Below are 288358 nucleotides of genomic sequence, written 5' to 3' on the forward strand. Positions count from 1 at the left end.
AAGGTTAGAAAGATAGCTGTGCAACTGCGTAGAGTTCAAAGGTTTCAGTTTCCAACCAGAAGATGGCGCTCATTTCTGCTGCAATGGTGGTTGCACCACAAAGATTGGCCACAAGTGATATTGTTGTGTATTCTAATAATTGTGGAAGATGTACTGACATTGTTTGATCTTCACACCAATCTTAATAAATGCCCCCCTTGTATTTTGGGGTTACTATCTAATCAGCCATTTTTGGTTACTATTACCACTATGATTAGATTTTGGTTACCGATAACACCAGTTATTTAACCCAATATGCCAACACCACCACCACCATGGCACAGATCACCAAAAATAACTTGTTTTTTAATACATTTTTATTTTTTCTTTACTTGTCTTTGTTTTGGTAGCCAGAAAATGTACATGTGTATAAAATTACAGAATTTTCAAGAAATCTGTGCAAGATAACTACATCCATGCATATGGTGGTAAACATACATGTATAAGACAATAGTTTATATGTATATGGTGACTGTGTTCATTTATAAGATTACTGCTTGTATAAGGTGATGGTGTATGTGCATAAGATAACTGCATAAGATAACTATATAGGCATAGAAAATGACTGAGTTAACTGTATAGGTGTATATGATAACGGTGAACATATATCATATCTATCTATCTATCTCTCTCTCTCTCTCTCTATACATATATATATATATACAGGCAGTCCCCGGGTTACGTACAAGATAGGGTCTGTAGGTTTGTTCTTAAGTTGAGTTTGTATGTAAGTCGGAACTGTATATTTTATCATTGTAACCCCAGTCAAACTTTTTTTGGTCTCTATGACAATTGGATTTTAAAAATGTTGGGTTGTCATAAGAATCAGGATTAACAGTAAAGCTTCATTACAGACACCTGTGATAACTGTTATAGCTGTTTATACTAGCCTAGGACTTAAGTACAGCAAATTACTAAAATCCAGAGGTCGTTTGTAACTAGGGGTCGTATGTAAGTCAGGTGTTCTTAAGTAGGGGGCCGCCTGTATATATATATATATATATATATATATATATGTGTGTGTGTGTGTGTTGTTAGGAAAACTATACAAGCTTTACAAGATGACTGTCTGTGCATAAACAGACTATAGATAGAATTGAATTTGACTGTATTTTTATACAAGATGACTGTGTTGCTGTGTGGGATAACTGCATAGGTGTATATAATGACTGCACATGATGATATTACACATATATAAGTTGTCTGTTTAAATGGAATAAATGTATATTGGTGCTAGATAACTTTCCTTTACTTTATAAGATAAATATGCATGTATACAGGATTACATAATGAGCAGATAAATCTGTAAGATGACTGTATTTGTATAGAAGATTACTGTATATGTAAATAAGGTGAAAATATTTGTGGATGGCATACATGTGTATAAAATGATAAGTGCGTTATGAGACAGTTCTGGTTTTTAATAGCCCTCATTTAGTTTTAATTACATTTCCTTATAAAACTATTGCACTTTCTTATTGCTAGAAACATACTAATTGCACTTCTCATATTATACAATTGAGAACTTCACACAAATATATAGTTGCTACATGAGAAAGACAATTACTTTTTCCAAAAATCCTACAAAACAGAATGCTTCCATGGATATTGCTAAGTCAAGTTATCTTCTGACACAGCAATGGCAGGTGGCGAGTCATCTTTCAGTATGTCCTTTGGTATAACAGGGAGATGAAGAATTCTCTTGGCCATAGATTGCATCGTTGGGACTTGTAAGTTAACAGAAGACAAAGATGAGGCGACCTGCAAATTGCCTGTGGTGATTTGAGAACTTAGTGGCATCTCTTCTGTGCAGGTACCAAGTGAGGATGTTTGTGTAAAATGTGGATCTTCTAAGGAGTATGGTGGAGGATCGTCTGTCGGGAGGTATAGTTCCAGTGTTCCTGGCCTGACACAGTCTTCATAGCTAGAGAAAAAAAAGGTAAGGAAGTGGTTAAGATGGTTCCTCAAATTTATTGACCACTTGGTGCATAGTTAAAAGTAAAGTAAACGAAAAAGGAAGTATCAATCCCTCTGGTTGTCAGATGATGATCTACACTAGAATGTGGTCATGGCCACTATCAGGGAAATACAGGTGGTATGGCAATGCCACACGCCACCAGAAGTCTAACATCCATCACTATCCCATTAGATAGGTTGTCAGAGCTTACAAAGACCAAGTTACTGTATCATTTTGTTTACTGAAAGCTGTATAGATCAATGCCCAGAGTGTCTATTAAAGGTTACCTTGCGACATGAAACACCCCTTTGAGTATTGGATGTAGAATGCTTGTTGATACTGAGGACCGAGTTTTCCCAAAATTGCAAACACCACTGTTCATGATAACAATATAAAAAATTAGACTTGGGACCCTTGTTATTTACTCTGGGATTTACTTTGATTGTTGTATGATAATTTTATCTTGCCTTCAATCTCTTATATCTTGATAATTAATGTGTGGCTTACATTTATTAAAGTGTCTGCGTCAGTTTTCTGTCTGACTTTGCACTGAAAAGAACATGCAAACTGCTTACACATGTATTTATAAAGCGTTTGCGCTAGTTTTGTGGCTGCACTGTTTGTGCTTAGAGTTGGCGCCACTTTAATTACCGATGTGCGCCACAATTCTGCAACATGAACAAAGTGCTCAAAAAAAACGTGCACACTTCCAGAGCAGTGCAGGGGGCACCAGATTAATGCAGAGCGGGTGCCAGTTTTGATTAATCTGGTGCACTCTGCACACACCACAGGTAAACTGCCCACGTGCCCACTCAGTTTATAGATAGCGCGTGCACATGTCCACTCAGTATATAAACAGCCCCAGCACCTGCCACTCAGTATACACGTGCCACTCAGTTGCCCAATCAGTATATAGATAGCCCCCCCAGTCCACAGTCAGCCCCCCAGTCCGCAGTCAGCTCTCTCCAGTCCATAGTCGCACCCCCATTCCACCCTAGATGCCGCCCTTTAATGAAATGTCCACCCGAGATGCTCACTTTTAATGAAATATCACTCCAGATGTCCCGCTTCACATAAATCCCTCCCATCATTAATTTAATGTCCACAGCCGGGCACTCTTGAAAAAAAAAATCTATACTCACCTTCAGCTTTTTCTCCCCAGCCCGTGGCGTGTTGCAGGTGCCGGACGTCATAGTGTAAGGGCATGCAATTTGACGTAACGCGTCCACGACAGCGCCACGTCGTAGTGATGCGCCCAGGCCAAAACAGGAGAAGATGGGGCCCTAGAGCTGAGGACAAATAACCTGAGTATAGATTTATTTTTTCAGACTGATATGGCCCGGGTATGGGGCGGGGGGGGCTAGTGGGTACTTTGAGCCCCTTGTGCTCGCCTTTTGATTGGCAAATGGGGGGAACTCTTGAACACAGTCCCACAAGACCCCCAATGATGGTGGCCCTGATGACATGCAGTGGCCCACATTTATGAAAAACAGTGCAGTCTGCTATGTGCAGTTTTCCTGTGTAGTGTGCAGAGTGAACCAAATTCATGAATTGTGGTGCACGTTCTTTATGAATCGGGCTCCCCTTCAACTTTTATTTGGTGGACCTTTAACATGGGGCATGCAATTCTGTCGGACACTGACTGTGCACCAGAACACCCCATGTGAAAGCAGTTTGCACTAGAAAAGAAAGTGCAAAGTCAGAGAAAAAAACTTGTGCAGGGGCTTTAATAAATGTGGGGCAGTGACTACAACCCTCTTTGTAGCAGAAATGCTCATCGCCTTTTCTCCTCGTGATCTTGTTAAAAGCATCTCTCTCTGCAGCCTCAGCAGATGGACAGTAAATTCTGAAGTTATCCAGGACAGGCATCTAAAAGCAATTAGTCTAAAATATGCTGCAGGATAATACGGGAGATGATTACTTCATGCTGGCACATTCTCCATAGAGTCTGTAAAACAAATAAAGAAGCCTATTCTAGTGAACATGTCTGTCTCCAGCAATGACATGGGATAATCTTGTTAATGGGTTTCTGAAAAAGCAACCCCACCCACAATTTAATTTTCTGAATTAAAACAGATTGCAAATTTGCTGTGGATGGAACATGGCAAAGCTTAAAGAGGACCTTTCACCACATCACAAATGTGGATTATAAACCATCCTGTAGGACCACTTTGTATTTTCTTTCTAACCCCCACGGTTGCGGAGTTATCAGCCCCAGTATCTGAGCATTATAATCTGTGTTTGGCAAAAGAGGAGAAGCTGGGACTGGAGCTGTTTATTATTATATTAATCTTCTCTCATACTGTCCAATCAGGGACAGACAGTGTGTGATCTCTATACTCATCCAGATGCTGTGCAGCCCCTGAATCTGTGTATCAGCCCCTACAGAATAGTTTGTGACTTTCCACATGTGTGAGGTGGTGAAAGGTCCTCTTTAAGCATCTCTTAGGACAGGTGACCATATATTTCTCCCCCCATTAATGAGTAGAGAGCTACTTATACCACTTGCAAGTTTCTATATTCCTCTAGTCATTTAGCGTCCTGTCTTATAGAACCATTGCTTCAATAGGAGAATATTACATGTTGCATTCATAACAATAAGTGGTAGTAGTAGTATGTAAAGGCAACCAAATTATAGATCCAACACAACACAACATTGATCTAGAATACAGCTCTGTCCATAAACCATAATGAGATATAACAGCATGAGAAATGATGGTTCACCACTGCTGGGTCACCAGTTACTGATAATGAGGAACCTATGAACGTTCTGAATACAAAGCTGCTGACCAGAAGAGGAGTGAAAGTCTTTGGGGCCTGAACTGAGGATGTCACTAGTAACATTATTAAAATAGAATACTTAGACATATGATAAGTTTTAGAGCACAACTTAAGATTCTGGGGCTCTGGTATGTGACTCATCTTGAATCTGACTATGGACGTTTGTCTGATGAGGGGCCCATAGTTTATTGAACCCTTAATAACGGCCTAATTGTTACATCTATTTTATCCGTTTCTCTCCATGCTTGACATACTAAAGTGTTGTCTGTCAACTGTGATTTATATAATAACTCTCATGTTTCACTAAACAATAAAAAAAGTCCAATACACTATTTATCACAAATATTATTAGTAAAAATCAAAGAAATTGGTAGTCAACAATAGCCAGTAAATTGAGGTTAAATGAAATCTTGCAATGCATAAGGTGTATTGGCCCCCTTCACCTGTTCAGTGAATAATTGAGTGAGGAAATTACTCAAAATTATTCTTTCAGGCAGTATATTATAAAAGAAATCTACCATAATAAACTAGGGACACTTACTTGTAGATCCAGACACCGAGACTGTGGTATTTGTTATCCATGGCCTCCTAACTTCTGAAATCAACTTTTAAAATTATGCTAATAAGCCAGAAGTGCTCCTGTGGGGGTTACCAGAGCTCCTTCATACTTCAGAATCACAGGCCGTTACATTATGCAGGCTGTATCACTCCCCCTACCCCTGCTCCCTCAACACTTCCCTCTTCCACTTCCTGTTATGATCCATTGGAACAACAGCATGGAGGGGCCATGGTAACATGTCCCAGAGTCCCTCTGTCTCATTAGCATAATGTTAAAGGTTGATTTTAGAAGAACAGAGGCCATGGATAACATAAGAAGATTTCCACAGTCCCTGTACCTGGATCTACAAGTAAGTGCCCCTGGTTTATCCTCCGGTAATTTCTGGGAGTGACAAGGGGACGGGGTACATCAGACCCCTATTTTTGGGATCTGTGGGATAGGGCCTAACTTGGTGGGAAAGCCGCTTTATGGAAGTAATGAACATCCTGGGCAATAATTGAACTACTCTCTTTACTCTTTACCATTTGCACTCTATGGGGAGATTTATCACTGCTTCTACACCAGTTTTCTAGTGTAGAGGAGCACAGCGGGCGGGCATGGGGTGGCATGGTCGATATCATATGCCAGAGCACAAGCGCTGGTGTATGATAAATCTCCACACTTTAACACTGTTACCAAGTGAATTTTCTACATTCCTATTGTTTCAACCCTGAAAAGCTGCCAATGTAAAAAGTAGAATAATAACAAATGTTGCTTCCTTCAAACTCTACAGTTAAAAATGATCGTGACTTCATGTCATCACCTCTATAGGATGTAGCTGGAGAACATTCATCTCCAGCATTCGCATATTTGGCACTGAATTTGACAAGACTCTGTCTTTCACACAGATATTAATTACATAATTACCATTGATGTAGAAATAATTAATGGCTTTGCATGTTGGACTTGGTGCTAGCTGTCATCCTGCATAGATATACTGACTGAATAGAATATATGATTTGCTATAATTTACTTGGCAAACAGTATTTGATGTTTTATTTAATGAGACTAAATTTCCTTACCACGGTGGATAGTCTGAATAGGAAGCACTTAGCTCTAGGAATGAGCCAAATTCTAGGCCTGGAGAAATATCCCCTGTACAGACAGACCTCAAGTCTCCAAAAGAAGATGTTGCATAGGAGATCCCATCTGTAAAACATGACATAAAGATGATGAATATAGAAGTCTAATTGTTTAATCGGAGACACTAAAGCACATTAAATAAATCACCATATGCAGCCTCATCCAATAAGCAATTATATCACTTCATCTGAAAGCTTATTGACATTGGCCATGCTTATATGTCATTGGTTTCTAGTAAAGAGGTCCTTCTATTTTTATGGAATAATGGGAAATATATCACATAGCATTAACCCTCAATATATTAGCAGGGATATATTACCTATGGTGTAGGATATGACTGTGGTGTTTCCGACTAGCTGTCAGCATCTACACTCTAATAGATGAATGTGGAGCATAGATGTCAATTATTTGGTGCATGGTAGTACTATTAAAAATATTTTTTTTAATGGTGATAATAAATGAGACGGAAGGTCATTGTTTCCGTCAGAACTGGGTCAATAAACGATATAAAATTCCTCTCACTATATTAGCTTACCATAACTTGGATTCTCAAGGCGCCAGTCTCTTCCTCCACCATCTTTCTTCTTCTTCAGGCTTCCAATGATGATAGTTACACAGGAGAGAAAGAGAACCAGTCCAATTACAATCCCTGCCACAACCAATGGGGACACTAGAAGTGCAGGGTCATGGCTGCTTCGGATGTAACCATAATATTCTGGGAGTGGGTTAGTCTCGTTTAGGTGAACTTCTGTTGGGATAAATAGAGTGGTTGAAATGATTATTGGGTTAACCATGCCCTATTATACTAACATCTTTAGTGTACTGAAGCCTCAGCTCACTGAAATATTTTGGTGTTGAAGCACAAAACTAATTGCAGGTGTATACTTGTCTGTAAGCACCGTACAGGTGTAGACTATGTAATATATATATATATATATATATATATATATATATATATATATGTAAAAAAAATATTATTCTCCACCACTGAAATATCTGATCAATTATGTTGTCTTCTCCCAAGACAGACTATAAACCAAAAGTTGGTTCAGATTACAGCTGCTCATATCATGCTGAAGAGCTAACATTAAAGGAAACTTTTACCTAGTTCAAGTAAAGTCACTGCTTGTTCAAGTAAAGTTCAGGTGATTGTACACTAAATCCAGTAATCCTGAAAGGCTTTGGTTGGTGTTTCCAGAGCCCCTCAGTATGTCTTTTCATTGGTTGTTACAATGAGCAGAGCAGGTCCCCCCTCCCCCTGCACTTCCTGCTGCTGCTAGATAACACATGCAGAGGGAGGAGGGAGAGAGCAGGGGCAGGAGAGGAAATGTTCTGCCCAATGTTACAGTCTGTGACAGTACAGCACTGAGGGGCTCAGGAAACGCCCACCAGAGTCCATCAGGCTCATTAGCACATTTTTAAAAGTTTATTTTAGAAGGAAGGAGGCCCTGGATAATAAGAATATAAGAATATTACCACAGTCATGGTGTCTGGATCTATGAGTAAGTGTCCCTGGTTTATACATGCTTTATTTTGATTAGATATCCTTTAATAATGAATTTCCCTATGTACACATGCCAATTCTATACCAGAAGTCATGGACACAGCTTTCTGTAGTGGTAAGGAACAATGTCATTTTGTAGGAATGCCCCTCTTACTACAAATGCTGACACTGTCCTACCCAGTCAAGATAAGAGGAACCCCACTACATACATGGAGACGCCTTTGTGATGGTAGGTAGTGGATAAACATGCATGGCGCTGGAATTCAATCTTAAAATACTCAATAATGGTAAGGCTCACCAGCCATACTAATTACATTACTTGATTCAGTTGATTGTCACCTGCAACATAGTGCATTTATTTTCAAAGTGCAAAATTTGCTGGCGGATTTCCTTTAAGTTTTTTATTTACCAGTTGTTTATTCCCATTATTACTGATCCACGTTACAGTGTCTCTATTAGTAATGTTTGGTGTTTTTTTATTAAGTTGGACAGAGAATCTATTTTCTCAATGTACTGACTATGAAAGACATAATAAATGCTAGTCTCCAACTATAAGCACATAAATTAATGAGAAGTAACAATAAAGCCTGACCACCTAAAAATGTTCCGGCATGTCCTCAAAAATCATCTGAAAAGTCAATTCCATCCATGTTATAAAAAATATGTTGTACTCCAGATCATTGCTTATTAATATTCCACAAGCATAATGTAAGTGCAACACTGATGAAGATGGAAATGGTAAAGAGAGTTGAGCACTAATTTGTCAGTTTCAGAAAACTCCTGAAATTCTAACAATACCAACCCAAAACCCTACAAGAAACTTATCTTAAAGACTATTTATTTTCAGGTGGTGTGTGACTTTTTAGAGGGTAGCTGAGCCATACTTGACTGTAAGTTAATTTTATAGTAGTCGGCTCTGCTGTGATTTGTTACACATATTGACCAAATTGAATGTTGTCTTATTTTCTTTATAACTGGGCATCACGTTCTTCAGGAGCATGGGTCATTTTGATAAATTTGGAACAGATTCCAATGCCAACATGCCTAACAAATTAGGCTAAAAAAAGCTCTAAAAGTAGGTTTAGTAATCAGGAAGGGAACTGCAGAGGATCTGCAAGGATCTCCAAATCCAGGTGTGAAAAACTTCATCATTCCAAAGAAGACTCATGGCTGTACTAGCTTTCCGTACTAGCTTTCTGGATACTTTCCTTACCCGCTGTATATATATTTATATACACTACCACTCAAAAGTTTGAGGTTGCCCAGACAATTTTGTGTTTTCCTTGAGAACTCATACATTTTTTTTCAAATGAGTTGCTGTCCACCGGGTATGGCATGGCATCGCAAAAATGGAGTGATAGCCTTTCTTGTTCAAAATCCCTTTCACCTTGTACAAATCCCCTACTTTACCAGCACCAAAGCAACCACAGACCATCACATTACCTCCACTATGCTTGAGAGATGCCTTCAGACACACTTCCAGCATCTTTTCAGTTGTCCTGCATCTCACAAATGTTCTTCTGACTAAACACTTCAAATCTAAACACCTCAAACTTAGATTTGTCTTTTTTACAATCTTCCACTGCCCGATGTCTGTGTTCTTTTGCCCATACTAATGTTTTCCTTTTATTGGCGTGTCTCAGATATGGCTTTTTCTTTGTCATTGTGCCCTGAAGGCCAGCATCCTGAAGTCGCCTCTTCACTATAGAGGTTGACACTGGCGTTTGGTGGATACTATTTAATGGAGGTGCCAGTTGAGGACCAGTGAAGTGTCGGTTTCTCAAACTGGAGACTCTAATGTACTTAGTTGTGCAGGGGGGCCTCTCGCTTCTCTTTTTTTACACTGTTTAGATCTCTCCTGTTTGTGCTCTCCTCTGAAGGGAGTAGTAGTAAATCTAGTAAAGCAGTAAATGTCCAGTTTTTGGCAATTTGTCGCATGGAATGGCTGTCATTTCTAAGAACAAGAATAGACTGCCGAGTTTCACATCAAAGTTCTTTTTTTCTGGCCATTGTGAGAGTTTCATAGAACAAACAAATCAAATGCTCCAGTCATTTGCCACATAATGTATAGAGTGTATTTATGATTCATATAATGTTAGCTTCAGTGAAAAAAATGTGCTTTCCTTTCAAAAATAAGGACATTTCTAACCCCACCTACCCAACAGTTGCTTCCGAGGCTGCAATGCCCTGGGCGATATGGCCCATATATAGTCCATATGGTAGTCTATACAGGCGGTCCCCTACTTAAGAACACCTGACTTACATACGACCCCTAGTTACAAACGGATCTCTGGATTTTGGTAATTTACTGTACTTTAGTCCTAGGCTACAATAAACAGCTGTAACAATTATCAATGGTGCATGTAATGAAGCTTTATTGTTAATCCTGGTTCTTGTGACAATCCAACATGTTTAAAATCCAATTTGTCACAGAGACCAAAAAAATTTTGACTGGGGTTACAATAGTAAAGTATACGGTTCTGACTTACATACAAACTCAACTTAAGATCAAACCTACAGAACCTATCTTGTATGTAACCCGGGGACCGCCTGTATATATATATATATATATATATATATATATATATATAATTGGCTGTGTTTAATTCATTTGCACTGCCCCCTTTCTAAGTCTCTGGCTACACGAGTTCGGTTAAATATTTCTTTTTTTGGCTCTCTTTCCTTACAAAGTAGGTTTTCAGGCATTATATAAAGATTGTGATTTCTGATTTAGAAATGTGTCCATCAAATGTTGGAGTGACAGGGGCAGTGAGATTACCAAGCACCTTGAGAGTTCATTTTTGACCAGAGGTGGATTTTTTTAATTGCTCCTTCCAGCAATGTGATAACCCTTTCCCTCGTCTTTGTCTGAAACAATTCATTCTCAAAGATAACAATGGTTAATCTTTGGAGCGGCCTTCAACTGAAGATGAGCATGAAAGATGAAGTTGAACTTGAATTTAGAAAAATAGCTGATAAAACCTGGTTATAAATGGAGTCAAGTGTGATGAAACTGCTGATGCAATAAAAATCTTACACTAATTAATGCATAACAATAATATCTCACATATTGAAATTATCCTCCGATAGTAATAGCACCAAATGCCAAAATTGGGAGTTATTAACCCTTGATTTACTATAGCTTAACCTTTATTTTCACAGATTAAAAAGTTTAATTTGCCAACAGTGTGATATCTCATTCCCAATAATGTTAAAATGATCAGCTCAGGATGTTTTGTTAGCAGTAGGTATATATGGATACCTTATACTCAGATAGCACCTATATGATTGTGGGTAAGGGGGTGCCTATTAACCTCTCTTACACCCTAACTGAGGTAAACATGGAGCTATCTGCCTTCCATGTACATTCTATCCACTTAGACTTATGTTGGATTGTTGTTCTACATATATGTGCACAGTATATTGGGGGTCATTTACTAAGGGCCCCGATTCAAGTTTTCCCGACGTGTTACCCGAATATTTCCGATTTGCTCCAATTTCCCCGGGATTTTGGCGCACGCGATTGGATTGTGGCGCATCGGCGCTGGCATGCACGCGACGGAAATCGGGGGGCGTGGCCAAACAAAAACCCGACGGATTCGGAAAAAACCACCGCATTAAAAAAAAAAAGTGTCGCGGAACTTGCACTTACCTTCACTAGGAATAGGCCGGTGAACTTGAGTGCATTTCGGCGGGCCTCGGGGAACTTCAGCGCAGCAGCGCCACCTGGTTGACGTCGGAGGAACTACCTTAGTGAATCCCGGCCGGACCCGAATCCACCACAGAGAACGCGCCGCTGGATCGTGAATGGACTGGGTAAGTAAATCTGCCCCAATATGTCTAAACTTTTCATTCCATATTCCATCTCACATACATCTGAAGCTGTATTAAAACCTAGAGTAGCCCCCCCCTAGACTAAACTCTATGTAAACTTTTAACTAAGATGAAAATTTTTCTTGTACTTTGCAGATCTCAGGAGCATAACAAAAGCCCACACAGCCCATACTATGGGGCCCACACTGCACAGGGGCCCTGGAAATACGACAGTACCAAAAGTTATTGAGGCTGTTCTCCCGGGCCCTATCCCCAAAGTTCTGCGTGTCTGTATATGCTGTATGTGTGTTTATGTATATGCTTTATATGTTTATGTATATGTCTGTGTATGTACTGTATATATACTGTATATATGCATATGAGTTTGTACCTGTATGGTGTATGTACATGTGTAAGTGTAGATAAAAGTGTGTGTATGAGTGTAGAACTTTATGTGGTGTATATATATGTGTGTATATATGAGCATATTGGGTATAATTGTATAAACGTGTGTGTGTACAAATATGTATGTATTTTTTTAAGGGTGCATTCACACATGGTGTGCTCATGCATGTGTCTATAGCGCATGCGTTTTCATGTTATTATGCATTTTCCAGCTTTGAAAGTGTTTTTCTTCATTTCAGTGCATTCTTTCACTTCAGCAATGAAGAAAAACGCTTTTAAAGCTGGAAGACGCATAGTCACATGAAAAGGCATGCATTTTAACGAATTCCCTCAGGGAAAGGGGGGTCCCTTTGGAAATCTGCTATGAAGCCCAGCCTATCCTAGTTACACCACTGGCAGATCTGTATATAGAAGTGAGGCGCCACCAAGAGACTGAATATAGCAGTGATGGCGAACCTTTTAGAGCCTGAGTGCCCAAACTTCAACCAAAAGCCACTTATTTATAACAAAGTGTCAGCGCAGCAATTTAAGTAGTAATGTATTTCTCCTTGTTCATTGACAACTTTCAATCCTTTAGCCTCCCAAGGACACCAACCCAGTTGAAAGGCAAATTCATCTGTCATTGTAGGAAGGTTCTGCAGGCAGATTCTTTGAGTTCTGTCTGGTGAACTTCATTCTGGGGTGATGGCCTGGGTGCCCACAGAAAGGGCTCAGAGTGCCACCTCTGGCACCCGTGCCATAGGTTCGCCACCCCTGGAATATAGTATAGTATAGTATCTCTTTAGTATACATACCCAGGGATCATCCCAGGTGGGTGTGCACAGAACCAAACCATGGCCAGGCACTACAAAATTATGTTTGGGCATGCTGAATTACACCATGTCTATTGATAGTTGGGAGACCCCATACACACATATAGAATTTTGTTTGCCAATGTGAAGATTTTGTCATACATCATTCTAAGCCTCTGTGAATGTCTCATAAGTGTTGGTAAGACATAAAAAGTTAGCGTAGGCCTAAAATTTAAAACATTCCCTTTATGTTTGTTTTAACATGTACTGAATGGCTGAGCAGAGCTGTCAACATAGACATATTTGATGCCACCAACATCCAAGATAAGACTTTTGTGAATGTTTCCTTTATTCACAGTGACTTTTCCCTTTGACATGGATGTTTTTGCAATTATTTTTCTTGTACAGCAATTTATTTTCATTTTATAAGCCCAATTGTACATTAGGAGTCATAGATAATACAAATCCTTACACTTGTAATTTTTTCATGCCAGCTGCTAAGTGCCGCCATTAATTAATTCCATTATAAAATTACCCTACTAATTACGTGAAAAAAATAGCTGTTCTTGCTAGAAATACTCGGAGGGATAAGTTGGCATCTGCTGGTTTTTGCTGTCTTCTACACCCTGGGAATTATCACATTAAGCTCCAAAACAAGTTTTAGCATGAAACCAATGCTGAGAGGAGATGAAGGAGGGGTCTGCACCTCTTAAGATGGAGAGAATTTATCTTGTTTATTGTGTGTTTGTCTTTTCTTAGAAATGGGGATTTTTCTTGTTACAGATTTTCATTGCTCATTTCTCCTTGTTCCCTTGACATTATTAGAAGTGATTATAAAGAATAGAAGTGTTACACTAAAGGGATACTTATGTTAATAATGTAAATTACACAATCTGGGATCACATTAAAGAAAGACAAGACAGCTAAATAGTGAGGCCCCTGTTGAGTTTCCCAAAAAGTGACTGTTATTCTGGTGTAAACTTTACTTCCATAAGCTACATGGTTAGCAATTTACTAAAATGATTGACATGAATTAGTCTACATCTTTTCTTTGTAGAAGCCCACAGACATAACTGCTGATCAATGACGGTATAGTTATTATAAAAGTGAGGTTTCCTTATGAGACAATTCCTTGAATGAACACTAAAAGGATGAAAATTGCTGATTCTGCCACAGCTTATTGAAGTCTCTAAGTTGTGATATAGTAAAACACATAGTAAGGGTTCTGTTGCCTACAGGCATAGTTATGGTCTTCACTAGTGGATTATATTAAAGGGAACCTACCACCACAAATCCACCTATAAAGGCAGATCGGGTGGTAGGTGGATCAATGGGACGTGAGGATAGCCCTTTTAAGGGCTAATCCTCACGTCTCCACACTTTTTTAGTAACTTTTATCAAACTTAAAAGGGCTATCCTGACGTCCCATTGATCCACCTACCACCCGATCTACCTTTATAGGTAGATTTGTGGTGGTAGGTTCCCTTTAAAGGCCGTTTAGGTCGTCATAGGACATTCACCTATGAAATCAGTAGCCAGCAGTCATGCCCCCTCCTTCCTGCACGGCGCATTTACGATGTCATCGCTTTCACCAGTTCAGATGCATCACAGGTCAAAGGCCTATTCAGGCCTATGGGAAGGACCTGGCGCAGGAGGACGCTTTTAGTTTCCATCGCCTGCATTTGGGGGTGGGGGGGGGGGATGGGTTAGGGTGGACTGAAACTTCTCACCTGACAGTCCAACTTTGTTCTGTGAGATGGGAAGCCGCAGAGCAGGGAAACACAGGCTGCCATAATTTGCGGGCTTATTGTGCCCCCGTTATCTCCCATTCTTATTGTATCTCCCCTCCTCTTCTTATAGCCCCCCTCTCTTTCTACTTTACAATGTAATTAAAAAAGAATAAACATCAGTTATTCAACTTTCTCTGTTCATCTCTCTTCTTCTCTTCTCTACTGCCAGCCTCTGCAGCACACAGTGAGCAAATGGAGAGTGGACAGCTATCTGTATCATCATTTTATTGAACTCTATCTGCATCTAGTGGAACCAGCAGTTGTCAGAAATCCACCATTGGATTCACCAATACGCTGTTGGGCCAGTCTGAGCATGGGCTCTGTAGGAAAGCTTTAACTGTGAGGTCCAAATGACACATCGCCGTTATTTTTTTAGGTCTGTACAATCATGGAGATAATACATTTAAATAGTTTTTGTTATGGTTAAGCGTCTTAAAAAATGATTGTCTTTAGATAAAATCAATTCTCTGTGTCACCAAATTCTGATGCCAATAGCTTTTTTTTCAGTTTATGGAGCTATACAAGGTGTCAATTTTTTGCTGGACGAACTTGTATTTTCACTGACTGCTACCATTTTGGGGACTGTACAACCTTTAGATCACTTTTTACTCAGATATATTAATGTGGCAAAATGATAGAAAAGTGTCAATTTGTACATTTGCATTTTTTACATAATGGAGCTCATTCAATAGGAAAATAATTTTATAATTTTGATAAACTGGGCATTTTTGACACAGAAATACCTAACATTTTTAAGTTTGTTTATTTATTTTTATATTTTTTCTAGGGAAAGGGTGTTCATTTTAAATTAAAAAATAACATTTATTGTTATTATTTTAGGCCCCTTGGGATTAATCATTTATATAATATACCGTATATACTCGAGTATAAGCCGACCCAAGTATAAGCTGAGGCCCCTAATTTTACTACAAAAATTTTTAATTCCAAACCCTGGTAAAACGAGGCTTATACTCGAGTATATATGGTATATACTGAAATTCAACTGTACTGCAGAATATGGGAAAAACTCTTTTTTTGGACAGGTTCCTGCCTGTCCAACAGTATTTCATACACACAGGCTGCAGGGGGCTTGGCCGCCAGCACCAGGAAGCACATAGAGGAGCCATTATACAGGCTGTCAGTCATGTGTATAGGAGTAGCTCATACACACAGGCTGCAGGAAGTGCCAGTACCAGGAAGCACATGGAGGAGACATTACACCATTATACCTCACAATATTATACAGGCTGTCAGTCATGTACATAGGACTATCTCATATGCACAGGCTGCAAGGGCCGCCAGCACCAGGAAGCACATTATACCTCACACCATTACACAGGCTGTCAATCATGTGTATAGGAGTATCTCATATACACACAGGCTGCAGGGGTGCCAGCACCAGGAAGCACATAGAGGTGCCATTACACCATTATACCTCACACAATTATACAGGCTGTCAGTCAAGTACTGGGGGTGTGGCTGTGCTTCTCACTCATGAATAAGCTGGACAGCCGATTATGATAATGACTCATTGGACATCTCTCAGGTCATTTGCATACAGGGGGTTAATTTGCCTGATGGGTTCTGTTAAAAGTGAACCTGTTACAGGTTTACTCCTCCCCACTTCTTGCTATATGCACTAAGAAGGCAGGGGAAGGGGATGGTGTGGAGTAGTAATAGGGTCCTTCGCGAACGAGCCGGCACAAAGAGCCAGCTCATTCGTGTGAAGGATGTGAGCCGGGTTAAAAGTGGTTTGGTGTGGGATGATTGACTGGCCTGCGGCTCCCTATTAAATGTATAATAGGGAGCACGCAGGGAGCCAAGTAATGTGAATTAAACTTATGTAAAGTTGAAATGATTCAGAATGCTGACAAAAGCATTTTTAAAATCAGCATAGCAAAGGCTATTGGAACCTAAAAATCACATTCCTGCTGACAGGTTTGCTTTAACATTGCGGGGTTCCACTGTTGGGTTAAGGGGTATATTTTTTGCATTAAATTAGTATGTGCACAAATAGTCATTAGAAAAAGAAAGATCACCCACTTTAAATTCTATTTTACATTTACAGGAAAATTTTTGTTCCTTGGAGTGTCTTACAGAAGGTTTGCAGTATATGTAGATAGTACCTCTGAAGTTGGAACACTTACTTGTGCATGTCACCTTGATTGACATGTAACCTATCTGATGATCTATGAGCTCACTCAAGATCCGCCTCTCACTGTTATAAGCCTTCTCCTTTTTTAGTTAATTTTCTTTGCTCCTGAGGAGGGCTGAAAAGAAGTAAAACAGGACAGGACACAAGTCAGAAGACATACTGTCATTATAGAAAATTCTCAAATGTCAATCCCCTAGTGTTTGTTAACACAATAAAGATAATTTCTAACCCTTTACAATTGTGCTATTTTTTATTGCTATTTTAGCTCCTATAACCAATTGATGGTCAATGTAAACTTCCAGAGTGTGGGCAGGGAGTGCTTAGATTATAAGGGTACAAGGCTTATATGCACTTTCATTTACCTTCTGAACATTGTACTAGTATCTGACACATAGAAAGAGAGATTAGACAGATCAGAGATGATCCATGCGATGCATATTACACACAATGATATTCTCCAGCTCTTGCTACATGTCAGCTACACACACACTCTCATATCTGATGCCCCTGCCTCCTCCTACCCGTATAAAGAACTTATCTGCCTGTAGCTTGTAGTTCTCCTTACGCTGTATACATGCTGTCAGGAAGTCCGTGAGTGTGAATCAGTGAGAGCTGCATCCTGGAATGCAAGGGGAGGGGCTAGAGGCAGAAAGAGAGGAAGAGACAAGCTCCTTAAACCCCCAGACAAGATGGCAGCCAACCATAAAGTCAAAAGTTCCAGGGTCGTGTCCAGGGGCAACTGAAATTGTCTCTATCAGGACTGATAGAGACAAGTTGGAATTATATCTGTGAAATGTTGTATTTTTGTTAATAACAGTAAATTAGAGAATGTGTTATTTTGTTATCCTGAGTATATTTCAGAAACTTGTGTTCGTCGGAATACCCCTTTAACTGATGGCAAGATGATGGAACCCCATGTTCAATTGCCCTTTTATTATCCAAAATAGGCTACAAAAAACATCCCTCATCTGAAAGAGTTTGATTAGCATTTTTAAACTGCTGTCAAACCACTCAAGAAAATAGAAAACAGTCAAAAAAATAGAAAAAAATGGTTTTATACATGGTAATGAATGCTTTGCAAAAATGCAATATACTGCAATACAGTAGTATTGCAGTATATGGTAGGAACAATCAGACCATCTAGGGTTAATGTACCCTAGGGGGTCTAAGAAATAACAAAAAAAGTAAAGATGTATCAAAATATAAAGACAGTTATTCCCGCCGTTTAACTCCTTAGCGCTCAGCACCGTAGCTGTACTGCGCAGCTTCCGACGATTAGCGCTCAGCGCAGTACAGCTACGGCGCGAGCGCATACTATTTTAGAATTGTCACCACGTCGCGAGACGTGGTGACATCGGGACGAGATTTGGGTGACAGAGGCAGGAGGAGTTCCTGTCTCCGTCACCCGACCAATCAAATCGGTCCCGCCCGCCGATCGCCGTGATTGGCCAGTCAAACCTGACTGGCCAATTACAGCGATTTTAGGCTAAAAAACTTGGTTTTAGCCCTTTCCTCTTCCTCCAGCGGCACCATTTTGGTTTGGTATTGCTGGAGAGAGGAAAGAGCGTTACTGTGTGCACCAAAATACACTTTTACACTATAAATAGTGTTCTGATCCTTATCTGATCCCTATTGTTCCCTACAAATCCCTATCCCTATCTGTTTTTTCCTGTGTCCTGTGTGTTCCTTGTGTGATTGCCTTGTGTGATCCCACGTGTCTTCCGTTTTTCCCTGTCTGTCCCTTCTGAACCCAAACGCACTTTTCAGTGCGCTGTGTTAGCGTTGTTCTGCACTGGACGCACTTTTCAGTGCGCCGCGTGAATAGCGCTGCACAGAATCTTTAGCAGTAGTTAGTTTGTCTTAGGGCAAGCTAGGTGCATTTGTAGCGCCTTTTTGCGTGGTGCACATAGGCTTTTTTCGGTGCCTGGTAATATTTTTTTCCAGAGCGCCGTAGGTGTACCCGTACTTAGCTATTTTTTGTGTGTGCCATCTGTGCGGCTGGTCCGTGTGGTTTGGTGTGCATTATCTTTTTTTTTTTTTATGTGTGCTATCTGTGCGGCATGTCCGTGTAGTTTAGTGCGCATAATTTTTTTTGTGTGCTATCTGTGCCGCTTGTCCGTGTAGTTTAGTGCGCATTATTTTTTGTGTGCCATCTGTACGGCTGGTCCGTGTGGTTTGGTGTGCATTATCTTTTTTTTTTGTGTGCTATCTGTGCGGCTTGTCCGTGTAGTTTAGTGCACATTAATTTTTGTGTGTGCCATCTGTGCGGCTTGTCCGTGTAGTTTGGTGCGCATTAATTTTTTTTTTTGTGTGCTATCTGTGCGGCTTGTGCGTGTAGTTTAGTGCACATTATTTTTTGTGTGTGCCATCAGTGCGGCTTGTCCCTGTAGTTTGGTGTGCATTATATATTTTTTTTTTGTGTGCCTGCTAGAAGGTTTATCCGTGTAGTTTGGTGCACATTATCTAATTTTTCTAGTTCTCTATTTTTTTTGTGTGCAATGTCTCAGAAGACGTACACCGTGTTGGAGGCATATAACATGCTTGCCTCTGACACCGAGTCAGCTAGTGGGGATGATGGTCCCTTTTACCTATCATCATCCTCCTGCTCATCTTCCAGTGACCTGGAAGGACCCCCAAGAAGGCGCCGTAGGGTTCCAGGGACTTCTGCAGGAGAAGTGCCTTGGACTTCAGCAGGAGAAGTGCCTGGGACTTCTGCAGGAGAAGTTTCTGGGACTTCTGCAGGAGAAGCGTCTGGGGCTTCCACTGACCCCACATGGGTAGCCCCAGATAATTATACCCCTCAGGTCCCTGACTTTTTGGGCCATCCTGGAATTAACTTTGACACGACAGGGCTCAGAGCTGTGGACTTTTTAAAGTTTTTTTTTGATGAGGCGCTGCTGAATATTATTATATTTCAGACAAATCTCTACGCTGCACAACATATTGCCCAAAACCCCATGTGCTTTTATGCACAACCCTACAGGTGGACCCCTGTCACTGCAGCAGAGATGCACAAGTATTGGGGCATAATACTCCTTATGGGGATAGTAAAAAAGCCTTCAATCAAGGACTACTGGAGCTCAGATATACTGTACCACACCCCCATGTTCCGCATGGCAATGAGCAGGATGCGCTTTGAAGCCATCCATAAGTTTTTGCACTACACTGACAACACACAGTGCCCACCCAGAGGTGACCCAAGTTATGATCGGTTATTTAAGGTCAGGCCCATATTAGATCATTTTAGTGCCAAGTTTGCCCAGGCATATACCCCCGCCAAACATGTGAGCATAGACGAGTCTCTCAAAGGGAGACTTCACTTCCGCCAGTACCTGCCCAATAAGAGGGCAAGGTATGGTGTGAAGATGTATAAGCTGTGCGAAAGTTCATCAGGGTACACATACAAGTTCAGGGTATATGAAGGGAAGGACTCCACTATAGTGGCCCCAGAATGCCCCCCCTTCCTGGTTGTTACAGGGAAGATAGTGTGGGATTTAGTGCACCCACTGCTGGACCAGGGCTACCACCTCTACCTGGACAATTTCTACACCAGCACCACCCTGTTCAAGTGCCTCTCTTCCAGAAATACTGCGGCATGCGGCACTGTACGCAGAAATCAGAGAGGTCTCCCTAAGTCGCTGCTTGGGCAAAAACTTAAAAGGCACGAAAGCAGGGCACTATGCAGCGACTCTGTATTGTGTGTTAAGTACAAGGACAAGAGAGAGGTCCTTGTATTAACCACAATACATGAGCACACCACCACCCCTGTCCCAGTACGAGGTGCCAGTACAGAAACCCCCAAGCCAGACTGTATTTTAGATTATAATAAATACATGGGAGGGGTGGACTTGTCTGATCAGGTGCTTCAGCCGTACAATGCCATGCGGAAGTCGAGGGTGTGGTACAAGAAGCTGGCCGTGCACATAATGCAGATGGCATTGAATAATGCTTATGTGCTGCATCGATATGCCGGCCAGAGGGGAACTTTCCTGGAATTTCAAGAGGTGGTAATAAAGTACTTTCTTTTTGGAGACCAGGAAGGGGGGAGTGCTAGCACATCTGGAAGTGAGGCCACATCACGTATTGTACCAGGGCAGCACTTTCCAGGAGTAGTTCCCCAAACAGCCAGCAAGGGAAGGTCACAAAAAAGGTGCAGGGTGTGCTCCAAAAATGGCATTCGGAAGGACACCATTCATCACTGTGAGACATGCCCAGAAAAACCAGGGTTATGTATGAAAGATTGCTTCCGAATTTATCATACATCCCTGGATTTTTAGAGTACCCTGTTCTTACCCTGACGCACAGCTTATACATCATGCCGCATGCCGCACCTTCCCTTCTTAGCCCTGCCATGTGCCCAGCCTGTAGATTACTGTCCCGTATGCTTTACCCGGGAAAACATGCATCATGATTTTTAGGTTGTTTGTCTCCCATGGCAGCAGCTGGGCACAAAATGACATAATGGATATTTTTTACTATGCACTATCCATTATGCACTTTTTCAGGGGTCCACCTGTGGGGTTAAAATGCTAACTATACCCCTAGATTAATTCATGGAGGGGTGTAGTTTCCAAAATAAGGTAAATTCTTAGGGGTTTCTACTGTACTGGCCCCTATTGGCATCTACAAATCTTTCATGATGCCAAAAAGAAAAAAAAAATGTACAATGTCTGTGATCCAACAAGTTATTCCCTTTTGAGCCCTGCCGTGTCTCCATCCTACAGATTATTGCCTCCTATGGGGTATTGCCCTAACCGGGGTAACCCGCAGAATGATTTTTGATGTGTTTTTCCCCAGTGGCATGAGTTGGGCAAAATACTTTTGTCACTTCAATGGCATATTTGATAAATTGCAATACAATTGTTTCTCTGCACTACTCACTTTGTATTGCATTTTAGCCAGCACCTTAGGGGTGCTCATACAAGCCGACATACATTCTTTGAGGGGTGCCCTTTCCAAAATGGGTTCACTACTTGGGGGTTTCTATTGTACTGGTACCTCGGGGGTACCCCCCATTACCAATCTAGTGAAAACGAAGCTTGAAAACCTAAAATGTGCTTCTTTCTTCCTGACCCCTGCCGTGTGCCCAGCCTGTAAATTATTGGCACATGTGTGCTATTGCTGTACTCGGAACAACCCGCAGAATGATTTTTGGGGTGTTTGTCTAAAGTGGCATGGGTTGGGCACAGTATAGGAGGCACTAAAATGACATTTTTTAGATAAAAACGCAATTTTTACTCTGCACCATTTACTCTGCATTCAATTTTGACCAGCGTGTCGGGGGTTAAAATGCTCACCACAACCACCGATAAATTCTTTGAGGGGTCTAGTTTCCGTAATGGTATCATTTATTGGGGGTTTCTATTGCACTGGCACCTCACGGGCCCTGCCAACATGACATGGCACTCCAAATCCAAACGTGTGAAAACGGAGCTGGAAAATCAAAATTTCACTCCTTCAGTTCTCATCCCTTCTGTGTGCCCAGTCTGTAAATTATTGGCACATGTGTGGTATTGCTGTACTCGGGACAACCCGCAGAATGATTTTTGGGGTGTTTGTCTAAAGTGGCATGGGTTGGGCACAGTATATGAGGCACTAAAATGACATTTTTGAGATAAAAACGCAATTTTTACTCTGCACCATTTACTCTGCATTCAATTTTGACCAGCGTGTCGGGGGTTAAAATGCTCACCACAACCACCGATAAATTCTTTGAGGGGTCTAGTTTCCGTAATGGTATCATTTATTGGGGGTTTCTATTGCAATGGCACCTCACGGGCCCTGCCAACATGACATGGCACTCCAAATCCAAACGTGTGAAAACGGAGCTGGAAAATCAAAATTTCACTCCTTCCGTTCTCATCCCTTCTGTGTGCCCAGTCTGTAAATTATTGGCACATGTGTGGTATTGCTGTACTCGGGACAACCCGCAGAATGATTTTTGGGGTGTTTGTCTAAAGTGGCATGGGTTGGGCACAGTATATGAGGCACTAAAATGACATTTTTGAGATAAAAACGCAATTTTTACTCTGCATCATTTACTCTGCATTCAATTTTGACCAGCGTGTCGGGGGTTAAAATGCTCACCACAACTACCGATAAATTCTTTGAGGGGTCTAGTTTCCGTAATGGTATCATTTATTGGGGGTTTCTATTGCAGTGGCACCTCACGGGCCCTGCCAACATGACATGGCACTCCAAATCCAAACGTGTGAAAACGGAGCTGGAAAATCAAAATTTCACTCCTTCTGTTCTCATCCCTTCTGTGTGCCAAGTCTGTAAATTATTGGCACATGTGTGGTATTGCTGTACTCGGGACAACCCGCAGAATGATTTTTGGGGTGTTTGTCTAAAGTGGCATGGGTTGGGCACAGTATATGAGGCACTAAAATGACATTTTTGAGATAAAAACGCAATTTTTACTCTGCACTATTTAATTTGCATTCAATTTTGACCAGCGTGTTGGGGGTTAAAATGCTCACCACAACCACCGATAAATTTTTTGAGGGGTCTAGTTTCCGTAATGGTATCATTTATTGGGGGTTTCTATTGCACTGGCACCTCACGGGCCCTGCCAACATGACATGGCACTCCAAATCCAAACGTGTGAAAACGGAGCTGGAAAATCAAAATTTCACTCCTTCCGTTCTCATCCCTTCTGTGTGCCAAGTCTGTAAATTATTGGCACATGTGTGGTATTGCTGTACTCGGGACAACCCGCAGAATGATTTTTGGGGTGTTTGTCTAAAGTGGCATGGGTTGGGCACAGTATATGAGGCACTAAAATGACATTTTTGAGATAAAAACGCAATTTTTACTCTGCACTATTTAATTTGCATTCAATTTTGACCAGCGTGTTGGGGGTTAAAATGCTCACCACAACCACCGATAAATTCTTTGAGGGGTTTAGTTTCCGTAATGGTATCATTTATTGGGGGTTTCTATTGCACTGGCACCTCACGGGCCCTGCCAACATGACATGGCACTCCAAATCCAAACGTGTGAAAACGGAGCTGGAAAATAAAAATTTCACTCCTTCCGTTCTCATCCCTTCTGTGTGCCAAGTCTGTAAATTATTGGCACATGTGTGGTATTGCTGTACTCGGGACAACCCGCAGAATGATTTTTGGGGTGTTTGTCTAAAGTGGCATGGGTTGGGCACAGTATATGAGGCACTAAAATGACATTTTTGAGATAAAAACACAATTTTTACTTTGCACCATTTACTTTGCATTCAATTTTGACCAGTGTGTTGGGGGTTAAAATGCTCACCACAACCACCGATAAATTCTTTGAGGGGTCTAGTTTCCGAAATGGTGACATTTTGGGAGGTTTTCTATTGTACTTTTACTTCAGGGGCTCTTCAATTACACTGTGGCACCACAAAATATTTGCAGCCAAATTGGCCTTCCAAATTCCCAGTATCACTAACTCTGTTCTGGACATCGCTGTGCGGGGAAACAGCAGCTGACATCCACATGTCTGGTATTGCCGTACTCAGAAGAAGCAGGGCAAGAAACTAGGAATATATATTTACCTCAAATTCCTTCTGAATGTATCCATTTTAGGGCTAAATTGGAAAGATTGAAATCAAAAATTGAAATTTCAAAATTTCCACTCAATTTTCATATGCTTCCGGAAAAATAATTAAAGGGTTAACAGACTTCTTAAATTCTGATTTGAATAGGTTGAGATGTTAGGTTCATAAAATGGTGTTACTTGTGGAGGTATATAGTACACAAGCCTTTGTAGGGCACTTCCAAACTGAATTGATCACCAAAAAGTTCGCATTTTTCAAATTTCAAGAAAATCTGAGAAGTTGCTACTAAAACTTCAAACCTTCTCACATCCATAAAAAAAATGGAAACTTAAAACAAATAATGGATATAAAAAGAAGACCAATGGCAAAAGGTTTCTATAAAAAAAATTTGTGGTATAACTTTTTGTCTAAAAAGTATAACATTTGAAACTTTGAAAATAGTCATTTTTTTCAAATTTTTCCTAAATTTTTGAATTTTTACCCCCCAAAAAAGGAACGGATCACCAAAATGACACTACTAACATAAACTATAATGTCTCACGAGAAAACAGTCTCAAAATCACAGAGATATCTTAAAGCGTTGAAAAGTTATTACCACAGGAAGAGACACTGGTCAAATTTAAAAAAAAAGTAGCAAGCCTTAACCTGCAAACAGGCTGCGTCCTTAAGGGGTTAACCATGTAACAGAAAAAAGTCAAAAATACCAATTTTTTGCCATTTTGTAAAATATTAAAAAATATATAAAAAGTAATCAAAAGGCTGTACAGTCCTACAAATCCTAGCATTGAAAACATCATTAAAAGTCTCCAAAAATTACACCACACACAGCTCTTTACATCATTACATTATTATTATTTTCTGTGTCCCGAATGAATATAAATTATCATTCTATTTAGTCTCATCCTCTATGGTTCTCCTGACGAGCCCCACTATCAGGGGCAAAACGCGTAGAGGTGGAGAGATGAGAAGACATATATTGAATGTAGCACACTAGGACTTTTATAAGAGCAGGGAGATAGAGTAACCTCCGTAGTGATTTAACCCATTATCAACTGAGTCAATAAGACAACTGGAGTAATCTCTACACGCTGCAAATGAACCTGCCAATTGGCCACTGTGCTAACCTGCACCACATGATATTCTATATATATATATATGGTGCGCTCTCTGAGCTGTAATAAGTCCTTTTTATTACTATTTGTGACAGTGTGTAACTATCCACTAACTTCTGAGCACACTGATGCACACATTGGAGCATTTTTAAGTGTTTTTTTTATTAAAAGTTATATTTTAACTTCTCCCCAATTATACCTGTGATCTCTACAGCTCTTTACATCGAAGGATAAAAAAGTTAGCACCAGAAGATGCCAAAATTAAGAATAATTTATTTTCTTTTCTTAAATTTTTTTACATTTTATTGATTTATTTACAAAAAAGAAAAAAGCACATAGAAAAAAAACATATTTCGTGCAAATTGATCGATACATTTAGACTGCAATACCAAAAAAGAAAGAAAGTTAAGGAATATATAAAGTGTTTCTCTGGTGCTTAAAACTTAAAACTGGCTTGTCACAGATGTCTAGACCAAAATTCCCAACATTTTAGTGGCTTTTTTTTTTTTTCCTATTACATCCCCATTATACATAAACAGTTCACAGTCTTTCAATTTATTCATCCCTAGGATGACATCTTCAATCGAAGATATGGAGTTACTTTTCCATTTCTTTAGAATTTCTGTACGGGCTGTAGCACATAACCTAAAGAAAATTTCTCTATGTTCCTTAAGAATAATTTATTTTCTACAGGAGGTTTTAACTTTTATAAATGTATGAAAATATTCTAAAAGCTATACAAATTTGGTATCCCCGTGATCACACCGACCCAAAGAATAAAGTATATATGTCATTTGGGATGCACAGTGAAAGCTGTAAAATCCAAGCCCACAAGAAAATGGCCCAAATAGGTATGGAATAATTAATACCATCATTAGGAAGTACAGTTTGTTAAGCAGAAAATAAGCCCTCAGCCAGCTCTGTACGCAGAAAAATGAAAAAGTCATAGAGTTTTGAATGTGGGGAGCCAAAAATGAACATAAAAAGTCTGCGCCCTTTAGAGGTTAAAAGTGACTTACAAAATTTCTCCCTTGCAAATGATGGCCCCAAAGCCAATCACTTGCAACCAATTGAACTTATGTAGATGGTAATTGGCTCCTGAGATAATCCTATGAAGAGCATACCGTTGCCTATTTTTAAAAAATTCTTTTGATTATGCCAAAAGAGTATTAAAGACTTCATAGAAGATTTGGGGATTAAGGATCTGTGTATTCATTTTTGTACATAGTGCTTTAACCCCTTAAGGCCGCAGGGTTTTTTCGCTCATTTCTCGCTCTCCACCTTCAAAAATCCATAACTTTTTCATTTTTACGTGTACAGACCTGTGTGAGCGCTTACTTTGTGCGTAACAAATTTTTCTTTCCCGTTATGTTATTTATTTGAACATGCCGTGTACTGCGAAGCTGGAAAAAAATTCCAAATGTAGAAAAATTGAAAAAAAAAACCAAGCATGTGCGTCACGTTCTTGTGGGCTCAGTGTTTACGACTTTCACGACTAGTCAAATGGGGCGACTATAGCAATGTTTTTCATAGTGTAGCAAGGATTTTTTAAATGTTATTGCAAAATATTAATGTACATTGTGTGTTTTTATATTTAAAGGGGTTTTCCCAGGAACTAAAGTTAGGCCCTATCCACAGGATCACAGTTCTGAGACCGCCACAGATTGGGAAAACGAGGGGTCCACTTTTCAGACTAATGTAGCAGACAGCCGCGCATGACCGTTCTGCTCCATTAATCTCTATGGCGCTGACGGAAATTACAGAGTGCTGCAAGTAAAATGTTACTTTATAGTGGTACCACTTGATTCAGTTGATTCAGTTGTGCCTTATCCTCATGGGCTTTCAATGTGCAGTTGTGATGAGACCTTAATTTTATTTTTTGGGTCAGTACTGTTAAGGCGATCGCACTGGCTTTGGACGACATCTTGATTACTGCCCACCATTTTAAGTATTAGACAAGGGTCACGCTGGGGGTCAAAGCACTGTCCAGTTAATGTCATGATTTAAACTTCATTTTATTTAACCTGTCAGCTAATTCCCTTTGACATTTAATGAGAAGCCAGTCTGTCTTTGATGCTGCATTATATTATGATTCTGGAGACAATTTATCTCTTTCTTCTCAGGAAATTAGTATAAACAATACTCTTATCTGTCTACAAGGTCCCTGAGAACCGAGCACAATTAATTAACTTTTTGTAGAATGTATTAGAGGACGGTTATAGTACATTTAAACTAAGCCTATATCATACAAGCACCTTATCTTCTTGTCACGCCCACCAATGCTGATTTTTCTGTCTTTTTATGCATGCAGCTGTGATTAAACGGAAGAAGATCTTTACATACACAAAGAGACTGACGTGTCTTGGTTTTATGTTCAAGTTCCTGGTACCAGGACAACCATGAAATATTTAATATGAAAGTCACTGTACAACTGATAAGGGGCGGTTTGGCCCTAGATAAAAATCTCTAACAGTACGATCACAGAGATACCAAATTTATAGTTTAGTTATGTCTTTCTATCGCTATGTCGCCATATTCTGTCACCCATAACTTTTCCTACTTCAGTGTATGGAGCTATGTAATTTGTCATTGGCCACAACTGGCCAATGTATATTTACATTGACCTTTTATGAAGCGGTTAATAAGTTCCCCATAAAAGATAAACAGTTTTTTATTTGTTTTATTTGCTTTCAAGTCTTCCATTGTAGCAGGGGCATCTACAAGAGCCCCAGATATGAGGGGAAATGACCCCCTAGTGGCTAGATGACTGTAGAAAGACTCCACCAGTGAGACTATGGATCTTGCTGGCACAGAATGTTGTGATGCCTGAGACACTGGTTAAGTTCAAGAGGGCCCTGGATACTTTTCTTGAAAGTAAAACCATGACTTTTTATGGGAAATAGATTTTCGGGGAGGGATATTGGTCAACGAATTTGTTCTGACTGCCATAGGGAATACTTAAAGACAGTATAGTTTAGAGTGGATGAGCCTTCGTCTTTATTTTGCTTTGTCTACTATGATAATCTGATACTGTTTTGGGGCTACAACATCCCAAATGAACTGATTTAACAATTTAAAGTGAACCTGTCACCAGGAGACCCATTTTTAGCAGTCCCCCAGTCCCCACAGAGCATAGTACATACGCTGCCAAAATGTTTTAGTATTAAAAATTGGTTTTACAGAAAAAAGATGTACCTTTCATTAGCATCTGCTGTATGACTAGGCAGTTGCCAAATGGGAGGGGCTGCAATGGAGCAGTTCCCTCCACCCTTGGGAAACATGTGACCTTTTCAAATATATGAATAACTCCCCACACTTGGGATTGACTGTAGAGGAGCAGGGGGCGTCGCTAAGCCAAGTGATGGGTGTTTTCATATATTTGAAAAGGTCACATGGAGAAGCTGTTTCCCAAGGGTGGGGGGATCTGCTCCTTTCCAGCCCCTCCCTTTGGGTAACTGCCTAGTCACAGAGCAGATGCTAATGAAAGGCACAATATAACATATCTTTTTTTCTGTAAAACCTATTTTTTTATACAAAAACACTTTGGCAGCGTATTTACTATGCTCTGTGGGGCCTGGGGGAGTGCTAAAAATGGGTCTCCTGGTGACAGGTTCCCTTTAAGCCCAAATATCTTAGAAAGTTGCAGAACTTTCAAAATGACAGTTTCATTCAACTTGCTGTCGCCTTATAATTTCTAAAAGGAAAAATATGATATATCGGTACATGTAACGTATGCAACGATGGCCATAATTATACCATATGTAACAGGAGTCTTGAGAGCCCATTGTTTCATTACCAGGTCAACTGTCCCAAGATCCTATAGGTGCCTTCATTCTAGCTAACGTTCTATGCATGTCTGTAATTGTCACTACAATGATAGAAGAGGGCGTCGCTATCTGCTCAGGCCTATCTGACCAAATTCTACTATCTTACAGCCAGGAATATTAAATCTTCATACATATTATATCATCAAGCATATCGCTTACCAGTGATGAAGAGAAGAGAATTTCCTGTCCCCATGAAGCTCAATCCAAGGCTGTAGAAGGAAGGAGCTGCATTTGCCATACAAATAAAGACACTAGCAGATGGAAAAGGGTGTTTCCCATGTTCCTTTGTGGAAATATACAAAACTAAACATTCACCTTAAATTCAATATGGACATTGCCCTCCAGGAAACCGGATCACAGCGAAGCTATCATGTCTCTGATTTGAAGGGGGGCAGCAGAGTGTACAAAGCAAATAGACTGATGCTGGATGTGCAGAGTGTGTGCTGGGAATGATTAAAGCATGGAGGAGGATGGAGGAGGGGGGTAGGTGACAAAGGATGCTACCGCTGCTCCCCGTGAAACACTGCTTTACATGCGAAATCAATGAGAAGCCTGCAGATGAAAGAAGAAGATGCAGCATATATTATCAATGAGATGTGTCACCTGATTATACCCTTCACAGGCGCATGAGAAACACTAGATAACAAGTAATTGGAAAAGAAATGGTTATCTTAAAGGATTTTATTTTGTTTTCTTGCGGGTTATTCTCAAGAATAGAGGAATAATATCTATCTATCTATCTATCTATCGATCTACTGTATCTCTAAAACATCTATCTAAACATCCCTTGATAAAGCCCTCCGTGATATATCCATCTATCCATTTGTCAATTTTAAATCAACCACAAAGTTGAAGAATATCCCTGCAAAGTTATGTTTACTTGGTCCCTGCTAATATGGAGTATAACATATGATTGGTGTAAATTCAATGTTCTCAGCACTAAATCTAGAAGAAATTAGAAATTTTATAGGCTTTGCAAATTTAACCTGATAGTGACTGCCCACTTTCGGGTAGTACAGGTCTTAATGCTGCAGCAATGTTTTTTGTTGTCTCCTGCTCCTGCACAGATTGTGAGAGCAGGATGGGTGTCTGGCTGTAAGAGACAGTCTTAGTGCCTTATCCCGTCTTCACTACATAGCGCTGAATGACATGTGATTGCCAGGCTTCTAGTTGTTAAGCAAAGCTCGAATACAGCTCTGCCTAACACTTCTGTCCCAAGAGGGGTTGTTTCCCCCTGTAACTGATGCATGGTACAAATATATAGTGTAAATGTCACCCTGATTCTTTAACTGGTTAAGGACACAAGATGAAATAGATAATCAAAAATAGCAGCCCACTACTGCATTGGGACAATCTATTTCATCCTTTGGATCGTTCTATCACACTCACAGTGTTACATACAGCCTGGTCCCTACTGCTTGACATTGAAATCTCTCCAGTGCCTTACAGTGTTCCCTCTGTTGCTACCACGGCCGCCTGCAACTCAATCTTTGCCATGTCCGGTGACGTATTAGGCCTCTTCTACACTTGTGTTTTTCACACGCGTGTTCTGCGCATGCTTTTGACATGCAGAACTTGCATTGCTCTCTGACCCATTGTAATCAATGGGCTTTTTCAGACTTGCATTTATTTTCGGGCAAACACACACGTTTAAATATAGCAATTTTAGTGCTTCCTACCTCCCAAAAATATATAATAGAAAGTGATCAAAAGATTTACCATATTATAGAGCCAATCTAACCATTACCTTTTCCCGCAATAAACTAGCCCTAATAATCCTTGTTTGATTGGGGAATAAGACCATTATAGCTCTCAGAATACGGCATCACATAGGGAAATGAGTTTTCCTTAACCCCTTCCCGACATTTGACGTAATAGTACTGCATCGCGGGAGGTGCGTTCCCGCAAAATGCAGTACTATTACGTCAAGCTTCTGGCGCCGGCTCCTGAACGGAGCCGGCGCCAGAAGCTGCGGGTGTCGGCTATATGTTATAGCTGACACCCGCCTCTAACACCCGCGATCGGAGATTTCTCCGATCGCGGGTGTTAACCCCTAACACGCCGTGGTCGCGCTGACCGCGGCGTGTTAGAGGCATTTAAAGTTAATTAGAGTTGAATCGGACCCCCCGCGGCGCTTACCGGGGGGGTCCGCTGCTCCGATCGCAGCCCCGGGACTGCCGGTGCCCGGGGCTGCGAGATCTTCCTCCGGAAGCCGGGTCCGTGCCTCCTGGCAGGACCCGGCTGTAAGACACTGGGCATGCGCAGCATGCTCAGTGTCTTACATTACACAGTGCAATACATCTGTATTGCACTGTGTAACCTGTAAAAAAGCTTGAACAAGTGATCAGAAGATCACTTGTTCAAGCTTAGATGTCAGGAACAGTAAAAAAAGTAAAAATAAATAAATAAAGGTTATTTACAATAAAAATAAATAATAAAAGAAAGTGAAAGTCCCCCCAAACACCACATTTCCCTTTACACAAGTAATAAAGTATAAAAAACACTAAATCACAAAAAAAAAACCACTTATTTGGTATCGCCGCGTCCGTAACAATCTGTACAATAAATCCTAATCATAATTGGACCCGCTCGGTGAACGTGGTAAAAAAAAAACCCCAAAAACTTGCCAAAAATTAAAACTTTTTATCAAATAGCTTTACAAAAAATGTTCTAAAAAGTGATCCGAAAAAGTTATAAGCACCAAAATGATACCAATAAAAAGAGCAACTTGTCACGCAAAAAATAAGCTTACAACCAGCTCCGTTAACCAAAAAATACTATAATTATGCCGCTATAAAAATGGCAATACTAAAACAAATGCAATTTTTTCTATTCTAGTTTTCCTTCAATAAAATTGGACAAATAAAAATAAAACTATATAAATGAGGTATCACCGTAATCGTAGTGATCCGTAGAATAAAGATAATATATTATTGTTATGCTACAGTGAACACCCCCCCAAAAAAAATGCTAAAAATCCAAAACAAGAATTGATGATTTTATTTTCCTCCACACGTAAAAAGTTAATAAAATTGCTTCAATAAGCTAAAAACCCACTAAAATTAAGCTTTTTTTTACAGTGCATCTCTTCTCGCAAAAAATAAGCCCTTATTTGTCTAAATTGCTTAAAAAATAAATAAAGATTGTATAGCCTATTCCCAACGAGCGTTGTTATAGAACGGTGCGGCGGGTAGTGACTTGCCAACACCGGTCAGGGTAAGACGGCGGCTGTTCACTGATCGGGGTAAGACGGCGGCTGTTCCTCACAGCCATCCATCCTGCCCCATGGACCAGAAGGGTTACGTCCCCCCCACACCCCCCCAGTTTATTATCGCTGCTATTGGCTCATCAATTCAGACGAGCCAATAGAAGCGAATTTACTTATGACGTCAGTAATACCGATCACCGTGTCTGTAGACACGGTGATCGGGGCAGGGTGACGGCTGTTCCTGAAAGCCACCAATTGTGCCTTGCGGTCCAGAGGGGTTTTGTTGCCCCCCTCTGTCCATGTTTGCCGCTATTGGCTGGTCGATTTGGTCCAGCCAAAAGCAGCAATATTCGTCACAATGGGCATCGCTAGGGTGAATAAGAGCAACACTTGGCGATAATTTCCCTACGAAAAACGAAGATATGGTACAAAAGCGCTGGCCGTGCACATTGTACAGATGATGCTGTACAACTCTTACGAGCTGTTCCAATGTGCATGTCCTGCCGTATCATTTCTCCGTTTTCAAGAGGAAGATATTAGGAAACTAATATTGGGACAAGAAGGACGGGGCCCCAGTACCTCTGGTTTAGATGTTCCTGTGTTTTGCCAGGACAGCATTTTCCCGGTGAATTCTGCTGCTTCTAAAGGTAGGACTCAATAAAGAGTCTGTTCCAAAAGAGGAGTAAGGATGGACACTACATACTAAGGATGGACACTACATACTACTAAGAGACCTGCGACAACTCCAGAGTGACAAAAGTTTAGTTGGTCCCTTGATATATTCTACCTCCTTATACACTAGACATTCACAATTCACGCCCAACCTATTGTGAATTAATTTCGGTAAAATGAATAATAACAACTGTTATGTCCCGTTGCTCCCTATACCCCTCCATTATTTCATAAGGGGCGCCACATAACGGGCACTGAACTTTCCAGAAATAATTGAAATTTCCATCTTGGACTCCATTGCACATCGTATTTGGAAACCACCTGTATGTTCAAAATGCTCATTTCACCACGTGTATTACACTACACCACATATTACACCTTGCTATATTCCCCAAGGGGTGTACATTCAACAATTAGGGTCACTTTTCGGGTTTTGCTCTGTTTTGGTACCACTACGGCTCTCCAAATGTATCCTGACACATATGAAGGATTTCTGTCAAATTTGGCCTCTAAAAGACAAACCTCCCTCTTTTCCTCTACTGTGTGCCCATAAAGCATTGTATATGCACATGTGGGGTACTTCTACACTCGGGAGAAATAGTTTTACACCTTTTTTGGGGTTATTTAATATATTATCCCTTGTGGCTTACATAAATTAGGGGTAAAGTGACATTTATAGGAAAATTTTCACCTTTTTAATGATTAGGGCCTAATTGGATCATTCACCTGTAGGGGCAGATACATATATTACACATTGCAAAATTCTCTAAGGGGTGTGCGTTCAAAAATTAGGGTCACTTTTCGGATTCTTCTCTGTTTTATACGACTAGGGTTCTCCAAATGCATGTCAAACATTTCTGTCAAATTTGGCTTCTAAAAGGCAAACATTCCCCTTTCCTTTTACTGTGCGCCCATACAACATTTTATATACACATGTGGGGTACTTCTACACTTGAGAGAAATAGGTTTACACATTTTGGGGGGTTATTGCATTTTTTTATCCCTTGTGGCTATATAAAATTAGGAGTAAAATGACCTTTATAAGAAAATGTTCACCTTTTATCTATATAAGTCCTAATTAAATCAAACACCTTTACGGACAAATACACATATTACACCTTGCTAAATTCTCTAAGGGGTGTACTTTCCAAAATGGTGATACTTGTTGGGGTTCCCCTCTGTTTTGGTACCACTACGGCTCTCTAAATGCATCCTGACACATGTAAAGGATGTCTGTCAAATTTGGCTTCTAAAAGGCCAACGCCCCTCTTTCCCTTCTGAGCTTCACTGCGTACCCATACAACATTTTATTTGCATGTGTGGGGCAATTTTATACTCGGGAGAAATGCTAGTACACATTTTTTGGGGTTGTTTCATCTTTAATGCCTTATGGGATACAAAAATTAGCCGTAAAAGTGACTTTTTTGGGAAAATGTTCACCTTTTTCCTTTTAGGGACCTAATTGAAGCAAACACCTGTAGGGGAAAATACACATATTACACCTTGCTGAATTCTCCAAAGGGTGCACTTTCCAAAATGGTGACACTTGTTGGGGTTCCCCTCTGTTTTGGTACCACTAGGGCTCTCCAAATGCATCCTGACACATGTAAAGGATGATTGTCAAATCTGGCTTCTAAAAGGCCAAAGCCCCTCTTTCCCTTCTGAGCCCTACTGTGTACCCATACAACACTTTACATGCAAAAGTGGTGCAGTTCTGTGCTTAGGAGAAATAGTTTTACACATTTATGGGGTTGTTTCATCTTTTATCCCTTGTGGCTTACAAAAATTTGGGGTAAAAGTGACTTTTTCTAGAAAATTTTCACCTTTTTTCCGTTTTGGGGCCTAATTGAATCAAACACCTGTTGGGGAAAATACACAAATTACACGTTGCTAGACTCTCCAGGGGGTGTACTTTCCAAAATGGTGTCTCATGTTGGGGCTTTCCTCTGTTTTGGTACCATTATGGCTCTCCAAATGCATCCTGACACGTGAAAACTTTTTCAGCCATATTTGCCCTGCAAAAACAAAACAACGCTCTTTCCATTCCAAGTGCCCCCCTGTGCCCGTACAGCAGGGTACAGTGACAAAATGGGTATTTGCATACTCAGGAGGAATTGCCCTCAACATTGTATAATGCATTTTCCTTTTTAACCCATTGTGAAGGTGCAAATTTTAGTGTTCAATGAATCTATAGTAAGATAAAATTACATTTCTCTAATTTCACTTTCATTTATCTTTCACCCTCATGAAATGCTCATAGGTTTAACAAAATTCCCAAAGGTTGTTTTGAATATTTTGAGGGGTGTAGTTTCTAAAATGGTGTCATTTGTGGGGGTTTCCTGTCATGTGGGCCTTATAAAGTCACTTCTAACTAAACTGACCCTCCAAAAGTAGGTTTTGATGATTTTCGTGAAAATCTGAAAAATTGCACCTAAAGTTATAAGCCTCCTAACATCCTAAATAAAGGAAAAGAGGTTTGAAAAATGATGCCAAGTTAAAGCAGACATATGGAAAATGTTAGTTATCAAGTTATTTTAGTGATATGACCAACTTTCCAAAAAGTAGAAAATTTTGAATTTGGAAAACATTGTTTTTTTCAAAATTTTTGCCAAATTTCCATTTATTTCATAAATAAATACTAAATATATTGACTAAATTTCTCAACCAGCATGAAGTACAATATGTCACGAAAAAACAATCTCAAAATCAACTGGATATGTTAAAGCGTTCCAAAGTTATAACCACTTAAATAGACACATGTCAGATTTTAAAAAATGGGCCGTGTCAGGAAGGTGAAAAGTGGCTTCAGCGTTAAGGGGTTAAAAAAGTGTTTTATTTGCTAAAGCAGGAAAACAGAAGACAACCTGTAGATGTTTTGGGTCATCTTAATCGTACTAATCTACAGAATAATTTTAAAGTGGAACAAAGTTTAAGGATCAAACATTTATAAAAATAAAAAACACCTACAAATACTCACCTGTGCTCCTCTTCATCTTGATCCCAGTGGTGTTCTTCGCTAAGCTTGACACGCTGGGATCACCTAGAAAAGAAACTTGTGACTAGATGTCCGGTGCTCCAGTCTGCTAATTATGTACGCCTTAGCCACCTCCCTCTCCCATGCTGGGAGCATGTGAATGGGATGTGACGTCAAGCAAGAGGTGTGAATTCAGGTCCAGCTTAGTGAAGAGAAGCGCTGGAATCAAAATGAAGAGGAGCACAGGTGAGTATTTGTAGGTTTTTTTAATTTTTCAAATTGTTGATTTCCTTTAATACATTTTAATCATCGTGCTATTTTTACCATAAAAATTAACCCATTTGAAAATACAAATCTTACCACAAAAACAAGCCCTAATATGTCCAAAGTTCTTTCTTTTGGAATTTGAACAGGGAAAAAACTAAAAAAAGTGCTGTGTCCTGAAGGTCAATTTAGGCCATGTCCTTAAGGTGTTAATGACCTCTTGGAGCAAATATAATGTAAGTGAAAACTTACAGGGTAATACAAAATGTATTTAAATGTTCCAGACGCCCCTTTTTATATATAAACTATAAAGAAAATATTTAAAAAATATATAAAATTTTTGTCTATCTCTCTGTAAAAAAGATTGAATAATGGGGGATCAAAAATCTGTATCCACTCCAAAATAGTACAAATAAAAAGGAGTGTACAGGCGGTTCCCTGCTTAAGAACACCTGACTTACAGACGACCCCTAGTTACAAACGGGCCTCTGGATATTGGTAATTACTGTACTTTAGCAGTAGGCTACAATAAACAGCTGTAACAGTTGTCAAAGGTGTCTGCAATTAAGCTGTAGTGTTAATCCTGGTTCTTATAACAACCCAACATTTTTAAAATCCAAATTTTACAGAGACCAAAAAAATTCTGTCTGGGATTACAATGATAAAATATACAGTTCCGACTTACATACAAATTCAACTTAATATTGTATCTTAGGGGGTCTGCACATGCTACATAGCACCTGGAAACTATGACACAAAACTCTGCCCAGCAAAAAGCCAAGTGCTTCACTTTTAAAGCCCTGCCTTTTGCACCTGTGGTGGCTTCTGACCACATATTGCAAATTTCTGTATTCAGGTACAGTTGTGTAACAAACTGTGTATTTTCTTCTTGAATCCCTTAGGAAAATATTGTTTTTGGAATAAAGCAGTGTTTATTGTAAAAAAATTACATTTTACAATTATTTTTTTAAAGGCCATTGTTATTCAATTCTATGAAACATGAGTTTAAATATTGCCTATACCCCTTAACAAATTCTTTGACGCATATATATTCCAAAAAGTCATAATTTTTATTGTTTTTACTTTTCTGGTATCTCAGCAGTTCTGCAAATGCAACATAGATCTTCAGACTAGTCCAAAAAAATCTCCCCTCTAAAAGCCCAATGGCTCTCTGGGGCTCATTTACTAAGGGTCCTGCGGCCGCGATTCCGTCGGACTTTCCCGAATATTTCCCATTTGTGCCGTTTTGCACCGAATTTCCCTGTTTTTTTGGCGCACACGATCGGATTGTGCCAAATCGGTTCTGGCTTTCATGTGACAGAAATTGGGGGCGTGGCCGTCGGACAACCCGATGGATTCGGAAAACCCGCAGAATTTAAAAAACGATTTGTGTCGCAAGACAATGCACTCACATGCACCAGGAAGAAGAAGGTGAACTCCGGCGCACCTCGGCGCAGCAGCGACACCTGCTGGATATCGGGCGCACGACCTTAGTGAATCCCGGCAGACCCGAATCCTCGCCGGACAACGTGCCGCGGGATCGCAACTGGATCGTAAGTAGATGTGCCTCTCTGTGTTTTCTGAGTTCTGTGCAGCACCCCTACAGCAGTTTTGTCAACACTTGAAGTACTTACCAAATTTTTACCAAACCCTTTTTTATTAATAAATGCAAAACATATCCACCAAAATATACTACTAGCATTATTTTTTTAAATTAATAGAGCAGATGATAAAAAAATAATAAAGTATATAGTAATAAAGCATGTTACAAACATTAATTTTATCACAGGGCTAGTGCCAGCACCTGGCAGATCCGGGCAAGTGCTGTGGTTCGTTCAGTCACCCACTTGAGGCGAAAGCAGGTATATCCAAGGACTTCAGCTAGAGTTGAATATTGTTGATATCATCACAGTGCCTCTGCTTCTGCATGTGTGATGTGATGGCATCATCTTGCCTACCATTATCAAAGTGGCAGAAGGCAGTGGCAGAGAAAGAAGATTTATGGGGGCATGGGTAGAGGTAAGTAACTGATTTTAACAGTTTAACATTTTTCTATTACAGAGCAACAAGGAAAGGAGAAGATGGACCACAATATCAGAGTGAGCAGGGTGTCACAGTGTGATGGATAGGGCACACTGCGAGAGGGCCACAATGTAAGAGGTAGACGGTGGAGCACACTGTAAGAACACAATGTGAAGGGGAGATGAGGGGCACACTGTGAAGAGGTGGTGGGGAAATTATATGTGGGGCCACAATGTGCTGGGTAGGGGAAGATGGGAGCATTATAAAGGGCCGGTAGGGTAAAGGGCAGGACAAAGCGGGGGTCAGAGCAAATAAACATTCTGCTCTACATTCACAGCAAAGTGTTCTGCAAAAGTTTGTCAAAGGTACCCTTTAAGGCTCTGTCGCCCATGGGAGTACGTGAACCTGGAGTTGGCCCTGTTTTATCATCTGCATTATTGACTTATAAAATATTGCCAAAAGTTTAGTTATGCTTTATAATGTTCTAATGGTATTGACGGCTTGGTCCTCAAGGTGGAAATGAAAAATACTACAGCTGGACCATATGCAAAGTAAAATGACTGATGACAAAAGATTATGGAACTACAAATGAAGATAAAACATCAGAACCACATCCACAAATGAAACACTGATGGAATCAGACCACACATTCAATATATCATTGATGTACAGGCCCGTACCAGACCACATTCTCATGGAAAGGGTTCTTAGTGGAATAAACACTAATTCCTTCTCCCGCCATTCCATGTAGAGGTTTGCCAACGAGGGTGAAAAAAGTGCCCCCATTGGCGCACACCCTCTAACTTGGATGTAAAAGCCCTGAATCTTAGATTCAACTCCAATTATGATTCCGTTAGTATATCATTTTTGGACGTTGTTCTGACGGGCTTTGAAGATCGTCATGTCGGGACATCTTTATTTATTAAGGAAACAGCAGGTAATGCTACATTGCACACTAATAGCAACCATCCCCACTGTACAATTGTATCAATACCTGTAGGGGAGGCTATTAGACTTAGAAGGGCATGACCGGATGTTGAAGACTTTAAGCCACAGTTCACAAATCTTGAGTCCAGATTGGAAGAAAGGGTTACCCTAAATGGATGCTTAAATGGGATTTAATAAAGCCCTGAGTTAGAATCGTACTGACCTAGTGAAAGCTAGCAATAAACTCAAAAGAAATAAAAATCCAGATAAGCCTAAAAATCGCCTTTTCCTCGGAGTATAGTATGGAGTTTGAACAGGTTATCCAAATCATTAAGAAAAATATTCCCATCATGTACCAAGAAGATCTAGATGGATATTAAGGGTTTTTACTTCTAGATGGAATATGTGTTTGTTTTCAAAACAAAAAACTGTATATTCATGTTCTAATTCCAGCAAGACATGTCACATAGAAAGTTTCATAAATTGTGATATTTGCCATGTTGTCTATATAGTTGAGTGTAAAAGCTGTAATATGAAATACATAGTGTGTACTACTCGCAAATTAAAAACATGTATGAGTGAACACTTAAGAGACTCTGGTAAAATGTTCACCCAGGGTTTGTCAGGAGTTTCCAAACACTTTGGTGTATGCCATGGGGGTGACACCACCTGCTTTTCCTTCTATGGATTTGAGCATGTAAGAGAGGGGGCGATTGGCGCAAAGTTTACTTAAATGTGAGGCGCTCTGGATTTTTGTGGACAGGTCACTAGAGATGAGCGAGCACTAAAATGCTCGGGTGCTCGTTAATCGAGACGAACTTTTCCTGATGCTCGAGTGCTCGTCTCGAATAACGAGCCCCATTGAAGTCAATGGGAGACCCGAGCATTTTTCAAAGGGACCATGGTTAGGGAATAAAATGTGTTATTTAATTGAAAAAGAATGTCTTCTGATAAGTTAGCAGATGTATGCAAACATCTGCAATCTATTCTTCACTGTTCCGCGCGTATATTATCTCCCGACAAGTTAGCAGATGTGAAGAACAGTGAAGAATAGAATAAAAACAGTGAACACAGTGAACACAGGATCATTTAAGTGAAAAACACAGTGAAGAACACAGTGAAGAATAGATTACAGATGTTCTGCACATCTGCTTACTTGTCGGGAGATACGCTGTCCCGGGATCCGCTGCTCTTCTTCCACTGAAGTCTCCCCGATCTCTCTGCCCTTCCCGATGTCTCTGTGCCGCTGCCCCGCTGTCTCGGTACCTGCCGCTGCCCCGCTGTCTCGGTGCCTGCCGCTGCCCGTGCTGCTCCCCGTGCCTGCCGCTGCCCGTGCTGCTCCCCGTGCCTGCCGCTGCCCGTGCTGCTCCCCGTGCCTGCCGCTGCCCGTGCTGCTCCCCGTGCCTGCCGGCCGTGCTGCTCCACATGCCTGCTGCTGCCCGTGCTGCTCCCCGTGCCTGCCGCTGCCCGTGCTGCTCCCCGTGCCTGCCGCTGCCTGTGCTGCTCCCCGTGCCTGCCGCTGCCTGTGCTGCCTCCGTGCCTGCCGCTGCCTGTGCTGCTCCCCGGTGTCTCTGTCCTGCACACCGTGTTCTTCAATGTGTTCTTCACATACTATTTTGTTTGCACCGTTCGGCGCGTATCTTCCGACAAGTAAGCAGATGTGCCGAACATCTGTAATCTATTCTTCACTGTGTTCTTCACTGTGTTTTTCACTTAAATGATCCTGTGTTCACTGTGTTCACTGTTTTTATTCTATTCTTCATTGTTCTTCACTGTGTTTTTCTAATTAAATGCTCGAACTCGAGCGGGGGAAATACTCGTCCGAGCAACGAGCCATTTCGAGTACCTTAATACTCGAACGAGCATCAAGCTCGGACGAGTATACTCGCTCATCTCTACAGGTCACCCATTAGGTTTAAACTCCAAATCAGACAAGCTTTTTCCACACATGTATCAATAGTTTGCACATTTCAAGCAGATAAAATGTTTTTGATAGGATAGACATTGTGGATCCTGTATGTTCCATGGAATCTCTGAGGTTAAGATGTGATGTAACTGTGATGCAATTTTGGTAGAGGCATTTCATTGGTGGGTTTTTGCTTTAAATACTAGTGTTTGTTAATCTCACATCTGTTGCCTTCTGCTTCTTTCCTGGCGCTTCTTTTGGAGTGGGGCTACACAGAAATATGCACATTTTTAGTATGGACTTGCCAATAGCTTAAAAGGGTTCCCCCACAAATCAAGTTATGATTGAAACCCCACTGAAAGGGTGTCCTACAGGGTCCTCGGTACCTCTTTCAGACTACTTGTTACTCCTGTAGATGAATGGAGCAGTTGGCCGCGCATGTCCGTTCTGCTACAATCATCTCTCGGCAGTCTCCGTCAGCTCCATAGAGATGAATGAAGCAGGAGCTACATTCATCTCCAGGAGCAACGAGCAGGTCCGACTGAGCTACCTCGGACCCCCCCTCTCTTGTGAACTGTGGGGTTTTCATCACTAAGACCACCACCAATCAGCAAGTTAGGCCGTATACTGTGGATAGGGCCTATCTTGATTAGTGGGAAAACCCTACCATAGGCATTTCCAGACTTTGGGTTGAGGATGGTAATCTGAGTGGCTGGCAATATATCCCATATATCGACACAACATCGACATTGCCTACCTCACAGACTAAAGGCATTGATTGGCCATTAACTCCTGTGCTCTGCAGCATACTTTACTATGGGAGGGATCTGTATCAGAATTCAGCTTCTGGGAACCAGCTGGAAATCTATCAGTTGGTTTGGGGAACCAAATGAATGGTATTATGGCAAGATCCAAAAGCACTATTGCTCTTCCACTCTCATGGAGAAGACGGATGCCAGTCTGCAGCTTTGTTCACATTTGTGTCCTCTTTTATCACAAATAAAGGCCACAAGACATTGCATAATCTTGTAGACAAGATAGATTGGCCGTGGCGAATAGACTAGTTTTATAATTGGGTCTGCTGACAATGGTGTAACTTAAATCTGCTGTGCACCAATGGACAATCACTATAAGGTTCCCTATCAAATGTATTGTTTACCTTCATCTCCTCAAGTGGCATTTCTTTCCTTTGGTTTCCTTTATAGTGTAGGTTATCCTCATACATAGCCTAATATGTGTAACTGTGTGATATTTTACTGTCCATATAAGACTTCAAAACAACAAGGACCTTTAGGAGAAGGTTTCCTTGCTGGAATTTTCATGAGGACCTTTTCTTGTTAATGACATGTGCCGTTCAGTATATTCTAAACTAAGATTAGATTCCATACAGCAGTCATGGAGAACCTTTTAACCCCTTAACGCTGAAGCCACTTTTCACCTTCCTGACACGGACCATTTTTTAAAATCTGACATGTGTCTATTTAAGTGGTTATAACTTTGGAATAGAGATGAGCGAGCACTAAAATGCTCGGGTGCTCGTTACTCGAGCCGAACATTTCCAGATGCTCGAGTGCTCGTTTCGAGTAACGAGCCCCATTGAAGTCAATGGGAGACCCGAGCATTTTTCAAAGGGACCATGGTTCAGGAATAAAATGTGTTATTTAATTGAAAAATAATGTCTTCTGATAATTTGCAAACATCTGCGATCTATTCTTCACTGTTCCGCGCGTATATTATCTCCCGACAAGTTAGCAGATGTAAAGAACAGTGAAGAATAGAATAAAAACAGTGAACACAGTGAACACAGTGAACACAGGATCATTTAAGATAAAAACACAGTGCAGAACACAGTGCAGAATAGATTACAGATGTTCGGCACATCTGCTTACTTGTCGGGAGATACGCGCGGAACGGCGCGAACAAAATAGCATGTGAAGAACAATATATATGTGTGTGAAGAACACATTGCAGATGTTTAAATACATCTGCAATGTGTTCTTCACACATATATATTGTTCTTCACATGCTATTTTGTTCGCGCCGTTCCGCGCGTATCTCCCGACAAGTAAGCAGATGTGCCGAACATCTGTAATCTATTCTGCACTGTGTTCTGCACTGTGTTTTTATCTTAAATGATCCTGTGTTCACTGTTTTTATTCTATTCTTCATTGTTCTTCACTGTGTTTTTTTTAATTAAATGCTCGATCTCGAGCAGGGGAAATACTCGTCCGAGCAACGAGCCGTCTCGAGTACCCTAATGCTCGACCGAGCATCAAGCTCGGACGAGCATGTTCGCTCATCTCTACTTTGGAACGCTTTAACATATCCAGTTGATTTTGAGATTGTTTTTTCGTGACACATTGTACTTCATGCTGGTTGAGAAATTTAATAAATATATTTAGTATTTATTTATGAAATAAATGGAAATTTGGCAAAAATTTTGAAAAAAACAATGTTTTCCAAATTCAAAATTTTCTACTTTTTGGAAAGTTGGTCATATCACTAAAATAACTTGATAACTAACATTTTCCATATGTCTGCTTTAACTTGGCATCATTTTTCAAACATCTTTTCCTTTATTTTGGATGTTAGGAGGCTTATAACTTTAGGTGCAATTTTTCAGATTTTCACGAAAATCATCAAAACCTACTTTTGGAGGGTCAATTTAGTTAGAAGTGACTTTATAAGGCCCACATGATAGAAACCCCCCACAAATGACACCATTTTAGAAACTACACCCCTCAAAATATTCAAAACAACCTTTGGGAATTTTGTTAACCCTTTGAGCGTTTCATGAGCGTGAAAGATAAATGAAAGTGAAATTAGAGAAATGTAATTTTATCTTACTATAGATTCATTGAACACTAAAATTTGCACCTTCACAATGGGTTAAAAAGGAAAATGCATTTTACAATGTTGAGGGCAATTCCTCTTGAGTATGCCAATACCCATTTTGTCACTGTACCCTGCTGTACGGGCACAGGGGGGCACTTGGAATGGAAAGAGCGTTGTTTCGTTTTTGCAGGGTAAATATGGCTGAAAAAGTTTACATGTGTCAGGATGCATTTGGAGAGCCATAGTGGTACCAAAACAGAGGAAAGCCCCAACATGAGACACCATTTTGGAAAGTACACCCCTTGGAGAGTTTAGCAACGTGTAATTTGTGTATTTTCCCCAACAGGTGTTTGATTCAATTAGGCCCCAAAAGGGAAAAAAGGTGAAAATTTTCTCAAAAAAGTCACTTTTACCCCAAATTTTTGTAAGTCACAAGGGATAAAAGATGAAACAACCCCATAAATGTGTAAAACTATTTCTCCTAAGCACAGAACTGCACCACTTTTGCATATAAAGTGTTGTATGGGTGCAAAGTAGGGCTCAGAAGGGAAAGAGGGGCTTTGGCCTTTTAGAAGCCAGATTTAACAATCATCCTTTACATGTGTCAGGATGCATTTGGAGAGCCCTAGTGGTACCAAAACAGAGGGGAACCCCAACAAGTGTCACCATTTTGGAAAGTTCACCCTTTGGAGAATTCAGAAAGGTGTAATATGTGTATTTACCCCTACAGGTGTTTGCTTCAATTAGGTCCCTAAAAGGAAAAAGGTGAACATTTTCCCAAAAAAGTCACTTTTACGGCTAATTTTTGTATCCCATAAGGCATTAAAGATGAAACAACCCCAAAAAATGTGTACTAGCATTTCTCCCGAGTATAAAATTGCCCCACACATGCAAATAAAATGTTGTATGGGTACGCAGTGAAGCTCAGAAGGGAAAGAGGGGCGTTGGCCTTTTAGAAGCCAAATTTGACAGACATCCTTTACATATGTCAGGATGCATTTAGAGAGCTGTAGTGGTACCAAAACAGAGCGGAACCCCAACAAGTATCACCATTTTGGAAAGCACACCCCTTAGAGAATTTAGCAAGGTGTAATATGTGTATTTGTCCGTAAAGGTGTTTGATTTAATTAGGACTTAAATAGATAAAAGGTGAACATTTTCTTATAAAGGTCATTTTACTCCTAATTTTATATAGCCACAAGGGATAAAAAAATGTAATAACCCCTCAAAATGTGTAAACTTATTTCTCTCAAGTGTGGAAGTACCCCACATATGTATATAAAATGTTGTATGGGCGCACAGTAAAAGGAAAGGGGAATGTTTGCCTTTTAGAAGCCAAATTTGACAGAAATGTTTGACATGCATTTGGAGAACCCTAGTGGTATAAAACAGATAAGAATCTGAAAAGTGACCCTAATCTTTGAATGCACACCCCTTAGAGAATTTTGCAATGTGTAATATATGTATTTGCCCCTACAGGTGAATGATCCAATTAGGCCTGAATCATTAAAAAGGTGAAAATTTTCCTATAAATGTCACTTTACCCCTAATTTATGTAAGCCACAAGGGATAATATATTAAATAACCCCAAAAAAGGTGTAAAACAATTTCTCCCGAGTGTAGAAGTACCCCACATGTGCATATAAAATGCTTTATGGGCGCACACAGTAGAGGAAAAGAGGGATGTTTGTCTTTTAGAGGCCAAATTTGTAAGAAATCCTTCACATGTGTCAGGATACATTTGGAGAGATGTAGTGGTACCAAAACAGAGGAAAACCCGAAAAGTGACCCTAATTGTTGAATGTACACCCCTTGGGGAATATAGCAAGGTGTAATATGTGGTGTAGTGTAATACACGTGGTGAAATGAGCATTTTGAACATATAGGTGGTTTCCAAATATGATGTGCAATGAAGTCCGAGATGGAAATTGCAATTATTTCTGGAAAGTTCAGTGCCCGTTATGTGGCGCCCCTTATGAAATAATGGAGGGGTATAGGGAGCAACGGGACATAACAGTTGTTACAATTATTCATTTTACCGAAATTAATTCACAATAGGTTGGGCGTGAATTGTGAATGTCTAGTGTATAAGGAGGTAGAATAGACCAGGGGACCAACTAAACTTTTGTCACTCTGGAGGTGTCGCAGGTCTCTTAGTAGTATGTAGTGTCCATCCTAACTTCTCTTTTGGAACAGACTCTTTATTGAGTCCTACCATTAGAAGCAGCAGAATTCACCGGGAAAATGCTGTCCTGGCAAAACACAGGAACATCTAAACCAGAGGTACTGGGGCTCCGTCCTTCTTGTCCCAATATTAGTTTCCTAATATCTTCCTCTTGAAAACAGAGAAATGATACGGCAGGACCTGCACATTGGAACAGCTCGTAGGAGTTGTACAGCATAATCTGTACAATGTGCACGGCCAGCACTTTTGTACCATATCTTGGTTTTTCGTAGGGAAATTATCGCCAAGTGTTGCTCTTATTCACCCTAGCGATGCCCATTGTGACGAATATTGCTGCTTTTGGCTGGACCATATCGACCAGCAAATAGCGACAAACATGGACAGAGGGGGGCAACAAAACCCCTCTGGACCGCAAGGCAAAATTGGTGGCTGTCAGGAACAGCCGCCACCCTGCCCCGATCACCGTGTCTATAGACATGGTGACCGGTATTACTGACGTCATAAGTAAATTCGCTGCTATCGGCTCGTCTGAATTGATGAGCCAGTAGCAGCGATAATAAACTGGGGGTGTGTGGGGGGGACGTAACCCTTCTGGTCCATGGGGCAGGATGGATGGTTGTCAGGAACAGCCGCCGTCTTACCCCGATCAGTGAACAGCCGCCGTCTTACCCTGACCGGTGTTGGAAAGTCACTATAACAACGCTCGTTGGGAATAGGCTATACAATCTTTATTTATTTTTTTAAGCAATTTAGACAAATAAGGGCTTATTTTTTGCGAGACGAGATGCACTGTAAAAAAAACCTTAATTTTAGTGGGTTTTTAGCTTATTGAAGAAATTTTATTAACTTTTTACGTGTGGAGGAAAATAAAATAATCAATTCTTGTTTTGGATTTTTAGCATTTTTTTGGGGGGATGTTCACTGTAGCATAACAATAATATATTATCTTTATTCTACGGATCACTACGATTACGGTGATACCTCATGTATATAGTTTTATTTATATTTGTCCAATTTTATTGAAGGAAAACTAGAATAGAAAAAATTGCATTTGTTTTAGTATTGCCATTTTTATAGTGGTATAATTATAGTATTTTTTGGTTTACGGAGCTGGTTGTAAGCTTATTTTTTGCGTGACAAGTTGCTCTTTTTATCGGTATCATTTTGGTGCTTGTAACTTTTTCGGATCACTTTTTAGAACATTTTTTGTAAAGCAATTTGATAAAAAGTTGTAATTTTTGGCAAGTTTTTGGTTTTTTTTTTACCACGTTCACCGAGCGGGTCCAATTATGATTAGGATTTATTGTACAGATTGTTACGGACGCGGCGATAGCAAATAAGTGGGGTTTTTTCGTGATTTAGTGTTTTTTATACTTTATTACTTGTGTAAAGGGAAATGTGGTGTTTGGGGGGACTTTCACTTTCTTTTATTATTTATTTTTACTGTAAAAAACCTTTATTTATTTATTTTTCCTTTTTTTACAGTTAATGACATCTAAGCTTGAACAAGTGATCTTCTGATCACTTGTTCAAGCTTTTTTACAGGTTACACAGTGCAATACAGATGTATTGCACTGTGTAATGTAAGACACTGAGCATGCTGCGCATGCCCAGTGTCTTACAGCCAGGTCCTGCCAGGAGGCACGGACCCGGCACCGAGAGGAGGATCGCGCAGCCCCGGGCACCGGCAGTCCCGGGGCTGCGATCGGAGGAGCGGACCCCCCCCGGTAAGCGCCGCGGGGGGGGGGGTCCGATTCGCATTTAAACAACTTTAAATGCCTCTGACACGCCGCGGTCAGCGCGACCGCGGCGTGTTAGGGGTTAACACCCGCGATCGGAGAAATCTCCGATCGCGGGTGTTAGAGGCGGGTGTCAGCTATAACATATAGCCGACACCCGCAGCTTCTGGCCCCGGCTCCGTTCAGGAGCCGGGGCCAGAAGCTTGACGTAATAGTACTGCATTTTGCGGGAACGCACCTCCCGCGATGCAGTACTATTACGTCAAATGTCAGGAAGGGGTTAAAGACCGAGTGCTCAAATTACAACCAAAATCCACTTATTTATATGCCAACTTGGTAATATAAACAGTAACTTATTGTTCACTGCTCTATCACAGCTTTCAATCGTATCAGCATCTTGAGGACACCAATACAGTAGAAAGAAGGAGGAGAAAATCAGGTTATCGTTGTAGCTTCCATAAAGGTTTTCCTGAACAGGAAGAGCAGTGGGGATCGGGGCATCACAGTGGGGGTCATTTCTCTGGTTGCCACTTAGCGTGGCATGTTTTGAGCTTCTTCAGACTGCAGAAGGAGGCCTTGTCTGGTGAACTCTTTGCTCGGGGAAATTGCCTGGTTGCCCACAGAGAGAGCTCTGAGTGCCACAGGTTCGCCGCCACTGGTATAGGCTTTTGGAACCTGTCACCAGCTAAAATTGACATTTCTGGTGATAGGTTCACTTTAATACTTCTCTTACTACTACTAAGTACTTAATACTTCTCTTAATCAACTTAGTCTGAAAAACACTGAATATTCAAAATACCTGCTATTGAAGAACTTGTGCTGACTTTAGGTTCTCTTGATCAATCGTGTCACATGACCACATGTATCATATTAGTAGAACTATTGCAACCCTAACACTAGACTGCTATAAATATAAAGGGGAAGATTTATCAAGCTGTCTGAAAGTCAGAATATTCCTAGTTGCCCATGGCAACCAATTACAGCTCAGCTTTCATTTTACCATTGCTCATGAATATTTTAAAGGGGAGCTGTGATTGGTTGCCATGGGCAACTATGAATATTTAGATTTTCAGACAGCTTGATAAATCTGCCCCAAAATCGCTTATTTCCTCAAATGGCTACAATGTAAGCACTGTTACTATAGTGGCTACTATCAGGGCATCAGGGCTGCCTCCGCACTGAACATAAATCCGTTAACAGATTTACAGTAAGGGCTGGTATTACCAATAAGTGGTGACTCCCTGATATCTTGTCCTATGAGGACAAGCTACATGGAGACATCTTATACTATGTCTAATTCTGTTTGTTTATGGTCCTGTGCCATAAATATTAGTACTGGTGCTGTTTTTATGGAGTAGACTTGGTTCTGGCAACATATCCATTTACTAATCACGGTTCTTTATTAGAGATGAGCGAGCACTAAAATGCTCGGGTACTCGTTATTCGAGACGAACTTTTCCCGATGCTTGAGTGCTCGTCTCGAATAACGAGCCCCATTGAAGTCAATGGGAGACTCGAGCATTTTTCAAGGGGACCAAGGCTCTGCACAGGGAAGCTTGGCCAAACACCTGGGAACCTCAGAAAAGGATGGAAACACCAAGGAAATGGACAGGAAACAGCAGGGGCAGCATGCATGGATGCCTCTGAGGCTGCATAATCGCACCATTATGCCAAAATTATGGGCAACAGCATGGCCATGACAGAGTGACAGAATGAAGCTAGATAGCATCTAAAACATCCAATAATTGACCCTGACACTATAGGGGACGGCATGCAGAGGCAGCGGCAGCAGGCTAGAGAGTGGCATGGCGACATACCCTAAATGGACTCAGGCTTCAAACCAATGGGTGGCAGAGAGGAACCAAAGGAGGTGAGCAAGAAGCGCTCAAATAATATCGGTACATTATAAAAGTTTGCCAGTATATTTTGTGGATTACACAGCAGGGTGGCGACAAAGTTAACATGGAAGCCATGAAAACAACCCAAAATTCTGCCTGACACAGCTCGTTTGATAAGGGGACCATGTATGGAGGCAGTGAACTAGTAGTAGATTAAAGGTGCTGCAGTTAAAACTATGTTAGTTGGATCTTGGGATGGAGCTGGCGCTCCGCAGCCAGGCGAGCTTTCGCCAATCCAAGCCCCTGTCTCTAGGCTACTCCCCAAACAGCACTTCTAAGAACCTTTTGTATAAGATCAAGTGTAGCAGCGTTCTTATAAGTTTAGGATATGGCGGGTGAGGGGAATGTAAACAGATGCGCAAGAAGCGCTGAAATAAAATCGGTAAATGATAAAAGTTTGCCAGTATATTTTGTGGATTACACAGCAGGGTGGCGACAAAGTTAACAAGTTTGATGTGGAATGCCCTGTAATAGCTCTTGGGCGGTGTGCCTTTTATCGCCTAGGCTCAGCAGTTTGAGCACCGCCTGCTGTCGCTTAGCGACGGCACTGCTGCTGTGCCTAGAGCTACCGACTGATGGCGCCATGGCCACGGATGGTAATTCGGAGGAGGAGGAGGAGGTGGAGGAGGGGTGGGAGGAGGAGGAGGTATAGTAGGCCTTTGAGACCTGGACCGAGGTAGGCCCCGCAATCCTCGGCGTCGGCAGTATATGACCAGCCCCAGGGTCAGACTTGGTCCCAGCCTCCACCAAGTTAACCCAATGTGCCGTCAGCGATATATAGTGGCCCTGCCCGGCAGCACTCGTCCACATCAGAAACGGCGTTGGTCAGGGCACGGATGATGTTGTCTGACACGTGCTGGTGCAGGGCTGGGACGGCACATCGGGAAAAGTAGTGGCGGCTGGGGACCGAATACCGAGGGGCGGCCGCCGCCATGAGGTTGCGAAAGGCCTCGGTCTCTACTAGCCTATAAGGCAGCATCTCCAGGCTAAGCAATCTGGAGATGTGGACATTAAGGGCTTGGGCGTGCGGGTGGGTTGCACTATATTTTCTTTTCCGCTCCAGCGTCTGGGGTATGGAGAGCTGAACGCTGGTGGATGCTGTGGAGGATCGTGGAGGCGACGATGGGGTTTTTGTGCCAGGGTCCTGGGCAGGGGGCTGACTATCAGCTGACACAGGGGAAGGAGCAGTGGTGTGCACGGCCGGAGGTGAACGGGCTTGGTGCCACTGATTCGGGTGTTTAGCATTCATATGCCTGCGCATACTGGTGGTAGTTGAGCTAGTAGTGGTGGAACCCCTGCTGATCCTGGTTTGGCAAAGGTTGCACACCACAGTCCGTCGGTCATCCGGTGTTTCCTTAAAGAACCTCCAGACTTCTGAAAATCTAGCCCTCGCCGCGGGAGCCCTCGCCACGGGAGCTTCACTACGTGACACATTTGGCGCTGATGCACCTGCTCTGGCCCTGCCTCTCCGTCTGGCCCCACCACTGCCTCTTCCAACCTGTTCTGCTATAGGACTCTCCTCCGTCTCAGAAGCACTGTGTTCACCCGGCCTCTCAACCCAGCTTGGGTCTGTCACCTCATCATCCTCCGATCCCTCAGTCTGCTCCCCCCTCGGACTTCCTGCCCTGACAACAACTTCACCACTGTCTGACAACCGTGTCTCCTCATCGTCCGACACCTCTTTACACACTTCTTCCACTACGTCAAGAAGGTCATCATCACCCACAGACTGCGACTGGTGGAAAACCTGGGCATCGGAAAATTGCTCAGCAGCAACCGGACAAGTGGTTTGTGACTGTGGGAAGGGTCCAGAAAACAGTTCCTCAGAGTATGGCGGTTCAAATGCCAAATTTTCCTGGGAGGGGGCAGACTGGGGGGGAGGAGGCTGAGGTGCAGGAGCTGGAGGAGTGCCGATTTCGGTGACATGGGTGGACTGCGTGGAAGACTGAATGGTGGACAAATTGCTCGAAGCATTGTCGGCAATCCACGACATCACCTGTTCGCACTGTTCTGGCCTCAACAGTGCTCTACCACGAGTCCCAGTAACTTCAGACATGATGAACCTAGGGAGTGTAGCTCTGCGGCGTTCCCCTGCTCCCTCATCAGCAGGTGGTGTCTCACCCCACCCAGGACCACGGCCTCTGACCCCTGCAGTAGATGGACGCCCACGTCCCCGCCCTCGTCCTCGTCCTCTACCCCTAGCCCCCGGGTTAAACATTTTGAAAATGAAAGTTATATAACTTTAATTTTTTTTTTTTACTTTTTTTTGTGTTTTTTAGTTTTTTTTGTGTTTTTTAGTTTTTAAAACCAAACAATGCTATCCTATTGCTATGGCTATTTTCTAGCCAAGTATGAAAGCACACTGATGAGATGACGCTGAGTTATGAAAAAATAAAAGGAAAATAAAAAGGAAATGGCAGACTGTGCCTAATTGAAATCCAACCCCTAATAAATTTTCCCACTTCGGTCTTTGCGATGGATATGTGCGTCACTAAGCGCTAAACACAGCGGTCGCAAGTCTCACTCCAAATTCCTCACAATTGGCTAGTATATGCACTGCAGCAAGGACAGCCACCAGCAGATCAACCAGAAATAAAATATATATAACGCTATTGTAGGCGTAAGTAAGTCGTTTGGATTCTCCTTTGGCTATTTTCTAGCCAAGTATGAAAGCACACTGATGAGATGACGCTGAGTTATGAAAAAATAAAAGGAAAATAAAAAGGAAATGGCAGACTGTGCCTAATTGAAATCCAACCCCTAATAAATTTTCCCACTTCGGTCTTTGCGATGGATATGTGCGTCACTAAGCGCTAAACACAGCGGTCGCAAGTCTCACTCCAAATTCCTCACAATTGGCTAGTATATGCACTGCAGCAAGGACAGCCACCAGCAGATCAACCAGAAATAAAATATATATAACGCTATTGTAGGCGTAAGTAAGCCGTTTGGATTCTCCTTTGGCTATTTTCTAGCCAAGTATGAAAGCACACTGATGAGATGACGCTGAGTTATGAAAAAATAAAAGGAAAATAAAAAGGAAATGGCAGACTGTGCCTAATTGAAATCCAACCCCTAATAAATTTTCCCACTTCTGTCTTTGCGATGGATATGTGTGTCACTAAGAGCTAAACACAACGGTAGCAAGTCCCCCTGCAAATTCCTCACAATACGGTACTAGCTGCACTACTAGTGCCAGCAAGCCCAGCCACAAGCAAACAAAAAAAAAAAAAGTATAACGTTATTGTAGCCCTAAGAAGGGCTGTTGGGTTCTTGTTGAATCACTCCTGCCTAACAGTAATCTACTAGCACCCTAACGCTGTCCCTGACCAGCAGCAGCTCTCTCCCTAGCGGCATCCAGACACAGAATGATGCGAGCAGCGCGGGCAGCGGCTAGTCTATCCCAGGGTCACCTGATCTGGCCAGCCAACCACTGCTATCGACGTGTAAGGGTACCACGTCATGCTGGGTGGAGTGCAGAGTCTCCTGGCTTGTGATTGGCTCTGTTTCTGGCCGCCAAAAAGCAAAACGGCGGGAGCTGCCATTTTCTCGAGCGGGCGAAGTATTCGTCCGAGCAACGAGCAGTTTCGAGTACGCTAATGCTCGAACGAGCATCAAGCTCAGACGAGTATGTTCGCTCATCTCTATTCTTTATCTATTTAGTAATCTTTGCTCTGGTAACATATCTGTGCAGTTCTAGACTCATATAAATGTAGCCAGTTTGTTTCTGGATCTGTATAGTGAGCTTGGTTTTAGGGAAGTTTAGTGATCTTGGTCCTGTATATTTGTATTAAGTTTGGTTCTAGTTTTATATCAATGTAATAAGATTGGATTGGGTATGGTCCCTATTTAACATAGTCAGTTATGTTATAGTTTCTATGTAAAAAGCTTTATTACAATACTATTTTTATGCACTGGATATCAGATCATTAAAAAAAATCTAGACCATTGAGAAGTAAACTAGCACAAAAAATATTTTGGTCACTAAGGCGTTAACATGACTGATCTGCAGGAGGTCTCTCTTTGATCTCATGGAATGTTGTGCTTTGGCTCCTCCCTCATATATTATGACAGCAAATGGGTATATAAGTAGCTGCGGAACTTACACACCCCTGAGGGTTGTTGTAGGCGCTGGAGGTAAGTCCACTGTGTCTTCAGATATTGTTGTGTCCTTCATTATCTTCTGTAATGCCTCCTGTTCTTCAATAATGGACACTTCCTTACTTTTCCTCCTTTGCAGATTGTTGGGTTGGTGATTTGGATAGTGAATTGGATTGAGATTTATTATTGTGATATTGAGGTAAGTTCATCTATACTTAAAAATTTTTGTTGAAATTTGTCTTAGAGTGGAAGTAGTGTATCTACTATACTGGGAGGTATTATTATGAGGCCAAATGGTCACAGATCTTGTCTGTGGGATTCCTATACCTCTAATATATGAGCCTATGATCTATCTATTTCACTAGAGATGATAGAGTTTGAGGTGGCTGGGTTGGGGTACAACGTGGGGGTACAGTTCTGGAATGGTACTGAGGGTCCTGGGTGTCTATTGGCTGATGAGACTTGTCCCCTATCCCTTGTACAGTAATATCTAATGAGTCTTGTATGTCCTTGACATAGAGTATGTCCTGTAAAATCATTGTCTTATTTACTTATAGTACGGACGACGGTGAGGGGAAGGAGGAGTTGGAGGTGATTGTGGAGAATTACATCGTGGAGAAGGAAGAGTTGGTTGTGAGAGAGGAGCATAAGATCACGGAGGAGAGGATGAATACGGAGGTGGAGGAACAAATAATGGAAGAGGTCATGAGAGAGTTGAAGGAGGAGATGGAGTTGGAGGAGTATAACATCATGGAGGAGAGGATAGATACAGAGATGGAAGAGCAGATAATGGAGGATGAGTTCAAAGCTTGCCAAATCAGTCAACATTGTAGATATGAATATGATATCACTAGTGAATCACTTATGGAGTGATAAATATTCAGCATTTTATGCAGGACAAGAGGGGTATAGAAAGAAGCATGAGGAGTATTTTGGGGACATGTTTATTATGTGGGGCAAATGTGTTTCTATGTCAAACTTTGTGTTTTCTCTTATAGGACTAGAACAATGAAGTTTAGGCTGGCTACAATGGAGACCATGTAAGTAATAATCGAAAGGGTCTGATCAAATAAAAGGGGGGGGGGTACAGACTTTAACCAGTGTCCACCATTGTGGATCATTGTGGCCAATTATTGCCGTCCTACAATCACTTCCGAAATCTGTGACCCCAATAGTGTACAATATAAATTACTGATTTATTAATAGAGATGTTATTTCTGTTCTATGTTATATAGCGAGGAGGAAGGATCCTCACGGGTGCTGCATCCATCAGTTGAGGGAGCAGAGGAGAACATAGGGAGAAGGTAAGTGTAGATCAATGAGCTGATTCTATGTCACATAGGACAATATCGATGTATAGATCCTTATCCTCTCATCACATGGAAAGCACTTGTCTTCTTTTATGTATCTTCCTTTAGGAGACCGCGCCATTGGTGGATCCCGAGGGGCCTTTGGAGATTTGGCATGTGAGTGACATTTTACCTTCAGTCTAGCTGTAGCTGTCACCAGAGGACGTTCACTGGACAATGGTTTATAGCGCTATCAGTCTGCACAGAGCTCCCCCTAGTGGTGGCAGCAATAGGTTTATATGCACTTCTCTAGGGGTGTTGGGTATAAATTGTTGTATTACATTTATATCAAATTAATTATTTTCTTTCCACAGTAGCAGAAACATCAACAGAGGTAGCAGTGAGGAGTCTAGAAGACCAAGCAGGTAAGTACATGTCTGTGGGTAACCTCCTATACTTCTCGTTATGGGCCTAATAGATTTAGCACAGACATATACAGGCAGTCCCCGGGTTACATACAAGATAGGGACTGTAGGTTTGTTCTTAAGTTGAATTTGTATGTAAGTCGAAACTGTATATTTTATCATTGTAGTTCCCGACAATTTTTTTTTTTGCCCCAGTGACAATTGGAGTTTCAAATTTTTTTGCTGTAATAGGACCAAGAATTATCAATAAAGCTTCATTGCAGACAATTTTAAGCTGATTATTGCAGTCTGGGACTATTTTAAAGCATCCAGAGAGCTTCACCAGAGGTCACAGTGGGCAGAGGGGTCTGTCTGTAACTATGGGTTGTCTGTAAGTCGGGTGTCCTTAAGTAGGGGACCGCCAGTACAACCAGATGTATGAAGCAGCAGTACAATTAATGAAAAAAGTTGATAAAAAAATGCCATTTTTTAAAATTCAGAATAAAAAGCCATTAAAATCATTGGAAATGTCTAACATGATGACTTTTCTCATATACTTTTGTCCCATGGTGAGAAATCGTATTTTACCCTATGTGGGTGAATGACAGTTTTGTAGTGGAGGGATGAACGGTTTTAAGGAGAACTTTGGTCCCAGTGGGCAGCTGTAGTAGCAAAATGATTGTTAGTGCCATTCAGACCCTGCTCAGAAATATTTAATTAGCCGATGACTGATGGAGATGACAGGAATTTCCCTGACGCTGGAGAATTCTATGATGGGCAGGAGCTTTGCGCCACCGTCACTTCTAACCTGATAGGCTGATCCAACCCTAAATAACAAAGACACTCATACCACTGATTACTGAATGCAGGTAGTCATAGATCATAGTGGGGACCTCTGGATCGTAGAGAGAATGCTGGCAGCAACGACATCAAGCTGCCAGGTCACTGGAAGAGAAGAACATCGGAGCTATGAGGTAGCTGCAGGAAGTGCAGCAAGGTGAGTATGAATTTGCTGAGCTACCTAAATACTGGGGTCAAGTGTTGGGCTACCCATTTATTGGGGGCATGTGCTTGGCTTCCTCTATACTGGGGGCACATACTGAGCTACATGTACACTGGGGGCATGTTCTGTGCTACTTATGTACTGGGGGCATGAGTTGGACTACCTATATACTGGGGGTATGTGCTGGGCTACCAATATAGTGGGGACACGTGCTGGACTAGATAAATATTGGTGGCATGGGTTGGCTATATACTGGGGGCATGTTCTGTGCTACTTAATACTGTAGGCATGTTCATTGCTAAGCCGACATTTCTATTGCGTGGTGCCAACAAAGCAATTTATCCCAATAGTGCCACAATACCACTATTGGATTGTTGCGAGATAGGTTCCATAGGTTTGTTCTTAAGTTTAAGTTGTATGTAATTCAAAACTGTAATTTTTATTATTGTGGTTCCAGACAAAATTTTCTTTTGCTCCAGTGGAGTTCCAAAATTATTTGCTGCAATGGGACCAAGGATTATTAATAAAGCTTCATTACAGACAGCTTGCGGCAGATCATTGCAGTCTGGGACTTTAGTAAAGCATTCAGAGAGCTTCACCAGAGGTCACAGTGAGCAGAGAGGTCCGTCTTTACATGGGGTCATATGTAAGTCAGGTGTCCTTAAGTAGGGGACCACCTGTAACATTTTCATACTTTAGTGTATAAAACTATGTGTGGTGTCATTTATTCTGAGATGAGATGACGTTTTCAATGATACACTTTTGAAGACTGTGCAACATTTTTACAAAACACAGTGTAAACGTGATGTTAGCGCATTAGTTAACAATGTGTTAGCTAAGTGCAAACACATTCTTAACATTCCATTTACATTGCGTTTTAAAAACACAAATGTTAACAGTAATTTAATTGTGCAAATCACCTTTCCTCAGCTGTTGTAATGTGTGAAATGCAATGAAAACGCAATCGCACCATGTGACCGCACCCTAAACCAACGATAGATGCCTGTGGTTTGCTGTTCCAAATCGCCCTATATGACAGCTGTCGGTGTCCTTATCAGTCCCCATTGACATCTATAACGCCCGGTCACTGAGTGTTGAGCACACATTGAGGCACATTTACTTACCTGTCCTGTCGCGATCCCCGAGGTGCGTTGTCCGATGAGGATTCGGAGCTGCCGCGATTCACTAACATTGTGCGTAAAATTTCCTGCATGTGTCGCTTCCCCGCTGAGGTCCGCCGGAGTTTACCTTCTTCTTCCTGGTGCATGTAAGTGCATGGCTTGCGACACAATTTTGAATGTTAAATCCCACGCTTAGTCCGAATGCGGCGCAAAGCGGAAAAAATTCGGGAAACCCGAAGAAAATGCGGTCCACGGACCCTTAGTACATAAGCCCCATTGTCTCATTGCATGGTGACCATGCATAGTGAAATATAGGACATGTCCTACATTTCCCCGTGTTAGGCCCTTTCCACATTTGCGTTGCAGATCATGTCAGAGTTTGATCAGGGTGCGATCAGGGTTTGGTCAGTGAAAAACGCACATTTTGCATCAGAGTGCAATCAGTCAGAGTTTGTTCAGTGTCTCAGGACTGAGCTCTATCTTTTCTATGGCAATTGATGCGTGAAAAACACATTGCACTTGCATTGCACTTGCAAGTGTCTCAGAGTGCAATGCGTTTTTGATGCATCTCCATAGACTTGTATGGTGCGTTTTTCACGCGCGTGTCTTGCAAAAGTAGAGCATGTTGAGATTTAAACGCGTGTTAAAAAAAACGTGTGTGTGTGCGTGAAAAAAAATGTAAGTCTGAAAAGACCCATTGGTTACAATGGGTCAGAGTGCAATGCAAGTTCTGCGCATCAAAAGCACGCACAGAAAACGCACGTGAGAAAGGGGCCTTACAGCGGCAGCCGCTCACTTCTCTATGGAGAGGTGGCATACCTTGTGTGCATGTACCCTTAAGCAAAACTAGTAATAGCAGAGTAGATCAGCTTCATGCTGCAATGGGACAGATTATTGGAGCTCTCAGCGTGCGACATTTTCTTTATTTATATAGCACACACAGAGTTTGCCAAATCGGTCCCTGTCCCCAATGGAGCTCACAATCTAATAAGACCATCAGTATATTTTGGAGTGTGGGAGGAAACCGACGCACACATGGAGAGAACATACAAACTCTTTGAAGATGTTGACCCTGTGGCTTGAACCCAGGTGTCCAGTGCTGCAAGGCTGTAATGCTAACCACTGAGCCACCCAATGATGAATTTTAACAAGTCTGGGGAGATGATATCATAGGTTCGCCACCACTGCCATAGAGGTTGCCTGTTTGTTGATGTTTTTCATTATGGAATGTAAACAGAAATTGAAACAAAAATTCCATGAAGCCTTCTTTTATAAATGCCAGTGTTGTAGCTTGCATTTATAAATGGCAATTAGTTGCAGATTGCATTTATATGAATGCTGGAAAGACGTCAATTTATCAGGGAATATAAATGTAAAACGCATCAGTTAATTGTTGCTTAGTGGTTAATGGCTGCTCTGCTGCGGTGATTGATTTGTCAGGTTTTTGTCATATTTTAATCACCTCTAAACAACAACAGACAAGAGATATGGAGAGCACTGCCACCAAGTGTTGATTTATGGGCATGACATTATCAAGTCACGACAGCTGCCACTCAGGCTTAATTTACATGTCAGTCAATGGAATTGCAGCATATGTTAATTGCCTTACCTTGTATGACTGTACTGCCAGAATTATACATCGCAGAAATTATATCCTTCTATTATCAGCTGTCACTTAAAATGATTTGCATATGAGAAATAAGTGGTAGAAATGACTGATTGTTCTAGTTAATGCCCGGTTTAGATACATAGGACACCAATTGTGTGAAGATGCAGTGTATTTCCCCTTGAAACAGAAACAGCACAACTCTATCGGCTTTAATTAAAGACAATCAGAAACATAGCGCCAGATGCCATGTAGGGATTACAGCCATATACCGGTGTTTTTTGCTCACTTTTTGCAGAATAAATGTCACACGTTCAGTTTTTCAGATGCAGTTTTTGATGCCCAAACCAGGAATGGAGTAAAAGTAGGAGGAGGGGCAGCACCTTATACCTAAATTATACTTTAAAATACACATATATGCTTCGCCTTCCAATACTCCCTCAGGGCATCTAGTGCAGTAGTGCAGACATAAACACTTGTGTGCGCTCTGCCCGCACACACTCTATGATGTCAGTGTGTGCGGGCAAAGCGCACAGACATGCCTCTGCCTGTACTCTCTAATAATCAATTATATGCATGTCTTACACGCTTACAATTAATAACCTACCCATCATGAACATCACCTAATCCTGGTCTTGGTTGCAACATCTTACATAACGCCACTGGACACATGTGCAACATCCCCCACTGGGGCCTAGCCTTTTCTTTGGGCCTGGACACAGCTCGGAGCCAGAATACCGAAGTGGCTGGCGATTGCGACTTAGGCACACTGATGTCACGGTGCTTGGTATGAGGACCGGAGGGCTGTCCCACAGCCTGGCAGGTCTCCAGCAGGTGTTGTTTGCAAGAAATATGGAGGGAGAGGTTTATGTACTAGATCTCCCTTAGTGTCTGTAACATATGTCCCTGGGTAATGGATGGGGAGCCCGTGGTGGTGACAGCCATATCCAGGGATCAGGCGGAGGCAACGTTGTGCAAAATAACTCACGGTTATTTATTAGAAGAACTGAAGACAATGGGCCTAAACAGTCTCAGATAAGATGCGGGTTACTGTAGTGGTCATGGAGAGGAGTTCTCAGGAATGGCTCACCAGTCTGGTAGAAGAAGCAGGCAAGGATGGAGCTGTGTCCAAACTGTGGAAGCTGCAGCTCTGGATTGGAGTCTCCTGACTCTGGTCCTGGGATTAGCCAAGTGTCATCACCATAGCTCCCAACCATCCCGATTTTGCCGGGAAAGTCCCGTTTTTCGTACCTCTGCCCGCGTCACGGGCAGCTATGAGATTGTCACAGATTTTCTCCCCAGGTCCCGCTGTGTCCGCATAGTAAATACTTTGAAAGCCTGAGCTGATAGTACAGTATGGCTTCTACAGACATCGGGAGGGAATCCTTTTCAGAGAAGTGTCGGGCTTAGCGGAGAGAGCAGGGACCACGTCATCAGCTTCAGATCAGCATCTGTCCATATATGGTCTCCAGGGCTTCCCCAGACACAAGCTCTTTATTTAATTAAATTAAATAAAGTTTTGCCTAGGCTGAGATTCGAACCTGGGACCCTCTGCACCATAGACAGGAGCCTTAACTAACTGAGCTATAGGATTTCTGGTAACTAAGAAGTGTTATCTGCCACTGTAACATTGTGACACAGACTTACTGCCCTGATATATAGAGAGGGATCTTCTCAGAGGTTATTGTAATTATTGAGACTATTATTATTATAAATTTTATTATTTTTATTATTATGGAGACAATTATTAATAATAGTAAAAATAATAATAATAATCTCAATAATAATAATAATAATAATAATAATAATCTCCATAATAATAATAATAGTCTCAAATAGTTACAATAATCTCTGAGAAGATCCCTCCCTATATACCAAGGCATTAAATCTGTGTCACAATGTAACAGTAGTCATAGTTCTTAGTTACCAAAATTCTAAACCTTGATAATCACAGAGGTTATAGCTCAGTGGGTTGGGGCACTGTGAAATTATTGTACATGGACACTGCAGGTCCTAGGTTCAAATCCCAATGAGGATAAGTTTTTTTTTTTATTGAGATGATTTTTATTATTATAATATGGCTAAAATTTGGGGCGTGGCCAGGGAGTGATTGGGGGTTTGGCTTAGGGGGTCCCTCTTTCCCTTTCACAAATGTTGGGAGGTATGCATCACTGATGGTGTACTGACATTGTCTCTCTCTTCACTCCAACTCTGATCACTGACTGACTGGATTGACCATGAGGTCTGGACCTGCTCATGTGGTAAGAGCTTGTGCTCAAAGACCACTAGCCCCTCCTTGTCCAGGGGTTTTATTTTTCTGGTCAGGTGGTGGCTAACTCTCCAATCGCACTCCAGTGTAATCGATTACCTGTGCTGATCATATGTTTGTCACCTCTGCATGTTTGTTTTTTCTATGGATTTTAATGGAATAAAGCTACATATTTGATTGTATCCTTTGAGTGCTGAAGCATTGCTAAAGATTCGTGTGGACTGGAGGTTCTCGGAGTTTGGCTTCCTTGCACCAGGGCCAGAGGGAGGTGAGATGGACTATTTACTCTATATGTATCATGGGTTTTTGTATCAGACATTTTTGTATCAGGTATTCCTGGAATACCCTTTTAACTATTGGGCCAAACAATTAAATCATAAGGAACCAAGAAAAGAGGCTACGCACAGCTAAAGCAACATGACTAAACAGAGTCACATTGCTGAATATTTTATCAAAGTTCAAATTCAAGTTAGGAAGAAGTCAAATTCTGTTTTACACATGTATTCTAAACCAGAACCTACACTTCAAAAACACTGTTGTGTTGGAGTCCCCTGGACACAAACGTAATTGTGTACTGTGTGTTTTTTTTATTGTGGACAGCACACTGACCCATTAAATGCATATATACATGTTTTTCACTCACCTGTCTGTAATCTCTGTGGAAAACGCTGAGCAATCCAGCTCGTGTTTGTGGCTCGTGCCTTCCCATAGAAGTCTCTGGGAACATGAAAAATAAAAATTCCCAGGGCCAGATTACGGTTGGTGGGGTAGTCACAAGCGACACGTTGTTTCTTGAAATGCGTACAGCCCCTGTGACTACCCCAGGATTTTGTCAGGGTGCAAGGGTAAGTAATACCACACAATTATAGTGTAATGCAAATACTTAGAAAAGGCATATTTCCACTGCAGGTGTGATAAGCTTCTGCAACCTGTCTTTAGGGAAAATGAGGTCCCTGGTGACAGGTTCCCTTTAACATCTGGGGTTGCATATTAAACTACTTCTCCTGAAGGTTTTAATTTTTTAAACATCTACTAAAACCTATTTAAACCTACAAAAATTTGGTATCTCTATGATTGTACAGACCCACAGAATAAAAGGTAGGTATCATTTACAGTGAACAATGAAAGCTTTTAAAACAGAGCCCCCAAATATTGATGTAAATGCATTTTATCATTAACTTAATCACATTTTTTTTCCAGCTTCCCGGTATACAGCATGGAACACTTAATTACGATTTATTAAGCAGAAAACAAGCCCTCATACATCTCTGTACACGAAAAAATCAAAAAGTTATGGATTTTTCAATTAGGTTAGAGAAAAATGGAAACAAAATGGAAAAAGTATATGTAATGTGCTAAAATGTATTTCTACTTAATGTGGCTATGAAATGGACAATAAACCATGTTTAATTTCTTTTATTAATTTTATACAAATAATATAAAAAAGCCAACCCCCAGTACACACTGCACACCCAGCGCCTGTACAGATATAGTACATAGAATACCTTAAACAACAGCAGTCATAACTATATCCTGCAATCTTATATGAAGATGCTAAAGGTTAGTAGCCAAACACAAATATACAATTCCACTATTACATAATATAAATCATTAGCGAGGTCTCCAGACCGCGTTGAGAGAGCGGCACTGTACGTTATATCACAGTGTCGGACAAGATACCTCATCTCATTATATCTGTGCCTGAGTCTTGCAGCAGCGGTTAAATGTCAGGGGAACATGGTTAGCAGAAGCTATATTCAAGTAATTAATCACATAAGTATCCCTGAGGAAGTAGAGATGAATATATAGTGTTAATACTCTCCAGAAGATTGTCAATTCTCAGTGAAAGGAGGAATATAAAACAGAAAACTATGGCTGCGCAGGTCATTAATTTTGGAAGAATTTAATAAAAATGGCAGTAAATTCGACAAGATTTTTACTTAATGAGGTCTGTGGTGTATTGTAAATCAAGACCCCAATATACAGGTCCTACCCTCCAGCTAGCTGCAGTTTTTTACTGAGGGATTTACAGCTATTCAACTCAAATGTGTATCCCATATACATAGGAGTAAGCACACTGCATGCAGCAGTGTAGTATATGGAAGTGATGCCTAAGAATAGTCTACAAATTACACTCGTGATAATCTCATAGGGGCACATTTACTTAGAAAGTCGGAAACTTCAATAGTGCTATTTCTGTGTACAATGCTGGGTGTGACCGATTTATTAAGAACATGCGCCAGAAATCATGAATTTGTTGTTTCCCTGCACTGGCCCGACAGAGTTCACCAACTATTTTGTGGTGCACCTTTAATATAGGGCGTGCGACACAATTTACATGCCCGCTACACCCTAGCCTAATCTGTGTAGCATGGAGGCAAGCACAGCTGTGCCATAAAAGGATCGAATGCAACACAATAGCGGACATTTCTTAAATACCTGTGCAAGCTGTTTTAGCCTACAAGAACGTGCAAAATCCAACAAAAGTGTGTCACAAAGTCCTTAGTAAATGTGCCCCAAGTGTGTGCTTGGCACTGACCCCACATTTCACAGTCTTGGTTCCAGTGATACATATAAATAATAACATATAAAATGTAAAAAGTAAAAGGGTTAATGGCCTTGTAAGTTGTAAATGGGCATTACAGAAGGTTTTAGTAATAAATTGCTGTAGCACAGGGCAGTAGCCTAGCCTTAGCACTGAATTGTTTTGGTCTCGGGTGGCCTGTCAGTAACCTGCTGACTGTATCTTGCCTTGAACTTAGGCCTTCTCTACACTGATAGTCTGGAATATGTAATTCATTCGGAAGTTGCGAAAAAACAACAAAAAAACGCTACCGCTTATCCCTCTCCTCTATTGTTGTAATCCATGTGCTCATTGGAGATATCACATTACAGGATAAAACACTGGCTGGATATCCATACAAAGATTCAAAAGAGGACAAAGAAAATCCTGCATTGTATTAAAAAGTTTTCAAGCTTTAATCTTGCAAATATGACCTTGAGGCCTAAAGACTTGTCTCAAGAAGTGTATGTTTGCGTGTGATGTTCTCCCTTCCATGTATTCAGTCTTTACAGTGCATAGGTAGTGATACGGTCCAGAACTATGGGGTTTTCCCCTTTTGGTTACATAGGAGGTGTGAATGTGACGTGATCGGAAGACCTCCAGCAGATGATGTGGGTGTAACTTTTACATTGGATGTCTCCGTATATATTTTGCATGTTTGTGTGTAGCGAGTTAGGCTATGACTAACAGCATTTTAAGGGTTTGAAATGTGTCAGTCATATGTGCTATGTGTTAAGTATTTACTTATGATGGAAGAATAAAGCTTGAAAACTTTATAACATAGTGCTGGATTTGTCCTCTTTTAAGTCAGGAATATGTGCCAACACAGCAGCAGGCTCCAGATGATGCTATGTGTTTGAGGCCACACCGACCACATTAGGGTTGGTGTTGGTGATTGATTCTGTTTGATATCTACTGTGTGAGTCCACAAATGCTGCAGTGCCTACGCCTGCTTGCATACAAGCAATACTGCCATACAGTGTTCAAATAAAGGCTCTTTACATTTCTACATTTTTTAAGGAAATTACCCACACGGATTTAATGCCCAAGCATTCTTACATGCCCTGTGCCCCCTGAAATAGGATCCATTCTTCATTTAGCTCAGTTGTCCTTAACCTTGTTTAAGGTACCGAACCCACCAGCTTCATATGCACATTCACCCAATCCTTCTTTAGTGATAAATCAAATATGTGTGTTTCTTGACGTCCACGACGGAGGCTCCGCCAAACCCCTGAGACCAACTCACCGAAACCCGGTTAACAACCACTGATTTAACTGTTAATGGCTTATTTTTGTGTGAGAAAGTACTTTTACATGGATGCAAATGAGCCTCACGGACTCCTGTGTATGTCAAGAAGCCCGTTCTGGCTCTATCGGTTGCTAATTATTCACAATTTCTTCATCATTACTACTCGTCATTCCTCCCTTTTTTCCCCTGCCAGGGAGCCAGTGGCAGCCAACAGAGCTAGATGAACACATAGAAGCCTTTGAGGCTCATTTGCATATTTTTAGTAAATTTTCCAGCAAAATAATCCTTTAACAGCCACAAAGGGTCCTATTTCAGGGAACACATGCCAGTGTATAAGTATGCTTGGGTTAAAATTGCCAAATCCATGTGGTTTATTTCCTTTAAACATGTAGATATGTATACAGCTTTTATCTGACAGCTTTTATTTGGCAGCTATATCATTGATTCTTGGTGGTTCCAAACTTTATGGTGTCCTCACATATCCTTTCTGTGTTTCATCTAAAGTACATCTTTAAGACAAATAACAACATATCCTAGCTTCCATTCCTTTACAGACCATTGAGATGCAATTTTAACTGCTTTGGGATGTATTTTATACAACTTAATTTATTTATTTTCAGATTATTAGAAAATGAAAAAACCTTCTGATGCAGTACTGAGTGACAGCCAGCAGATGGAGCCATATACTAGTCCCTACTTGCTGGCAGTTAGAATTGTGTGTGTTCCATCTTTCACAGAGGTGATCTGATGTATTTCATATAGAGTATTTAAATAGAAAAGGAAAATATATATTGTTTCTTATTGCCCAAAAATATTAAAAAGAAAATAAAAAAATACCATATATACATACAAAGTTTCAAATTCAGTTGTTCGTTGCGTTTATGTGCTTGTTGCAAGAATGTTTCTCTGAATGATGTTGGTAAAATTGTTTACTCATAAATTTAGCATCACTATATGTTTGTGGTTCTATAGTAACATAGTAATATTAAACTGGACGTGCGAGATAACAAGACTGTTGTTATCCCTCCCCCTTTTATACAGGGTGTGTATTGTATTGCAGTTTCCTCAAAATGTGTGGGTTGGAGCTGTTATATCATACCCATTACATTTACCGCTGTGACACTATTTTTAGATGCTAGTAGCATTGTTAGTTAAACTTTGACAACATCCTAAATAGTATTTTGCCCATAAAAAATCCTAAAATCTTTTCTTTATTGTAGATTTTTTTACTGTCTATCTTGAATACATTTACATCAGATTATTTTTATATTTAGCATGACATATCTTCTTTGAGGAAAGGGAAGCCAAGGAGGTATCTAAATGGTCGGAGCAGAGGTCTCCCATCAAGAAGAGCATAGTAAAAGGGGGTTAGAGGTAAAGTGAACACTAAAAGTCATTTAGAGAGAAGTAAAATACACAAAAAATTAATTCAACAGTGTAATATGTAATGTTTTATAGCATTAATGGGCTTCATTTAAAGGAACACTCCAGTCAAAGCCTGAAGGGAGGAGCATCATTAATTACCATTGTATTATTAGAACCTTGTTAGAACCTAAAGATCTCTTCAGACCTTCACAAGTTATAATTCAATGCATCAGCTGTGACAGGAGGCTCCTAAAGGATAGCCCAAAGCTTCTTCACCTGAGTTTTGGTTCCGATCCAGGACTGGTAGATAGATGTTCTGCTAAATGAAATGTATGGGTTTATGTGTTTGTCAAGTGTTGATTTAACAACCATGTTAGTAAGGAAACTCTTCCAGGTGTTCTAAGCCATACAGGTCAGCCAGCATCTTAAATCTGGGACCCCATTCATTTAAAACATCATAGTCAATTTCAGAATCCGATGATCCAGATTCCAGGGAACTAAGAGACTCCACAATGGATTCTGAGCCTTCATAACCAAATATGTGAAGAGTGTCGTAGGGGAGGCATTCTCCATCGTTGTCTGCATCATCTTTCTTTGCTTCAATCATGGAGAACATATCTCCATTTCTGGCTGGTTTCTGAACCTGTGCATACAGGTTGGGATAAGGCTCCATGTCAGGTTTTGATCTCACCATGTTTCTGCGCACTGAGTTAAGCACAGAAACATCATATCCATTGGTGTCCATTTCACCACCTCCTTCTTCATCATAGGTCACCAGCTGCTCATGAATTTCTGCAGGGCTCTTGACTAACATTAAGGGGCCATTATTGCGCATTCTCCTTAGTATCAGAAATGCCACCAGCACTGTAATAATAATAACATGATATCAATGCCAAGATAAAGACTGCCTAAGGCACTAAGAAATATCATAGCCTTATATGTAAAGACTGAATCATTGGATGAAGATGTCAGTTATTATGGTGAATAATGTGGAGTTATGTGAACTGGGGTTCCTTATTGCCTCTACATTAATTGATTCTTTGATCCTGGGGTCCCAGACTCCACAATATGGAACAAGTATACAATCTGTTTTAATTCAACTAAAATTAACACCAGATCTTAAAATAGCACTTACCACACAGAAGGATTAGGGCAAGACTGCAAAGGATGATTATAATGGTTGAAGATGATACTGCTGTGAACCCTTGGGCTTCCTCACAATATGTGAATTCCCCTTCCTCATTACACTTGCAGACAGTGATGGTTAGGGTATTGGTGCTGCTCAGGGATGGCACTCCATTGTCAGAGATCACAATCGGTAGATAGAAGAACTTAGCCACATCACGATTAAATGCTCCATTCTTGACTTTGATGGTCGCTGTATTATCTGCAAAAAATATGCCATATAATATTACATATAGCAAAGTACAGTACTTCCAGGATGGTAAAATCACTAGTCTGGCAATTTGGTAACCAAACTGAATGCTAAACACCTAAAAGTGCTTGACGCCCAATGGCTTTCTTTCACACGAGACACTAGGTAAACATTACATGATGCATGTAGATTGTGTCATGCATAAAATTGGGCCTGGGACATTTTTTGTTTTTGTTTCCCACGTGGCTTGATTCTTATACCGATCTTATACAATTATATGTATAGTATGGAATAAATCACCACTGCACTGGTTAATCTAGTCTTTACAGACACAACTTACATTAGATGGTTTAAGGTCAAATCTAATTATTGGATGTTCTATAGGTCTGGGACCTCTTAGAATCATCTTACCTGATATACGTATCCACATATATATTTTTTATAATATTGTTCTATGAGCATGGTATATACAGAATATATCAAATAATATATATACAAATGGAGCATGGCATTTACACAAAGTAAAGGAAATACATTACAAAGAATAAATGGCAGGGAGTTAAAATAGATAGCATAGATTTAACTCAGTGAAAACAAATTTGTTCATGATTGATTCCATCAACAATTTACGGTAATGTGGGAGACCAGGGTCTTTCAAATAAAATGTATCCATCTTTTATTCAGTTTTCATTAAAAATCCAGAAGTCATGGTACAACGGTTAAAGTACAAGACAGAAGAATAAAAAGGAATAATAATAATAATCTTTATTTATATAGCACAATCATATTCCATAGTGCTTATGAGGGACATATACAAATAAAATAAGAAACAATAAGAGTGAGGGCTCTGCTTGCAAGAGCTTGCAGTCTATGGTGATGAAGAAGTGACACAGGAGGTCTAAGAGCTTGTATAATGGTCAGGCCATATTTTTTATTAGGGAATGGAATAAAATAATTTAATATATAGAACTGCTTCTGCTTGAACAGGTCATCAGCCATCATCTTGTATGCTTAGTCAAGGTCAATGGACTGCAGAGAAGCCTGGAGCTTGGTATCCAGCGTGCTTGCCTGATCACAGATGGGAGGAGGACACTGTATGGGTTAGTGAAGAGAGAGTTGACATTTAATGCAGTTAGCGAGTGTGATAGGCCTGCCTGAAGAGATGGGTTTTTGAAGCTTTGGAAGTTAGGTATTAGTTTAATTTGAATTGGTGCAGCTCATGAGAAGTTCTCTAGACATGAGAGGAAAGTTCAAATTAAAGAAGAGAATAATCTAAGATCCCTGGCAGATCTAAGAACATGGATTGGGCAATATACTGAGATTAGAGAGGAGAGGTAGAGAGGAGCACTTTTTAGCATAGTATTCAGAAGAAGCGTGGCAACCAGTGCAGTGAGTGGCACAGGCTGCGGGCATCTGTGTAGTGGTTGGACAAGTCTGGCTGCTGCATTAAGAAAAGATTGTAGAGGAGAGCGTTTGCTAAGTGGGTTGTAGAAGCTTCAACTGTAAGAAATGAGCAAATTCTAGAAATGCCGCGATTCAAGAAGATTGTGCACCTGATATCCTGCATGTGTTGCTTCCCCGCTCAGGTCGGCCGGAGTTCACCATCTCCCTTCCAATGCATGTAAGTGCATGGCGTGCAACACATTCCCCTTCTAATTCCCTGTCCCAGCAGAACGATCCATGAAAATGTCAGAAAACCCGACAAAGATGCGGCCGTGGGACCTTAGTAAATAAGCCCCATAGGGTTTGCAAACATGCTGCTAAGCCGTTTCCTTTTAATTCTCATGCCTTGCACTTAATTTCTTCTGGATTTTTTATGAAAACTGAATACAAAAGGGTATATTTTTTATTTTGAAAGACACTGGTCTCCCACACTAAATTGTTCTTTGTTTTTATGACCCTGTTTTTTGTTACAGGGATATGTGAATAAATTGAAGTACCTCCTGAAGAAAGGTGTTTACTTTTACCTGGATTCTTTTTGAGAATATAACTCAAGCGAAAATAGTTGTCCAGTCTTTAAATATTCATTTACCAATTAATGGATTGTACTGTAGATGGATGTGTGTAAGAGTTGGCAAAACTGGGAACAATATCTTGCATATTTTGCTTAAAGGGATCCTGTAATCAGAAATGGGCCTAATAAACCACTACCAGTATGTTGTCAAGAGGCTTAACACCTTCCAAATCATGTTTCTTTCACGGCTCAGCATGGTTCCATGATGCAGAAAATCAACTTTGACATAAGATATGTAAACTGGTATAAAGTCAAGGAGGCGGAGAGTTCAACATTGAAAGCTTTCCCCACATCCTCCCATGTGATTGACATAATGCACTGGACTTCAGGAGATCTGCCTAGTGATGTGTCTGGATACAGGACTATCAATCACAGTGAAGGGTGTGTTTAGGCAGGGAGAACTTAATTTCAGTGTTAAATTCTACGCCTTTATACAACTAATTCACATCTCACTTCAAAGCTGATTTTCTGGATGATGTCACCATACAGGACCATGAAAGAAACATTATCTCAAAGGTGTTTAGCTGCATGAAACAGACCAGTAGTGGTTTATTATTTCAGTGTCTGATGACAGGTTCCCTTTAAGAAAATGATTGATCAGGTCTATAGGATGACTTAGTAGCTTTGGATACATTTCTTGAGTATGCTGGCTTATCTACATAGAATAGATAACTCTGTTACCATTGTTGGCAATTGAGTAACCTGTAAGAAGGTTTGGTGCTATTTTGGGGAAGAAAGCAGATCCTGTACAATCCATTTAGGATACTGTGCATTTTAGCTACATTGCATATTGACAGAAATATTTGTAATACCCAGTAGCTTTAGGGAATGTGCTGGTGTTATGTTGTTACTATATGAGTGGATATGATGATACAATCATATTTTGCTTATTCCCTGCTCAGTAGTACACCACATCTCACTCCTCCGAGCTCATGTTTAAAAGAACATAAGCAAAGTTTACAAATTCACTGCTATTGTTGAACGAGAGCAAATATAAAACAAAGCAGAATTTTAGCAACGCCATGGTGTATGGAAGTCACCAGCAGTTCCTCAGTCCCCCACTGAGATTCCTTTGACCAGAGTATAGAAATCAAAATTCTACATTAACAAAACCACATCCTGAGTTTTCTGTGTGTGTGCATTGATGCCTAGCTGGGAAGAACAACACAATACCGTGATTATCCAGCACTGTGAAATTGTTTTCTTTTTCCACTGAATAATATGTAAACTTCATTCCTGGGACCATTTCATCCTTATCAGTTGCTGAGATGTCTAGGATGGCCTGCAAGGATTGCAACAAGCAGAGTTAAATTTTATTGCTCAGTTTTTTTTCAGTTACGTAAGTTACCTAATGTAACAATAATTTATAGAACAAAAATAACACCAACATGTTCAAAACAAAAATAACACCAAGAAGAAGTTGTTGGAATCAAAGTAGCTTGGGGCCCCAGAAATAAAAATCCGCCCCTGTTGTTAAGCGGTTAGTGTCCCTCTTAGTACAAGAGGAAACCCTACTCTTTATATGATGGCTCCCTTGATCATCCCAACCAGCAGTTTGTGTGCTGCTACACAGCAAAGGATTAAAGTCAATAATCTTATCCGGAACAAAACCTGAATTTTTTCCCAGAGGCTACACACTTCCAAACACACTTACAAACTTCATCTAGGTTTGTTTTTTACAATAGCCCTGCAAATGAAGGCACCAGTGGCTTGTTGTTATGGCAGGACAAGTAATGGGTGCTGTGATACCAAATTTTCTTCTGCTTACGGTAAGAAAATGGTGATGACAGAGGTGTGTAATAATGATGCGACAAAACTACTTGTATAAAACATTTCTATTGCCTGCAGGCCCTTGTGCGCTGCCTCATACAACATTGCATGCTGAGTTTTACAGCTGACTGGGTGTGTTACATTGTATGAGAATGAATGCATTTTTGACTAAACAAAACCCAACCTTGGCAAATAAAGATAATACTTATAGGCATCCATTCATTATCAATCTCCAGGAGATGCACCAAGTTTTGTACAGCTGTCCAGGATTTTAACAGTACTCCTCCGGGGACCTCAATGCCAATCTAATTAGTGAGATCTATTTTTCTTAATTTTATCACTTTTTATTTTATTGTTTTGTTTTTCTATAGGCATTGTACCTTTCTGTATATTAAATAGTTTTTTAATAGGTTATTCTTGGGCTCTATACGTTACCATAACTCTGGAGAGGTGAATTGCCACTAAGCCATGTTACACTGTGATCGTCTGTGTGCTAGCAGTTTTCTATAAGATATGTGTCCGTGTGAACTGTACAGCACCTAGAAGAGTGTGTATTTGGGTGCAAGAGTGTGTTACTGGGAGTGGTGGCAGCGAGGAGGTGTATGAAATAAGCATGTGACTGTATCAGGGAGTAGGGGGGGAGGTAAATAGTGTGGTGGTATGCCCCCTTGGCTGTGCGGGTGTGGTGTGCAGGGTCAGGGATTCTGATGCATTTGGTTTCCCTGATAGAATCGGTGCTGGGCGCTAGGGAAGTAGAAATTAGTGTCAAGACGCCATCTTATGTAGGTGGGTGGGGGGGAGGCTTTATTGTGAGGCTCCCTAGTGCAGGTGCAACCCATGAGTGATCTCGAGAGTGGGTGCATCACAAGAACCATTTCATAAAGTTGGAGCAAGATATCTGAAACTTTACCACCATCTCTTGAGATGTAACTAGATTGGCACAAAACTTACTATGTCATTTGCTGTATTTTCACACACTCTTGGAGCATAGGGCTCAGCAAATTCTGGAGGATTGTCATTGACATCCAGCACACTTATGTATACATTTACTGATGTTGCTTTCTTGGTTGGAGAGCCTACAATAAAAGCATATAATTAATAAAGTCCTAGTAACTAACCATTGAAACAACTTACATTTTTAAGCATTGCAATAACAGCAGATATATTGAAAATGATGAGAAAGCCCAAGTTCCATATTTTCTCTAATGCCTATGCTTTCATAATCACTAGCACTAAAAGTATTTTTTTTGAATCAGTATATCGATGGCTCTTTAGCTTAGGCTTTTAATTTGAAATTAGTGGAAGTCTTCCTCCTAGAACCTTTACAATACATTTTTCAGAGGCTGTGGTGTTATTATTGGACAATGTACTGTAACTGTATTCTATCAGTAGCAGTGTTTCATGGTAGTGCTGCTCTTTACCGGTGTTCCTGCGACCCATATCCCGGGTTGCAGGTGCACCCGTGTGCCTCGCTGTGCCCCCGGACCCAGCATGCAGCCTTGCTCCCCTTTCCTGGTTCCAGTGGCGGTCTCCGCAGTCCCCACACTCCAGTGCACGCGTCTCCCTCTCATAGTGGTACATAGTGGTACAGTGGGTCAACTACCCCTGAATGCTGACAATGCTATGTTCCATTCAGCATCCCTCCCTACTCCCTATCTGGTTAAGTGACCTCAATACCAGAAGCCATCTTTGTGTACTTACCAATTTCCTCTGCTGTTACAGTTAAATTGTGCCAAGCGTTGGTCTCCCTATCTAGGGACTTGATGAAAATACTTCCATTTATTGTCACTATAAATAGGTCATCTTTGATTGGTTTTGCAGAATACCTAAAAGGAGAGAGAAACACCTATTCACAAAATTGTTGTGCCCACTGTAAAACTACAGAATGTTAATTTAGCCTGTAATAAAAAATGTAAATGAAGGGAAATGCATCCGGCATGGATCTATGTAAGTGGCATTCTTTAGGATCAGAATGTCCTTCTATGGTTCGACTAGGTTTACCTATTGTCACCTCTCACTTGAACACAGTAATTATCTGATCAATGATTGATGGTCCTATATTCTTATATAAATGGACGGACAGGTTATGCAGGCACCCAACGTTAGTTGGGACATATGCAAATAGCCAAGCAATGTACTTGTATATACTGTATGTCTGAAGAAAGATGCAGCACTCCACATGTTCTAGATCTAGAGCAAATACCAGCTATTATTTACACAGCACTGCAATGTTTTGACTCGAGTTTTGCTCCAGCATGCTTGAAAAACACTTGTGAGAGTCAAAACTTGCAATGCTGGGTGAATAAAGGTCATTATTTGCACTAGAACATGTAGGGGCACATTTACTTACCTGTCCTGACCCGATCCCCGAAAGTGTATTATCCATCCGGAATGCACTCTAACGCAATTCATGAAGATTGTGCACCCAATATTGTGATTGTGTTGCTTCCCCGCTAAGGTCCGCCGGAGTTCACCTTCTTCTTCCCGATGTATGTAAGTGCATTGTCTTGCAACACAATTCGAATCTTAAATCCTGCGCTCAGTCCAAATCAATCAGATTGCCAGATGGCTGCCCTCCGATCTCTATCGCATGAAAGCCAGCCCAGCTGCGCCACAATCTGATCGCGTGTGACACAATCCCCAGTTAAATACCTGTCATAGCCCGACAAAAGTGCGTACCCATTGTAAATAAGCCCCATAAAGTGCCGCTGCTTTCTTTAAACATTCAGTATTTTGTGATCAGAGGCTGGATCCCTGCAGTTCAGACATTAGTGCTTATCCTATAATGGACAAGACTTCTTTTGCAATCAGTTTGGTAACTTTGCAGGAGAGTAGCAATAAGTAGGATGAAAGCTATGGAGTTCACATCATTATTTAATCATGGAGCCTACGTAAAGGGGTCTACGTAAAGGGGATGGACAGCCACTTACAAATAACAGACCAGTACTTTCCTTATACATATCCACTACCAACCCTGTGATGCTGGTTGTAGTGTCCCTTTGTCTCCATATCCGGACCGCCAATGATTACTTTTGACACGGATATGTGACTGTGGCCGCCAGTCATTGCCGCAGTTATATAAAAACTGGTGTAATGGGCCTAGTTTTAGTTTGCACTTTCTTTGTGCAAATTGCGACACATTATTTAATAGTGTTACATGCCCATAGGTGATCCAATCAGCTTTCAGGATATGCAAACAGTCACACCTATTTTTTTGGTACACTTTCCTTCATGCTATAGCACCGCGCAGTAATAAATGTGATGCAAACTAGGAACACACTATCATGACCCTCTAGGTGCACAGTTTTAAAAATGTTGGATAAAATGCAATTGCAATACAATTGTGGTGCATGAACATGACAAATACATGTTATATATGCATACTGTATGCATTAAAGGGGTATTCTCGTCTGGGAATTCACATTGTTTTATTAATCTGCCATATATACACATTTCCTCAATTAGATGTTATTAAAAAATTAAATAATTAAATAATTTCTCATAAATGTATTCATATGGTCGCTTAGTAACAAGACTTACTCCTTGGATACGGCCACCTCTACTGGAGGGGTTGCACAAAGAAACAAAAGGTTTTTGTATATGAAATGTCTGGAGAGTTACTGCATGTCCCACAGCCGCCCTGTGGTAATGAACGCTGAATCCAGGTGGTCAGGCAGGACTCAATAGCGCATGTCTGGCCACCTCTGCCAAAATGTGAGGTGGTCGTATCCAAGGAAGCTATCTCGTTTCTAAGGGACAACATGGCTACATTTATGAGAAATTATCTTTGCACAGAAACATCCAATGGAAGAAATGTTTACTTATGGCAAATGAAGTAAATTAAATGTAAATGCCCAGATGGGAACACCCCTTTAACTGATGCCTCAGTGCTATCCATCTCAAAACATTGCTGAGGGTCAGGATACAGATACATGAAGCTGACATAGGAAGCAGAGACACTGGAGCACTGGGATATCTGTATGGCAAGTTTTTCTCAAGAATTTTACCCATACTGATGATAACACTGATGATAAAAATAATAAAAGTCTGTTGTCTTACAGAAGCGGAGACACGCTTGCTTATGGACAGAACTGCAGCTCTGCTCCACTGAAGAGAATGGGTTTGAGCTTACATGAAATGTACCACTTATGAAACTACTTTTTAAATTACACATACCTTTGTTGATGCAGGATGTGAATTTTTTTAGACATAAAAACAAGCAATTTCACTTTTAAAATTAAGCTGCGCTCTTGGCACATCACAGACGGCACATGCCGCTCTCCTATTACCCTAATTATATTCACCTCCCCGAGGTCTCGGGAACTCTTGTGCATGCGCACTCACTAGCGGACAGTCAGCTGCATGTGAGAGAGTTCCTGAGAGCCTGGTGAAGTTACCAGCTCTTTGGAAGGGGAAGGGGGTAGGTGTATACTAATGTACAATGAAGGTGTGCATAATTAGGGTAATGGGAGAGTGGCAAGCACGGTCTGTGTTGCGCAAGCAACACTTGAGAGTAATTAGCATAATTTTTAAAGCTTTTATTTTAGCGATTTTGCTGCAAATATATACAGTATATATATATTTATATATATATAAATATATATGTACAGACGGTCCCCGGCTTAGAACACCCAACTTACAGACGACCTCCAGTTACAAACAGATCTCTGGATGTTGGTAATTTACTGTACTTTAGTCCCAGGCTACAATAATCATCTGTTTCAAAGGTGTCTGCAATTAAGATTTATTGTTGATCCTGGTTCTTTTAACAACCCAGAAGTTTTAAAGAGGACCTAAATTTTCGGAACTAGGAGCTGCTTACTAAAGTAAGCAGCTCCTAGTGCTTGATCAAATGCCGCAGTGTTAGGGTGATAGCGTTACCGGAAACCTCCGGTAACGCTATCAAACACTGCGGCGGGGTACAGTGTAATCATCGGACAGCTTGCTTGAGGGGGTTCTGAGGCGCTGCCTCTTCCCCGGACCGCCCCGTTCGCTCCATAGACCGGCAGTGACTGCGAGCTGTCCGACAATTACATTGTACCCTGCAGCAGTGTTTGATAGCATTACCGGAGGTTTCCGGTAACGCTATCACCCTAATACTGCAGCGTTTGATCAAGCACTAGGAGTTGCTTACTTTAGTAAGCAGCTCCTAGTGCCGATTAATTGGGTGACAGGTCCTCTTTAAATTGCAATTGTTACAAAAACCCAAAAATTTTTGGCTAGGGTTACAATTATAAAATATACAGTTCCAACTTACATGCAAATTCAACTTATATATATATATATATATATATATATATATATATATATATGGCACTAAAGTAATATTTGGAGCTAAAGTAAATTATTCAGTGATTTGTATTATACTGTACAATACTTATGACATTCTTACCGGACTGGTCTCTTGGGAGAATCAGGGTCTGTAGCCGATACAAAACCAATAGTTTTCTTTATTACATCCTCTTTCACCTTGAACATGTAGTAGGGTGCGCTGAATTCTGGTGGCTCATCCACATCTAAGACATTTACAATAACTTCTGTGGTGCTGCTTGGCCTCTGCTGCTTTACCACTCGTAAGTCAATGGAGGGGTCTGTGACTTCAATGCTCATTCTGAATACATTATCACTACTCTCATAGTTTAGAGGCTGAAAGTAAAGACATGTGTTTAACCAAAGCAAGAGGCAGTGGTTGGCAAAGAGATGTGCAGAGAGGATGTTTCATACCTTCTTCAGAATGATGATGCCTTCATTGGTCTGTGCATTGCTCTTTATCTCAAACCATTGTTGAAATTTTGCTTTTGAAAAAGTGTACTTTGCATTTCTGTTCTGTGGTTCATCAATATCTTTTACCAAAATTTTTCCAACCACATCTCCAACTCTCAGATCCTCATAAACGTTGAATGTGTACTCTTCTGTAAATTTATAGATATCAGTGTCAGACAGAAAGTTTAAGGATTCTGAAGATCTACTAGCATTCCCAAAAAACCTTTAGACTAATCATTTCAAATTTTCTCATTATTGTTATGTTTGTGTTCTATTGTCTTAAACAAGATCTGTAAGTAGCAGGACATGGATCTACTATTGGCAGGAACTTTATGCCGAGTAGGTTTAGGATTACTGTTGGGGGCATGTTCTTTAGACATGCTTAATTTAAAGAGTTTTATTACAACGCGTTTCGGCTCTGAATTTGAGCCTACGTCAGGTAACCTTGAAGGCTCGAATTTTGAGCCGAAATGCTTTGTAATAAAACTCTTTAAATGAAGCATGACTAAAGAACTCTACATGCCCGAGCGTCAGTAGCATCCGATACCTCCGTTACCACATTTGGGCCTTTCCACTGCATTTTTGGTTTGGACATATAAACTTAGAAGTAGTCTAGCAATTTACTTCAATGCCAGTTGAGTTGCTGGCAAATTATTGGCTAGAGTGGCCATGTCTTGTTGACAAGACATCATTATTGGAAACTCGCAAATTTTGCATCAATGGGGAGCAGCAAAAAAGCTAAACTTTAGCAGCAAAGGACTTAAAGGAAAGTGTTGCTTTGTAAAGCCATCTCCCGACTGATGTCTTATTTTTCACAAAACCAGGCAATCCATATAGGTATTGGCAGAGTAAAAGCCATCCCTAATTTGAATGGTTGACTGGTTGCATTGGGCAAGCAAAGCTACTATAGCTTAACGAAGTGGGAACATGGCTTTCTTATATGATGCAGTAGTTTTTCCTAGGTTATGAGTAGAGAACAACACCTATGAGAGCCTGACTGTAACTCTTGTGCCTTCTTAAATTTTTCTAAGCACTAAACCGTAATAAATCTCTTTGTTACCAATACATTTTTTTTGGATTTGGAGTGGGGTGATACTTACTCTCTGTGAACGTTGGAAAATTATCATTGATATCATTCAAATGGATGGTTACTGTAGCAGAGCTTGAAAATCCCCCACTGAGTCCAGGAGAATCTTTGGCTTGAACAATGACTTCATAACTGGCTTGTGTCTCTCTGTCTAAGTAGGAGCTCAGGGTAAATATTTCACCTTTATAAAATATAAAAGAAAGATGAATATTTACAAAACAATCTCATAGGTCATTGAATGATTGCCAGTCTAACAACTGGGACCACTACCAATTCTTTAAATGATGGTTTATGAATTATTTCACTGCTTGTCTTCATAGTGAAACTCTATTGTGATTGAAACTCAAGCACTTCCCCATTTTTGGTAATGGGTCATGTTGAAGTAAAGCAGTGGCAGGGAGTCATTGATGGAGATCTGAATTTTATGGAGATTTAAACCTCCACAATTGTAAAGCACTATTATATTACTTTGTAAAAATGGCAGACCTATAGTTATTTACTTACCAGTGTTTTCATTTATCTTGAAGTGTTCATATCCTTGAAGAATTTTGTATGTTACTTTGGCATGTCCAGCCACCGTGGGGTCATCTGGATCTACAGCAGTAACCTTGGTCACCAACACATCTATGTTAGGTAGATAAAAATACTATTATGTTACAATGCTCTTTATTAGTATAGCAAACCTGACATGCTGAAGTCTAAGCTGCCTGAATCTCCACAGAATCTGGCTTACTATTTAATGTGTATGGGGCCCCCAAGCTCACCCCTGACTATACTCCAGTGGCAGATATTGGGGAAGATAACAAGTTGGAATTCATAAACCCAATCCTTTCATTTTTCTGAAGATAAGCTGCTGTTATATCTGCCAGAAAATGTTCCCTTTGCTTTAAAATATCACCAAATTTCACCAATAAACCAGCCCTCCCAATGTAGGACAGTTTGCATGGTGTTATGTGCTTTTTGGATCTATGATAGTATTAGTATACATTGTACATACCTGTTGCAGACATCTCCGAGACTGAAGCATTGTACGAATCTTGTGTAAAAGAGGGAGCATTGTCATTAATATCAATAAGTCTAATTGAAAACATCTCAGGAGGTTCTAAAGTTTTCAGGGTGATCATATCTACAAGCAGTGCTGTCAGATTATACTGTGCCTTTTCCTCACGGTCAAGCTTCTCATAGCCATAGATGTCGCCTGTGTTCTCTTTTACTTTGAAGAGGGTGTTAGCATACTCTCCTTGCAGTATGTACTTTGAATCCCTGCGTAGTTTAGTGGAGTGAAGCTAAAAATAAATTGAATTACTCAATATTGCTTATTGGCATGAAAGTGATCTTTTCATTTTATAACAAAAATTTTGAATATTTATCCCTATTTCCTAGACATTGCTGTTGAATAGGGATTCATCAATTCAATAACAAACCAAACCCCTTCCTACCTCATTGGAGTCACATGTGTCTACTCTACCCTGTATACGCTTGACCTTACATGGAATAGTAAGTTCTACCTACTGTATGTTATCATGAGTTTACTGTGGTTAATCCCAAATTGAAAACAATTATATTATTATATACTACTATTCATGGCTCACAGGGATCGTTCTGAAAATAATATGAAATATTGATTTCACTGTTGGTATCTGAATCCAGGAACTATTTAGCATGTGTTACATCACACCCACTTATATCTTACCGTTCCTATCAAATATGGAATATTTGTTTGTTCCTCAAGAGTAGTGATCTGATTCCACACCCAGGCTCTCTTTACACGTTGGTTAGTCTTGATAGGTTGACTCTCGTGGTGTGCACTGCTAGTACACAGGACCACATGATAGAAGATGTTGATGATAACCAGGAGATGAAGTAAAAGAAACTTCATCTTGGCTGGATTTCCAGCGACCTTTAAAAAAAAGTAATTGATTATTTATTTGTATATTAGCAGCTATAGATGAGAAATGCTAATATTTACAGGACCAGGATATGTATGTTCCTCTATTATCAGCTATTTTAATGTACCCAAAAGCTGAATGCATTAGGGAAATCTAAGGTATGATAATCAATTAAAGAGGACCTGTCACCCTAAAAGAAGCACTAGAAGCTGCTTACTAAAGTAAGCAGCTCCTAGTGCTACCGCATTTTTTGCAGTATTAAACTGCTAACTTCATCAGAACCCTCCGATAAAGCTAGCAGACACTGCAGTGCCATTCCCTGGGAGGGCTGGAACGCTGTGAGCTTGGGTTGGTCCAAGGCCCTGCTTGTTTCCTGGACTGCCCCTCCCACACCATAGGCCGCCGCTGCCCCCTCATGAATACGCCGGACCACTGTGAGCTCAGTCCGGCGTTCTGAGGCTATGGCGCTGCAGTGTCTGCTAACTTTATCAGAGGGTTCCTATAAAGCTAGCAGTTTAACACTAGTAAAAATGCAGTAGAGATAGAAGCTGCTAGAAGCAAGCAGCTCCTAGTGCTTTTTTTAGGCTGACAGATCCTCTTTAAGTAGTTATTCTCTACATTCTAGTTGGTTAAACGCAATGATAGACTATATAATATGCTTAACCCAAACTTGTACTCTTTCTACTAGGTCCAAACTGGAAAAAATAAACATCCCATCCTTCTTAGATGGTTACCGTTATTGAAGTAAATAAGCAATGGAAAAATGCTATTAGAATAAAGAACTTAAATTTGAGAGACACCTAAATATATTGGATAATTGTATTTCTTTGACTACTATGAAAACACTACAATGGGGCTAACAGTTGAAAGATCTAAACAATCACTAATCTATATGAATGAATTTCTACCTATTGCACAAAGCAACCCAGTCATGCACACTCTAAGGCAATAGTTTGATGCTGAAGTGGACATCTGTGGCAGGAATTTAAGTATAGTGTTTATATATTTGTCTACTACTGAGATGTAACTTAAAGGAAACCTGTCAGGGTAATTTGAGACACTAAACCACCGACATGTTCTTATGGATTTTTAAGCATTCAGGGTGAAAAAAAAATGAATACTCACCTCAGTCTCTCGATCCCTCAGTGGTGATGCGTTCCAGGAAGTGAAGCGGACGTATTAGACCTATGCTCCAGCCCCATAGGTACAGCGCATGCACAGTCTAAAAAGGATACTGTCCTGGCTTCTCTTCCCTCAACATGAAAGGAGGCCCCAGGATCTTCTGATGTGAGTCCGATATACCTCAAGGACTCACATCTAGGTAAGTATTTAAGTTTATTTTATAAAATGTTTTTCATGTAAAAATGTCCATTTGGGACCCTAAACCTTCTTGAGACATATTGAGAAGCGAGGTGTTAAGTAATTACTAACATGTGTAAATATATTCTCTGCTTGTCACTTATTATATTATTTATAGGAAGATAAAACAATGGATGAAATAATCCAAAAAAAGTTACTCATAATAATGTTGAAAGGGTTCAGTTTTTTTTCCCTTCTTTCTGGAAAGGAAGCTTCTCTCCTACACAAGAGGAAATAATCTCTCCTCTCTGTGTGCACCTTTCAGCATTCTTTACTGTTCCTGATTAATATTTCAGATTTGTGGGGTAGATTTTCCTTCTGTGTCAGAGCAAAGCTTCCTTTTATGAAATAGGGGCAAAAAAGGGGTTTAAAACCAAAAGGTGAAAACATTTTATTTCCTTTTAGGTTTTTTTCTTGACAACTTATGTAAGCTGCGGCCTACAAATACAAAAAAATGACAGCATGCAATGTCAATCATGTGCTTCTAAAGACAGAAGGATCATGTCTTGTATTAATAGAGTTAAGGATAGATGAGTAATATTACTGCTTCACGAATCATTGTTTTGGCTGCATCCTGAATATGCAGTTCAGTCAGGCTGTACTTCATAAAAAGATGCTCTGGAGTTAGAATCTGCATCAAGGAGGACCACAAAACTGTTATGGGGTGTGGAGGATCTCAGTTATGAAAAGAATTGAAAGAATTTACTTAATCTAGAGAAGAAATGACCAAAAGGGATTATGATAAATTTATAAACTATAAAAATGGTCCTTACAAAAATTTGGGGAAAAACTGTTTCCCACCAAAGACAATGGGTCACTGTCTCTGTCTAGAGAAAAAAAAAAGCATTCAATCACCAGAGGTGACCAGACCTCTTTAGGATAAGAACTGTGAATATGTAGAATAGCCTGCCTCAGGAGCTGGTCACAGCAGGAAAAGCAGAAGGCTTTACAATGGGTTTAGATGCCGCCTTCTAGCAAAGTAACATTAAAAACATAAAGTTAATCATGAGAAAAAGAAACTACACGCTCTTTTAATTATATATCTTTTCCTACGAGGACATAAAACAATCCTGTCCTTGGAATGTAATTGAAGTCAGATAATTACAACCTTAAAAAATTTCAAATTACAAAATTCTGAGACAGTGGGGCACATTTACTAAGGGCTTTGTGCCAGTTTTCTGTCTGACTTTCTGGTGGAAACTGACTTTCTGTCTGGACGTTCCGGTGCTCAGTCGGACCGGGCGCCATATTTAACTTGAACAAAAGTCTGTTGCACACCCTATGTTAAAGCTGCACCACAAAAAAGTTGGTGAACTCTTTTTGGCCAGTGCAGGGAAGCTCCAGATTCATGATTTTTGGCGCACATTCTTAATGAATCATGTGCATAGAACATTATACACGGGCATCATTGACTTTTAGTGCAGTTTCCTACATTAGTAAATATGCCCCAGTATGTGAAAAATAAAATACACTATTGCTGCTTTCATAGGAATGAAGAGGGTAAGTAGCAACCATGGACAGTAAATAAATGCCCATAATTAAACCATCAGCAGCAAGTGTGACCACCTCAATAAAAGCAGAAGTTTTGAAAATGTAATCTTAGACGCTGCTTTCTATTAATCTGTGAATGGTTATAAGATCATTCCCAAACTCTCCCAGGTCAGAGAAACTACAAAAAACTCATCTCATATTCCACAGGCCACAATTAGCATATTATATATTGTAGTTTCAATTAGAAAAAGACTGAACAAGCATTGTTTGTAAGGGTTGTCAGGATAAAGCCTCTTCTTTCAAAATGGACATGACAGCACCACTTGCGTTTATTAAGCTGCATCCAAACAAACAATGCAACCTCTCAAACAATGGTAAAGAGTTATCAATATGGTAAGGACAGAATTCTTAAGAATGCCTTTTGTTGCATTTATCAAAAGTGTTACAGGGTGTGGTCTAATACATAAACTGTGTGACATCAATTGAAAAGGGCATACACCAACAAATATGTAAATGCAACAAACTTTATTATTTTTCTGGAGTAAGCTAATACAAATAGGAAGTACAATTTAGACTGATTTATCATTCATAATGCTGATAAATCCAATGCAGTACCTAAGGTAGATCTGATGGTAGGTTTTCTACTAACATGCTAAGACCTAAACTTTCTTTCGCTAATTCTGCAAGACTTTCTAACTTGGACTACACTTTATATAACAAATATGCAATTTTTTGTCAGAGGCTACAGGGGCATGAAGTAGCATCTACGGGCTTTGGTAGCAAAGGCTATTCCACACCCCATTGGCCTTTGCTGTCCCTCCTACCTGCACGTCCTTCGTGTTCCTTGGTGTGTTCATTTTCACCTCTGACTACTCAGAGGTGACCCCTCCAGGGCTGCCACAACATGCTCATGCACTCTGCCACTGGCACAGAGCAAGGAGCTTCAACGCATGTGCAGAGCTTGAAGAAGCTGGCGCTGATAAGGAGCGTGCTGAGAATGCGCAGGTAGGGAGTAGAGTAGCCTTTGCACCCACAGCCGGAGGGGCTACTCCATGCCCCAGTAGCCTCTGTCAAAAATTTACATATTAGTTATATAAACTGTAGTTCAGGTAAGAAAGATTTATAAAAACCTACGACCAGATCTACCTCAATGGGCAAATTCCTGATGGTAGATTTCCTTTCAATCGGTCCATCTAACCTTGCACTGTTTAGCTGTTTGATACTCAGTTATTAGGGGGCATGTCTCATGCCCTTTTTGGAGTATAGAAACGTAGAAACCATTGTTTTTTTTCCACCATTTATGCAAAATGTTCAGAGCAGTGGAAAGGAGTAGGGCCAATGGCCACCATTAGACTTATAATCACTTTAGAAAACTGGGGTGAATGTTTGTTAAAATCTATACCAGCCATTATATACACCTTTATTAATACTGCAGGAAGTTGAGACCCCAAAACCCCATAAAATACTTTACTGTTCCACATTACACGAGCCACCAAATTATGGCACATTGGGGGAAGGGGAGGGGGGAATTCATTCAAGAATGGTGTTTAGAACGTCAATTTTAAAGTTCCCCTACCTCACGATTCGGCTCCTGTATTCACTAGGAGTCTCCGGCCTCTAAGTGAATATAGGCTTAAACTCCTGTAGACCTGTAGACCAGATTGGAAGTGTCTACTGTAGTAAATGTGTTAGGTCAGGTATTCGTGACCTCACACAGCCTGCCCGCTCTCTGACACAACATGTCCATCGTAGGATTGTGGGTCGGAGAAGAAAACTGGCAGGGATGGGGAGATTCATGCGCTTTCTCTGGCAGAAAACTGGCAAATGCTCAATAATATATTTTCTGCCATTTTTCTTTGTTTGAAGCTTGATATTTATATTCAGAAAAGCTGAATGGTGACCATTTTAATTTGCTGATAGGGTTGTCATCCAGCTTTTCCAGGCTCCTCAATGGCATATTTGCATAACCATCTAAATTTGCTGTTCAGGAGTCTGGGAAAGCTCAATGATATCCCTTTCTACACTGTTTTTATCCAAGATATCATCTAGGATACAACTACTGTAGACAGGAGTTTTAACAGTCTAGCAAGTTTATGAAAAAGAGTGGGACAAAGAGAACTGTGGGATATTGTGAGTGCATAGAGCAGAATTGATTTTACTTTGTGATGAATCCCTAAAGAGTATTTACAAAAAATGGTTGAGGCGGTCATGAAATTTTTGTTGAAAGACATTTCATTTACAATTCCCAGCAGAGGCTATTAAGCTGAATAAACCCAACGCGTTCATAATAAACCCATCTTCATAAAACGGAAAGTATTGGCTTCTAGATTTTTCCATGCAAGGTTAATGGAAGGTTAAACATGCTCTAATATTGACCGCTTATTGCAGTCAATGGGAAAAATTGGTGGTGGCAGACAGTACAGTTTTATTAGTCGTATGACTGTGCACCCAGAGTAACCAGTCAATTAATAAATCTGCCATTTCCAGAGTGAGATCTATGACTCTCAATTTATAAAACTACTAAAGGAAGGGTTTTTTTTACAAGCAGATTTTTTATCTATGGATTTCTTCAATTTCTCAGGAGTATTTTACAAAAAATAAAGATAATATTTCTGGTATTTATTCAATCCGGCAGTAATCCTTTTTCCCCTCTGTGGGAATATTTATAATATGCGATTTCTTTTTCTGGCTCCAAGATTTTATTATGTAATTTCTAAGAAATTTAGTGAGAGGCATATGATTAATATCATGAATAGGTGGGAAAAAAGGGCTCAATAAGAATGGAAAAGAAAATCTACAATCAAAATCAATCAAGCTAAAACTTTGCACCACAAACTTAAAAACCTACTGGAAAATAAAGCATGGTTCCATCGCCACCCTGCGACAAAAATAATAAATGCCCCTCTATGCCTCTAGGACTACTATACATAAGCCTTGTGACAAGACATGGATTCATAACCTAACCAGTAAGTCTCTTCCAAAGGAAACTGTATAACTGTAGACTGATTTGGCTGCACTCTTCCCAACTAAACAAAAATTTCTGCACTGAAAGGGTTGTTCCATGGTACAGTCGGACTGTGCAACACATTTATCATGTAGTGTCAGACAGAATTTTGTTGCATGCCCTATTTTAAAGGTGCCCCCAAAAAAAGTTGTTGCAATTTAGGGCATTTGAAAGGAGTCTTTTCAGTTCAGAAGTGTGGCCATAGTTGTCATTGGAAAATTAATCAAAAGTGGTACTTATGGAAGGTTAAATCGCACATTCTGGGTGGAGTGGGCTTTTGTAAAGTTTGCACACCCGACATTGCTATTCTGAGATCTACACAATGATACAAAAAAGTAAAAATTAGTTTTTTTTCCCTTAAAGCTATGGCATAGTCACCATAGTCATGGGTTGACAAATGTTTAAAGGGAACCTGTCATCAGAAATTGGCCTAATAAACCACTACTAGTATATTTTGAGGTAGCATAAGACTTTCTAGTTTTTGTTTTCTTTAATGGCCCAGTGTGGTGGCATCATGCAGAAAATCAACTTTGAAGTGCGATATAAATTGGTTGTATAAAGTCAAGGAGGTGGAGAGATTAACACTGAAATCAAGGCGGGGAGCTCTGAACTCCTCCACCTCTGTGATTTTTATTGTGCCTTGGACTTCAGGAGATCTGGTAAATGATGTCTCTGGATGTAGGACCATCAGTCACAGTGAAGAGGGCTTTCTGCGGAAGAGAGATCTTGATTTCAGTCTTAAAAGTCTGCCTACTTTGTACAACCAATTAACATCCCTTCAAAGTTGATTTTCCCATAATTTGGAATGTGGTCAGCTGCTTGATAACATACTGGTAGAGGTTTATTAGGTCAATTTCTGATTACAGGTTCCCTTTAAAGGGATCTAAGAAATTAATTTTAAATTTAACAATTTAAAATTTAATTCGACAATCTAGCAATATAAATTTACTAACAGTCTTTTGCCCTAGGAACTTTATTGATATAGCAGTATCATCCCACAGGATAGGGCCTAAATTGCTGATCGGTTGGGGTCTCAGTGATGAGACCCCCACAGATCATGAAAACGAGGGATCCGATGGGGTCCTGTGCGTCCATCTTCTCCATTAATCTGACAAAGCAACAAGGGGTTCGAGGGAGGTAGGTGGGAACCCATTGGACCCCTCTTTTTTTGTGATCTGCGGGGGTCACAGTGTCCCCTCGTCTTTTGTTTTGATTTGATCTGAAACAACTTACCAGCATATTTTTTGTATGGACCATTCATATATTTATATAAATTAATCATGTCCCCTCATAGTTCTCTTTTCCAGACTAAATAAATTATAATCTTTCCTCATAACTGAGACCCTCCATACCCCTTATCATTTTTGTGGCTCTACGATGAACCCTCTCCAGCTCCAGGGCATCCTTTTTATGGACCGGTGCCCAGAACTGGACAGCATATTCCAGGTGAGGCCGAACCAATGCCTTGTACAGTGGTAATATTACATACCAATTTTGATACATGACAAGATCCTACTGGCTTTAGAGGCAGCTGATTGACATTGCATGCTGTTATTCAATTTATGATCAACAAATACCCCCAGGTCCTTCTCAACAAGGGACTCTCCCAGATTTACTCCCCCAAGGACATATTTTGCCTTTGGATTACTAGCCCCCAGGTGCATAACCTTGCATTTATCCACATTGAACCTCATTTGCCAAGTGGATGACCAAACATTCAGTTTGTCCAAGTCCCCCTGCAGCCTAATAACATCCTCCACAGACTGTATTACACTACACAGCTTGGTGTCATCTGCAAAAATACACACAATGCTATTAATTCCTACCTCTATATCATTAATAAATATATTAAATAGTAGTGTGCCGAGCACAGAACCCTGGGGTACACCACTCATAACTGGTGAACATTCTGAGTAGGAACCATTGACCACAACTCTCAAGATACGATCCTTCAGCCAGTTTTCAATCCAGTTGCAAATGATTTCTCCCAAACCAATAGACCTTATTTTACTCATCAGGCGTCTATGAGGGACAGTGTCAAATGCCTTTGCAAAGTCCAAGAACACAATATCCACCGCAGCTCCTCCATCCAGACAACTGCTCAACTCTTCATAGAAGCAGATCAGGTTAATCTGACAACTTCTATCCTTAGTAAACTCTTGCTGGTTGTCACTTATTATACTATTTGATGTCACATGCTCCAGTATATAGTCTTTTACTAACCCTTCTAATATTTCCCCACAATGGAAGTTACGCTTACAGGCCTGTAATTGCCTAGCAAAGTTATATATTGGCACCACATTTGCCTTGCGCCAGTCACTTGGCACCACACCAGACATTACGGAATCCCTGAAGATTTTAGACAGCGGTACAACAATAACCGAACTGAGTTCTTTAAGAACTCTGGGGTGCAACCCATCTGGTCCAGGAGCCTTGTACACATTGATTTCATTGAGCATAGATTGGATCATGTCTACATTCAGCCAGTCTAGTATATTACAGGATGCATGACTCAAACTGGCACCATCCACATCAGAAGTTCTTTCTTCTATTGTATAAACGGAGCTAAAAAAAACATTAAGTATCTCCGCCTTCTCTTGGTCTACAGTCAAATTTTTTTGCATTGATTTCTTGGGATTTGTTTTGCCATCTTTAGCCACAAGTCTTTCGTTTTGTATTTTGGATGATTTGATTTCCTTCTTGCAGATTTTGATAATTTTTTTGTAAGTATTGAAAGCCTCAGGTGACCCGTCAGATTTATATTTTTTAAATGCCCTCTTTTTATCATGAATTGCCCTTTTAACTTAAGCTGTAAGCCATGCAGGGTGAAATCTAGCCCGTCTATACTTGTTACCTATTGGAATAAATTTAGAAGTATAATGACCCAGGATAGATTTGAATTTCTCCCATTTAACATTAGTTATATTATATGAAAGTATTTGATCCTATATAGCAGTGATGGCTAACCTATGGCACTGGTGCCAGAGGTGGCACTCAGAGCCCTTTCTGCGGGCACTCGGGCCATCACTAGAGATGACTCCAGGTATCTTCCTGCAGTCCCAGACAGCCCAGGACTTGCTGTGCACAGAGCTATTTTAAAGTGACAGCTCTACCTGGGACTATTTTCTGCTTTATTGGTGTCCTCAGGTGCTGGTATCAATTAAAACTGTGACAGAGAAGGGAGTATAAATCACAAATTAAATTTTTGTGTTGGCACTTTGCGATAAATAAGCGGTTTTTTTTTGCAGTTTGGGCACTCTGTCTCTAAAAGGTTTGCCATCACTGCTATATAGTCTATATCCTGTAGTGCAGCCCTGAATTTCTAGAAATTAGCCTTCTTAAAATTCAAAGTTTTCAATTTTTAATATAGGTGACCCTCTATTTCCTCAATTTCGAATTTCAACCCACAAAGTTTCAGCCTCCTCACACTCTTCTGAGACCACTGTCTCATTCACAACCGCTTTTAAGTCTCTTCTGACATACAGACATACACCACATACTCTCCTATTTGCCCTTTCTTTCCAAAAGAGTGTAAAACCTTGAATATTAACACCTCAATCATGTGATGCATGATTACTTGCATTGGTTTAAATATGGATAACTCAGTGAGCATTGAATATATCTACCAGTATTTTTAAGCACAAAACGATTTCTGTGGTTCTATAATTTAAGATGAAGCTAAGGCTTTACCTTGCGCTCAAGATGGAAGTCATCTTGTCACTGTGACAGTAACAGCAATGAACCCCTGAGGAAGCCAGGAAAGCTGGCAATATGCATGGTGTAGGGAGGTTATTAGGGTCCCCTGTTACGTGAAGACCTGATTTGGGTATACTCTGACCACTTGGTAACTATTATAAGTGATTGCCATTGATATAGTTGTTGCATTTTTTAATGTTGGTCCATTTACAAAATATACACCCCAGCAGGTCCTGTAAGTGAGGTGACCTTAGACTATAGGTTTATATGCTTTTTCAACCATTGCCTGTTTTATGATGAATTTAATTATGTTTTTAAATGTTTGTCTTATTGTGATGTCTATTTCTGGCTTCAATAAAGATTTGTACATTCTTCTTATATAATCTTTGTTGTAAAGTGATATTTTTGGCCAGTGTTTTGTGTATAACTTTTTAGGGGAATTTTGCACCAGACTGTGTGAATATATTTCTGAATATTAACAGCAGTGATCACTATTCAAGAATCTTTAAAGGTTGCTATTAAAAGAAAGGCTCATAGCAGTAGGACTCTCTGTGATCAGTTTATTTTTGCCTTTAGTCTGTAGTAAATGTAGACAACCCCTTTAATGGAAACCTGCCATGAAGAATATACTATCAGAAGTAGATTAGATGGTAGATTCCTTCTGCCTGTCTCTTGCCCTATTCTGTAATCTAATAATCCTGGAACCTAACCAAACTTGTTAAAAACTTTATTTTAGTAATATGTAAATTAACTGCAGAGGCTACTGGGGCGTGTACTAGCCTGGTCGGGCACTGGGAGCGAAGGCTACTCCACGCCCAAGTAGCCTCTGCAGTTAATTTACATATTACTAAAATAAAGACTTTAACAAGTTAGGTTAGGTTCCAGGATTATTAAATTACAGATTAGAGCAGAGACAGGCAAGAGGAGTCTACCCTCAGATCTTCTTCTGATGGTAGATTCTGCATGGTAGGTTTCCTTTAAACCAGGGTAGTCCTTAAAAAAACATAAGTTCCTTCAGAATGCTCATTGTTCTTAAAATTGATCAGTATTTCAACATCTTTTTTATGTCTCCGCTTTGACACAATACAAGTGGCTAGACCTTTAAAGGTAAAGGTTGGTTTAATTATACGATGCAAAAAAACACAGCGTTCACTTCTTCAAAAAGAATGTGCTAAAAGGTCAACAAAGCATATTAAATGCATTTGATTTTATGAGTTCTTCTTCCAGTAATGGGCTGTTTTATATAGGGCGGTAAAATGGAATGTGTCTGTAATACAAAGAGAGTGTGCACTGCTTCCCGATGTGTGTCACTTATACTCTGACCGCTGGGAGTAACTGGAGAGGTAAACCCACGTCTTTTCACGTCGCTGTTTCCTGCATTTGTTCTGTTAGATATGAAGGGAGTGGGAGGAGAGCTGGCAAGATTTCAGCGCTCTATAATTACGCTAAGTGAAATTTTCCTATGAGCATTAGGGAATCCAGGACGTTTCGTTCAGTGTGACTGCTAATTTCATCGGCGTAGATAATTCTCTGAAGAAATTATTCTCTCTTAGCTATTATACAGTCTGTGCTTAATAGGATTCACCTTTTAATTACTGTTCTAACCCTGAAATGTTAAATATGATGTGGAGTTATCAATCAATTTTGCAAACTGCCAAGTGGCTACGGCTTCCACATACTGTAGAAAGGAGGCTTTTAATAGTTGGCTGGCAGAAGCATGTAAAAAATACTAGAGGTTTGCATTTATCTTTCTACAACATAAAACAATAAAGCAATGCCAGAAAAGACAGGGGTTCCCCTTGGAACATCAGGATGTGAATTGGCAGTGCACTATTCACCCCAGGAATTGCCTACGAGGTTCCCTTCCTCCTTGTACTATGATAGCAGTATGCAAGGAGCTGAGTAGGCAAGGCTGGCGCCAGGACTGGGCTTACCTGGGCAAATGTTGGGGTCCAGAGCTCCGGGGATGGGGGGGGGGGGGAACATAAGGCTGTACATAAGGAATCCATGGGGGTGAGGGGAGCCCCTATGGATTCCTTATCCATGGGTTTACATGGAGCCTCCATGGATTCCTGAAGCCGCCCCTGTGAATAGGAGTGCGGAGCACCGGTTTGACTAATATGCCTTGGTCATAATAGGGCAGATTTACTTACCCAGCGGCGCGTTCTGTGCGGTGGTTTTGGGTCTGGCCGCGATTCACTAAGGTAGTTCCTCCGCTGCTGCGCTGAAGTCCGCTGGAATGCCCTGAAATTCACCGGCCTATTCCTAGTGAAGGTAAATGCAATTTTCGCGACATTTTTTTTTAAAAGGTGGGTTTTCCAAATCCGTCAGGTTTTCGTTCGGCCACGCCCCTCGATTTCGGTTGCGTGCATGCCAGCGCCAATGCGCCAAAATCCGATCTCGTGCGCCAAAATCCCAGGGCAATTCAGGGAAAATCAGCGCAAATCGGAAATATTCGGGTAAAAAGGCCAGGAAAATGCAAATTGGGCCCTTAGTAAATGACCCCCAATGTTTTACTGGATTTAATGGAGGAATGCCGAGGCTTCCAGGTCTATCTTTTGCCTTGTTCTGACAAAGAGAATAAATGTTAAAAAATGTCAGAATTCCATTCTGCACCAGCCAGTGCAGCTCACACACTTTTAAATTTTTTTCCTTTTAGATTTACTGTTTAATTTGGTGTGGATTATTAAAAATCCACACCAAATTAAACAGTAAATCTAAAAGGAAAAAAATTAAAAAGTGTGTGAGATGCACTGGCTGGTTGCTAAAGGATTAAAGGTAGTCCACCTGTAGCTGATACCAATGAAGATTGTTGTACTCAAACCTTTCTGCTTTTTATTAGTAGCAGCAAATTATGAAAAGACTGTAAAAAAAAATGTTAAAGTCACTTAAATATTATTAGCTGCATATCTATGAAAATTCAATTTATATTCCAGGATTGCAGATAGACCGGAGGACTGGTCTCAAACTGCTGTGTTTTTTTGATCACTACTTTCAAATTGCTCCCCAGTCCCTCTCCTATGCTATAATATCTAACTAAAAGCCTCTTTCTCTGCTCTTACTCACTCCCCCTGATGAAGCTATTGCTGCAAAACATGTGTCGGGGTCCGTATTACCTGTGGTCTGTATTTGTAACTTTTGTTTTCTCCTGTCCTATAGGTACCATTCTCAAATCACCGTTAACCTCTGTTGACTTAAGGGGTTCAGGATACTGTGGTGCTATGCTCCAATATGAGATACTTTGCTGTAGTTTTCTATATTTTTGGGGCTATTATAGTCCTCATTCATACTCAGCACTTTAACATCTATCAGGGATAACTTTGCTAATGACGTTCTTTACATCCGGGCATTGTGCATTGCATGTTAGTCTGTTAGTTGCTCCTATGTTGTCTGTCTTGTTATTTTATCCCTAATGGGAATTCTATGTATATAATAAAGATTATCTACTTGAAGTCTATATTTGTATTATAATTTTTTGTACAAATTGAGTAGATGATCATATTGAAGGGGTGTAAGTGTGATTAGCCAAACACATTCATCTCCAAAAACTCTTTTGGTGAATCTGCTCTTACTCAGCAAAGGGAAGGGGTATTGAGTGAAGAGATATCACACAGCAAAGCAGCACATGGCATGGAGGTGGTGTATTCACACTTTTAATCACAAATTCTTGCACTGCACAAGAATTTGCGATTATTTCACTGCTTCTATGGCACAAAACTGGTGTAGAAGCAGTGATAAATCTCCACCCTGCTCTTTATGTGAATCTTTAAAAACACATACATGCTGGATAGGCAACACAAAAACCATAAAGCTTTCACCTTCCTGGCCACCAGTTTACTTTCTCCCTCTCTCAACTATTTGGAGATACCAGTATTAGAGTCATAGGAGAAGGGGTATCGGTGATTGATTGGTATGCCGGAGCTGGAAGGTCACTACATTCACATATGACTGGCCACATGAACTGTGTTCCAGTCAAATACACCTTCTATCCAGAGAAAGAAAAAGAAAGCGGTGGGGAAACCTTTATATAACCCACCTATTGGTTGTTGAAGTACAGGCTGTACAAGGCTGTATACTGTGGGGTTGCAGAGCACTGGTTTAACAAAGAAGGACATGAAGAAAATGTCTTCTGCCTCAGTGTCAAGGGTGCCCCGCGATTCAAGTCACGGATCGCAGGCACATCCGTGCCCCTCTCCGTGGTGCCGCTCCCCCACGACCCCACTTACCCCTCCAAGATCCTGCTCTCATCCAGGCGAGATTTAACGGGCCAGTGCACCACTGATTGGCGCTGGCCACTTCCGGGTTTCCATAAAGGCCGGCGGCTCCCATCATTCCCCAGCGGATCTTTGTGCTTCATGCCTCAGAGAAAGCTTCCTTCCTGCGTTCCCAGTGTTCCTGTTCTGCTCTTGTTGTGACCCTGGACTTGACCCTAATTCTTGCCTTGAACTTCTGCCTGCTCCTGACCATGAGAGTGCCTGACATGCCTGTACCTCGACCTTAGCTGCCACCGCGGGCTAGTGGCACCTGTAGAACTATCTGGTGGCACCCTGCCACAGCAAGACCATCCCGCTTTATGGCGGGCTCTGGTGAAGACCAGGTGCCACTTAGATTCCGGTCCCAGGTGTTGGCTAGAACCATCTCCTACAGTCCACTGACCCCGAACCCTGACACTATGCATTTACATTATGTAATTTGTATAATGTGAGAGTTTTCTATTGCATGCAAAGATTTGGTCCCACCATCTATAAGTTAAAGCTGACTATATGTGGTTTATGGTCACACAGCTCTCCAAGGCTTTGTATGGTAAAAACTATGGTGGGCTCATTTAAATCCTTCAAGACAGCTCTTTTTAATTGCAATGCTTTATGAACAAGGCCAGGCATTATTGACATGTTTCCGCATTAAAATAGATGCATCTATTCCACAGATTTTACATTTAGAAAAACGTATAAGAAGGTATAAAAGAAAACCGGTTGCTTAAGCCCATGCTACAGATGAATATCAGTGGATATTACAACTTGTTCTAGAGTGTAAGTGCAGCACAAGAGAAGTCTTGGAAATAGATTTAATAGATGATAGATGGCAAAGTGCAATGGGTCTTTGACAGTCTAAAAGTGGCAAAATCAAATCAAAGAAGAGTGAGAAGCAAAACATTACAAAGAGCTTTGCACATTAGTGGGAATAGGCAACCAGTGAATTGCCAATTAATACTGTGTTGCAATTGTCAAGGTGGGAAATGATTAAAGCTCAAATTAAGAGTCTAAAATAACCAGCTATCTAGTTTGATGGTAATGAAGTGATATGTGTCTGACCATCTGAATTCTGTAGTGTATTATTATCCTAAGATATTTGATCTCGTAATTATATTTTCCAAATTACTTACTATCACATTTCATCTCCTGTTTTACATAATGTTATGTATATGATCTTACATTACTCTGCCTGCTTTTTAATAAGATGCAAATGAAAGGTGTGGAGTATGTAGATTCATTAGAATAAAGCCCTACTAATTAAAAGGGCACGATCCCAGGGACTCCGGTGCTGTGATTAAGATGCCTGCAGTTTAGACTGGGTGTATAATTTTTAAAATTCACTTCATCATTTATCATTGTTTTTCATTTGCATTTTATTAAAATGGTTTAGAGGAAATCTACCATCAAAATCAAGCATGACAAATCAGACACTCACAGGCACCTGGACTGTTATAATATTGTTATATTTCATATCCAAGCTCTACAGAATTTGATTGCGCTATTTGATACTCACACATGCAAGTTACAATCACATATTTATACACTCATGCACACATATAGAGCATATACACACATACAGTGCCATATACAAACCTAAAGCAGACACACATACGGTATATACACACACCATTCAACATATACAGCATATAAACATCACATATATGATATATCCATATTATGCTGTAAAATGTGCAGAATAATATGTATATTATGGTCCATATCCTCCATTCTTTAGTGTGTCAGGTCAGATTACGTGGCCCCATGACAGTGCATGCCCCATAACCACTGTAGTTACACCCCTAGGTGACACTGTTTAAAGCCAGATCACAGATAGTAGATTTCCTTGAAATGCTTCAACAAAACTACTACTTATATGTTTGTGATGGTTAAGGGAAATAAATGTGATTCACATCAAGAAAACTTCTATGCACTTGGCAAACTAAGTCCCCGGGGCAGAACAGCATGGCTCTGGAGGATTCAAACCAAGTATTTAAATGGTCACAATGACCACAGGTGAAGTCGTGGGCCAATGCTGACATTCTAATGTACAGTTAGCAGCTTACCAAGGATCTAAGGAGCCACAACCATTATAATATACAACAGCTGTTTATAGGGTAGCATGGTGGCTTAGTGGTTAGCATTACAGCCTTGCAGCACTGGGGCCCTGGGTTCCATGACCCACGGTCAACATCTGCAAAAAGTATGTATGTTCTCTCCTTGTTTGCCCCGGTTTCCTCTGGGTCTTCCGGTTTCCTCCCATACTCCAAAACATACTGGTAGGTCTATTATATTGTGAGCCCCATTGGTTACTTTTACATTTCAGAACAATGTGGGGCAAGGCAGAACAGACACAGGGGTTTAGGTGTATGTAAGCCCTTGGACCCATCATCTAATTCTTCCTTACCTACACAAAAGAAGATTCTGTTTATGCATACACTTTATGGGCCCTCCAAACCCCATAGTCCTTTGTCTCCCGTCAAGTTTGCCTGAAACTGATAACAGTCATTTGTAGTTATGTTTATACCACGCCAAGTGTATTTATTCCTTTGCGTCTACATATGTATCTGCTTGTGCATAAATATGTGTGTGTCTTTAAGATTGCTGTGATAGGTCCAAGAAAGAAAGGAAGAACAAATAATGATAACAGCATGACCATATCATGAATTATAGTCTTCTTTATGGTGGTCTAAAGCATTTTATCCTGCGCGCTTACCAAAAAGCAGCATAAATAGCTAGGCCCAAGCTAATGCCTGTAGGTAAGGCCCAACTCTGACCCCTCTGCTTCCGATCTAGGGAAGCAATAAAAGTTGTCTTAATGGCAAGGGGTTGCTAGGCAACTGCACAGAGAATCAGAATAAATGGTTATTTGTACATAGAAAGAAAACTAAAAGCTGCATAATTTTATCAGTTGGAAAACAAATGTTTAATGTAGCCGCAAAGCTATTTTCTAAAGGGACAGCTGCTTTAAGTGATTGCAGGGTTGTCATTATTTTATGAATATTATTATTTGCACAAGTGCAATGTTAAATAAAGTAGACAGCCATTCTAAATCACTTGAATAAGCACAACTAGACTAATCTCCGCCAACCCATGAATCAATTAGCGGACGCAATTTCGGATAAAAGCACGCACCTATTGGAATATTATACAAGGAAACCCGGATGGCTTGTAAGCCATACAACTAATTTTATGGGATCTCACAATGCCATCTGTCTCAGGGGAAAGATGCTCACACATACTATTAGAGGGCTGCTGCATAATGAGGTCAGTCTAAATTATATTCTCTGTACTTCTCTATGCATATCATGTCTCACAGCAGGTGCTCATTGATTTGCCTAAAATTGGTACATTTTTGCAAAATAAACCCTCCTTACATCTGGAACAAATGAACATATTAAAAATATATGCAGTACAAATCTATAATTTGGCATATGTTGTATTCTAGTCAGTATCCAGCCACTATTTGACTCTGCGATATGCCATATTTCAGATAGCCTTTTCATGCAAGTATCAGTGCCTATTAGTCTCTCAACACCATGTGCCCATTTAGTCATGCTATTGTATAGTGAGGCAGTCTTAAAGTGGTATTCCCACAAATTTCAACATGTCCTTTTTTCTATACAACTTTAGTTAACCGGGATCCAACCGTAAATCTTCTATGGTTGGACAGGGCAGATTCTTCACTTGAATAGCTTCTTTTCTCTGTAGAATGGTTGTGCTCTCTGCCTCAAGCCCCTCCCACCTGCATTACGAGACAAACTCTTGACAAAGATGAAGCAGCATTGCGCAGAGACTTACTCTACAAGCTACAGATGAGATAAGATCTTTATAGCAGGTATAGCAAAGCTGACCGTGCGTGTTATAGCTGAGATATAGCAGAGCTGACTTTGTGTGGGTTAAAGCTGAGATAAAGCAAAGCTGTAGTGTGTCATTGTGGTTTATATCTATCTCATGGATCTCATCATCTCTCATCTCAGATCTGTCTCATCTCTCTTTTTCTATGTGTCAGATACTAGTGAATGTTCAGAAGATAAATGAAAGTTTAGATAACCCTCGACCCTGATAATCTAAGCACATTGTCAGCTCACAGCATCTCATAGCACTAGAGGAATCATGAAGTGTCTGCTTAGAGAGTCCCCGCCCACACTCTGGAATCTTCCAGTGACCATCACTGAGTTAAAGGAGCTAATGCAGCAATAAAACAGAGTAAAATTGTTAAGTAAGGGGTTATACATTTATCTTTAGTGTGTAAACATCACTAGGGGAATAAAATTTGATAACTTTCTTTCATTGATAAGTATTAGGTATAGTATATAAATGACACCTTTATGTATTAGCGTAGACTTTAGTGTGGACATTGCTTAACTGTGTGAATTGAGCACATGGAGTCCCTGGGGTTCCTTTCTTAGCTGCAAATGATACATATGCAGCTCCCTAATACTATATCCAGAGGTGCATGCCACAACATTGAGTACCCATATAGTCTAGATAGATGAAGTAAGCTTATGTGCAGGAGCACGTATTTAGCCTTACCCCCACTGATAGAGGTGTTAAACGTTACCTATGGGGTCTTATACCATGCATCTCATTGTTTATACCACTTTCACCTATGAAACTTAACTCCAACCCTTCTATCTGTTGTGCTTATTGTCTGAGCTTATTTTATCCCTACATCCCTGTGCTGGAAGCTTGTGTTGCTCAAGACTCCAGGCATTTGGGTAGCAGGAAAGGGGCATAATTGAATACTGAACCCTGATTACTTTTTACAAAAACACACTACTTTAATTATTCTAGTACAGTGATGGCGAACCTTTTGGAGATAGAGTGCCCAAACTACAACCAAAACCTAAATATATGTCGAAAAGTGCCAACATGACAACCTAAGCAGTAACTTATCGATCCATGATCTTTCACAGGTTTCAATCATATTGGCGTCCTGATTTCACCATAATAATAACATTTGATGGAGAAATTTGGATTGCAGCTTCCCTCCAGCGTACCCTGAAAAAGAAGAATCCGGGTCTCCAGTGCAGGAGCTCCAAAAATAATCTGCCTCTATCCACACCTTCTCGTTCCTCCTGTAGCCCCGGTAGCCAAGGATGTCGCTTTAAACTGGCGCTGAGCATGGCACGTCCTGGACTGCATTGGACCACAGGAGGAAACCTTGAGTCCTGTCTGGCAAACACTGTGTTGGGGTGATAGCCTGGGTGCCCACAGAAAGGGCTCTGAGTGCCACCTCTGGCACCCGTGCCATAGGTTCGCCACCACTGTTCTAGTAGATGAAAAGTAGATGAGTCAGTAGGGAAATAAGTGAGGCAATGATGATAATTTCCTTAACCATGACATCACAGAAATTCCTATTTGAGGACGGAAAGTAAATGAGATAAGCAGGATTAGAAGCAGAGGCAGAGAAACTTTGTGTTCCACTTTATTTCTGATATTAAAATACTAACAAGAGTAGAACAAACAATAAGCCCTGGCTAAAGCCTTATTTATAAGGCAGTCAAAAATGTTCATGGGCTCTGCTTTAAAACTGCACAGGAGTTTAAAGCCAAAAAGGAAACTTACAGTACCTTCAATGATACAAACCCCCTTCATCTTCCAAAAAAATGAATAATCCAGGTGTAGCAACAGTAAAACTGACTTAACAACATTGTAACAAAGTAAGGTGTGATTAGGTCAGTTTTACTGTTTACACGCTTAGACTGTTAATTGTGTTGAAAGATGGAGGGGGTGTTATCATTGAAGATATTGGGGCAGATTTACTTACTCGGTCCATTCGCGATCCAGCGGCGCGTTCTCTGCGCTGGATTCGGGTCCGGCCGGGATTTAATAAGGTAGTTCCTCCACGTCCACCAGGTGGCGCTGCTGTGCTGAAAAGCATCTGAACGCGCTGGAGTTCACCGGCTCGGGCTGAGTGAAGGTAAGCGCGCCCTGAGCAACACATTTTCCATTCTTAATGCGGCGTTTTTTCCGAATATGTTGGGTTTTTGTTCGGCCACGCCCCCCAATTTCCGTCGCGCGCATGCCGGCGCCGATGCGCCACAATCCGATCGAATGCGCCAAAATCCCGGAGCAATTCAGGTACAATCGGCGCAAATCGGAAATATTCGGGTAACACGTCGGGAAAACGTGAATCGGCCCCTTAGTAAATGACCCCCACTGTGTGTCACCCTTTTGGCTTTAAACTTTTGCATCTCTGGATTGGCACAAAAATTGTTGCTTATTTTCCTATAACCACTCCATTTTTTCACTTCCAATATCTGGTTGAATCATGGCAATCCAGATATGGTAGACAGATTTACAGAGTTTAGGCATAAACTAACTCCAGTGCCCGATGGTGGAAGACACACTTCAACCAATAATCATTACATAGGAAAATATGATGAACTCTGCTCTGGAAATATAAAACAACAGAAACATTTACATTTATAATAAAATACACACATTTTTCAATAAGACCAGCTTTTTAGTTTAGTTTCCCCCTCCTCTTTTGGGTTTGCACTTTGCTGCTATATGAAAAGTCACAAATTACCCATTTTCACTTGAGAGTTGGCTGGTATTCATTGTGTGAATTTGTTATTTAATATAACTTTACCATGTTTCTATATTACATTGTATTATATATTATATTTTTAATAAAATATTTTTTTGTGAACCTGAGAGGGGCTTGCATGTGTTTGTCTGTGCTTTTGATTCATATAGTTCCAAACTTTTCTTTGCTAAACTTAGTGAAGAGCACAGGCATGGCCCTTAAGTAACCCTTCTAGTATGTAAGGACCATTAAACGTGGAAGAAGAGCTCTTTATACTTTATTCGCATGACGGTGACCAGTTCTTGGCTGTTATAAATTTGCAGTTCTTGACTGTGGCTCTGAAACCTCTGAAAATCATGACCCTTTTTAACAGTTCTGAACTAGGTTGTATAGTGGCCCCTATAATTATATTGTCTAAGAAAAACTTCAGTACATGACCCAATTTTAAAGTCACATTGGTGAATTACCAGAGATGAGCCAAAGTTTTACAGAGAAATCTTTTACATATCTAAAAAGATATGTTAAAACTGAAAGTCCTCCCACGCTCTGTTCCCTATACTTCCTTCCTCAGTGTCTGGCGCTGATGTGTTGTTTTAGGAAAATCTGCCTCAGAAAACTGTGTGTGAGGTTTTAAAAAACTTTCAGGCTCCAGAAATCTTCCATCTCTTCTTCCAATCAGCATTTTTTTTGTTTGTTATGTATTTCTACTGTGGGAGATTACAGCTACTACTAATGCATTACTAATAGAGATGAGCGAACACTAAAATGCTCGGGTACTCGTTATTCGAGACGAACTTTTCCCGATGCTCGAGTGCTCGTCTCGAATAACGAACCCCATTGAAGTCAATGGGAGACTCGAGCATTTTTCAAGGGGACCAAGGCTCTGCACAGGGAAGCTTGGCCAAACACCTGGGAACCTCAGAAAAGGATGGAAACACCACGGAAATGGACAGGAAACAGCAGGGGCAGCATGCATGGATGCCTCTGAGGCTGCTTAAACGCACCATTATGCCAAAATTATGGGCAACAGCATGGCCATGACAGAGTGACAGAATGAAGCTAGATAGCATCTAAAACATCCAATAATTGACCCTGACACTATAGGGGACGGCATGCAGAGGCAGCGGCAGCAGCGGCAGGCTAGAGAGTGGCATGGCGACATACTCTAAATGGACTCAGGCTTCAAACCAATGGGTGGCAGAGAGGAACCAAAGGAGGTGAGCAAGAAGTGCTCAAATAATATCGGTACATGATAAAAGTTTGCCAGTATATTTTGTGGATTACACAGCAGGGTGGCGACAAAGTTAACATGGAAGCCATGAAAACAACCCAAAATTCTGCCTGACACAGCTCGTTTGATAAGGGGACCATGTATGGAGGCAGTGAACTAGTAGTAGATTAAAGGTGCTGCAGTTAAAACTATGTTAGTTGGATCTTGGCATGGAGCTGGCGCTCCGCTGCCAGACGAGCTTTCGCCAATCCAAGCCCCTGTCTCTAGGCTACTCCCCAAACAGCACTTTTGTATAAGATCAAGTGTAGTAGCGTTCTTATAAGTTTAGGATATGCCGGGTGAGGGGAATGTAAACAGATGCGCAAGAAGCGCATGATGCGCATGGAGCTGGCGCTCCGCTGCCAGGCGAGCTTTCGCAAATCCAAGCCCCTGTCTCTAGGCTACTCCCCAAACAGCACTTTTGTATAAGATCAAGTGTAGTAGCGTTCTTATAAGTTTAGGATATGGCGGGTGAGGGGAATGTAAACAGATGCGCAAGAAGCGCTGAAATAATATCCCTAAATGGTCAAAGTTTGCAAGTATATTTTGTGGATTACACAGCAGGGTGGCGACAAAGTTAACAACTTTGATGTGGAATGCCCTGTAATAGCTCTTGGGCGGTGTGCCTTTTATCGCCTAGGCTCAGCAGTTTCAGCACCGCCTGCTGTCGCTTAGCGACGGCACTGCTGCTGTGCCTAGAGCTACCGACTGATGGCGCCATGCCCACGGATGGTAATTCGGAGGAGGAGGAGGTGGAGGAGGGGTGGGAGGAGGTATAGTAGGCCTTTGAGACCTGGACCGAGGTAGGCCCCGCAATTCTCTGCGTCGGCAGTATATGACCAGCCCAAGGGTCAGACTCGGTCCCAGCCTGCACCAAGTTAAGTGTAGTAGCGTTCTTATAAGTTTGGGATATGGCGGGTTAGGGGAATGTAAACAGATGCGCAAGAAGCGCATGATGCGCATGGAGCTGGCGTTCCGCTGCCAGGCGAGCTTTCGCCAATCCAAGCCCCTGTCTCTAGGCTACTCCCCAAACAGCACTTCTAAGAACCTTTTGTATAAGATCAAGTGTAGTAGCGTTCTTATAAGTTTAGGATATGCCGGGTGAGGGGAATGTAAACAGATGCGCAAGAAGCGCTGAAATAATATCCCTAAATGGTAAAAGTTTGCCAGTATATTTTGTGGATAACACAGCAGGGTGGCGACAAAGTTAACAACTTTGATGTGGAATCCATGAAAACAACCCAAATTTCTGCCTGACACACCTCGTTTGATAAAGGGACGATGTATGGAGGCAGCTATATGGACGACTTTTGGAGGTAGCAATGGAGACAACGTGTGGAGGCTGCTATGGAGACAATTTAATTTGGATAGTGCCTGTATGTGGCAGTCCCAAACATTTTTCAAACCAGAGGAGCAGGTAGGTGGCCCTCCAGTAAAATGGAATAGATTGAGTGCCTGTATGTGGCAGTCCCAAAAATTCTTCAAACCAGAGGAGCAGGTAGGTGGCCCTCCAGTAAAATGGAATAGATTGAGTGCCTGTATGTGGCAGTCCCAAAAATTGTTCAAACCAGAGGAGCAGGTAGGTGGCCCTCCAGTAAAATGGAATAGATTGAGTGCCTGTATGTGGCAGTCCCAAAAATTCTTCAAACCAGAGGAGCAGGTAGGTGGCCCTCCAGTAAAATGGAATAGATTGAGTGCCTGTATGTGGCAGTCCCAAAAATTCTTCAAACCAGAGGAGCAGGTAGGTGGCCCTCCAGTAAAATGGAATAGATTGAGTGCCTGTATGTGGCAGTCCCAAACATTGTTCAAACCAGAGGAGCAGGTAGGTGGCCCTCCAGTAAAATGGAATAGATTGAGTGCCTGTATGTGGCAGTCCCAAAAATTCTTCAAACCAGAGGAGCAGGTAGGTGGCCCTCCAGTAAAATGGAATAGATTGAGTGCCTGTATGTGGCAGTCCCAAAAATTCTTCAAACCAGAGGAGCAGGTAGGTGGCCCTCCAGTAAAATGGAATAGATTGAGTGCCTGTATGTGGCAGTCCCAAAAATTGTTCAAACCAGAGGAGCAGGTAGGTGGCCCTCCAGTAAAATGGAATAGATTGAGTGCCTGTATGTGGCAGTCCCAAAAATTCTTCAAACCAGAGGAGCAGGTAGGTGGCCCTCCAGTAAAATGGAATAGATTGAGTGCCTGTATGTGGCAGTCCCAAAAATTCTTCAAACCAGAGGAGCAGGTAGGTGGCCCTCCAGTAAAATGGAATAGATTGAGTGCCTGTATGTGGCAGTCCCAAAAATTCTTCAAACCAGAGGAGCAGGTAGGTGGCCCTCCAGTAAAATGGAATAGATTGAGTGCCTGTATGTGGCAGTCCCAAAAATTCTTCAAACCAGAGGAGCAGGTAGGTGGCCCTCCAGTAAAATGGAATAGATTGAGTGCCTGTATGTGGCAGTCCCAAAAATTGTTCAAACCAGAGGAGCAGGTAGGTGGCCCTCCAGTAAAATGGAATAGATTGAGTGCCTGTATGTGGCAGTCCCAAAAATTCTTCAAACCAGAGGAGCAGGTAGGTGGCCCTCCAGTAAAATGGAATAGATTGAGTGCCTGTATGTGGCAGTCCCAAAAATTCTTCAAACCAGAGGAGCAGGTAGGTGGCCCTCCAGTAAAATGGAATAGATTGAGTGCCTGTATGTGGCAGTCCCAAAAATTGTTCAAACCAGAGGACCGGGTAGGTGGCCCTCCAGAAAAATGGAATAGATTGAGTGCCTGTATGTGGCACTCACAAAAATTGTTTCAAACAGAGGACCGGGTAGGTGGCCCTCCAGAAAAATTAAATGCATGAAGTACTATAGCAAGAGCCAGTGGGCCCTGTCAAAAAATAGCCATTTTCCTCTGCTTTACTGTACAAAGAGGAGGAGAAGGAGGAAAATGAGGAGGAGGAGGAGGAGTGGATCAATTATTCAGGTTGAGCTTCCTTCACCTGGTGGAGATTGGAAATTCTGAGAAATCCAGCCTTTATTCATTTTAATAAGCGTCAGCCTGTCAGCGCTGTCAGTCGACAGGCGTGTACGCTTATCGGTGATGATGCCACCAGCTGCACTGAAAACCCGCTCGGACAAGACGCTAGCGGCAGGGCAGGCAAGAACCTCCAAGGCGTACAGCGCCAGTTCGTGCCACATGTCCAGCTTTGAAACCCAGTAGTTGTAGGGAGCTGTGTGATCATTTAGGACGATGGTATGGTCAGCTACGTACTCCCTCACCATCTTTCTGTAAAGATCAGCCCTACTCTGCCGAGACTGGGGACAGGTGACAGTGTCTTGCTGGGGTGACATAAAGCTGGCAAAAGCCTTGTAAAGCGTACCCTTGCCAGTGCTGGACAAGCTGCCTGCTCGCCTACTCTCCCTCGCTACTTGTCCCGCAGAACTACGCACTCTGCCGCTAGCGCTGTCAGAAGGGAAATACTGTTTCAGCTTGTGCACCAGGGCCTGCTGGTATTCATGCATTCTCACACTCCTTTCCTCTGCAGGGATGAGAGTGGCAAGATTTTGCTTGTACCGTGGGTCCAGGAGAGTGAACACCCAGTAATCGGTGCTGGAATAAATTCTTTGAACGCGAGGGTCACGGGATAGGCAGCCTAGCATGAAATCTGCCATATGCGCCAGAGTACCAACGCGTAAGAATTCACTCCCCTCACTGGCCTGACTGTCCATTTCCTCCTCCTCCAACTCCTCCAACTCCTCTTCTTCTGCCCATACACGCTGAACAGTGAAGGACTCAACAATGGTCCCCTCTTGTGTCTCGCCAACATTCTCCTCCTCTTCCTCCTCATCCTCCTCCACCTCCACCTCCTCCGATATGCGCTGAGAAACAGACCTCAGGGTGCTTTGGCTATCAACAAGGGAATATTCTTCCCCCGTCTCTTGTGACGAGCGCAAAGCTTCCGACTTCATGCTGACCAGAGAGTTTTTCAACAGGCCAAGCAGCGGGATGTTGAGGCTGATGATGGCGGCATCGCCACTGACCATCTGTGTTGACTCCTCAAAGTTACTCAGCACCTGACAGATATCAGACATCCACGTCCACTCCTCATTGTAGACTTGAGGAAGCTGACTGACCTGACTACCAGTTCTGGTGGAAGTTGACATCTGGCAGTCTACAATCGCTCTGCGCTGCTGGTAAACTCTGGATAACATGGTCAGTGTTGAATTCCACCTCGTGGGCACGTCGCACAACAGTCGGTGAGCGGGCAGTTGGAGGCGGCGCTGCGCTGCCCTGAGAGTGGCAGCATCTGGGCTGGACTTCCTGAAATGCGCACAGATGCGGCGCACCTTCGTGAGCAAATCAGACAGATTGGGGTATGTCTTGAGGAAACGCTGCACTATCAGATTTAACACATGGGCCAGGCATGGCACATGTGTCAGTCTGCCGAGTTGCAGAGCCGCCACCAGGTTACGGCCGTTGTCACACACAACCATTCCCGGCTTGAGGTTCAGCGGTGCCAGCCACAGATCAGTCTGCGCCGTGATGCCCTGTAATAGCTCTTGGGCGGTGTGCCTTTTGTCGCCTAGGCTCAGCAGTTTGAGCACCGCCTGCTGTCGCTTAGCGACTGCACTGCTGCTGTGCCTAGAGCTACCGACTGATGGCACCGTGCCCACGGATGGTAGTTCGGAGGAGGAGGTGGAGGAGGGGTGGGAGGAGGAGGAGGCATAGTAGGCCTGAAACACCTGGACCGAGGTAGGCCCCGCAATCCTCGGCGTCGGCAGTATATGAGCAGCCCCAGGGTCAGACTCGGTCCCAGCCTCCACCAAGTTAACCCAATGTGCCGTCAGCGATATATAGTGGCCCTGCCCGGCAGCACTCGTCCACGTGTCCGTGGTCAGGTGGACCTTGTCAGAAACGGCGTTGGTCAGGGCACGGATGATGTTGTCTGACACGTGCTGGTGCAGGGCTGGGACGGCACATCGGGAAAAGTAGTGGCGGCTGGGGACCGAATACCGAGGGGCGGCCGCCGCCATGAGGTTGCGAAAGGCCTCGGTCTCTACTAGCCTATAGGGCAGCATCTCCAGGCTAAGCAATCTGGAGATGTGCACATTAAGGGCTTGGGCGTGCGGGTGGGTTGCACTATATTTGCGTTTCCGCTCCAGCGTCTGGGGTATGGAGAGCTGAACGCTGGTGGATGCTGTGGAGGATCGTGGAGGCGACGATGGGGTTTTTGTGGCAGGGTCCTGGGCAGGGGGCTGACTAGCAGCTGACACAGGGGAAGGAGCAGTGGTGTGCATGGCCGGAGGTGAACGGGCTTGTTGCCACTGAGTGGGGTGCTTAGCATTCATATGCCTGCGCATACTGGTGGTAGTTAAGCTAGTAGTGGTGGAACCCCTGCTGAGCCTGGTTTGGCAAATGTTGCACACCACAGTCCGTCGGTCATCCGGTGTTTCCTTAAAGAACCTCCACACTTCTGAAGATCTAGCCCTCGCCGCAAGAGCCCTCACCACGGGAGCTTCACTAGTTGACAGTGGCGCTGATGCACCAGCTCTGGCCCTGCCTCTCCGTCTGGCCCCACCACTGCCTCTTCCAACCTGTTCAGGTCGAGGACTCTCCTCCGTCTCAGAAGCACTGTGTTCACCCGGCCTCTCAACCCAGCTTGGGTCTGTCACCTCATCATCCTCCGATCCCTCAGTCTGCTCCCCCCTCGGACTTCCTGCCCTGACAACAACTTCCCCACTGTCTGACAACCGTGTCTCCTCATCGTCGGACACCTCTTTACACACTTCCACTACGTCAAGAAGGTCATCATCACCCACAGACTGTGACTGGTGGAAAACCTGGGCATCGGAAAATTGCTCAGCAGCAACCGGACAAGTGGTTTGTGACTGTGGGAAGGGTCCAGAAAACAGTTCCTCAGAGTATGCCGGTTCAAATGGCAAATTTTCCTGGGAGGGGGCAGACTGGGGGGGAGGAGGCTGAGGTGCAGGAGCTGGAGGAGTGGGGATTTCGGTGACATGGGTGGACTGCGTGGAAGACTGACTGGTGGTGGACAAATTGCTCGAAGCATTGTCAGCAATCCACGACATCACCTGTTCGCACTGTTCTGGCCTCAACAGTGCTCTACCACGAGTCCCAGTAACTTCAGACATGAACCTAGGGAGTGTAGCTCTGCGGCGTTCCCCTGCTCCCTCATCAGCAGGTGGTGTCTCACCCCGCCCAGGACCACGGCCTCTGACCCCTGCAGTAGTTGGACGCCCACGTCCCCGCCCTCGTCCTCTACCCCTAGCCCTGGGGTTAAACATTTTTAAAATGAGAGTTATAACTTTTTTTTTTTTTTTACTTTTTTTTTTTTTTTTTTGTGTTTTTTTGTGTTTTTTGTTTTTTTTTGTGTTTTTTGTTTTTTTTTGAGTTTTTAGAACCAAACAATCCTATCCTATTGCTATGGCTATTTTCTAGCCAAGTATCAAAGGAAGCACACTACTATGCCAGATGAGATGACACTGAGTTATTGCCTAATAGAAATCCAACCCCTACTGAATTTTGCCACTTCAGCCTTTGCTATGGATATGTGCGCCACTAAGCGCAGAACACAGCGGTCGCAAGTCTCACTACAAATTGCTCAGAATTGGCAAGTACATGCACTGCAGAAACTACAGCCACCAGCAGATCAACCAGAAATCAAATATATAGAACGCTACTGTAGGCTTCAAGAAGCTATTTGTATTCTCCTATGGCTATTTTCTAGCCAAGTATCAAAGGAAGCACACTACTATGCCAGATGAGATGACACTGAGTTATTGCCTAATAGAAATCCAACCCCTACTGAATTTTCCCACTTCAGCCTTTGCTATGGATATGTGCGCCACTAAGCGCAGAACACAGCGGTCGCAAGTCTCACTACAAATTGCTCAGAATTGGCAAGTACATGCACTGCAGAAACTAAAGCCACCAGCAGATCAACCAGAAATCAAATATATAGAACGCTACTGTAGGCTTCAAGAAGCTATTTGTATTCTCCTATGGCTATTTTCTAGCCAAGTATCAAAGGAAGCACACTACTATGCCAGATGAGATGACACTGAGTTATTGCCTAATAGAAATCCAACCCCTACTGAATTTTCCCACTTCAGCCTTTGCTATGGATATGTGCGCCACTAAGCGCAGAACACAGCGGTCGCAAGTCTCACTACAAATTGCTCAGAATTGGCAAGTACATGCACTGCAGAAACTAAAGCCACCAGCAGATCAACCAGAAATCAAATATATAGAACGCTACTGTAGGCTTCAAGAAGCTGTTTGTATTCTCCTATGGCTATTTTCTAGCCAAGTATCAAAGGAAGCACACTACTATGCCAGATGAGATGACACTGAGTTAGTGCCTAATAGAAATCCAACCCCTACTGAATTTTCCCACTTCAGCCTTTGCTATGGATATGTGCGCCACTAAGCGCAGAACACAGCGGTCGCAAGTCTCACTACAAATTGCTCAGAATTGGCAAGTACATGCACTGCAGAAACTAAAGCCACCAGCAGATCAACCAGAAATCAAATATATAGAACGCTACTGTAGGCTTCAAGAAGCTGTTTGTATTCTCCTATGGCTATTTTCTAGCCAAGTATCAAAGGAAGCACACTACTATGCCAGATGAGATGACACTGAGTTATTGCCTAATAGAAATCCAACCCCTACTGAATTTTCCCACTTCGGTCTTTGCTATGGATATGTGTGCCACTAAGAGCTAAACACAACGGTAGCAAGTCCCCCTGCTAATTCCTCACAAAATGGTAAAAGATGCAAATTAAAATAAAAAAAGTAGAACGTTATTGTAGCCCTAAGAAGGGCTGTTGGGTTCTTTGAGAATCACTCCTGCCTAACAGTAAGCTAATAGAACACCCTAACGCTTTCCCTGACCAGCAGCAGCTCTCTCCCTAGCGGCATCCAGAGACAGAATGATCCGAGCAGCGCGGCCAGCGGCTAGTCTATCCCAGGGTCACCTGATCTGGCCAGCCAACCACTGCTATCGACGTGTAAGGGTACCACGTCATGCTGGGTGGAGTGCAGAGTCTCCTGGCTTGTGATTGGCTCTGTTTCTGGCCGCCAAAAAGCAAAACGGCGGGAGCTGCCATTTTCTCGAGCGGGCAAAGTATTCGTCCGAGCAACGAGCAGTTTCGAGTACCCTAATGCTCGACCGAGCATCAAGCTCGGACGAGCATGTTCGCTCATCTCTAATTACTAAACCATGTTGTAATATGCAAAGTGAATACATAAGTACATAAGTTTCAGATTATATGTAACAATCTAGTACTAAAAGTTGTTGTTTTAAGCGATTACTAAAATAGATATTTTGATATTTGACTAATTTCCACAGATTAAGGAAGGAATATTTGATTACTGAGGCTTCTGGTAGAACGTGACATTTCCTATATAGAATGGTTCTTTGTAGGAAGCACTCTCCTGTATGTCCTGGAAGTCCCATAGAAGTCAATGGAGCTGTATTCTAGAATTCTTCTTCATATTGGGCTTGTACAGTAGTTTGTGGATACGTTTGTAGCAAATAATTCTTATGGAAGGCACTGATCATTTTTATGTTGAAAATCAATATTTATTCACTAAAAATATCAATCATTCTAAAATATAGACTAGTGAAAAACAGAGGTATGCAACATAAGCATATGGGATTAGGATCTACACTCTGAAATTTTATATGTGTTTCGGGTATGGTAGTTGTGAAGGGCTTCAATTGGAGCTGTTAAACTGTTGAGAGTCTTCCATGGCAATATTTTGCTACAAACTTGGTCCTTGGACCAAAACTTTCCATTTGCATAGCCCAGTTCTTCCAACCTGGCCTTTCATCCTGGGAGCACCAAAGGCAGCACCCCATTAAATTGAGGATCAATCTAATCACAACCCATACAAAGTGAGCATACATCTAAATATGTCATCCTGTTGTACTGCCTTACATCTTACATACTACACTATATATTGCACCAATTTTTTCTTCTTGTTTCTCCTATGATATATTGTTCATTAGTGAAGCTAAGCTGCATCTTATAAACATGATAGTACATGTGAGCAACTTGTTTTAGTGGCAATATAATTTTTGTATAATGTGTTTCGCCTGGCTAAAATCAATAGGCTTTTCCTATTGTGAGGCCTCATGCACACAACCATTATGGGGGCCGTGATCTGAGGTCTATGACACCTGTTCATGGTGCAGTGAGCGCATAGTTTCTCACCACAAGATGATCGGGCCAGGCGGAATATGGTGGTGGCCAGATGGTAAAGACCCAGGCCAACACAAGGCTGTCCTTATTTTTGCTTTGACCTAGAGAAACCCTGATCAAGGCCCTGGGCTTCTAGAAGTTCTTGTTGGGAAAGACTGTTTCTCCGCTTGGGGAACAGTGTCATACAGGGGTGTTGTTAGGGGGGCTCAATCCCAAATACATATCACAGGTACAATTTATATTGTGCCAGAACCAAGCTTACTACTCAGATAAAATACCAGATCCAAGCTTACTGCTTAGATACCATACTATAATAAGATTTTCTTCATAGATAAACTACCAGAACCAAGCTACAAAACCAGAACTGAGCCTACTACACAGATACTGTATGAGAATCATACAAACTCACTATTCTACACCTATATGACACAATGGGGAATATTTATCAGGGCCTCTGAGGCAGGAAAGGCCTGGCATAGAAATAAACGCTGGGCAGGACCCCGCCGGATACATCCAGAGGCTTTGGAGCTATCATACAGCAGCGCACTTGCGCCAGCGTATGATAAATATCCCCCAATGAGGTACATGTTTTTTTTTAACTATTCTGTTGGTCAGATGTATTTTAGTGTTTTTTTCCCTTATTAAAACATCTGGCATTTTGAGGAGTTAAGGGCTTTGGAGAATTCAAGATAATTTTAGACAAATGTTACCCAAAAGTTGCAAACAGCCCTAAGCTGTTTCCTACGCCTAGATAGGTGCAGGTGTGGCTTTTCACCAAAAAATTCAGAATTTTTTGTAAAAAGTCACAACTTTCACATCTGCAATCACAAAAAAGAGACAAAAGGGGACATGCACCATTAAAAGTTGTAAATAAAGAAGAAAATGTCAAGCCAAAAATTAGATACCTGTGCCACAATGGGGCTCATTTACTAAGGGTCCGAACGCCGGACTTTCGCCGGGTTTCCCGAATATTTCCGTTATATGCCGAATTGCCCCGGGATTTTGGCGGGGCTTGCACACGACAGAAATCAGGGGGCGTGGACAACCCGACGAATTCAGACAAACCACGGAATTTAAAAAAGGATTTGTGTCGCAATATCAAGCACTCACATGCACCGGGAAGAAGTAGGTGAACTCCAGCGGACCTCGGTGCAGCCGGACACATGCAGGAACTCGGAAGCACAATGTTAGTGAATCGCGACTGACCCGAATCCTCGTCGGACAACGCACCACATGATCGCGACGGGACCGGGTAAGTAAATCTGCCCCAATGAGTACAATACTTTTATAGCCTTATCTGGTTATATAATGAAGCAGTTAACTGCTTAAAGTATGTTTAGTTTTATACTATGCATTACTATGCAATTTTTTTTTTGAGCAACTGTTGTTATTTTAGAATTGTCTAAGGTGTTGAACTGTGACAAGGTGTCCTTGACTCCCATTGCCAACATTGAGACTTTAGTGTATGATAAAAGATAGTCTACTTTTCAGAAAATGCACCCAAATCCATATAAAACCCTTTGAACATTTAGTTAGCATCCTCTTAGTTAGTTTATCCTCTTCTGTTATGAAGGCAAATAATGGAGACGATCACTGATGGAAAGTGGATTCCTCTCTGCTTTCCATCAGTTCCTATAGACTATATAGGACTATAGAAGTACAAAAGGTTCCCTTCCATCATTCCTATACTTTTATACCAGCAAAAGTAATTTGAGTTGCTGTGTTATTTAAAGGTTACAAGTAACAGAAGCATGACTGAAGAGAACTATCCATAAAAATTTATGGTAAACGGAGCAAGTCCATAAAAACTTATAGTAAATGGAGGGTTTTCTCCTTCATAACAGCAGAAAATAATAGTAACTCATAAAGATAAACTACCACCACCCCATTAGTTATGTTATTTCCAAAATGTAAGCATAGTAGTTGTGGCTTGCTGGGAAGATGAGTCTTGGCAACTGGCAGCTGGTGAGCTGGCATTGCATAAGACGGATTGTAAGGAGGAAGAACATGGGGGCATTGAGAAAAGAGGTGAGGAGGGTTTAGGTGCAGTTCTCCGTCAGCGGAGGTAATGTCCCCGGTGTACAAACTAGGTGAATCAAGCTTTCTAGTACTAAATATGTTTTGGATGTGTGTGAGGGGCTTGTTATCATTGTGTTTGTAGTTACATAGCAATGGGTGGGAGTGTGGGAGACAGCCTTTAACAGTAGTTTAGACCCATCCTCAGACTACCTGCACATGCATTTGAGCTGTTCCCAGGCCATAAAAAGTGATCTGTTCTTGCAATGTATGTATCATTAATGTATTATCTCTTGCTTATTCGTATAAAAACGGTCCATTTTTGTGAAAGGCTGGCATCTGATGTCACTAGTGAAAGTTCACATGATTGTGTCAACAAGCAGCTGATCTGCAAATACAAAAGGTACATGGATGACACCTGTGGGACATCCATATTTTCATAGTTTTACAAAACCATCATGATGACTAATCCTTGGCTTCCACTTTTATCAAGAAGCAAATTTATTGTTCCCTTGTGGGGACACATAGTTATAGTACCCCAATGTTGTACTCTCTAATTCCTAGACAGTAACTGTTGTTTCAAATAATCCCACACTCCAACAGAGCTCCCTGTAGACCCCCTCCCCAATGCTTATTTTTTGGCTAATAATAAATAATTAAAAATAAAACTTTATTTATATTCCACAACGCTTTACAATTTACAGGTACATATACAAACAAAATAAGACACTACAGAACAATGACAATGTCGGAAGAAACAATAGGAATGAGGAATGAACAATAATCGTGTCTTATTTTATACCCCCATTCAGTAATGACTCCCTTTTGTACCTCCAATAGCTTAAAGGAAACCTACCATTTCAAATGGTAGGGTTAAGCTGTAAATACCGAGCACCATCTCAGGGTGAGCTGGTGCCGGAGCTTACTTTCGTTAGTGTTATAAACCGCTGCATTGCGGTTTTAACACTTTTTAAAGTTTATAGCAGAAGCTGCTTCGGCGCTGTGCGCTCGGTATTTACAACTTACCCCTACCATTTGAAATGGTAGGTTTCCTTTAAATGCGATCACAGAAAGTGGAAGTATTAGTGTCCTGTCGTTGTACCTGCAGAGGTGTGTTTTTATCTTTGTGATCCCATACAATGCACCACTTACACAGTCATAGTGGAGCTTCCTGTGACATCATGCATCTTTACAATATGCTTCAGCTGTAGAGTAATCTCCTATGTATATGTTCCTATCTCACAATGTCTGATACAATCAGACTACATTGGAAAGTTTCCTACGTGAAACATTTTCCAGCATTACCAAAAGTTTAGTCATGAATCATTAACGGTAAAATAATTTCCAAAACAATGACTTCACCAGCCATGCCGGAACATGACTAGCCTTTTTGTCTGTAGATGTTCTATGATTGTAATACCCCTGCCCTCATTTGTCCTTACATCTCCCTAACACCAGGTGCTGGTAGAAGGTCAGTTAGTAGGCCATGTCCTGTTTTCATTTATCACTATTGAAGAAAAACAGGATACTCTGGAGTGGCCTCTACCTTCCATCACATCCGGTTTCTTTGTTTTATGTTTTGAAGTATTCTGTATCCAAAGTTTCATTGTCTTTTTACAGATTCCCAAAGACTCTGATGTTGTTGTACAAACTGACCACTGGTTTACATTACTAGAGATCTCTTTCATGTTGTAATATTTCAGAAATGTGTTTGATAAGCATGTACTGTATTTAGAACATAGGATAACAGATAACTATGGATGGTGATCAGGTACCAGAATTTGTGCTTCTTTGTGGATTATCCATTGATGCATTTTCCAAGCAATATGCCATGCTGAGATGACTAGCTCCCCTCTAATAAATAAAATGTACTGATAAACTATAATAAATAAAAGGTTGCTTATTAACCACCTTAATTCTTCTTTTCTCATCCACCATTTTACTATGCAAGCTTTACACATGCCTCTCTCACATGATTGCCACTTTTGGATAGAGAATACAGAAATTTATCATCTTTCAAATAATAAATTAATAATTAAGAATTAACTTTTAAATATACTTTACTAAAATGGCCATTACTGTCCCTTCCCAAACACCACTATGAAAAGATGTTCAAACATATCACGAAGGCAGCAAACACAAAGTTGCATGTGCTCAAATCTTACATTGCCACTCTGTTAAAGCCTAAAATAAATGTTATTAAAATAAAAACAGTAAAAAATAATACAAAAGGCAAGTAAAAAATGGAATAATATGTTATTGAGAAGTAAAGCACTGCGCTTATTAAAAATTCATATCCCAAGTTGATGATAAGAAGCTTTGCAGTCAATATCACCGGCTTGTCTGCTGCCATCTGCTCCAAAATGATGCAGCGATCACAGTTTAGCGTTAACAAACGCTTGTAAGCTGTAATATTTAACTGATATAAGGGAACATTCACTGCTCTTGTTGCCTAGTAGTGAGAACAGCAGAAGTCAGCCAGCTGTCAAGCATACTTGCACAATTTTATAAGGCTAAAACCTTGTTGGAAGACATTTAAAAAAAAAAAAAATATATAACACTTTTTATAGACTGTTCAATTTTTACCTCTAAAATGCAAGGTCTGCTCTCTCCAAGAAACATCAAAACCCTGATATATAATTAGCATTAATAGGTATTGTTACTGCCGCTCTTGGGCCTCTAGCACATAAACGTTTATGCTTGCCCGGGCCATAGCGCTCCTCACCCCTCCCCTCTGCATTGAATGCTGAGTGGCTGCAAGTAAAAACTGCAAAATATAGGACATGCCCTATATTTTGTGGCACAGCCGTCAAGCTTGGTCGCATTGTGGCGAGGCACCATGTGCTCCCCGCACTGTGGCCGGGTGCCATACACGTCTATGGGGCCCGTGTTGCGGCTGCAGGTTGTACAGCCATATCACTGGCCAACATACATTCATCTGCATGTGGCGTTAACTTGAATAGGGTCAGGTAAGCTGCAATACGAAACATGGCCATGGGCAAATGCAGAACTGTATCTGACCTGTTAGAACTCATTGGTCTAAGGTTCCGGGGCTGAAGTCTGTATACTCTTGATTGCTATTGGAACTGGTAGCACAAGCTCATACATGCCAATGATCACTATTGTGAACATTTATGAAAATTGGACAGTTTTCTGGAAGGCTTGTAAGGATCAGTTTTGGGTGTGATGGGGCTGGGAGTGGGGTGGCTGGATACTTCTCTAGAACTTTACACTTTGTAAATCAGAAAGGGCAGTTTGCTGTTTTCTGTCAGGTTTGACTGATTTACACAAAGCCGGAGCCTCATTGTAAATTCGTACAAACACAAAAAGTCGGACCAGTCTTCAGCAAGGTTCTTAAACAAATCATTTGCACCAAATTTTTTATCTTTTTGTAAACTCAACACAGAAAGCCCCCCTACATGTTTCGTCAGTCCACTGGCTTCATCAGGGGTTAGGGCATCACCTAAGCCCTAACCCCAAATGAAATCTGTGGACTGGTGAAGCAAGTTGGGGGCTTTGTGTGATAAGATTTTAAAAGGCAGGAACACTTTTTGTAGTGTGCCCTTAGCCAGTAAGTTAGTATTGCATTTGAGATAGCCATTAAGCAGTGAAGTAGCTACATAGTCGGGTACATTTACTTAGAAAGTTGGAAATTCACTAAAAGTGCTCTTCCCTTGTATAATGCAGAGTGCGACTGATTCATTAAGAACGTGAGCCAGAAATCATGAATCTGTCGCTTCCCTGCACTGGCCCGACAGAGATCACCAACTTTTTTTGTGGTGGACCTTTAACATAGGGTGTGCAACACAATTTGCATGTTAAATAAGGCGGTCGGTCCGAATCAGTCAGACCGACTGCCGGTATGCCACATAATCTGTGTTGCATGGAGGCTAGAGCCGCACCACAAAAGGGTCGCATGCGACACAATAGCAGCACAGACACTTATCAAATACCTGTGCAAGCTGTTTTCCCCTACAAGAACGTGTAACGTCTAGCAAAGCCCTTAATAAATGTGCCCCAGTGAGTCTACTCCTCCCTTTAGTGACATGGATAGTAGTGTACCTAGATCCAGCTAGTTTGTGTGTAGTATAGGTAGCTAAGCAGACAATCAGATATCCACATATGCACTGTAATGCTAAATATCTTTCTTTATCAAAACATTTGTATACAAAATGACACATACCAAAAACTGATACTGTGCATGAATGTAAAGTCCATTAGTAGTCATTCAAAAGTCCATCAGGCTGTATAGAAATCCATTCCAAACATTCAGCAGAGAACTAGACACATAAAAGAGATTGGCGCATGCTCATGTCTGCTACGTTACAGAGAACCCCGAAATGTAACGGATGTGAGCACCAATAAATAGAGGTGTGTCTGGACTTAGATAGCCACTTTGCGTGTAGTCCAGGTAGCTAGCAAGACAGTGTTCAGTATAGGGCTGTGTGCACTCTCAGTTAGCCAGCCAGTGAGAGAGACAATATAATAATTGGCTGTGAATATAGACAGGCATCTGTGCTTGCAGCATCAAGCTACAGATAAATATACTCTTATCAATAGTATACTGTCAGTACTATCCACAGTGCTATACACACCTTCTATCATTGAGACATTGGTGGGGGGAGTTAATGAATACTCACAATTATAAACTAGCCCCTAAACTAGTCTATGTGTAGCACAGGTAGCCAGTAAACCAGTGTGGTGTATAGTCTGCATTTTCAGCTATACAGTCAGTGACAATTTAAGATAGATAGTTAGTTTGTGTAAGCTGCTCATCAATATATTAATTATATATATATATATTAATAGGCTCATTTAGTCACAGACTAACACACTCCAATACCAATAATAAATTTTTGTCTGTCCTATCCATAATGCCATTCTATTGTGTCGAATGAAACCATGATGAACATTGGCTTGTTATAAGTAATACATTCAACTTCCAAGCAGTGATAAACAAACTTGAACTAATTATATTTGGTTTTTAAAAGGTCATGAGGTGATTGGCATAAATAGAAACAAACTAATTGAGGAATAATTAATGGTAAATATCTGGCTTAAAATAAAAATAATTGTGTATTAATATAAAAGCAATAAACCTAACTAGAATCTGGTGTATGTGTTTTAATGACAAGCCACCAAATTGATCGAACAAGGCAGTGATGGCTCTCTTCCCCTTTATGATTATGATTTATACTAGTACTGAGAGTAATGACCTAACATCTAATGTCACTAAGAACCAGTCCTCTTTCTTTGTGAGATCCACTAATGATCTAATAAACATTCACATGCAATAAGGTTGTAGAATTGACTTATGTTGGTCACTCATATTTCGATGAGAGACCCTACCACTAAAACAACTAGTGGTGGTTGCATGGGTTATAAAATAGAGAAAAGACTGGGGTTACTGGGTACCTAGAATATAATCAGCCTCTTTGTTTATTTATAATTTCTATCTCATTGTTTTAATACTCAATTAATTTAGAAAGAATCCATCACATATTTGCTTATTCTATATCCATTGAAGCTCTGCAATATCAGTTTCCTGTTTCCTATTCATTTTAAACAAAAGCAGGATGTGTCTCAGGCCTTGTCCAACCTTTCATAAATAATTGCTATACCAGGAGACGTAAGAATGTTCTGTTCTAACATTCTCTGTCTGCAGTGTTGGTAATTTAAAGGCAAATCAGTTTTTAAACATTTTTCTAAACTCATAATCTGCATGAAAAGTTCTGTCACTTTGTAAAGATTTTCATCATTCGCTGATGGCTTGCTGACAGATATTATTCCCCATTTCCTATTTTTTTTCTATTGGAATCAGCAGGCTATTTCAGTTTCTTATTTTAATTTTTATTTAATTTTAATTATTTAATTAATGTATTAATTAATATATCATTTTTATCAATTCATTTAATAATTACCAGTGGGTGTATAATACTCAGAACTTCCATGAACAGCTGTTAGAAGAGGTTCCAACGTTAGGGCAATTGCTGTGTTTTTTTATACCGTAGTGTACCAATCACAGTACTATACACTGGACAGTGGTCATGCTTGGTATTATTAACATGTTATAACAGGCCTGTGATGCTAAAGGAACACTCCCTAATATTGATTACCATTTCTAAAGATGGCTGATAAAAATTTCCTATAATACCTCTTTTAAGGCTAAATTGAAAATCCTTATGATTTGCTGTCTCCGGAAGACAATGCATTGCTAATTTTCAATTGGCAGAACACAGAAGTTGCAAGGTCACATGTCTGTATCACATGTCTGTATCCATGGACAACCAGAACTATTTTGAAATGCAAGACCTCCAACAATAACAATCAATAAACTGTGCTATAGAAAACTGCCAACACAATTGGGATTCAAAGCATTATTATTTTTTATTTCAATTGGTCATCCCTTCTTACAGATGTGCTAGTAATATGAGTATTTACTCTTAATGCAAAATAATGACAGTTCGTTCATTTGTGTCTAGCAGCTGCTTTGATTGGACACAATGTAGAATAATGCAGTAGTACTAGAAAACTACTACTGAAATGGTATCAACATTGTAACGATAACACAATTTGTAGCAATAGAATTGGTGTCCTTTTGTTACTGTTAATATTTATTGTACCAAACTAGTAGCACTTATCGAAAAGACTGCCCTTCTAATCACAGGGCAGTGTCTAAAAGTGTAACTGGCCACTTTGTCACTAAGTACCAGAAAAAGATCTATATATTACTGCATCTTATATTAATTTTGCTCCTAAAGAGGCAATAGGTCTTATTTTAAGGGGATGTCTTATTTTTCAAGACTTCACAAATCAACAACATCCTTCTAACTCTCCAATTTCTGGGTTTCATGCTGTATTTCTGGTGCCTCCATTTCTTCAATGGCACTGATGGAAATACCCGAGTTCAGTAAAACCCAATGTGAAAACAGTTGCTCAATAATTTTTAATAGCAAAATCACATTTATCAACTGGCAGTGGGACAGGAAATCAGAAATATATTTAGCTATCACAATGAGGAGCAATATCCTAACAATACATATTAAAAGATGGTCCAAAAGAAAACAAAATGGTCTTAATATACTAGAGTACAGAAGAACGCAAATAACTGGTACTCCACTTCACAGCATGGACATGTTAAACCATTTATCAGATGACCAAAAAAAACCTGCAAAATAAATCAAAGAGACTCAAATAGTAGACCACATACCTGTGTGAATGGGAACTCCAAGGATCTGAATCCACTTATGATGTTGACAATAGAAGAAGTAATCCACCAGGCACACAGCCACAATGCAACAAAAGATATGGGTCAGTTTGTGAATTCCAAAATATCCAGTATACTCCACTTTGGAATAAACCTGATCCCACCCAGTACACTTCCTTCCTTTGATTGTTCGTCACATCACTAAGGCTTGAAGCCACTGGTCTTCATGGAGGAAACCAGATAAATGTATTTCAGATTCTTTTTTTTCTCTCTCTGCTGTTGCTAAGAACGGGATAGTCAGCAAACATGAACTTACAAGGAAGCAGAAATGGGTGAAAGTTTTGGTAAGCTTTGCAGTCTTCTAGAAAATATAATTGCTATAACACGCTGGATTGGGAGAACAACATTGGGTTTACATTAAGGCTAGATATATCCAAATTACAGCTATACATATACTGACTTCTCCAGGAATACTGCCATGTGAAACTGGCCTAACACTGATATACAGTAAGTTGCCACTAATGTAAATATAGATATTTAAATACTATAAATACTACAAAGAATAATATTCTTTTAGAGACCAAGTGCCCAAACTCCAAACCAAAGTCTATGTAATCATTGCAAAGTGCCAACATGTCTATTTAGCCTAAGATTACAGACTATCTATAAGGGACATATAATACTGCGCCATGATGACCATTACGAGTACAACAAGATAAATACTACCATACTGATAATAAACAGACCACTAAAGAAAGTCCAACATCACCAGTTATATCACTAAGCAGGAGCAAATACAGTGAGGAAAACTACCGCCATACAGTGAGGGACACTACACCCATACAGTGAGGGACATTACCTCCATACAGTGAGGAAAACTACACCCATAGAGTGAGGGACACTACCCCCATACAGTGAGGGACATTACCTCCATACAGTGAGGAACACTACACCCCTAGAGTGAGGGACACTACCCCCATACAGTGAGGAACACTACCTCCACACAGTGAGGAACACTACCCCCATACAGTGAGGAACACTACCCCCATATAGTGAGGAACACTACCGCCATACAGTAAGGAACACTACCTCCATACAGTGAGGAACACTACCGCCATACAGTGAGGGACACTACTCCCATACAGCGAGGGACACTACCGCCATACAGTGAGGGACACTACCGCCATACAGTGAAGAACACTAACCCATACAGTGAGGAACACTACCTCCATACAGTGAGGGACACTACTGCCACACAGTGAGGAACACTACCGCAATGCAGTGAGGAACACTACCGCCATACAGTGAGGGACATTACCCCCATACAGTGAGGAACACTACCGCCATACAGTGAGGAACACTATTGCTACACAGTGAGGGACACTACCTCCATACAGTGAGGAACACTACCTCCATACAGTGAGAAACACTACCCCCATACAGTGAGGAACACTACCACCATACAGTGAGGAACACTACCTCCATGCAGTGAGAAACACTACCCCCATACAGTGAGGAAAACTACCGCCATACAGTGAGGGACACTACACCCATACAGTGAGGGACATTGCCTCCATACAGTGAGGAAAACTACACCCATAGAGTGAGGGACACTACCCCCATACAGTGAGGGACATTACCTCCATACAGTGAGGAACACTACACCCCTAGAGTGAGGGACACTACCCACATACAGTGAGGAACACTACCTCCACACAGTGAGGAACACTACCCCCATACAGTGAGGAACACTACCCCCATATAGTGAGGAACACTACCGCCATACAGTAAGGAACACTACCTCCATACAGTGAGGAACACTACCGCCATACAGTGAGGAACACTACCCCCATACAGTGAGGAACAATACCCCCATACAGTGAGGGACACTACTGCCACACAGTGAGGAACACTACCTCCACACAGTGAGGAACACTACCTCCACACAGTGAGGGATACTACTGCCATACAGTGAGGAACACTACCTCCATACAGTGAAGAACACTACCGCCATACAGTGAGGAACACTAACCCCATACAGTGAGGGACACTGCCGCCATACAGTGAGGAACACTACCGCCATAAAGTGAGGAACACTATCCCCATAAAGTGAGGAACACTACCGCCATGCAGTGAGGAACACTACCCCCATACAGTGAGGGACACTTCCCCCATACAGTGAGGAACACTACCGCCATATAGTGAGGAACACTACTGCCACACAGTGAGGAACACTACCGCAATGCAGTGAGGAACACTACCGCCATGCAGTGAGGAACACTACCGCCATAAAGTGAGGAACACTATCCCCATAAAGTGAGGAACACTACTGCCACACAGTGAGGAACACTACCGCCATGCAGTGAGGAATACTACCGCCATACAGTGAGGAACACTACCGCCATACAGTGAGGAAAACTACCACCACACAGTGGGGAACACTACCGCCACACAGTGAGGAACACTACCGCAATGCAGTGAGGAACACTACCGCCATGCAGTGAGGAATACTACCGCCATACAGTGAGGAACACTACTACCACACAGTGAGGAAAACTACCACCACACAGTGAGGAACACTACCGCCACACAGTGAGAAACACTACCTCCATACAGTGAGGAACACTACAGCCATACAGTGAGGAACACTACCTCTATACAGTGAGGAACACTACCACCATACAGTGAGGGACACTACCACCACACAGTGAGGAACACTACCCCCATACAGTGAGGAACAATGCCGCCATACAGTGAGATACACTACCCCCATACAGTGAGGAACACTACTACCACACAGTGAGGAAAACTACCACCATACAGTGAGGAACACTACCGCCACACAGTGAGAAACACTACCTCCATACAGTGAGGAACACAACTGCCATACAGTGAGAAACACTACCTCCATACAGTGAGGAACACTACTGCCATATAGTGAGGAACACTACCACCATACAGTGAGGAACACTACCACCATACAGTGAGGAACACTACCTCTATACAGTGAGGAACACTACCACCATACAGTGAGGGACACTACCGCCATACAGTGAGGAATACAACTGCCATACAGTGAGGAACACTACCTCTATACAGTGAGGAACACTACCACCATACAGTGAGGGACACTACCGCCACACAGTGAGGAACACTACCACCATACAGTGAGGGACACTACCGCCACACAGTGAGGAACACTACCACCATACAGTGAGGGACACTACCGCCACACAGTGAGGAACACTACCACCATACAGTGAGGGACACTACCGCCACACAGTGAGGAACAATACCACCATACAGTGAGGGACACTACCGCCACACAGTGAGGAACACTACCACCATACAGTGAGGGACACTACCGCCATACAGTGAGGAATAGTACGGTAGTTTAATCTACTTGAAAAGCTGTTTAATGGAGTATGGACAGACTTAATCATTATTCTCATCTCCTTATATGACTGGGATGTATGGACCAGATTATGCTTTCAGAAACACTGGTCACTACAGGAGAAAGAAGAGCAGTAAAAATGCATAGAGAATCTATTTTCTAAAACAAAGCACTGTATATTATAAAGTTTACTATTATCACCTGCTCTATTCCATTTTTGCAATTTTTGCAACATTTTTTGCAATAAAAATGCTTTAAATCAGTGCTTTAAATCTAACTGCAATTACAGTATGAAAATGATTCATGTGATCGCTGCTGCTATTCATTGGCCCAAACGGTTACATGAGTTACATGCAAGTCATACTGTAGCACAAACAGGGAATTCCCAATTCTCTGAAAATACTTTCCATATACTATCCATGTCTATTTGTATGACAATTATTCTTTATTGATTGGTTTTATCTGTTTCCTTCCCAAAATCAACACAGGGAAATGGCAGCCATTGCAGACCCTGCGGGGTCGTCACCTCTTTTTCCTAGACTCCAGAATGGATATCAGCTTACAGAGAAACAGTGCAAAGCCAGACAGTTTATTCCTCTACTGAAAGTCTAAAATCAAAAGTGCCAACCTCTGTAAAAGACTGCCATATACCAGTACCTTCTCCCCGAGGAGAAGGGATAAGATTCGATAAACAGCCAATCCTGCCAATTTTGTTGGGTTTAGGTGACTTTTGTCTCATCAGTATTGCCATTTCTTGAAATAATTTTTAAAAATATATATATATTATACATATGTATAACCATAGAAACAAAACCATTATAATACCAGTGTCACACTTGAGGAGGGAAAGTGTGTAAAAGTCTCTTGGAAGAGTCTGTGGACCCTCTGGACCACCACGGGAGGTGGTATGAGACCCGCGGTGGCAGTCAAGGTAGTAGGGCAGGAAACAGTCCAAACCTGAGATGACAGCAGGAAACATGGAGGAACACTGGTGATGCTGGCACGGACTGTAGATTCCGCTGGACAGGAACCCTTGAAGGCACAGCAGGACAGGAACCCTGTAAGGCACAGCAGGTCACAGGAATGGCAGAGACACAGAGGGACACTGGTAACGCTGGAACACAGAGCAACACTGGAAACACAGGGAAAGGAGGGCTTTCTCTTAGCAGGAATGATGCTGAAGATCCGGTGGGGAGTGAAGGGAGGTGCCGGATTATAAGGGGGAGGCGGATTAGCAAGAGCCAATCAGGAAGACACTGGCCCTTTAAGTCTTAAAGAGCCTAGCAGGATTACAGCCAGGAGCGTGGACAGGTGAATCCAGGCCGGGGAGTGGGACAGCGGCAGCAGGGACCGCGGCACATAGAGGGGCACGGGAGTGCCCGCGATTCGCGGCAAGGCACACTGCCAATCCCTGGGATCTATGACAGCCAAGGTCTTTCTATCCACATATGTTTTAGAATGGTCCATCAATGAGTGAAGGCAGAAAAAAGGCTTTGGATTAAGTTGTATAACTGACAACTAGGTATAAAGTGTAGAGGATACATGGTACATAGAAGGTCAATGGATTTATTTGTTGCACACAAGCTTTACCAAATCAATTGTTTAATGTAAAAGCCATTGTCATAAGCTTGTTATTGCAATATCAACAACAATTCTTTCAAAATACTCTTCTTGATGAACCCTAAAAAGTGTTTGATTATTTTTCCATCAAGTTGTTGTAATTCCACAATTTTCCTTTGAAGCATTATTATCATTTGAGATAAATTTTTTATATTTTTGTGTGGGGGATGTGAACATTCATTCACAAGTTCTACTTAATTTGTCAAAAAAAATCAAGCTACTTTCTCCCATAGAGATCCATATTCTGGCCCCTTAGGGTCTCACTTTCCCATATGAATAGACTAGTACTATAAACCATACATTATAGTGAGAGGCCTGGCACAGACTTTGCACTGGGGCCCATCAGCTCCAAGTTACGCCACTGATTATAAGGGGATGCTGCAGGAAAGGGGGACACTAAAGGGGGGGTTTAATATAACAGGCATTAAGTCGGGATTTTAACGGGGAGCATTATAAGGGTGGAGCATGCAATCGTGCAGACGATCCCTGGATTCAAAAAGATTGGGGAGCACTGGATTAAGAGATGTGACTTTGGTTTACTTTAATTTGTGTTTCTCTGTAAAAATACAACCAAAAATACAACCATCCTGCTTTATGAAAAAATTGCATGTTATATGTAGATGAGTAACATCAGCAAAAATGAATATAATGCAAAATAACCTTTATTCAGTTAAACACCTGAATCATGATCCATATATCATACATTTAAATGGTCATACATCAACCACTCAAACAGCTTTGGCTAGCACTAATAAGTAGCACCACACGGAAATTCTGCAGCGTTTCAGGCCTGTGTGGACAAACCTAAGAAACATTTATTCTACCCGACCCACAGCGAGTACAGCTAAGAAAGGTCGAAGTCACACAAGCACTTTTTAAGTGGTTTTCAATATTCATTTCATTGAATTGGGAACATTTCCTGCTCTGCACCTTCCTGTCCAGACTCAGCACAATGTAAATATCAGCTAAAATAGGTTATTATTGTTCCAGGTTCTGTCACTTTACTATGTAAGAATGTGGTGTTTGATAAAAAACCTGTCGACAAACTTGATCCATCGCATGGATGTCTATCTAGTAATTACTTCTGAAAATAAATGCACAAACATACAACATGTCCATTATGTGCTTCTAGGTTATGGAAATAGAAATTAGCTATTGATCGCTTCTGTTCAGGTCAGTGAATTTTAATGCAGGAATATAAAAACGTAATCTTTTTTGGAGTTGTCTGTTACCACCGCTGACATCTGACATGTTGTGTAATGTTCCTCTAAGCTATGGTAAAATCACACATTATTAAATTCAGTGGTTAGCAGAAGTCTCATCATGGGCTGAGCCCTCTCCATACTTTGTTGGTGTTATTCACGTTTCACACGTTTAAACGGTGTGCGCAAAGACACCTGTGGCATCTAAAAGCCTTGCACGTGGACGGCACCATCTTAGACAGGGTCATCATCTTCCCTTAATGTCATTGGGGCGACAATCCAATGCCATGCCATCTGAGACTCTTAGGCCTTTTTTTGCAGCATTGTTACTCATCTATGGAATAAAGTGACTGTTCTCATCTCATTTGCATGTGACTTTGTCCAACAATTTTTTATAGGTAAATAGGTGATTTATAACATAAAAGATGAAATGTTAAAAAGTTTATTTCTTACCGTACCAGAGAGGGCTGGTGGTTTAGTGGTATAAATGCCGCTGAGTCTCTTTAAAGGGAAGCAGAAATTAATCTAATAAACCACTACCAGTATGTTATCAAGCAGCGGAACACCTTCCAGACCAGTGTGGTGGCATCATGCAGTAAATCAACTTTAAAGTGAGATGTGAATTGATTGTTTAATGTCACTGAGATTGCAATTTTAAAACTGAAATCTTCCCCAGAAGCCCCCAACACTGTAACTGATGCTCCTACATCTGGAGACATCACTAACCAGATCTTCTGTCTGATGCATGATGTCAATCATAGAGGAATAGGCGTTCATAGCTCCCCTCCTTGACTTCAGTGTTGAACTCCTCCATGATTTTATACAGCCAATTAACATCTCCTTTCAAAGTTGATTTTCTGGATGATGCCACCACACTAGACCATGAAAGAAACAAAAACTAGAAGGTTTTACGCTGCTTGACAATATTCTGTTAGTGGTTTATTAGGCTGATTGCTGATGACAAGTTCCCTTAAAAGAGGTGGTCTGACTCTTTTTAAAATCCTGCAGGCAGACTGGGGAGGTATTTTTAAAAAACAAAGCTAAATTCAATCCTTCCATCACTCGCGTTGTCCTGTGTCACCGTCTTGCAGTGCCATGCCCCTGTTTATTTGCAGGGGCATGGAAGCTCTGTTGAGTTCGTCTTCCAGCCGGCTGAGGTGGCCGGTCACACCAACCGGTCCCTATATTTAAACGCATGATACAGCGCTGGGAATAGGGACGGGTGGTAGCTATCAGGGGCATGGCACACCGGGAGCAACAGGAGGAGGTGAGTACAGCTTTGGTTTTTTTTTGTTTTTTTTTTAAAATACCTCTTCAGCCACCTGCTGGATTTTGAAAAGAGTCGGACCAACCATTTAAGCCCTCATACATTTGTAGTTATAAAGCCATATTCCTCTCATTCCTATATAGCCACAGCTTATACACTGAACTGTATCCCAATTTAGAAATTTGAGCCTCCAAGAAAATATAGAATTCTATAATTTTCTTTTTGAGCTTGCATATAATTATTGTGACTTTTTCAGAGGAATAACACAGCAGAATAAAAAAGCCATATGCCGATGTTGTGTGCTGCTTGTAAGTTTGTTCTTTTTTACTTGTTTGGTACACGTTGTCCTAGATACATCTTAATTACTTATTTCTCTCTGTCCCACAGGCTACAATCTCCATACGAGGTGACCCAGATCAGGTAGGTCACAGTGTGAAGCAGACGGGCAGCTTCTCTCCTCGCTAGCTTAATACATTGAACTTCAGCGGGAGGGACTTGACACTCTGAATTTGAAAATAATGGGTTAGAGCCTCAGAATTCTTTCAGAATGTGGCCCCATGGGGCTCTTCGTCCAAAGTCTTCATTCATTATTCCATCCACAGACTTCTGAAGGCCACATAAAAACCTTATCTGTACTTACAAATAATGAGAAACACATACATACTATTGAATACATTGGACAAGTGGCCTGTGTATACAATATTTAATTTATACTCTTTCTCCAGTAATTCTATTTAGAATAAAAGGCAAATGTATTAATGATGTATTAAGTATATAAAGACTGTGAGCTATGTTAACATGCTGACTGTATAGTAGGATGTAGATTTTTCTGTAAAATTCAGTATTGACCTTAAAGGGGTATTTCATTAATCTGCCATGTATATATTAGATGTTATTAAAATTTCTTATAAATGTATTGATATGGTTCTTTAGAACCAAGACTGTGTCCTTGGATACGGCCACCTCTGCAGGAGGGATTGCACAAAGAAACAAAAGGTTTTTGTATATGAAATAATGTGAAAAAATAATACCCAACATTTCCAAAATACCAAGAATGCTACATATTAAAATTACAATAAAATTCATTAAAAACACATGTACAAAACATGAAAATTAGTAAAAATACCTATAAATTAGTCCCATGTGAAGCGTTTCAGGTGCTCGACCCTTTTTCAAATTCAAGACAAAACAATAGTAATGCATAGACACAAGGTACATTCTTATATTCTCTATTATATGAGACAAAGACTTACATGACATTGTAGTGTGCGCCTGTGCATCATTCCATCCCGGCACGCCGGAAAACCCTGCGAATGCAGTCAGGTCTCTGCGCACGTGCAGTAAGCAAGTTGCTAGTCATAGCCGGAAGTATTACCGGCGTAACCATTCTCTATATTGTGTCTACGCTAGAGATGAGCGAGCACTAAAATGCTCGGGTACTCGTTATTCGAGACAAACTTTTCCCGATGCTCGAGTGCTCGTTTCGAGTAACGAGCCCCATTGAAGTCAATGGGAGACTCGAGCATTTTTCAAGGGGACCAAGGCTCTGCACAGGGAAGCTTGGCCAAACACCTGGGAACCTCAGAAAAGGATGGAAACACCACGGAAATGGACAGGAAACAGCAGGGGCAGCATGCATGGATGCCTCTGAGGCTGCTTAATCGCACCATTATGCCAAAATTATGGGCAACAGCATGGCCATGACAGAGTGACCGAATGAGGCTAGATAGCATCTAAAACATCCAATAATTGACCCTGACACTATAGGGGACGGCATGCAGAGGCAGCGGCAGCAGCGGCAGGCTAGAGAGTGGCATGGCAACATACCCTAAATGGACTCAGGCTTCAAACCAATGGGTGGCAGAGAGGAACCAAAGGAGGTGAGCAAGAAGCGCTCAAATAATATCGGTACATGATAAAAGTTTGCCAGTATATTTTGTGGATTACACAGCAGGGTGGCGACAAAGTTAACATGGAAGCCATGAAAACAATCCAAAATTCTGCCTGACACAGCTCGTTTGATAAGGGGACCATGTATGGAGGCAGTGAACTAGTAGTAGATTAAAGGTGCTGCAGTTAAAACTATGTTAGTTGGATCTTGGCATGGAGCTGGCGCTCCGCTGCCAGGCGAGCTTTTGCCAATCCAAGCCCCTGTCTCTAGGCTACTCCCCAAACAGCACTTCTAAGAACCTTTTGTATAAGATCAAGTGTAGTAGCGTTCTTATAAGTTTGGGATATGGCGGGTGAGGGGAATGTAAACATCTGCGCAAGAAGCGCTGAAATAATATCCGTAAATGAAAAAAGTTTTCCAGTATATTTTGTGGCTTACACAGCACGGTGGCGACAAAGTTAACAAGTTTGATGCGGAATGCCCTGTAATAGCTCTTGGGCGGTGTGCCTTTTATCACCTAGGCTCAGCAGTTTGAGCACCGCCTGCTGTCGCTTAGCGACGGCACTGCTGCTGTGCCTAGAGCTACCGACTGATGGCGCCATGCCCACGGATGGTAATTCGGAGGAGGAGGTGGAGGAGGGGTGGGAGGAGGAGGAGGCATAGTAGGCCTGAAACACCTGGACCGAGGTAGGCCCCGCAATCCTCTGCGTCGGCAGTATATGACCAGCCCCAGGGTCAGACTCGGTCCCAGCCTGCACCAAGTTAAGTGTAGTAGCGTTCTTATAAGTTTGGAATATGGCGGGTGAGGGGAATGTAAACAGATGCGCAAGAAGCGCTGAAATAATATCCGTAAATGGTAAAAGTTTGCCAGTATATTTTGAGGATTACACAGCAGGGTGGCGACAAAGTTAACAAGTTTGTTGTGGAAGCCATGAAAACAACCCAAAATTCTGCCTGACACAGCACGTTTGATAAGGCGGCCATGTATGGAGGCAGTGAACTAGTAGTAGATTAAAGGTGCTGCAGTTAAAACTATGTTAGTTGGTTCTTGGCATGGAGCTGGCGCTCCGCTGCCAGGCGAGCTTTCGCCAATCCAAGCCCCTGTCTCTAGGCTACTCCCCAAACAGCACTTCTAAGAACCTTTTGTATAAGATCAAGTGTAGTAGCGTTCTTATAAGTTTAGGATATGGAGGGTGAGGGGAATGTAAACAGATGCGCAAGAAGCGCTGAAATAATATCCGTAAATGGTAAAAGTTTGCCAGTGTATTTTGTGGATAACACAGCAGGGTGGCGACAAAGTTAACAACTTTGATGTGGAATCCATGAAAACAACCCAAATTTCGGCCTGACACACCTCGTTTGATAAAGGGACGATGTATGGAGGCAGCTATATGGACGACTTTTGGAGGTAGCAATGGAGACAACGTGTGGAGGCTGCTATGGAGACAATTCAATTTGGATAGTGCCTGTATGTGGCAGTCCAAAAAAGTTTTCAAACCAGAGGAGCAGGTAGGCGGCCCTCCAGAAAAATGGAATAGATTGAGTGCCTGTATGTGGCAGTCCAAAAAAGTTTTCAAACCAGAGGAGCAGGTAGGTGGCCCTCCAGAAAAATGGAATAGATTGAGTGCCTGTATGTGGCAGTCCAAAAAAGTTTTCAAACCAGAGGAGCAGGTAGGTGGCCCTCCATAAAAATGGAATAGATTGAGTGCCTGTATGTGGCAGTCCAAAAAAGTTTTCAAACCAGAGGAGCAGGTAGGTGGCCCTCCAGAAAAATGGAATAGATTGAGTGCCTGTATGTGGCAGTCCAAAAAAGTTTTCAAACCAGAGGAGCAGGTAGGTGGCCCTCCAGAAAAATGGAATAGATTGAGTGCCTGTATGTGGCAGTCCAAAAAAGTTTTCAAACCAGAGGAGCAGGTAGGTGGCCCTCCAGAAAAATGGAATAGATTGAGTGCCTGTATGTGGCAGTCCAAAAAAGTTTTCAAACCAGAGGAGCAGGTAGGTGGCCCTCCAGAAAAATGGAATAGATTGAGTGCTTGTATGTGGCAGTCCAAAAAAGTTTTCAAACCAGAGGAGCAGGTAGGTGGCCCTCCATAAAAATGGAATAGATTGAGTGCCTGTATGTGGCAGTCCAAAAAAGTTTTCAAACCAGAGGAGCAGGTAGGTGGCCCTCCATAAAAATGGAATAGATTGAGTGCCTGTATGTGGCAGTCCAAAAAAGTTTTCAAACCAGAGGAGCAGGTAGGTGGCCCTCCAGAAAAATTGAATAGATTGAGTGCCTGTATGTGGCACTCCCAAAAATTGTTTAAAACAGAGGACCGGGTCGGTGGCCCTCCAGAAAAATTAAATGCATAAAGTACTATAGCTAGAGCCAGTGGGCCCTGTAAAAAAATAGCCAGTTTCCTCTGCTTTACTGTACAAAGAGGAGGAGAAGGAGGAAAATGAGGAGGAGGAGGAGTGGATAAATTATTCAGGTTGAGCTTCCTTCACCTGGTGGAGATTGGAAATTAGGAGAAATCCAGGCTTTATTCATCTTGATAAGCGTCAGCCTGTCAGCGCTGTCAGTCGACAGGCGTGTACGCTTATCGGTGATGATGCCACCAGCTGCACTGAAAACCCGCTCGGACAAGACGCTAGCGGCAGGGCAGGCAAGAACCTCCAAGGCGTACAGCGCCAGTTCGTGCCACATGTCCAGCTTTGAAACCCAGTAGTTGTAGGGAGCTGTGTGATCATTTAGGACGATGGTATGGTCAGCTACGTACTCCCTCACCATCTTTCTGTAAAGATCAGCCCTACTCTGCCGAGACTGGGGACAGGTGACAGTGTCTTGCTGGGGTGACATAAAGCTGGCAAAAGCCTTGTAAAGCGTACCCTTGCCAGTGCTGGACAAGCTGCCTGCTCGCCTACTCTCCCTCGCTACTTGTCCCGCAGAACTACGCACTCTGCCGCTAGCGCTGTCAGAAGGGAAATACTGTTTCAGCTTGTGCACCAGGGCCTGCTGGTATTCATGCATTCTCACACTCCTTTCCTCTCCAGGGATGAGAGTGGAAAGATTTTGCTTGTACCGTGGGTCCAGGAGAGTGAACACCCAGTAATCGGTGCTGGAATAAATTCTTTGAACGCGAGGGTCACGGGATAGGCAGCCTAGCATGAAATCTGCCATATGCGCCAGAGTACCAACGCGTAAGAATTCACTCCCCTCACTGGCCTGACTGTCCATTTCCTCCTCCTCCAACTCCTCCAACTCCTCTTCTTCTGCCCATACACGCTCAACAGTGAAGGACTCAACAATGGTCCCCTCTTGTGTCTCGCCAACATTCTCCTCCTCTTCCTCCTCATCCTCCTCCACCTCCTCCGATATGCGCTGAGAAACAGACCTAAGGGTGCTTTGGCTATCAACAAGGGAATCTTCTTCCCCCGTCTCTTGTGAGGAGCGCAAAGCTTCCGACTTCATGCTGACCAGAGAGTTTTTCAACAGGCCAAGCAGCGGGATGGTGAGGCTGATGATGGCGGCATCGCCACTGACCATCTGTGTTGACTCCTCAAAGTTACTCAGCACCTGACAGATATCAGACATCCACGTCCACTCCTCATTGTAGACTTGAGGAAGCTGACTGACCTGACTACCAGTTCTGGTGGAAGTTGACATCTGGCAGTCTACAATCGCTCGGCGCTGCTGGTAAACTCTGGATAACATGGTCAGTGTTGAATTCCACCTCGTGGGCACGTCGCACAACAGTCGGTGAGCGGGCAGTTGGAGGCGGCGCTGCGCTGCCCTGAGAGTGGCAGCATCTGTGCTGGACTTCCTGAAATGAGCACAGATGCGGCGCACCTTCGTGAGCAAATCAGACAGATTGGGGTATGTCTTGAGGAAACGCTGAACTATCAGATTTAACACATGGGCCAGGCATGGCACATGTGTCAGTCTGCCGAGTTGCAGAGCCGCCACCAGGTTACGGCCGTTGTCACACACAACCATGCCTGGCTTCAGGTTCAGCGGTGCCAGCCACAGATCAGTCTGCGCCGTGATGCCCTGTAATAGTTCTTGGGCGGTGTGCCTTTTATCGCCTAGGCTCAGCAGTTTGAGCACCGCCTGCTGTCGCTTAGCGACGGCACTGCTGCTGTGCCTAGAGCTACCGACTGATGGCGCCATGCCCACGGATGGTCGTTCGGAGGAGGAGGTGGAGGAGGGGTGGGAGGAGGAGGAGGCATAGTAGGCCTGAAACACCTGGACCGAGGTAGGCCCCGCAATCCTCGGCGTCGGCAGTATATGACCAGCCGCAGGGTCAGACTCGGTCCCAGCCTCCACCAAGTTAACCCAATGTGCCGTCAGCGATATATAGTGGCCCTGCCCGGCAGCACTCGTCCACGTGTCCGTGGTCAGGTGGACCTTGTCAGAAACGGCGTTGGTTAGGGCACGGATGATGTTGTCTGACACGTGCTGGTGCAGGGCTGCTACGGCACATCGGGAAAAGTAGTGGCGGCTGGGGACCGAATACCGAGGGGCGGCCGCCGCCATGAGGCTGCGAAAGGCCTCGGTCTCTACTAGCCTATAGGGCAGCATCTCCAGGCTTAGCAATCTGGAGATGTGCACATTAAGGGCTTGGGCGTGCGGGTGGGTTGCACTATATTTGCGTTTCCGCTCCAGCGTCTGGGGTATGGAGAGCTGAACGCTGGTGGATGCTGTGGAGGATCGTGGAGGCGACGATGGGGTTTTTGTGGCAGGGTCCTGGGCAGGGGGCTGACTATCAGCTGACACAGGGGAAGGAGCAGTGGTGTGCACGGCCGGAGGTGAACGCGCTTGTTGCCACTGAGTGGGGTGTTTAGCATTCATATGCCTGCGCATACTGGTGGTAGTTAAGCTAGTAGTGGTGGAACCCCTGCTGATCCTGGTTTGGCAAATGTGGCACACCACAGTCCGTCGGTCATCCGGTGTTTCCTTAAAGAACCTCCAGACTTCTGAAAATCTAGCCCTCGCCGCAGGAGCCCTCGCCACGGGAGCTTCACTAGTTGACACATTTGGCGCTGATGCACCAGCTCTGGCCCTGCCTCTCCGTCTGGCCCCACCACTGCCTCTTCCAACCTGTTCTGGTTGAGGACTCTCCTCCGTCTCAGAAGCACTGTGTTCACCCGGCCTCTCAACCCAGCTTGGGTCTGTCACCTCATCATCCTCCGATCCCTCAGTCTGCTCCACCCTCGGACTTCCTGCCCTGACAACAACTTCCCCACTGTCTGACAACCGTGTCTCCTCATCGTCGGACACCTCTTTACACACTTCTTCCACTACGTCAAGAAGGTCATCATCACCCACAGACTGCGACTGGTGGAAAACCTGGGCATCGGAAAATTGCTCATCAGCAACCGGACAAGTGGTTTGTGACTGTGGGAAGGGTCCAGAAAACAGTTCCTCAGAGTATGCCGGTTCAAATGGCAAATTTTGCTGGGAGGGGGCAGACTGGGGGGGAGGAGGCTGAGGTGCAGGAGCTGGAGGAGTGCCGATTTCGGTGACATGGGTGGACTGCGTGGAAGACTGACTGGTGGACAAATTGCTCGAAGCATTGTCGGCAATCCACGACATCACCTGTTCGCACTGTTCTGGCCTCAACAGTGCTCTACCACGAGTAGTAACGAGTAGTAACTTCAGACATGAACTTAGGGAGTGTAGCTCTGCGGCGTTCCCCTGCTCCCTCATCAGCAGGTGGTGTCTCACCCCGCCCAGGACCACGGCCTCTGACCCCTGCAGTAGTTGGACGCCCACGTCCCCGCGCTCGTCCTCTACCCCTAGCCCTCGGGTTAAACATTTTGAAAATGAGAGTTATAACTTTAATTTCTTTTTTACCTTTTATTTGTGTTTTTTTTTTTTTGTGTGTTTTTTTAGTTTTTAAAACCAAACGATGCTATCCTATTGCTATGGCTATTTTCTAGCCAAGTATGAAAGCACACTGCTATGCCAGATGAGATGACGCTGAGTTATGAAAAAAATAAACGTAAAATAAAAAAGGAAATGGCAGACTGTGCCTAATTGAAATCAAACCCCGGGCCCTAATAAATTTTCCCACTTCGGTCTTTGCGATGGATATGTGCGTCACTAAGCGCAAAACACAGTGGTCGCAAGTCTCACTCCAAATTGCTCACAATTTGCTAGTAGATGCACTGCAACAACTACAGCCACCAGCAGATCAACCAGAAATCAAATATATATAACGCTACTGAAGGCGTAAGTAAGCCGTTTGGATTCTCCTATGGCTATTTTCTAGCCAAGTATTAAAGCACACTACTATGCCAGATGAGATGACGCTGAGTTATGAAAAAAATAAACGTAAAATAAAAAAGGAAATGGCAGACTGTGCCTAATTGAAATCCAACCCCGGGCCCTAATAAATTTTCCCACTTCGGTCTTTGCGATGGATATGTGCGTCACTAAGCGCAAAACACAGTGGTCGCAAGTCTCACTCCAAATTGCTCACAATTTGCTAGTAGATGCACTGCAACAACTACAGCCACCAGCAGATAAACCAGAAATCAAATATATATAACGCTACTGTAGGCGTAAGTAAGCCGTTTGGATTCTCCTATGGCTATTTTCTAGCCAAGTATTAAAGCACACTACTATGCCAGATGAGATGACGCTGAGTTATGAAAAAAATAAACGTAAAATAAAAAAGGAAATGGCAGACTGTGCCTAATTGAAATCCAACCCTGGGCCCTAATAAATTTTCCCACTTCGGTCTTTGCGATGGATATGTGCGTCACTAAGCGCAAAACACAGTGGTCGCAAGTCTCACTCCAAATTGCTCACAATTTGCTAGTAGATGCACTGCAACAACTACAGCCACCAGCAGATCAACCAGAAATCAAATATATATAACGTTACTGTAGGCGTAAGTAAGCCGTTTGGATTCTCCTATGGCTATTTTCTAGCCAAGTATTAAAGCACACTACTATGCCAGATGAGATGACGCTGAGTTATGAAAAAAATAAACGTAAAATAAAAAAGGAAATGGCAGACTGTGCCTAATTGAAATCCAACCCCGGGCCCTAATAAATTTTCCCACTTCGGTCTTTGCGATGGATATGTGCGTCACTAAGCGCAAAACACAGTGGTCGCAAGTCTAACTCCAAATTGCTCACAATTTGCTAGTAGATGCACTGCAACAAGTACAGCCACCAGCAGATCAACCAGAAATCAAATATATATAACGCTACTGTAGGCGTAAGTAAGCCGTTTGGATTCTCCTATGGCTATTTTCTAGCCAAGTATTAAAGCACACTACTATGCCAGATGAGATGACGCTGAGTTATGAAAAAAATAAACGTAAAATAAAAAAGGAAATGGCAGACTGTGCCTAATTGAAATCCAACCCCGGGCCCTAATAAATTTTCCCACTTCGGTCTTTGCGATGGATATGTGCGTCACTAAGCGCAAAACACAGTGGTCGCAAGTCTCACTCCAAATTGCTCACAATTTGCTAGTAGATGCACTGCAACAACTACAGCCACCAGCAGATCAACCAGAAATCAAATATATATAACGCTACTGTAGGCGTAAGTAAGCCGTTTGGATTCTCCTATGGCTATTTTCTAGCCAAGTATTAAAGCACACTACTATGCCAGATGAGATGACGCTGAGTTATGAAAAAAATAAACGTAAAATAAAAAAGGAAATGGCAGACTGTGCCTAATTGAAATCCAACCCCGGGCCCTAATAAATTTTCCCACTTCGGTCTTTGCGATGGATATGTGCGTCACTAAGCGCAAAACACAGTGGTCGCAAGTCTCACTCCAAATTGCTCACAATTTGCTAGTAGATGCACTGCAACAACTACAGCCACCAGCAGATAAACCAGAAATCAAATATATATAACGCTACTGTAGGCGTAAGTAAGCCGTTTGGATTCTCCTATGGCTATTTTCTAGCCAAGTATTAAAGCACACTACTATGTAAGATGAGATGACGCTGAGTTATGAAAAAAATAAACGTAAAATAAAAAAGGAAATGGCAGACTGTGCCTAATTGAAATCCAACCCCGGGCCCTAATAAATTTTCCCACTTCGGTCTTTGCGATGGATATGTGCGTCACTAAGCGCAAAACACAGTGGTCGCAAGTCTCACTCCAAATTGCTCACAATTTGCTAGTAGATGCACTGCAACAACTGCAGCCACCAGCAGATCAACCAGAAATAAAATATATATAACGCTACTGTAGGCGTAAGTAAGCCGTTTGGATTCTCCTATGGCTATTTTCTAGCCAAGTATTAAAGCACACTACTATGCAAGATGAGATGACGCTGAGTTATGAAAAAAATAAACGTAAAATAAAAAAGGAAATGGCAGACTGTGCCTAATTGAAATCCAACCCCGGGCCCTAATAAATTTTCCCACTTCGGTCTTTGCGATGGATATGTGCGTCACTAAGCGCAAAACACAGTGGTCGCAAGTCTCACTCCAAATTGCTCACAATTTGCTAGTAGATGCACTGCAACAACTACAGCCACCAGCAGATCAACCAGAAATCAAATATATATAACGCTACTGTAGGCGTAAGTAAGCCGTTTGGATTCTCCTATGGCTATTTTCTAGCCAAGTATTAAAGCACACTACTATGCCAGATGAGATGACGCTGAGTTATGAAAAAGATAAACGTAAAATAAAAAAGGAAATGGCAGACTGTGCCTAATTGAAATCCAACCCCGGGCCCTAATAAATTTTCCCACTTCGGTCTTTGCGATGGATATGTGCGTCACTAAGCGCAAAACACAGTGGTCGCAAGTCTCACTCCAAATTGCTCACAATTTGCTAGTAGATGCACTGCAACAACTACAGCCACCAGCAGATAAACCAGAAATCAAATATATATAACGCTACTGTAGGCGTAAGTAAGCCGTTTGGATTCTCCTATGGCTATTTTCTAGCCAAGTATTAAAGCACACTACTATGCAAGATGAGATGACGCTGAGTTATGAAAAAAATAAACGTAAAATAAAAAGAAACTGGCAGACTGTGCCTAATTGAAATCAAACCCCTAATAAATTTTCTCACTTTGGTGTTTGAGGTGGATATGTGTGTCACTAAGAGCTAAACACAACGGTAGCAAGTCCCCCTGCTAATTCCTCACAATATGGTACTAGCTGCACTACTAGTGCCAGCAAGCCCAGCCACAAGCAAATAAAAAAAAAAGGATAATGTTATTGTAGCCCTAAGAAGGGCTGTTGTAGAATCACTCCTGCCTAACAGTAAGCTAATAGAACACCCTAACGCTTTCCCTGACCAGCAGCAGCTCTCTCCCTAGCGGCATCCAGACAGAGAATGATCCGAGCAGCGCGGGCAGCGGCTAGTCTATCCCAGGGTCACCTGATCTGGCCAGCCAACCACTGCTATCGACGTGTAAGGGTACCACGTCATGCTGGGTGGAGTGCAGAGTCTCCTGGCTTGTGATTGGCTCTGTTTCTGGCCGCCAAAAAGCAAAACGGCGGGAGCTGCCATTTTCTCGAGCGGGCGAAATACTCGTCCGAGCAACGAGCAGTTACGAGTACGCTAATGCTCGATCGAGCATCAAGCTCGGACCAGTATGTTCGCTCATCTCTAGTCTACGCTTATTCAATCTCTCAAGGAGTGGTTAAATTGTGCGTCCAATATATTGGAATTTACACTTGCATTCTATCAAGTAAACAATATATTTGGAACTACAATTTATGAAACTTTTTACTGGAAACACTTCCCTAGTAAGGTTGGACATGAATGTACCCTGTCTGTGTTTGATCGACTCGCAGCATTTGCACCTATAGTGCCCACATTAAAACTCCCTAATACTTTCGGGAAAAAAGAATGTTGCAGATTTTTAGTCATCGTCTCTGAGCGTAATCAGCTAGGTGCTAAAATGTTCCTAAACGTTCAAGATCTTCTAAAGGTAAGTTGAGGGTTCTTAGGAATAATCTCTTTCAAGTAAGGATCGTGCATATGAACTTCCCAGTGTTTCTTAAGAATATTACGGATTCTTTCGCTGTCTGAGGAAAACATAGTAATGATATTAACATCGAATGTACCTGTATCAGGATCTTTTTTACTAGGCTGGATGGAGACAGGCTTCTTGGGTTAGGGCTCCTGCACTTTTAGCGGCCGTTTGCATAAGGGTAGGCGGATATCTTTTTGCCTTGAACCTTTTAGTTAAAATCTCACTCTGATCTGTGTAATCAGTGTCATCAGTACAGTTTCTCCGAATTCTTTTATATTGCACATAAGGTATAATTGTCAGCCATTTTTTAAAATGGCTGCTACCAAAATCCAGATAGCTATTGCTATCAACCTGCCTAAAATATGTTTTGGTTTTGCTAGTGCCATCTGGGGTATGAAAGACTACTACATCAAGAAACACTGCATGATTTCTTACAATGTTACATGTAAATTCTAGACCCCACTCGTTTTCATTGATGTCTTTCACAAAATCATTGGCTTCTTCCTTGATGCCCTTCCAAATGATAAAAATGTTGTCTATAAATCTTTTATACAAATGGCAGTGTTTAAAAGCATCCTGTTTGTAGATAATTTGTTCTTCAAATAGTCCGACAAACAAATTGGCAAAGCTGGGGGCAAATTTGCTCCCCATAGCTTTACCTCTTTTTTGTAAAAATATCTTATTAAGGAATGAGAAATAATTGTGTTTTAAAATAAATTTAAAAAGTTGGTTTGTTGATCTCCAATAGTGGGATCTTTGTTTAAAAATTGTGAGACTGCATGTATACCAAGGTCATGGGGAATGTTAGTATACAGTGAAGTAATGTCCATAGTCATGAACAAGAATGACTCCTCCCATTTATGTGCAATCACCTGTCTAATTAGATCTGAGGTATCCAATAGAAAAGCATCTAGAGACTTCACATATTTTTGGTGTTAAAGATCCACATAATGGGAAAGATTTAATTTAAGCGAATTAATCCCAGAAATAATGGGTCTGCCATTGGTAATGTGTCTGCCGGTGGTTTGGTTAGGTGTTTATGGTCCTTTAGCAGGTGGTAAAACAAGGCTGTTGCTGTTTTAGATATTGGTATTCTTTCTTATTAAGAATACCCAACGAGAGCCTCTTCCAGGAGGGAACAGAGGTCTGTTTTAAATTTCACGGTAGTGTCGGAGTCTAATTTTTAATAAAATTATCGGACAGCAGCCGTTCCAGGACATAATCAACCCTGTCTTGGATGACTATTCCCCCTCCCTTATCACCCGATTTAATTACTAAATCTTCTTTGGTTGCTAGTTTTTTGAGTGCTGTTCTCTCTCCCAGAGTAAGGTTGCTTTTCTTTCTTGTATCTTTATTCGTATTATTCTGTTAGTACATATTATGGAATTCTGTTGAAACTAAAGTGTAAAAGGTTTCAACGAAGTTCCCTTTATGTTGGGATGCATGCGACGGGAATGGGGGGCGTGGCCATCAGAAAACCCGACGGATTCGGAAAACATGCGGAATTTAAAAAAAAAATGTGACGCTTGATACACACTTACCTGCACCCACGATAGGACGGTGAACTCCAGTGAACTCCAACGGACTTCAGCGCAGCAGCGACACCCGGTGGACATCGGGGGCACTACCTTAGTGAATCGCTGGAAGACCCGAATCCTCGACGGAGAACCCGCCACTGGATCGTGACAGGACCAGGTAAGTAAATGTGCCCCACTGAGTCATTAAATGAAGATGCCTCTGGATTATGTATAAATTCTAGGGGAGCTTCCCTAGTATAATTAATATTTATATTTAGAAGGGTGAAGAATTGTTGGAACGGTTCTTCGACTGGGCTTCTTTGTGAGGGACTGGTATTATGGATAGTTAGAATAGAGACATTGGGGCACATTTACTTACCCGGTCCAGTCGCGATCCCATGGCGCGTTGTCCGACGAGAATTCGGGTTCTGTCGGGATTCACTAAGCTCGTGCGCCCAATATCCAGGAAGTGTCGCTGCTGTGGCGAGGTCCGCTGGAGTTCATCTGCTTCTTCCCGGTGCATGTGAGTGCTTGATCTTGCAACACATTTCATTTTTAAAATTCAGCTTTTTTTCCGAATCTGTCGGGTTGTCCGACGGCCACGCCCCCTGATTTCTGTCGCGTGAAAGCCAGCGTGATTGCGCCAAAATCCCGGCAGAATTCGGCGTAAAACGGAAAAATTCGGGAAATGCGGCCGTGGAGCCCTTAGTAAATGAGCCCCATTGAGATCTTTATAGGGAAATTTTCCAGAGGGAAGTAAAGGTTTTGATACAATTGGCAGCTTGTATGGTATACTCTTCTGTAGCTTGTATATTGATGTACAGGGTTTAGTGAGGTCAGGGGGAAAATCTCCAGGCCCCATGGGGGCCATTTTATTTTTATGTTATTACTACTATAAGATGGTATATTCACATCATTACATCTGGACACCAGATAGCACCTGAGGCGCCACCCTCTGTTGTTTCCTTTTTTCTTCACCCTTTGCCTCTTGTATATGAAATGTCCGGGATTTACTGCAGGTCCTGCAGCCATCCTGTGGTAATGTACGCTGAAGCCAGGAGGTCAGGCAGAGCTCAATAGAGCATGTCTGGCCACTGCTGCCAAAATATGAGGTGGTCGTATCCGAGGAAGCTCTCTCATTTCTAAGGGACAACATGACTACATTTATTACAAATTATCTTCACATAGGAACATTTTTTTTAATAACATCCAATTGAAGAAATGTTTACATATGGCCAATGAATTGAATTAAATGTGAATGCCCAGATGGGAATACCCCTTTAATGAAGATTATGGTGACCTATATAATGTACTGTTAAAGGGGTTGTGTCACCATTGCACATTGCTGTAATTGGGTCCAATGCATTGTTAAAAGTACTTTCACCATTTACACTTATTACAAAATCTGCAGGCTTACTGAGATAACTCCTTTTGTTCTGGTTGCTGGCGCCCCCCGGTGGTAGCTGTGTCCCGTCCTGAGCAACAGCTGATCTGGCCGAGTCTGCGCACAGGGAGTCAGTCAGCTGTTCTCCACTACAGATCACTCCACAGCTCACAGCTCCTCTGCACACTGAGAGATCACCTGACACACTGCAGCCAATAGGAGGTGAGAGAGCAGGAGGGGCAGAGATTGTGCTGTGATGGCCACTGCTTACCAGCTACACAGGAGCCTACAGCAGCAGATACAAGGTAACTGCAGCCAGACATGTCTGCTCAGAGGAGTCCTCCCCTAACATGGATCATAGCAATGTATCAGCCCTTTCCTCCCTCCACCATTAGTCAGGTCACACAGGAGGCTGCAGAGATAACACAAGTAACAGGCTGAGCTCTGACCTCTCCTGATGCAGTCCTCCTCCTGTACTCTCCTCCATGCACTGTCCCTCCATGTTACCCTGCTCTCCTGCAAAGGGGCCCCTGTGCCTGACTAGCAGGGAAGTCGCTAAACATCAGCAACATGTGAGAAGCTGTCATCTATCTATCTCCTATCTATCTATCTATCTATCTATCTATCTATCTCCTATCTATCTATCTATCTATCTATCTATCTATCTATCTATCTATCACATATCCATCTATCTATCTATCACATATCTATCACATATCCATCTATCTATCTATCTATCTATCTATCTATCTATCTATCTCCTATCTATCTATCTCTCTATCTATCTATGTATCTATCTATCTATCTATGTATCTATCTATGTATCTATCTATCTATCTATCTATCTATCACATATCCATCTATCTATCTATCTATCTATCTATCTATCACATATCTATCACATATCCATCTATCTATCACATATCTATCTCTCTATCTATCTATCACATATCTATCTATCACATATCTATCTATCTATCTATCTATCTATCTATCTATCTATCACATATCTATCACATATCCATCTATCTATCTATCACATATCTATCACATATCCATCTATCTATCTATCACATATCTATCACATATCCATCTATCTATCTATCACATATCTATCACATATCCATCTATCTATCTATCACATATCTATCACATATCCATCTATCTATCACATATCTATCTCTCTATCTATCACATATCTATCTATCTATCTATCTATCTATCTATCTATCTATCTATCTATCTATCACATATCTATCTATCTATCTATCTATCTATCTATCACATATCCATCTATCATCTATCACATATCTATCTATCTCCTATCTATCTATCTATCTATCTATCTATCTATCTATCTATCACATATCTATCTATCTAGTGATTTGGTTGCAATTCCTTACAAAATACACAGAAATAGATTCAATCAACATGCAAAAATACAAAAGTTTATTAGTAAAAGTCATAAAAACAACTATTGCACCTAATTTTGTACAATCAATGCATACAAGAAGAGCAAAACAATGTATTCTCACAGCATCCTGGTCGGTCAGGCGGACAGTAAAGTGTAAATATGTCGGAGGTCTAGAAAAATGCAGGGACAGCAAACTCCATGCGTATCCTCACTTCAAAGTGACTTCCTCAGGGGTAAGCGTCACTTTGGAGTGACGATACACGTGGGGTTTGCCTCCCCTGCAACCACCTAGACTTCCGCCATGCATGTCAGCCTGACCGACCATGATGCTGTGAGAATACATAGTACATGTGTACTATGTGCAGTGTCCTGTGTAGTGTGCTGGGCCGCCAGATTCAGGATTTCTGGCGCACGTTCTTCATGAATCTGGTGCCCCCTGCACTGCTTTGACAGACTGCACCAACTTTTTTTGGTGCACTTATAACATGGGGCGTATGACACATTTCAATTGGACTTCTATTGGATCAGTAAATGCAGGGACTATTTGAGCACAGCAGGTGGAAGGAGACTCTGAAGGCTGAGCGCTCTGCAGCACTGAGTTGTGCAATAACTGCAGCTGTCAGTGCTGTGCATGTGCCTGGCTCGGCCCCTCCCACATCTGCTTCTGTGTGGAACAGAGTAGAGACTGAACACGCATCATAATAACAAATAGAAAGGTATCTTTACTTCCAGGTAACCATTACAAATAGATTTTTGAAATATTTTAACCTCTTTGACAGCTTTTTGTAGTCAATTGTTTCGTGGCATAACCCCTTTAAAGATATGTCTATGGGTACATTCACATGCTGCGCTGCGCACGGCCGCACACACACACAGGGAAAGATAAAGCATGCTTTATCTTTTCCCGGTGTCGGTGTGGAACGGTGCCAAACATGTGCCGCCGGGCTGCCATTGACGTCTATGGGGACGTATATGCTGCCGCAAATTTGCGGCTGCATATACATCCTCCCAGATGGCCATGTGAATGCAACCTTGCAGTCAGAGCCGGATCATCATTGGCGCTATTGGAGCGCTAGCGCTGGGCCCCCGGATACGGCTTTATTGGTTGGGGGCCCCGGGCCTGGCGCACCAATAGCGCCGATGTTCATGCTCCTGTTGGGGCCCCGGCGGGCCCCGACACTCGCCACGGCAGTCGGGCAGGGGCCTCCGTCAGTCCGGACCGGAAGCTCCTGCCCGTCCCTGTATAGTGTTCGATGCAGCCGTTTCCGGCCGCTCGAGCACTATTACTGGAGCGATGTGGCCGGAAGACCACCCCGGCGCACATCGCTCCAGGAACTTCAGGCTGCCGCGCACCCCTTCCTGTCCTCCCGCGGCAGAAGAAAGAAGACGCGGGACCCGAGGTGAGTATAAGGTTGTTTTTTTTGTTTTTTTTTTAATCAAACAGCATTCAAAGATGGTGGGGGACAGGATATTTAAAATAATTAATTGGGGAGGGCATCATATCAAAAAGTTAACTGTGGGGGAGAAGCAAATGAATTAGTTAATTATGGGGGACAGCATATTAAATAGATAATCATAGGGGGGCAGCATATTAAATAGTTAACTATGGGGGGCAGCATATTAAATAGTTAATTATGGGGGGGCAGCATATTAAATAGTTAATTATGGGGGGAATTATGGGGGACAGCATATTAAATAGTTAATCATAGGGGGCAGCATATGAAATAGTTAATCATAGGGGGCAGCATATTAAATAGTTAACTATGGGGGGCAGCATATTAAATAGTTAATTATGGGGGGGCAGCATATTAAATAGTTAATTATGGGGGGGGGATTGCATAGTAAATTGTGTGTGTTTGGGGGGTACAATATTAACTCCCCAACGCTCTGAGGCTTACATGTACGGAGCAGAGGTGCGGGACCTGTATGAAGAGGGCTCACGAGTTGAGCCCTCTTAATACAGAGGTGGGGTTTGCTGCATATTGCAGCAAACGCCCACCACTAATACCCGCGATTGGTGCTAAAGCCGACCGTGGGTTTTAACCCTTCTGATGCTGCCACCAACCTTTAAAGGACGGTGGCACATTGGCGCCGCCATCTTTGTTCTGATCGTTACTCACTCCCTGGGATGTCATAGGGGAGGGGGGGCAGCGATCGGTTACCATGACAGCCTTGGGTCTTTGTCAAGACTGCATGGCATCTGCAGTTTCGTTACAATGTGCCAGTAGCTCATTGTAATGAAAACTGTGTAAAAATTCCATATACTGCAATACCATAGTATTGCAGAATATGGTAGGAACAATCAGACCATCTAGGGTTAAAGTACTCTAAAAACAAGAGTAAAAAAAATAAATCACCCCCCCTTTCCATAGAACTGATACTAATTTATTAAACAGTAAAAATCACAAACACATTAGGTATCGCCGCATCTCAAAATATCTGATCTATCAAAATGTAAAAACGGTTATTGCTGGTGTTGAACCACATAACGGAAAATAGCGCCCAAATGTCCGAAATGCAACTTTTACACCATTTTACATAACATAAAAAATGTGATAAAAACTGATCAAAAGGTCTCACAGTCCTCAAAATAGTAGCAATGAAAACATTGGCTCATCCCGACAAAAATAACTCCTCACGCCTCTCAGTACCTTATATACTCAAGTATAAGGCAACCCTTATATAGCCCTGCCCCCGAATATAGCCAGCTCCTGCCCCCGAATATAGCCAGCTCCTGCCCCCGAATATAGCCAGCTCCTGCCCCTGAATATAGCCAGCTCCTGCCCCTGAATATAGCCAGCCCCTGCCCCTGAATATAGCCAGCCCCTGCCCCTGTATATTGCCAGCCGCTGTCCCTGTATATTGCCAGCTGCTGCCCCTGTATATAGCCAGCTCCTGCCCCCGTATATAGCCAGCTCCTGCCCCGTATATAGCCTGCTCCTGCCCCTGGTAGCAAAAGAAAGTCAAAACTCACCTTTCCAGCATCCCCGGCAGGTCTTCTCTTGTTCCGTCGGCAGCGTGTACAGATCAGTATAAGCCAAGTTTGAAGTTTTTAGCACATTTTTTGTGCTGAAAAATGCGGCATATACTCAAGTATATATTCTATGTTTAAGTTATTAGCGTCAGAAGAAGACAAAACCTCTTTTTTTTCGTGATGAGGTTTTAATTTTTTAAAATGTATTAAAACTCAATAAAACCTGTATAAATATAATTTCCTTGTGATCCTACTGAACCAAAGAGTGAAGTGTACAGAATATAAAATAATTTACAGAGGAAGCCAGTGTATGAAGTTTATTGGGGGTGAGGCCTAGCATGTAAAATAGTTCATAGGGTCGGGTGGGGGTGGGAGCAGTATATCATATAACTAAATGGGGGGACAGTATATTAGAGGCCAGCCTCTAAAATTCATGTGGCACCCCAGTATATTAGAAAGGGCCATAAATAGGTAAATTAATTCATTAAACGGGGCAATATATAAATGAAGTCATGGGGGAACCATATATTGGGTAATTGGTGGGTGACACATATAATTAGGGGTACAGTATTACTCAGGGTCTGTAGTATAGTAATATATGCAGGGGACACAGAGGTTTTATTATGGGGTATATTTTGGGGGGGCATATTTCTGTTATCCATGTGACATTATACTGTGAGTAACTGTGGTATTTTTAGTTTCACAGTGTGGGGCAGGTACAGTGTGGTCAGTTGTGGTGTGAGGGGTATATATGATATATATGGGGAACAGTGTGGTCAGTTGTGGTGTGAGGGGTATATATGATATATGAGGGGTACAGTGTGGTCAGTTGTGGTGTGAGGGGTATATATGACATATGTGGGGGTACAGTTTGGTCAGTTGTGGTGTGAGGGGTATATATGATATATGTGGGGGCACAGTGTGGTCAGTTGTGGTGTGAGGAGTATAAATGATATATGTGGGGGCACAGTGTGGTCAGTTGTGGTGTGAGGAGTATAAATGATATATGTGGGGGTACAGTGTGGACAGTTGTGGTGTGAGGGGTATATATGATATATGTGGGGGTACAGTGTGGTCAGCTGTGGTGTGAGGGGTATATATGATATATGTGGGAGCACAGTGTGGTCAGTTGTGGTGTGAGGGGTATATATGATATATGTGGGGGCACAGTGTGGTCAGTTGTGGTGTGGGGGGTATATATGATATATGTGGGGGTACAGTGTGGTCAGTTTTGTATGTGAGGGTCAGGTGTGAGGAGAATATGGGACGATGCCAACCATATCTGTTTAATAAACACGCAGAGAGTCATGGATGGAAGAAGTCTCCTGGAATATCAGACAGATTAGAAGAGACAACATTGGGGACGTCACCTGTAAGTCATTGGATGACACTGCAGCCTCTGTGCAGGACTGGTATCTACTACTATATAGTCACTATATGCTGGTACATACTGGTCTGTGTGTAGGTTATCATATAGTATTGCAGTATTATCCAGTCATTTTGTAGTGGTGATAATCCTGATGTAATGTTATTATTTGGGCCTAGTACAGAGGTGTCATTAGTGATATTGTCCTGTGCTCGGTGATGTTTGTATAATAACAATATGGCTGTAAAGATCATCAGTAAATGGAGTTTATAGTTGGTAAATTATTGGTAATACCGGTCATGTTGTGGTAATCCTATGGGTCAGTTTCGAGGGATCATTTGTAAATTGTAGCGCTATTGTTTGGAATATTGGTCTTATGGTCCTTTTATTTGGTAACAGTTTTGTCTTATGATTATTCAGTAATAATATGGCGGGAGTATTTATTAGTTTGTCATGGAACAAAATTGGAAATGGTTTAGTAAAGGTAGGAATTTATCTAAAACTAAAGATACCATTGTTTCTAATATCTCTAGAGCTTTGGAACTGTGTAACTATGTTGTATCTTTTTACATATATTGTTGGGGGAGGGGGCCCCACGTTGGCTGCCGAGCTGGGGGGCCCCATCCTAAATGAGGTGCTCCATACCACTGGGACCCTTAGGCGATATTCACACTGCCGTTGCCCGCCCGTACCGTACCGTAGCGGGCAACGGCAGTGTACGGGGAGAGGAGGAGGAGGTGAGCGCAGCTCACCCCCGCCCCTCTCCATAGCAACCTATGGCGCACGGCGCCGTATTACGGGAAAAGATAGGACATGTCCTATCTTTTTCCCGGGTACGGAACGGTACGGTGCCACACGTGTGCGGCACCGTACCGCTCCCGTAGGGTGCCGTGCGCCCATAGAAGTGTATGGGGGACGTATATCGGCCGTATATACGTCCCCCATACGTTCGTGTGAATATAGCCTTAATCTGGCCCTGCTTGCAGTTATAATTTTTAGCCTAATTTGGTTTGTTAGGTCAAAGGGTGACCTACGAGCAGTCATTTCTACACCTAAAATGTCATACCAGGTCAGATGTTGACTTCAAATAAGTCTGCGATGCATCTGACTAGGTCTTAAATAATTCTTTATAATTCTTTATACACTCATTATACACTTTATTAGGTACACCTGTCCAACTGCTCGTTAACACTTAATTTCTAATCAGCCAATCACATGGCGGCAACTCAGTGCATTTAGGCATGTAGACATGGTCAAGACAATCTCCTGCAGTTCAAACCGAGCATCAGTATGGGGAAGAAAGGTGATTTGAGTGCCTTTGAACGTGAAACGGTTGTTGGTGCCAGAAGGGCTGGTCTGAGTATTTCAGAAACTGCTGATCTACTGGGATTTTCACGCACAACCATCTCTAGGGTTTACAGAGAATGGTCCGAAAAAGAAAAAACATCCAGTGAGCGGCAGTTCTGTGGGCGGAAATGCCTTGTTGATGCCAGAGGTCAGAGGAGAATGGGCAGACTGGTTTGAGCTGATAGAAAGGCAACAGTGACTCAAATCGCCAACCGTTACAACCAAGGTAGGCAGAAGAGCATCTCTGAACGCACAGTACGTCGAACTTTGAGGCAGATGGGCTACAGCAGCAGAAGACCACACCGGGTGCCACTCCTTTCAGCTAAGAACAGGAAACTGAGGCTACAATTTGCACAAGCTCATCGAAATTGGACAGTAGAAGATTGGAAAAACGTTGCCTGGTCTGATGAGTCTCGATTTCTCCTGCGACATTCGGATGGTAGGGTCACAATTTGGCGTCAACAACATGAAAGCATGGATCCATCCTGCCTTGTATCAACGGTTCAGGCTGGTGGTGGTGGTGTCATGGTGTGGGGAATATTTTCTTGGCACTCTTTGGGCCCCTTGGTACCAATTGAGCATCGTTGCAACGCCACAGCCTACCTGAGTATTGTTGCTGACCATGTCCATCCCTTTATGACCACAATGTACCCAACATCTGATGGCTACTTTCAGCAGGATAATGCGCCATGTCATAAAGCTGGAATCATCTCAGACTAGTTTCATGAACATGACAATGAGTTCACTGTACTCAAATGGCCTCCACAGTCACCAGATCTCAATCCAATAGAGCATCTTTGGGATGTGGTGGAACGGGAGATTCACATCATGGATGTGCAGCCGACAAATCTGCGGCAACTGTGTGATGCCATCATGTCAATATGGACCAAAATCTCTGAAGAATGCTTCCAGCTCCTTGTTGAATCTATGCCATGAAGAATTGAGGCAGTTCTGAAGGCAAAAGGGGGTCCAACCCGTTACTAGCATGGTGTACCTATTAAAGTGGCCGGTGAGTGTATATTACACAGCGCTGCACAGAGTTTTTGCCACATTGGTCCCTGTCCCCATGGGGCTCACAATCTAATCAACCTACCAGTATGTTTTGCAGTGTGAGAAGAAACCGGAGGACCCAGAGGAAACCCATACAAACTTTTTGCAGATGTAATTACTATGACAGAATTGACTTTTTGCTAATTTACCATTTGCCAATAAAAGTTTAATTTGACATTAATTGACAACATAGAGGTCTGGGACTATATTCTTGACTGCAGGGTCTGGCAAAAAAATCCTGAGTGTGGCATGGATAACCTCCCGGGACTTTCAAGGTGACCCTGTGAAAGAGAACGCACCACCAGTAGGACTGACACTGATAACTGCCAGACTTCCTGTCCCCAAACTGAGGCAGAAGAATCTGGAACACAAACAGCAAAGCTTAAGGAAGAAAGAAGTGGAAGTCATGTCAGACAAGTATTTCTGTGCCTAAGCCACAGCAGTTTAGAGAAAGGCTTGTTTCATTCATTATTCAGTGTGCTTGAGCTATAACGAATGACATTTTTTTCAAAGACATCCCTTGGGAAGATGATAGCTGTCACATTAAATATGGCTGGATGCCTTCAGGGGCAAGGTGATGTGAGTGGACTAACCACTTTCAAAGTAGTAACAGTTAAAAAGTACCCCTCGGCATTAGAGATGAGCGAACATGCTCGTCCGAGCTTGATGCTCGGTCGAGCATTAGGGTACTCGAAACTGCTCGTTGCTCGGACGAATACTTTGCCCGCTCGAGAAAATGGCAGCTCCCGCCGTTTTGCTTTTTGGCGGCCAGAAACAGAGCCAATCACAAGCCAGGAGACTCTGCACTCCACCCAGCATGACGTGGTACCCTTACACGTCGATAGCAGTGGTTGGCTGGCCAGATCAGGTGACCCTGGGATAGACTAGCCGCTGGCCGCGCTGCTCGGATCATTCTGTCTCTGGATGCCGCTAGGGAGAGAGCTGCTGCTGGTCAGGGAAAGCGTTAGGGTGTTCTATTAGCTTACTGTTAGGCAGGAGTGATTCTCAAAGAACCCAACAGCCCTTCTTAGGGCTACAATAACGTTCTACTTTTTTTATTTTAATTTGCATCTTTTACCATTTTGTGAGGAATTAGCAGGGGGACTTGCTACCGTTGTGTTTAGCTCTTAGTGGCACACATATCCATAGCAAAGACCGAAGTGGGAAAATTCAGTAGGGGTTGGATTTCTATTAGGCAATAACTCAGTGTCATCTCATCTGGCATAGTAGTGTGCTTCCTTTGATACTTGGCTAGAAAATAGCCATAGGAGAATACAAACAGCTTCTTGAAGCCTACAGTAGCGTTCTATATATTTGATTTCTGGTTGATCTGCTGGTGGCTTTAGTTTCTGCAGTGCATGTACTTGCCAATTCTGAGCAATTTGTAGTGAGACTTGCGACCGCTGTGTTCTGCGCTTAGTGGCGCACATATCCATAGCAAAGGCTGAAGTGGGAAAATTCAGTAGGGGTTGGATTTCTATTAGGCACTAACTCAGTGTCATCTCATCTGGCATAGTAGTGTGCTTCCTTTGATACTTGGCTAGAAAATAGCCATAGGAGAATACAAACAGCTTCTTGAAGCCTACAGTAGCGTTCTATATATTTGATTTCTGGTTGATCTGCTGGTGGCTTTAGTTTCTGCAGTGCATGTACTTGCCAATTCTGAGCAATTTGTAGTGAGACTTGCGACCGCTGTGTTCTGCGCTTAGTGGCGCACATATCCATAGCAAAGGCTGAAGTGGGAAAATTCAGTAGGGGTTGGATTTCTATTAGGCACTAACTCAGTGTCATCTCATCTGGCATAGTAGTGTGCTTCCTTTGATACTTGGCTAGAAAATAGCCATAGGAGAATACAAATAGCTTCTTGAAGCCTACAGTAGCGTTCTATATATTTGATTTCTGGTTGATCTGCTGGTGGCTGTAGTTTCTGCAGTGCATGTACTTGCCAATTCTGAGCAATTTGTAGTGAGACTTGCGACCGCTGTGTTCTGCGCTTAGTGGCGCACATATCCATAGCAAAGGCTGAAGTGGGAAAATTCAGTAGGGGTTGGATTTCTATTAGGCACTAACTCAGTGTCATCTCATCTGGCATAGTAGTGTGCTTCCTTTGATACTTGGCTAGAAAATAGCCATAGGAGAATACAAATAGCTTCTTGAAGCCTACAGTAGCGTTCTATATATTTGATTTCTGGTTGATCTGCTGGTGGCTGTAGTTTCTGCAGTGCATGTACTTGCCAATTCTGAGCAATTTGTAGTGAGACTTGCGACCGCTGTGTTCTGCGCTTAGTGGCGCACATATCCATAGCAAAGGCTGAAGTGGCAAAATTCAGTAGGGGTTGGATTTCTATTAGGCAATAACTCAGTGTCATCTCATCTGGCATAGTAGTGTGCTTCCTTTGATACTTGGCTAGAAAATAGCCATAGGAGAATACAAATAGCTTCTTGAAGCCTACAGTAGCGTTCTATATATTTGATTTCTGGTTGATCTGCTGGTGGCTTTAGTTTCTGCAGTGCATGTACTTGCCAATTCTGAGCAATTTGTAGTGAGACTTGCGACCGCTGTGTTCTGCGCTTAGTGGCGCACATATCCATAGCAAAGGCTGAAGTGGGAAAATTCAGTAGGGGTTGGATTTCTATTAGGCACTAACTCAGTGTCATCTCATCTGGCATAGTAGTGTGCTTCCTTTGATACTTGGCTAGAAAATAGCCATAGGAGAATACAAATAGCTTCTTGAAGCCTACAGTAGCGTTCTATATATTTGATTTCTGGTTGATCTGCTGGTGGCTGTAGTTTCTGCAGTGCATGTACTTGCCAATTCTGAGCAATTTGTAGTGAGACTTGCGACCGCTGTGTTCTGCGCTTAGTGGCGCACATATCCATAGCAAAGGCTGAAGTGGCAAAATTCAGTAGGGGTTGGATTTCTATTAGGCAATAACTCAGTGTCATCTCATCTGGCATAGTAGTGTGCTTCCTTTGATACTTGGCTAGAAAATAGCCATAGGAGAATACAAATAGCTTCTTGAAGCCTACAGTAGCGTTCTATATATTTGATTTCTGGTTGATCTGCTGGTGGCTGTAGTTTCTGCAGTGCATGTACTTGCCAATTCTGAGCAATTTGTAGTGAGACTTGCGACCGCTGTGTTCTGCGCTTAGTGGCGCACATATCCATAGCAAAGGCTGAAGTGGCAAAATTCAGTAGGGGTTGGATTTCTATTAGGCAATAACTCAGTGTCATCTCATCTGGCATAGTAGTGTGCTTCCTTTGATACTTGGCTAGAAAATAGCCATAGGAGAATACAAATAGCTTCTTGAAGCCTACAGTAGCGTTCTATATATTTGATTTCTGGTTGATCTGCTGGTGGCTGTAGTTTCTGCAGTGCATGTACTTGCCAATTCTGAGCAATTTGTAGTGAGACTTGCGACCGCTGTGTTCTGCGCTTAGTGGCGCACATATCCATAGCAAAGGCTGAAGTGGCAAAATTCAGTAGGGGTTGGATTTCTATTAGGCAATAACTCAGTGTCATCTCATCTGGCATAGTAGTGTGCTTCCTTTGATACTTGGCTAGAAAATAGCCATAGCAATAGGATAGGATTGTTTGGTTCTAAAAACTCAAAAAAAAACAAAAAACACAAAAAAAACAAAAAACACAAAAAAACACACAAAAAAAAAAAAAAAAAGTTATAACTCTCATTTTAAAAATGTTTAACCCCAGGGCTAGGGGTAGAGGACGAGGGCGGGGACGTGGGCGTCCAACTACTGCAGGGGTCAGAGGCCGTGGTCCTGGGCGGGGTGAGACACCACCTGCTGATGAGGGAGCAGGGGAACGCCGCAGAGCTACACTCCCTAGGTTCATGTCTGAAGTTACTGGGACTCGTGGTAGAGCACTGTTGAGGCCAGAACAGTGCGAACAGGTGATGTCGTGGATTGCTGACAATGCTTCGAGCAATTTGTCCACCACCAGTCAGTCTTCCACGCAGTCCACCCATGTCACCGAAATCCCCACTCCTCCAGCTCCTGCACCTCAGCCTCCTCCCCCCCAGTCTGCCCCCTCCCAGGAAAATTTGCCATTTGAACCGGCATACTCTGAGGAACTGTTTTCTGGACCCTTCCCACAGTCACAAACCACTTGTCCGGTTGCTGCTGAGCAATTTTCCGATGCCCAGGTTTTCCACCAGTCACAGTCTGTGGGTGATGATGACCTTCTTGACGTAGTGGAAGTGTGTAAAGAGGTGTCCGACGATGAGGAGACACGGTTGTCAGACAGTGGGGAAGTTGTTGTCAGGGCAGGAAGTCCGAGGGGGGAGCAGACTGAGGGATCGGAGGATGATGAGGTGACAGACCCAAGCTGGGTTGAGAGGCCGGGTGAACACAGTGCTTCTGAGACGGAGGAGAGTCCTCGACCTGAACAGGTTGGAAGAGGCAGTGGTGGGGCCAGACGGAGAGGCAGGGCCAGAGCTGGTGCATCAGCGCCACTGTCAACTAGTGAAGCTCCCGTGGTGAGGGCTCTTGCGGCGAGGGCTAGATCTTCAGAAGTGTGGAGGTTCTTTAAGGAAACACCGGATGACCGACGGACTGTGGTGTGCAACATTTGCCAAACCAGGCTCAGCAGGGGTTCCACCACTACTAGCTTAATTACCACCAGTATGCGCAGGCATATGAATGCTAAGCACCCCACTCAGTGGCAACAAGCCCGTTCACCTCCGGCCGTGCACACCACTGCTCCTTCCCCTGTGTCAGCTGCTAGTCAGCCCCCTGCCCAGGACCCTGCCACAAAAACCCCATCGTCGCCTCCACGATCCTCCACAGCATCCACCAGCGTTCAGCTCTCCATACCCCAGACGCTGGAGCGGAAACGCAAATATAGTGCAACCCACCCGCACGCCCAAGCCCTTAATGTGCACATCTCCAGATTGCTTAGCCTGGAGATGCTGCCCTATAGGCTAGTAGAGACCGAGGCCTTTCGCAACCTCATGGCGGCGGCCGCCCCTCGGTATTCGGTCCCCAGCCGCCACTACTTTTCCCGATGTGCCGTCCCAGCCCTGCACCAGCACGTGTCAGACAACATCATCCGTGCCCTGACCAACGCCGTTTCTGACAAGGTCCACCTGACCACGGACACGTGGACGAGTGCTGCCGGGCAGGGCCACTATATATCGCTGACGGCACATTGGGTTAACTTGGTGGAGGCTGGGACCGAGACTGACCCTGGGGCTGCTCATATACTGCCGACGCCGAGGATTGCGGGGCCTACCTCGGTCCAGGTGTTTCAGGCCTACTATGCCTCCTCCTCCTCCCACCCCTCCTCCACCTCCTCCTCCGAACTACCATCCGTGGGCATGGCGCCATCAGTCGGTAGCTCTAGGCACAGCAGCAGTGCCGTCGCTAAGCGACAGCAGGCGGTGCTCAAACTGCTGAGCCTAGGCGACAAAAGGCACACCGCCCAAGAGCTATTACAGGGCATCACGGCGCAGACTGATCTGTGGCTGGCAACGCTGAACCTCAAGCCGGGAATGGTTGTGTGTGACAACGGCCGTAACCTGGTGGCGGCTCTGCAACTCGGCAGACTGACACATGTGCCATGCCTGGCCCATGTGTTAAATCTGATAGTGCAGCGTTTCCTCAAGACATACCCCAATCTGTCTGATTTGCTCACGAAGGTGCGCCGCATCTGTGCGCATTTCAGGAAGTCCAGCCCAGATGCTGCCACTCTCAGGGCAGCGCAGCGCCGCCTCCAACTGCCCGCTCACCGACTGTTGTGCGACGTGCCCACGAGGTGGAATTCAACACTGACCATGTTATCCAGAGTTTACCAGCAGCGCAGAGCGATTGTAGACTGCCAGATGTCAACTTCCACCAGAACTGGTAGTCAGGTCAGTCAGCTTCCTCAAGTCTACAATGAGGAGTGGACGTGGATGTCTGATATCTGTCAGGTGCTGAGTAACTTTGAGGAGTCAACACAGATGGTCAGTGGCGATGCCGCCATCATCAGCCTCACCATCCCGCTGCTTGGCCTGTTGAAAAACTCTCTGGTCAGCATGAAGTCGGAAGCTTTGCGCTCGTCACAAGAGACGGGGGAAGAATATTCCCTTGTTGATAGCCAAAGCACCCTGAGGTCTGTTTCTCAGCGCATATCGGAGGAGGTGGAGGTGGAGGAGGATGAGGAGGAAGAGGAGGAGAATGTTGGCGAGACACAAGAGGGGACCATTGTTGAGTCCTTCACTGTTCAGCGTGTATGGGCAGAAGAAGAGGAGTTGGAGGAGTTGGAGGAGGAGGAAATGGACAGTCAGGCCAGTGAGGGGAGTGAATTCTTACGCGTTGGTACTCTGGCGCATATGGCAGATTTCATGCTAGGCTGCCTATCCCGTGACCCTCGCGTTCAAAGAATTTATTCCAGCACCGATTACTGGGTGTTCACTCTCCTGGACCCACGGTACAAGCAAAATCTTTCCACTCTCATCCCTGCAGAGGAAAGGAGTGTGAGAATGCATGAATACCAGCAGGCCCTGGTGCACAAGCTGAAACAGTATTTCCCTTCTGACAGCGCTAGCGGCAGAGTGCGTAGTTCTGCGGGACAAGTAGCGAGGGAGAGTAGGCGAGCAGGCAGCTTGTCCAGCACTGGCAAGGGTACGCTTTACAAGGCTTTTGCCAGCTTTATGTCACCCCAGCAAGACACTGTCACCTGTCCCCAGTCTCGGCAGAGTAGGGCTGATCTTTACAGAAAGATGGTGAGGGAGTACGTAGCTGACCATACCATCGTCCTAAATGATCACACAGCTCCCTACAACTACTGGGTTTCAAAGCTGGACATGTGGCACGAACTGGCGCTGTACGCCTTGGAGGTTCTTGCCTGCCCTGCCGCTAGCGTCTTGTCCGAGCGGGTTTTCAGTGCAGCTGGTGGCATCATCACCGATAAGCGTACACGCCTGTCGACTGACAGCGCTGACAGGCTGACGCTTATTAAAATGAATAAAGGCTGGATTTCTCAGAATTTCCAATCTCCACCAGGTGAAGGAAGCTCAACCTGAATAATTGATCCACTCCTCCTCCTCCTCCTCATTTTCCTCCTTCTCCTCCTCTTTGTACAGTAAAGCAGAGGAAAATGGCTATTTTTTGACAGGGCCCACTGGCTCTTGCTATACTTCATGCATTTAATTTTTCTGGAGGGCCACCTACCCGGTCCTCTGTTTGAAACAATTTTTGTGAGTGCCACATACAGGCACTCAATCTATTCCATTTTTCTGGAGGGCCACCTACCCGGTCCTCTGGTTTGAACAATTTTTGGGACTGCCACATACAGGCACTCAATCTATTCCATTTTACTGGAGGGCCACCTACCTGCTCCTCTGGTTTGAACAATTTTTGGGACTGCCACATACAGGCACTCAATCTATTCCATTTTACTGGAGGGCCACCTACCTGCTCCTCTGGTTTGAACAATTTTTGGGACTGCCACATACAGGCACTCAATCTATTCCATTTTACTGGAGGGCCACCTACCTGCTCCTCTGGTTTGAACAATTTTTGGGACTGCCACATACAGGCACTCAATCTATTCCATTTTACTGGAGGGCCACCTACCTGCTCCTCTGGTTTGAAGAATTTTTGGGACTGCCACATACAGGCACTCAATCTATTCCATTTTACTGGAGGGCCACCTACCTGCTCCTCTGGTTTGAAGAATTTTTGGGACTGCCACATACAGGCACTCAATCTATTCCATTTTACTGGAGGGCCACCTACCTGCTCCTCTGGTTTGAAAAATGTTTGGGACTGCCACATACAGGCACTATCCAAATTAAATTGTCTCCATAGCAGCCTCCACACGTTGTCTCCATTGCTACCTCCAAAAGTCGTCCATATAGCTGCCTCCATACATCGTCCCTTTATCAAACGAGGTGTGTCAGGCAGAAATTTGGGTTGTTTTCATGGATTCCACATCAAAGTTGTTAACTTTGTCGCCACCCTGCTGTGTTATCCACAAAATATACTGGCAAACTTTTACCATTTAGGGATATTATTTCAGCGCTTCTTGCGCATCTGTTTACATTCCCCTCACCCGGCATATCCTAAACTTATAAGAACGCTACTACACTTGATCTTATACAAAAGGTTCTTAGAAGTGCTGTTTGGGGAGTAGCCTAGAGACAGGGGCTTGGATTGGCGAAAGCTCGCCTGGCAGCGGAACGCCAGCTCCATGCGCATCATGCGCTTCTTGTGCATCTGTTTACATTCCCCTAACCCGCCATATCCCAAACTTATAAGAACGCTACTACACTTAACTTGGTGCAGGCTGGGACCGAGTCTGACCCTGGGGCTGGTCATATACTGCCGACGCAGAGAATTGCGGGGCCTACCTCGGTCCAGGTCTCAAAGGCCTACTATACCTCCTCCCACCCCTCCTCCACCTCCTCCTCCTCCGAATTACCATCCGTGGGCATGGCGCCATCAGTCGGTAGCTCTAGGCACAGCAGCAGTGCCGTCGCTAAGCGACAGCAGGCGGTGCTGAAACTGCTGAGCCTAGGCGATAAAAGGCACACCGCCCAAGAGCTATTACAGGGCATTCCACATCAAAGTTGTTAACTTTGTCGCCACCCTGCTGTGTAATCCACAAAATATACTTGCAAACTTTTACCATTTAGGGATATTATTTCAGCGCTTCTTGCGCATCTGTTTACATTCCCCTCACCCGCCATATCCTAAACTTATAAGAACGCTACTACACTTGATCTTATACAAAAGTGCTGTTTGGGGAGTAGCCTAGAGACAGGGGCTTGGATTTGCGAAAGCTCGCCTGGCAGCGGAGCGCCAGCTCCATACGCATCATGCGCTTCTTGCGCATCTGTTTACATTCCCCTCACCCGGCATATCCTAAACTTATAAGAACGCTACTACACTTGATCTTATACAAAAGTGCTGTTTGGGGAGTAGCCTAGAGACAGGGGCTTGGATTGGCGAAAGCTCGTCTGGCAGCGGAGCGCCAGCTCCATGCCAAGATCCAACTAACATAGTTTTAACTGCAGCACCTTTAATCTACTACTAGTTCACTGCCTCCATACATGGTCCCCTTATCAAACGAGCTGTGTCAGGCAGAATTTTGGGTTGTTTTCATGGCTTCCATGTTAACTTTGTCGCCACCCTGCTGTGTAATCCACAAAATATACTGGCAAACTTTTATCATGTACCGATATTATTTGAGCACTTCTTGCTCACCTCCTTTGGTTCCTCTCTGCCACCCATTGGTTTGAAGCCTGAGTCCATTTAGGGTATGTCGCCATGACACTCTCTAGCCTGCTGCCGCTGCCTCTGCATGCCGTCCCCTATAGTGTCAGGGTCAATTATTGCATGTTTTAGATACTATCTAGCTTCATTCTGTCACTCTGTCATGGCCATGCTGTTGCCCATAATTTTGGCATAATGGTGCGTTTAAGCAGCCTCAGAGGCATCCATGCATGCTGCCCCTGCTGTTTCCTGTCCATTTCCGTGGTGTTTCCATCCTTTTCTGAGGTTCCCAGGTGTTTGGCCAAGCTTCCCTGTGCAGAGCCTTGGTCCCCTTGAAAAATGCTCGAGTCTCCCATTGACTTCAATGGGGTTCGTTATTCGAGACGAGCACTCGAGCATCGGGAAAAGTTCGTCTCGAATAACGAGTACCCGAGCATTTTAGTGTTCGCTCATCTCTACTCGGCATGTATTCATCTAATTTACTGTTTTCTATTGCAGAAGAATATGATTCAAGCTCCAAACCAGTGGCACCAAGAAACTGGGTGAATGTGGACATAATGACACAGCCATTGTACCTGGAAGGTGGCCATATAATAATTCTCTGTTTTGTCACCCTTAAGAAGGCCGTTTGGCGGGTGATACGAATGGGGCACCCCAGATCTCCCTGCTGCCCAGCTTCAACTCTTTTGGTAATGTGATTATCTATTTATTTATTTCAGCATGAGATTTCACGGCACATTTGTCTGAACTCCTTTACTTGGGAATAATTCTGTTTGGTATATATTACTGGAGCATTATCTAATTCGAACACTTTTATATACTGCAAGAATGTAACCTATATTACAGATGTTTATTGTTTACTTGTACTGGGTTCTGGCAGATCTTTGCTCTCACTCTCGTCTTGGGGTTTTTAATTGATTTCATATTGACATATTTTTTGTATTTAATTAAGACTTTTTTGTTCTACCATCGCATCTGCCTTTCCTTTTGATTATTTTCATATAATTTTTCAGATGTGGGAACATGCACATATATTGGATCCCACTACTAAAAATGTGAGTGTTGTCACCCTGTGAAGAAGGTCTGGTGTTTGTTTACCTCATCCGCACTGACAATTAGGTCAACTCCCCATTCTATAGTGTTAGTTTACTCATCATGGATTGACCACGGACAAAAACTCCACACAAACCATAATCTTCACCAAAACCCTTCCCACATGCCATTGGCTCACAATCCTCAAGGAAAAAACATTCTACATGTCAAACAGCAATAGAAACCCATGAGGTCTAAAAAGTGCTAAAACACAAATCTGCTAATTATCTGCCACAGTCTAAGGGCTCATTAACTCTAATGAATGCTTGCCCCTCTCCATAGGAAGTAGCAAGGCCCGGACGTAATTACCTCATCTGCACTGACTATTAGGTCAACTCTAGAGATGAGCGAGCACTAAAATGCTTGGGTACTCGTTATTCGAGACGAACTTTTCTCGATGCTCGAGTGCTCGTCTCGAATAACGAGCCCCATTGAAGTCAATGGGAGACTCGAGCATTTTTCAAGGGGACCAAGGCTCTGCACAGAGAAGCTTGGCCAAACACCTGGGAACCTCAGAAAAGGATGGAAACACCACGGAAATGGACAGGAAACAGCAGGGGCAGCATGCATGGATGCCTCTGAGGCTGCTTAAACGCACCATTATGCCAAAATTATGGGCAACAGCATGGCCATGACAGAGTGACCGAATGAGGCTAGATAGCATCTAAAACATCCAATAATTGACCCTGACACTATAGGGAACGGCATGCAGAGGCAGCGATGGCAGCGGCAGGCTAGAGAGTGGCATGGCGACATACCCTAAATGGACTCAGGTTTCACCAAAGGAGGTGAAATGATTTCCTATGTGAAAAAAAGGTTGACGGTATATTTAGTCGATAACACAGCATGGTGGCGACATAGTGACCAAGTTCCATAACGTATCTGGTGAAACACCCGAAAAATGAGCCTGACACAGCTCTTTTGATAAGGGGACGACATGTGGAGGCAGCCATGGAGACGACTTCCATGATTAAGAGCGACAGTATGGGGCATTCATATTGCGCTGCTATGATTGCAACTTCAGGTCTCCAGCATGGCGGCGACAGATGGGCCGAGTTCCACTATGTATCTGGTGAAACACCTGAAAATTCTGCCTGACAGAGCTCATTTGATAAGGGGATGATGTGCTGCATATCCTCTCGTGCTCCAGCGTCTGGGGTATAGAGAGTTGAAATGAGACATTGGTGGACGCTGTGGAGGATCGTGGAGGCAAAATGGACAGGAAACAGCAGGGGCAGCATGCATGGATGCCTCTGAGGCTGCCTAATCTTGGGATGGAGCTGGCGGTCCACTGCCAGGCGAGCTTTCGCCTGTCCAAGCCCCTGTCTCTCGGCTCCTCCCCACCCAAAATGGGCCTGGGGGCCAGAAGCGTTTACTTTGAAAAAATTATAATTTTCAAAGCAGGCCGGGTCGTTTGAATATTTCACCTAGGAATAATGGAATAGCATAGTGGTTCTATTTTTAATTGTTTTTACGGAAATGGTTCCATGATTAAGAGCGTCCATATTGCGCTGCTATGATTGCAACTTCAGGTCTCCAGCATGGCGGTGACAGATGGGCCGCGTTCCACTATGTATCTGGTGAAACACCTGAAAATTCTGCCTGACACAGCTCGTTTGATAAGGGGACGATGTATGGAGGCAGTGAACTAGTAGTAGATTAAAGGTGCTGCAGTTAAAACTATGTTAGTTGGATCTTGAGATGGAGCTGGCGCTCCGCTGCCAGGCGAGCTTTCGCCAATCCAAGCCCCTGTCTCTAGGCTACTCCCCAAACAGCACTTCTAAGAACCTTTTGTATAAGATCAAGTGTAGTAGCGTTCTTATAAGTTTAGGATATGGCGGGTGAGGGGAATGTAAACAGATGCGCAAGAAGCGCTGAAATAATATTGGTAAATGATAAAAGTTTGCCAGTATATTTTGTGGATTACACAGCAGGGTGGCGACAAAGTTAACAAGTTTGATGTGGAAGCCATGAAAACAACCCAAAATTCTGCCCGACACAGCTCGTTTGATACGGGGACGATGTATGGAGGCAGTGAACTAGTAGTAGATTAAAGGTGCTGCAGTTAAAACTATGTTAGTTGGATCTTGAGATGGAGCTGGCGCTCCGCAGCCAGGCGAGCTTTCGCCAATCCAAGCCCCTGTCTCTAGGCTACTCCCCAAACAGCACTTCTAAGAACCTTTTGTATAAGATCAAGTGTAGTAGCGTTCTTATAAGTTTAGGATATGGCGGGTGAGGGGAATGTAAACAGATGCGCAAGAAGCGCTGAAATAATATTGGTAAATGATAAAAGTTTGCCAGTATATTTTGTGGATTACACAGCAGGGTGGCGACAAAGTTAACAAGTTTGATGTGGAATCCATGAAAACAACCCAAAATTATATATATTCAAATGTATTTAGTTCATTTTAGTATATATTTTTTCATGTGGTTGCATTAATAGCAGGTTTGTACACAAAGTAAATTATGTCCGAATGTTTATCTGTATACTTTGATGAACTAGCATGTTTTGTCACTGAATGTATCTCTGCTACCGTTATGTAAGGGTTAACTGATTACAAGCCAATTCACCTGGTCTTATTCCTCCTCCTCTTTTTTAAGATGGAGGATCACAATGATTTTTTAGATCATGAATAAGGACGCAAGCACACTAGTCCGAAACGCGTAGATCTTTTCTTTTTTGGATGATATGCCAGGATGTGACCTTGCAATTTTAATATTTACTAAATAAAAATTCAAATATTTTTTTAAAAGAAGATTCTGAGTGCTGGAATACCTTCGTTTCATTGAACCCAAAATTCTGCCTGACACAGTTCGTTTGATAAGGAGACCATGTATAGAGGCAGCTATATGGACGACTTTTGGAGGCAGCTATGGCGATGACGTGTGGAGGTAGCAATGGAGACAACGTGTGGAGCCAGCTAAAAAGACGACATGTGGAGGCTGCTATGGAGACAATTTAATTTGGATAGTGCCTGTATGTGGCAGTCCAAAAAAGTTTTCAAACCAGAGGAGCAGGTAGGTGGTCCTCCAGAAAAATTAAATAAATTGAGTGCCTGTATGTGGCAGTCCAAAAAAGTTTTCAAACCAGAGGAGCAGGTAGGTGGTCCTCCAGAAAAATTAAATAGATTTAGTGCCTGTATGTGGCACTCCCAAAAATTGCTTAAAACAGAGGACCGGGTCGGTGGCCCTCCAGAAAAATTAAATACATAGAGTACTATAGCTAGAGCCAGTTGGCCCTGGCAAAAAATAGCAAGTTTCCTATGCTTTAGTGTACAAAGAGGAGGAGAAGGAGGACAATGAGGAGGAGGAGTGCATACATTATTCAGGTTGAGCTTCTTTCACCTGTTGGAGAATGAAAATCCGGAGAAATCCAGGCTTTATTGATCTTGATAAGCGTCAGCCTGTCAGCGCTGTCAGTCGACAGGCGTGTACGCTTATCGTGATGATGCCACCAGCTGCACTGAAAACCCGCTCGGACAACACGCTAGTGGCAGGGCAGGCAAGAACCTCCAAGGCGTACAGCGCCAGTTCGTGCCACATGTCCAGCTTTGAAACCCAGTAGTTGTAGGGAGCTGTGTGATCATTTAGAACGATGGTATGGTCAGCTACGTACTCCCTCACCATCTTTCTGTAAAGATCAGCCCTACTCTGCCGAGACTGGGGACAGGTGACAGTGTCTTGCTGGGGTGACATAAAACTGGCAAAGGCCTTGTAAAGCGTACCCTTAGCCAGTGCTGGACAAGCTGCCTGCTCGCCTACTCTCCCTCGCTACTTGTTCCGCAGAAGTACGCCCTCTGCCGCTAGCGCTGTCAGAAGGGAAATACTGTTTCAGCTTGTGCACCAGGGCCTGCTGGTATTCATGCATTCTCACACTCCTTTCCTCTCCAGGGATGAGAGTGGAAAGATTTTGCTTGTACCGTGCGTTCAGGAGAGTGAATACCCAGTAATCGGTGCTGGAATAAATTCTTTGAACGCGAGGGTCACGGGATAGACAGCCTAGCATGAAATCTGCCATATGCGCCAGAGTCCCAACGCGCAAAAATTCACTCCCCTCACTGGCCTGACTGCCCATTTCCTCCTCCTCCAACTCCTCTTCTTATGCCCATACACGCTGAACAGTGAAGGACTGAACAATGGTCCCCTCTTCTGTCTCGCCAACATTCTCCTCCTCTTCCTCCTCATCCTCCTCCACCTCCACCGATATGCGCTGAGAAACAGACCTAAGGGTGCTTTGGCTATCAGCAAGGGAATCTTCTTCCCCCGTCTCTTGTGACGAGCGCAAAGCTTCCGACTTCATGCTGACCAGAGAGTTTTTCAACAGGCCAAGCAGCGGGATGGTGAGGCTGATGATGGCGGCATCGCCACTGACCATCTGTGTTGACTCCTCAAAGTTACTCAGCACCTGACAGATATCAGACATCCACGTCCACTCCTCATTGTAGACTTGAGGAAGCTGACTGACCTGACTACCAGTTCTGGTGGAAGTTGACATCTGGCAGTCTACAATCGCTCTGCGCTGCTGGTAAACTCTGGATAACATGGTTAATGTTGAATTCCACCTCGTGGGCACGTCGCACAACAGTCGGTGAGCGGGCAGTTGGAGGCGGCGCTGCGCTGCCCTGAGAGTGGCAGCATCTGTGCTGGACTTCCTGAAATGCGCACAGATGCGGCGCACCTTTGTGAGCAAATCAGACAGATTGGGGTATGTCTTGAGGAAACGCTGAACTATGAGATTTAACACATGGGCCAGGCATGGCACATGTGTCAGTCTGCCGAGCTGCAGAGCCGCCACCAGGTTACGGCCGTTGTCACACACAACCATGCCTGGCTTCAGGTTCAGCGGTGCCAGCCACAGATCAGTCTGCGCCGTGATGCCCTGTAATAGCTCTTGGGCGGTGTGCCTTTTATCGCCTAGGCTCAGCAGTTTGAGCACCGCCTGCTGTCGCTTAGCAATGGCACTGCTGCTGTGCCTAGAGCTACCGACTGATGGCGCCATGCCCACGGATGGTAATTCGGAGGAGGAGGAGGTGGAGGAGGGGTGGGAGGAGGAGAAGGCATAGGAGGCCTTTTAGACCTGGACCGAGGTAGGCCCCGCAATCCTCGGCGTTGGCAGTATATGAGCAGCCCCAGGGTCAGACTCGGTCCCAGCCTCCACCAAGTTAACCCAATGTGCCACCAGCGATATATAGTGGCCCTGCCCGGCAGCACTCGTCCACGTGTCCGTGGTCAGGTGGACCTTGTCAGAAACGGCGTTGGTCAGGGCACGGATGATGTTGTCTGACACGTGCTTGTGCAGGGCTGGGACGGCACATCGGGAAAAGTAGTGGCGGCTGGGGACCGAGTACCGAGGGGCGGCCGCCGCCATGAGGTTTCGAAAGGCCTCGGTCTCTACCAGCCTATAGGGCAGCATCTCCAGGCTAAGCAACTTGGAGATGTGGACGTTGAGGGCTTGGGCGTGTGGGTGGGTTGCGCTATACTTCCTTTTGCGCTCCAGCGTCTGGGGTATGGAGAGCTGAATGCTGGTGGATGCTGTGGAGGATCGTGGAGGCGAAGATGGGGTTTTCGCACGGGAGGTGTTTGGGCCGTGGTCCTGGGCAGGGGGCTGACTAGCAGATGACACAGGGGAAGGAGCAGTGGTGTGCCCGGCCGGAGGTGAACGGGCTTGGTGCCATTGAGTGGGGTGTTTAGCATTCATATGCCTGCGCATACTGGTGGTAGTTAAGCTAGTAGTGGTGGAACCCCTGCTGATCCTGGTTTGGCAAAGGTTGCACACCACAGTCCGTCGGTCATCCGGTGTTTCTTTAAAGAACCTCCAGACTTCTGAAAATCTAGCCCTCACCACGGGAGCTTGACTACGGGCAACATTTGGCGCTGATGAACCAGCTCTGGCCCTGCCTCTCCGTCTGGCCCCACCACTGCCTCTTCCAACCTGTTCTGCTATAGGACTCGCCTCCGTCTCAGAAGCACTGTGTTCACCCGGCCTATCAACCCAGCTTGGGTCTGTCACCTCATCATCCTCCGATCCCTCAGTCTGCTCCCCCCTCGGACTTCCTGCCCTGACAACAACTTCACCACTGTCTAACAACCGTGTCTCCTCATCGTCCGACACCTCTTTACACACTTCTTCCACTACGTCAATAATGTCATCATCACCCACAGACTGTGACTGGTGGAAAACCTGGGCATCGGAAAATTGCTCAGCAGCAACCGGACAAGTGGTTTGTGACTGTGGAAAGGGTCCAGAAAACAGTTCCTCAGAGTATGCCGCTTCAAATGCCAAATTTTGCTGGGAGGGGCAGACTGGGGGGAAGGAGACTGAGGTGGAGGAGCCGGAGGAGTGCTGATTTCGGTGACATGGGTGGACTGCGTGGAAGACTGACTGGTGGACAAATGGCTAGAAGCATTGTCCGCAATCCACGACATCACCTCTTCGCACTGTTCTGGCCTCAACAGTGCTCTACCACGAGTCCCAGTAACTTGAGACATGATGAACCTAGGGAGTGTAGCTCTGCGGCGTTCCCCTGCTCCCTCATCAGCAGGTGGTGTCTCACCCCGCCCAGGACCACGGCCTCTGACCCCTGCAGTAGTTGGACGCCCACGTCCACGCCCTCGGCCTCTACCCCTAGCCCTCAGGTTAAACATTTTCCAAATTAAAGTGTAAACTTTTAATTTTTTTTTTTTTGTGTTTATTTTTTTTTTTATTTTTATTTTTTTTTTAACCAAAACGATGCTATCCTATTGCTATGGCTAGTTTCTAACCTACACTGACAGCACACAACTGGATTTTGTGCTTTGCAAGATGAGTTTGAGCTATAAAATGAAATAAAGGTAAAAAAAAATAAATAAAACAGCAGACTCTGCCTAATTCTAATCAAACCCCTAATAAATTGTCCCACTTCGGTGTTTGAGGTGGATATGCGTGTCACTAAGAGCTAAACACAACGGTCGCAGGTCTCCCAGAAAATTCCTCACAATATGGTACTAGCTGCACTACTAATGCCAGCAAGCCCAGCCACAAGCAAACCAAAAAAAGGAAAATATAACGCTATTGTAGGCCTAAGTAAGCCGTTGGGGTTCTCCTATGGCTATTTTGTAGCCGACACTGAAAGCACACTGCTTTGCAAGAAGAGTTTGAGCTATAAAATGAAATAAAGGTAAAAAAAAAAAAAAAAATCAGCAGACTCTGCCTAATTCTAATCAAACCCCTAATAAATTGTCCCACTTTGGTGTTTGAGGTGGATATGTGTGTCACTAAGAGCTAAACACAACGGTAGCAGGTCCCCCTGCAAATTCCTCACAATATGGTACTAGCTGCACTACTAGTGCCAGCAAGCCCAGCCACAAGCAAATAAAAAAAAAAAATGTATAACGTTATTGTAGCCCTAATAAGGGCTGTTGGGTTCTTGTAGAATCACTCCTGCCTAACACTATTCTAATAGAACACCCTAACGCTTTCCCTGACCAGCAGCAGCTCTCTCCCTAGCGGCATCCAGACAGAGAATGATCCGAGCAGCGCGGGCAGGGGCTAGTCTATTCCAGGGTCACCTGATCTGGCCAGCCAACCACTGCTATCGACGTGTAAGGGTACCACGTCATGCTGGGTGGAGTGCAGAGTCTCCTGGCTTGTGATTGGCTCTGTTTCTGGCTGCCAAAAAGCAAAACGGCGGGAGATGCCATTTTCTCGAGCGGGCAAAGTATTCGTCCGAGCAACGAGCAGTTTCGAGTACGCTAATGCTCGAACGAGCATCAAGCTCGGACGTGTATGTTCGCTCATCTCTAGTCAACTCCATTTACTTTGTTATCCATGGCCTCCTTCCTTCTGAAATAAATTTAAAATAATGCTGATGAGCCTGAAGGGCTCTGGTGGGTGTTTGCAAAGCCCCTCACTGCTTTTTTTCTTCACAGGCTATTGCAATAAGCAGAACAGGTCTTTCATCTTAGCATAATTTTGTTTGTTTTAGAAGGAAATAGAGCACAGATAACTAATATTAGTGGAATCAAGTCACCGAGTAGAAGGAGGAAAGGTCTCAGCACAGCAACTCAGAGGTCACAGAAACAAGAAAGAGCGGTACCATCTAATGCATCTTCTACCTCCTCCTGCAACACACATTGTTATACTGGGAGTAGGGTCAGGAAGTAAGAGTTCTCCTTACAGAGACTTAAAGCCATTGATGCTCCACTAGGGGGATCTGGGAAATTTAGAAATATGCCCTCATCATATAGGTAGCCCAGCACATGCCCCAAGTATATAGGTAGCCCAACACATGTCTCTAGTATATAGGTAGCCCAACACATGCCCCTAGTATATAGGAAGCCCAACACATACCCCCAGTATATATGTAGCACAGCATAAAAAATTAAATACTCACTTACCTGCACTCCATGTAGCCTTCTCCTGACTCTTGCGCTTTTTCTCTTCCCGGGCATCAGCATCTGCCAGTATCCTTTCTATGACTAAAGAGCACCAATGACATTGCTTAGCCAATGGTGCCGTCATGGTCAGAGGGAGGGCGCATGCAGTGACATCATTGTGCTGTCTGCATCCAATATTAAGCAGTATGTTTGTCTCCCCCCTTAGCGGTCTCTAGGGTATAAGGCAAGGGTGGCGCCCTAGGGTGTTGCCAACCCTCATCTACCTGTTGTCCCAGCATTGCCAACAAGAAATGCCTAAAACATATACAATAAATCAAGTAGCGGAGAGGCTTAAAGGGGTATTCCCGGAATCGGTATAATTCATATACACAAATGGGTACTAAAAATATAAGCTAGTGTGTAATTAGTTGTTATTTAAAATTGTGCTCCCCATAGCAGAAAATTAGAATTAGCAGAAGAATTAAAATACTACTGGCCCTTTAATCAGTCCGTTAATTTCCTCCACACGGTCCGTTGTGGATCAGACACAGAACAAAAGATGGATGCTGGTCACATGTCCACATCACATGTTCTGCAGCTGCCTGGGCAGGTCATGTGATCACCACTACGTTTGGCTGTAGTCAGTATGGCCAGTGTTTTGGTTACACAACATTACTAACAGAGTAAGAAAACCTGTTACATCATCACTGGGAGCAGAGCACAAGAGGTAGGAGGAGTTACTGAGAACTAAAGAATCATGGAACTTGTAGTTTCCAGTGGCGGCCATCTTAGTGATAACTCCACCTACTTTAGAGAGGCCGTAAATTTTTTAAATCATTAAATCAGACTATTTAAGCTCCATTTTGTGACTAATGACATTGAGTATTGTTGTATTCATTTATTTATAGCATCATGGGTTTTTGTGTCAGACGTTCATATTCCCGGAATACCCCTTTAAAGGACACCTGTCATCAGGTCTGTGTCACTAGTCCTGTCACTACTACCTGTTGGAGCAGCTCACAAGGATCCCATCCCAGCCTTTATCTAGTTATTTCATACATTATTCATTGTAAAATCATCTATTTTTTATCATGTAAATGAGGCTGGTCACATGGTCAGAGGCAGTGATGTCCCCCCTGTTACCCCTCCCCTCTCCTTCCCCTGCTCATGTCTGTGTGTAATGTATAGTAAAGTATTGCTAGTGTGTGCTGCATCTGCTGACATGCTGCATCCTCCTAATATACAGGTGGGAGACACAGACATCAGCTACACATGAATCTGACATGTTCTGCTGTAACATGGCTGCAGCCTGGAGCTGTTGTATCTCTCCTATACACACACACACACATGCAAACACAGGCTGCAGGGGGCGTGGCCACCGGCACCAGGAAGCACATCATTATACAGCCTCACATCATTATACAGGCTGTCAGTCAAGCACTGGGGGTGTGGCTGTGCCTCCCACTCATGAATAGAGTGGACAGCTTGAATATGCTAATGCTTCATTGGACATTTCACAGGTCATTTGCATACAGCTTTAGGACCTCATTGCTTAGGTTTACAGGGATGAGGAGGGACAATGAAGGGATAGAGGCAATGCTCTCTAATGGCAGTTTATGAAAATATATTTAGTTTAGGGGGGTTATTTTGCATGACGGGTTCTCTTTAAACAAACCAGTGGAGGGGTGGAAAGGATACCCAACACATATCTCTGTACCAGGCTTTTTCAGGGGGTCAGTATAATGTTATTGTAGGAAGCTTTCTCATAAGAACATGCAGACCCATCAGCAGAATACAAAATATAATCATAGGCTTCATTTAACACCAAAGTTATTGTGGCTCCGATTTTGCATCTTTCATATAGTGTGGACTCTGTATAGTATCCAGGATGTGTCACTGACTGTGACGTATGCAGGGTGTCATTTATGAGTGAGACATCACTTGGCTAAATATACTGATTATAAGTGGATGTTTTCATGGTGCGAACTCTAATCAGCTTGCGCCTTGTTGTCAAGATATTTCCTCTCCAAGCCTGTTTCCTCCTCTTCAGCAGATTGTGAATCATGGGCATAGCACATCCCTTTCTATGTGACAATGATGGCACCACATTTTCCGAGTCATCATCTTGTCTTCATCCTTTGGGCTGTCAGGATGTGGCACACTGATGTTTATCTTCTCCAGACTTGTAGCTGACTGTCCTCTTATTTGCATTCACATCCATAATAGGAGAATTACATAGAAATGGAACAATGAGATCATCAATGACCATTGTGTGTAGTTCTGCTTAGAACATGAGTAAATTACCAATATTTAAAATTCTAAAAGACACAGGAAAATGAATGAAAAGCTTCATTAAACTTTAAAGGACATCTACCACCAGTTTATGGGTGGTAGACGGTCCTAGAATGTATGCTTGTTACTTCTATGGGATGATGAGCCCATTTTCAGCTAGATCCTGAGTCTCCGTAAGACACACAAAAGAAGGCTTCAAATATTTGCAAGTTGGCCAAATTAGCAAATGGCTCCTCCGCTACTTAATTTATGCATGCCCCCCCCTCCCCCGTTTCATTAATATTCGCCCCTCCCATCACTCCAGCCGATAATGTCCTCCGGCTGTTTAGAAATCTTGTGCATACATGTGATCTTGTATGAAAACTGAAGGTTTTGAGTAGGGTGAATATTAATGAAGGGGCATGTCTATGTCTGTGCGACAAAAATTAGGAGGCTGAGACTAAATTTAGGTGCAGTTTTCTGGAGCAAATTAGACCGATAGACCATCTATTCTAGCTAAGTATGACTCCAAAGTCTTAATGGGGAATGTATCATTGTAATATTGCCAGTTTTTTAGCGGTTGATTGTTGCATAATTGCCGCTTAATTTATGCCTTTTCTGCAACTTTAGTCTACCTATTCCACTTTGCAAGTCTTTCTAATAATGCCAGATTTATCAAAATAATCCACATATAAAGTCAGATTTTTGAAGAGCAAATTTGGGTGCAAATCAACTCCAGTCCATTACATTGGCTTCTCTTAGATGATGGTGTGTCCACTAGACCTAAATAAGAATAATCAGTTTTTTTCAAGTGACCTGTAATGTTGCACACACGTATAATAGTGCAGTGTGATCTCTTTGTCATCTGTCAGGTCACCAGTGTCAGACTGCCAGTTGCTGGCTGGAGAGGATTTCCTCTATGTTGGAGAATAGGGCTTTGTTCAAAGGAAGGAAACCAACACTGATTTTACATTGTGCTGATTAGAAGAAAGTTATCCATTGCATTGACTCACCACAGGGGAATACTTGTGAAATGTCCCCTCTTATTTTCCAAAACCTATGGCACTCTGTAACTACAGGGAAACAAAAACTCTTAGCCAGGGTAGTTGGCAAAGTTTGTTTGGCTGCACCCCATAATACACAACTCTGTGAATGGTAGAGGAAGGAGTCTATTGCTTCCTGTACTTCCATTGCTGCAAGCATGCAGGATTTGTATCAGCACCCTACTTCTACCCATCTCTCGATCATCTGTTTTTAAAATCTACCTGGTCGTATGCAATCCTTTCACTCAGTGGTTGATTAAAGGGTCTGTCTACTTTCAGCGAATAATTGGTTTTGTGTGTTAAATGAAAAGTTCTACAATTTTCCAATATGCTTTCTGTATCAATTCCTCATGGTTTTCTAGATCTCATCTTCGTGTGTACAAACATTGCTCCACGAACATGTGATGTCACACAGGTGCGGCGCAAAATGGAAAACGTCGGGAAACCCGCAGAAAATGCGCTCCGTGGACCCCTAGTAAATGAGCCCCATTGTGCTTCATGTTAGTTGTAATTCTGAAAAAAAAAAATGGCAAAAATGTTCTGCTTTCCAGGCAGATAGTTTAACTACCCAAAACGCTAGATAACTAACATTTCCGGAATGTCAGCTTTATGTTGGGATAATATTTTACACCTCCTTGTATTTTTCTAGGATGTTATGAGGTTTAGAACTTGAGGTGCGATTTTTCTAATTTTCTTGAAAAACTCACAGCTTTCAAGTGACTTTGAAAGGCCTAAATTAAAGTAAAACACCATTAATTACCCAACTATATAAACTATACCCCTCAATGTATGTAAAACAACTTCTATTAATCCTTTAAGTGTTTCACTTAGGCTAAAACAAAATGGAAGTGCGATTTTGTTGCTATTATTTTTAGATTCCTATACAGGTCAATTTGCCATTCAGAAATCTAGTATGAATCTATTATGGCTACATGACCAACTAAAAATGTAACATAACTAGAGATGAGCGAACATGCTCGTCCGAGCTTGATGCTCGGTCGAGCATTAGCGTACTCGAAACTGCTCGTTGCTCGGACGAATACTTCGCCCGCTCGAGAAAATGGCAGCTCCCGCCGTTTTGCTTTTTGGCGGCCAGAAACAGAGCCAATCACAAGCCAGGAGACTCTGCACTCCACCCAGCATGACGTGGTACCCTTACACGTCGATAGCAGTGGTTGGCTGGCCAGATCAGGTGACCCTGGGATAGACTAGCCGCTGCCCGCGCTGCTCGGATCATTCTGTGTCTGGATGCCGCTAGGGAGAGAGCTGCTGCTGGTCAGGGAAAGCGTTAGGGTGTTCTATTAGCTTACTGTTAGGCAGGAGTGATTCTCCAAGAACCCAACAGCCCTTCTTAGGGCTACAATAACGTTCTACTTTTTTTTTTTTTTATTTGCATCTAGTACCATTTTGTGAGGAATTAGCAGGGGGACTTGCTACCGTTGTGTTTAGCTCTTAGTGGCACACATATCCACCTCAAACACCAAAGTGGGAAAATTTATTAGGGGTTTGATTTCAATTAGGCACAGTCTGCCATTTACTTTTTATTTTACGTTTATTTTTTTAATAACTCAGTGTCATCTCATCTTGCATAGTAGTGTGCTTTCATACTTGGCTAGAAAACAGCCATAGGAGAATCCAAACGGCTTACTTACGCCTACAGTAGCGTTATATATTTGATTTCTGGTTGATCTGCTGGTGGCTGTACTTGCTGCAGTACATCTACTAGCCAATTGTGAGCAATTTGTAGTGAGACTTGCGACCGCTGTGTTTTGCGCTTAGTGACGCACATATCCATTGCAAAGACCGAAGTGGGAAAATTTAGTAGGGGTTGGATTTCAATTAGGCACAGTCTGCCATTTTTCCTTTTTTATTTTACGTTTATTTTGTTTAATAACTCAGTGTCATCTCATCTGGCATAGTAGTGTGCTTTCATACTTGGCTAGAAAATAGCCATAGGAGAATCCAAACGGCTTACTTACGCCTACAGTAGCGTTATATATTTGATTTCTGGTTGATCTGCTGGTGGCTGTACTTGCTGCAGTGCATCTACTAGCCAATTGTGAGCAATTTGTAGTGAGACTTGCGACCGCTGTGTTTTGCGCTTAGTGACGCACATATCCATTGCAAAGACCGAAGTGGGAAAATTTAGTAGGGGTTGGATTTCAATTAGGCACAGTCTGCCATTTTTCCTTTTTTATTTTACGTTTATTTTGTTTAATAACTCAGTGTCATCTCATCTGGCATAGTAGTGTGCTTTCATACTTGGCTAGAAAATAGCCATAGGAGAATCCAAACGGCTTACTTACGCCTACAGTAGCGTTATATATATTTCATTTCTGGTTGATCTGCTGGTGGCTGTACTTGCTGCAGTGCATCTACTAGCCAATTGTGAGCAATTTGTAGTGAGACTTGCGACCGCTGTGTTTTGCGCTTAGTGACGCACATATCCATTGCAAAGACCGAAGTGGGAAAATTTAGTAGGGGTTGGATTTCAATTAGGCACAGTCTGCCATTTTTCCTTTTTTATTTTACGTTTATTTTGTTTAATAACTCAGTGTCATCTCATCTGGCATAGTAGTGTGCTTTCATACTTGGCTAGAAAATAGCCATAGGAGAATCCAAACGGCTTACTTACGCCTACAGTAGCGTTATATATATTTCATTTCTGGTTGATCTGCTGGTGGCTGTACTTGCTGCAGTGCATCTACTAGCCAATTGTGAGCAATTTGTAGTGAGACTTGCGACCGCTGTGTTTTGCGCTTAGTGACGCACATATCCATTGCAAAGACCGAAGTGGGAAAATTTAGTAGGGGTTGGATTTCAATTAGGCACAGTCTGCCATTTTTCCTTTTTTATTTTACGTTTATTTTGTTTAATAACTCAGTGTCATCTCATCTGGCATAGTAGTGTGCTTTCATACTTGGCTAGAAAATAGCCATAGGAGAATCCAAATGTCTTACTTACGCCTACAGTAGCGTTATATATATTTCATTTCTGGTTGATCTGCTGGTGGCTGTACTTGCTGCAGTGCATCTACTAGCCAATTGTGAGCAATTTGTAGTGAGACTTGCGACCGCTGTGTTTTGCGCTTAGTGACGCACATATCCATTGCAAAGACCGAAGTGGGAAAATTTAGTAGGGGTTGGATTTCAATTAGGCACAGTCTGCCATTTTTCCTTTTTTATTTTACGTTTATTTTGTTTAATAACTCAGTGTCATCTCATCTGGCATAGTAGTGTGCTTTCATACTTGGCTAGAAAATAGCCATAGGAGAATCCAAACGGCTTACTTACGCCTACAGTAGCGTTATATATATTTCATTTCTGGTTGATCTGCTGGTGGCTGTACTTGCTGCAGTGCATCTACTAGCCAATTGTGAGCAATTTGTAGTGAGACTTGCGACCGCTGTGTTTTGCGCTTAGTGACGCACATATTCATTGCAAAGACCGAAGTGGGAAAATTTAGTAGGGGTTGGATTTCAATTAGGCACAGTCTGCCATTTTTCCTTTTTTATTTTACGTTTATTTTGTTTAATAACTCAGTGTCATCTCATCTGGCATAGTAGTGTGCTTTCATACTTGGCTAGAAAATAGCCATAGGAGAATCCAAACGGCTTACTTACGCCTACAGTAGCGTTATATATATTTCATTTCTGGTTGATCTGCTGGTGGCTGTACTTGCTGCAGTGCATCTACTAGCCAATTGTGAGCAATTTGTAGTGAGACTTGCGACCGCTGTGTTTTGCGCTTAGTGACGCACATATCCATTGCAAAGACCGAAGTGGGAAAATTTAGTAGGGGTTGGATTTCAATTAGGCACAGTCTGCCATTTTTCCTTTTTTATTTTACGTTTATTTTGTTTAATAACTCAGTGTCATCTCATCTGGCATAGTAGTGTGCTTTCATACTTGGCTAGAAAATAGCCATAGCAATAGGATAGCATCGTTTGGTTTTAAAAACTCAAAAACACAAAAAAAAACAAAAAACACAAAAAAAAGTAAAAAAAAAATTAAAGTTATAACTCTCATTTTAAAAATGTTTAACCCGAGGGCTAGGGGTAGAGGACGAGGGCGGGGACGTGGGCGTCCAACTACTGCAGGGGTCAGAGGCCGTGGTCCTGGCCGGGGTGAGACACCACCTGCTTATGAGGGAGCAGGGGAACGCCGCAGAGCTACACTCCCTAGGTTCATGTCTGAAGTTACTGGGACTCGTGGTAGAGCACTGTTGAGGCCAGAACAGTGCGAACAGGTGATGTCGTGGATTGCTGACAATGCTTCGAGCAATTTGTCCACCAGTCAGTCTTCCACGCAGTCCACCCATGTCACCGAAATCGCCACTCCTCCAGCTCCTGCACCTCAGCCTCCTCCCCCCCAGTCTGCCCCCTCCCAGGAAAATTTGGCATTTGAACCGGCATACTCTGAGGAACTGTTTTCTGGACCCTTCCCACAGTCACAAACCACTTGTCCGGTTGCTGCTGAGCAATTTTCCGATGCCCAGGTTTTCCACCAGTCACAGTCTGTGGGTGATGATGACCTTCTTGACGTAGTGGAAGTGTGTAAAGAGGTGTCCGACGATGAGGAGACACGGTTGTCAGACAGTGGGGAAGTTGTTGTCAGGGCAGGAAGTCCGAGGGGGGAGCAGACTGAGGGATCGGAGGATGATGAGGTGACAGACCCAAGCTGGGTTGAGAGGCCGGGTGAACACAGTGCTTCTGAGACGGAGGAGAGTTCTCGACCAGAACAGGTTGGAAGAGGCAGTGGTGGGGCCAGACGGAGAGGCAGGGCCAGAGCTGGTGCATCAGCGCCAAATGTGTCAACTAGTGAAGCTCCCGTGGCGAGGGCTCTTGCGGCGAGGGCTAGATTTTCAGAAGTCTGGAGGTTCTTTAAGGAAACACCGGATGACCGACGGACTGTGGTGTGCAACATTTGCCAAACCAGGCTCAGCAGGGGTTCCACCACTACTAGCTTAACTACCACCAGTATGCGCAGGCATATGAATGCTAAACACCCCACTCAGTGGCAACAAGCCCGTTCACCTCCGGCCGTGCACACCACTGCTCCTTCCCCTGTGTCAGCTGATAGTCAGCCCCCTGCCCAGGACCCTGCCACAAAAACCCCATCGTCGCCTCCACGATCCTCCACAGCATCCACCAGCGTTCAGCTCTCCATACCCCAGACGCTGGAGCGGAAACGCAAATATAGTGCAACCCACCCGCACGCCCAAGCCCTTAATGTGCACATCTCCAGATTGCTTAGCCTGGAGATGCTGCCCTATAGGCTAGTAGAGACCGAGGCCTTTTGCAACCTCATGGCGGCGGCCGCCCCTCGATATTCGGTCCCCAGCCGCCACTACTTTTCCCGATGTGCCGTCCCAGCCCTGCACCAGCACGTGTCAGACAACATCATCCGTGCCCTGACCAACGCCGTTTCTGACAAGGTCCACCTGACCACGGACACGTGGACGAGTGCTGCCGGGCAGGGCCACTATATATCGCTGACGGCACATTGGGTTAACTTGGTGGAGGCTGGGAGCGAGTCTGACCCTGCGGCTGGTCATATACTGCCGACGCCGAGGATTGCGGGGCCTACCTCGGTCCAGGTGTTTCAGACCTACTATGCCTCCTCCTCCTCCCACCCCTCCTCCACCTCCTCCTCCGAACTACCATCCGTGGGCACGGCGCCATCAGTCGGTAGCTCTAGGCACAGCAGCAGTGCCGTCGCTAAGCGACAGCAGGGGGTGCTCAAACTGCTGAGCCTAGGCGATAAAAGGCACACCGCCCAAGAGCTATTACAGGGCATCACGGCGCAGACTGATCTGTGGCTGGCACCGCTGAACCTGAAGCCAGGCATGGTTGTGTGTGACAACGGCCGTAACCTGGTGGCGGCTCTGCAACTCGGCAGACTGACACATGTGCCATGCCTGGCCCATGTGTTAAATCTGATAGTTCAGCGTTTCCTCAAGACATACCCCAATCTGTCTGATTTGCTCACGAAGGTGCGCCGCATCTGTGCGCATTTCAGGAAGTCCAGCACAGATGCTGCCACTCTCAGGGCAGCGCAGCGCCGCCTCCAACTGCCCGCTCACCGACTGTTGTGCGACGTGCCCACGAGGTGGAATTCAACACTGACCATGTTATCCAGAGTTTACCAGCAGCGCCGAGCGATTGTAGACTGCCAGATGTCAACTTCCACCAGAACTGGTAGTCAGGTCAGTCAGCTTCCTCAAGTCTACAATGAGGAGTGGACGTGGATGTCTGATATCTGTCAGGTGCTGAGTAACTTTGAGGAGTCAACACAGATGGTCAGTGGCGATGCCGCCATCATCAGCCTCACCATCCCGCTGCTTGGCCTGTTGAAAAACTCTCTGATCAGCATGAAGTCGGAAGCTTTGCGCTCGTCACAAGAGACGGGGGAAGAAGATTCCCTTGTTGATAGCCAAAGCACCCTCAGGTCTGTTTCTCAGCGCATATCGGAGGAGGTGGAGGTGGAGGAGGATGAGGAGGAGGAGAATGTTGGCGAGACACAAGAGGGGACCATTGTTGAGTCCTTCACTGTTCAGCGTGTATGGGCAGAAGAAGAGGAGTTGGAGGAGTTGGAGGAGGAGGAAATGGACAGTCAGGCCAGTGAGGGGAGTGAATTCTTACGCGTTGGTACTCTGGCGCATATGGCAGATTTCATGCTAGGCTGCCTATCCCGTGACCCTCGCGTTCAAAGAATTTATTCCAGCACCGATTACTGGGTGTTCACTCTCCTGGACCCACGGTACAAGCAAAATCTTTCCACTCTCATCCCTGCAGAGGAAAGGAGTGTGAGAATGCATGAATACCAGCAGGCCCTGGTGCACAAGCTGAAACAGTATTTCCCTTCTGACAGCGCTAGCGGCAGAGTGCGTAGTTCTGCGGGACAAGTAGCGAGGGAGAGTAGGCGAGCAGGCAGCTTGTCCAGCACTGGCAAGGGTACGCTTTACAAGGCTTTTGCCAGCTTTATGTCACCCCAGCAAGACACTGTCACCTGTCCCCAGTCTCGGCAGAGTAGGGCTGATCTTTACAGAAAGATGGTGAGGGAGTACGTAGCTGACCATACCATCGTCCTAAATGATCACACAGCTCCCTACAACTACTGGGTTTCAAAGCTGGACATGTGGCACGAACTGGCGCTGTACGCCTTGGAGGTTCTTGCCTGCCCTGCCGCTAGCGTCTTGTCCGAGCGGGTTTTCAGTGCAGCTGGTGGCATCATCACCGATAAGCGTACACGCCTGTCGACTGACAGCGCTGACAGGCTGACGCTTATTAAAATGAATAAAGGCTGGATTTCTCAGAATTTCCAATCTCCACCAGGTGAAGGAAGCTCAACCTGAATAATTGATCCACTCCTCCTCCTCCTCCTCATTTTCCTCCTTCTCCTCCTCTTTGTACAGTAAAGCAGAGGAAAATGGCTATTTTTTGACAGGGCCCACTGGCTCTTGCTATACTTCATGCATTTAATTTTTCTGGAGGGCCACCTACCCGGTCCTCTGTTTGAAACAATTTTTGTGAGTGCCACATACAGGCACTCAATCTATTCCATTTTTCTGGAGGGCCACCTACCCGGTCCTCTGGTTTGAACAATTTTTGGGACTGCCACATACAGGCACTCAATCTATTCCATTTTACTGGAGGGCCACCTACCTGCTCCTCTGGTTTGAACAATTTTTGGGACTGCCACATACAGGCACTCAATCTATTCCATTTTACTGGAGGGCCACCTACCTGCTCCTCTGGTTTGAACAATTTTTGGGACTGCCACATACAGGCACTCAATCTATTCCATTTTACTGGAGGGCCACCTACCTGCTCCTCTGGTTTGAACAATTTTTGGGACTGCCACATACAGGCACTCAATCTATTCCATTTTACTGGAGGGCCACCTACCTGCTCCTCTGGTTTGAAGAATTTTTGGGACTGCCACATACAGGCACTCAATCTATTCCATTTTACTGGAGGGCCACCTACCTGCTCCTCTGGTTTGAAGAATTTTTGGGACTGCCACATACAGGCACTCAATCTATTCCATTTTACTGGAGGGCCACCTACCTGCTCCTCTGGTTTGAAAAATGTTTGGGACTGCCACATACAGGCACTATCCAAATTAAATTGTCTCCATAGCAGCCTCCACACGTTGTCTCCATTGCTACCTCCAAAAGTCGTCCATATAGCTGCCTCCATACATCGTCCCTTTATCAAACGAGGTGTGTCAGGCAGAAATTTGGGTTGTTTTCATGGATTCCACATCAAAGTTGTTAACTTTGTCGCCACCCTGCTGTGTTATCCACAAAATATACTGGCAAACTTTTACCATTTAGGGATATTATTTCAGCGCTTCTTGCGCATCTGTTTACATTCCCCTCACCCGGCATATCCTAAACTTATAAGAACGCTACTACACTTGATCTTATACAAAAGGTTCTTAGAAGTGCTGTTTGGGGAGTAGCCTAGAGACAGGGGCTTGGATTGGCGAAAGCTCGCCTGGCAGCGGAACGCCAGCTCCATGCGCATCATGCGCTTCTTGCGCATCTGTTTACATTCCCCTAACCCGCCATATCCCAAACTTATAAGAACGCTACTACACTTAACTTGGTGCAGGCTGGGACCGAGTCTGACCCTGGGGCTGGTCATATACTGCCGACGCAGAGAATTGCGGGGCCTACCTCGGTCCAGGTCTCAAAGGCCTACTATACCTCCTCCCACCCCTCCTCCACCTCCTCCTCCTCCGAATTACCATCCGTGGGCATGGCGCCATCAGTCGGTAGCTCTAGGCACAGCAGCAGTGCCGTCGCTAAGCGACAGCAGGCGGTGCTGAAACTGCTGAGCCTAGGCGATAAAAGGCACACCGCCCAAGAGCTATTACAGGGCATTCCACATCAAAGTTGTTAACTTTGTCGCCACCCTGCTGTGTAATCCACAAAATATACTTGCAAACTTTTACCATTTAGGGATATTATTTCAGCGCTTCTTGCGCATCTGTTTACATTCCCCTCACCCGCCATATCCTAAACTTATAAGAACGCTACTACACTTGATCTTATACAAAAGTGCTGTTTGGGGAGTAGCCTAGAGACAGGGGCTTGGATTTGCGAAAGCTCGCCTGGCAGCGGAGCGCCAGCTCCATACGCATCATGCGCTTCTTGCGCATCTGTTTACATTCCCCTCACCCGGCATATCCTAAACTTATAAGAACGCTACTACACTTGATCTTATACAAAAGTGCTGTTTGGGGAGTAGCCTAGAGACAGGGGCTTGGATTGGCGAAAGCTCGTCTGGCAGCGGAGCGCCAGCTCCATGCCAAGATCCAACTAACATAGTTTTAACTGCAGCACCTTTAATCTACTACTAGTTCACTGCCTCCATACATGGTCCCCTTATCAAACGAGCTGTGTCAGGCAGAATTTTGGGTTGTTTTCATGGCTTCCATGTTAACTTTGTCGCCACCCTGCTGTGTAATCCACAAAATATACTGGCAAACTTTTATCATGTACCGATATTATTTGAGCGCTTCTTGCTCACCTCCTTTGGTTCCTCTCTGCCACCCATTGGTTTGAAGCCTGAGTCCATTTAGGGTATGTCGCCATGCCACTCTCTAGCCTGCTGCCGCTGCCTCTGCATGCCGTCCCCTATAGTGTCAGGGTCAATTATTGGATGTTTTAGATGCTATCTAGCTTCATTCTGTCACTCTGTCATGGCCATGCTGTTGCCCATAATTTTGGCATAATGGTGCGATTATGCAGCCTCAGAGGCATCCATGCATGCTGCCCCTGCTGTTTCCTGTCCATTTCCGTGGTGTTTCCATCCTTTTCTGAGGTTCCCAGGTGTTTGGCCAAGCTTCCCTGTGCAGAGCCTTGGTCCCCTTGAAAAATGCTCGAGTCTCCCATTGACTTCAATGGGGTTCGTTATTCGAGACGAGCACTCGAGCATCGGGAAAAGTTCGTCTCGAATAACGAGTACCCGAGCATTTTAGTGCTCGCTCATCTCTAAACATAACGGTTTGCGAAGGAGTTCTATACTCTAAATGGTATGGATTTTGTGTATGCTGTGTTTGAGAAGTTGCTATATTTGTTTTTATTTTATATTTATAGGGAGCAATAAATAATAACTAGACAAATCTCACAAAAATAACAAGATGCAGAAGAAAAATAAGCTGAATCTCAGATAAACTCCAGTCCTGCGGCAATCAGGCTGATGCACTTTCAAGTGAGACAGAGGCACATAGGGACATGGCAGTCACAATAACTACAAATAAGCCGAGCAGTGTTCAGGCGGCCGCTGATTAAACCATAGATCAACAGAAAACAGTGCTCCAACCAGTCATGTATAGGGGGCTCCGCTCCCGAGCCCAGTCCCTGCTGTTCAAAGCCATTATTATGTGAATAAGTAATGCGCTGTTGTTGTCCAACTTGTTTCAAATCTTAGGAGCCACCAAAGTGATTTAGTGCTGTGATTGTGGAATCTAAATCTAATGAGACTAATGTATGCAGAACATCATTAATGTCTTCTATCCCGTACAATGTCTTCCTCTCTGCACAGTACATGTACGACGTTGAACACTGTTATTTAGCGCTCAGTGATGTAAATGTACATCGACTGAGCTGAACTGGCATCAGGAGATTGATTTTTAACTTTTTTATTAGTCCCACAATGGGACATGAACAAGCAATCATTTACCCTGCAATATCCTGTAATACATCAGAAACCCATTGAAAAAACTAAAAACTGATATATTCTGTAGGGCAAAGCTGTTCATGCATGTCCCTCCTTCACTTTTGCTTCCCATTGTGAGCCCATACAACAAGTAACATCCACACGTGGGTGTCTAGAGAGAAATTGCATAGTAAACTTTTTATCTATTGTGAACGTGTAAAATTTAGGGATAAATAAACATTCTTCTGACAAAATTAGACCATCCTAAATGTCACCTCTTCCACTTTACAAAAAATGGATATACTGTGAGAAAGTGAGAGGTGTCATTTGGGAAAATCACAATCTGTCTTACAGGCAGATAAAATGCAGGTGGTAAAAGCCCTGGATTTGTCTGCAGTAACCCAAGGGTTAATGTAGATATATAGTAAGCAGGACTAGTCTGTTTGGTCTATGTTGGCCTAGCTAGCATAGACACCTTGGTAATGTCCATACTGGGCCTGCTTATTATGGAGTAGGGGTAGGCTGGTAGTGGGACTCCTACTCCACCTGGGCTTCGGTCCTGGGCCAGAAGCAGGAGGTGATGCCTCCTGTACTACTGCTGGCCAAGAGCGGGTGCCAGGCAGCCTGGTACCTGTATAGCTGGGACCTGATATTGTATTAGGCACTGCCTAGTCGGGCAGGATTTATTTTTGTGTTGCTTTATATGTGCCAAAACCAAGGCTGAATTTATGTTGTTTTCCGAAGTGTGAATAAAACACTTTATTTGGACTTCAACCCTGCATGTGTACACTTTCATATACACACACTTCTATACTTTTTCACACTTACATACATGTATACACTTATACACAGACATTTATATACACACGTACAAACAGCATATACCCACATACAGTATATACAGACATGCTGCAGATACATACACATTAAACATTTACACACATGTACAGTATATACAGCATATACACACAGACCATGTACACACACAGCACATACACACACACACCATATACCCTGCAGCTCACGCACACTCACAGTGCACACACAACCATATACACTCACAATGCACATACACAGCACATACATACACACACACCATATACATACACTCACAGCACGCACACACATACTCAGCAAATACACTCACAGCGTGCACATAACATATACATACACTCACAGTGCACAAAAACCATACACAAACTGCATATACACTCACGCCGCACATACATACACACACTGACAGAGTAGAGCATCGGCCGAGCGAGCATCGGGTACACAGACAGAAGCATCGGGCAGGCGGATGGAGCGGAGAATCCGGTACACGGCCAGAAGCAACGGACAGGTGGATGGAGCGGAGCATCGGGCAAGCAGAAAGGCGGATGGAGCATTGGACGGGTGCAGAGTGGCATATTTGGAGCAGAGCATGGCATCAGGTGGGCAGGTGGAACGTCCATGGATTTGTAAGCCATGTCGAGGTTTTTTCAGCATATTTCTAGATTTCAGAATTAATGAAAATTGATCTTTTATTATTTTGTTATATGAAGTTAAGAAAGCTGGGTTGCTTGAGTATGCCTGGGTATGCCTCCTCATACCAGTGGCAACAGCAATGTAGGGGGTTGACTCTTCCTCTGTTAGTGGACCCTGGCTGGTGGTAGGTGAGGCATCCAATGATGGTGTAGTGTGGTGCGGATAAAGCACAGGGATACATTGGGTAACTGTTAGCAACCAGTTACTCACATTTATTACCAAAACATCTTCCACTGACGAAGGAACGTCTTTTGAGGTTCCAATACACAAGACACTTGAAGCGGCATGGGTGAGATTCTTATTTCAGAGTATACACATCTTGGCAGCAGACTTTATAGGGAGATTTATTACTTCTGATAAATCTCATCCATTAAAGCGAACGTGTTACCAGGAATGTCATTTTTAGCTGGTGACATGTTCCAATAGCCTATGCTATGCCTGTGTCAGCATTCCGAATCATTTCAGTTCTTTTTATAACTTTAATTTACATCACCTGGCTCCCTGCCAGCAGCATGTGGTGAGGAGGGGGGGTGGGGCAGCAGCTTCATTTCACACTCTCCCATGTTTTTGGTGCTATGTCTTTGTGGCGTCCTTTATTTACACTGGTCACAGCTTTGCCCACTCATGGCTTCCTGCTGCCAACTGCCCCTGTCTACAACACCTCTTGCAATATCTTCAACTTAACAGGCCACCGCCTCACAAGCACCTCTCTGTCATCTTTCTGAAGTAAATTCCTTGCAATGTATCTTTATGTACATGCTACACAATGGGGTCTTGTTTGCTTTCATTGAGTTGCTCCATTTAACTGCATCAGGCACTACAAGCCTTTCTATCAGCCTGTGATAAAGACAATCACAAAAAAGTTATAAAACTTGATAGCACAATGTGAATCATGAGTAATAGTATACACAGTGATGTTGTAATCCCCCTCAATGTATATTTAGCCAATTATCTGTGGAGCCCTCTGTAAAAAGGACTATCCCCTGATTGCCCTTCAAACTGATCTCTCATGAAATATTGAAGTGAAACTGAGGACATAGACTCGGAAATCAGCATATAGAGAGTGCACAACCTCGTGGCGTCATTCACTATAGGAATGAAAGTGAAGGGTTTGTCCGGTATTACAGCTGAGGTCTATTCACTTCACAATATCATGCACTGGTATACTGAAGGTGTGGTGTTGTTAACTAGAAAAAAAAAGTTTCAGGGCAGCGCGTTCTTATAGGAAATGAATAGCCCAGTCTTCTCCTAAAAATAATTCTTGAATAATGCAGGAGTTGTAATTTAACAGCCAATTTAGCAGTTGTCGGGAAGAAAATAATGATGCTTTGGCTTGTAGTGCGCTACCTGTTATTTTATACAGCGCTGATTACATCCCTCACAACCGAATATTGTAGGACAATGCAGCTAATGTCTACGCAAGTGCTTTGCAAGTAATTTCTTCAAGTAAAGTGCTTCCGTCTACTATTACAAGGTAAAGATCTAATATATTTAATTAGTGCGATCAACAAAATGAAAAAGAAATCAATTGACACATGTTTTTGGCATGAGCAACTTATCTTTATTATATTCTATTATGTTCTGGCAGGTTGTCAGGGGCTTTATACATCACAAGATATTTGAATTGACTAGACTCATGTGGCATGCCCCAGACTTTCCTTATTACAGTTCTATTTTCTTTGGTCATAATAGGAGATTGGTCATTGGGAAGAATGAAACCACCCTGGGTGTTGATCAGTTGGAGTCAAGTATACAATGTACTATACTATACTATAGTACCATCATACAGTATCCAGGCAGTGACACCACAGTGCACAAATGGCAAATCACTATTGTCACTATTAGTAATAATACCAAATCCAAATAACAATGCTAATTCATTCAACAATGCAAATAATTCAATGAACTAGCTGTGATTTTATAAATCAATAGTTCAGATGATAATAGTACATTTTGTTATGTACATTAATAAAGAAATATGTTCCTGTGCCCTTCTTTTTCCCCTGCATTTCTCCCATATTGAAGCAGTTTGTGTAAACCAGCTTTCTGTCCTGTACTACACTAACAACTAAGAGATAAAGGAACCTTATAACCAGTGACTTAACTATTTACAGTTCCCAGATAATCGAATCCGCTCACACAGATAAATCATCAAGGGTATTAAATCTGAAATGGATGGATCTAGAAGGCTTTCTGGCTACACCATGTCACTGTAGACCTTTTCAGTGATGGGGGAGAGGGACATGGTATCTAGCTGCCCTTTCCTATGGGCCACTTCCCATTTGGATAGTTTCTTGTTAACGGCAGAACTACAGTTGTGGAAAAATTCTGTGGGGTGCAAAATAGCATAAACAGATGGGAAGGGGCATTTTGAATTGACTTGTCTTTTCTACTTTTTATTTTGGATTTTTAGCACTATGGGAATTGTTTGGTTCCCAGAATCTAGGCACATATGAAATAGATCCCATCCTGGTATACACAATTATGTATACGAACTGTTTCCCATGTAACGTCATATAATATAAAAAGACTTCCTTTCAGGAAAGACTGAGAATTATGTTTTCAATGTTAAAGGCACCATAACAGAAAGCTTATCTATGAATGATATCTTCTACTGGTTTCAATACCTATTATATATAGTAATATATTTGGTTGTTCTTTGAGCCAGCAATTCTGGCATTCAATAATTCAGAAAGATTGCAAAGCACTATTACAGAATACTGAAGACTTTTTTTTCTGGGTCATCAGGAAAAATATCAGGAAATGTGGCTCCGTTAAATCGCCGGAACCTCCGGAATTTTGTTCCTATTTGCAGTAAGGAATGTAGCTCTATAACTCTCATCCAGATCCTTCTGCCCACTCTACCCTTGCCCTTTATGGTGTGTCTTGTATTTATTTAAAATGTTTGTCACATTGAAAAGGAGGCTTGTACTTTGGTTATGTACCAGGTCTCATGTTTGGTTGTACAGGCAGTCCCCGGGTTACGTACAAGATAGGGTCTGGAGGTTTGTTCTTAAGTTGAATTTGTATGTAAGTCGAAACTCTATATTTTATAATTGTAGATGCAGACCAAAAAAATTTTGGCCCCAGTGACATTTGGAGTTTAAACATTTTTTGCTGTAATGGGACCAAGGATTATCAAAAAAAGCTTCATTACAGACACCTTACAGCTGATTATTGCAATCTGGGACTATAGTAAAGCATTCAGAAAACTTCACCAGAGGTCATAGGGGTCTGTCTGTAACTATGGGTTGTCTGTAAGTCGGGTGTCCTTAAGTAGGAGACCGCCTCTACTTTGCCTTGGGGCCTGGGTGACCCATTGGTCTTGGGTTCTGATATAAAAAACTTGTAGATGTATCAGAAAGGTGCCCATATGCTTTTACTGCCTTAATAATAATCCCTTAATCAAGTGATTAAGCATTCCTGATACTTACTTTAGTGTGGCTTGCAAACTTTGGTTTGGATCTTTGTTTGTTTGTCTGACCACTGATGATAAGGAGGAGCTTTAGCAGGAGATTATGACACATCCTGCTTTCCCCTCTCCCTGTGTATCAGTGAGAAATTTCTGTATATGTGCAGAGGGAAGGATGGTGAGAACAGAGAAAGACTGAACCTCTCAAAGGAGGCAAAGGTACAGGTACATATACAAGCAGAGACATGTCTAATAGCAGATTTACTGAAAAGTGGCCAAACGCCCAAAGGCAGCATGTTATAGACTATGGAGGCTATGTAGAGTGATACATTATTTTTCTTTAAATGATTTAGCAAAACTTATATTTCATTAATTTATCATTCTCATTAAAGGAAAACTTGCAAGCACACCACCCTGTAGGCTATTTAATCCTGATACCAGCAGATACTTTGGTTATGCACCGTGATCTTTAGTTTAGCTAAAAACACTATTAGCTCACATATGTAAATTAGCCCTCCAGTGCTACCCCTACGTCATCGGCCGTCTGTCAATGCCTACGATTGTTAATAATAGACGCCTCTGTCTTTCTACCCACCCTCCTGCAGGTGCCGAGAGCTGTGATGTCACGATGCTCTCGGCACTTATTGCGCATGCAACGTCGCGGCTCTTGGCACTTGAAGGAGAGCGGGTAGAAAGACAAAGGTGTAAATCTGATGTTAGATGCTTCAAACACAAGCATTATTAACCAGGGACACTTACTCATAGATTCAGGCACCGTGCCTGTGGTAATCTTCTTATATTTGTTATCCGTGGCCTCCTTCATTCTAAATTCAACTTTTTTTTAATAATGCTAATGAGCCTGAAGGTCTACTGTAGCCCCCTGTGATTTGGCTTTACAGAATGTTACACTGTCTCAACCTCTCCCCTGCTTCCTCAGCACGTATGCAGTGAGCACTTGCTGCAGGGAGGAGGGTGAGACAGTGTATCAGCCGGTAATGTCAGATCACGGATGAGCTAGGGAAATCAGAATAATTAGCATTATTATAAAAGTTGCATTTAGAAGTAAGGAGGCCATGGATAACAAATATAACAAGATTACCACAGTGACAGACCTGGATCTATGAGTAAGTGTCCCTTGTTTATTATGCTTGGTTTTGAGTGTAGATTTACATTAAAGGACATCTACCATCAGATTTACTGATGGTAGATGTCCCAAACTTACTTGCTTGTCCTGTCTGTCTGGGGATGTTCTCGCTTTTATGAAGTCCTGGGACAGTGATGGCGAACCTTTTAGAGACCGAGTGCCCAAACTACAGTAACTTATTGTTACCTGTTCTTCCACATCTTTTAATTGTATTGGCCGCCTGAGGCCACCAATACAGTTGAAAGAAGGAGAGCAAATTCAGATTGTCATTGTAGCTTCTCTCCAGGGTCTCTCTGTTTAGGAAGAATGGTGGGTCCAGCAGGAGGACCACAAAGATAATGCACTTCTTTTAACACCTTCTCACTTTTCATGCAGTTCCAAACAGTCAGTGAAGTGTCGCTGTAAAATAGTGCCGAGCGCAGCATCTCATAAGTTGCCTAGGACTGCAGGAAGATTTAATGGATTTGGTCCTGTTTAGTGAACTCTGATCTAGGTTGATGGCCTGAGTGCCCACAGAAAGGGCTCTGAGTGCCACCTCTGGCACCAGTGCCATAGGTTCGCCATCACTGTCCTGGGACATTGGCATTTTTTCTAAAAAAGACCTTATAAAGATATTCAAATAAGCCAGAGGCGCTCAGGGCTGAGCACAGGGCCGGCGCTATGGGTAGGCAAAGTGGGCAATTGCCCAGGGCCCCCTGAAAGAGGAGAATCTCTCCTTTCAAATGAATCTTGAATTTTGTTTCTAGGTGCTATGGATCCAAAGATATTCAGGTTTAAAGTGAGAATATCAGGTGCCATTTTTTTTTTTATGTAGAAAAATTACTCCCGACGGCAGTTTAACAGTTAATATCTCCGTATTTCTGATACTTAGAAACACAAATTTAGATTCATATAAAAAAGAGGTTCTATGTGTCACAGAGCCAGAGATACAGCCCCCTGAAATGTGCCCCCCTCCAGATTCTTAGCCATCAGGCTTCAGGGAGAATTTGCTGCACACAGAAGCTGCTGCTCCTCACAGATAATCGAAATATTAACTTTATATGTTACTTCATTCAGAAAAAGGAATAAAATCAACTAATGTTCATGTTTTTAACCCTTCTCTATACAGAACTATCTAGGAACACACTTGATCTCTTATTGCCTGAAAATTGACTGATACGATGATTGATTCGACTGATTTTATCCTTTTCGCCTAATGTGGCTATATATTATTGCCGCAACCAGAACATGTCCATAAAGGTATATGTAACATCAGAAACACTCACGTGCTCTGGAATAAAGTTTTTATTTCCCACCATCCTCCATTATTTACACCTATGTTATGACTTTCTCACTCAGACTATTATGAAGCGCAGAGGATTCTGCTATTGTGCGGCTAATACATTGGCGCACATCTAAACGTGACTTTTATTATCTCATTAGCTTGGTTTATGGATATAGTTATTATTTGGGTTACCTTTAGATAAGGGAGCATACAATGATACATCTGTGTGACGCTTTTTCTGCAAAAATTATTGTCAAGGGTGCTCCCGCGATCCATGTCGCGGATCGCGGTTACACCCGTGCTCTGTTGCCGCGGTCCCCGCTCCCCCAGCCCTCACTTACCTCTCCTGGCTCCGGCCTGTACTCTGGCTCCCAGCGTGTAGGCCGCATGCTCCTTGCCTGCAGTCGCTCGCCCTCACCACTAGAGGGCGCCCGCGCAGACTTTTCAAGCCTTAAGGCGCCAGCGTCCTCCTGATTGGCTGCTGCTAATCCGGCTCGCCCTTATAATCCAGCACCTCCCTTCTATCCCTACCGGATCTTCTCCTAGGATCTCCTATGGTTTCCATGCCAGGCTTCCCTAAGCCGTTCCTGTGGAAGAGAAAGCCCATTAGCGTTTCCAGACGCTTTCCTGTGTTCCTGTGTGTCTCCAGCGTTCTCATATGCTCCTGGTGTGTCCTGTCTTCCAGTGTTTCCAGACGCCTCCGTGTGCTCCTGCTATCCTGTGTCAAGTCTTCAGTTTGCCTCTGTGCTTCCTGCTGTGTCTCCCAGGGTTCCAGTCCAGTGGTGTCTGCAGTCTGTCCCAGCGTTACCAGTGTTTCTCTGTGTTGCTGCTGTCATCCCAGGCTTGGACTGTTTCCTGCACATCTCTGTACCTTGGCTGCCACTGCGGGCCGCATACCATCTCCCGTGGTGGTCCAGAGGGTCCACTGGTCCACAGACTCCTCCCACCGGACTCTTCCCATAGAGACTTTTAGTTCCGTTGTCTGTGTGACCCGTTACAGTAAGATCCGGCCATGGACCCTGCCAAGGAAAAAAGGATCCTGTCAAGGACATGGACTGTTCTAATGACTCAGACCAATTGCTGGCAGAGGTCCTCACCCAGCAGTCTCAACTGATTTTTTCTTGGAGAAAGGATCTGAGCGGGGTTACCACCCTGCTCCGACAGCTGCTAGACTCCCGGCTACCGCAGACTCTACTTCCGCAGCTTCCCAGTGCTGCTCCGGCTTTCCAAGAGCCACTCCAGCCTGCCTCCATGCCTCTGCAGCTGTTTGATTGCCAGCAACCTCAAGTCCGGCTTCCATGTCGGCCTCGCTTGGCTCCGGTGTTCCAAAAGCCAGCCGCCGTGCTTCCTCAGCTTCCAAGCTCTAATCCAGTTTTCCAAGAACCACTTCAGCCGGCTGCCATGCTTCCACTGCTTCCAAGTTCTCCTCCGGCTTTCCCAGAAGCCGCTCCAGATCCTCCGGCCTTCCCAGAGGTCGCTCCAGTGTCCCAACCGGCCTTCCCAGAGGTCGCGCCAGTGTCTCCGACGGCCTTCCCAGAGGTCGCGCCAGTGTCTCCGACGGCCTTCCCAGAGGTCGCGCCAGTGCCTTCGCCGGCCTTCCCAGAGGTCGCTCCAGTGCCTCCGTCGGCCTTCCCAGAGGTCGCTCCAGTGTCTCCGCCGGCCTTCCCAGAGGTCGCTCCAGTGTCTCCGCCGGCCTTCCCAGAGGTCGCTCCAGTGTCTCCGCCGGCCTTCCCAGAGGTCGCTCCAGTGTCTCCGCCGGCCTTCCCAGAGGCCGCTCCAGTGTCTCCGCTGGCCTTCCCAGAGGCCGCTCCAGAGTCTCCGGCTTTGCTAGAAGCCACTCCGGCCTCCGGCTTCCAAGAGCTGCTCCAGCCTCCGCAGCTTCCTAAAGCTGTTCCAGCTTTCCAAGAGCCGCTCCTACCTCCGCAGCTTCCCATTGCTGCTCCGGCTTCCCAAGAGCCACTTCAGCCTCCGGTTGTACTGCTTGCAGTGGAGTCTATGCAAGTTTGTCCTATTTCTGCTTTTCTCCTTAGGTGTTCCGTCACCGAGATGAATTGGAGGAGGCGAAAGAAGAGGCTGAAGAAGAAGAGAAGAGGGGCCCTAAAGGGGGGGAGGGTACTGTCACGGGTGCTCCTGAGATCCATGTCGCGGATCGCGGGTATACCCGTGCTCTGCTGCCGGGGTCCCCGCTCCCCAAGCCCTCACTTACCTCTGCAGGCTCTGGCCTGTACTCTGGCTCCCAGCGTGTAGGATGCATGCTCCTTGCCTGCAGTCACTCAGCCTCACCACTAGAGGGCGCCCGCACGGACTTTTCAAGCCTTAAAGGGCCAGCGTCCTCCTGATTGGCTGCTGCTAATCCGGCTCACCCTTATAATCCGGCACCTCCCTTCTATCCCTGCCGGATCTTCTCCTAGGATCTCCTATGGTTTCCATGCCAGGCTTCCCTAAGCCGTTCCTGTGGAAGAGAAAGCCCATTAGCGTTTCCAGATGCTTTCGTGTGTTCCTGTGTGTCTCCAGCGTTCTCATACGCTCCTGGTGTGTCCTATCTTCCAGCGTTTCCAGACGCCTCCATGTGCTTCTGCTACCCTGTGTCAAGTCTTCAGTTTGCCTCTGTGCTTCCTGCTGTGCCTCTCAGGGATCCAGTCCAGCGGTGTCTGCAGTCCGTGCCAGCGTTACCAGTGTTCCTCTGTGTTGCTGCTGTCATCCCAGGCTTGGACTGTTTCCTGCACATCTCTGTACCTTGGCTGCCACCGCGGGCCGCATACCATCTCCCGTGGTGGTCCAGAGGGTCCACTGGTCCACAGACTCCTCCCTCCGGAATCTTCCCATAGAGACTTTTAGTTCCGTTGTCTGTGTGACCTGTTACAATTTTTTGGTGTCCCCTGTGGATGTAATGTTCCCTACGTACAAGATAGGGTCTGGAGGTTTGTTCTTAAGTTGATTTTGCATGTAAGTCGAAACTGTATATTTTATCATTGTTGATCCAAACAAAAAAAAATTTGGCCCCCAGTGACAATTGGAGTTTTAACATTTTTTGCTGTAATTGGACCAAGGATTATCAATAAAGCTTCATTACAGACACCTTACAGCTGAATATTGTAGTCTGGGACTATAGGAAAGCATCCAGAGAGCTTCAGCAGAGGTCAGAGGGGTCTGAGAGACCAGAGAGAAACCCACACAAATTCAAAAAGAACATACAAACTCTATGCAGATGTTGACCAGCGCTGCAAGGCTGAAGTGCTAACCACTGAGCCACAGTGCTGCCCATCAATCTCCCTATCATCTATTTATCTCCTATAAAATTCTCCCATATTACAGTTTGTTTTACCATACTAAACGGAGCCTCTAACTGACTGTGACTGGTCATAAAATAGTTTTATATTGGGGCCCCACTTTTAGTTTTGCCCAGGGCCCCACTTTGTCTAGCACCGGCCCTGCCTGAGCACCTCTTGGCTTCGCATCCTGCTAATATATGCACGCCCCCCTCCCCTCCGTCTTCATAGCCCCTGTGCCTGCCTGTCGATTGTGAGGTCAGCAAATTGGATTATAAAGTATTTTTTAGAACAATTCTAATGTCCCAAGACATCATAAAAGCAAGACCATTCCCTGACAGATGGGACAAGCAAGTCAGTTTGGGACATCTACCATCAGTAATTCTGATGGTAGATGTCCCTCAACAGGATGTTTACTGCACAGGATATCTAGAAGAGGTTTTCCACCATTGAGACACTTAAGACCTGTACCGCCTAGTATTTCTAGTTATCAGGATGAATGCTGACCTCTCGCCTCATTTTTTGCATTTTTTTGGTCATTTTGATCTTTTCCAGTCTGGCACTGATGAACCATCCCCCCTATCCAGTGCTTTTAAAGCGCTAAAGTGAACGACAGATACAGTGAGGGCAGTACTCTGGAGATGCCCTTGCTAATAGAGGTAACACAATGGGGCACATTTACTTACCCGGTCCCTGCGCGATCCCAGAGGTGTGTTGTCTGACGAGGATGAAGTCTGCCGCGATTCACTAAGATTGTGCCCCTGATATCCTGTCGCTTCCCCGCTCAGGTCCGCCGGAGTTCACCTTCTTCTTCCCGGTGTATGTGAGGGCATGTCTTGCGACACAATTTGAATTTTAATTGCCGCGCTTAGTCGGGTTGTCTAAGGGCCACGCCCCCGATTTGTGTCGCATGAAAGTCGTCGCGATTGCACCAAAATCCAATTACGTGCACCAAAAACCCCTGTTAAATGCGGCCCAAAACGGAAATAGTTGGGAAACGCAACGGAAATGCGATCCGTGGACTCTTAGTAAATGTGCCCCAATGTAGTTGCTGGCACCAACCTGTCATGGTATCCACAAATTGCCATCTGAGGTGAAATACCTTTCTTGCCAGGTGGCAGATATGACCCTGCATATTTGCTGCTTTGACTTGAAGACAAATGTAACAATAAACTTCCAAAATGTACAGATTACATTATTAAATTTAGAATGTTTGAAAACCATATAACACATTATTCCATTGAACCAATAAACTGCAAAGACATTCAAATCCTTGGTAAACTTGTGGCTACTATCCAATTCCATAGTTCCATTGTCTAATTAAAGAGGGTCTTCGGTGAGGACCCCGCTCTCTGAAATGTATTTATCGCAATACTTGAGGTCAAAGAGACAGGTTGCTAGTATGAATTGTTCATTACTGTATGCCCAACCCTTCAAGCCAAGCCAATATATGATGTTGATACCTGAACTATATGATATATGATACTTGAATTGCTTTTCTACAGACTGACAGGTTATATCTGGATATGAATGGCAGATGCCTATAGCAACTAAGACATTAAAAGGAATAAATGAGAAGAACGAAAATGTCATATTTTATTAAATAAAAGTATGAACATGTTTTATTCACTCCTGATCTCGCAGTGAAGTGCTGAATGAAAGGGACAATGTTTTCTTAAATCCACCCAGTGTAAATTATTAATAAATGTTGTCAGGAGACCATTTTCATCAGGTGCAGGTGACTGACGTGGAATAAACCTCCTCAAGTGACATATAAGGAGAAATGTATTGCATTACTGATTTTTCCAGAAGTACATTTGTCAGGCACAACAGTGCTGACTGCTCTAGTGTTTCTGCAAAGAACCACGTGTTACCAGAGCCCTTCCAGATCATAAGGAGAACATGGATAACAATTATAAGATTAATATGGTCCCCAGTTTGCTTGATGGTAGATTTCCTTTAAACCTATAGCATAGACCAGTGATGGTGACCCTATGGCACTGGTGCGAGAGGTAAGAGCCCTTTTTATGGACAGTAAGGCTATGCCCCCAGCACTGAATTTGGCAGACAGGAACCAAGACCTGACCCTGCAATCCCAGGACATGCTGATCTCAGTGCTTTTAGTGCAATACCTCCTGGGCTGCAGGACTGGTTTGAATTATTATTGGAGCTATTGGATCTCCTGCTATGGCCCCTGCTGGATGGAAACAACAAAGATTATCTGAATTTCCATTTCTACTGTATTGGTGTCGTCAGGACATCAATACTATGGAAACCTGTAACAGAGTAGGGAGCAATAAGTTACTGCTTAAATGTCTGTGCTGGCACTTTGTGATATATTAGTGGGTTTTGGGTTGCAGTTTGGGCACAGTCTCTAGAAGGTCCACCATCACTGATATATACAGGCGGTCCCCTACTAAAGGACACCCGACTTACAGACAACCCATAGTTACAGACGGACCCCTCTGCCCACTGTGACCTCTGGTGAAGCTCTCTGGATGCTTTACTATAGTCCCAGACTGCAATGATCAGCTGTAAGGTGTCTGTAATGAAGCTTTATTGATAATTCTTGGTCCAATTACACCAAAAATTTTGAAACTCCAATTGTCACTGGGGCAAAAGAAAAAAAATTGTCTAGAACTACCATTATAAAATATACAGTTTCGACTTACATACAAATTCAACTTAAGAACAAACCTCCGGAACCTATCTTGTACGTAACCCGGGGACTGCCTGTACTGTATCTCATATTTTACATACAAGCCAAAATACAAACAAAGGCAATATGAATCTAAACCCCTTCCCGACGTGTGACGTAAGTAGTAGTACGTCACACATCGTCACACATAGGCTGTGGGTGAATGGAGAGGGCTCACGGGCTGAGCCCTCTCCATATTCGGTAAGTCTTTGCTGCATATTGCAGCAAACACTTACCAGTAACACCTGCGATTGGTACTAGCACGTCCATCACCATCTGCAAGATCGTTGCTCTGACGTCATCAGAGGGCGGCGATCGGTCGCCATGACAGCCTCAGATCCTCTAATGAGGAGGAAAATCCCTACATACTACATACTACATGCCACCTAGAGAAGCACACGATTGTCTCCAAATGTACACCAAATGTCATAATGAACTACCTTCGGTAGTGATTAATAAGGTGTCCTGGAAGTGATGATATGGCCCCATGGAGTCCTGCTGTTGGGCTCAACCATTGCATTGTACTTTATAGAATACACAGCAAATAAATGAAAGAATTAATCATTTCCGCAACAAAATCTGCACAGAAAATCAGTACATAATCCATATCGTGTGCAAGCGCTCTCATAGGAGTATTCTTACTGCCACAAACAAATCTGCATGGGCAGAATACTATTTATTCTGCCCATGCAGCATAAACTTTAGTACCTGCTCATGTAGCTATCCCAGATAACTTTGGTATCATCAAAGTTTGAATCATTTGAAAGCTATGACAAGGGAGACCAGACTAGGGATGAGAAGACTAACACTAAATATAAGATGGCACAAACAGATAAAAAAGTGGGTTTGCCACTATATTCATCTCTATAAATCTCCAGAGCACAATTTTTTAATCTCATTAGGATTGTTTAAAAAATCCTGCAAAAATGTAATCCACTTCCATATGACCATACTCTTCTTTGACCGTATTAAAGCCCCAGCAGGGCACATCTTAGTAACAAACTCTCTCAAGCAGTCTGGGAAAATATGTAAAGTTTTCCAGGATGGGATAAGGAAAACCACACACCTTTTAGCTACCTTGTAATGCAGCTCCCTTACCATCAAGCATGACCTTCAGGAATCCCTATGACATCAAGTGTGATTAAAACCAAACCAGCATATCTATTCCAGAAGGAACAGACTCCCAACCGTAGACAGCACTGTAGCGTCAGGCTTGTTGAACCAGTGGTCTAACATTGGTTTCTTTCACTGCAACAAATTTCTACAAAATGAAAAAAAGTTCCTCAAAGCTCAAAATAGGCCCCAGCAAAGATGTGGTTAAGGCTAGTGCTGCCTCCCGCTGCTCTCCATTTCAGACTGCAGATCACTTGAAAGCAGCATATAATATGTATGATTTGGTAAATTCCACCCCTTCAACCTGTCTTGCAGCTCTAAGAGACATTTATAAGTTCACACCAAGACTATGCATGGATCAGTTTCCTGCTATTATTGAGCCTGAATTGCAGCTGGCACTGAGCCCTGTAATAAATGGGTGCTATAGCGCACTGGCATGAATATCTGCATTTCCCGGTGTGTAAAAGGGGATAAGGCAGTGTGACTCATTTAGAGGAGCTTTCGTCAGCTTTGCTTTCTTACTTCCCTGCTCAGTTTAGAAGTTAATAATGGTGACAAAGATTTCCTCAAAGCTGCAACTTTCCTTCCTTTATGCAGAATTCAGCTTGTGCAGGAAACAGTGACAAATGAGGCCTGGTATGTAGGAGAACAGACTATTAACCCCTTCCCGCTAAGGCCCTTTTTCTTTTTTGCACTTTCATTTTTCACTTCCCGCCTTCAGAAATCTATAAGTTTTTAATATAATGTTAACTTTTTTAATTTTTATTTTTACTATTTTTCAGACTCCCTAGTGATCCACCACTCTATTTAAAATCAAGTTAAACCTGGTTGGGAGTTTTTCACACATTACCCATGTGCTTAAGACCAGCTCTGCCAGTGATGCAGACAAACTTGGTGTGGCAGAGCATATAAAAATGGCAGCAATAATTACACCGGGGATCCTATAAGTTTACATTTACACCTTGTTTTTGGCACAAATTCAGTGTATACGTCCTGTCGTTGAATGTGTCCATAGACTATGTCCATAGACATTGGCTGTAGCCAAAATGTTTCCCACTGTATTTACATCCCAACATATCATCCCAAGGTATCCTAACGGGAATAGCAAAAACAAGATCTGAATGCAGCCTAATTCATATCCACTATGCTGGTTCTGTGAATGGCAATGAATTAACTGCAGATGGTTCCACAGTTATTCTTTCAGTCTGTAGCTAGATGTATAGCCTTAGTTTAAGAAAGTATGTATAACTGGATATGTAAGAGAGATGGAGAGAGCCACAGCACCCGGTACGGTTCAGTTCCAAGAAATCTTTATTGTAACATCATCCAAGCATAAAAATTACAACATTTCGATTCCAGTTGAATCTTTCTCAAGCATGAGAAAGATTCAACTGGAATCGAAACGTTGAAATTTTTATGCTTGGATGATGTTACAGTAAAGATTTCTTGGAACTGAACCGTAGCGGGTGCTGTGGCTCTCTCCATCTCTTATGCTGACTATGGGACTCAATCGCAATTGTCTAGGATTGCTGTCTTTCCTTCCCCCAAACTGGATATGTACGCATACATGCTCCTGTGCATAGATACACACATATATATTACACTCATATAAACATATACATACATCTACTTACCGTATTTTTATAGGCCAGTGCACCTTATATATGAACTTATACAGAAATGTACTACAGACAAGATGTACTGTACATTTACCAGTGTTTAATAACTCCATCCCCAGAAATTTCCTGCACCTTCCCACACAGCATACAGGGTCCCTAGCTCCTGAAGTGCCCATCCTGCCCTCCCCTAGCACGGAGAGACCGGAGCTGCCATAGTGCCGACCACGAGGCAATCATCATCATCAGTAAACAATCCCCCATACCTGACAGCCCTGTAACAGGGGAAAGAGAAGGAGCCACAGGGAACCCCACAGGAATAACACCCTGGCTGAGGAGGGAAGGAGAAGGGGCAGAGGGAGACCGCTTAACCCCTGCTGCATCACCCTGCATTAACCCCCAGCAGCCCATACCTCTGAGATTGGAGCTCTCTGACACGCTGAAGACAAGTTACCGGGGAAGTGTAGCTGGCTAGAACTGTGCACAGGTCTGCCACCTGCTGGTCTTATATATGAACCTAGATGTGTTAGCAGGCATTTATTAGAGGTGCGCCTTATACTCCAGTGCGCCTTATAGGCCAAAAAATATGGTACTTGCAATGATTTAGTCCAGGAACAGGAACTAGGAATTAGCATGCTGCCTGCCTGTACTGGGAGTGATGGGCCACTGGCAGGAGGTCCCTATATCATGAGTGGAGCTCACCCCTAGGATCACCCTTTTATGCATCACTTGGGCTACTTTCCCTCTATCTGCTGTTGGAGAGATGAAAAGTTCCCATGTCAGCTGATGATTTACAACACCAGGGGGCACCACCAGGGGGCACAGAAGCTTGCATTTCTGTATCATTAGGTGAGTGCCTCCAATACTATGGTGAGGGGGTAGTGACTGGTGGATGGGGAGTCTCTTCTGAGCTGAGGAACGCGTTACTTCCTGCTCTGAAGCTTTTACAGGTTGATGAACGGGCCCACCGCTGGGCCAGTGCGACACTGTATATATATATAAACACACACACAATATTTTGGTATCCTGTACCTTTAAAGTCTAGAGATAAAACAAAGTCTTTGCAGCATAAACTGCACCCTTTAAATGCAATGCTTTGGGTAAGATCAATGACAGCTAGTAGCTGGTAAGTCTTTATTTTGTTGCTATATAGTATACCGTGCAATGTTTCTGGTCGCTATTTGACAGATGCTTCTAATGAGATACTAATGATCCCAGCCAAACTTCAGCAAACAGATATTGAGCCGTAGAGTCAGCAAACTGCCCTCCCAGGCTATTACAGAGTCTTTTGCACTAATGTATTGGAAAAATATATTGGGAAATAATGATCAATTTTTAAGCAGGTGAATAATTGGTTGCAGCAGCAGTACCAGCGCTTTTGTTTGCCGTATGCAGATATGTCAGCTGTACAGAGAAATTCTTGTGTTCATAGAGTCATTTATAACCAGTACAGACAGGGGGAGAGAGATCACCATTTTCCCTGGGGTGATTAAATTATATATATTTTATAGGAGTTAAATGTACACATGTTCTGGCAGATTGCAGAGTGTCAAATATTTCAATTCAAAAAGCTAAAACTAATTAGCCGGCGGAGGGAAAAAACGGGCCGCTGTGACAATTTGACAAGACTTAGATGATGATCTGTTTGAAAGACTGCAGAACAAGATGTCTTAGGAGCTCCCAAAGAAATACTGAATAACAGGCCACGCATCAGTTATAATGCATTTCCCTCTAAAATCTCAAAATGAACAAATGCAAATCATTTTAGTTATAAACTTCAGAAATTGTTATTTGTATCCACAGTTCAGGGGCAACCAATATGGCTGCCATTGCATCCATCAATTCACCTGGCTTTAAATTCCTTTAGCAGAAACAGATATACACTCACCGGCCACTTTATTAAGTACACCTGTCCAACTGCTTGTTAACACTTAATTTCTAATTAGCCAATCACATGGCGGCAACTCAGTGCATTTAGGCATGTAGACAAGGTCAAGACAATCTCCTGCAGTTCAAACCGAGCATCAGTATGGGGAAGAAAGGTGATTTGAGTGCCTTTGAACGTGGCATGGTTGTTGGTGCCAGAATTGCTGGTCTGAGTATTTCAGAAACTGCTGATCTACTGGGATTTTCACGCACAACCATATCTAGGGTTTACAGAGAATGGTCCGAAAAAGAAAAAAACATCCAGTGAGCGGCAGTTCTGTGGGCGGAAATGCCCTGTTGATGCCAGAGGTCAGAGGAGAATGGGCAGACTGGTTCGAGCTGATAGAAAGGCAACAGTGACTCAAATTGCCACCCGTTACAACCAAGGTAGGCAGAAGAGCATCTCTGAACGCACAGTACATCGAACTTTGAGGCAGATGGGCTACAGCAGCAGAAGACCACACCGGGTGACACTCCTTTCAGCTAAGAACAGGAAACTGAGGCTACAATTTGCACAAGCTCATCGAAATTGGACAGTAGAAGATTGGAAAAACGTTGCCTGGTATGATGAGTCTCGATTTCTGCTGCAACATTTGGATGGTAGGGTCAGAATTTGGCGTCAACAACATGAAAGCATGGATCCATCCTGCCTTGTATCAACGGTTCAGGCTGGTGGTGGTGGTGTCATGGTGTGGGGAATATTTTCTTGCCACTCTTTGGGCCCCTTGGTACCAATTGAGCATCGTTGCAACGCCACAGTCTACCTGAGTATTGTTGCTGACCATGTCCATCCCTTTATGACCACAATGTACCCAACATCTGATGGCTACTTTCAGCAGGATAATGCGCCATTTCATAAAGCTGGAATAATCTCAGACTGGTTTCTTGAACATGACAATGTGTTCACTGTACTCAAATGGCCTCCACAGTCAGCAGATCTCAATCCAATAGAGCATCTTTGGGATGTGGTGGAACGGGAGATTCGCATCATGGATGTGCAGCCGACAAATCTGCGGCAACTGTGTGATGCCATCATGTTAATATGGACCAAAATCTCTAAGGAATGCTTCTAGCACTTTGTTGAATCTATGCCATGAAGAATTGAGGCAGTTCTGAAGGCAAAAGGGGGTCCAACCCGTTACTAGCATGGTGTACCTAATAAAGTGGCCGGTGAGTATAGGTAACAAACATCAGTATAGATTTTCTTTACATTTTAATGAAAACCCAATAATTTAAAATGGTGGTTTTATTTATCAGGAATTGAAGGATTTTTAATGAAAAAGTTCAATGGAATTCTCTATGACATAACCAAGACCTTCTCCCTTTATTTATATAGCTCCATCAAATTCCGTAACGCTTTACAAATCATAGGGGACATATAGAAATATAATATTACATTACACAGAACAAACATATGGAACAATAGGAGTGAGGGTAAACTCCAGCGAAGATCCAAAAAAATGTAGGTCAAAAAAGTGGGTATAGAAAAAATCAAAAGAAAAAAGGAAGCATAAAAACTAACTTTTAATCCATAAGTGCATGTGCATATGGCCAGTATGACTAAGGATTAACTTCCGAAACGCGTCATGGCTTCCTCCTCTCCCATGTGCACATGGTTTTTTAACCTTATGGATTAAAAGTTAGTTTTTATGCTTCCTTTTTTCTTTTGATTTTTTCTATACCCACTTTTTTGACCTACATTTTTTTGGATCTTCGCTGGAGTTTTCCCACGTTTGGTTTACATTCTGCCTCGGCACGGCCCGACCTTTTTGCTCCGTGCACATATGGCTTTCTTCCATGTCGGTGAGCTGAAAAAAGATTCTTTTTCCTAATAGGAGTGAGGTCCCTGCTCACAAGAGCTTACAGACTATGAGGATTAGGGTGTTGATACAAGAGGTTGTATAATGGCCCAGCCATTCTTTATAAGGGAACAATAATAAATAATTGAATAAATAAAAATTCTGCTGCTCGAACCAGCCATCAGCCGCCATCTTAATTACAGGGTCCAATCTAAAAGACTGCAGAGAAGCCTGGAGCTTGGCATATATCTGCTGTTTGCCAGATAACAGACAGGAGATAGGACATAGGATGTATTAGTAAAGGGAGAGTTGATGTTTCATGCAGTTAGCGAGTGTGATAGGCTTGCCTAAAGAGATGGGTATTAAGAGCACGTTTGAAGCTTTGGAGGGTGGGTGTGAGTCTGAGAGTCCAGGGAAGGGCATTCCAGAGAATTGGAGTGACTCGGGAGAAGTCCCGGAGACGTGCATGGGAGGTTCGAATTAAGGTAGAGATTAATCTAACATCACTGGCAGATCGAGATGAGAGAAGAGAGGTATGGAGGTGCAGCATTATTCAGAGCTTTGTGGATGAGGGTTATTATTTTAAAGTGTATACGGAAGGAGACAGGCAGCCAGTGCAGTGATTGGCACAAACTGGAGGCATCCGTGTAGCTTTTAGTCTGAAAGACGAGCCTGGCTGCGTAATTAAGAATAGATTGTAGGGGAGAGAGTGTAGTGAGTGGAAGACCGATTAGTAGGGAGTTACAGTAGTCTAGTCGAGAGTGAATAAGTGCAACAATTAGGATTTTAGAAGTTTAAATTGTCAGAAATGGTCGGATTCTGGAGATGTTTTTGAGATGCATGTGGCAAGAGTGAGCAAGAGATTGAATATATGGTGAAAAGGAAAGGTCAAAGTGTAGCACAACCACAAGACAGCGAACCTGCTGTCTTGGTGCTATAGTGATCCCACAGCTGGAGATGGAGAGATCAGGGTTGGGTCGGTTAGTAGATGGTGGAAAGACAAGGAGTTCAGTCTTAGATAGATTAAGTTTCAAGAAGAGAGAGGACATGATGTTAGAGACAGCAAAGTCACATTCACTAGTGTTTTGGATTAAGGCAGGGGTGATGTTACGTGCAAAAGTATATAGCTGGGTGTCATCAGCATAAAGATGATACTGGAAACCAAATATGCTGATGGTCTGTCCAATGGGGGCAGTATAGAGGGAGGATAGAAGAGGACCTAGGACTGAGCCCTGAGGAACTCCGACACTGAGAGGAAGATGAGAAGAAAAAGATCCAGAAAAGGAGACACTGAAGGTGCTGTCAGAGAGATAGGAAGAAAACCAAGAGAGTGCAGTGTCCTTTAGGCCAATGGAGCGAAGCATCCTGAGGAGGAGCTGGTGGTCCAGAAAATCGAATTTTGCCAATAGATCCAGAACAATGAGGAGTGAATAGTCACCTTTGGATTTAGCAGTGAGGAGATCATTGGAGACTTTAGAAAGGGCAGTTTCAGTGGAATACATAGAGCGGAAACCAGATTGCAGGGGGTCAAGGAGGGCGTTAGCTGAGAGATAGCGTGTTAGTCGAGAATAGACCAGGCATTCCAGGAGTTTGGAGATGAAAGGGAGGTTAGAACTGGTCGGTAGTTATTAGCATTGGATGGGTCCAGAGAAGGTTTCGTTAGTAAAGGGGTAATAACAGCATGCTTGAAAGAAGAGGGGACGACACCAGAAGAGAGAGAGACATTGAAGATTTGAGGTGAGAAGTGACTGCTGGGGAGAGAGACTGTACGAGATATGAGGGGATGGGGTCACTGATGCAGGTAGTAGGTGGAGCAGAAGAAAGGAGCCTGGACACTTCTTCCTCTTTGACTGTCTCAAAGGAAGAGGTACAAGCACCGGAGGGAAGGGGATTAGTGGGGTGAGTGGATTGAGCAATTATTTCCTGGCAAATACAATCAATTTTACCCTTAAAGTAAGTGGCCAGATCTTCAGCCCCACGGTCTGTGACAGGTGGCTGCACCTTTGAAGAGTATCAAAGAGCCTTTTGGGGTTGTTAGAGAGAGGATATTCGATTAGTAAAATAGACCTGTTTAACAAGGGGAAGGGCAGAGTTATAGGTTTTTAGCATAAATTTGAAGTGTAGAAAGTCTGCAGATGTGCGCAATTTTCTCCACAGATGTTCAGCAATCCTGGAGCACTGCCGAAGGAATTGAGTTTGTTCGGTGTGCCAAGGTTGCTTGCTTCCGTGTTGAAAATTTCAGATAGTGAGTGGTGCCATCTCATCCAGCACGCTTCTGACAGTGTGATTATAGTGGTTAGTAGCCAGGTTTGGACAGGTGAAAGAGGAGAACTACTTATATTTAATTACTACAGTGGGTGGTTTCATATTGGCATTTGTTCACATCATTTTTTCTCACTGAACTTATTTTGGCTTATGGATAAATGCAGATTGTTTTTTTCTTCCTGGCTTCAGTGATTTGTCACTGATGCCATACTAACCCATTCCTTTTGATTGGCTTTTTCACACTTCAGCTTTTTTCATTGATCAGGGATCAGTTTAGAACCTGTTCTTTTCACTGACAACATTGGATCAGTGGAAAAAACTGATGTGAAAAAAAGTGTGAAAAAGTCCATTGAAAAGAATGGATCAGCAAGGCATCAGTGAGAAATCACTGAAGCCAGGAAGTGAAAACCAATATATATGTGTCCATAAGACAAAATGGGTTCAGTGAAAAATCAATGATGTGAAAAAAAAACATCAATGTGAAAACCACCCTAAAAGTATACAATATAGTAATTGAATTATTAGCCATTATCTGCAAATGTAAAGCGGGGAATTAAAAACCCCCAGATCAACTGAAAGCAGAAGCAAGGTAAAAATAAAATAAATAAATAAATAACACGTATTAAACTACATGGTTTGATCTGTGCAGAATTCCAATGTTAGTATATAATGCAGTATGGATTTATCTTAGAGCCCCAAGAGTAGGTATAACTATGTGAATGCTTTGCAGTATAAATCATTAACCTAAATTTGCTTTACTTTTGCTTTTGATTTACTATGTGCAATGTTCTCCCACTGGGGCCTGACCTAATGGCTTGGGGGCAGCTGGATTCCCCTAGTACCTGAGTGGCTGACTTTAGTGCACCTAGAGCTGGACCAGGCAGATATTATACATACTCCCATACTATTTACTACACTACATATGTGTTTCAGTATATTTTGAACATAAGAGATTCCAAGAAGATTGCAGCTGTCACGACAACCTATTGCTGCCCCCAGCATCAATATCTCAGCATCCATGTACCACTACTTTTTAGGTGCCTGGCAGGTTTCCAGCAGGTGGTGTGTGCAAGAAATATGGAGGGAGAGGCTGATGCAATGGTTTCTCCCTTGTGCAACCTCTGAGGTGTCTGTAGAATGAATCCCTGGTTGATGGATGGGGAAGCCCACGGTGGTAAGCAGCCTGGATCCAGGGATTAGGTGGCAATGTTGTGCAAATCAACTTACAATTCTTTATACAACAGCAGGCAACGGCCAAACAATTAACAGCAGATATGCAAGCTGGAAGAGTCATGGGGAGCTGGTCCACAAGAAGGTTATGCAGCCTGGTAGTAGCTTCAGGCTGGACTGGTACAAATGGATCTGAGGCTGGATGATGGATCACGGCTCTGGGCTAAAGTCTCCTGACCTGCCATGGGTGCTAGGCACTGGCCTGAGGCACCTGTGGTTCCAGGCATTAGAAGACTTGCTATCTCTCCTTATTGCTCTCTGCAGACTAAGACTAATTAGACTAAGACCATGAGGTCTGACTCTCTGCTCTGACCATGTGCTCCCACCCAACAGGGGTTTATATACTCTCTTGGTCGGGTGGTAGCACTCCTCCACTGAGCTTCCAGCTTGCTTTACAAGAACATAATTGGACAGTAACATCACACAATGTTAATCATTGCCTTACCAGGCAGTGGATACAGCTGCAATCACTAAGTTCTCCAGTACTTAGAGACTTCCTAGAGAGGTGATCAGTCTCCCTAACAGCTCCTGACATGGAGAGGATGCTATTCACAACTACCTACCACCTTGCCTATGCGTTGGCAGGGGTGTTACAAATATGTTATAATTTATAATATAATATTCATATATTTCATTTCACATATAATAATAAAACATATTATATTTTATCTTTAGTCTAGAAATGGGACAGCTATTTAGTTATTGAAAAGCCTCCATCAATGAATATGCCTAAAGAAGTATCATTATTGTAAATCCCTGATCCCTGCTCAGATTACTGCTTCTAAACAGAAAAAGGGCAGAGATGTAAATCAATGAATTCTAAGTTATACTGATTTTTTTCTTACAAAAATATATATCAGCCCAATCTTTTTACTCTATAACATGCTGTCTGCATATTATATTGTAATCTCATGGGGACAGGTTCCCTATACCTTATATACTCGAGTATAAGCCTAGTTTTTCAGCACAAAAAAATGTGCTGAAAACCCAAACTCGGCTTATACTCGAGTAAAAAATATATAGGTTTTACAAGGTTTTTGTGGTAAAATTAGGTGCCTCGGCTTATACTTGGGTCGGCTTATACTCGAGTATATACGGTAAATCTTATTATTTTTCAGCCAAGACAAAAGTTCTTTGTGAGCATTTACAAGTGCAAAATCCAGAATGCTATGTAAAGTTCAGTTAATTTCACTTTTTTCCACACTAACCTGAAATGTATGCAGTGACCTCGTGTTGTGGGTATGGTCATCGAAAATAATAAATTATTGCATCGGATGCAGGGGCCAATAACGTTTTTCAATAAAGGTATTATATAATCCCTCAGCCTTCTGTACTGTAGAGTAAATCCATTTAGTTTTGATAACCTATCTTGATAAACAAGATTTCTCATACCTTGTAAAAATTTGGTTGCCTTCCTTTGAAACAATATAATATATAGAATTTATGAAACCACCTTTCATGGAAGTCCAAAACAACAGAAATACAAAATTACTAAAGGACTTGCAATACCCAAACTGGCTCAATAGAGGGCAGTATTACATAACAGCAATTAGCAATCCTCTGAATTTTGCTGTGATCATTTATTAGCTGATTACACTTCGGTAGTCTCCTCGTTAGGGTTGCAGGTCATTAATGGTAATAAAGAAGTTAATGTAAGCATGTTCAGGTTCTATGTATTAGTTGTGGGTTCTAGGTCAGAATACAACGCTATCAGTCCTCGGGCTGGCATTTATAGCAGTAAGAAGTTGATGGACCTTTTCACATTTTCAGGCGATTAGTAGCTATACGGTGTCAGGAAAGGCTACTCATGTACAGTTAGAGATCGGAATCTTCTGCCTTTTGATTTATTGCTTTGGTGAGCTGGTATTTTTTGCTGCTCGGTTAATAGCCTGCTGTTTTCACAGCACAATTTTTTTTTCTCTCCACGTTTTAATAATACAATTTCTAAAAATGACTAAAAATAAAAAAAAATTACAGGGTTTTAGGACAACAGTTAGCTTTCCGCCACCTTTAAGCCAAGGTTGCTGCGTTCTAACATTGTGAAGGCAATCTGTGTACCAGCACAGATAGAAAAAAAGCCTAAATGTTAAAAACAAATGACAATGACTCATTGAAGATCGGACTTAAAGGGAATGCATCATCAAACAGCTGAAACTGAAGGTTATGGAGTGCAGAGAGATGGAGAACTCTCTCTACATGGCTTAATGGATAGTAATTTATTCTATTTATTTGCAGAGTACTGGTAATGTAATATAGGCTTTGTATGAATGTCACAATCGAGTATAGGAGTCTGTGGCAGCCTTGTGTTAGGAGCTATGATAATATTCATACTCTCCCTTCATTGTACTCTAACCTTAGATCAAGGCACACAGAGTTGGGGGATTTTTGGTTACTCAAACAGTAAATTAAACTGACTGTGTGTGTGAGTGGAGGGGCTAGAAGTTACCTTTAACTGAGCATTCTCATCTTTGAAAGTCATGCCATCAAATTAGTATGGTTGGGAAAGGGGACATTTAATCCCAAGACTGAGTTTGGTCTGACAAACTAGCTCTGTGCACTTTAGTACTGTAATGGAATGAAATAAGTTCAGCAAGCGCATCCAGTTCAGTAACTCAGGGTTCAGCCTGGTAAATTCCTCGAGCACGTGGACAAGTTTGTAGGACTAAACTCGCTTGTGGGCAACAGCCTTTAGTCCTGCAATGGCTCATAAGTTTTACCTACAGTCCCTGCCTGTCAGGCTAGTAGGTAGTGTATCCTCTGAACCACCACGAACGATGACGTAAGCTGACACCTGGAACCGGAGTCTAAGTGGTACTCGGTTTTCACCAGAGCCCGCCGCAAAGCAGATTGCACTTGTTGCGGCGTGGTAACACCAGGTCGTTACACAGGCGCGACTTTGTCTGCAGTGGCTGCCAAGGCGTAGAACAGAAACGTAAGGCAAACGCGCCGTCGGGGAGAGGCAGGAGGTGGAGACAGGCAGCACAGGATCAGAGTCATGGACGTAGCTGTAGGTCAGGACAGGCAGCATGGAATCGAGTCACGAACTGAATCAAGGTCACAACAGGAAATCGCAGAGAGCTTTCTCTCAGGCATGGAAGCACAAAGACCTGGCAGGGAACATAGGAAGGGGCCGGAATTTATTACGGGATCGCCGCTGGAGCCGGGACAGGTGAGTTCCGAAGCTGGGGCACACGGAGGTAGGTGTATGTGCCTGCGACCCGGGATATGGGTTGCAGAGGCACCCGCGGCGCCTCCTACCAGCCCAGTAGCATGTAAACTGATGGTGACATGCTGAATTTCCTTTAATAGGGCAGCGTTGGCTACAATCTTTAGTGAAAAAATGTGAAGTGGATCATAGTGCTAAATCACGGTCAGAAAAGTGGCAGTTGAGGAATCAAAGGTTGGATGAGAATGGGATGAGAATAAGATTATTGTATCCCTTTAAGAGTATTATAGAGCTAAATATTCTGACGTAAGGGCAGCTATATGCTATATACCTGTAGCAGCCAATCACATTACATCTCTCTTTGTTTTACTTGCAATAATCTGACTGGTTGCTACAGACACTGATCTGTCTGCATAGATTCTATGAATAAATCCTGTTGTCACAGCATCATTTACCTATATTGTCATGTAAATACTCTGGAACTCTTAGCTGATCTCTGCTAAGCGACTTGGTGGCTAATTAGCCAAAATCCCTAACAGTGTAATCGAGGCATTTTCTCCACTGAAGAGTCTGTCGTTTTATCTCAGGATTTATATCATCTCAAATTTCAAAGCTATAAATTTCTGTCTCTTCCCTTCCTTATCTGTCTGATTTATAAATCTCCCCCCAAAATAAATCTTGTTACGTTTTAGGCAGAGCCATTAAATAGGAGCATGTTTAATGCATTTTGCTAATTGACGCCGTACATTTTATTTTCTTAACCATGTGGCATTCACAGGAATTTCTCTTTTTTAATTAATTGTAATAAACTCGCACAAAACCATTTAAAATTCATGGACTTAAAAATATATATTCATGAGGAGCAGATGCAGCATCCTTCAAGAGAAGATTCATAGCTGCATGCATATTATTCGGTTAAATGCGGTTTATGTTGCTCGGAATCCCTTTTAATTATGGCTTGTAGGAAATTAGATGCAACATCACTCAGTGGTTGTGTACAGTAACAGACAAATAATCATCCGTTCCTGGTCCACAACACCCGGGTGTGGCTTTAATGGGCAAATGTGAAAAACAAGTATATTTATGTTATTGGGTGACCAATAAAAGAATTGACTTTAATTTTTGTGGCCTGGAAACTAACATAGTAATAAAAGTGTTGCCCACAACAACCAATCATGTAGCCACTTTCATTTTCGAACTTGCCTCCAAAAGAACTTCACTTTACATATAAAGAAATCAGTGCAGAACCTTTTAATCGATGTATATTAAAAATTACCAAAAAATGTACTGAAAAACCCTGACTCGGCTTACACTCGAATCAATGACAAAAGACTGCTGTACTTGCCTCTCCGATGCCCCCGCAGGTCCTCTTCTGTCTTTTGTCTTCAGCTCCGGATTCAGCTCCTCTTGTGGTCCCGTCACAAACACCATGACATCAGCCGCTTGCTGACATCATAGTGTGTGCGCCGCCTTCAGCACACACTATGATGTCAGCAAGCCAGGGGCTACTGGCTATATACTGGGCGCTGGGAGATACTCACTTTATACTGGGGGCCATGTGACCAATGCATTTCCCACCCTCGGCTCATTCTTGAGTCAATAGGTTTTCTCACTTTTTTGTGTTAAAATTAGGTGCCTCAGCTTATACTCAGGTCAGTTTATACTCAAATATATATGGTGCATAATATCCTGCCATCCACACTTACACACACATTACAAAACACATAAGGCAAAGTGGCAAAATCCTTTAAGACAGGAAGAAATGCAAGTACAAAATACAAAAACTACAGAGATGTGAAACAAATAGAAGGAAGACAAGGAAGGGTAAATAGAGACACAGGGTTATACTGAAGCTTCCTATAAAATGACAGCAAGTAGAAATCTAGAAAACTGAGAGAAACCCATACAGTAAGTATATTGTAAACGTATAACTTATACAAACAATAACATTTAATTGTTAAATCTGGACAACCCTGTGGTACCTATTTTTTAATGGTACCAACCATATAGATGGTGACACACTGCAGAGATTTCATTGCGGTAATCACACATTTACCTTCATCGCCAAACGTTACCCTTTTCAATGTTGGGAGTGAAATATGTAATAAATGCTATATGTGCAGATTTTTGCTTTGGATTTACTGCTGTATGATCTATCCTCTTGTGCAGCTATCCTAAGCGACAGTTTGAAGACTTATTGTAAGCTGTAACTACCAAGCAAGCACTAACATGTATCTGTCTGGTAATTTCTGGACGTTTGTCTGCAGCCAGGACTGTAATCACAACTTTGTGAGGTTCAATATTGGTTTTCTTGCTTTCTAATATCACATCGCTGTTTTCATGGCAACCAGTGACCTGCTATATCACTGCTGATTATTATGCTATCTGCCCTGCATGTCTTATGACTTTGCCTTTGATACACATAGAGATAGACATACCATACAGCCAGTATAGGTAAATGGACATAAATTTACTTGTCATGCAATGTAATAAGAAAACTTGAACTATGTAGTAGTTACCAATAAGTGTATTCACAAATATAGGAAAATATCTATTTTTTCTATTTCTACTTCTTTCTACTTCTTCTTGTAGGCATTGCAGCCCCATTGCAGCATTATATATTTCTTTTTAGCCATGATGTATTTTAATATTATTCTTTGTATTACCGTATATACTCGTGTATAAGCGAGTTTTGAAAAACCTCACCTCGGCTTATACACGAGTCAATTTTAAAAAAAAGTACATACATGTCGGTGTGGCTGTAACAGCCGGCAGCAATGTGGCCATGCGCTCTGCCGGCTGGCGCAAACTATGACGTCATCAGTAGCCACATCATACTGTGCGCTGGCCAGTAGAGCTCATGGCCGCAGCTCTGTCGGCTGTTACAGCAGACAGAAGAGGAGCTGCAGGGACTGGAGCATCGTGGAGAAGACAGAAGAGGAGCTGTGCCGTTCATCGAAAGGCCATGCCAAATATCAGGGACCACCCAATGGTAAGTTTACTTTTTTTTAAGTTCTGGGGAAACTGGGAGCTGGCTGTATAGTAAAGGGTTGGCTGGCTAATAAAGGGGGCTGACTACTAAAGGGGGATGGCAGGCTAATAAAGGTGGATAGCTGGCTACTAAAGGGGGATGGCTGGCTACTAAAGGAGGATGGCTGGCTGTATACTACAGGGGGGTGGCTGTATATGAAAGGGGGCTTGCTGGCTATATACTAAAGGGGACTGGCTTGCTATATACTAAAGGGGGCTGGCTTTATACTACTGGGGGATGTCTGGCTGTATACTACATGGGGCTTGTTGGCTATATACTACAAGGGGCTGGCAGGCTATATACTACATGGGGCTAAATGGCTATATACTACATGGGGTTGGATGGCTATTTACTACAGGGTGCTGGCTGTATACTATAGGGGACTGGCTAAATATTAACGGGGACTGGCTGTATACTACTGGGGGCTTGCTGGCTATATACTGGAAGGCTGTGACCAACGCTGTTCCCACCCTCAGCTTATACTCAAGTCAATAGGTTTACCGAGTTTTTGGTGGTAAAATTAGGGGCCTCGACTTATACTCGGGTCGGCTTATATTCGGTTTATACTCGAGTATATATATTATATCCTAAAGGATTAAATATTAAGTAATGCAAATGTAAAAAATATAATTAATCAACAGATATATAAACAATACCAATTTACACCAGTAAACACCATTATTTGGCCAGATCATAGTATCATATTACTTAATCATAAGCATTTAAATCTGTAAATAACCAATTACTATGACTATTTGGGTGGCCATGGGCTGTCCCACAGCCTTTGGCCTTAGATGGCCCAGCCAAAAAGAACACCTGCTAATGTTCATAGAATTTTATATATTATAATGTTATATCTATAAAAGTGATCACATATAAACAGAACTAGCGCTTGGAATAACCTGCGATTTGCTCAAACAATCCAATGTCAGTCGTAGGCATCAACTATAATAGAAACTGCAAAAATTAGTTACAAAATATCGGTGCTTTTACAATCACCAGTCAAAATGCTTTGTGTGAAAACCTAAATATTTTTGACTATATATTTTGGTCAGTTTAATACATTGCATAGTTTAAAGTAAACTGTAGGTACCTCATATACACAAATAGTAATGGAATAACTACAACATAGATATGGGCCCATCATCTTCATTTCAGTTAACCATATTTATTGCATAACCTGTGAATATACCATAAATGACCAGGGTGAAATTTCTACTTTAGTGGTAAATGTAAAAGTTGAGATCCACTCTCTAAAGATACCCAAACTATACCCAGGACAGCCAAGTGCAGGACCTCAACAAATTGCTTTAGGGGGACAGAGTAATTTGCAATGTCAACAGCAGAATTACAGTTAGATGCCATGATTGCTGTGACTAAAGCACCTAAGGGATTAAAGGTTGCCATTAGGCTCCCTGCAAACTGATGGCTCCTTACTAATTGGCAGGGTTGGAGACAAACTTCAATATCCTGGGATGTACCTACAACTACCTTTGGATGATGTGGAATTTGGAACTAATACTAAAAATTACTTATAAAGAAAATGCTATAGAATTGGACAACTGCCAATTTTATCTTGACAAAAGTAAATGTTTAAAAAAAAACACTTGAAGTTGTTTTCCTGTGATAAAGATTGCATAAACTTTATCTGCTCCTAAACTATCCTAATATAGAGTAATGATCAATTCCATTAAATGCAATTCATGTATCTCCCTAGGCCTCCTCAGTGTACGCACAGTTCCACCTGCCAACAACCAGTATGTTTACCCCAGTCTTCTCCCGTGAATGCTTCAAAATTCCTTTTATGTACAGGGCTGCTTGTTCCTCTGGATGGCATTTGCACACGCCTGCATGCACATCTCTAGACAAGGGTGCTGCATCTGACCACAGACATGTGCCGCTCTGCAACGACATTGATCAGGAATTCCAGAGAATAAAAAATAGGATATAAAATAATTGCACATTGCAGGTCTAGGGAGATAAGATTGTGTATCTAGAAGAGGGGATAAGAAATGGTACGCTCTACTTATACTGAATGGACCACCCCTTTAAATGAAAATTGAAGAGTTGAAATGAACAGTTTCTCTTCTGCCAAACCAATACCAGCAGTACACAACTAGTTCAACACTGTTAGTGCAGCTACTGTAGTGACCTCCTACACATGTCTATTTGTTACTGTGACTGGTAGATTTTCGGACTGTAATTGCTTCCCCATATGTAATGTAACGTGTTCATGTAACCTGTATTGTGCTGTATTGCAATATCCTATAACTATGGGTTCAATCACATATTCACGTATGGGGGATGTATGTACGGCCGCAAGCTTTACATGTGTTGATGTCACCTATGTTTGTATGCAACCAAGGAACTAGCAATATATAAGAATGTGCCTCAAAGTATTTATGTATTTGTATAGTTAAAACTGTCTATGACTGTGTTACAATTGCTGGAACACAAGCAACCCCCCCCCCCCCCCCCCCGGGGATCAATAAAGTTGTATTGTATCGTATATAATGCTCCATTTTTTGTAGCCCCCATGTACACAATGTTCCTTTTGGTGCCTTCCCCTTCACCCAGTCTCTCCCAGCAGCCCTTTCCTCTTCTCATTTCCCTGCTACTAGGTTCAATGCCATTGTCAATGATGTCTTCTGCCACCTGCCACTGCCCAATGGCCATTAGGCGAGCCTATGGCTCACAGCTTAACCTTTTCAGTGAACTCTACCTGTGTACTGTGGTGCTTAATCCGGGATGTTTGCAAAGTATGGTAAAACTACCATTTCAATATATGCCTAAGGCTCTCTTGGATATTGCAACATTTTGAACAAAATCCTTTAAAGCTATGACCCCCGTGACATTTTGTATTGCCTATGCCCCTATTGCAGAATTGAACCTGTAATCAGGTTATGTCCTTGCAAAGCAGACATGAGCTGTCCATACATTAGGTTGGATATATATATATCAAAATTTATAAGATGCAACAAACAACGTACCACTAATTCAGCAGAATGATTTTGCATAGTGTTATACTAATTATATATAAAGCTCATGGGTCTGCCAGCAGAGGGCAGTAGCATGATAGCATAATATAGCTTTCATGTATTTATGCTTAGAAATAGAGTTGCTTTGTTATTGCTCGCAAATAAAAATGTATATGATGCAACAAGTCTAGGTATAAGAGTTAATCCTCATCATCATAGTAGTAGTGGTGTCGTGATCAGCATATCCCTTTTACAAGACCTCAAGTGACCTGCAGCTGTTGGTGAATGAAATGTCAAAAGGCAATGCAATCCCTGCAACAGATTTAAAGAGAAAGATATAAAGATATGTTTCCTCATCTCCTTCTATTATTGTCTGCTACAAAGTTACTTGATCACAGGACGATGACATCTGCACATATGAAAGCGTTAAATTGATTGTCTATTTTTGGCAACAACATCAGTCCTATTAAAGATAAAGGGGTTTACCCATGAAAGAAAATTCACAAATTTCAATCCACTAGTGATGTTTACACAATAAAGATAATTTTAACCCCTTACTTTACAGTTTTACTTAGTTTTATTGCTGTTTTAGCTCCTATAACTCAGTGATGGTCAGTGTAAAATTCCAGGGTGTGGATTATCAGGGTACAGGGTTTATATAAATGTTCATTTACCTTCTGAACATTGTACTAGTATCTGACACATAGAAAGAGAGATGAGACGGATCAATGATGATGAGATCCATGAGATGCATATTACACACACTGACACTATCTAGCTCTTGCTACATCCTCCTTACTGCTACTTTACTTTACTCCTAGAGTCAGAGAGAGAGAATATCTCAGCTCCACACCAGTCAGACAGAAAAGCAAAATGGCTGCTGACCCTAATGTCGGAAACCAGGGGCAACTGAAATTGTGTACAACAGGGCTGATAGAGACAAGTTGGAATTCCTGAGAGAATGTGTTATTTTGTTATCCCGAGTACATTTAGTAATTTGTCTTTGTGGGAATACCCCTTTAATAGTTGAAATGAGACTAGATGGTTGCCATAAGACCCATAACGGGTCTAAAAATAGTATAGAAAAAATATATACAGTACAGACCAAAAGTTTGGACACACCTTCTCATTCAAAGAACTTTCCGTATTTTCATGACTATAAAAATTGTAGATTCACACTGAAGGCATCAAAACTATGAATTAACACATGTGGAATTGTATACTTAACAAAAAAGTGTGAAACAAGTGAAAATATGTCTTATGTTCTAGGTTCTTCAAAGTAGTTACCTTTTGCTTTGATTACTGCTTTGCACATTCCTGGCATTCTCTTGGTGAGTTTCAAGAGGTAGTCACCAGAAATTGTCTTCCAATAGTCTTGAAGGAGTTCCCAGAGATGCTTAGCACTTGTTTGCCCTTTTGCCTTCACTCTGCGATCCAGCTCACTCTAAACTATTTTGATTAGGTTCAGATCTGGTGAATGTGGAGGCCAGGTCATCCACAGTGAGAAGGTGTGTCCAAACTTTTGGTCTGTATATATAAGAAAAGTAAAAAAAAACAAAACAACAAAACAACAAAAAACTAAAAGTTCAAATCACCCCCTTTTCCTACAACTGATAGAAAAATAAACAATAAAAATCATAAACACTTTGGGTATCACTTTGTCCCAAATGTCCCGATCTATCAATATATAAAAACGGTTGCAACTTATAAAAAGTGAAATAAAAAGTGAGTAAAAGGTTGCACAGTCTTACAAATGGTAAATTGTAAACATCATCATGTGCTGCAAAAAATAGCACCTTACACGGCTCCTTAAACTGAAGTATCAAAAAGTAATTAGCAATAGAAGATGGCAAAATGAAGAATTTATTTTTTTTGTTCTAAAAGTTTTAATTTTTTTAAACTTATATGAATTTGGTATCCTTGTAATTGCACCCACCCAAAGAATACAGGAGAGTTAGTCATTCAGAGTGCACAGTGAAAGCCGTAAAAAGAAAGCCAACAAGTAAATGCAGCAAAAGGGTTTCTTTTTAAATCAAATTCACTACATATAGTATTTTTTACCAACTTCCCAGAACACGGCAGGGCTTAAAGTTCCATACACCGAAAATAAAAAATAATAGATTTTAAAGGAGGGGGCAAAAAATGGAAACACAAATACAAAAAGAGCATTGTGAGGAAGGGGATAAGCAAGGAATATATTATTATATTATATTATGTCTGACTGGACAATAACTCCAGAAAACCCACTGCTTTATTCAAACTGGCCAACAAACTCCTTTTCAAGCCCCCGCTCTTGTTGGCCTCCATCCACTGCTTGGACAGGGGCCTTTCCTTTAAACATTGCCTTGACTGTCCTTGATCCTCACATTGTCTCTCCTCATACATATTTACTACCATAACACTAATTCACATGATCACTAAAAATTGCTAACCTCTGAGACTCCTTTAACTATGGAGACAGACCCCCTATGCTGCTGGATGGTAAAGCATCTCTACACATGTTACATGCTCTTGCCTGTATCTCATTCCATTAGCAGCAGGGGAGGAATGTGTTGATCTTGGGGAAGACGGTGACTGCTGAGCCTAATACATTTCTTTCAGAAAGTTCTGACATTGAGATCACTTTATGAAATAAGTATTTTATTTCATTTCTTTTTATACTTGACTAACAGCTGCATTAGGAGATAGATTTCAATATGTTGTGGGCTGTGAATCATTGTAATACTGAACACATTGGCAGTTATGTAGGATGTTGGCCATCCCTAGTTCTTTTCTTCTTTAGAAACGTAATACACAAGGGACACATGTTTTTGGATAGAATATACCTACAAGTGGGGGTGGCGATTTTAACATAAAGTTTTCCTGTGCAGCTGTAGGGTCATCGGTCATAATTAACTTGGTTAACAAATTTTATTGGTCTGAATTGTGGTCACTGTTGGCCTGAGCATATTTAATGTTTGCTCTTAATATAGAATATGGTAAATATAATAACTTTGCATTTAATTTTCAAGTAGAAAATATTTTTCATCGATCCCATCCTCTACGGTGTTAAAATGAGGTGTTCTCTAATTTGGCTCTGCCTCCACTTCTGCTGCTAAACCCTTTCGTTTCAGGTGCACCTATTTGGTTTACGTTCCTGTATTGAAGTCAAATGTAATATCTGCATCTCTTTCAATGCTGTAAAGCAAAGTTGGAACGTAAGAAGCGCTCCCGAGACCAATATAATGTAAAAAAGGTGAATGTCAAATGCATGATACCATGCTAGCCATAGGGTGCTAAGATTAGTATTTATCAAGCTACAAGTCCTCCTTTTTTTTTTGGGGGGGGGGGGGGGTAAAGGTCTGTAAATTCCTAATCAATTTGTCTGCAGCGTAGCTACACAATATATGAAACTGCCTGGTGGCTATCATTCACTGCCCATATAGTAGGCATTGTTTTACTGTTTATTTTCATCTTATCTATGACATTATATAAATTATATTTACCGTATATACTCGTGTATAAGCCGAGTTTTTCAGCACAAAAAATGTGCTGAAAAACGTCCCCTCGGCTTATACACGAGTGTATTACCCAAAAAAATTAGCCACTTAAAAAAATAAAATTAAATACTCACCCTCCGATGTCAGCGCGGCTCCCCGATGTCGGCGCGACATACCGATGTCCCCGATGTCAGCGCGTCCCGTCTTCTTTCTTCTCCGCGGCTCTTCTTCTTTCTTCTTTCTTCTATCATCGACGCGGCCATGTTTTCTTCATGGCCGCGCATACTATGACGTCAGCAGCGGCCGCGTCATAGTATGCGCCTGCTAGAAGAAAGCATGGGCGCGAGAAGAGTGAAGAGGAGCCGCGGAGAAGAAAGAAGACGGGAAGCGCTGACATCGGGGACATCGGTAAGTCGCGCCGACATCGGGGAGCTGCGCTGACATCGGAGGGTATTTAAGTTTATTTTTTTAAGGGCCGTGGGGGCAGGCTGTATACTACTAGGGACAGGCTGTATACTACTAGGGACAGGCTGTATACCACTGGGGGCTGCTATATACCACTGGGGGCTGCTGTATACCACTGGGGGCTGCTGTATACCACTGGGGGCTGCTGTATACTACTGGGGGGCTGCTGTATACTACTGGGGGCTGCTGTATACTACTGGGGGCTGCTGTATACTACTAGGGGCTGTTGTATACTACTAAGGGCTTGCTGTATACTACTAGGGGCTTGCTGTATACTACTGGGGGCTTGCTGTATACTACTGGGGGCTTGCTGTATACTACTGGGGGCTGCTGTATACTACTGGGGGCTGCTGTATACTACTGGGGGTCGCTGTATACTACTGGGGGCTGCTGTATACTACTAGGGGCTGCTGTATACTACTAGGGGCTGCTGTATACTACTAGGGGCTGCTGTATTCTTCTGGGGGCTGGCAGGCTGTATACTACTGGGGGGGTTTGACCAATGCATTTCCCACCCTCGGCTTATACTCGAGTCAGTAGTTTTTCCCAGTTTTTGGTGGTAAAATTAGGGGTCTCGGCTTATACTCGGGTCGGCTTATACTCGAGTATATACGGTACTGGATATCATGGCAGCCCATATGCAGTGACTATTCCAGGTGGAATACTTTAAAGGGGTTAAAGATGACTAAACATTTTTAAAATATACTCCCCATTTCAAGCAGCTTAAAAATATATAGGCCATCTGCTACGACATCATGACCCCACTTTATGTGACCTCAGGACATAGAGGGAGTTGTCAATTCCTATAAGTGTCAAATAAACACTGTGCCATCACTGCAATGGCTTTTCTGCCCCTTGCTAATATGGGACACCTTCACTTGGTGTCTGATTGCATAAAGCTGGCATTTGGTTTTTTGTGCCATCTCTAACCCATCCCCTTGTAATTATACAAATTTAATAGTGCCCATTTTAGGTTGGAACTAATCACTTACTGAAATAATAATATTTCTTCATTTAAAACTAGCTTCAAAGTAATGGTAGTGCACACAGTTATTCTTTTCCGAACTAATCAGTACTATCTCACTGCTAGCCACTAGTACTACTGTTCCCCATCTGTACAGTATATGCTGAAGTCAGATTGGTGTAATGTTCTATTCATACTGATTCCAAGGAGGGTGAGGGGGTCTGGTATTTATATTATTTGTATATTTTAGTGATCATCACTCCAAAATTTTACCCCTTAAAATAACCCATGGTAGTACATGAATGCAGTCAACTTCACCCTATCAAGCTTCCATAGAAGAGCACAAATATGCCTCAATCCATAAATAAATCAGAATCTTTATTGTAATTTCAATCGACAGTATATTACAGCAAAAACATAAATACTAAAAAAAAACCCATAAAAAAAAGGACATCTAAAAACAATCGCAAATACGGACAGTGTGGGAAAACTGGAGGGGTACACTATTACATGTATATACAACGCTGGTGTTGGCCAAACACTATCCAGGCCAATGTAACATTATATATGACAGGTACTGCTATAGCGAAATGCCCAATACAGAAAATTAATATTGTACAATGTATTAACAATTATTCAAACATATGTCACAAACATAAAAGTATTAACCAGTACCCACCAGACGCCATGATAGCCCTACCAGTACACACTGTCCGACACCCCAACGCACGTTTTGCACCCTGCTTTTACTAGATAGTGATTTATTCCTGCAGTTTTTTCGGTTGTTATACAGTCTACTTACTAGCTAACTTACTTACTAACTAATTACTAATTTACTCTCATCCGAATAATGATAGTTATGCTAACTGACCACTTTAAGTAATGATCACTTCTACCATATTATCTACGCTGTCTATATGCTCTCTATGGTGCCCTGCACCTGTTTTCTGTCAGACTTTGCACGTTCTTTTACATGCAAACTGCTTGCAGAGGTAGTTAAGAAGTGTCCATGCCACATATGTGGCGCACACGACCCTTTTGTGCAGGGAACGCCAGATTCATGAAGAACTTGCGCCACAATTCATGAACCTGCATACTCCACAGGCAAACTGCACATAGTGCAGTTTGCACTGTTTTTAGTACATGTGTCCCTATATGTTTTAATAACAGAGTTGGTTTTAAAAAATAAACGAAAAAGAAAATAAGGCTAAATGCCCATAACTCCCCTAGCGCCAATCGTACCCCTTCCAAATTGGTAGCACGTGTATCGACTGCACAGGTCTCTGGAATTCATTTTGTATCACTTGGGAAAAAATTAAGATTGCTATTAAGTAAAGTGTCTGCTGCTCCATTCCCGAAGCAGTGATCTGGTTGTTCCTCCAAGCCACATCATTAAGCCTTGTTAAGTAGGAAAAGAATAAATTGTCAGTTCATTCTTTTCTTCTGCTGATTTCCATCCGTCCTCTGCATGAATAACAAAGCATAAAGCTACGGTGCTATTTGTGGATTTATCCCCCGTTGTAAAATGCAATGATATGTTTCCCGTAAAGTAACTGTCGGTGGGCATAAAAGCAGCCGCAGATGTTCACAAATCTATCACACGTCTCCCATATATTAGAGAGCTTTAGCATGTGTTTCTTTGATGCATGCAATATTATCCAGGTTGCAAGCTTGGCACATAAAGTACCCAGGTGTTTAAAATAAGGTCAAATGGGGACAAAGCACAGTCTAAATCGAAGACGACAGTAACGGAACATCATAAAAGCCAAGAGAAGATCAGTGTGAAAAATGTCTATCTGCCCTCATACATTCTTTTTTCACTGATGTTAAGGATAAAATAACAGTCATCTGTCTTATTAGATGCTGGTTTAACACAGAGATGCGCAACCTTCGCTACTATCACTGAACTACATTTCCCAAGATGCTCACTGTGGCGTAAATGACGGCAAATTGCGTTGCTAGGCAACATAGAAGATGAAGTTATAACTGCTTCTACATAAAAATGGAAGAAAACTGATTTGGAACAAGCAAAGCTTCAAGAGTGAAGTACTATAATGACAAGGCCTTGCTAAGAAACTCTTGCAGAGAGGGCCCCTATTCCTGTCTGTTCCCATTTTCATAGCATTTTGGCAGCAAGAAACCAAATAGAAGGATGGTCATGATTAAGACGCACTGCGTCGAAACGCGTAGACCGGACTGGTGGTGCTAACTGCATGTGACTAGCTGCTGTTTTTATGGGAGAACTTGTGATCTCATAAAGAAGAAATTATTTTATCTCCAATCCGAGTGATTATTGGATTGCGCTGGACAAATTTTTGAAGTTTTGGCAATACAGAATGAGGTCCATTCATCCATTCCAGAGCCAAGAGAAGACAAAATATCAACAAGTTGACTCATTACAAGGTCTATCAGTTATGGAGCATTGAAGTTGCTAATATTTACTTGACCAGGATAAATGGTGGTCCCATTGCTGGGCTATGTGTGAATATGCTACAAGATGTTTTTTTTCATACACTCGAGTACTATAGATATGAAAAGCATGGGGGTGATATCTCTTGGTTCAACTTTTATTCAAAGTGCTATTTACTTTTATCTATGTGAGTATAATGAGGTATTTACCAAACCTAACATAGTTTGACCTACACCATGAATCTGTTTCACTTCCTCTAGTCCCCATGTAAAACTTGAGAGACAGAGAGGAATAACATATTTTTGATTTTAATTGGTGTGACTGGACTCCTGGTGGACATTATGTTTACAGGTTTTAAGCTCTTTTGTAAAAAAACTTTTTTCAGCAAATAAAGTGATGATAACTTGCCATCAGGTACATTCAGTGAATCGGAGGTAGAAGCTTAGTATTATTTGATTTTATATCAAAGTTTGGCAAAGTGAAACAGCAGGAACATCCGTCATCCAGAAACATCTGTCAAGATTGACAAAGAAATGTTTCAACAACAATGAAGTGGAGTTGCTGGATTGGTCCCCGCAGTCCCCAGACCCCAACCGGTCAAACACTTGTGTTTAGAGTTGGAAAAAAACTGTATTAGTACCCAAGGGAGTTAACCAGTATGCACAAACATTGGAAATGTGTAGAAGATATCCGGATTCAGATTTGAGTGGAGGTCTTCTTGTATCTGATTGAGAGCATCCAAGTATTAAAGGCTGGACTGTACTTACAAAATACTTACAAAACAGTTTATACCGAACTTTGCCAGTTCTGGTCAGCTGAACCTAAAACTGGACTTCACAGATTGTGGGCAGTAACTTTTTTAAAGCTGCTGGCAGGGTGCAACTATTTTGGGAAAGATTGTCGATCCCTGGTAACGTCATCAGGAGCGCCAACGCCCCCATAATTGGTGCGTTCAGCGCCACTGGCACGTTAGTGATGGCAGAGTTTATTTCTGCCGGGAAGTGGTTCAGCGCCACATAAATTATGCATCAGTCCATGCAGCCTGGGCCCCCTTGCTCCATGGCACCCTAAACTAACCAATGTGACTGCTATGAAGATAGTTCTGCCTCTGCTTATATTGCCAAGAGGGCAGTAAGGTTTGATGTTGTCACTAACTTTACAGATGAGATCCATGATAGTCAAATATGTAATGGTAATTAAAATCAAAATGGAATTTACCACTAATAATGTATTAACTGCAAACCCTAAATGAGCAGTATGTATGTATCTGTTTTATAGCTACATCAATTACCAATACATCCTGATATTTCCTCTAGTATGTTGTGCTATAATCTCATCTAGAACTGAAACTCTGCTGTCACCTGCTGTGCTTTACTGTAGGTTGGATGGGGAAGTAAGCTTTATGCTTTAATATAATACTTGTACAAGTAATCACCAGTAATTATTCAGTGAGCAAATACTAATACTAATATTAAAGCTCTAAAACATTTTTAATTAAAAACATAAAATACTTGGAGAACATTTGACAAAAACAATACAATTACTTATGCCATTATGTTGTTCTGCTCTATATTAAAGTAAAACTTTAGGCAAGTCTGTTGAAATTTTACATTATATTGACTGTATGTTCAAGTTGAGTTTCGGTTAAAGGGAACCATTATAATTATACAGTCCTATCTCCAGGCAGATTTTTCATAAACAGGGAAGCTTAGCAAACTGGCAATGGTCACCTATCTACAAGGGGCATATTATAGAGTAGTAAGAGTGGAGAGGTTTGTACATAGTGTCCTATTTTCAGGGAGAATGGCGTAGAGCAGGAGGCGCTGAGCATATTTTATAAAGTGTCCTATCTGCAGTGAGTATGTTAAAGAGCAGGAGGAGCAGATTGGGGCACTGTGCTGTGCGTTGTCTGATGATCATGCACCCTATTTCCTGCTTGTGTCGCTTTTCCGCTCAAGTCCGCCGGAGTTCACCATCTTCTTCCCGATGCATGTAAGTGCGTGGCTTGCGACACAAATTCAAATGTTAAATCTCATGCTCCGTCCAAATCCGTCGGATCATCCGACGGCCCGCCCCCTTATTTGAGTTGCATGAGTGTGCCAAAATCCGATCGCGTGCGCCAAAATCCCCTTTTAAATGCTGTGCAAAACGGTAATCGTCGGAATATGCAACATTTGTGCAGATTGTATACAGTGTCCTATCTGCAGGCTGCATATTAGATAACAGGAGGAACTGTGCAGATTGCCCATAGTGTCCTGCCAGTAGGAAACATGTTATAGAGCAGAATGGGCTGAGCATATTGATATATAAATTGTTTAACGAACATTTTAAGATAGCAAAATATTCTCAATGTTGCAGGTTCACCCGATAATGGTGGTAGTATGATACAGCAGTTATCTGATAATCTTTCACATTTTCTGGCAATATGCCAGTATGAATACTTGTTTGCAGGGCATTTTTATTTTCATAATTTTAGTCTTTTTGATCACAATTTTCTGGGATGTATAGTCAGAAACCAGCAGGTCTGACAATGTTTTTTGATTTTTTCTTTGAAGATGTCTTTTTAATGGTGTTCTCCGATGAAATAACACATTTTAAGGTTGTATTGACTGGGTCAGATGAGCATTTTTTCTAATAATTTTTATTTAAAAAATATAAATGGGTGGGGGAATCATTATGTTATTTAACTAAGTGAAGATGGACACACGGGTTTCCATCAAGCTCAAAAGTTGCCACATAAAAACACTGACACAAAAGTCCAAAATAAGAGTTCCAATGGTCTGCCAGAGCACTTAAATTTTAGGCAATACTAAAAAAGAGGGTTTTCAGATTGCATTTGAAGGATTGGAAGGCGGGGGACATTTTGGTAGAGAATTCCAGAGTATTGCGAAAGCACGGAAGAAGTCCTGGATACAGTTGTGAGAAAGAAAATAACATAAGTTACACTACACAGCAATTACTGTAGCTATATGCAATGGTGTGAAAAGCATATAGTTAATTCTGTAAGGAGCAAATCTGCAGGTAATATATTTGTAACTCTAACAATATAATAACAATACCAGTTATATCCGGTCTATAACTTTCTGCTTCTCATGTGACCCATAAGCACATCACTAGCAGTTTGTTGTCTTAAAAAAATTAGAGTCTCCTGCCCTGGGAAGTTTTGCCCCTTATGTCTTTGGTAGAAACTGTTAGTTACATCTGTTGACAGCGATGTTATCTCTGAATGGAGTAAAATCTCCTTTATCTCCTTGCAGTATATAGACACATTCTTGGAGAATACTGTGACCCTTGCAGCCACAATTTTCTTTACATCCTTTATTGACCTACTGTTACATTTGGTCTTAAAATATTAATAACTAACAGGGGAGCCTGCCTATAATACATCTCTCCCCTGAAGGATTTACAATACTTACAATGCCAGATATCAAAGGAGATCAAAGTGTTGTGGGCTGGTTGCAACGACAACTTCTTTAACCCTTATTGGAACACCAATAGGGCCCTTACATTTTGCTGTGGAGCCCTATGATATTTGTGTATGCTCCTGCTTGTATATATGCCATTCTACAACAGAATATGACCCCAAACAAACACAATTCCAGCCCAAGTCATTTTGGAGGGTGCAGTGTAATGTGTAACAGTACAACAACAGTTTATTGCCTAAATGCTAGGTATGTAACTCTTTGTACTATCCAGCCTAATATGAAGGAGGAGCAGTAGTATTCTTGTCCCACAAGTCCACCCATTACCAAGACCTCGTGCTTTGCACTTTAGAATCAGGTCCATTTGGTATTACACACATTGCTATGCATTGCTATGACACAGCGCACAGAATTGTGGAATCATCCAAAGGTCAGTGTCAAGCACTATATGTGACAATTACTGTGCTGTGTCCCTCGTGTAAAATACATGAGAAAATATTGCGCCTCTGGAACAACTGCTCCGAAACACGTAGAAGCTTGGCATCACCCCAGTTTCCTGATCCTGGCGCTAACTCTCCTGATTTCTAATTTGTGTTTGTAATACAATTATATATCCTGAGCGTTGTGTGAAGTTGTCAGATTTCTCTGTATTTCAGTGTCTCCTGGAGAATACATATGTTTTCCAGAAATCTCCCCTTTTATCTTCCCTTTATGTTCTGCCTACAAGTACATCAAGATAAGGAAGCTGTCAGAAAGAATTTGTCACTGTGTTCAAATTGTAAGCGTTAATCACAGCTGGTGCCAAATCCTGATATTCACACTCCACTGTTAACATGATTTATGCCAAAATATTACTGTCCAAAAACTGTAATCTCTGCCCACTGCCTCATGCTAGGGATATATTAGGGCTATATCTCATAGGCGTTTTTTATCTCTTATTTTTACCAAAATTAGTTTTGTAATATTATAGTTTGGAATATTACCATTTATTTCTCACCCTAATCCCTAATCTCTCCGCCATTAGGGTTCATGCCCACAACAGTGAATAACGGAGGAGTGCACTCAGTATATTTTTTTTTAAATGGAGGGACGGATAATGGATCAATTCACATGTCTATTTTTTTAAACGACATTGGGGGATCATTTATCATCGCCTTTCAAACAGAAATCTGAATTTTTTTCCCCCCCTTCCTGCGCCTCTTGCACCTTATTTATAAAGAGGTGGCACCACAATATTAATGGTTTTCCAACACTCACAACTTGCTCTGTTTTTGGATGCAAAATTGTGTCACCGATTGTGAATCCAACACTTTTCCGGATCTTCAATTTGTCCAATTGGTTTTGTGCCACAATTTTTGGCGCACAAATGAAGCAGCTAAAAGCTGGCCTAAGCAGTTTTATTTCACCATCATGAATGGGGAGACAGTTCTTAATTTTTTTGGTTCGTGCGCCAAATCATTAATCCCTTGTTCCACGAACTTAAATCACAGTGAAAAATATAGCATGTTTACAGCGCCACCCCGGGCCAAAATTGATAAATGCTCCACCACAAGTTTGCTCCATTAAAAAAAGAGCATTTCCTAGTCTGAACTGTTTTCACGGAGGAACTGTCCAAAAGAAGTCAATGGGCCAGAGAAAAGAATGTATGGCCCTATCGTGGGGATGTTACTATGGTACACTCTTGAAACGCAAATTTTTTTTTCACAGAACAAAAACTTACTACAAAGATATAACTTGTGAACACTTGCATGAAAATTGGCTGCAAATTGGCTTGACTGGAGGTAAACCACAGACTGATATAGAGGTATAATGCAAAGCCCTATGACACTGACAAGAACTAACACAGGGTATCCATGCACTATATTCAGTTAATAATACTGCTGGTAGATGCATCTTTTGGTCTATTCTCAAATCTGAACTAGATGAAACTGATGCTTCTGCACATTCTGTAAAATACACTGGCCAACACTTTTCAAAAACTGTGCAGACTGCACTAGGTGCAATTTGTCTGTGAAGTGCGCAGGGTGTGTCTGATTCATGAATTGTGGCGCAGGTTCATTATGAATCTGACACAGCCTGCACTGCTTCAGCAGAGTGCACCAACTTTCTTTTGGTGCACTTTTAACATTTTGGTAATTAACAAATAATTTATTGGTATTTGGACCTTATCATACATATCTTTCTTGTGTTTTACATACATAGTGTTGATGTTGTGTTTACAGGTCACTGTGAATATTCTGACCCAGTCGTTGTGTTAAACAAGTATAACGTGCAATAAAATACTTGAGAAAAGAATAAAGAAACATTCCACCAAACTTGCCAAACTTAAAGTACATCTACTACCGGGATGAAGGATTGTAAACCAAGCACACTGACATACTGGTGTGTGCCCTCTGTGGCAGGATCTGCCCTTCTTTAAGCTTCCAATGCCCTTGTTTTTTTTTAAAGATTAAACAATTATGCAAATGAGCCTGAGGGCCACTCATGAGCCTCTCATTTGCATGATTTTTATCAGCCTTTTTTGTAAAAAGCCAGGGCATAAGAAGCTAAAAGAAAAGCAGATCCTACCAGAGGGGGCGCACTCTAGCATGTCAGTGTGCTTTTTTTAAAAAATAATTTAAGGTAGATGTCCTTTAACTTGTTTGAAGTCTTTGTTTAAAGATGCAAAGTACTTCCATATCGCTGTTCAAGGCATGGAAAAGCATCATTGTGAGCAGATGGAGAAGAGCTCCGGGCCATAGCTGTACTCTAGGGTATTGATAGAAGAATCTATACATAAAAGTGGTATAGAATCTGGTAGAAGGGCAAGACCTGGATTTTATGTTGACCTTTAATGAATCATATTATCTTCTTTTGCCTAAGGAGTCATTGACAGATGTTTCAGTAGATTTTGCTGTATTTAATATGTTGTAAAAGAAAATCATAAAACTAAAAGTTAAAGTCATATATATTTCTATGAAGAGGTTCTGCGGCAGCTGAAGTGTGTATTATGATGGTCTACTGCAGCAGAGGTGTGTACAAAAAGGTTCTGACGTGTGTATGAAGTGATTCTGCGGCAGCTAAGGCATGTGTAATGAGGTTTTGCAGCAGCTGAGGTTTGTATGTAGAGGTTCTGAGGCAGCTGAGGTATGTACGAAAAGGTACTGTGGCAGCTAAGGTGTGTACGAAGAGGTTCTGTGGCAGCTGAGGTGAGTATGAAGAGGTTCCATGGTAACTGCGATTTATATGAATAAGGTTCTGTGGTAGCTGAAATTTATATGACGAAGGTTCTGTGGAATCTGAGGTGTCTATGAAGAGGTTCTGAGGCAGAGCCGGATCATAAGGGGGGCTCCCGGGGAGTGAGCCCCGGGTCCCGAGCCCCGGGGCCCCCACCACTTTGCCCTCCCAAGGGGCCCCCAAGTTCCCTGCTCTGCCCTAGACGATCGGACTTGAGGAAAGATGGCGGCATCCTGCCGCTGTGGCGCATAGTATGACGTGGCAGCGCCTGACGTCACGGCGCCGCCTGTAGCAGGGCGCCGCCATCTTTGTTTATATCCACCCTGGCACCGCGAGGGAGGATGAGGACGTCGCACATCAGGGGAATGATGGAAGGTGAGAACAATTTTATTATTTATACCTAAGACTATATGTATAGTTATTTATTATAGAGGGCTGTATGCAGTTATAGGGGGGCTGTATGCAGTCATGGGGGGCTGTATGCAGTCATAGAGGGGCTGTATGCTGTCATAGAGGGGCTGTATGCAGTCATGGGGGGCTGTATGCAGTCATAGGGGGGCTGTATGCAGTCATAGGGGGGCTGTATTCAGTCATGGCGGGCTGTATGCAGTCATAGGCGGGCTGTATGCAGTCAAAGGGGGCTGTATGCAGTCATAGGGTGCTCTATACAGTTATAATAGGGGTGTGTATATAGTTATAGGCTGTGTGTGTATAGTTATAGGGGGACTGTATATAATTGTTATAGGGGGTGTGTGTATAGTTATAGGGGGTGTATATATATACTTATTAAAAGGGGACATATGAAGTTATAGGGGGCTTATGTAGTTATAGGGGGCTGTTTGTAGTTATAGAGGGACTGTATATAGTATTAGGGGAGCAGTATATAGTGATTGCTGGGGGAGTAGTATGTAGTGATTGCTGGGGGAGCTGTATATATTGATTGCCAGGGGAGCTGTATACAGTGATTACTGGGGGCTGTATATAGTGATTGCTGGGGGAGCTGTATACAGTGATTGCTGGGGGAGCTGTATACAGTGATTGCTGGGGGAGCTGTATACAGTGGTTGCTGGGGGAGCTGTATACAGTGATTGCTGGGGGAGCTGTATACAGTGGTTGCTGGGGGAGCAGTATACAGTGATTGCTGGGGGAGCTGTATACAGCGGTTGCTGGGGGAGCTGTATACAGTGATTGCTGGGGGAGCTGTATACAGTGGTTGCTGGGGGAGCTGTATACAGTGATTGCTGGGGGAGCTGTATACAGTGGTTGCTGGGGGAGCAGTATACAGTGATTGCTGGGGGAGCTGTATACAGCGGTTGCTGGGGGAGCTGTATACAGTGATTGCTGGGGGAGCTGTATACAGTGATTGCTAGGGGAGCTGTATACAGTGATTGCTGGGGGAGCTGTATATAGTGATTGCTGGGGGAGTAGTATGTAGTGATTGCTGGGGGAGCTGTATATATTGATTGCCAGAGGAGCTGTATACAGTGATTACTGGGGGCTGTATATAGTGATTGCTGGGGGAGCTGTATACAGTGATTGCTGGGGGAGCTGTATACAGTGATTGCTGGGGGAGCTGTATACAGTGATTGCTGGGGGAGCTGTATACAGTGGTTGCTGGGGGAGCTGTATACAGTGGTTGCTGGGGGAGCTGTATACAGTGATTGCTGGGGGAGCTGTATACAGTGGTTGCTGGGGGAGCAGTATACAGTGATTGCTGGGGGAGCTGTATACAGTGGTTGCTGGGGGAGCTGTATACAGTGATTGCTGGGGGAGCTGTATACAGTGATTGCTGGGGGAGCTGTATACAGTGATTGCTGGGGGAGCTGTATATAGTGATTGCTGGGGGAGCTGTATACAGTGATTGCTGGGGGAGCTGTATACAGTGGTTGCTGGGGGAGCTGCATACAGTGATTGCTGGGGGAGCTGTATACAGTGATTGCTGGGGGAGCTATATACAGTGATTGCTGGGGGAGCTGAATACATTTATCACTGGGGGAGCTGTATACAGTGATTGCTGGGGGAGCTGTATACAGTGATTGCTGGAGGAGCTGTATACAGTGATTGCTGGGGGAGCTGTATACGGTGATTACTGGGGGAGCTGTATACAGTGATTGCTGGGGGAGCTGTATACAGTGATTGCTGGGGGAGCTGTATACAGTGATTGCTGGGGGAGCTGTATACAGTGATTGCTGGGGGAGCTGTATACAGTGATTGCTGGGGGAGCTGTATACAGTGATTGCTGGGGGAGCTGTATACAGTGATTGCTGGGGGAGCTGTATACAGTGATCTCTGGGGGAGCTGTATACAGTGATTGCTGGGGGAGCTGTATACAGTGATTGCTGGGGAAGCTGTATACAGTGATTGCTGGGGGAGCTGTATACAGTGATCGCTGGGGGAGCTGTATACAGTGATCTCTGGGGGAGCTGTATACAGTGATTGCTGGGGGAGCTGTATACAGTGATCGCTGGGGAAGCTGTATACAGTGATCGCTGGGGGAGCTTTATACAGTGATCGCTGGGGGAACTGTATACAGTGATCGCTGGGGGAACTGTATACAGTGATCGCTGGGGGAGCTGTATACAGTAATTGCTGGAGGAGCTGTATACAGTGATCGCTGGGGGAGCTGTATACAGTGATTGCTGGGGGAGCAGTATGTAGTGATTGCTGGGGGAGCTGTATATATTGATTGCCAGGGGAGCTGTATACAGTGATTACTGGGGGCTGTATATAGTGATTGCTGGGGGAGCTGTATACAGTGATCGCTGGGGGAGCTGTATACAGTGATTGCTGGGGGAGCTGTATACAGTGATTGCTGGGGGAGCTGTATACAGTGATTGCGGGGGTTGCTGTATACAGTGATTGCTGGGGGAGCTGTATACAGTGATCGGAGGGGGAGCTGTATACAGTGATCGCAGGGGGAGCTGTATACAGTGATTGCTGGGGGAGCTGTATACAGTGATTGCTGGAGGAGCTGTATACAGTGCTTGCTGGGGGAGCTGTATTCAGTGATTGCGGGGGGAGCTGTATATATTGATTGCTGTTCCCTGTCTGGACTACATTTAATGGGGGCCCCCACCATTTTTGCGCCCAGGGGCCCCCAGGAACCTTCATACGGCCCTGTTCTGAGGTGTGTATGTAGTGGTTCTGCAACAGCTTATGTGTGCACAAAGAGGTTCTGCAGCAGTTAAGAAGTGTATTATGAGGTGCTGTGGCAGTTGAGGTGAGTATGAAGAGGTTCTATGATAGCTGTGATTTATATGAAGAAGGTTCTGTGGCAGTAGCGGAGCTGTGTATGAGGAGGTTCTGTGGAAGCTGAGGTTTATGTGAAGAAAGTTCTGTGGCACTTTTCTTCTCTGAAAGTCTATTCTATAGTCTAGAACTATTATTTTTACTTTATGAAGTATTTACTTAAAAAAAAAAGTTTTTTCACCCGGGGCCCCTACCAAACGTAATCCCGACCCTGATCCCACATCTGGAACTTGCATGTATCAGAAGAACGTGGGGTTAGAATATCATCTATTAGTTATTTATAGCAGAACTGCAGAATAAGGTAGAAATTCCCTTTTAAGTTCTTTCTTGAAGCATGTTAAATATCAGTCCCTGGCAAAATTATAAAATGTGTCCAAAACTAGCAAATGTTTTCCCACTCATATAACCAATCCCATGAAGGATAAAGTAATATAAAGCTGAATGTCAAAAACTTCTAAGTCAATTTCTGTCTCCTCCCTTAGAAACTCATTAAAATATGTTATGGGTTCTCAGTTTAGCTATATATGCAGAACGTAGCCGCACAATAAATAAGTCTATTCAAGCAACTCTAGAATTTATCCATCATCAAAGAGCCTGTGATGTCTGTGAACAGTAGTGAGAATGTAGTCAAGGTAGATGACCTTAGAGCTCTCCAGCTATATACATATATATCATATCTGTTATGGTAGATCTCATTAATTGTGTGCAGCTACTGTACCAGAGGCAGCAATGGTTATTTGTAGATACATGTAACATCTTCAATCTGGAGGAAGAGATAGAGTTTGCTGTCCAGTTTCTAAATATATTGGTCGAAGCAAAGTGACATATTACTGCCACACCGGGTACCCGCAAGGATCATGCCTTGCTTAGCATTCTCTAGCTACTCCTTAGATGAGAGTATAGCCAAAAGGTATGATCTGCCAAGCTCACTCTTATATCTATATGTTCTTATCCACTGTACATTGGAGGTTCTGTTATACAGGATGAATACTGCAGTGTGCAGCACTATTTTTCCAGGACAACATGATGAAATCTGACAGACTCCATTGCTCAACAACCAATTGATGATTCAAATGCATATATTTATCAGCATAAAGCCTTAAAGATTCCAAAGTTTGCTCTATGATTGAACTTGTAATGGCACTATGGCTACAGGTCATCATACCGAGGTCTGAAATAATTTTAGATGAATTTTTATTCCGTTCTGCTACATCTGTGATTATGCCTATTATGGACATGATGTAAGTGCTGTTCCCCAGTCTCTTGTGGACGGTTTTGTGTCACCTATGGGCCGGGTCCTGTTATTTAAAAGGTCTCTGGGTCTCCATTAACTATGTGAAGGTCTACAAGGCAAATTTCACTACAGCATCGCTTTGAAATTGCAGACCTGGGTGTCATAGGCGTTCATTACCATCCGCACCCCTGATAATGATACAAGGAAACGTTTGCAGTTTGTTATGTGCTTAGAGTCATTTAATTGCCTGATAATAGGTTTTCATAACAATAGAAGCCCTTAGAAAATTGGATAAGAAATCCCAGCAGGGTAGTTGCAGTAGCTTTGAATGTTCCACTCGCAGCCTGGTTTATTTTAAGAGGTCATTACAACAGATGGCTTCTGCAGAAGAGGAGATGCCCCCTTGTCTCCGTAGATAAATAACGATCCATGTGGGATCCTTTAAATTATTAAAGACTTTATCTGAGCATCAATAATCTGAAATGTAAACTGGTAATCTCATTAAAGGGCACCTATCTCTTTGGTGACAGAGGGGCTTAAATTATTTATTTTTATGTGCATGTTCTGTTAGAAGAAATTGATCCTTTTGTTTTTTTTTCTAATTAAAATATAGTAAAATCTATACCAAAATATATACTTGAATAAGGAATGTGCTTTTATTTTCTCATTGTATAAGGGATAACATCTTCAATGATATCCACAGAATTTGTCATAAATGACAGATACTGAACTCCTCACCTGCAGACCGTGATCTTCCATCTAGTGCCATGACTGCAGTGGTGGGAGAGGTGGTCATACATGAATGGTTCTCTCCATCTGCTTCTACATAAACAACAAAATCAACTCATCATGTGCACTTCACTGCTCTCAGAACTCTCTTAGAGGTGAATGGCGAAAGCAACAGAAGTGCAGCCACCACCATTGTGTAATAGCCATAAATGTGATGAGGATAACTGTTTTAGGGAAGGCCGTTTAGTATGAGTTAATGCAACTACAATTCTAGAGTTTGTATCATGGATACCAGGATTTAAAAGAAAATTACCACTTGAGTGGTAGTGAATAAAGCTTTATACTTCTCTGTGATCCACAAACACATCTTCTTAAGACTTGACTCACCAGAGTTCCTGTGAAAACACGACTTTTAAAAATATATTAATTAACCTTGGACGCTCTGTAACATACTGTACACAGAGCTCTCAGGGTTAATAAATATGCACACCTCCTGCAGCCATACTTACCTCCTCTCCCCTCATGGAAGAAGAGGCCATGCAGGAGGCATGCATTTAATTATATAAATTATAATTATAAATAATTTATGCATTCCTCCTGACTGATGTCACCGAGCTATCTAAAACTATAAGTAATACTGCTTTCAGGTATGTTTATATAGAAGAAGTGTAACAATGGAATTTGTAAAAGGTGGGAAAAGTTGCAGAGAAACTTGATGCACGGCCTAAGGGTGTGTCCACATTTTGCAGTTAAAACTGCATCATCAAAACTTTTGAGGTGATTTTAGGAGCATTTTCTTATTTTAACAAGTGAACAACAAGAGCTGAACAGGTAAATGACATTTATTGAACAGGTTTCCCCTTCAAAATCCAATTCACCTGTTCAGTTCGTTTCTTTCACCTGTTAAATCAACAAAACTGCACCTAAAACCACCTCAAAACTGATAAATATCCAGCAGTTTTAACAGCAACGTGTAAATGCAACCCGAATGTTTCCATTGGAATCATCTTATTATGGAAACAGGCCGTGCTAAGTTGCGTAGGCGTGCATGTGCCGAAGAGCTTGGTGACGTCACCGGCTCTCCAGCACTTTAGAATCCGGCGCATGCACAGGCGCGCGCATGGTGCACCGTGCCCAAGTGTGGTGCACCGAGTTATAAGTTAATATAACTTATAATTCTGCGATAGGGGCTTTGTTCCCCTAACAAAAATATGCTCTGGCACCAGCTCACCCTGAGCTGGTGCCATGTATATGTGTATAAACCTACCACTTTTAAGTGGTAGGTTTCCTTTATGGAGACAGAAGAGACAGAAGTCGTGATTGTGCACTGTGCAGGGAACAGACCGGATGGTTCATTTGGCCTCTATTGGCCCCAGTGATCAATTGATAAATTGATCTCCAGGATTCTGGTGGTGAGAGGCTGCTGCTGGGGCTATCTACTTAAAATAGTTAGTTAGCCTCATGTTCCACTATGACTATTTTTTTTACTATTTTTTAGACCACTTAGGGTGCTTTAACCCTAGTTTGTCTGATTGATCCTGCCATATACAGCCAATGGCAGATTGTAACAGATATTCAGAAATTATACAGCCTCAGGTCTTAAAAAGTCATGGTGACAGATTGTTGCTCGTCGACATTACTGGAGCAAAGGGTTTCCGGTGGTGGATGCAAGTTGCTACTGCCATGTTTAAATAGATAGACTATAAATTAAACATAGCAGATTTTTAAGTAGAGCATTGAGGTTTTGCCTCTAGTGCTAAGTCTTTATGTCAAATGTTGACTTTCAAGAACTTAAGTTGATTTATTTAATTTTGTTGCTTAATTTTTTTTATTCTACTTTAGGAAGAGAAAATCTGTTTATTGACTAGAAAGATGTTTACATTGAAATCTTTATTATATTAGCAGAAGGAGACATTTCTCAAAGCCTTACATGTCATCACTTTGTTAGCATGTGTCATTTTGCAAAGATATAACATGAATAATACATATTGGGCTGTGAAGAATTTCACATACAGCCTGTGACATTCCTGTCAAAATCATAAGCAATTCCAAAAGGTTAGAACAAACTGCTTTGAAAATAAATAAGAGGAATGTGGCAGTGATCTCTCCAAATGACAAACACACAATCATATCTTTTAGGGAAAATTTATATATGGTTAAAAAGACTCTACATGATTGAAAACTTTTCTATCGCTATACTAGTATTGTCCTAGTCATTGTCCTATCCTAAAGGTTGACATAGTTATGTAAAAACTGCATATATATCAATTTTATTTTATTGTATTTTTTTGCTTTATGTTATGTGGTCTAATATATTATTCTGTTTTGTAGCCCACTTTGCTTTATGCAGTCCAATGTGTACATGTGTACATGTCAGTATTGAATGATGACAATGTTTCAGTTTTCAGGTGAAAAGTGAGGAGAGGACTTATTGAGATAGTGCTTCTTCTCAGTGTCACAATCTTGGGGAATAGTCCCTTAGGACTAAAGGCTTGTGGACTCCCTGGACCACGGCGGGAGATAAAGATGCCAGCCGCAACCCAGGAGCGGAGTTTAAGTGGACTTCTGGTCTTCGCCAGAGCCTCCCGCGAAGTGGGATGGTCTTGCTGTGGCGGGGAGCCACCAGGTCGCTTCACGGGTGCGACTAGGCCCACGGTGGCAGCCAAGGTAGGGACACGGGCAGGGTCGGACTGGGGTGCCTGGGGCCCACCAGTGAAATTGATTTTGGGGGCCCACCTACTACTGCATATAAATATTCTGGGATGAGGGAATTTGTAAGCACTAGCGGGGGCAGTGATGCAGAGGCTAAGCTAAGCCCTTTCTCCCACCTTTTCTGCTAGTGCTCGGCTCTTGGTTTGTGTACAGGGGCTGCAGTGGTGATATCACCTCAGGGCATTAATGCTAGGGATAGTATAAGAGTTACCCCTGGTGTCCTGGGCTTCTGCTGGTGGCTGGGCTGTGGTGAGGGATAGTATAAGAGTTACCCCTGGTTTCCCAGGCTTTCTGCTGGTCGCTGGGCTGTGGTTAGGGATAGTATAAGAGTTACCCCTGGTTTCCCAGGCTTTCTGCTGGTCGCTGGGCTGTGGTTAGGGATAGTATAAGAGTTACCCCTGGTTTCCCAGGCTTTCTGCTGGTGGCTGGGCACTGGTTAGGGATAGTATAAGAGTTACCCCTGGTGTCCTGGGCTTTCTGCTGGTGGCTGGGCTATGGTTAGGGATAGTATAAGAGTTACCCCTGGTTTCCCAGGCTTTCTGCTGGTGGCTGGGCTGTGGTTAGGGATAGTATAAGAGTTACCCCTGGTTTCCAGGGCTTTCTGCTGGTGGCTGGGCAGTGGTTAGGGATAGTATAAGAGTTACCCCTGGTTTCCAGGGCTTCTCCTGGTGGCTGGGCACTGGTTAGGGATAGTATAAGAGTTACCCCTGGTGTCCTGGGCTTCTGCTGGTGGCTGGGCTGTGGTTAGGGATAGTATAAGAGTTACCCCTGGTTTCCAGGGCTTTCTGCTGGTGGCTGGGCTGTGGTTAGGGATGTAAGTGTTCGCACTGCACCAACCTTCCAATAAGGAAATGGTGAAAACGTTTATAAGAACTGATGACAATAACCCTACTCTGGCATCCCTGCGCCACATAGACAAGTTATACCTGGCTCTCTGACCCTATAGATATAACAGTATATAAGCTGAGAGCAGTCTCACACTAGAAGGTAAGTCAGGGACTACAATACTGATCGGACACACTGCCACCCCCCCTCCATATTTTATTAATGCCCCCCATGCAAACTGCTATCCCCCCTCCATATTTTATTAAGGCCCCCGCCCCATACATGCTGCCATTCCCTCCAGCATCTAAGGTTTGAGTGCGGTGCACGCACTCAGTGATAGTACCCAATCGTCTGCTTCCGGCCTCATTGAGTACTATTGCAGCCATTGGCAGGGGCCTCCAATACAGGGGTGAAGAATTTAAGCCTTTATGCTGCCCGAGGCGAGCCATAGAGAGACCACCCCCCCATATATGTAATATGTAGTACAAAATAATTACAGCGTAACGCCATGTAGTACAAAATGCATACAGTGTACCGCCATGTAGTACAAAATGCATACAGTGTACAGTAATCAGTGTATACAGCTCCCCCAGCAATCACTGTATACAGCTCCCCCAGCAATCACTATATACAGCTCCCCCAGCAATCACTATATACAGCTCCCCCAGTAATCACTGTATACAGCCCCCCCAGCAATCACTATATACAGCTCCCGCAGCAATCACTATATACAGCTCCCCCAGCAATCACTATATACAGCTCCCCCAGTAATCACTGTATACAGCTCCCCCAGTAATCACTGTATACAGCTCCCCCAGTAATCACTGTATACAGCTCCCCCAGCAACCACCGTATACAGCTCCCCCAGTAATCAGTGCATACAGCTCCCCCAGCAATCACTATATACAGCTCCCCCAGCAATCACTGTATACAGCACCCCCAGCAATCACTATATACAGCTCCCCCAGTAATCAGTGTATACAGCTCCCCCAGCAATCAGTGTATACAGCTCCCCCAGCAATCAGTGTATACAGCTCCCCCAGCAATCAGTGTATACAGCTCCCCCAGCAATCAGTGTATACAGCTCCCCCAGCAATCAGTGTATACAGCTGCCCCAGCAATCAGTGTATACAGCTGCCCCAGCAATCAGTGTATACAGCTCCCCCAGCAATCAGTGTATACAGCTCCCCCAGCAATCAGTGTATACAGCTGCCCCAGCAATCAGTGTATACAGCTGCCCCAGCAATCAGTGTATACAGCTCCCCCAGCAATCAGTGTATACAGCTCCCCCAGCAATCAGTGTATACAGCTCCCCCAGCAATCAGTGTATACAGCTCCCCCAGCAATCAGTGAATACAGCTCCCCCAGCAATCAGTGTATACAGCTCCCCCAGCAATCAGTGTATACAGCTCCCCCCAGCAATCACTATATACAGCTCCCCCAGTAATCACCGTGTACAGCTCCACCAGCAATCATTATATACAGCTCCCCCAGCAATCAGTGTATACAGCTCCCCCAGCAATCAGTGTATACAGCTCCCCCAGCAATCAGTGTATACAGCTCCCCCCAGCAATCACTATATACAGCTCCCCCAGTAATCACCGTGAACAGCTCCCCCAGCAATCACTATATACAGCTCCCCCAGCAACCACTGTATACAGCTCCCCCAGCAACCACTGTATACAGCTCCCCCAGTAATCACTGTATACAGCTCCCCCAGCAACCACCATATACAGCTCCCCCAGTAATCAGTGTATACAGCTCCCCCAGCAACCACCATATACAGCTCCCACAGTAATCAGTGTATACAGCTCCCCCAGCAATCACTGTATACAGCTCCCCCAGCAACCACTGTATACAGCTCCCCCAGCAACCACTGTATACAGCTCCCCCAGCAATCACTATATACAGCTCCCCCAGCAATCACTATATACAGCTCCCCCAGCAATCACTGTATACAGCTCCCCCAGCAACCACTGTATACAGCTCCCCCAGCAACCACTGTATACAGCTCCCCCAGTAATCACTATATACAGCTCCCCCAGCAATCACTATATACAGCTCCCCCAGCAATCACTATATACAGCTCCCCCAGCAATCACTATATACAGCTCCCCCAGCAATCACTATATATAAATATACACACACATTACATATTACACCTATATATAAACCTATTTCATGTTATACCTGTATATACACACACATTACACCTATATCTACACCCTTTACATGGTATACCTGCATATACACACATATATCACATGTAAAACCTGTATATACACATACATGACACCTATATATATATATATATATATATATATATATATATACACACCTAATACATGTTATACCATTATATACACACACATATAGAACACATTACACCTATATATACAGCTATTACATGTTATCAGTCTATATACAAGCACAGGACATGTTGTACACACATATATACACATGACAAAACACACATACACAGGGAAGACACATACATATACACATGTCACTTACCTCATATCCAGCAGCAGGTCCAGGTCAGGCAGTGGATGGAGCTGTCTCCTCTGTGCAGGGAGACCAGCCACAGATTTGAATGTGGTGCTCCCGCGCTTCCTTCCCCTTGTTCCTCCTCCTGTTCGCTCCTCTGGCTGCTTCTGTGGTAGTGACACAGGAAGCGCTAGCAAGGGCTTCCTGTGTCACAGCAGCGCCGCACAGGAGGTCCTGCGCGGTGCTGTAAGAAATAGTACTTGCATCTGAATGATGCAAATACTATTGTTAGTAGTAGAGGAGCAGCCTCGATTAAAGGCCCATGCTATAGTGACAGGAGTCGAGGCCCACCGGGGGATTCACCGGCCCCCCGGCGGGCCAGACCGACCCTGGACACGAGGCAGGCAGGACCACGGGAAGGCAGGACGTTGGGATGGCAGGACCACAGGATGACAGGACCTCGGGATGACAGGACCTCGGGATGACAGGACCTCGGAAGGACGGCTGGCAGGACCTCGGAAGGACGGCTGGCAGGACTTCGGAAGGACAGCTGGCAGGACCTCGGAAGATCACTAGGATACCAGACCGCCACAGGATAACCAGACCGCCGCAGGATTACAGGACTGCCACAGGATTACAGGACCGCCACAGCATTACAGGACCACCACAGGATTGCAGGACTGCCACAGGATTGCAGGACCGCCACAGGATTGCAGGACTGCCACAGGATTCCAGGACCACCACAGGATTACAGGAACACCACAGGCTTTCACTTCAGTAGAATTACCTGAAGATCCAGCAAGGGATGCTGGGAGTCGCCAGTAAGCCAATAAGGAGGACGCTGGCCCTTTAAGGCTGGGAGAAGTTCACGTGCGCCCCCCCATGTGGCGGGAGCGCCCAACTGCAGGGAAGAAGCATGCGGCCTACACGCTGGGAGCCAAAGTACAGACCGGAGCCAGGACAGGTAAGTGAGGGCAGGGGGAGGAGCAGGCACGGGTGCACCCGCGATCCGTACCGAAGATCGCGGGTGTAACCGTGACAGTACCCCCCTCCCGCTGTTCTTCTTTCTTCGCCTCCTCCAATTCTTCTTGGTGATGAGACACCTTAGGAGGAGAGCAGGCACCGGTAAGACTTGGGAAGCCGCAGGCTGGGTCGGCTCTAGGCACACCGGAGTGGCCTCAGGGGAAGCCGGTGGAGACTCTGGAGTGGCCTCAGGGGAGGCCAGTGGAGACTCTGGAGTGGCCTCAGGGGAGGCAGTGGAGACTCTGGAGCAGCCTCAGGTGAGGCCGGTGGAGACTCTGGAGCGGACTCAGGGGAGGCTGGAGCAGCCTTGGGAAGCTGCGGAGTCACCGGAGCTGCTGTGGGAAGCTGCGGAGTCATCAGAGCAACACTGGCAAGCTGCGGACGCCGAGACGACTTCAGGTGCCGTTGGAGTTCTGGCAGGCTGCGGACTCTCTGGGGCAGCTCTGGGAAACTGCAGAGTCTGTGGAGCAGCACTGGGAATCTGCGGAGTCACAGGTACAGCTCTGGGAAGCTGCAGAGTCTCTGAAGCAGCTCTGAGAAGCTGCAGAGTCTCTGAAATAGCACTGGCAAGCTGCAGAGGCTGGGACGCCACTGGAGCAGCCACTGGAAGCTGCAGAGCCACTGGAGCTGCCACGGGAAGCTGCAGAGCCACTGGAGCAGTTGCGGGAAGCTTCGGAGCCACTGGAGCAGCTCTGAGAAGCTGTAGAGTCTCTGAAATAGCACTGGCAAGCTGCAGAGGCTGGGACGCCACTGGAGCAGCCACTGGAAGCTGCAGAGCCACTGGAGCTGCCACGGGAAGCTGCAGAGCCACTGGAGCAGTTGCGGGAAGCTGCGGAGCCACTGAAGCAGCTTCACGAAGCTGCGGAGGCTTGGGCGCCGCTGGAGCAGCCCTGGGTAGCCGGGAGGCTTGGGCGCCGCTGGAGCAGCTCTGGGAAGCTGCAGAGGTTGAGGCACCGCTGGAGCAGCACTGGAGACACTGGGGACATCGGGACCAAGCAGGACAGGCGAGGTAGCCGAACTTGAGGAGGTTCAAACCTGGATTGGATTTTAGCCAGGAACTTGGTATGGGTAACCATGTCAGAGTCATCACCATCCCAGGGGCGTAACTAGCAGAGGCTGGGCCCCATGGCAGACCATTGAATGGGGCCCCCTTCCCCTTAAAAAAATATTTATACACACACATTTACACAATCAATCATTTTAACACTCATACATCTGTCTACGCATTCATACATTTATACACACATAAGTATATACACATCAAACACATCCAGTATATACACAGATATACAGCATACACACACGCATCCAGTGTGTACACAGATATACAGCATATATACACACGCATTCAGTATATAAAGCACATACGCACAGATATACAGCATATATACACACGCAATCAGTATATATAGCATATACACAGATATACAGGATATAAACACACACACATCCAGGATATACACAACATACACACAGATATACAGCATATATACACACGCATCCAGTATATACAGCATACACACAGATATACGGCATATACTGTATACACACACACATTCAGTATATACAACACATACGTACAGATATACAGCATATATACACCATACATAGCATATATACACACACATCCAGTATATACAGCATATATAGACACGCATCCAGTATATACACAACATACACACAGATATACAGCATATATACACACACATTCAGTATATACAGCATACATACACATATACAGCATATATGCACACGCATTGACAATATACAGCAAATACACAGATATACAGCATATATACATACACATCCACTATATACATCATACACACAGATATAAAGCATATATACACACACGCATCGACAATATATAGCATATACACATATATATAGCATATATACACACACATCCAGTATATACAGCATATATACACACGCATCCACTATATACATCATACACACAGATATACAGCATATACACATGAACACATCCAGTATATACACAACATACACACATATATACACAGATATACATACAGATATACACATATACACACACACATGCATGCATTTACACGCATAGTAATTTTACTTACCTACCTTTAGCTCAGCTCGGATCTTACTCGGTGGGGAATTGACAGGCCTGTGAGATGTGCGGGCAGAACGGGGCAGAATGTGAGGCACTCACATGTGAGGCGAGCGCACGAGCCAGGCAGCATGTGAGGTGGGCGGGGCCTGCTGAGCTTCTTAATCAGGGGAGGTACAGAGACCAGCAGGAATTATACTTTGCTAATGATGTGCCTGCCCGGACCTGGAGACATGTCATTAGCATAGTATAATTCTGCCGCCCATAAAACCAGCGCTCTGGCTTCCTGCCTGAGTCAGGAAGCAACTTAATAAAGTTTACCTTCCCTGTCCATCACGGGCCCTCCCTACGCCCGGGCCCCGGAGCACTCGCTATGGCTGCTACAGCGGTTGTTACACCACTGCACCATCCCAGAGGAGTAGCCCAGTCCAGGGCCTCTCCAGTGGGCAAAGAAAAAACACATGCCAACTTAGTGCGTTCGGGGGTGGACTGGGAGGACGTCAGCTTTATGTACAACGAGCATTGGACAACAAAACTCCTGCAAAAATTGGGGTTGCCATCAAATTTGTTTGGCATCAAAAAATATGATCCAGAGTTCGCTGCTGAAAAACATGGCTGGGGGACAGAAGCAACAGGAGGAGTCGCAGGAGACTGCTGCTGGGAGGTAATAATCCGCAGGGTGGCAGCAAGTTTGTCCAAGAGTTCTTTTTGCGTAGCAATCTCTTGGGACTGCTGGGCAATAGTGCTGGGAAGGTCACCCAGAAACTGGTGCGAATCCTTGACACTGTCCATGGCTTTTGCAGAGATCATGACCTTGGCGAAGTCCATGGCCGGATTTTACTGTCACAATCTCGGGGAATAGTCCCTTAGGACTAAAGTCGTGTGGACTCCCTGGACCACCGCGGGAGATAAAGATGCCAGCTGCAACCCGGGAGCATAGTCTAAGTGGACTCCTGGTCTTCGCCAGAGCCTGCCGCAAAGCAGGATGGTCTTGCTGCGGCGGGGAGCAACCAGGTCACTCCACGGGTGCGACTAGGCCCACGGTGGCAGCCAAGGTAGGGACCGGGGCAAGCAGGACCATGGGATGGCAGAACCACGGGATGGCAGGACCCCGGGATGGCAAGACCTCGGGATGGCAAGATCTCGGGATGGCAAGACCTCAGGATGGCAGGACCTCGGGATAACAGGACCTTGGGATGACAGGACTCGGAAGGACGGCTGGCTGGACCTTGGACCATGGCAGCAGGTATTACCGTGACACTGAGTTAGTTTATTGTTACACACATGTACAAAAACAACAAGTTCAGCCTCCAGCAGCTTTTCTCTAAGTCATAAGCAGTCAACCCGATGTGACTATGGCTTGGCATAAGGTGTGTAGACCTGTCGCATCCTTGGTTTTGGTATTGAAACCAAGGTGTCCAGATTTTAGGGAATTTGTGTCGAGTTCCCTCCTACCAGTGGGCTATTTCTTTGAACCTGCAAATTTCTGAAACTTTATCTTTCCACTGAGAGGGGGAGGGTACCTCTTCCAATTGCATGGAATTAAAAGTTTAGCGGCTGATATAAGAATGGAGGCTAAGTCATTTTTCTGTAGTGTAAAGTTAGGGTCGGGTTTCCCCAATAATATAACACTAGGTGACTGAGGTATCTGAATTTTACATATGTGTTCTATTGTTTTCAGTACTTCTTTCCAGAATGTTTGTAACGGGTGGCAGGACCACCATATGTGGACCATGGTGCCTACTGAAGTGTTGCATCTCCAACATTTGTATTTGTGGGAATATTTGTGGGTATCTGGTCTCGTACCACCTTGATACTATTTCATATGCATTTTCCCTAATTCTAATATAGGTAGATAAACCATTTGAGGCTTTCAATATGGCTGCTGTGTCTTCCTGTATGAAAACCTTGTGCAGATCTTTTTCCCACTGTGTAAAAAAATAGGAGGTTGAGGAGTACTGTACTGTAATTTGACAATTGTGGAGGATGTTCTCGACAATAGTTTCTTATGTAGGGGGGCTGCGGAGGCTAATTGCTCTATTTAAGGTTCAGATTGCTTTTTGGTTGTAACAGGAAAGGTCAGTGCCTCTGCTCCTGGAATCCTTTCGTGCTTGCATCTTGATCTCTGAACATTGACACAGCTTCCTCCATAGTTACCTGCCTTGCTTCATAATTTAAATGTGCTTAATCTCAAGTAATGGATAGGTGAAACTCCAAAATCTTTGGAAATACAGCAATACCTCTAGAGAAGGGTTGCACAACACAAACATGATGGCAACACTCGTTGGTGCAGGAGGGTAGGTGGCGATCTGCATGCAAGACAAGTACTTACCGCTCCCCTTATCTTCTTGGTAGATGCTAAAATGTATGTACTCCTTTGAGGTCATGACAGACAACCATCTCATCATGATGTTTGCCGCAATGCATGTATCACTCCAGTATGATGTGGCACAATCATTTTGTTGTTTTTTGCAAATATTTTAGAAGAGTATGAGAGAAAAAAATTGTTAGTAATTTTACATCAGGCCCGTATGACAATCCCATTAACTCTGCTGATTTATACTGTGTTTTACATTATATTACATATTAGTATAACTCCACATTTCGACAAAAAGACAAACTTTAAGAATACTACATTTCATTTTCTCCCTCGTCCCAAGGTAAATGAGCTGTCTCCATATTTCAAAGGCAAACAGAAAGATTTAAATGTATTCTGTAAGCTAATCTGGACGCTACAGGACCTGCTTGTCTCCTGCACTCATTATTCTCCCATGCCATTTTTATTTGAGAAGTATGATAAGCTTTCAGCTTATCTTTGCACTCTGCATGCTTTAGCCCTCTGCCATGGTACATCCATGATATTTCCAGCCCTCTGGATATTTCACGTAGTCTCGTAGACATTTGGGGCAAATTTGTTTTTTTACTAAATTTTTTTTTATATTAAATACACTTAATGGTAATTTATCTGGAGGAACCCATATGTTTAGACCAAAAATATAATCTGCATATATATGGATGTGGGAAAACATCTTTTCAGAATCAGTTTTGTTCACTGGTTTCTGAAAGGTCGAGTAAGGGGAAAATATTGGAAGGATATTCTCCAGGGCCAGGTTCTCGGAAGGAGTGTAGTGCTGCATTATGAAATTCTGTTCTGCAGCAGCCAAAGAAGCTCTGAGTGAAGATGGTCAGATGAGATTCTTTTAAAGGCCAATTTTCTTACAGAATTTGCTATTAATTACATTGCATCAATATTATGTCAGTGGCAGCTAAGGTGAGCAGTGCTTCAAGGCTATGAGAGGACAGAGTACATAAATGAAATAACATTCCTCTTTTTTACTTGTTTATTCCTAAACCAACTAACCAACCCAAGGACTTATAAGTAACAGTGACCAGTTAGGGTTTACAGAGATTTTTATTTGTGAAGGTCTGACACATAGGACAGGGAGAAATTATCATCCTATGTCAGTAAATAATAAAACAATGCCTGGACTGGTGCTCTGTATCTTATGGATTGACATATGGGGGCAGATTTATCAAGCTGTCTGAAAGTCAGAATATTTCCAGTTGCCCATGGCAACCAATCACAGTTCAGCTTTCATTTTACCAATGCTCATGAATATTTTAAAGGGTAGCTGTGATTAGTTGCCAGGGGCAACTAGAAATATTCTGATTTTCAGACACTTGATAAATCTGCCCCATGGTGTTCAAGTAACAACATATATCATACAGCACACAAATAGCACATCCTTGTAGTTGTTAATATAATATTTTCTACCATCAACAGCCAATTCTCCAAATCAGACATGTACTTTATTGTGAGATTATCAATGCTTGCTCTAGGCACGCAAGCCATCAGGGCCATTTATGCCCCTTTAGTAATTACAGGCAGTCCCCGGGTTCCGTACAAGATACGTTCTGTAGGTTTGTACTTAAGTTGAATTTATATGTAAGTTGCAACTTGTATATTTTCATCCCCGAAAACAAACTTTTCATCCCTGTGACAATATGATTTTCATAACTTTGGTTTATCGTTGGACCAAAAATGAAGTACACAGCTACTTTGCAAACATCTTTGATAACACTTATTTTGACCATTTTAAATTTCATTACATTACCAACATCCAGAGATCTTGACCAGAGGTCAAAGGAAGCCTACCACTGCTCGCATGATGAAATCATGCAAGCACACCACCCTGTAGGCTATTTAATCCTGATGCCGGCACATACTTTGGTTAGGCACAGCTTTTGTTTAGCTAAAAAAAAGATTAACCAACATTTGTAAATTAGCCCCCCGGTGCTACCCCTATGTCATCAGCCGTCTGTTGATGCCTTCTGATTGTTAATTATTCACGCCTCCGTCTTTCTAGCCACCCTCCTACAGGTGCCAGAAGCCATGACATCACCAAGCTCTCAGCAGTTATCGCCGCCCAGCTGTGCGAGAGTTAGTGTCTACGCATGTGGAGGACCGGAGGGCCAATTTACAAATGTTAGTTAGTCTTTTTTTGCTAAACTAAAGATAGCCGTGCCTAACCAAAGTATATGCCAGCATCAGAATTAAATAGCCAACAGGGTGGTGTGCTTGCATGATGAAATCATGTTAGGTTTCCTTGAAGTCAGGGATCACCTGTACAGATTATTCTCACTTATTGACTGGAGAGCTAGTGCCCACCTAAAGGCAAGCATGTATCTTCAGTGGCTGTTGGCTGAATGACAACCATTCCTCTTGATTCCCCTTGAAACATGCAAACTAAGATTTGGCTTCTTCATAATTTGTTGGTGGAGAGTTGAGTTGTTACCGCGTGCACGCGCACACTTTTCATGTCTGGCTTTTATTCTATGGCCTTTATACAAGGTTAAGGGTTGGTATATAAGCTTTGATATACAGTTCTGTGGGTGTACTCAGTGTAAAGACTTTTTTTATAACCTGGTTAGCTGTAACTGATTGTTCCCATAGACAATAGCTGTTGTACGTCCATTAGTAGACATCCCTGATATGTAAGCAGGGAAGATAATAAGTATTCTTGTTTGTTGATTGACTTTGTTATATTGTCTTGTACAATGAGATAGTATCATGGTTTTTGCAAATATGTTCACAGAGAATTTCATTAATTAAAACTGTATAGATAATGCATCGTTATCGACAATCAATGCTTCCTCTACGGCTAGGATGCAGCCTGAATGTAATATTTACAGTGCACAGCCACGATCACACATACAAACTGTAGACTTAGGAGAACTTCTCAACATTAGTTACAGTAGTCATTTAAAAATTAATTAAAAGTTTTATATGTGACAGTAATTAATTGAGGGTGACATTGCAAGGAAGAAGACAAAGATAAATTAATGGGCAAATAGATACGCGGCTTAATATAAAATCTGAGTGCTGCCAGGGTCTTTTAGGTCATACATAATAAACTGGAAATATCCTTCTGTGCTACTTATGATCGGTTTAAAGGGAACCCGTTAGGTTTATTGGAATCAGCAGCAGGAAGTAATAGATCTTAAATTGATCAAGCCAACCAGTGTGGGGAAATAATTAAAGTATTAAAACAGTACAAAAAAGTTTTTTTTTAAAAATAAAATAAATAAAAACAACAATAAATAAGTAAAGGGAAAGTTTCCAAAACATCACCATTATATATATACATCTAAAACCTCCAAAACTTGCCAACATTTAAAATTTTCATTAAATCCCTCAACAAAAATGTTCTAAAAAGTGATGTGCCTCAAACTAGTACCATTGAATAGAACAGTTCTTTGCGCTAAAAATATGCCCTCAACCATCTCTGTCAAGGTAAAAATAATAAAGTTATTTTATTCCCCTGAAAAGATTGCAATACTGAAAGCAACTCCGATTTTTCGATTTTATCTTTAGTTAAATTGGAGAAATATAAAAAAAACAATATAAATGAGGTATTGCCATAATCACGGTGATAGAATAAAGATATATATATTGTGAGACACTGAAGGGGTTAACTGTGGATGGGCGGTATGTTTCCCCTAGGTTTTGCTATTACGCAAGGCCTTAGTGCTGAGGTGTGTTGTCCAGCACCTTGGACACAGGTGATGGGAGCAGCCTAATCAGTCTCCATAAAGTGGCTCAGCAGAGCTAAGAGTGGGGTCTCTCTCTGAAAGGAGGCTGGAGAGCACACAGCCCTGACCTCTGTGCCTGGAGCAGCCAAGTGATTTTGTATAGTGGTGAGTTAGTGGAATACATGTATAGTTAGCACCCTGACGGGTAGGATTTTTGTTTATTTAATGCCTGAGTGTGAAGGCTGTTTTATTTTGTACCTGCTGCAATAAACGCAGGCTAGACCTGTTTTGGACTGTATCTTGGTGTCACTGTCTTGAACTGCATCCCAGCACCCCGCTACCACGGTCTCTACTGGGCCAAATCTCCCACATATGGTGGAGGATGCAGGCAAATTGCAGGATAAAGCCAAGATGGAGGACTTTATTAAAGCCATGCTCCAGCAACAGGAGGAGAGATCCCGCCAGCAGCAAGCCATGTTCCAGCTGCAGGAGGAGAGGTCCCGCCAGCAGCAGGAAGAGTCCCGAGCCATGTTCCAGCTGATGATGGAAACGTTTTCTGGCATTATGGCAGCACTGCAAGCGATGACTTCTGAGGGGTCCCATACTGGTTTGCAAGGGTACCCGGTTGTCCAGCGTTCCGCACGGGCGGCAGTACAAAAGGCTTTACAAAAAATGACGGCGACCGACCACGTGGAGGCGTATCTCACTGTGTTCGAGCGAATAGCTGAGTGAGAGGAGTTACCAGCTGAGCAGTGGGCAGATGTCCTGGCACCATTCCTGACCGGCGAGTCGCAGAAGGCTTACTACGACCTGAGTGAAACGGAGGCCCGTGAGTAACCCCAGCTAAAGGCGGAGATTCTGGCTCGTCTTGGGGTCACCGTTCAAGTTCGTTCCAGCCAGGTCCACCAGTGGGCATACTCAGAAAAACTACCCCCGCGCTCCCAAATGCATGACCTGGTCCATCTTGTCCGGAAGTGGCTACAACCAGAGGACTGCACCCCAGCACAGATGGTGGAGAGAGTGGTTCTCAACAGGTTCACCCATTCTCTGCCCTCTCGGCTCCAGCGGTGGGTTGGACAGGCCGGTCCCACAAAAGCTGAGGAACTCGTGTCCCTAGTAGAGAGGTATCGGGCTACGGAGGATTTTCTACTTACCTTTCCCACACGAAGCAGTGCCAGTGTCAGGGTCACCAAACCATCTGGTAAGACTGCTACTGCGGAAAAGGGGAGACAGGTCAGGTTGGGAGGGGGTTCATTGGGGGGCGTGGATACCCAGAAACCCAGTGAGGCTCGTGACAGAGGTCATAGCCCTGTCCAGCGCTGGCAATGCCATGAAATGGGCCATATTGCTGCCAACTGTCCCCTGTCAGTGGAGCCAATGGACTGCAACCAGACCCAGCGAGTGTCACTGTTTGCTCGGCCGGTTCTGGCAGCCGAGTCGGCCACGGATTTGAAACCCCAAGTGTGTATGGTCACAATCGGTGGTCACACGGTGGAAGCCTTGCTAGACTCAGGGAGTCTGGTCACCCTGGTGCGGGGAACTTTGGTTGATCCTGGAATGTACAGCAGGCGGAAAGTGGGAGTGTTGTGTATACATGGGGACACTCGCGAATATCCCACTGCTGTCATCAACCTACATACCCCTTGTGGTACTATTACCCATGAAGTGGGGGTGGTGGGGACCCTGTTTCATGAGGCGACTATCGGCAGAGACCTACCGGTGTTTTGGGACCTCTGGAGACGAAGACCCACCTCAGGTGCTGTTGCAGATAATGGACATCACGTGTGTCCGGCTTTGGCCCCTGAACCCTTTGAGGCCAATGTACCCACACCAGCAGTAGGGGTGACCCCATGTGATGAATTCTCTTCCCTAGAGGTCCTAGCTGGTGAGGTCAAGGGCCACGAGGAGGTGGCCGACATGCCGTAATTTGAGATTTCCCGTGAAAATTTTGGGGCTGCACAGCTACAGGACCCTACCTTGTTTAAAGCACGGGAGAATGTTAAGGTGATAAATGGGGTACTCCAAATACCAGGGGCTGACAAAATATACCCCCGAATGGTGATTGTTGGGGAACTCTTGTACAGGGTCGACCAGATACGGGGTGAGGAGGTTGAGCAACTTGTAGTACCCCAATCTCACCGTAGGCTGGTGCTAGAGTTGGCACACAAACATGTGCTGGGAGGGCACTTAGGTGCTGAGAAGACCCGAGAGAGGATCCTGCAGAGATTTTTCTGGCCCGGGGTGTGGGAGGAGGTATTGTAGCTCCTGCCCTGAGTGTCAACTTACTGCCCCGGTGTCCCACTTCAGGAGTCCTTTGGTCCCGCTACCAATCATAGAGGTGCCATTTGAACGGATTGCAATGGATCTGGTTGGTCCCATAGTCAAATCCTCAAGGGGGCACCAATACATCCTGGTTATCCTGGACTATGCTACGCGGTATCCCGAGGCGATTCCATTAAGGAACACCTCCTCCAAAAATATTGCTAGGGAGCTGTTCCAGGTATTCTCACGCACAGGCCTCCCCAAGGAAATCTTGACTGACCAGGGTACCCCATTCATGTCTAGGGTAATGAAGGAGATGTGTAAGTTACTGCAGGTCAAACAGCTCCGCACCTCTGTGTATCATCCTCAGACAGATGGCCTGGTCGAGAGGTTTAACAAGACCTTGAAGGGGATGCTAAAGAGGGTGGTCAGCAAGGATGGGAAGGACTGGGATTGTTTGTTGTTTGCCATACGTGAAGTTCCCCAGTCCTCCACGGGTTTCTCACCCTTTGAGCTGTTATATGGCCGTTCCCCACGTTGGCTTTTGGATGTAGCCAAGGAGACCTGGGAACAGGAGAGGACCCCCCACCGTAGTGTGATAGAACACGTCTCCCTTATGTAGGACCGCATAGCGGCGGTAATGCCCCTTGTAAAGGAGCACATGACAAGGGCACAAGAGGCCCAGTCTAGGGTCTACAATAGGTCAGCCAGACTCAGGACCTTTAACCCAGGCGACAGAGTGCTAGTTCTGGTGCCCACCGTTGAGAGCAAGTTCTTGGCAAAATGGCAAGGACCATATGAGGTCATGGAGAAAGTGGGGGAGGTAACCTACAAGGTATCTCAGCCGGGGAGGAGGAAACCCGAACAGATATACCACGTGAACCTCCTAAAGCCATGGAGGGAAAGAGAGTCCCTGATGGCCGTGGGAGTAGAAAAAGCGTCTGTCCGCAAGAAGGGGACACCGGAGGTAGGTGTACCCGATGCCAAGGTGCCTGAAGTACGGATCTCGGAGTCCCTCTCCAGGGCCCGAAATGTGGATGTGTTCTCTAAGTTACCGGGACGTACTTCAGTCATCAAGCATGACATCATAACCGAACCCCACATCCGGGTACACCAAAAACCCTACCGGGTCCCTGAAGCGCGCCGGCTTGCCATATCCGAAGAAGTCAGGCAGATGTTAGACCTGGGGGTTATCGAGGAGTCTAAAAGTGACTGGTCGAGTCCTATTGTGTTGATTCCCAAACCTGATGGTTCCCTACGGTTCTGCAATGACTTTAGGAAGTTGAACGAGGTGTCCAAATTTGATTCTTATCCCATGCCCAGGGTTGACGAGTTGATAGAACGACTTGGACAGGCTAGATTCTTCTCCACCCTTGACCTGACGAAAGGGTATTGGCAGGTACCCCTTACTGACAGGGCCAAAGAGAAGACCACTTTTGTTACTCCTGATGGGCTTTTTCAGTACGTGGTACTCCCCTTTGGGCTACATGGGGCTCCCGCCACATTCCAGAGGTTAATGGATCTTGTGCTAAAACCTCACCGGAGATATGCCTCGGACTACCTTGATGACATCATAGTCTATAGTAACGATTGGGAGAGTCACCTGGCCAAGGTGCAAGCAGTGGTAGACTCCCTGAGGGCAGCAGGGTTGACAGCGAACCCCCAAAAATGTGCGCTGGGTCTGGAAGAGGCCCGTTACCTGGGGTACTGTATTGGGCGAGGTGTCATCAAACCCCAAGTAAATAAAGTGGAGGCGATCCAGCAGTGGCCACGACCTATGAGCAAGAAGCAAGTGAGGGCTTTCCTAGGCATAGTGGGCTATTACCGCCGATTTATCCCCGATTTTGCTACAATAGCGGCACCCGTGACTCACCTGACCAAGGGTAGCAGGGCGGTGATGGTAAAGTGGAGTGAAGAGGCTGAGTGGGCGTTTCAGCGACTTAAGACGGTTTTGTGCAAGGGACCGGTACTGATCACCCCTAACTTCACCAAGACCTTTATTGTGCAGACTGACGCTTCTGACGTGGGCCTAGGGGCTGTCCTGTCTCAAGTAGTGAAGGGTGAGGAACATCCTGTGACATTCCTGAGCCGCAAGCTCACACCTCCTGAAAAGAACTATAGCATAGTTGAGAGGGAGGGCTTGGCGATAAAATGGGCTCTGGAATCCCTGAGATACTACTTGATAGGGCGACAGTTTACACTAGTGACCGATCACTCTCCCCTCACCTGGATGAGTCAGGCCAAAGAGAGGAACGCCAGGGTCACAAGGTGGTTCCTAATGCTGCAGAATTTCAAATTCACGGTGGAACATCGAGCAGGAAAGCTGCATGGGAATGCCGATGCCTTGTCTCGTACCCACTGTCTGATGGCCAAAAGTGTTCGCCCCCACAGGGTCAAACAGAGGGGGAGGGTATGTGAGACACTGAAGGGGTTAACTGTGGATGGGCGGTATGTTTCCCCTAGGTTTTGCTATTACGCAAGGCCTTAGTGCTGAGGTGTGTTGTCCAGCACCTTGGACACAGGTGATGGGAGCAGCCTAATCAGTCTCCATAAAGTGGCTCAGCAGAGCTAAGAGTGGGGTCTCTCTCTGAAAGGAGGCTGGAGAGCACACAGCCCTGACCTCTGTGCCTGGAGCAGCCAAGTGATTTTGTATAGTGGTGAGTTAGTGGAATACATGTATAGTTAGCACCCTGACGGGTAGGATTTTTGTTTATTTAATGCCTGAGTGTGAAGGCTGTTTTATTTTGTACCTGCTGCAATAAACGCAGGCTAGACCTGTTTTGGACTGTATCTTGGTGTCACTGTCTTGAACTGCATCCCAGCACCCCGCTACCACGGTCTCTACTGGGCCAAATCTCCCACAATATATATATATATTATTATAGTGAATGGCCCCCGAAAAGATGCTAAAAATTCTGAAACAAGAATGCATTTTTTTCTTTTCCTCCACACATTAAAGAGTTAATAGAATCTCATCAATAAGCTATATATAAGATACCCAAAAATTATATATGTGTAAAGTACATCTCATGTCACAAAAAATAATGTCCAAATTGCCAAAAATTTGATTCTGCTCCTTCCCTTCAGTGCCATGGCACATGCCCATACAGCAGTTTACCACCATATATGGGATATATTGGTATTTATTTAGCCAAAGAAATGAAAATTTCAAAATTGCACCATTTTACTCTAACTCCTGTAAAAGAATTTAAAGTGTTAACAAACTGCATAAAAGTTGTTTTACATAAGATGAGGGGGTGTAGTTTCTAAAATGTGTTAATTTATGGGGTTTTACTATGATTTAGGCCTCTCAAAGTCAGTTTAAAGCAACATATTTAAATACATAGATAAGTTATAACTAGAGATGAGCGAACATACTCGTCCGAGCTTGATGCTTGTTCGAGCATTAGCGGACTCGAAATTGCTCGTTGCTCGGACGAATACTTCGCCCACTCGAGAAAATGGCATCTCCCGCCGTTTTGCTTTTTGGCGGCCAGAAACAGAGCCAATCACAAGCCAGGAGACTCTGCACTCCACCCAGCATGACGTGGTACCCTTACACGTCGATAGCAGTGGTTGGCTGGCCAGATCAGGTGACCCTGGAATAGACTAGCCCCTGCCTGCGCTGCTCGGATCATTCTGTGTCTGGATGCCGCTAGGGAGAGAGCTGCTGCTGGTCAGGGAAAGCGTTAGGCTGTTCTATTAGAATAGTGTTAGGCAGGAGTGATTCTACAACAACCCAACAGCCCTTCTTAGGGCTACAATAACGTTATACATTTTTTTTTTTTTATTTGCAGCTAGTACCATATTGTGAGGAATTTGCAGGGGGACTTGCTACCGTTGTGTTTAGCTCTTAGTGACACACATATCCACCTCAAACACCAAAGTGGGACAATTTATTAGGGGTTTGATTTCAATTAGGCACAGTCTGCCAGTTTCTTTTTATTTTACGTTTATTTTTTGATAACTCAGCGTCATCTCATCTGGCATAGCAGTGTGCTTTCATAGTTGGCTAGAAAATAGCCATAGGAGAATCCAAACGGCTTACTTAGGCCTACAATAGCGTTATATATTTTATTTCTGGTTGATCTGCTGGTGGCTGGCCTTGCTGTAGTGCATCTACTACCATATTGTGAGGAATTTGCAGTGAGACTTGCGACCGTTGTGTTTAGCGCATAGTGACGCACATATCCATCGCAAAGACCGAATTGGGACAATTTATTAGGGGTTGGATTTCAATTAGGCACAGTCTGCCATTTACTTTTTATTTTACGTTTATTTTTTCATAACTCAGCGTCATCTCATCTGGCATAGCAGTGTGCTTTCATACTTGGCTAGAAAATAGCCATAGCAATAGGATAGCATCGTTTGGTTTTAAAAACTAAAAAACACAAAAAAAAAAAACACAAAAAAAAAGTAAAAAAAAAATTAAAGTTATAACTTTCATTTTCAAAATGTTTAACCCGAGGGCTAGGGGTAGAGGACGAGGGCGGGGACGTGGGCGTCCAACTACTGCAGGGGTCAGAGGCCGTGGTCCTGGGCGGGGTGAGACACCACCTGCTGATTAGGGAGCAGGGCAACGCCGCAGAGCTACACTCCCTAGGTTCATGTCTGAAGTTACTGGGACTCGTGGTAGAGCACTGTTGAGGCCAGAACAGTGCGAACAGGTGATGTCGTGGATTGCCGACAACGCTTCGAGCAATTTGTCCACCAGTCAGTCTTCCACGCAGTCCACCCATGTCACCGAAATCGGCTCCTACTGCACCTCAGCCTCCTCCCCCCAGTCTGCCCCCTCCCAGGAAAATTGGGCATTTGAACCGGCATACTCCGAGGAACTGTTTTCTGGACCCTTCCCACAAACCACTTGTCCGGTTGCTGCTGAGCAATTTTCCGATGCCCAGGTTTTCCACCAGTCGCAGTCTGTGGGTGATGATGACCTTCTTGACGTAGTGGAAGAAGTGTGTAAAGAGGTGTCCGACGATGAGGAGACACGGTTGTCAGACAGTGGTGATGTTGTTGTCAGGGCAGGAAGTCCGAGGGGGGAGCAGACTGAGGGATCGGAGGATGATGAGGTGACAGACCCAAGCTGGGTTGAGAGGCCGGGTGAACACAGTGCTTCTGAGATGGAGGAGAGTCCTCGACCAGAACAGGTTGGAAGAGGCAGTGGTGGGGCCAGACGGAGAGGCAGGGCCAGAGCAGGTGCATCAGCGCCAAATGTGTCACGTAGTGAAGCTCCCGTGGCGAGGGCTCCCGCGGCGAGGGCTAGATTTTCAGAAGTCTGGAGGTTCTTTAAGGAAACACCGGATGACCGACGGACTGTGGTGTGCAACCTTTGCCAAACCAGGATCAGCAGGGGTTCCACCACTACTAGCTTAACTACCACCAGTATGCGCAGGCATATGAATGCTAAACACCCCACTCAGTGGCACCAAGCCCGTTCACCTCCGGCCGTGCACACCACTGCTCCTTCCCCTGTGTCAGCTGATAGTCAGCCCCCTGCCCAGGACACTGGCCCAAAAACCCCATCGTCGCCTCCACGATCCTCCACAGCATCCACCAGCGTTCAGCTCTCCATACCCCAGACGCTGGAAATATAGTGCAACCCACCCGCACGCCCAAGCCCTTAATGTCCACATCTCCAGATTGCTTAGCCTGGAGATGCTGCCCTATAGGCTGGTAGAGACCGAGGCCTTTCGCAACCTCATGGCGGCGGCCGCCCCTCGGTATTCGGTCCCCAGCCGCCACTACTTTTCCCGATGTGCCGTCCCAGCCCTGCACCAGCACGTGTCAGACAACATCATCCGTGCCCTGACCAACGCCGTTTCTGACAAGGTCCACCTGACCACGGACACGTGGACGAGTGCTGCCAGGCAGGGCCACTATATATCGCTGACGGCACATTGGGTTAACTTGGTGGAGGCTGGGACCGAGTCTGACCCTGCGGCTGGTCATATACTGCCGACGCCGAGGATTGCGGGGCCTACCTCGGTCCAGGTCTTTCAGGCCTACTATGCCTCCTCCTCCTCCCACCCCTCCTCCACCTCCTCCTCCGAACTACCATCCGTGGGCATGGCGCCATCAGTCGCTAGCTCTAGGCACAGCAGCAGTGCCGTCGCTAAGCGACAGCAGGCGGTGCTCAAACTGCTGAGCCTAGGCGATAAAAGGCACACCGCCCAAGAACTATTACAGGGCATCACGGCGCAGACTGAGCTGTGGCTGGCACCACTGAACCTGAAGCCAGGCATGGTTGTGTGTGACAACGGCCGTAACCTGGTGGCGGCTCTGCAACTCGGCAGACTGACACATGTGCCATGCCTGGCCCATGTGTTAAATCTGATAGTTCAGCGTTTCCTCAAGACATACCCCAATCTGTCTGATTTGCTCACGAAGGTGCGCCGCATCTGTGCGCATTTCAGGAAGTCCAGCACAGATGCTGCCACTCTCAGGGCAGCGCAGCGCCGCCTCCAACTGCCCGCTCACCAACTGTTGTGCGATGTGCCCACGAGGTGGAATTCAACATTAACCATGTTATCCAGAGTTTACCAGCAGCGCAGAGCGATTGTAGACTGCCAGATGTCAACTTCCACCAGAACTGGTAGTCAGGTCAGTCAGCTTCCTCAAGTCTACAATGAGGAGTGGACGTGGATGTCTGATATCTGTCAGGTGCTGAGTAACTTTGAGGAGTCAACACAGATGGTCAGTGGCGATGCCGCCATCATCAGCCTCACCATCCCGCTGCTTGGCCTGTTGAAAAACTCTCTGATCAGCATGAAGTCGGAAGCTTTGCGCTCGTCACAAGAGACGGGGGAAGAAGATTCCCTTGTTGATAGCCAAAGCACCCTCAGGTCTGTTTCTCAGCGCATATCGGAGGAGGTGGAGGAGGATGAGGAGGAAGAGGAGGAGAATGTTGGCGAGACACAAGAGGGGACCATTGTTCAGTCCTTCACTGTTCAGCGTGTATGGGCAGAAGAAGAGGAGTTGGAGGAGTTGGAGGAGGAGGAAATGGACAGTCAGGCCAGTGAGGGGAGTGAATTCTTGCGCGTTGGTATTTTGGCGCATATGGCAGATTTCATGCTAGGCTGCCTATCCCGTGACCCTCGCGTTCAAAGAATTTATTCCAGCACCGATTACTGGGTATTCACTCTCCTGGACCCACGGTACAAGCAAAATCTTTCCACTCTCATCCATGGAGAGGAAAGGAGTGTGAGAATGCATGAATACCAGCAGGCCCTGGTGCACAAGTTGAAACAGTATTTCCCTTCTGACAGCGCTAGCGGCAGAGTGCGTAGTTCTGCGGGACAAGTAGCGAGGGAGAGTAGGCGAGCAGGCAGCTTGTCCAGCACTGGCAAGGGTACGCTTTACAAGGCTTTTGCCAGCTTTATGTCACCCCAGCAAGACACTGTCACCTGTCCCCAGTCTCGGCAGAGTAGGGCTGATCTTTACAGAAAGATGGTGAGGGAGTACGTAGCTGACCATACCATCGTCCTAAATGATCACACAGCTCCCTACAACTACTGGGTTTCAAAGCTGGACATGTGGCACGAACTGGCGCTGTACGCCTTGGAGGTTCTTGCCTGCCCTGCCGCTAGCGTGTTGTCCGAGCGGGTTTTCAGTGCAGCTGGTGGCATCATCACCGATAAGCGTACACGCCTGTCGACTGACAGCGCTGACAGGCTGACGCTTATTAAGATGAATAAAGCCTGGATTTCTCATAATTTCCAATCTCCACCAGGTGAAGGAAGCTCAACCTGAATAATTTATGCACTCCTCCTCCTCATTTTCCTCCTTCTCCTCCTCTTTGTACACTAAAGCAGAGGAAACTGGCTATTTTTTGACAGGGCCCACTGGCTCTAGCTATAGTACTCTATGCATTTCATTTTTCTGGAGGGCCACCTACCCGGTCCTCTGTTTTAAACAATTTTTGGGACTGCCACATACAGGCACTCAATCTATTCAATTTTTCTGGAGGGCCACCTACCTGCTCCTCTGGTTTGAAAACTTTTTTGGACTGCCACATACAGGCACTCAATCTATTTCATTTTTCTGGAGGGCCACCTACCTGCTCCTCTGGTTTGAAAACTTTTTTGGATTGCCACATACAGGCACTATCCAAATTAAATTGTCTCCATAGCAGACTCCACACGTTATCTCCATTGCTACCTCCAAAAGTCGTCCATACAGCTGCCTCCATACATCGTCCCCTTATCAAACGAGGTGTGTCAGGCAGAAATTTGGGTTGTTTTCATGGATTCCACATCAAAGTTGTTAACTTTGTCGCCACCCTGCTGTGTTATCCACAAAATATACTGGCAAACTTTTATGATTAACCGATATTATTTCAGCGCTTCTTGCGCATCTGTTTACATTCCCCTCACCCGCCATATCCCAAACTTATAAGAACGCTACTACACTTAACTTGGTGGAGGCTGGGACCGAGTCTGACCCTGGGGCTGGTCATATACTGCCGACGCCGAGGATTGCGGGGCCTACCTCGGTCCAGGTCTCAAAGGCCTACTATACCTCCTCCTCCTCCCACCCCTCCTCCACCTCCTCCTCCTCCGAATTACCATCCGTGGGCATGGCGCCATCAGTCGGTAGCTCTAGGCACAGCAGCAGTGCCGTCGCTAAGCGACAGCAGGCGGTGCTCAAACTGCTGAGCCTAGGCGATAAAAGGCACACCGCCCAAGAGCTATTACAGGGCATTTCACATCAAACTTGTTAACTTTGTCGCCACCCTGCTGTGTAATCCACAAAATATACTGGCAAACTTTTATCATTTACGGATATTATTTCAGCGCTTCTTGCGCATCTGTTTACATTCCCCTCACCCGCCATATCCCAAACTTATAAGAACGCTACTACACTTGATCTTATACAAAAGGTTCTTAGAAGTGCTGTTTGGGGAGTAGCCTAGAGACAGGGGCTTGGATTGGCGAAAGCTCGCCTGGCAGCGGAGCGCCAGCTCCATCCCAAGATCCAACTAACATAGTTTTAACTGCAGCACCTTTAATCTACTACTAGTTCACTGCCTCCATACATGGTCCCCTTATCAAACGAGCTGTGTCAGGCAGAATTTTCAGGTGTTTCACCACATACATAGTGGAACTCGGCACGTCTGTCGCCGCCATGCTGGAGACCTGCAGTTGCAATCATAGAAGCGCAATATGGATGCCCCATACTGTCGCTCTTAATCATGGAAGTCCTCTCCATGGCTGCCTCCAAATGTCGTCCCCTTATCAAACGAGCTGTGTCAGGCTCATTTTTCGGGTGTTTCACCAGATACGTTATGGAACTTGGTCACTATGTCGCCACCCTGCTGTGTTATCGACTAAATATACTGGCAACCTTTTGTTCACAGAGGAAATAATTTCAGCGCTTCTTGCTCACCTCCTTTGGTTCCTCTCTGCCACCCATTGGTTTGAAGCCTGAGTCCATTTAGGGTATGTCGCCATGCCACTCTCTAGCCTGCCGCTGCTGCCGCTGCCTCTGCATGCCGTCCCCTATAGTGTCAGGGTCAATTATTGGATGTTTTAGATGCTATCTAGCTTCATTCTGTCACTCTGTCATGGCCATGCTGTTGCCCATAATTTTGGCATAATGGTGCGTTTAAGCAGCCTCAGAGGCATCCATGCATGCTGCCCCTGCTGTTTCCTGTTCATTTCCGTGGTGTTTCCATCCTTTTCTGAGGTTTCCAGGTGTTTGGCCAAGCTTCCCTATGCAGAGCCTTGGTCCCCTTGAAAAATGCTCGAGTCTCCCATTGACTTCAATGGGGCTCGTTATTCGAGACGAGCACTCGAGCATCGGGAAAAGTTCGTCTCGAATAACGAGTACCCGAGCATTTTAGTGCTCGCTCATCTCTAGTTATAACCACTTTTCATTCCAAGAAACCAAGACAAAAAAATAAAAAGTTTTAGCTTGTGTAAGGCATTGAAGAAAAAACACTAGGTCCTGCAGGCTTCTTCTGATGTGGCAGCGTAAAAAATGTGTTGAATCAGGAGAAGAACCTTTAATGAAGGCTGTAAAAAGACAATACGGTGGTCAAAAAGGGTAAAAGTGAACGCTGTATAACATTGTGTACAGTTTATGTTTTTGTAAACAGAGTTTTCATCAATGTTAAACCCTTAGTGACCGCTGTATCAGGTTTTATGGCGGCCATTAAGGGTATTCCTTCCCACCTGCCACCTTTCTATCAGGACATCGGTTCCTGATGGTGCCGGTGTTGGGCTACGACATCACAGCTCAGATCGGATCTGATTGTTCCTACTGTTTCCTCCGAAGCTGCCAGCTCCTCTTCACGCCGGGTACTGTCTTCTGCAAGTGTACAATGTGTGCACTTACATTGTACACTGCAATTCAAGTGTTTTGACAATGACATCACGGGGAAAGGCAATCTTAACAAAGCCGCAGGTGATCAAGGGAATAATAATTGTGATCAGTGGGTATTAGTGGTGGGTGTTTGCTGTAATATGCAACAAATTCCACCTCTGTATGACAAGGGCTTACCTCTTCATACAACCTTAGTAGCTGTATGCCGTACATGTACAGCACAGAGCGTGAAGGAGTTAAATAATGTGGTGCAACTTGCACAAAGCAAGTATAAAGAACAATAATGCACAGTGCACCAGTTTTTATATACACTTAAAAAAAATTAAAGGGAACACTCAAATGCACATCGTAGATCTGAAAGAATAAAAAAATTCTCATTCAATACTTTGTTCTGTACAAATTTGAATGTGCTGACAACAAAATCACAAAAAAACCATCAATGTAAATCAAATTTATTAACCCCTAGATTTGAAATAGAGGCCTACATTAGAAATAAAACCCCACAAAATTAAAGTTGAAAAACACACTACAGGCTGATCCAACTTTGATCTAATGTTCTTCAAACAAGTCAAAATGAGGCTCAGTATTGTGTGGCCTCCATGTTGCTGTATGACCTCTCTTCAACTCCTCTGCATGCTCCTGATGAGGTTGTGGTCTTCTGAGGGATCATCTATGAGACCTGGACTAAAGCATCTGCCAGCTCCTGGACAGTCTGTGGTACAACGTGACATTGGTGGATGTAGAAAGACATGATGTTCTGGATGTGCTCAATCGGAATCAGGTCTGGGGAACGAGTGGACGAGCCCAAAGCTTCAATGACCTGATCTTGCATGAACTGCTCTGTCACCTCTGTTACATGTGCTCAGTGTCAAACTTGCTAATCCTGGTGTTCTCTGGAAAATGCCGAGTGTCCTGCACGGTGTTGGGCTGTGAGCACAACCCCCATCTGTCCCTCATACCTTCCTCATGTAGTCAGTTTCTAACCGTTTGTGCAGACACATGCACATCCTTGGCGTGATTGAGGTCATTTGTAGGGCTCTGACAGTGCTCCGCCTGTTCCACCTTAATCTTTAAATTTAATACAAGGGTATAATCTTGGACAAGGTAGTACTGCCATGCTATACCAGAACCGAATTCACCCTGACACAGGTTTCAGCATGTCATTCATCTGTAGGTAAAAAAGATAACCCATTGTTCTTAATGTACCTGTTTACATCCAGAAAGCCACAAATAAAGCACACATCATATAGAAAGAACAAAGATAGAAAAATCTAACAGTCAACATTCTGTCTAATCAAGCAGTGAAGAGGCTGTACTCCAGGCAAGTGAGTACCCACTTTTAATATGTACAGGCAGGTTCCGAAATAAGAACAACCGACTTACAGACAACCCCAAGTTACATACAGAATTCTGGTGAAGCTATCTGGATGCTGAATTTAGCCCCAGGCTGCAATAACCAACTGTAAATTCAAAGGTGTCTGCAATAAAGCTTTATTGTTCATCATTGTTCCCTTGACAATCCCAAATTTTCTAAATTGGACAAAAAAAGGACAAAGGACAAAAAAAATAATTTCTGGAAATAAAATTACAAAGTATACCAGCCCCGACTTAGATACAAATTCAACTTCAGAACAAACCTACAGGACTCTCATACGTAAAATTGCATTGTGAAAAACCACATCTACTATATACCTCTGAGTACATCAAGGGGTGTAACTACAGCATTAGCAGCCATAGCATCTGACCTGACACTAAAGAATGGAGGATATGTGCACCATTATATACATATTATGCTGCACATTGTACAGTATAATGTGTATATATCAGAGCACATCTTCCACAGTAAACGGCTACTGGGACAGAGCTGTGTAAGTGTATTAATATATTTATCAGTATATACAAATAAGTATATTTTCTGAGGGGTCATGGGGGCCCCATTCAGAAGTCTGCTATGGGGCCCAGCTTCTCCTTGTTACGCGAGTCCATGAGTGTGATTGTAATCAAGAGCAGGTTAAATATATGTGCAGTGCCCCAAACTATGGAACAAAGGGGGAAGGGGGGAAGTTATAGCCCTTAGGTCAAATGTTGTTTATCCCTGAATGAAAGTTTTTAATCCTTGGGCTTTTGATGAACATATGCAGAAAACTTTCAGAAACCTCTGTGTGAAGTTAGGTATTAATGTAGCGGGGGAGGGAGACAAGTAATTCTGCTTGAAAGAGAAGCCCGATTTGCCACATGGTGTAATTAGATGTATGCAGGACAAGCACCCAGGATAGATTCTGCTGGCAGCCTCGCTAAAATAAACACACAAGATAAAAGACTACATGACAGAACATAAAACTAAGTGTTCCGCACGCTTCGAGGCTGCCACTTCTTTATCCTCTAAGCCTCAATTTGGGTTACTTTTGTTGATTTAAAATAGCTACTGTCTTGATGCTTGGAAATTGTCAAGGGACTTCCAAGTAATAATGTAAAATATATGAATTACAAAGTCTGGAGATGCAGCGATGCAAATGTTCATATAGAAAGGGCACAAAATGCATAAATGAGCAGTTATAGACTTTCCTTATCTGCCAGAATGAAGAGAATGACTAGCGAATATGAATTTTTAATAAAGAGAAGTAGAGAAACAGGGCAGTGCAGGAAGGCTGCAACATCCCTTATTATATTTTATATATATCTCTGACATGTTCTGCAGTGCTGTACATTCACATCATTGTCTGCCCCCAGAGGAAGTTAAGATTTAATCAGGCACTCGCCAGAGGGCATGTTTCAGAGGATATTTAACCTGAAATTATATTTTCGATTTTCTTAGTGTGTCTAAGGCTTAGGCTAAATCACAACTTTAGCTTTGTATCTGTACACACCAAAAGCCATAGTGTGATCTAGGCAACCCCTTATGGCCTATACCAAAGCAATGGGAGAGCTTTTAGTAAATACACTTGAAGCCATAATTGGTAAAAGGAAAACACAAGCCCAGATATATTATTGTGTCTGAGCCAGTTTTTCGATTGCATATTTCCCAGAATCTCCAGCAGAATCAATTGCTGTAAGTTTCCACATGCCTGTAGTTGCAGCCTTAAGGGTTTTCCCACAAACTAAAGTTAGGCCCTATCCACCATCTCCATCATCAGCTACATAGAGATTAATGGAGCAGAACAGTCATGTGCAGCTGTCTGCTCCATTAATCTGACAGAGGGACAAGGGTTCTGACCAACCCCTTGTTCTCACGATCTGCGTGGGTCTTAGTACTGAGATACCCACTGATCAGTAAGTTAGGCCCTAACCGGTGGATAGGGCCTAACTTTAGTTTGTGGGAAGACCCCTTTAAGGAAATTTACCTTTAAAATCAAGCATGATAAACCAGGGACACCTACTCATAGATCAAGGCACAGTGACTGTTGAAATCTTCTTATGTTTGTTATCCATGGCCTTCTTCAACTTTTATGTGTATGCTAATAAGCCCAAAGGGTTCTACCTGATCGCCCTCATGCTGTATTCTCCCCAGCACACGGTAGAAGGGGAGAGTGCTGAGGGAGCAGGAGGAGAGTGAGACAATGTGACAGCTTGATGAAGAGAAAGTACATACAATATGAGCTTAGTCAGAGCTCTTTTGGCTTATTAGCATTATTATAAAAGTTGATTTTAGAAGGAAGGAGGCCATAACTTCTTTTAAGGAGTCATCTTACTTCCATGACTTTACCAAGTGTTAATATATTCAGCACTTACAAAAGGTTACAATCTATATTCATTGTGCGTTCCTTAATCAAACCACAATGCACATCAAAGACCATCATTGCCTACTTGACATTAAAATGGGCAAATATTTTTTTTCCTATTTCCTCTACTCAATAGATAATGCTGTAGACGCCAGATGCTGGTTTATGCCCTATATCAGTGATGGCAAACCTTTTAGACGCCGAGTGCCCAAACTATATCCAAAACCCAGATATTTTTTGCAAAGTGCTGATGCGACAATTTAAACAGTAACTTATTACTCCCTGCTCTTTCACATGTTTAAATTGTTTAGGCACCTGAGGACACCAATACAGTAGAAATAAGGAGAAAAAGCTTTGGTTATTATTGTAGCTTCCTTCTAGGGTCCTGGGCTGCCTGGGACTGCAAGAGGTCTTGAGTTCTGCCTGGCAGAGTCTGTGGTGTGGGTGCCCATAAAGAGGACTCTGAATGCCATCTCTGGCACCCGTGCCATAGGTTCACCACCACTGCCCTATACGCTTACAAGTGGAATGTGCTAAATTGTGTCTGTGATATAAACATAACACCACCAAACGTGAGATTTCTAAATATCTATAAATTAAATAAGAAGCAACTAGAAGTCTGAAATGGCACCTGCCAATGACTGTGTAAATAGGGATTTTACCATGAAATGACTGTGGAGCGCAGTACTTGAAATGATCATGATATGCAGAGTAAAGGTCATTTTCAATATTCATTCAATATTTCAATATGAGGAAATGTTTCAGATGGAAAATATCAAGAGAGATGTAGCAATAAATTGCTCATTGTTCTCTGGGGATATTGCTCTAGGTAGAAGTTTTCCCTCCCTAGGCAAATATACCATGGTATGAAGAGGACCAGAAGTCTCTCTTGACATAGCCTAGTTTTGTAAATAATTGTATTTACCATTAAATAACAATTCTAGATAACAGTTTTTTAATCAATCCTCTGTTCTTCTGCTTAGAAATGTCTGAATTATAATATAAGCAAGTGCTATTTATTAGGGCTTTATTCCTGCACAGTGATACTGTCTACTGTGCCAGACTGTGTAGAGATCAGCCCCTATGGGAAAGGAAATGGCCAGGTGCCTACTACAGTGGTAGCAGCCATAGCAGCTGCTATGGGGCCTGCAGTGTGAGGGGGGCCCGGCATCTGACCTGACACACTGAGGAATGCAGGGTGTGTCCCATTATATACATACTTGGACACATTTACTAATAGCTTTGCTCTGATTTGCACTGCACTTTTGTTGGTCTGTGCACGTTCTTCAAGGCTAAAACAGCTTGCACAGGTATTTACGAAGTGTGTGCACTGGGATTGTGGCGCACGTGACCCAGCTGCACTGGCTTCCATGCAACACAGATTAGGGGGCATGCCATCGGACAGTCCGACTAATTCGGATCGAGCCCCGTATTTAACTTTCAAATTGTGTCACGAGCCCTATGTTAAAGGTGCACAACAAAAGAGATGGTGAACTCTGTCGGACCAGTGCAGGGAAACAACACATTATTGATTTCTGGAGCACAATCTTAGTGAATAGCTGCATGCTGCATTACACATATAAATAGCACTTTTAGTGAACTCAAGCCACATTATGCTGCACAGAGTACAGCACAGTACGTATATAACAGTGCACATCTTCCACAGTACACAGCATGAATCAGCAGGGGAGATGGCGGGGACAGCAGAATGACATGACTAGGGTTCTCTTATCTCCTAATTCCTGCCATGTACTTCCCCCATGTGCTCAGCAGCTACTGGGACAGACCTGTTTAAGTGTATAAATGTTTATATCTGTGCATAAATGTGTGCACATAAGTATAAAACTGTTCCCAGTTCCCAATTAGAAGTCTGCTATGAGGTCCAGCCTCTCCTAGTTATGCCCCTGGAAATGGTAACACAATGGGGCACATTTACTTACCTGGTCCTGTCGCGACCCCATGGTGCGTTGTCTGACGAGGATTCAGGTCTGGTGCGATTCACTAAGGTCGTGCGCCCGAGTTTCTGCAGGTGTCCCTGCTGCACTGAGGTCCGCCGGAGTTCACCTTCTTCTTCCTGGTGCATGTAAGTGCTTGATCTAACGACACATTTAGTTTTATAAATACGTCAGCTTTTCCCAATCCATCGGTTGCCTGATGGCCATGCCCCTGATTTCTGTCGCGTGCAAGCTGGCGCCGATGCGCCACAATCCCATCGCGTGTGCCAAAAACCCGACGGTTTTGCGGCGCAAAACGGAAATATTCGGGAAAACCTGACGGAATCCTGGTCCGCGGACCCTTAGTAAGTGTGCCCCAATGTGTGCTTATTTTATTCATACAGCTGCAGTAGGATTAAAAGAAGAATCGTCTACCATTATAAGAAAATATACTGTAGAATTGCTGTGTGGCATATAAATATTTGCTAAAACAAATGTTAGGAGTTGTGCCAAGGTTTTGGATTTATTGTTTCTATTATGATCAAACAGGTCATGTAAGCAACTAAACAACAAAAGAATGGAATACTTCTCTACTCTGTTTACTAAGAAATATAAACAGCAGGGGTTGGTAGTGACCAGCAGCACTGCCTATAGCAATACATAAATGCCCATAATGTGTCAAACAGATAAATCAATAAGGAAGGAGGTTGCTATGAATATAGATACATACCATAATATAGTAAAGTAAATGGTCATCCTACATTAAAGTTATGTGTAACCTAAATAAAGAGATACATGAGAATCTTATCCAGATAGGCACCAGACAGCATCACAAATACACTGAGGTCAGTTGAGCCTTTTGCCTCAGGGCAGCAAAGTGCATTAGATAAGCTTACTCCTGCTAATTCTCCTGTCCATTCTCCAGTCTCCTGTATATTTTATTTTGCTGCCTTAAAGGGATATTCCCACTTTGACATATTCATTTTATTGCTTGTATGATGAAAAATTCCACAATTTTTGAATATACTTTCTGTATCAATTTTTTTTAGATCTCTGCTTGCTGTTGTTCTATAGAAATTCAATGTTTATTTCCAGTGTACAGAAAGTTGATCTTATGGTGATAAATACGAAGAATAAAATTGAACTTACATAATGTGCCAAAGTTTCCTGATGCCCTTGCAAACTTATCTAAAATGTATTTTACATTTAGATGAAAGAAATATAGTATGCAGGTGAGTGGTGACAATAATGACAAATATTCATCCTCTCTGTTACAGCATGTCACTGAATGCTTATACTGCTCTTCTGTTGTAGTTTTATATTTAATGTCTATTTCATTCCTCCAGAGCCGCATCTTGCAATGTTTATATATATACTGTATATATGTGTTTAGTAAATAATGAATTACTCCATCAATAATGTATGTTTGACGTATTCTTCCAACATCAAGCCAATTTTCAGCAATTCCCATTGGAATCCATGATTCCAGAATGCAGCATATGTTTAAATGGCATCAGTGACTTTTGATAGCTCTATGTAACGCAGGCTGGCACATTTACAGGTGGTCCTGGCTCTGGGTCATTTTGGTTGTCACTTTCAGAGATATGGAGTGATGAGCTCCACATTCACATTAGCAGCAGATGTGACAGCGTCACGGCTCTGCCATTCTGATTCAGTCAGATGTGGAGAGCAGTGAGAAGAGCTGACATGGGCTCTGGCTGCCGCATCCACTATGATTAAGGAAGCTGATCACATACATGAGCCGCTTAACCCATTAGCAGTGCAGATGTTGTGTGTGGTGAGGGCCGGCCACACATGTGATGGCTGCATCTGCAATATCTGTTGAATTTTGTCTATTATATCAGGGACTGTATAACATATTACAATTAATCGTCATGGTACTGTAATATGCCTCCATGTAGGACCTTCAGATAGCTAATAGGGTTATTTTAGGATGTTAGTGAAGAGTAGGAATTAGTATAAAATAACAAAGTAATCAGGTCAGGTAAATGATGAATGCTATGTCAGTGCTGCATAGCCAGTAGGATAACACCAATGTTCAAATTTCCAAAAAAATGATCCCATTAAAAGTAACCAAGTGGAATTATACATGGTTATGAATGATCTTGCATCTATCATACTTCTAGATGGTAATGTTATGGTGGTAGACCTTGACCTGTAGAGGCTACTCAGCTTGGTTGATTCTGATGGTCTTTTGAGGCTCTTTTACTCATGAATCTGCTGCAAACATAAATGACCCAGGATCTACCTATAACCCTGTAGGGAACTGCTTAGCTTCTGCCACTTACAACTGTGATAGAACAGTAAATCATTTCCAGCTGCTAAATTGATGACAGTTCTACCCCTCATAGCTATACAATCCCAGAAGTAAATGTGAGACATCGACGGCAATAGTTACCTGTGATCTAATTAATAATTAGATAATAGATAGTTAGGGACCTTCACACTCTGCTGAATGCATCTTTGTTGACTATTACTGCCCTATTAAAACAAGCCAGAGGACAAATCACTGTGCAGTAGAATGTACTTTAATATAGAAAGGACAAAATGACTAACCCCAAATAAAAAGCCTGACACAAATGTTGGGTATATACTGAGGTTTACGTATAAAAGTACAGGCGGTCCCCTACTTAAGAACACTCGACTTACATACGACCCATAGTTACAAACGGACCTCTGGATATTGGTAATTTATTGTACTTTACTCCTAGGCTACAATAAACAGCTGAAACAGTTATCAAATGTGTCTGCAATGAAGCTTTAGTGTTAATATTGATTCTTATGACAACCCAACATTTTTAAAATCCAATTTTCACAGAGACCAAAATAGTTCTGGCTGGGATTACAATGATAAAATATACAGTTCCGACTTACATACAAACTCAACTTAAGAACAAACCTACAGACCCTATCTTGTATGTAACCCGGGGACTGCCTGTAATAGAAAGATTCCTGAAAAAATGTAAAACCAACCACTTTATTGTGAAAAGTTACAGTTACCACTATGCCAGACACCCACAAAGTGAGCATGTGGTAAGTTAACTCAACAGGGACAAGGGTAACCTGCTTGCTGTTACTAAAAAGGAACTGAACTGTAGCTAAAAACAAGTGGAAGGATGCAGGGTCTTGTTTGTCGTAAATGTCTCCCTGATACCCAATGCTCTTTACTTACTGTTCCCCCTCCTAGCACTTTACTCATTGGCTAAGTGGGCACTTAACCCCCCAGTGGATGGAGACCAGAAATGAAGAGTAAGGATGATTTAACTTTTGAACGTTAGTGACAGAAAGTTCTTAACTACTTTTTTTCCCTGAAAGATCTCTTAATAGGGCACTAAAAGGGGTATTTCCATGAAGGCAAGATTTGTAAATAAACTTAGAATGACAAAATAACACATTTTTTAGTTCACGGTTATTAGCAAAAATAAATCAGTTAACAGATATGATTCCAATCTATCAGTCCTGGTGTATAAAATTTTGGTTGTCCCTGGATCCAAACATAAATCTTCCTGACTATGGTTGGACAATTCTTTCCAGCTTGCATTGCAGGAGAAGAGGGAGGGGAAGGAGGCAGACAGCACACTGCAGACACAGACACTTATTGGAGAGGACACAGCAGCAGCTGCTCTACAAATAAGATAAGCTCTGTATCCCAGAGGAGGGGGTGACATAGCAGTGCAGACTCTGTTTTATTGATTATATGACGCAGAAAAGCTCAGAGTGTTATTGTGTTTTATATTCATCTCCTGGCTCTGTTTTGTCTCATCTCTCTTTTTCTATGTGTAAGATACTAGTAGACTATTCAGAAGCTAAATGAGAGTGTAGATAAACATGTACCCTGATAATCTAAGCACATTGTCAGCACACAGCATAGCATTGCACGGAGGAATCATGAAGTGTCTTCTTGTCTGCTTAGAGAGTCCCCTCTCTATATCCTATGTTTACTTGGAATACGGCGCCGTGCCCCATGTTTCTCTATGTAGAGGGGCAGGGGTGAGCAGTGCAATGGCTTTAACGGAGGTAATTGTAGGAAACCATCAGCTGGAGGTAATTGTAGGTAACCATCAGCTAAATATTGGTTTGTATTGACTGTCAAGCAGAGAACTTGCACTGGGGTGTCCTCACACTGTTGTGCTATTGCATACAAAAGCAATCAGTTTTTTGAAGGGAAAACTGTGGAGATCAATGCACAAACCTACAAGCAGAACAGCATCAGCGCTTTTTATTTCCCATTTTGTCATGGTAGAGAAGGGGTGCCCTAAACTCACCTGTAACCTCTGCCCTCTACCTTGTCCACTATCAAGCCTTGCAAACTCTAGTGGTTAGGGACTTCGTGCTGATGGTCCCTGCAGTTAGTTGGGTGCCCAGCAAAGATGACAAACACAGAGGGACATAAAAATATTGAAGGCCGACCATGCAATGTCAGACAAAACCGTGTTGACACTAAGATGGCCCTGCAGCAAATAAACGAGAGGCAAGAGAATAGCAGTAGAAATTGCAAAGACACAAGCGTAAGAAGACTGAGAATTATCCAGCATCCTCTGATGGAACTGGGTAGAATATGAAGGGAGTTATGGACGCTGCCCCCAGCAGCTGACTGGTTCAGCTGTCCATCACTTGCACACAGCTGCACACAGAATGAACTCAAACTCACATCCGGGTTTCACCAAAGAAAATATCCTGAAAGGCAGCTGTCAATCAAAGGCCTGAAACCTGATCCATTAACATTACTGTAGAACTAATCATCAAGTTGTGACACTTTCACTATAGCCCTGTAACCTGGTTCCCTTGCAGTAGTCCTGCTTCTGGCACTGATATGTTCAGCTTGGAGTAGAGACTCCCTAATGATATAAGGAGCTGATGGCCTTCTGCATCACAGTTCTACTCACAACTCACTAAAGGATGCAGATAGAGTGGAACCCCGGAACATACCTCCCCCTACCTGGGACAGCAGGGCTATTATGTGCTATAAAACATTAATAATAATAATAATAATAATAATAATTATTATTATTATTATTATATTAAACAATATATTGCTGTATTGCTGCTGGTAATATATATATATATATATATATATATATATATATATATATGTATATATATATATATATATATATATATATATATATATATATATATTATTAATTATTTAGATTTCCAGGGAACCGCCACGGTTCTTTTGTGAATTTAGTTTTTTGTCTCATTGATATTGGCAGAGCTGGATGGTAAATGTTTCATAACAGAAGATTCAGCAAAGAGCAGGAAGTGTCTGCTTTATAAAACTAATTGAATATCTCTTTGTCTGATTATTTTGGAACAGATGTGCTGAGGACAATTCAATTACTGATAATTCCCACTGCCCAGTATGTGTTATGATCTCACAGGTAACACAAGTTCTTGAGCATGGGGTCTTCTCTGAGTGTTTAATTTACCATCTTATGAGAGAACTGTGGTGGGAAAACTGTTCTGATAATGTGATTTCCCTAAACAAGCCGTGCATAAGAAATGTACAGCAATTAAATGAAGGGTATGGTAATGAAAATGTTCTATATTGCTGTAAATATAAAATGTAATCAACCGTAGTACATTGAATTTGCCCCATGCGGTGCTGCCTCCATTGGTCAGCTCTTACAATATACACAGTATATGTGCTGGGATTTCCATATGTCATGATATGATATGACATATGACATTTGGTATGATGGGTTTGGGGTAAGTAGTCAACATGACATCATCATTCCCTTAAAGGAGGTGTCTGTAGATCAACTGATTGGTGCTAGTCTGGTGTGACAAATCCTCAGTGAGTAAATCATTTACAGAAGTCATTCAACCCATATTGAAAAACCTTTTTGCTGTTTGTCTCATATGACCACTGTATCAGGTTTTTAGGGCAGCCATTAAGGGTACTTCTTCTGATGCATCGCCTTTATACGTCAGAAAACATTGCAGGAGATCGCTTCCTGTAAGTGGTGGTGTCGGGCTGTGTCATCCCACCCGTTTAACCCCTTACATGCTTGACTTGGCGTGTAAGTGTATGACTTCTGGATCGGACCCCACCCCCCAGTATACTTATCAGGGGATCCAATCCATACTGTATGTGCCCTGAGGCTGCCGGCTCCTCCCGGCAGGACCCAGCTGTAACTAACTGAGCATGTGTATTGCAGTGTAAGGGCTTGATAATAATAAAATAATAATAGCACATAAATAAAATAAAAGTCCCCTAACCATTTTACCCTTTTATTTCTGGTAAATGGGTGACCTGGGAATCTTTATCATTTAAGACCTTCATAATTATAAAGCTAAACTGGATCCACACAAATGGATGTCATTTAAAGAATAATTTCCTGACATTATCCACACTTTCCATCAGGTACTGCTTTCATTGACACGCTTTAGAATGAAAATGGAATTTACTTGCGGTAGTAATATCAGAATATTGAATGGTGAACCCAAGTATAAGACGAAGAGCTGCTGAAGTATTGTGGTTTTTCCTTCTTGCCATTTATACCCCTTTATCCTGATTCCATATTGGACAATCAACTATTGCTTTGAAACCCCAAGTGTTACAGCTATATTGACTTTGTCAGTACTACATCGCTATTGGCACATTATTATTCTACATTTTTACATGTCAGAGTTTCATTCCAGGTGCCACAACTTTATTGTTGTGGAGCAATTGCTAAATTCACACAAATGTCAAACACCCAATCCTATCAGATCCCAAGTATCAGGGCTTTAGTGTTACAGGACCTTGTGGGTTGCAGTTTGTCATTGAATTCTACTATTATATCTAATTAATGTTTAATTTATATAAACTGAGTTTAGTACTGATTAATATGCAATTATATCTGTACATATCTTCATGAATTTAGGCCAAATTCATATCTATACTTACTGAGTTCTTACGTTCTGAAAGTAAGTATGCCTATAAAATATTGTCATGTGGTTAGGCAATTTGCAAATCTAGCAGAATGGTCTAGATATTTCCTTTTATGAAAACCCTCAACCAATGTAATTTATGATGTCACTATTTGATCACAACTTGGTACACAGGGACACGACTGCAGCAGATTCTGTTCAGTCCCACATTAGGCTAATAAGTAGTTTGTTTGTGGTTCTTATAAAAAAAACCATTATGGTTGCAATATTCTTTAATTTCAAGAAATATTTTCCTTCTGTAATTACAGCTCATTGAGCCAATGTACATCTGCAGCATGCTGAATGTTATGACACCACGAAGCTGCTTAGCCAGAAATAAGATGTGCGCTCATCAGACCAAATTAGCATGGAAGAATAAAAGGTATAAAAATAAATGATTTTATCTTAAAATGCAACATTCTCTGTGTGATATTGCACTCTTCCAAATTTGTCTTCCCACTATCTTATGTAACTTGTAAATCAATATATATGCAGTGGCAGATTAAGTGTTCCATGGGCCCTGGGCTGTTCACATGACTAGGGCCCCCTCCAGCATTCAAACCAAACTCATGCCTAATCTCCTCCGCCAGGCGACACCACTGCAGCCCGTACTGACCCCCCTTTAATGAAATGACCACTGCAGAGCCCCAATTAAAGAAATGTGCACTACAGAGCCTCACTTTGATGAAATGATGACTGCAGAGACCCCAATAAAGAAATGTCCACAACAGAGCCCCCTTTAATGAAATGGTCACTGGAGAGCACCCCCTTTAATTAAATGGCCACTGCAGAGCCCCCATTAAATAAATGTGCACAACAGAGCCCCTCTTTAATGAAATGACCACTGCAGAGACCCCATTAAAGAAATGTCCACAACAGCGTCCCCTTTAATGAAATGCCAATTGAAAAGCTCCCCCTTTAATGAAATGGCCACAGCAGATCCCCACTTTAATGAAATGGCCACTGCAAAGCCCCCTTTACAGAAATGGCAAAAGCAGACCCATCTTTAATGATATGGCCACATCAGAGCCCCCCCTTTATTGATATGCACTACAGGGTGCCTCATTAATGAAATGTCCACTGCAAGGCTCACCCATAAATGAAATGTCCACAGCAGTGGCCCCCAAAAATGAATGTCCCCATAGAGCCACCTTGAAAAAAAAATAAAACTCTATACTCACCTCTGTCTTCTCCCCGCACCTACCTTTAATGATATGGCCACATCAGAGCCCCTCTTTTAATGATATGTGTTACTGTGTCATTCTCTGTAGACTTCTTCTCATGGATGTGTGGATATCTGCTTCCATTTTGCTTTTTGGCTCATTATAAAGGCCATTTGCTGCAGCTTTTAGCTCTAATAGGAGCATTTTCTAGACGCATTTATTAACAGGCTTCACAAGTGCTGTAAATGAAGAGAAGCTGTTCATCTAGAGTCACTGCACTTTTGACTTGTGGATTGTAATGATGATTACAATAATCCAACAAGTGTATGACAACTTTAATAAAGAGACCTTTTAACGCGAGGCCCACAGATATTTGAGGTTATAATAAAATCAAAAGTAAAAAAAATAAAACCACCATAAGAGCCATTGCTTGCAAAACACAACATCAATGGCTAACAGCTGCTTACACATTTCACAGATGGAACAGCTTTATTTATTTCCTTATTAATTTAGCACTAAAATATCAAACACTGATTTTTGTTGCTCAGATTTTAGAGCTAAACCTGCCATCATCTGAGAAATGAATAAAAGTAATAAATAGATTATGGTCAATATTAAAAGTGTAACTGTACGGTTACTGACAAACAATAGTTTTAGCACAACTGGAAAGAGCCTTTTACAAGAATTCCAACGATACCTGTATCATGCTTCTAGTGTCTTCATAGCTGTAGATACGGGCTGGTATATCCATCATCATTTATTATTAACCTCTTAACGCTCAGCGTCCGATATATCGGACGCTGAGCGCAGTGACTTAGCGCTCAGCGTCCGATATATCGGACGCTGAGCTGATGCCGGTTCAGCTCAAGATCTGAGCCGAACCGGCATCGGGAAAGACGGGGTGCCGGCTATCAGTCACAGCCGGCACCCCGTCTTTCCCGATGCCGGTGTTGTCTCCGATCGCGGGTGCTTAACCCGTTAAATGCCGCGGTCAGCGCGACCGCGGCATCTAACATGCAGCTGGGGGTTCTTTCCCCCACGATCGGCCCCCCCGAACCGTTTTCGGGGTGCGCCGATCGTTGCTATAGTAACTCTGGGGTCCGATCTGGACCCCAGAGTTACCTGCAAGAATTGCCAGTAAGATGGCGTCTGTGACGTCATCTTACTGGCACAGTGCCAGCCTATGCAAGTGTATAGGCTGACACTGATAATACTCTGCAATACATCAGTATTGCAGAATATTAGCATGAAGAAGCAATCAGATGATTGCTTCTTCATGTCCCATGGTATAAAAGTGAAAAAGTAAAAAAAAAAGTTATTCAATAAAAAAATAAAGTCATAAATCACTAAAAATGCCCCAAACCCCCAAAACATATAAAGAGACATATAACTCAAAAAAAAAGTCTAAATCATAAGACAAACCCCACATATATAGTATCACCGCGTCCGTAACAACCCGTAGAATAAAAGTAAATCATTATTGAACCCGCACAATAAACGCCGTAAAAAAAAACTGTTATAAACCCTCCAAAAATTATGATTTTTACCTTTTCAATCCCACAAAAAATGCTATAAAATGTGATCAAAAAACCATATGTACTGCGACATGATACTGGTGCAAAGTACAACATGTCCCGCAAAAAACAAGCCATCAACCAGCTCCGTAGCCAAAAAAGTAACAAAGTTATGCCACTTGGAAGACGGCAATACATAAATGATAGATTTTTCCCCACATTAGGGTTTTGTTTGACAAATTTAGTAAAACGTAAGAAAATATATTCATGTCTGGTATCCCCGTAATCGTATCAACCCATAGAATAAAGATAACATGATTATTAGTCTATACGGTGAACACCAAAAAAAAAAGAAGTAAAAAATCCAGTACAGAATTGATGCTTTTCTACTCCTGTCCTCAAAAAAAGTTCCTAAATTTTCAACAATAGGTGATACAAACCCCAAAATGGTAACATTGGAAAAAGCATCTCTACCCGCAAAAAAAATGGCATCACATGGCCCCAATAACGAAAAAGCAAAAATTTTATAGCCTTCAAAAGGGGCCAATGAGGAAACTAAAATCCTGGCAGCTGCAGCGCCCTCCTTCCCTTCTGCGCCTCGCTGTGCCCCCATAAAACAAGTCACAGCCACATGTGGGGGGTCTTTGTACTCAGGAGAAATTGCAGAACAAATTGTATGGTGGGTTTTCTCTTTTTATCTTTAGGAAATGTGTAAATTTTAGGGCTAAATGAACGTATAAGGGAACAATATGACCATTCTAAATTTCACCTCCATTTTGATGTAATTACTATGAAGATCTCAAGGGGTTAACAATCTTCGTAAAAGCTGTTTCTGATAGCTTGAGGGGTGCAGATTTGAAAATGGGTTGGTTATATAGGGGGTTTTGATGCTAAATATGTAAAATTTCATTCCAAACTGTATTTATCCCCAAAATAGTCAATTCTGAAAATCCGGAAAAGCGATATTCTTTTTGTAAGCCGCGTTTATCAAAATAAATTATCCAAACATTTCAGAAATTATGAAAATGTAAAGTAGACAAATGGGAAATGTTATTCAGCAACTTATTTAGGTGGTAAATCGATCTGCCTGAAAACGCAATGATTTTGAATTTCGAAAATGGCAAATTTTTCCAAAAATTTATCATATTTTCTTTTTTTTTGTAAATAAACGCAAAACTTATCAGCCAAAATTTACCACTAAAATGAAGTACAAGATGTGGGGAAAAAACAATCTCAGAATCGCTTTGATAAGTAACAGTGTTCAAAAGTTATAACCGTATAAAGAGACGCAGGCCAGAATCCAAAAAATCGGGCTGAGCCTTAAGCTACAAAATGGCTGCGTCCTTAAGGGGTTAAATCTGATTCAGCTTACCTGAAGTGAGCGGCACTTCCTGTTGTGACATCAGCTAAAGGTAGGACTAAGGGCATTCATATGAATAAAGACAACAGGTTTGTAATTGGACCATCTAACACATGTGACGAGTCACAAGCTTGTCACATCACTCAAGGTCTTATTTTCTTGTACTCCTCTATTGCAGCCACTTCTAACAAGCCTTTCGTGTTCTCGAGCTGTTCTATACCGTTCCCTATGGTTACAAGGAAGTGATGCAAATGGGGATTTGCCTGGGGTGGACAAGGCAAAGCCTCTGCTAACACCTGTAGATAGCTTATTATCTTAAATTAAAGAATTGCTTATTTTTGCATAGTGCAGAGGCAAAAGTTTTTATGCTTTACCGTTGTACTTTAAGCAAAACAAAAACAGTGTGATCCTGTCCATGAATATGAAGCTCTTCCCACTCCTATGGGACTGGCCAATACGTTATGAGGATACCTACAGGCAGGACGTAAACTGTGGTGGTTCTCGACTGCCTAAGTTGCAAAGTGGCTTTTTTCAACCTTCAAGCAGATATTACTATTAGAGATGAGCGAACATGCTCGTCCGAGCTTGATGCTCGGTCGAGCATTAGGGTACTCGAAACTGCTCGTTGCTCGGACGAATACTTCGCCCGCTCGAGAAAATGGCAGCTCCCGCCGTTTTGCTTTTTGGCGGCCAGAAACAGAGCCAATCACAAGCCAGGAGACTCTGCACTCCACCCAGCATGACGTGGTACCCTTACACGTCGATAGCAGTGGTTGGCTGGCCAGATCAGGTGACCCTGGGATAGACTAGCCGCTGCCCGCGCTGCTCGGATCATTCTGTGTCTGGATGCCGCTAGGGAGAGAGCTGCTGCTGGTCAGGGAAAGCGTTAGGGTGTTCTATTAGCTTACTGTTAGGCAGGAGTGATTCTCAAAGAACCCAACAGCCCTTCTTAGGGCTACAATAACGTTCTACTTTTTTTATTTTAATTTGCATCTAGTACCATTTTGTGAGGAATTAGCAGGGGGACTTGCTACCGTTGTGTTTAGCTCTTAGTGGCACACATATCCATAGCAAAGACCGAAGTGGGAAAATTTAGTAGGGGTTGGATTTCAATTAGGCACTAACTCAGTGTCATCTCATCTGGCATAGTAGTGTGCTTTGATACTTGGCTAGAAAATAGCCATAGGAGAATACAAAGAGCTTACTTACGCCTACAGTAGCGTTCTATATATTTGATTTCTGGTTGATCTGCTGGTGGCTGTACTTTCTGCAGTGCATGTACTAGCCAATTCTGAGCAATTTGTAGTGAGACTTGCGACCGCTGTGTTCTGCGCTTAGTGACGCACATATCCATAGCAAAGACCGAAGTGGGAAAATTTAGTAGGGGTTGGATTTCAATTAGGCACTAACTCAGTGTCATCTCATCTGGCATAGTAGTGTGCTTTGATACTTGGCTAGAAAATAGCCATAGGAGAATACAAAGAGCTTACTTACGCCTACAGTAGCGTTCTATATATTTGATTTCTGGTTGATCTGCTGGTGGCTGTACTTTCTGCAGTGCATGTACTAGCCAATTCTGAGCAATTTGTAGTGAGACTTGCGACCGCTGTGTTCTGCGCTTAGTGACGCACATATCCATAGCAAAGACCGAAGTGGGAAAATTTAGTAGGGGTTGGATTTCAATTAGGCACTAACTCAGTGTCATCTCATCTGGCATAGTAGTGTGCTTTGATACTTGGCTAGAAAATAGCCATAGGAGAATACAAAGAGCTTACTTAAGCCTACAGTAGCGTTCTATATATTTGATTTCTGGTTGATCTGCTGGTGGCTGTACTTTCTGCAGTGCATGTACTAGCCAATTCTGAGCAATTTGTAGTGAGACTTGCGACCGCTGTGTTCTGCGCTTAGTGACGCACATATCCATAGCAAAGACCGAAGTGGGAAAATTTAGTAGGGGTTGGATTTCAATTAGGCACTAACTCAGTGTCATCTCATCTGGCATAGTAGTGTGCTTTGATACTTGGCTAGAAAATAGCCATAGGAGAATACAAAGAGCTTACTTACGCCTACAGTAGCGTTCTATATATTTGATTTCTGGTTGATCTGCTGGTGGCTGTACTTTCTGCAGTGCATGTACTAGCCAATTCTGAGCAATTTGTAGTGAGACTTGCGACTGCTGTGTTCTGCGCTTAGTGACGCACATATCCATAGCAAAGACCGAAGTGGGAAAATTTAGTAGGGGTTGGATTTCAATTAGGCACTAACTCAGTGTCATCTCATCTGGCATAGTAGTGTGCTTTGATACTTGGCTAGAAAATAGCCATAGCAATAGGATAGCATTGTTTGGTTTTAAAAACTCAAAAAAAAACAAAAAACACAAAAAAAAACAAAAAACACAAAAAAAAACAAAAAACACAAAAAAAACCCAAAAAAAGTTAAAAAAAAAAAAAAGTTATAACTCTCATTTTAAAAATGTTTAACCCGAGGGCTAGGGGTAGAGGACGAGGGCGGGGACGTGGGCGTCCAACTACTGCAGGGGTCAGAGGCCGTGGTCCTGGGCGGGGTGAGACACCACCTGCTGATGAGGGAGCAGGGGAACGCCGCAGAGCTACACTCCCTAGGTTCATGTCTGAAGTTACTGGGACTCGTGGTAGAGCACTGTTGAGGCCAGAACAGTGCGAACAGGTGATGTCGTGGATTGCTGACAATGCTTCGAGCAATTTGTCCACCACCAGTCAGTCTTCCACGCAGTCCACCCATGTCACCGAAATCGCCACTCCTCCAGCTCCTGCACCTCAGCCTCCTCCCCCCCAGTCTGCCCCCTCCCAGGAAAATTTGGCATTTGAACCGGCATACTCTGAGGAACTGTTTTCTGGACCCTTCCCACAGTCACAAACCACTTGTCCGGTTGCTGCTGAGCAATTTTCCGATGCCCAGGTTTTCCACCAGTCACAGTCTGTGGGTGATGATGACCTTCTTGACGTAGTGGAAGTGTGTAAAGAGGTGTCCGACGATGAGGAGACACGGTTGTCAGACAGTGGGGAAGTTGTTGTCAGGGCAGGAAGTCCGAGGGGGGAGCAGACTGAGGGCTCGGAGGATGATGAGGTGACAGACCCAAGCTGGGTTGAGAGGCCGGGTGAACACAGTGCTTCTGAGACGGAGGAGAGTCCTCGACCAGAACAGGTTGGAAGAGGCAGTGGTGGGGCCAGACGGAGAGGCAGGGCCAGAGCTGGTGCATCAGCGCCAAATGTGTCAACTAGTGAAGCTCCCGTGGCGAGGGCTCTTGCGGCGAGGGCTAGATCTTCAGAAGTCTGGAGGTTCTTTAAGGAAACACCGGATGACCGACGGACTGTGGTGTGCAACATTTGCCAAACCAGGCTCAGCAGGGGTTCCACCACTACTAGCTTAACTACCACCAGTATGCGCAGGCATATGAATGCTAAACACCCCACTCAGTGGCAACAAGCCCGTTCACCTCCGGCCGTGCACACCACTGCTCCTTCCCCTGTGTCAGCTGCTAGTCAGCCCCCTGCCCAGGACCCTGCCACAAAAACCCCATCGTCGCCTCCACGATCCTCCACAGCATCCACCAGCGTTCAGCTCTCCATACCCCAGACGCTGGAGCGGAAACGCAAATATAGTGCAACCCACCCGCACGCCCAAGCCCTTAATGTGCACATCTCCAGATTGCTTAGCCTGGAGATGCTGCCCTATAGGCTAGTAGAGACCGAGGCCTTTCGCAACCTCATGGCGGCGGCCGCCCCTCGGTATTCGGTCCCCAGCCGCCACTACTTTTCCCGATGTGCCGTCCCAGCCCTGCACCAGCACGTGTCAGACAACATCATCCGTGCCCTGACCAACGCCGTTTCTGACAAGGTCCACCTGACCACGGACACGTGGACGAGTGCTGCCGGGCAGGGCCACTATATATCGCTGACGGCACATTGGGTTAACTTGGTGGAGGCTGGGACCGAGTCTGACCCTGTGGCTGCTCATATACTGCCGACGCCGAGGATTGCGGGGCCTACCTCGGTCCAGGTGTTTCAGGCCTACTATGCCTCCTCCTCCTCCCACCCCTCCTCCACCTCCTCCTCCGAACTACCATCCGTGGGCACGGCGCCATCAGTCGGTAGCTCTAGGCACAGCAGCAGTGCCGTCGCTAAGCGACAGCAGGCGGTGCTCAAACTGCTGAGCCTAGGCGACAAAAGGCACACCGCCCAAGAGCTATTACAGGGCATCACGGCGCAGACTGATCTGTGGCTGGCACCGCTGAACCTCAAGCCGGGAATGGTTGTGTGTGACAACGGCCGTAACCTGGTGGCGGCTCTGCAACTCGGCAGACTGACACATGTGCCATGCCTGGCCCATGTGTTAAATCTGATAGTTCAGCGTTTCCTCAAGACATACCCCAATCTGTCTGATTTGCTCACGAAGGTGCGCCGCATCTGTGCGCATTTCAGGAAGTCCAGCCCAGATGCTGCCACTCTCAGGGCAGCGCAGCGCCGCCTCCAACTGCCCGCTCACCGACTGTTGTGCGACGTGCCCACGAGGTGGAATTCAACACTGACCATGTTATTCAGAGTTTACCAGCAGCGCAGAGCGATTGTAGACTGCCAGATGTCAACTTCCACCAGAACTGGTAGTCAGGTCAGTCAGCTTCCTCAAGTCTACAATGAGGAGTGGACGTGGATGTCTGATATCTGTCAGGTGCTGAGTAACTTTGAGGAGTCAACACAGATGGTCAGTGGCGATGCCGCCATTATCAGCCTCACCATCCCGCTGCTTGGCCTGTTGAAAAACTCTCTGGTCAGCATGAAGTCGGAAGCTTTGCGCTCGTCACAAGAGACAGGGGAAGAATATTCCCTTGTTGATAGCCAAAGCACCCTCAGGTCTGTTTCTCAGCGCATATCGGAGGAGGTGGAGGTGGAGGAGGATGAGGAGGAAGAGGAGGAGAATGTTGGCGAGACACAAGAGGGGACCATTGTTGAGTCCTTCACTGTTCAGCGTGTATGGGCAGAAGAAGAGGAGTTGGAGGAGTTGGAGGAGGAGGAAATGGACAGTCAGGCCAGTGAGGGGAGTGAATTCTTACGCGTTGGTACTCTGGCGCATATGGCAGATTTCATGCTAGGCTGCCTATCCCGTGACCCTCGCGTTCAAAGAATTTATTCCAGCACCGATTACTGGGTGTTCACTCTCCTGGACCCACGGTACAAGCAAAATCTTCCCACTCTCATCCCTGCAGAGGAAAGGAGTGTGAGAATGCATGAATACCAGCAGGCCCTGGTGCACAAGCTGAAACAGTATTTCCCTTCTGACAGCGCTAGCGGCAGAGTGCGTAGTTCTGCGGGACAAGTAGCGAGGGAGAGTAGGCGAGCAGGCAGCTTGTCCAGCACTGGCAAGGGTACGCTTTACAAGGCTTTTGCCAGCTTTATGTCACCCCAGCAAGACACTGTCACCTGTCCCCAGTCTCGGCAGAGTAGGGCTGATCTTTACAGAAAGATGGTGAGGGAGTACGTAGCTGACCATACCATCGTCCTAAATGATCACACAGCTCCCTACAACTACTGGGTTTCAAAGCTGGACATGTGGCACGAACTGGCGCTGTACGCCTTGGAGGTTCTTGCCTGCCCTGCCGCTAGCGTCTTGTCCGAGCGGGTTTTCAGTGCAGCTGGTGGCATCATCACCGATAAGCGTACACACCTGTCGACTGACAGCGCTGACAGGCTGACGCTTATTAAAATGAATAAAGGCTGGATTTCTCAGAATTTCCAATCTCCACCAGGTGAAGGAAGCTCAACCTGAATAATTGATCCACTCCTCCTCCTCCTCATTTTCCTCCTTCTCCTCCTCTTTGTACAGTAAAGCAGAGGAAAATGGCTATTTTTTGACAGGGCCCACTGGCTCTTGCTATAGTACTTCATGCATTTAATTTTTCTGGAGGGCCACCTACCCGGTCCTCTGTTTGAAACAATTTTTGTGAGTGCCACATACAGGCACTCAATCTATTCCATTTTTCTGGAGGGCCACCTACCCGATCCTCTGTTTTAAAAAATTTTTGGGACTGCCACATACAGGCACTCAATCTATTCCATTTTACTGCAGGGCCACCTACCTGCTCCTCTGGTTTGAAACATTTTTGGGACTGCCACATACAGGCACTCAATCTATTCCATTTTACTGCAGGGCCACCTACCTGCTCCTCTGGTTTGAAACATTTTTGGGACTGCCACATACAGGCACTCAATCTATTCCATTTTACTGCAGGGCCACCTACCTGCTCCTCTGGTTTGAAACATTTTTGGGACTGCCACATACAGGCACTCAATCTATTCCATTTTACTGGAGGGCCACCTACCTGCTCCTCTGGTTTGAAAAATGTTTGGGACTGCCACATACAGGCACTCAATCTATTCCATTTTACTGCAGGGCCACCTACCTGCTCCTCTGGTTTGAAACATTTTTGGGACTGCCACATACAGGCACTCAATCTATTCCATTTTACTGGAGGGCCACCTACCTTCTCCTCTGGTTTGAAAAATGTTTGGGACTGCCACATACAGGCACTCAATCTATTCCATTTTACTGGAGGGCCACCTACCTGCTCCTCTGGTTTGAAAAATGTTTGGGACTGCCACATACAGGCACTCAATCTATTCCATTTTACTGCAGGGCCACCTACCTGCTCCTCTGGTTTGAAACATTTTTGGGACTGCCACATACAGGCACTCAATCTATTCCATTTTACTGGAGGGCCACCTACCTGCTCCTCTGGTTTGAAAAATGTTTGGGACTGCCACATACAGGCACTCAATCTATTCCATTTTACTGCAGGGCCACCTACCTGCTCCTCTGGTTTGAAACATTTTTGGGACTGCCACATACAGGCACTCAATCTATTCCATTTTACTGCAGGGCCACCTACCTGCTCCTCTGGTTTGAAACATTTTTGGGACTGCCACATACAGGCACTCAATCTATTCCATTTTACTGGAGGGCCACCTACCTGCTCCTCTGGTTTGAAAAATGTTTGGGACTGCCACATACAGGCACTCAATCTATTCCATTTTACTGCAGGGCCACCTACCTGCTCCTCTGGTTTGAAACATTTTTGGGACTGCCACATACAGGCACTCAATCTATTCCATTTTACTGGAGGGCCACCTACCTGCTCCTCTGGTTTGAAAAATGTTTGGGACTGCCACATACAGGCACTCAATCTATTCCATTTTACTGCAGGGCCACCTACCTGCTCCTCTGGTTTGAAACATTTTTGGGACTGCCACATACAGGCACTCAATCTATTCCATTTTACTGCAGGGCCACCTACCTGCTCCTCTGGTTTGAAACATTTTTGGGACTGCCACATACAGGCACTCAATCTATTCCATTTTACTGGAGGGCCACCTACCTGCTCCTCTGGTTTGAAAAATGTTTGGGACTGCCACATACAGGCACTCAATCTATTCCATTTTACTGCAGGGCCACCTACCTGCTCCTCTGGTTTGAAACATTTTTGGGACTGCCACATACAGGCACTCAATCTATTCCATTTTACTGGAGGGCCACCTACCTTCTCCTCTGGTTTGAAAAATTTTTGGGACTGCCACATACAGGCACTTAATCTATTCCATTTTACTGGAGGGCCACCTACCTGCTCCTCTGGTTTGAAAAATGTTTGGGACTGCCACATACAGGCACTATCCAAATTAAATTGTCTCCATAGCAGCCTCCACACGTTGTCTCCATTGCTACCTCCAAAAGTCGTCCATATAGCTGCCTCCATACATCGTCCCTTTATCAAACGAGGTGTGTCAGGCAGAAATTTGGGTTGTTTTCATGGATTCCACATCAAAGTTGTTAACTTTGTCGCCACCCTGCTGTGTTATCCACAAAATATACTGGCAAACTTTTACCATTTAGGGATATTATTTCAGCGCTTCTTGCGCATCTGTTTACATTCCCCTCACCCGGCATATCCTAAACTTATAAGAACGCTACTACACTTGATCTTATACAAAAGGTTCTTAGAAGTGCTGTTTGGGGAGTAGCCTAGAGACAGGGGCTTGGATTGGCGAAAGCTCGCCTGGCAGCGGAGCGCCAGCTCCATGCGCATCATGCGCTTCTTGCGCATCTGTTTACATTCCCCTCACCCGCCATATCCCAAACTTATAAGAACGCTACTACACTTAACTTGGTGCAGGCTGGGACCGAGTCTGACCCTGGGGCTGGTCATATACTGCCGACGCAGAGAATTGCGGGGCCTACCTCGGTCCAGGTCTCAAAGGCCTACTATACCTCCTCCCACCCCTCCTCCACCTCCTCCTCCTCCGAATTACCATCCGTGGGCATGGCGCCATCAGTCGGTAGCTCTAGGCACAGCAGCAGTGCCGTCGCTAAGCGACAGCAGGCGGTGCTGAAACTGCT

General features: G+C 43.1%; 2 protein-coding genes and 1 long non-coding RNA gene across 4 annotated transcripts; all 3 read right to left on the reverse strand.

The window, feature by feature from the left end:
- Positions 1-338: 338 nt before the first annotated feature.
- Positions 339-29926, reverse strand: BEAN1 (brain expressed associated with NEDD4 1). 2 transcript variants are annotated; one of them, XM_072117490.1, is made up of 5 exons: positions 29711-29926; positions 16909-17031; positions 6994-7206; positions 6398-6524; positions 339-1963 (listed from the first exon to the last, which is right to left on the reverse strand). In XM_072117490.1, the coding sequence occupies exons 2-5, from the start codon at positions 16931-16933 to the stop codon at positions 1651-1653; spliced, it is 678 nt and encodes a 225-aa protein (XP_071973591.1). In that variant the 5' UTR covers positions 16934-17031; positions 29711-29926; the 3' UTR covers positions 339-1650. The 2 variants fall into 2 exon arrangements, with proteins under 2 accessions (XP_071973591.1, XP_071973590.1); XM_072117489.1 differs by having other exon boundaries at positions 29555-29926.
- On the reverse strand, positions 339-188513 carry LOC140070703 (uncharacterized). Its single transcript, XR_011848974.1, has 2 exons — positions 188443-188513; positions 339-661 (listed from the first exon to the last, which is right to left on the reverse strand). It is a non-coding gene; the product is annotated as an uncharacterized lncRNA (long non-coding RNA).
- Positions 63227-121071, reverse strand: CDH5 (cadherin 5). The gene is made up of 12 exons (XM_072117488.1): positions 120923-121071; positions 80698-80904; positions 80002-80290; positions 79509-79628; positions 79018-79185; positions 77879-78066; positions 77547-77800; positions 73856-73980; positions 73106-73230; positions 71558-71666; positions 68131-68382; positions 63227-67859 (listed from the first exon to the last, which is right to left on the reverse strand). Exons 2-12 carry the CDS (start codon positions 80881-80883, stop codon positions 67369-67371), a joined length of 2307 nt encoding a protein of 768 aa, XP_071973589.1. The 5' UTR covers positions 80884-80904; positions 120923-121071; the 3' UTR covers positions 63227-67368.
- Positions 188514-288358: the final 99845 nt, after the last annotated feature.

The sequence above is a fragment of the Engystomops pustulosus genome, chromosome 7 (genome assembly GCF_040894005.1).
Source record: "Engystomops pustulosus chromosome 7, aEngPut4.maternal, whole genome shotgun sequence".
Taxonomy (NCBI): domain Eukaryota; kingdom Metazoa; phylum Chordata; class Amphibia; order Anura; family Leptodactylidae; genus Engystomops; species Engystomops pustulosus.

Bases quoted from the DNA above. Each gene is read 5' to 3' on its own strand.
- BEAN1 (XM_072117490.1), bottom strand. From the start codon at position 16,933: ATGTCAATCAAGGTGACATGCACAA. The intron at 6,525-6,993 runs GTAAGCTAATAT...CATGTTTTACAG, and splicing joins CCTTGAGAATCCAAGTTATG to ATGGGATCTCCTATGCAACA. The intron at 1,964-6,397 runs GTAAGGAAATTT...TTTTTTCTCTAG, and splicing joins TATTCAGACTATCCACCGTG to CTATGAAGACTGTGTCAGGC.
- CDH5 (XM_072117488.1), bottom strand. From the start codon at position 80,883: ATGAAGTTTCTTTTACTTCATCTCCTGGTTATCATCAACATCTTCTAT. The intron at 80,291-80,697 runs GTAAGATATAAG...ATTTATTTTTAG, and splicing joins TTCCATATTTGATAGGAACG to CTTCACTCCACTAAACTACG. The intron at 67,860-68,130 runs GTAAGTGCTATT...TTATTATTACAG, and splicing joins TGCCCTAATCCTTCTGTGTG to TGCTGGTGGCATTTCTGATA.